Here is a 288358-nt window from a genome sequence, read left to right on the forward strand (position 1 = left end):
AAACAAACTCAAATCATGATCCGCAAACAACCAAAACATGTATCATACACCGATGGAAAGGTATTTTGAAGAATAAAATGACTAGACACATTTCAATAAGTAATTCAACACTTACAACAACCCAAAACCGCATTAAACGTTCATAATCAAAGGTTCAAGTTCTAAAAACGCATTTCATGATTCGGGTAACCAATTTACATGTATGATATGCCGTTTCGAAGGAAATCAAACACACATTGCAACAAAACACTTATCAACAATATTTCATAGCATTTGATACATCAAAAGTTCATATAAAGCTTATCAAACCCTAACCAAAATCTCAAAACCAATAATCATGTTAATGTAAGGTTTTCATGTCAATCAACACACCAAAACGAAGCTAATGAAGTAACTAACACTTTGAACATACAACCATTAACATCTAAACACATTTCATCATCCAAAATCAAAGATTTAACAAGCTCTTTTTCAAGTTCATGCTAGTTATGTCAATTCACAAGATCGAGCATACAAATTACATATACGACATCACAATGAGCCATAGACACTAATTAATACACCTTTAAGTCAAGAACACTAAGATAATGAAATTTAGAGTTTTTAGAAAATTACCCAATCGAGATGAAATTAGTATCAAAATGTAGAGAATGAAGAGAGGATTCCAAATATGTAATTTGTTTTGATGTTAGCCTCCAAAATCGGATTTAAATGATGAATTAAGGATTGAATGTTGAGAGGATTTGGAAGTAGTAAAAGATGAGGATGAAAATGAATGGATGAAAGGGGTTTGACCCTTTGACCTAGTCAAGGGTTTGATCCCTTGTCAAGTTTAGTCCCTCAACTTTCATTCGGGTGCGTGAATTACCTAAACGGGATAATTTAAAACGCGTATTAACGGGAGATGTTATAGTCATATAACGGACTTTAAATAATTAAACGGAAAAGTAAACGGAAAAAGGCAGGATGTTACATTACCTACTCCTTAAAAGAAATTTCGTCCCGAAATTTAAGTAGGCGTAGTAGTCGTTGTTTCTTCCTCGAAATCTTGCGTTTCCGGAACCGGGAATAAGTGAGGGTATTTCCTTTGCATTTGATCTTGCCTTTCCCAAGTAAACTCGGGTCCCCTTTTGGCATTCCAATGGACTTTAACAATCGGAATTCGGCTTTGTTTCAATGTCTTGACGGAGGTGTCCACAATTTCAACCGGTTCCTCCACAAAATGAAGTTTGTCATCAATAGTAAGTTCCTCGAGAGGGATGACGATATCGGGTTCGGCAAGACACTTTTTCAAGTTAGATACATGGAAGGTAGGATGAACGGAGTTCAATTGAGGCGAAAGATCTAAACGGTAAGCAACGGTTCCAATACGCTCCAAGATTTCGAAAGGACCAATATACCTCGGATTTAGCTTCCCACGTTTCCCAAAACGGATTACACCTTTCCAAGGTGCGACTTATAACATTACCCGGTCACCGACTTGAAATTCGAGGTCGTTGCGTCGTTTGTCGGTATAGCTCTTTTGATGACTTCGGGCTGTCCTAAGCCTATCTCGGATTTGAACAATCTTCTCGTTTGTTTCATGAATGAGTTCGGGTCCGGTGATTTGTGTGTCACCTACTTCGGCCCAACAAAGAGGTGAACAACATTTTCGGCCATATAGCGCTTCAAAAGGTGTGGCTTTAATACTCGCGTGATAACTATTGTTGTAAGAGAACTCGGTGAGAGGTAAGTGCTTGTCCCAAGCTTTTCCAAAATCAACCACGCAAGCTCGTAACATGTCCTCTAAGGTTTGAATTGTACGTTCGCTTTGTCCATCGGTTTGAGGATGATATGCGGTGCTCATGTCTGAACGCGTTCCCAACGCTTCTTGCAAGGTACGCCAAAATCTAGAAACAAAACGGCCATCTCGGTCGAGATAATCGATAAAGGTACACCGTGTCGGGCTACGATCTCCTTGATGTAAAGTTGTGCAAGTTTCTCCATTTTGTCGGTCTCCTTCATGGCGAGAAAGTGTGCGGATTTGATGAGACGGTCAACAATAACCCAAATGGTATCATAACCGCCCGTCGTTTTTGGTAGTTCGGTGATAAAATCCATCGTTATTCTTTCCCACTTCCATTGCAGGATCTCGGGTTGTTGAAGTAGTCCAGACGGTCTTTGGTGTTCGGCTTTGACTTTGGAACATGTCAAACACTTGGAAACATAAGTAGCTACGTCTCTTTTGATGTTCGGCCACCAATATTGTTGTTTAAGGTCGTGGTACATCTTATTGGCACCGGGGTGAATCGAGTATCGTGACTTATGGGCTTCATCTAAAATAAGACTTCGTAGGTCCCCATAACTAGGCACCCAAATCCTTCCGGCGAAATATCGGAGTCCGGTTTCCTTAGTTTCGAATCGAGAGACGAGAATGTTCAAGAGCTCGTGTGAAATGTTTTCATCCTTGAGAGCTTCATCTTGGGCTACCCGAATTTGGCTATTAAGGTTTGTGTGGATGGTGATGTTTAAGGCTCGGACACGAAGAGGCACCGCTCTTTCTTTTTGACTTAAGGCATCGGCTACTACATTTACCTTTCCGGGATGGTAACGAAGCTCGCAATCGTAATCGTTTAAGGTTTCAATCCACCTTCGTTGTCTCATGTTTAGTTGCTTTTGATCGAAGATGTGTTGGAGACTTTTGTGATCAGTAAAGATAGTACTCTTGGTTCCATAAAGATAGTGTCTCCACATTTTAAGTGCAAAGACAACGGCTCCGAGTTCGAGATCATGTGTCGTGTAGTTTCGTTCATGAATTTTGAGTTGCCGAGAAGCATAAGCAATGACTTTCGTTCGTTGCGTCAATACACACCCAAAACCATGTTTCGAGGCATCGCAATATACAACAAAGTCATCATTGCCTTCGGGAAGTGACAAGATAGGAGCGGTGGTTAGCTTCGTTTTCAAGATTTGAAATGCGGATTCTTGTTCGGTTGCCCAAACGAATTTTCTTCCCTTATGAGTTAACGCGGTTAGAGGACGAGCAACCAAAGAGAAATCCTTGATGAATCTACGGTAGTATCTGGCGAGACCCAAGAATTGACGAATGTGAGTAGGAGTAGTAGGAGTCTCCCATTTACTAATGGCTTCGATTTTTGATGGATCGACTTTAATACCTTGATGACTTACAACATGACCAAGAAATTGAACTTCCTTCAACCAAAATTCACATTTGGAGAATTTGGCATAGAGTCGTTCTTGTCTCAAGAGTTCAAGCACAAGTCGGAGATGTTGTTCGTGCTCTTCTTCACTTTTAGAATAGACCAAGATGTCATCGATGAACACAATAATGAATTTATCAAGATACGGTTTGCACACGCAGTTCATAAGATCCATGAATACCGTCGGTGCATTAATGAGACCAAAAGGCATTACGAGAAATTCATAACTACCATAACGAATTCGGAAAGCGGTTTTGGAGACATCTTCCCCCTTAACCCTTAATTGATGATAACCCGAGCGGAGATCGATTTTCGAATATACACTAGACCCTTGTAGTTGATCAAAGAGGTCATCGATGCGAGGAAGAGGATATCAGTTCTTAATCGTCAATTTGTTTAGTTCATGATAATCAATGCAAATTCGTAGGGATCCGTCTTTCTTTTTAACAAACAAAATCGGAGCGCCCCATGGTGAATGGCTACGTTGGATAAAACCACGGTCAAGTAGTTCTTGGATTTGACTTTGCAATTCTTGCATTTCGGATGGAGCAAGTCTATATGGTGCACGAGCTACGGGTGAGGTGTGACGACCCGAGAATTTTCGACCAAATTTAAACTTAATCTTTATATGATTTCGACACAATAAGCAAAGTCTGTAATGTTGAGTCTTAAAAACTTTGAACTGTGTTAATGCATACATTTGACCTTTGACCATTCCCGACGATTCACGAACAATTGTTTGCAAATAGATATGTATATATATATATATATATATATATATATATATATATATATATATATATTATATAATAAATGTTATTAATTGTTTGTATGAAATTATTTATATAAATAAATATTAATGTTAATGTTAATATCATTATTATGAATATTATCATTTTAATATAATAATATAGATATAAAAATACGATACATTTAATTTGTCATATTATTATTACAAATATTATTGTTATCATTATTAATATCATTATTATTATAATTAGAAGTAAAATTATGATTTGAGTTATTATTAAGATTATTAATATTGTAATTTTATAATTACCATTACTATTATCATTAAAATCATTATTAATATTGTAAATAATATTATAAGAATAATACAAAGTATCATTAATAACATAACATTCTTAATATTGTTATTAATAATTATTATTATCATTATTGTTAATATTATTATTAATTATATAATAATAATTATTATTAGTATTATTATTATAGTTATATATTTATTAATTAATAAGACTAATCATAATATGTAAATACAGATATATACATATAGATATATAAATACAAATATATAAAAGCAGATATATATATATATATATATATATATATATATATATATACATTGATATATATATATATATATATATATATATATATATATATATATATATACACATATACAATATATATATCAACATTTTGTATTAATAAATATTTGTTTAGATTAATTAATACGAATTAATACAATTACAGAATCAAATTCAGTAAAGGGATCAGTTTCATATCACTGTAAGGATTTTTGTTTCCTGTCTGTAAATAGAATCTAATCTCTAATTCAGCCAAATTCCGTTAGCAATCCCTTTCTCCTTTTATATTTTTATTTATTATCCAGTACGAATTGATTCCTCCTGTCGAGCATTCTTTGTTGTTACTCGTGGCTCGAATACTTCTGTCAATATTCTCGATCTTCTTTTACTTTGCTTATATATCTTCTTATTGAATTCTGTCGACAAATACAAGAAGTTAAAATCTGTTTCAGGTCACTATCTATTTTATATTTTAGTCTACTCGAAATATTCTGTCGATTCAATACATCATTTGTAACTAATGGATTATTATCATTTTATATTTATATATACATAGAGACATGAACACATTTGGATATACACAATAACTCAAACATATATATATGTACCTGTTTCTTTTTAAGCCCAAACTTTCATCACCATCGAACTTTGCTGTTATTTCTCTTTCTCATCTTTCTCCCATCCATCTACCTTCATCGTGAACCCACCACAAACCAACACCACCTTTAGTTTTTCTGTTACTTTCTATTTCCCCTTCGTGAACACAACAAACCAACCCAAACCACCATGAAATACCATTAAACGCGAGCTACTACCAGTCTGTTTACTTCTTATATTCACGACTACCCAACTCAACCAACATCAATTAACTACTGTAACTACTGCTGCAGTAATACTGTTTCTATTTCGAATGATCTATAAGCCAAACACCATATCCGTTACACCTAAATTTTTGTTGCAGACGTTTTAAAAGTATTGTGCCAAGTCTCTTCAACAACGAGTACTCAAACATAAAACTTATTTTGTTGATAATATCAACCCTATTGCTCAGACATCTTTTTCGCAGGTTACTCTCATTATTCCTCAATCCAATTATCAAAATGGTAATATAATATATAGGCGCTTAAATCTGGAACAAATCATCTCAAAATTTCAATCATTAATATTTAGTGGATGTAGCACTTGGTTCCTTTTTGTCGATTCAGAAACCCCACCTCATCAATTGTTTAGTTGGATTCGGTTTATATGGTGGGACGGATCTACTTCATGGCCGACAATTGATAAGCTGATGCACGCGTACTTTTTTGATTAAATTCTCACCAATGTTCCACTACCTCCAAAACCCTACGTTATTTAATATTGAGCTGTATATTTTTATATTCTTTTTTTTCTAAAGTCGAGTAACAAGAAGCATAATTATAGGGCCACCATATGCATCTTGAAGCCGTGATTCTTTTAGAACTCAATAAACTAATAGGGTTATAATCGGGTTAACCTTAAACTACTCTTGGGCTCTTGATTTCTGACTGGCCCGTTTGCTTCTATTATCTGCTGGGTCGAGGAAATTGGCCAGAAAAATGTTGTCGAGTTAGATAATTATATTGATGACCACTAATACGATATAAATGATAATTATGATCGTGAAGATGATGAAGGTAATGATAATTAGATGATGATGAAGATACTAAATGGGTTTTAGAAGAAGAAAAATATGGAAACTGAAAACCTCATAAAAGGATTCAAAATCCGAAATAAAATAGAAAGTAATCAATGGTTCAATGGTTCAGGGTGTTTGGTGTTAAATTAGAGGTCCCATGTTCAATCCCGTGTTGGGGTATATATTTTTTTGAAGAGAAGGAGCAGAAAAACAGTCAGATATATTTGTTATATCCTTGGTTCGTAAATTAGATCCAGAAAAACTAAGTCAGACGAATGGTAAGGGAAGATGTTGGGTTAGAGGTCGTGAGTTCGAGCCTGGGCCGGGGCATTTATCTTTTTAAAGCTTGTTACTTAAGGTTCGTGAATACGAGGCCAACCTTGCATTGTTCAGTATCGTCGTATGCATATTTTTACTACAAAATATCGTATTGTGAGTTTCATTTGATCCCTTTTACTCTTTACATTTTTTGGAACTGAGAATACATGCGCTGTTTTTTTTTTTTACAACTACTTTATTAAATGCTTTTGAAATATATTTTGAACTGCGAATACATGAAATGCTTTTATAAATATTTGACGAGATAGACACAAGCAAAACATTCCTCGAATGAATTATTATGCAGACAGAAGTTCTGCGGATTATTATTGAATTTTGTAGACATGATAATTGCCACCATTGAATTATGTGGACATGATAATTGCCACCATTGAATTATGTGGACATGATAATTGCCACCAGTTGATGTGAATGTTATATATTGAGAGAATGATTTTATACACAGGTTATGTGTATGTTATTTTTGTTCACAAGATATGTGTATGGTTACTATGATTTATGAAAATGGTTTCGTATACGAGAAAGATGTACTGTATTTAAAAGATATAGCATGTACATTACAGGTGGGTATAGGATTCGGGCCCATTTGTACCATGCAACATTTAAATTTTGTGGTCTATCAAAATGATAAATTTTATTATTTTATGATAAACCTATGAACTCACCAACCTTTTGGTTGACACTTTAAAGCATGTTTATTCTCAGGTATGAAAGAAATCTTCCACTGTGCATTTGCTCATTTTAAGGACATTACTTGGAGTCGATCATCGCTCTGGGATCAAATGTTGATGACTTCGTCCAGATGGATTAGGACGGGGCATTTCATGCGGCTCCCGGAATAAGATCGATTTGGAATTCTACCGGTCGATGAGGTGGAAGACCTGGCAATTCGTCGGGAAATACATCGGAATAGTCACAAACAATTGGCACATCATCGATGTGCTTCTCATCGGACTCGACTTTCTTAACGTGAGCAAGGATCGCAAAACAACCCTTACGGAGTAGTTTTCTAACTTTAAGGCACGAAACGAGGTTGAGTCCGGTGCAACTCTTATCGCCATAAACAATCAAAGGTTCACCATTCTCGATAGGAATTCGGATTGCGTTAAGATCACAAAGGATGTGAGATTTCGTTTTTGGCTAGCCAATTCATACCGATTATTACATCGAAGCTTCCTAGTTCCATGGGTATCAAGTCAATTTCAAATTCATTACCCAAAATGTTAAATGTGCACCCCCGGTAATATGTGTCGGCACTCAATAGTTTCTTGTTGGCCACTTCAATGGTATAAGTGGTATCTAGTGGGAGTGGTGGAGTGCTAAAAGAATGAATCAAAGTCTCGGATACAAAGCATTTATCGGCACCCGAATCGAATAAACAAGTAACATAAGTGTTGTTGAGAAGAAACGTACCCGTGACTAATTCATTGTCATCTCGGGCTTCCTCGGTGTTGATGTTGAAAGCTCGGCCGCGCGTATTGGGGTTATCTTTCCTCTTCGGGCATGCATTTCTATAATGACCCGTTTGGCCACATTCATAACAAGTGCCCGTTTTTGGTGCATTGGGCCCCTTTCGAGTGATGGGGGCAACACTTTTACACTCATTGGCCTTATGACCAACTCCTTGGCACCGGTGGCAAATTAACTTGCCACATTCACCAAAGTGATGTTTGTTGCATTTGTTGCAAAGAGGTAGGTTCCCGGCATAACCGTTCTTGCCATCGGAGGTGTAAGGCTTCTTAGCAAAGTTGTTGTTGCTTGATTGGGGGGCTTCCCACTTTCTTTTATTGTTACCCGACTTATCCTCGGCTTTAGGTGCCGGCACTACAATTTCGTCCACCGTTTCTATTAATTTGCGGGCCATGTTCAAATCTTCTTGATGATTAGTGGGTTTGGATGACATTACTCCGTGTTTGATGCTCTTTGAAAGACCATCCATGTAAAGTTCAACCCTTAAAGCTTCGGGGTTCACAAGATTTGGGCACATCAAGGCTAGTTTGGAAAATCGTTGATTATAAGCCTTGAGATCATTTCCGACCGCCTTTAAAGTTCTTAGCTCTTGTTTGAGCCTTCGGTTTTCTTCACGAGGGAAATATTCGACAATCATCTTTTCCCTCAAGTCGGCCCAAGAGAGGGCGTCAGCTTCATCGGTACCCACCGATTGTACATAAGTGTTCCACCACGTGAGGGCGATACCGACAAAGGTGTGGGTGGAATATTTGACTTTATCTTGGTCTCGACAACTGCTTATGCTAAAAACGGCTTCCGTTTGTTCGAACCATCGAGTGAGTACAACCGGTCCCCCGGTTCCATCAAAAGTGTGAGGTTTGCACCCCATGAAGGCTTTATAGGAGCATCCCTCACTTGAGTTACCGGCTCCTTGATTGTTGTTGTTGTGGTTGTTGTTATTGTTGGAGGAGTGATCGGCCATGGCCGCTTCCACGGCGGTGGCTATCATTCGTTGTAGAGCTTGTTCGGGAGTCTCATGGCGTGGCACACGACGAGGAGGCATTGTTCCTTCAAAACACAAGAATACCGTTGATTAGTATTTTCAATAATACTAATCATGATATGGAATAAGGATAGAGAGAAAAATTTTCCTTGACTCGCCTTAAATTCTTTATGCCACAATATTGGAACGTTCATATGAGTCACCGTAATATAATCCCGGAAATTATATTATCCTGATTCATATGTGCATTCGACATCATTTCATATAGTCAAGGTGGCGCGTCAATCAAATTAAACAACGTGAGGTTAAGATGAAACAAGAGTAGATATGAGTAGAAACGTTCGAGTATAATGCACAAGTAGTCAAGTAATTCCTACTTCAAGTCTATATGCCGGTTGTAGTCTAGACTCACTAATGTACCCTATGACTCGAGGTTGACACCAATGAACTCTAAATCCCTACAACCAACGCTCTGATACCATCTGTAGCGACCCGACAAAATCGTCATTGACGGCGCCGTCTACTTAGGTCCCGTTACGTGGTCATAAGTCTTTAAAACAATGTTGGACCAAAAGTATGTCGCATTCATTTCAAAAGTAAAGATGTTTCAAGGTTTACAAGGTAGTTCGACAACTAGTTACATAACAAAGTTTAAAGTACAATTTAAACATATGCGACACAAATGAAAGTAGCCAAAAGATGCTCCACGTATGCATGTTTACTCGACATCCAAGCAAGTATCAAAAGTAATGAGCGGAAGCATGTATCACACGAATGTTCAAGGACCTGAGAAAAACATAGAAATTTGTCAACGAAAACGTTGGTGAAATCATAGGTTTGAGTAAGTAAGTACAAGTGAACCACGAGATTTGCAACAATGATATAATAGTAATACATTCCAAAAGTTTGTTTCACGAGCACCCAATTATCAATGCTTAACATTCCTTCCATAGAACCCCATCACAATAGTGTTAGAACATACACTGTTTCTCGAAAATATATTTCATTCGTAAACGGTAGCGAACCGTTTGAATGAGGGTTTGTCAAACCCATATGGCCATATAACATAAGTTCTCGCTTACACCCGGCAAGTGTAACTAATGATAATCGAATTGAGGATTTTTGTTCAAACTCGTATGTAGAATGTTTGTTTTCCTGTACTTGTGTTCACTTAGTAAAAAGAAACGTTTATGTTTTCTCATCCCAAATGTAAGTGCAAAAGAGTAAAAGTGGGACTATGATCTCACCTTGAGCGCAAGAGCAAATAAGTACTTCGACAAGTAACGTGTGCAAAGAACAATGATAGTCTTGACCTAATGTAACAACCCGTCCTTATCCACCTGGACGAAATCATCAACATCTGGTCCCATTGCGATGATCGACTCCAAGTAATGTCCTTATAATGAGCAAATGCACAGCGGAAGACTTAATTTGTACCTGAGAATAACATTCTTTAAAATGTCAACATAAAGTTGGTGAGATATAGGTTTTATTGCTAGCAGCGTTATAACTATGGACCACAAGATTTCATGTTTATACATAATACACTCCTCGTGTATGAAAAGTCGTTGAGCACTTGGTAACCATACTTAACATTTAAATCACAGCAGCATATTCTTAAATAAACCCTACACCGTACCAAGTGTAGTAACGAAACGAAGTACTGTGCAACCGTTTAAAACTGGTCGTCCAGCCCGGTTGGGGTTGTCAGGCCCGATAGATCTATCAACAGGATTCGCGTTTACGCTCCTCACGTAAATATTAGCTACCAAGTATAAAGAAATATGCCATGGTACAACTCAACGTAGAATTTATTTTTGATCACTTGTGTCCATAAAGTAAATCATTTATAAAAAAAACAGCGCATGTATTCTCAGCCCAAAAATATTTAGAGTTTATAAAGGGACTATATACTCACCTAATGTATTTTGTAGTAAAAATACATATAACATCACTGAACATGTATAAGGTTGGCCTTCGATTCACGAACCTAAATCCAGTATATATATTAACACATGTAATAATATTCAAACAAGTTTATTTATTATTATTAATATAATTGTTATCTTAATAATTCATATGTTTTAATAAATAGGTTAATCATAACTATGTTATATATTTCTAATAAATAGTTAATATCTTTATATTGGATTCTTATTAGAGTATTTTTATTAAAATATATATAATGTACTAAAATTTATATAAATAATTATATAATATGTAACTTAAAAAAAACATTTTATTTATTTATTTATTTTTTTAAAATGACCCAATTGTATGTAGTATAATAAGTATATTTTTATATAAATATAATTTATTTGTTCAAATAGTAATTATACTAACAATAAATTAGTGATAATAATAATGATAATTAAATTTAATTATGATAATAATACTTAACATAATAATAATAATAATAATAATAATAATAATAATAATAATAATAATAATAATAATAATAATAATAATAATAATAATAATAATAAGAACAAGATTAGAAAACTACCTTCAAAAGGATTTATTAAAAAGAAATGCCTAGAACGAGACTCGAACCCGTGACCTCTCGGGAAACATCCAACACCCTTTACCACTCAACCGTTGTCTGTTTTTATGAATATAATGGAACCTATTTTTATTTATCCCATCATAATTACTCATCTTCTTCCTCCTTAAACACCCCATGAACGAATCCATTTACTGATTTTGTTATAAAACAACATTTAAGTTCTTCAGATAGTTTAGAAACTCTTCCAAATTATATGTTTGTAATTAAAACAAAAAAATAATAATATATAATTCATGTTTTTACAAAAGCTGCTGTCGCAGCTCAAACACAAAAAAAAAAATGTTTTCGGTGTTACATGCGTTTTTAGTTAATTGTTATAAAACAAACTTGGTTTCAAATGATTCGTAAAAACTTTGTGAACCCTTAATTGAAACAGAAACATTAAATTGAAATCGAATTTCATGAAGATCATGAAGTTTGACTTTCTGCTAAGTAAACTTTGACTCGACAATTGAGGCTCGATATGAAAAGATAGAATATGAGATTTTTCAGAAAGTTTAAACGATCGATTCTTAACCAAATTGCAATATTAGTTTTTGAAAATCGATTCATATTTGAATTATGGCTAATAAGAATATCGAACAGAGGGTGTTCTTTGTTTCAGTAAACAATAAATAAATAAATAAAATTTGGTAACTGATAATTGAGGATATTGGTAATTCGTTGGAGTGTATTTTAGCCTGATATCGTGATTTTATAGAGGGTGTGTGCCGACCACATTCAATCAGAAACACTGAGAATATCAAAAAAAAATCGATAATTGATATGAATTGTCAAATGGGTTTTGTTTGTACTAAACCTATATTCGTTACCATGTAAATCAAAGCAGAAAACAACGAAGATTTTGGACCCAGGATAGTGACAGGGAAATTACAAGTGAGCATCGATTTTCTTTTTTTTTTTTTTTAAATCTGATTTATATATAATCTTATTTAAATAATTAAGTATATCAATAAATATTATATAAACAAAAATTATAAATACTAATATTAACAACTAAAATAATAATCAATATTTACAAATGATATTATTAATGATATTAATAATAAATTATTTTTATGATACTATTAATAATATTGAAAATATTTAGAAGATGAGGTTAATGATAATAAAATTCATCTAATTAAAATTTTATCATTCTAAAAATAAATTTATTTATATATATATTTTTTTAACTTTAATAAAGTTTTTAAATTGCAAAGTACATTTAATAATTATGTATAAAATCCATATATGTCTATATATATTTGCATATCTAATTTCACACATTTGTTCGTGAATCACTAGGCATGGTCAAAAGGTAACTGATTATCCGAATATAGATTCCAAACTTTCTAGACTCAATATTGAGGTTTTTGCTTATCGTGTCGGAAACATATAGAGTTTAAGGTTTAAATTTGGTCGGAAATTTTCGGGTCGTTACAGTACCCACCCGTTAAAGAAATTTCGTCCCCGAAATTTGGTAGAGGTTGTCATAAATAACAATAGGAATGTTTTCATGACAAATATGAGGTATTAATGGAGTTTTATTAGTATTGAAAGATATAGATAAAATAATTCGATTATGTGAAGCGCACGAGTGAAGCTATCACCAAAAGAGTGAAATGAGTAAATATGGAATCGTTTTTAATCGATGACGTGATTAGAATTGATTTTCCGGAATTTATGGAATTAAAGAAAATCTTACGTAATAAGATTTGGTTCTTCGGCGATTTAGAAAACAGGATCTCCTTTGATTTAATGCGGTAATCTGTTTCGATTTCTTTGTCAAATATCTCACTATAAATCTACCCCTTATACTTCGATGTTCTTGTTTCTGTTTTCTATAATCATTGTCATCCATAGTTAATACTCTCTCCTTTTTGCTGCGATCTATATTCCAATTTCTATTTTGGGGATTTGTCCCTTCGTTTCTTCTTCCCGTCTTTAAGTCAAGCAATCAATGGTCCGGAGTTTATAGGTATGAGATTTGAATTGAACTTAATTAATGCTCTTAGAAAGAAAGGGTAATGACACGATTTTGATTTGTCAAATTACCAGAATTTCTTGGAAAAGACCGAATCATCAAGAGAATATTTTCTTGTTAGATTTAAAGATTGAATAGAATGTAAGAGCCGTGTAACATGGCATATGATGATGGTACTGTGAATCATCACTTTTCATTAGAAACTTAGCATGACTTACTTTAATATAATGAAGTTGATCAAGTTTCATTATATTATACTAATTCATGTATCAGTTCCCAACACTACTTCAATGCATTCATATTTTAAACTCGAAGGGTCCCGAATTTAGAAACTGACACAGTTTCTTTTATGTTGTAACGCAGATATCACGGAGAGATACATGATCTCAGATAAGAATAGTTGTGAAAATATCTCCAGAAATTTGAAGAACATGTATAACGGAAGATATGAAGATATCTTATAATATCTAAGATAAGATGATGATGAAGAATATCATCTGGAAAGGTTTAGAATAAGGAGTAAGGTTCTTTCTAACGGGTTCAGCAGGCACTGAATCGTTTGGATTCTTTGAAGTCAAACTTATTCTTTGTGATTTGTCCACAGCCTCCTTCATACTTTGCTCAATTCATTTTCCAGTTCCTAACCTTCTCTTTTTATGAACTTTACCAACATACTGTACTTTATCGTTAAACTTTTGACTGTTAAAGTCGTTTATGGTTTTTGCTGCTTCATAAGTATTTTAAGAACTACTTCATAGTTCAGGGTGTTTTTCAGAAACTTCATATTCGGAGTATGAATTTCTTAGGGATAAACGTTATAGGTATAACTGAAGAAATGCTACTAGATTTTCAAAATACTAATTGCGGATTCCGCCGAAGAGATAATGAGCTGCTGATATATCTGCTGATGATGTCATGGGATATAAAAGGTTCTCTGGTAACGATGACGGAAGAACAACGTGTATATATCGAGGTTGTAATGAAAGTAGTCTTGCTGAGAAGTCAAAGTGGAGCTGTGACAAAATTGGCTACTTGAAAAGAAATCGTATGGTTGTTTTTGCTAATGAATGATAAGGAATTCGATGCGAATAGGTTTTAACTATATATAGTTTCAAAAGTTTTTCAGATGCATAACTGTATGCATGAATCTTTCTTCCATAGGCGAGGTACGACTGGTTCAACTTCTCGATCGAGGTGTTTTCAAGAATCATGAAAGATTTGTTCGCGAATTGTAATTGTCAAGGTACAAATAAGGTTTAGGATAAAATCAAGTGGCAAACTTGAAGAATTGTTTAGTTTCATATGTTATAATCTATATTTTAATTCATTTACTTGTCCAAAGTTAGCAGTCTAATAGTCCGATTGTCCAATAGTCCAATAGTTCAACAGTTCAATATATTAAAATATAATTTAATATACATAATTAATTAATACGTATCGTGACCCGTGTACCGGTCTCGGTGTCGATCACAACTCAAAGTATATATATATTTTGGAATCAACTCCGACCCTGTATAGCCAACTCCCACCTTCACATATAGAGTGTCTATGGTTGTTCCGAAATATATATATAGATGGGTCAATATGATAAGTCGAAACCTTGTATACGTGTCCCGTTATTTAAAGTGCATAAAATAAATAAATATATATCATGACCCATTATACAACGTGTTGTCTCAGAATTAATCTGACGTATTGTTGTACATGTGTCCCGACAGTATGTAAAGTGCAGAAATTAAATAACAATAAATAAAATTGCGAGAATGTAAATTGCGATAAATTAAATGTTAGCCGGGAACAGTTAGCTAGGAACAGTTAGCGTGGATTCCTAACAATATTTTAGTTAGTTAATTCGTCTGTTTCTAACAAATTTTATTTTGTCCAATGTTTTCTTCTTTATGCCACTTGTTGGATTCTGATAGGTCAAAATCCGAATATGAAATTTGAATGGAAATGATTAATCTGGAATGAACAGATACGTATATCAGTGATTGTAAGTAGGATAGCAAATGACCGTTGAATCAGATTCGAAAAATGTACAGTGTAACTTATTAATGTGAAATCCAAATATTCCTCGAGTACTACCCACCCGTTAAAATATTTTCATCATTAATAGTTTGTACGAAGGGATTTTTAATTACAATCTTTATGAAAATATACTTGCATATATATTTTCTTCAGATGTAATCATGGATTTAATGAGTCAATAAGATATCAAACTCATTTGATTTATCGTTAGTACTTAATTACATGATCTCTAAAACATTAGAGATTACATAATTGCCATGTCGAACGAAGATATATGAGGTAGAACGATACGTAAAGCGAAGATAATCGATGTAGAACGATAGGTAGAACGAAGATAAAGTAGATAGAACGATACGTAAAACGATGATTAGGCTCGAGGTACAGAATGAGATGTTGAGGCAGGTGATGTTGAAACTTGGGTTGTTGGTGGTACTGGTGTTGATGTTGGTGCCGGTGATGTTGCCGGAGCTGTTAAATTTTGCACCATATTCTCCAAAACTACTACTCGAGCGCGAAGTTCGTTGACTTCTTCTACTAACCCCGGCCGGTTATTAGTGTGAGATGGAGGTTGGATTTCTTCTCTAGTTCCGTTAATGGTAGCCTCAAGACGAAAAATTCTTGCAACGAGGGTATAAACAGTATTGCGAACAGGTTCGCCGGTGAGCGGGTCGAGTACTCTGACATTAGGCGGTAGATTCGGCTCATGATATGGAGTACCTTCTTCATTTCTCCATATAGTAAGTATTTCGCGAACCCATCCCCACTTTCTAAAGAAATCTCGGTAGTTGATCGGTTGATGCGCTCCCGTCACACTATCTTCGGAGTCAGAGGAACTTTGTCGATTTGTGGAGGCCATCGTATGCGATCACAGAAAGATTTTTGGTATGAAAAGCTTAGTGAGAGCAATGAGAGTTGGATGGTATACTCAATGCATAATATGCATAAATATATATAGTACCAGGATCCCTTAAATTACGGAGAAATTTACGGAAAATATTAGGCAAAGTTTACCGTAATAGATACGCTAGGATATGAATTTGTCTATACACTATCAATGCAGTAAATGCAATCAGACGTGTCTAGACTTAAGCAGGCAATTCCTAAAGATGATAAGCAGATAGTTTTCGACTAGAAATGATAAGCAAAACTTTTTGACAGGTAGACACGGTCAAAGTCCAGACTCACTAATGTATCCTAACAACTACCAGTTAGACACACTAATGCAAGGTCTGGTTCGCTAAGAACCTGGCTCTGATACCACATGTAACAACCCGTCCTTATCCACCTGGACGAAATCATCAACATCTGGTCCCATTGCGATGATCGACTCCAAGTAATGTCCTTATAATGAGCAAATGCACAGCGGAAGACTTAATTTGTACCTGAGAATAACATGCTTTAAAATGTCAACATAAAGTTGGTGAGATATAGGTTTTATTGCTAGCAGCGTTATAACTATGGACCACAAGATTTCATGTTTATACATAATACACTCCTCGTGTATGAAAAGTCGTTGAGCACTTGGTAACCATACTTAACATTTAAATCACAACAGCATATTCTTAAATAAACCCTACACCGTACCAAGTGTAGTAACGAAACGAAGTACTGTGCAACCGTTTAAAACTGGTCGTCCAGCCCGGTTGGGGTTGTCAGGCCCGATAGATCTATCAACAGGATTCGCGTTTACGCTCCTCACGTAAATATTAGCTACCAAGTATAAAGAAATATGCCATGGTACAACTCAACGTAGAATTTATTTTTGATCACTTGTGTCCATAAAGTAAATCATTTATAAAAAAAACAGCGCATGTATTCTCAGCCCAAAAATATTTAGAGTTTAAAAAGGGACTATATACTCACCTAATGTATTTTGTAGTAAAAATACATATAACATCACTGAACATGTATAAGGTTGGCCTTCGATTCACGAACCTAAATCCAGTATATATATTAACACATGTAATAATATTCAAACAAGTTTATTTATTATTATTAATATAATTGTTATCTTAATAATTCATATGTTTTAATAAATAGGTTAATCATAACTATGTTATATATTTCTAATAAATAGTTAATATCTTTATATTGGATTCTTATTAGAGTATTTTTATTAAAATATATATAATGTACTAAAATTTATATAAATAATTATATAATATGTAACTTAAAAAAAACATTTTATTTATTTATTTATTTTTTTTAAAATGACCCAATTGTATGTAGTATAATAAGTATATTTTTATATAAATATAATTTATTTGTTCAAATAGTAATTATACTAACAATAAATTAGTGATAATAATAATGATAATTAAATTTAATTATGATAATAATACTTAACATAATAATAATAATAATAATAATAATAATAATAATAATAATAATAATAATAATAATAATAATAATAATAATAATAATAATAATAATAATAATAATAATAAGAACAAGATTAGAAAACTACCTTCAAAAGGATTTATTAAAAAGAAATGCCTAGAACGAGACTCGAACCCGTGACCTCTCGGGTAACATCCAACACCCTTTACCACTCAACCGTTGTCTGTTTTTCTGAATATAATGGAACCCGTTTTTATTTATCCCATCATAATTACTCATCTTCTTCCTCCTTAAACACCCCATGAACGAATCCATTTACTGATTTTGTTATAAAACAACATTTAAGTTCTTCAGATAGTTTAGAAACTCTTCCAAATTATATGTTTGTAATTAAAACGAAAAAAAATAATATATAATTCATGTTTTTACAAAAGCTGCTGTCGCAGCTCAAACACAAAAAAAAAAATGTTTTCGGTGTTACATGCGTTTTTAGTTAATTGTTATAAAACAAACTTGGTTTCAAATGATTTGTAAAAACTTTGTGAACCCTTAATTGAAACAGAAACATTAAATTGAAATCGAATTTCATGAAGATCATGAAGTTTGACTTTCTGCTAAGTAAACTTTGACTCGACAATTGAGGCTCGATATGAAAAGATAGAATATGAGATTTTTCAGAAAGTTTAAACGATCGATTCTTAACCAAATTGCAATATTAGTTTTTGAAAATCGATTCATATTTGAATTATGGCTAATAAGAATATCGAACAGAGGGTGTTCTTTGTTTCAGTAAACAATAAATAAATAAATAAAATTTGGTAACTGATAATTGAGGATATTGGTAATTCGTTGGAGTGTATTTTAGCCTGATATCATGATTTTATAGAGGGCGTGTGCCGACCACATTCAATCAGAAACAGTGAGAATATAAAAAAAAAATCGATAATTGATATGAATTGTCAAATGGGTTTTGTTTGTACTAAACCTATATTCGTTACCATGTAAATCAAAGCAGAAAACAACGAAGATTTTGGACCCAGGATAGTGACAGGGAAATTACAAGTGAGCATCGATTTTTTTTTTTTTTTTTTTAAATCTGATTTATATATAATCTTATTTAAATAATTAAGTATATCAATAAATATTATATAAACAAAAATTATAAATACTAATATTAACAACTAAAATAATAATCAATATTTACAAATGATATTATTAATGATATTAATAATAAATTATTTTTATGATACTATTAATAATATTGAAAATATTTAGAAGATGAGTTTAATGATAATAAAATTCATCTAATTAAAATTTTATAATTCTAAAAATAAATTTATTTATATATATTTTTTTTAACTTTAATAAAGTTTTTAAATTCCAAAGTACATTTAATAATTATGTATAAAATCCATATATGTCTATATATATTTGCATATCTAATTTCACACATTTGTTCGTGAATCACTAGGCATGGTCAAAAGGTAACTGATTATCCGAATATAGATTCCAAACTTTCTAGACTCAATATTGAGGTTTTTGCTTATCGTGTCGGAAACATATAGAGTTTAAGGTTTAAATTTGGTCGGAAATTTCCGGGTCGTTACACCTAAACAAATAGGTTGTATCAATAACGATAGTCACGATTGGTCAAAGATGTTCAATTAGTCCTATGGCTCAATACGACTCGATTATGTAGCATGTGAATCAAATTGTCAAGTTTCATGCAAGATGCAAGTGTAGAATCATGTTAGAAAGATTGCATAATCATTTGGTTAAGTTTGGCAAAAAGTCAACTTTGGTCGGTCAAAGTCAACGAAAAAGTCAACACGTTCGGGTCGGGTCCCGAACTATTTTTCTGAGGTTTTTAATCATATATGAGCATGTTAGAACAAGTTTCATGTGAATCGGACGTCCATAGCATAGCAAACATTTTTCGTAAATTGACCAAGCAAAACAGAATCTGATAGTGCAATTGGACGGCGTCCCAGAGTCTGGACGGCGTCCAAGTCTGAAGGGCTGGACGGCATCCCAGAGTCTGGACGGCGTCCAGATCAGTATACAGACCCTGTTTTGCTGAAACACAAATGCACGAACCAAAAACCAAACAAACTCAAATCATGATCCGCAAACAACCAAAACATGTATCATACACCGTTGGAAAGGTATTTTGACGAAGAAAATGACTAGAAACATTTCAACAAGTAATTCAACACTTACAACAACCCAAAACTGCATTAAACATTCATAATCAAAGGTTCAAGTCCTAAAAATGCATTTCATGATTCGGGTAACCAATTTACATGTATAATATGCCGTTTCGAAGGTAATCAAACACACAATGCAACAAAACACTTATCAACAATATTTCATAGCATTTGATACATCAAAAGTTCATATAAAGCTTATCAAACCCTAACCAAAATCTCAAAACCAATAATCATGTTAATGTAAGGTATTCATGTCAATCAACACACCAAAATGAAGCTAATGAAGTAACTAACACTTTGAACACACAACCATTAACATCTAAACACATTTCATCATCCAAAATCAAAGATTTAACAAGCTCTTTTTCAAGTTCATGCTAGTTATTTCAATTCACAAGATCGAGCATACAAATTACATATACGACATCACAATGAGCCATAGACACTAATTAACACACCTTTAAGTCAAGAACACTAAGATTATGAAATTTAGAGTTTTTAGAAAGTTACCCAATCGAGATGAAATTAGTATCAAAATGTAGAGAATGAAGAGAGGATTCCAAATATGTAATTTGTTTTGATGTTAGCCTCCAAAATCAGATTTAGATGATGAATTAAGGATTGAATGTTGAGAGGATTTGGAAGTAGTAAAAGATGAGGATGAAAATGAATGGATGAAATGGGTTTGACCCTTTGACCTAGTCAATGGTTTGATCCCTTGTCAAGTTTAGTCCCTCAACTTTCGTTCGGGTGCGTGAATTACCTAAACGGGATAATTTAAAACGCGTATTAACGGGAGATGTTATAGTCATATAACGGACTTTAAATAATTAAACGGAAAAGTAAATGGAAAAAGGCGGGATGTTACATGAGCGTTTACAGAGGACCATGAGCTGTCTACTCCAGCAAATTGAAAAAAGGGAGCCGGACACTTTTCAGGCTAATTCACTAGCTGATTCGAGGGGTAATACGCACATACCCGAGGTGGAGAGTGTTGAGCCTACCATCATTACATCACCCACCACCCCAGTTGTAAATACTTTTGAAATTCTTAAGTCGGATATTGATGAAGAAGAATCCTGGGATACAATTTTGTATTCATGGGATAATGATAATGATGAAGTTTTAATTTCGGAGATTGAAGTGGTGGAATCATCCGAAATCGTGGAGGGTGACGAACTTGATATAAAGAAACAACTTGAGGAATCCCCTCCTCATATGGGTTCTATATATCCTCAAGAAATTGGTATTTGAGATACGGTGTATGAAGATCCATTTGGACAGGATCCACCTGAAAGATTAAAATTTTTGCTGCAAGCCGCACTTAGGAGAGAGTCATGTGTTGACTCTCGGGTTAGGTATTCCTTTTTCAAGAAATTGAAAAAGGAATTATATGATATATTGTATACCACCTGAGGGGTAAATGACTGGCTTACGTTACTTATTCGTGGAAATTTTTCCACGGATTTTACACGTCGTTCGATAAGTGTGGGGAAGAATGACCCCTTAGGTATTAAAAGAAGGGGTAAAGTTGGGTGCACAACTCATTAATAAATATGCACCATATAAAATGAGTATTGTGCTATGTGCTGCAATTTTCAAAGACTGGCATGAAGTTCAACAAAATACTTGCATGATGATTGATTTGTGATAGCGTTTAAGTAATGGATGATGTTCTTATCGTGACAGCCAATTCAGCGCCATCATCCTGTGATCTTCGGTTTAAATCCTAGAAAGTATTAAATCTCTTTCATACTATATGCCCTCTCGAATTTTACAATTTTTCCGATTTCATGTAATGAGGGCATTACATAATCTTAAGTGTGGGGAAGGAGTAAATTCTTTCAGGTTTTACAAAAACATGGTTTGAAATGGCTTAAAATGTGGGTTTTACAAAAAAAAATGGTTTAAAATGGCTTAAAATGTGAAAATTTTTAACTTTATAAATTCATTTGCATGAATTTATATTGTATAAAAGACTCAAGAAATAGCCAACTAAGAAAATGATCAACACGCTATATCACATACTTCGCGCAAGGATTCTATGGTACTTTGTTGAATCAGAAATCAAATCCAATACTCATTGAATTAAGGAAGTCAAGTCTTCCAAAATGACGCACTTGCTAACTTATGTTAGAAGATGTAGTCCAGAACAGCTGTAGGTTGACAAAAAATCTTGAAAAGTCATCTCTATCATCGTCTGGAAATTCACCTCACCTCAACATCAAACAGGGTTTTTGGTGGTCAGACTTATCCTAACCATGAGATGGATCTGTCTCGTACAATGGGGGCACAGTGCAAATTAGCTTTTATGACTAATGAATCTAATCACCAGATGGATGATCTCCGTAAAGATCAATCGCATCTATGTTGACTGCGGTCAACATACATATGCCATAACAAATTGAGGTGTGCAAACTTATGGTTCACCGATGATATTTGGACATGATATAGTTTCTTCTAAACTTATGCTATTTTATGAACTATATTGTGTAAAACTATTTTTGATATAGGACATCCGGTTACAAGTTCCTGATACTACAATCATGGGGGCGAGTAGCTTGCTAATCGCCGACTGAGGCTTCAATTTTCAGTTACCCTCAACCGGACTTTGAGGTTAAAACCGGAAAACTTGATTAGTGTAAAAACTAACATGAATATTTTTCAAAATATCAAAGGTTTTCCGCAAAGATCCTAAATTCCCTAAGGATCCAAATTTTCAAGAAATGTGCACTTTAAAACCCACCTTTCGACTTTGGTGTGATTTCAATTCGCGTGTGTACTCCAAAGGTGTGTGTATACTCAAAACGTGTGCGTGTGTTACATTGTGAAATAAATAAAAAGTGTGAGTGTGATTCGTATGTGTTTTCAGAAATATGTGTGTTCATTATAATATATTTTAGTTTTTGTAAGTCTTGCTTGAGGACAAGCAAGATTTAAGTGTGGGGATTTGATAATGCCAAAATTATACATATTTGTTGTCATTATTTCGATCCGATTTTGTATCATTTTGTATGTAATTGGTGTACTTGTGTATTGTAATAAGTTAAAATGTGTGTAAAATCCGTTGCGAGTGTTGAAGCGAAGATTTATCGAAAACATTGCTGATTTTAGAAGATTCTACGTACCTACACCGTTTTGGCCATAACTCGGTCATACGGACTCGAAAAAAGGTGAATCCGGATCCCAGACGTCCGTAACTCAGAGCACTACAACTTTTGTTTAGAAATTTCCTCATTTTACTCAAGGGATGCGGCGCATCTGATAGGGATGTGGCGCATCTGAAAGGGATGCGGTGCATCGGTGCAGTTTTCTTGTTCGAAATTATTAAATGCGGCATTTCAGAGGCATACGGCGCATCAGTAAGGTCAGATGCGGTGCATATCTTTTAGATGCGGTGTATCTGGGTATAAAACGTCAAAAATGAGCTGGAAATGACCTGTACGTGAGCTGGGTGGTAGGTGAGAAGGTGATGCGGCGCATCACAAAGAGATGCGGCGCATCGGAGGCTGAAATACCTACTTTTCTTACTATTTAAAGGGTCTAAACTCATTCTAAACATACATCACAATATAGATCAGTTCTAGTCCGAGAAGGGGGCTTTCCCTAGCCATTCGAAAGGGTTCTTCACCCTTTTGAGCATTAAGATTGAAGAATGGATCATATGCTACGATAGGTACTCTCGGTTTCATTTATTTTAGTGATAAGATTATGAATTCCTATTGTTTCGATTGTATTGTTATAACCTCCATTATTATGATTGGCTAAAGCCTTGTGTGTTTACTTTAATGTATGATTTATGGTTTGGGATTGTTCTATCTTTTAATGTTATTTAAGTTATTATGATGTTTGATTGATTAAATTACCATGTCCAACCAAAAGAACCATAGTTATGCTAGTTTGGTACTTTTCTTCAATTACATAGTTTGTTAACTACATGGGACACTAGGAACACAATCTATGCTTCAATACTTTTAGTAATCTAGACGGGTAAAAATATACTTAATTGACGACTTTGCTATATGTTTAGATCGGTAATTGAATAAGTACTAGAACTACATAGTCATGAATTTACCTCAAGTGATTGTTGTAATTTAGGTTTTACGTGAGTTTAACTGGGTTGGGTCTAAATAATCTAATCAATCTAAATCAATTATGTTCTTCCGTAGATCCATTGTTGTAAGTATCCATTTACTCTAGTTCAATTATACAAGTTATGAATTGGTTTATGTGAGTTTATCAATGTTCATGGCTTGTACTTCAACACCTAGTGATTAGACATCTACATGTGAGTGTAGGATGGTAATTGAATGGTAACTATATTTTACAATAGTGTAGTTTATTTAGAGTGATCTTAATAAACTAGGTTTTATATGAATTCAACCAAGGAAGAGTATTATTGATTAAACATAGGTAAAGAAGAATTAATGACAGGGTTTATGTGAATTTACTAAGTTTATAGTTCTCGGTTTATAGATATTGTGAGATTGATATAAGCCATTTACATTTACTTGTAACTACATAATAACGGGTTTAACTATAAAAGAACAATCCCTATCATTTATCAAGCATTGAAGTAAACACCGCCTTCTCATCCTCGTTATTCATTTCATTTTAATTAATGTTATTTACATAGCAATTCAACAATTAAAACTCCCTCTTAGAATTATTAATCGTTTAAAGTCCTTAAAACAAACTTCTCCCTGTGGATCGAACTGGTCAATATACTTGCTAGTTACTGCATGATTGGGTTTTAGTTGCCTGTATTATGTGTTAATTATTAAGCATATTGTCTACATTTTAAAGGTTATGTCTTAACACATCAATAGCTCATTTTCGGATCACCGTTTATTTTAAAATCACATAAGTTCGAATTTAACTTGCTTAACATTGATCGAATGACAATTGAGTGTTTCTATCGTTTCCTAAATAGATCACAATATATATTTAATATGCTTTATTTATATATATAGATATATTTTAAATAATAATTATTATAATATCCTATTTTTATTTTATTAATTTTTAATAACAACATATAATATTATTTATATATACACATATCTATTTACAATTAATTGTTCGTGAATCGTCGAGAGCGGTCGAAGGTTAAATGAATATATGAATCAGTTTAAAAAATTTTGAGACTAAACCCAACAGACTTTGCTTATCGTGTCAAAACTATATAAAGATTAAGTTTAAATTTGGTCGGAAGTTTCTGGGTCGTCACAAAATCACCCTAAGAGCTCCCAAAATCGGCTGCCAAAAAGATTACCCCAAGAGATAAAAACTGCACCCTATTTATAAAATCTAATTTCTGGCCGACCTATTCCGCGCGGTGCACAGATCAGTGCGCGGCGCGCACATCTAAATAAATCACCCTGGACAAAATTAATAAATCCCTGATCTGATTCGAAGTACAATTGCGAGATGCGCATCCTTTCGCGCGGCGCACACTTCCACATAAATTATGTTGTTCAAAAATATAAAGCTTCTGATCTATTTTGAAGTAGAACTGCGTGGTGCGCATCCTTCCGCGCGGCGCACACCCCCTGTATTCAGCAAGTCTTCGCCATTTTTGCATATCACAAGTCTTGGTCTCGTCCCAAATCAACCAATAACACACAAACTGTTGTAAACGCGCCATAACACCATAAAACACTCAATTAATCACTTCTCGGCTCTCAAATCATAATCTTCCAAATAATCGCAAATAATAACCAAAACCGTATCCGAATGGACTAAAAAATGACTGATATTGCCATGATAAATATATGAGAAATGTGCAATATCACATAACTCCATTATCACCTACCTTTATCCATTCCGCTTGAATTCTAGAGAGAGAGGAGAGTTCTTGAGTGAGAAAGCTCAAATCAAAGAGGAAGAAGTTGATTTCGGACCAAAGCGCGTGTGTTAAAGTTGTCCATCTAATCACTAGCTACGTGGTGATTGTGGTGGTAAACCCTAACTTTGATTTCCTTATTTTAATTTGTTTAAGGGTTAGGGTTTGGGTTAGTGATGAACATAAAACCCATATTTGGTGATTTTGGGTGTTCTTGGGTAAGATTGGGCCATGAGGATTCAAAGATGACTAACCTAGGGTTTTGGTATGATAAATGGGCTTATGAGTCATTATTGGTTAGTTAATTACTAGCACACCTAATTATTAATCAAATGGGTGTTAATTGGGTTAGTCGATGACCCGAAATGGGTGTGTGACTTTAACATGGTCAAATGAGTAATAATTCACCTAGTTGGGAAAGATGGGTATGAAATACCCTAATTGTGTATTAGTTAGTGTTGTTGAACCTTAATCACTAGCTTTTAGTGATTTATGATTGTCTTGACCTTAAATGGACGGTTTTTGGTGTAAATGGGGCATTTAATGCATTTAAGTCATTAAATGCATATGAGTGAATTGTTGGTGTTTAGTCCAACTAGTTTGTGTGTTGATTGAGTACTTATTGTATTAGGTACTTTGCTTTGAAGCTTTCGAAAGTTTAAAACCGTCACCGAATCGTTAAGGTGAGTGGAATAATTATATATGTATGTATATGATTTATTTACTTGTGGGGTATGGGTTAAAGCTCGATGTTGACGATACCATATCCTAGAGTATATTGCTTGATTGTTTAGATGAGGGTTAAAGTTCGATGTTGACGGTACCTCAAGTATGGATTTAAAGTTCGATGTTGACGAAGCCATACCACTATTGTAGTGATCTTTGATGAGGATTTAAGTTCGATGTTGACGATACCTCATATGTGGGTTTAAGTTCGATGTTGACGATACCACATTAATTAGGACGGATGGGAAATAAGTTCGATGTTGACGATACCATTCGTAGGGCTAGCCTTGGGATTTGAATACTAATAGATGTTGTGAACATCAATGATGTGTATTGTGTTGTAGCATATTGTATTGTTTGTGTTATATGCTATTGTTATACTAGCTTATGTTATCGAGGATTTAGCATTATACATTATGAAGGTATGCTAATTATATTGCTAGTATGTATGCGGATTTGGTATAAGTGTTTGCAAGTAAGTAAGTTATATATGTATATGTATAATTATTGCATTCACTAAGTGTTTTGCTTACCCTCTCATTGTTTACCTTTTTATAGGCTCCGGCGTGGACAAGGGTAAGGGCGTTCGTTTGAATTAGTGATCCCGCTTTGTTTTGATAGGGGACACTTTTTGGATGTGTTAGCTTTTGAAGTTTAACCGAGATTTGGGTAGTTTAACCCCCAAAAATCATGCTCTAGTGTCCTTTGGAGTTTAAACTAGTGTGGTCGAAACTTACATTTTGTATGAAACTCGTAACTCGGGTCGATGTGGGCCCCGTTTCGTAAAACTTATTTTATTATTGAATCGTGTGAGTTTTTCATATATTAACGTGTTGTGAAAAGCGTTTTGTCTATAAATGTTGGGAAGTGGAAGATCTTTAAACGAAAAATGCAAATTTCGGACAGAAGCTGAAACAGCTTGTGCGCACCACGCACCCTAAGGTGTTGCGCGCCGCGCACTGTTCTGTTTAAAAAAAATAAAAATTCACGTATTCAGTTAGATAACGGGTTGTGTTGTTACATGTTCCTGTTTAAATACCACTATGAAACTTTTTTTTATTTAATATTGTATTTAGATACATCGAGAATCATGTTTTGGGCTACTATTTCACCACTAGCTACAAAACGTTGCTGCTTTTATAACATCATGGTTTTATAGTTTGAGTATTTTTAGCCGCTTTTTTATTTCTCTAGATTCATAACCTAGTTTTTGATTTTGTTTCTAAATTTCATATTGAATGCGAATATATGAGAGTGTAGTTTAGTTTTGATGATAATTAATGGACGAAAAACACATATTTGAAGTCACTACATTCTCCACAAAATCGGGCAAAATTTTGTGGAGAATTTTTCGAAAAATTTTCAATTGCATATTAGGCCCATTTTCGCAAGATAACTAGAAAACGACGCTAGGAGCAAGACTTCCTTAAGGCTTCCCCTCGTTCGAAGCAGTTTAGATTCCAAAAAAGACGTTTTACTATTTTTAAAGATGGATTTTGCACTTTTAGATCTTAAAATAAGTAATACCTTCAAATGTGAATTGTTATGCCTATTTAAATACCATAATGATACTTATTTTTTTTTATTAATATTGTATTTAGGCACATCAAGAATCATGTTTGGGCTACTATCTCTCCACTAGCAACAAAACGTTTTTGCTTTTATAACGTCTTTGTTTTATTGCTCGAGTATTTTTAGCCGCTTTTTTATTTCTCTAGATTCATAACCTTATACTTATTTTTGTTTCCAAATTACATATTGAATGCGAATATATGAGAGTGTAGTTTCATTTTTATGATAATTAATGGCCGCTAAACACATATTTGAAGTCACTACATTCTCTACAAATCGGGCAAAATTTTGTGGAGTATTTTCCTAAAAATTTGCAATTGCAGATTAGGCCCATTTTCACATGATAACTCGAAAATGGCGTTACGAGCAAAACTTCCTTAAAGGGTTCCCCCGGTTCGAAGCAGTTTAGAATCTAAAAATGACATTTTACAATTTTTAAAGGGGAATTTTGCACTTTTAGATCATAGGATAAGTAATACCTTCACATGTGAATTGTTGTGCCTGTTTAAATACCACAATGATACATGTTTTTATTTAATATTGTATTTAGGCACATCGAGAATTATGTTGGGGCTACTATCTCACCACTAGCTATAAAACGTTGTTGCTTTTATAACGTGTTTGTTTTATTACTCGAGTATATTTTTAGCCGCTTTTTTATTTCTCTAGATTCATAACCCTTTTTTTCTGTATTTCATATTGAATACAAATATATGAGAGTGTAGTTTCGTTTTGATGATAATTAATGGCCGAAAAACACATATTTGAAGTCACTACATTCTCCACAAAATCGGGCAAAATTTTGTGGAGAATTTTTCGAAAAATTTTCAATTGCAGATTAGGCCCATTTTCGCAAGATAACTAGAAAACGACGCTACGAGCAAGACTTCCTTAAGGCTTTCCCCTGTTCGAAGCAGTTTGGATTCCAAAAAAAAGACGTTTTACTATTTTTAAAGGTGAATTTTGCACTTTTAGATCTTAGGATAATTAATACCTTCACATGTTAATTGTTGTGCCTGTTTAAATACCACTATGATATTTGTTTTTATATAAAATTATATTTAGATACATCGAGAATCATGTTGGGGCTACTATTTCACCAATAGCTACAAAACGTTGCTGCTTTTATAACATCTTGGTTTTATTGTTCGAGTATTTTTAGCTTTTTTTTTATTTCTCTAGATTCGTAACCTAGTTTTTATTTTTGTTTTTGAATTTCATATTGAATGCGAATATATGAGAGTGTAGTTTAGTTTTTATGATAATTAACGGCCGTAAAACACATATTTGAAGTCACTACATTCTCCACAAAATTGGGCAAAATTTTGTGGAGAATTTTTCGAAAAGTTTTCAATTGCAGATTAGGCCCATTTTCGCAAGATAACTAGAAAATGACGCTATGAGCAAGACTTCCTTAAGGCTTTCCCCCGTTCGGAGCAGTTTAGATTCCAAAAAGATGTTTTACTATTTTTAAAGGTAAAATTTGCACTTTTATATCTTAGAATTAGTAATACCTTCACATGTGATTTTTTGTGCCTGTTTAAATACCACTATGATACTTGTTTTTATTTAATATTGTATTTGGATACATCGAGAATCATGTAGGGGCTACTATTTCACCACTAGCTACAAAACGTTGCTGCTTTTATAACATCTTGGTTTATTGTTCGAGTATTTTTAGCCGCTTTTTTATTTCTCTAGATTCATAACATTGTTTTTATTTTTATTTCTAAATTTTATACTGAATACGTATATATGAGAGTGTAGTTTAGTTTTGATGATAATTAATGGACGAAAAGCACATATTTGAAGTCACTACATTCTCTACAAAATGGGCAAAATTTTGTGGAGAATTTTCCGAAAAATTTCAATTGCAGATTAGGTCCGTTTCGCTAGATAACTAGAAAACGACGCTACGAGTAAGATTTCCTTAAGGCTTCCCCCCGTTCGAAGCAATTTAGATTCCAAAAATGACGTTTTATATAGGGATGAGTAAAAATCCCGAAAAACCGAAACCGAACCGGTACCGGTACCGAAATTCAGTACCGATGGGGATTCAGTATCGGTTTCGGTTCTTGATTTTTAGAAATTTCGGTTCGGTACAAATAGGTACGGTATCGGTACGTTATTGGGGAAACCGACTATGGAACCGAGAATTGAGACATGGAAAATTTTATAGGCCCAAAATACTATTTGAAAAATTTGATAGGTCTTTTATCCCTAACATACTGAACTAAAAAGTAAAATGCCAAATACTCAGACTACATTCGTCTCCTCTCAACACTAGTCACGACATCAGGTTTTTCTTTTTCATCAAAGATCATGGCTTCCACTTCATCTAAAAATACAACTTAAGTAAGCTTTTATTCTTTCATTAGTAAAAAAGAGTTTTATATTGAAATTGATCTATCAATAATTTGTATAGATTACATAGTTTCGATATGTATAAAGTTAAGATATATGTTTCGTAAAAGACTTGTATATATAAAGTTTTGTATGTGATGTTAAACATAGTATCAACTGTAGTGACCCGAACTTTTCCATGTTTATATATATTAATTGAGATTGATATTTACATGATTAAATGTTTCCAACATGTTAAGCAATCAAACTTGTTAAGACTTGATTAATTGAAATATGTTTCATATAGACAATTGACCACCCAAGTTGACCGGCGATTCACGAACGTTAAAACTTGTAAAAACGACATGACGATATATATATATGGATATACATATGGTTAACATGAGATTATGATAAGTAAGTATCTCCATAAGTATATTAACAATGAGTTATATACATATAAACAAGACTACTAACTTAAGGATTTCGAAACGAGACATATATGTAACGATTATCGTTGTAACGACATTTAAATGTATATATATCATATTAACATATATTAATATATCATAATATCATGATAATATAATAATTTAACATCTCATTAGATATAATAAACAATGGGTTAACAACATTAATTGAGATCGTTAACTTAAAGGTTTCAAAACAACACTTACATGTAACGACTAACGATGACTTAACGACTCAGTTAAAATGTATATACATGTAGTGTATTTAGATGTATTAAAATACTTTTGGAAGACTTCAAGACATATATCAAAACACTCATACTTAACGAAAATGGTTAAAGTTACTTCCCCATTCTTTTCTTTCATCAAGAATTCTAGTCGTATTCTTACCCGTATTATACACAGCTTCAAAACGTACTTACTATGGGTATATACCAATAAGAACTAGCATGGGATTCCACTCTTGATTATGTCATATATGACTAATCAATTTTAACTTCTACCATGAGCTAGTCAACTAACTAGAACTCCTTTTAACCACACTCACCACTCACCAATTACCACTCATCATTCACTCCATTTCACTTCCAATTCTCTTTCTAATTCTCTCTCAACACACACACACTATTACGAACATATTTTTCCAGTATTTAATCATCATCTTCATCAAAAATCACTTCAAGAATCAAGCTATAATCATCATAGGAAGAACACTTCAAGAACACTTCAAAAATCCCTTCAAGTTTACTAATTTACTTCCAAGCTTTCTAATCCATTCCAAGTAATCATCTAAGATCAAGAAACCTTTGTTATATACAGTAGGTTATCTTTCTTATTCAAGGTAATATTCATATTCAAACTTTGATTCAATTTCTATAACTATAAACTATCTTAATTCGAGTAAAAATCTTACTTGAACTTGTTTTTGTGTCATGATCCTACTTCAAGAACTTTCAAGCCATCCAAGATCCTTTGAAGCTAGATCATTTCTTGTCACTTCCAGTAGGTTTACCTACTAAACTTGAGGTAGTAATGATGTTCATAACATCATTCGATTCATATATATAAAACTATCTTATTCGAAGGTTTAAACTCGTAATCACTAGAACATAGTTTAGTTAATTCTAAACTTGTTCGCAAACAAAAGTTAATAATTCTAACTTGACTTTTAAAATTAACTAAACACATGTTCTATATCTATATGATATGCTAACTTAATGATTTAAAACCTGGAAACACGAAAAATACCGTAAAACCGGATTTACGCCGTCGTAGTAACACCGCGATCTGTTTTGGGTTAGTTAATTAAAAACTATGATAAACTTTGATTTAAAAGTTGTTATTCTGTGAAAATGATTTTTATTATGAACATGAAACTATATCCAAAAATTATGGTTAAACTCAAAGTGGAAGTATGTTTTCTAAAATGGTCATCTAGACGTCGTTCTTTCGACTGAAATGACTACCTTTACAAAAACGACTTGTAACTAATTTTTCCGACTATAAACCTATACTTTTTCTGTTTAGATTCATAAAATAGAGTTCAATATGAAACCATAGTAATTTGATTCACTCAAAACGGATTTAAAATGAAGAAGTTATGGGTAAAACAAGATTGGATAATTTTTCTCATTTTAGCTACGTGAAAATTGGTAACAAATCTATTCCAACCATAACTTAATCAACTTGTATTGTATATTATGTAATCTTGAGATACCATAGACACGTATACAATGTTTCGACCTATCATGTCGACACATCTATATATATTTCGGAACAACCATAGACACTCTATATGTGAATGTTGGAGTTAGCTATACAGGGTTGAGGTTGATTCCAAAATATATATAGTTTGAGTTGTGATCAATACTGAGATACGTATACACTGGGTCGTGGATTGATTCAAGATAATATTTATCGATTTATTTCTGTACATCTAACTGTGGACAACTAGTTGTAGGTTACTAACGAGGACAGCTGACTTAATAAACTTAAAACATCAAAATATATTAAAAGTGTTGTAAATATATTTTGAACATACTTTAATATATATGTATATATTGTTATAGGTTCGTGAATCAACAGTGGCCAAGTCTTACTTCTCGATGAAGTAAAAATCTGTGAAAGTGAGTTATAGTCCCACTTTTAAAATCTAATATTTTTGGGATGAGAATACATGCAGGTTTTATAAATGATTTACAAAATAGACACAAGTACGTGAAACTACATTCTATAGTTGAATTATCGAAATCGAATATGCCCCTTTTTATTAAGTCTGGTAATCTAAGAATTAGGGAACAGACACCCTAATTGACGCGAATCCTAAAGATAGATCTATTGGGCCTAACAAACCCCATCCAAAGTACCGGATGCTTTAGTACTTCGAAATTTATATCATATCCGAAGGGTGTCCCGGAATGATGGGGATATTCTTATATATGCATCTTGTTAATGTCGGTTACCAGGTGTTCACCATATGAATGATTTTTATCTCTATGTATGGGATGTGTATTGAAATATGAAATCTTGTGGTCTATTATTATGATTTGATATATATAGGTTAAACCTATAACTCACCAACATTTTTGTTGACGTTTTAAGCATGTTTATTCTCAGGTAATTATTAAGAGCTTCCGCTGTCGCATACTTAAATAAGGACGAGATTTGGAGTCCATGCTTGTATGATATTGTGTAAAAACTGCATTCAAGAAACTTATTTTGTTGTAACATATTTGTATTGTAAACCATTATGTAATGGTCGTGTGTAAACAGGATATTTTAGATTATCATTATTTGATAATCTACGTAAAGTTTTTTTAAAACCTTTATCTATGAAATAAAGGTTATGGTTTGTTTTAAAAATGAATGCAGTCTTTGAAAAATGTCTCATATAGAGGTCAAAACCTCGCAACGAAATCAATTAATATGGAACGTTTTTAATCAATAAGAACGGAACATTTCAATCTACATCCTATAATCTATTTCTTATCGAAAATCCTTCATCTGATCGTACGAGATGAATCCCTTAACCAGTTTGAATTCCTCGAATTCCAACAGCTATTCCGATATGGAGATTCACCTAAGCTCCGAAAGCAGCATCACCAAAATGAATGAACCAATCAGCCATCCCCAATTTACCTAATGGGTTCGTAGTCGACTTAATCAATGGAGACTCGAAGAAGGCGATCCCTTTCACCTACCAAATTACCCTCTTGACGATGAACCTGAAGCACTTACCGGCGAACCTGTTCGAGACACCATTTTCTCTCTCATTTCCAGAGTATCTCGTCGCAATTATATTCTATCCACAATTTTAAACCTTATTCATCCACTCGTTCTGACCGACAATCATCTCGGAGTAATACAAGAAGTCAGCGAACTTCGTGCTCGAGTAATAGTTTTGGAAAATATGGTGCAAACTTACCAGCTTCAATAACATCACCAATATCAACATGACCACCAGCAATAGCATCCATACCATCAACAACACACGCCTCAACATCTCATTCTGTACCTCGAGTATAATCACCGTTCTACGTATCGATCTACATCAATTACCTTCGTTCTTCATGGCGATTATGTAATCTCTAAAGTCTTAGAGATTATTTATTCTAGCTCAAACCGAAAAGCAAATGAGATTAATATCATATTAACTCATTAAATCCATGATTACATCTGAAGAAAATATATATGTATATATATTTTCATAAAGATTGTAATTAAAAATTCTTTTGTACAAACTATTAATGGCGAAAATATTTTAACGGGTAGGTAATACCCGAGAAATATTTAGATTTCACATTAATAAGTTACACTGTACATTCTTCAAGTCAGATTCAACAGTCAATTACTATCTTACTTACATCCACAGATATACGAATCCGTTTACCACCGAATAACCATTTTCATTCAAATTCATATTTGGATTTTGACCTATCAGAATCCAACAAGTGGCATAATGAAGAAAACACTGGACAAAATAAAATTTGTTAGAAACAAACAAATTAATTATAAGAAATTTTGCTAAGAATCCACGCTAACTATTCCTAGCTAACTGTTCCTAGCTAACTGTTAATTCCGTATTACATTTTATTTATCGCAATTTATATTCTCGCAATTTTACTTATCGTCATTTAATTTCTGTTATTTATTTTACGCACTTTAAATATCGGGACACGTATACAAGGTTTTGACATATCATATCGACGCATCTATATATATTATTTGGAATCACCATAGACACTCTATATGCTGTAATGCTAGAGTTCGCTATACAGGGTTGAGGTTGATTCTACAATAATATATATACTTTGAGTTGTGATCGAGTCTGAGACTGATGATGTAGCGTGAGGGTACGAAATAGTAGTATTTTTAATACAAAATACTACAAAATATGACACAAGTTTTATTAATTTACGGATGGGATATACCTAAACCTTGCTACAACACTATAGGCAGTGTACCTAATCGTAGAGTAGTATAGTTTTTAGTAAGTCCGGTTCGTTCCACAGGGAGCGGGCTTATTGCACACTATATTTTTAAACAACTATATTTGTACAAAATATATATAATTATATAAAATAATATATAAAAGGGGGTTTACCGTTTAATGACCGGTTTGTCGATTTATATTTTAAGCGAAGCGTATAGTAAATGATGATATTTAAATAACAATAAAATAAATAATCATAATTAAAATGACAATAAATAAAAGTACGAGGAAATATGAAATAAAATATATTATGCTTATTTAAACTTCAGTAACCATGATGGTTGACGTGTTGATTTTAGTTTTATGCCCATGGGTTAATTGTCCTTTGTCCTGGATTATTTAATATGTCCGTCTGGTTTTCGTCCATAACAGTCCATCAGTCATAAATATAAAGTGCGAGTGTCCTCGTCAAATTATTATTATACCCGAAGTTAAATATTCCAACTAATTGGGGATTCGAATTGTAACAAGGTTTTAATACTCTGTTTAATGAATACACCAGGTTATCGACTGCGTGTAAACCAAGGTTTTACTACTTTGTTAACAATTACACCAATTACCCTTGAATGTAATTTCACCCCTGTTTTAATTATTCTAGTGACTATTAATCCATTCCCGTGTCCGGTTAAATAAACGATTATTCGTACATATAAATACCCCGCCCATCGTGTCCGATTGAGTGTATATGGTAATTTATAGGGACGCCCAATTGTAGATCTTTATATTAACATTAACAAACTATCATTTAGTTAAACAAATATAAAGCCCATTAATAGCCCATAGTCTAATTTCCACAAGTGTCGTTCTTTTGTCCAAACCCCAATTATGGTACAAAGCCCAATTGCCCAATTTTAGTAATTAGCCCAACATCATGATTACTTCATTTTAAATAAGCATAATAATAACTTAGCTACGAGACATTAATTTAAAAAGGAGAACATAGCTTACATTGATTATTTATCGCGTAGTGTTACACGGACAGAGTTTCGACTTCAAAAACCCGTAAAATAACCTTTACATAACCCGAACTAATCTAATATAACACTAATCTATACTATATATATATATTTATTTATTTATTATCTTATGGAGTATTATTATTATTATTATTCTATATTACTCGACAGAATTCGCGACCTTTTATAGGGATTCTGAAATTTCTGTGCTCCGCGAGTCGCGGCACTTTTGGCCTTCCAGCTCCGCAAGTCGCGGAGGTTCCAAAACCAGCCCACAAGTTTAAGATCCAAGGCTGCCGACGGTTTTTATTTAAATATATATAATATATAAATAATTTTTATAATTATTTATATATTATATTATATTTATATACATAGTAGACTCGTAATTTTTTTTTTCGTTGCGTCGAGCGTTGAGAGTTGGTTCATGTACCGGTTCCGAATTTTCGAACGTCCTTCAATCGTTTTAGGGTGTTTCTCAATTTATGTCCTTTCCGAGGTAACGATAATTTCGGTATTAACACCTAGTTTTCATCGTTCATAAATATGTATAAACATGATTTTGACTTCATTTAGTTGAAAATTTTTCAAATTTTCACAAAATTTGGCAAATAAACTAAGTGCAAACCCGAGAGAATTTATAACCCTTCCCCACACTTGAGATCATGCAATGCCCTCATTTTCATGAAATCAGACTATAATTATAAATTCATGAGGGTGATTAGTGTAGAAAAGTAATTAAAAATACCCAGTTTGTAATTACAAAGCTCGTCGAATGATAGATGGCGCGTCTCATCATTCATTCCTTTATGTTTTATCACACATATTTTTCTTCAAAAACGGTTGCTTTTCTGAACTGTTTGCTAATCTTTAAAAATACGTCTTTTGCCCTAATTTATTATGCATGTTTATTAACGAGTTATGCACTAACCCGAACCCCTAATTTAACGTTAAGTAGGGTTAAACTTCCCCACACTTAGCTGACGATATGTGAAGTCAGTAGAATAAGTTCCAAGAATTAAAATAGTGAGCCAGTTATTTACATCTCGGGTGGTATATATTATATCAATGGGTTTAAAGTTTAGACCCACCCGATTGTCACTACTTAATTCTTTTTTAAGTGTAGCTTTTAGTAAATGGATATGTCTCTTTTCTGGTTCTTGGTCAAATGGATCGATATACACCGACATACATATTTCTATAGGGTGGACAATTCCTAACATTTCCTTCCTTTTATTCTCAGGATCAAAGTTTTCACCTCTATTACCCAATTGGGTGAAATTCGAGGTGTCATTATCTATTACAGCTCGTAGTTCATTTCCGGTGGATGACTCGTCTATTGAGAATATTGTGTTGGAAGGTTGTGGAATGGTGAAGTTCGGTTTGGCCTCGGGGGTAAAATTTTCAACGTTATCGTATTCCCAAGAGTACCAATTTGTCACCCTTACTTCTTCTTTATCCATTGATGGATCGATGATTTCGTCGGTAGAGGCTAATGGGTCGATATGTTGTGAAATTGGTAAGACTGAATAAAAAGTATCATCGGGATAGTTGGTGATTTCGGAGCTCTCGAATTCATCAAAATTCGATGATATGAGATTTTCTTGCACACGACTCCTCAGATCAACAGGTGTGTAGTCTGATAGAGTTTCAGCTTGCCGGTTTACAAACTCTCTCATTTGTTTATTTTGAGCATTGAGTTCTTCGAGTTTGATTTTCATATAATCTAAAGAATTTTCAGGCACATAATTTTCCTCGTCTTCTGGTTGTTGAGTTTGGATATATTCTTGGGAATAATCCCAATTTGAATTGTATTCTTCGTAATCGTTCCATTCAGGTTCCATGGGTGCGTAATTTTCCATAGGAACGTAATAGTAACATTCCCATGTTGAGTGATAATCTCCACAAATTTCACAACCAGTTATTGTTTCGTCGTTCGTGATCCAAGATTGACCGAATGAATTTTTATCAACACTCGTTTGAGAGTATTGATTTAATTGATTTCGGATATCAAAAAGAGTTTCCATAGCCTTGTTTTCAAAATTTTCCATTTTATTGCGATGGCCAGATTTTAGCTACAATGTGGTGCATTTACTAATTATCCTATTAGTTATAAAAATAGAAAAACTTATATAAGTTGTCCAATTAATAGACTTTTCTGCTTTTGCCCACGTTTCGAATAGCCAAAAGATGCAGCAGGGAGCCAGAACCCTTTAAATCGGAAGCTCACAACTCAGCCACTAACAAATCCAACTATTACTACGAAGCAGAAAATTGTCAACGTCCATTAATTTAACCACTTAAATAATTTTTCTTTCCGTTTGAGATAAGAAATAGAGAAAATTTCTAAGTCCTAAAAACTAAAGCGTTGAGAAATAAGAAAGAAAAAGAATGCGCGTCGAAAAAAAAACGTCGAAAAATAAAAATAAGAAAAGAGCGCGTCGAAACTTAAAAGTCTAAAAATTAAATCTAAAAAGTTGCGCTTAAATGTATTAAAGCTTACAGGAATTCTATATCCAAAACGGCAATAACTTAATTAGGCACTAAAATCTAAAAACTGCGTCGCAAAATTCTAAAGCACCTAAATCTTAGTCTAAAGAAAAAGCACTTAAGGGATTTTACGGCAAAGCCTAAAAATCTAAAAATAAAAATAAGCTACGGCAAAATACTAGAACTTAAAACTAGCTACGAACAATAACGATACAAATATTACACAAAAATATTATTTTTTATACAAATAAAAATAAACTTAAAGTTGTAAAAAGTACAATTTTTATAAAAATATTATTTTTATATTTTTATTTTTATATTTTATAAAATTATTAATTTTTTTATATATTAAAATTAAATATAATTAATTATAACTAATTAATTAAAACTTAAAACTAAATTATATTAATAATAAACTAATTAGGTTTAAATAATAATAAATAATAATCCGTAATTAATGCGATTTTAGGGTTTCTGTCAGCTCGTCAGGGCGGCTCCGCGAGTCGCGGTTCCACTTGCCTTACAACTCCGCAAGTCGCGGAGGATGTAAAACGTTTTTTTTTTTTTTTTTTTTTTTTTTTAATAAATTTTATATTGTTTTTCTAAAAATATATTTATACAAATATATATTAAAAATATAGCGTTTCACCGATTCCCCGGCAGTGGCGCCAAAAACTTGATGATGTAGCGTGAGGGTACGAAATAGTAGTATTTTTAATACAAAATACTACAAAATATGACACAAGTTTTATTAATTTACGGATGGGATATACCTAAACCTTGCTACAACACTATAGGCAGTGTACCTAATCGTAGAGTAGTATAGTTTTTAGTAAGTCCGGTTCGTTCCACAGGGAGCGGGCTTATTGCACACTATATTTTTAAACAACTATATTTGTACAAAATATATATAATTATATAAAATAATATATAAAAGGGGGTTTACCGTTTAATGACCGGTTTGTCGATTTATATTTTAAGCGAAGCGTATAGTAAATGATGATATTTAAATAACAATAAAATAAATAATCATAATTAAAATGACAATAAATAAAAGTACGAGGAAATATGAAATAAAATATATTATGCTTATTTAAACTTCAGTAACCATGATGGTTGACGTGTTGATTTTAGTTTTATGCCCATGGGTTAATTGTCCTTTGTCCTGGATTATTTAATATGTCCGTCTGGTTTTCGTCCATAACAGTCCATCAGTCATAAATATAAAGTGCGAGTGTCCTCGTCAAATTATTATTATACCCGAAGTTAAATATTCCAACTAATTGGGGATTCGAATTGTAACAAGGTTTTAATACTCTGTTTAATGAATACACCAGGTTATCGACTGCGTGTAAACCAAGGTTTTACTACTTTGTTAACAATTACACCAATTACCCTTGAATGTAATTTCACCCCTGTTTTAATTATTCTAGTGGCTATTAATCCATTCCCGTATCCGGTTAAATAAACGATTATTCGTACATATAAATACCCCGCCCATCGTGTCCGATTGAGTGTATATGGTAATTTATAGGGACGCCCAATTGTAGATCTTTATATTAACATTAACAAACTATCATTTAGTTAAACAAATATAAAGCCCATTAATAGCCCATAGTCTAATTTCCACAAGTGTCGTTCTTTTGTCCAAACCCCAATTATGGTACAAAGCCCAATTGCCCAATTTTAGTAATTAGCCCAACATCATGATTACTTCATTTTAAATAAGCATAATAATAACTTAGCTACGAGACATTAATTTAAAAAGGAGAACATAGCTTACATTGATTATTTATCGCGTAGTGTTACACGGACAGAGTTTCGACTTCAAAAACCCGTAAAATAACCTTTACATAACCCGAACTAATCTAATATAACACTAATCTATACTATATATATATATATTTATTTATTTATTATCTTATGGAGTATTATTATTATTATTATTCTATATTACTCGGCAGAATTCGCGACCTTTTATAGGGATTCTGAAATTTCTGTGCTCCGCGAGTCGCGGCACTTTTGGCCTTCCAGCTCCGCAAGTCGCGGAGGTTCCAAAACCAGCCCACAAGTTTAAGATCCAAGGCTGCCGACGGTTTTTATTTAAATATATATAATATATAAATAATTTTTATAATTATTTATATATTATATTATATTTATATACATAGTAGACTCGTAATTTTTTTTTTCGTTGCGTCGAGCGTTGAGAGTTGGTTCATGTACCGGTTCCGAATTTTCGAACGTCCTTGCGTACGCTGAGATATTTTGTACTTTGCGTTTCGTAACTTGTACTCTTGTCATTTTTAGACGTTCCTTATCAATAAATTGAACCTTTTTAATTGTATCTTGTACTTTTGAGCTTTTTGGACCTTTGCGTCTTCAATTCGTTGTTTTCGCCTTTTGTCTTCGCACTTATTTAATATAAATGAATATTACATGAAAATGGAACAATTTCAACTGAAATCTTTACATATCGGAGGGATATTGATACTAAATATATGTTCATTTGGAGCACTATCAAATATCCCCACACTTGAACGTTGCTTGTCCTCAAGCAATACAGTCTTGAAATAAAACACACTAGAATCACTTCTTTATTCTTCACACTTTGTACATCAGTGATTTTGATACGGCGGTATAAACAATGATAGTAGCATTTGTGGTTTACAGTCCCACATGACTATGAAAATTTAGATCCGTTAGGAAATTGGATCTTTATAAAAACATTTGATCTTTTGAAAATTCATGCTAGATTTTACCCTAGACAGGTTTTCCGGAATAACCCTTCACCGGTGTTTGCAAAATATTTTTGTGGGTTGGTGGGTTTCAGATTTGAAAATTTTAGCTCAAAACTTATGGTTTTGTTTCACCCACTTGCTAACCTTGTATTAGGAAAGCAACACGTCCAGTTTACTTGTCCCGTATATTACCTTTCGGTAAACTACCGTCCGGTTGTAAAGGAAAGCGATGAACAAGCAACTGTTAAGGCAATGTCCCGTGACATGCTTTTGATTATGGTCTTTAACGTGTCGGATGCAATACTATCCTTTGTAGGAGCAATAGTAAAGATCACCCTATAGTTTTTCGGTCTTGGCAAAAGGTCCTGTCTTCGACCAATATGCAACCACCGTTCTTACGGTTGACACCCGATTTGGTTCAGGTGACCTAATGAATTCTAGGTGAATTCCTAGGATTTTACGTTCAATGGTAATGAACGCATTGAAAATGGGTTTTCAGAAAACAAATCGGTTTATAATTTGATCAAAATATTTTCTCGTTCAAGCTCGAGTTTAGATATCATTGAATTCCATGAGTTTGTAATTCTCAATCTTTAAGGTCAATCTCAAGGATTGAGTAATATCAGGCTTAAAAGCTGATTTTTAATCTTTTAAGGAGATTATCCTTTCTGGGGATCTGATTCATTAGTCTTATCAAGCTAATTTGCACGGTGCCTCCCCATTGTACGAGATAAATCCTTCTCATGGTTAGGATAAATCTGACCACTTGGCGACCCTGTTTTATGCTGAGGTCCGTGGATTTCATGCTGATTTTAGTGATGACTTTTCTAGATTTTTCGTCAACCTACAGCTGGTCTGGACGACAACTTCTTGACCTAAATCAAGAAGCGCGTGTCCTTTTCGGAAGACTTTACTTCCTTTTAATGATGGAATTGATTCATCGTGTAGATCCATCTTTCTTTAATAAATCGGGTAAAACAGTTAATTTAGTCCAAAACAAAAACACTTGCAATAAACTTTACAGAAACATGTGATAGATAGTTTTTAATTGAATAACTTGGTACATTCTCCCCACACTTAGTTTCTTTCTTTGCCTTTTTATTCTCCTTTATTCTATTTTAAATGAATTCAATCGTTTTAGGGTGTTTCTCAATTTATGTCCTTTCCGAGGTAACGATAATTTCGGTATTAACACCTAGTTTTCATCGTTCATAAATATGTATAAACATGATTTTGACTTCATTTAGTTGAAAATTTTTCAAATTTTCACAAAATTTGGCAAATAAACTAAGTGCAAACCCGAGAGAATTTATAACCCTTCCCCACACTTGAGATCATGCAATGCCCTCATTTTCATGAAATCAGACTATAATTATAAATTCATGAGGGTGATTAGTGTAGAAAAGTAATTAAAAATACCCAGTTTGTAATTACAAAGCTCGTCGAATGATAGATGGCGCGTCTCATCGTTCATTCCTTTATGTTTTATCACACATATTTTTCTTCAAAAACGGTTGCTTTTCTGAACTGTTTGCTAATCTTTAAAAATACGTCTTTTGCCCTAATTTATTATGCATGTTTATTAACGAGTTATGCACTAACCCGAACCCCTAATTTAACGTTAAGTAGGGTTAAACTTCCCCACACTTAGCTGACGATATGTGAAGTCAGTAGAATAAGTTCCAAGAATTAAAATAGTGAGCCAGTTATTTACATCTCGGGTGGTATATATTATATCAATGGGTTTAAAGTTTAGACCCACCCGATTGTCACTACTTAATTCTTTTTTAAGTGTAGCTTTTAGTAAATGGATATGTCTCTTTTCTGGTTCTTGGTCAAATGGATCGATATACACCGACATACATATTTCTATAGGGTGGACAATTCCTAACATTTCCTTCCTTTTATTCTCAGGATCAAAGTTTTCACCTCTATTACCCAATTGGGTGAAATTCGAGGTGTCATTATCTATTACAGCTCGTAGTTCATTTCCGGTGGATGACTCGTCTATTGAGAATATTGTGTTGGAAGGTTGTGGAATGGTGAAGTTCGGTTTGGCCTCGGGGGTAAAATTTTCAACGTTATCGTATTCCCAAGAGTACCAATTTGTCACCCTTACTTCTTCTTTATCCATTGATGGATCGATGATTTCGTCGGTAGAGGCTAATGGGTCGATATGTTGTGAAATTGGTAAGACTGAATAAAAAGTATCATCGGGATAGTTGGTGATTTCGGAGCTCTCGAATTCATCAAAATTCGATGATATGAGATTTTCTTGCACACGACTCCTCAGATCAACAGGTGTGTAGTCTGATAGAGTTTCAGCTTGCCGGTTTACAAACTCTCTCATTTGTTTATTTTGAGCATTGAGTTCTTCGAGTTTGATTTTCATATAATCTAAAGAATTTTCAGGCACATAATTTTCCTCGTCTTCTGGTTGTTGAGTTTGGATATATTCTTGGGAATAATCCCAATTTGAATTGTATTCTTCGTAATCGTTCCATTCAGGTTCCATGGGTGCGTAATTTTCCATAGGAACGTAATAGTAACATTCCCATGTTGAGTGATAATCTCCACAAATTTCACAACCAGTTATTGTTTCGTCGTTCGTGATCCAAGATTGACCGAATGAATTTTTATCAACACTCGTTTGAGAGTATTGATTTAATTGATTTCGGATATCAAAAAGAGTTTCCATAGCCTTGTTTTCAAAATTTTCCATTTTATTGCGATGGCCAGATTTTAGCTACAATGTGGTGCATTTACTAATTATCCTATTAGTTATAAAAATAGAAAAACTTATATAAGTTGTCCAATTAATAGACTTTTCTGCTTTTGCCCACGTTTCGAATAGCCAAAAGATGCAGCAGGGAGCCAGAACCCTTTAAATCGGAAGCTCACAACTCAGCCACTAACAAATCCAACTATTACTACGAAGCAGAAAATTGTCAACGTCCATTAATTTAACCACTTAAATAATTTTTCTTTCCGTTTGAGATAAGAAATAGAGAAAATTTCTAAGTCCTAAAAACTAAAGCGTTGAGAAATAAGAAAGAAAAAGAATGCGCGTCGAAAAAAAAACGTCGAAAAATAAAAATAAGAAAAGAGCGCGTCGAAACTTAAAAGTCTAAAAATTAAATCTAAAAAGTTGCGCTTAAATGTATTAAAGCTTACAGGAATTCTATATCCAAAACGGCAATAACTTAATTAGGCACTAAAATCTAAAAACTGCGTCGCAAAATTCTAAAGCACCTAAATCTTAGTCTAAAGAAAAAGCACTTAAGGGATTTTACGGCAAAGCCTAAAAATCTAAAAATAAAAATAAGCTACGGCAAAATACTAGAACTTAAAACTAGCTACGAACAATAACGATACAAATATTACACAAAAATATTATTTTTTATACAAATAAAAATAAACTTAAAGTTGTAAAAAGTACAATTTTTATAAAAATATTATTTTTATATTTTTATTTTTATATTTTATAAAATTATTAATTTTTTTATATATTAAAATTAAATATAATTAATTATAACTAATTAATTAAAACTTAAAACTAAATTATATTAATAATAAACTAATTAGGTTTAAATAATAATAAATAATAATCCGTAATTAATGCGATTTTAGGGTTTCTGTCAGCTCGTCAGGGCGGCTCCGCGAGTCGCGGTTCCACTTGCCTTACAACTCCGCAAGTCGCGGAGGATGTAAAACGTTTTTTTTTTTTTTTTTTTTTTTAATAAATTTTATATTGTTTTTCTAAAAATATATTTATACAAATATATATTAAAAATATAGCGTTTCACCGATTCCCCGGCAGTGGCGCCAAAAACTTGATGATGTAGCGTGAGGGTACGAAATAGTAGTATTTTTAATACAAAATACTACAAAATATGACACAAGTTTTATTAATTTACGGATGGGATATACCTAAACCTTGCTACAACACTATAGGCAGTGTACCTAATCGTAGAGTAGTATAGTTTTTAGTAAGTCCGGTTCGTTCCACAGGGAGCGGGCTTATTGCACACTATATTTTTAAACAACTATATTTGTACAAAATATATATAATTATATAAAATAATATATAAAAGGGGGTTTACCGTTTAATGACCGGTTTGTCGATTTATATTTTAAGCGAAGCGTATAGTAAATGATGATATTTAAATAACAATAAAATAAATAATCATAATTAAAATGACAATAAATAAAAGTACGAGGAAATATGAAATACAATATATTATGCTTATTTAAACTTCAGTAACCATGATGGTTGACGTGTTGATTTTAGTTTTATGCCCATGGGTTAATTGTCCTTTGTCCTGGATTATTTAATATGTCCGTCTGGTTTTCGTCCATAACAGTCCATCAGTCATAAATATAAAGTGCGAGTGTCCTCGTCAAATTATTATTATACCCGAAGTTAAATATTCCAACTAATTGGGGATTCGAATTGTAACAAGGTTTTAATACTCTGTTTAATGAATACACCAGGTTATCGACTGCGTGTAAACCAAGGTTTTACTACTTTGTTAACAATTACACCAATTACCCTTGAATGTAATTTCACCCCTGTTTTAATTATTCTAGTGGCTATTAATCCATTCCCGTGTCCGGTTAAATAAACGATTATTCGTACATATAAATACCCCGCCCATCGTGTCCGATTGAGTGTATATGGTAATTTATAGGGACGCCCAATTGTAGATCTTTATATTAACATTAACAAACTATCATTTAGTTAAACAAATATAAAGCCCATTAATAGCCCATAGTCTAATTTCCACAAGTGTCGTTCTTTTGTCCAAACCCCAATTATGGTACAAAGCCCAATTGCCCAATTTTAGTAATTAGCCCAACATCATGATTACTTCATTTTAAATAAGCATAATAATAACTTAGCTACGAGACATTAATTTAAAAAGGAGAACATAGCTTACATTGATTATTTATCGCGTAGTGTTACACGGACAGAGTTTCGACTTCAAAAACCCGTAAAATAACCTTTACATAACCCGAACTAATCTAATATAACACTAATCTATACTATATATATATATTTATTTATTTATTATCTTATGGAGTATTATTATTATTATTATTCTATATTACTCGGCAGAATTCGCGACCTTTTATAGGGATTCTGAAATTTCTGTGCTCCGCGAGTCGCGGCACTTTTGGCCTTCCAGCTCCGCAAGTCGCGGAGGTTCCAAAACCAGCCCACAAGTTTAAGATCCAAGGCTGCCGACGGTTTTTATTTAAATATATATAATATATAAATAATTTTTATAATTATTTATATATTATATTATATTTATATACATAGTAGACTCGTAATTTTTTTTTTCGTTGCGTCGAGCGTTGAGAGTTGGTTCATGTACCGGTTCCGAATTTTCGAACGTCCTTGCGTACGCTGAGATATTTTGTACTTTGCGTTTCGTAACTTGTACTCTTGTCATTTTTAGACGTTCCTTATCAATAAATTGAACCTTTTTAATTGTATCTTGTACTTTTGAGCTTTTTGGACCTTTGCGTCTTCAATTCGTTGTTTTCGCCTTTTGTCTTCGCACTTATTTAATATAAATGAATATTACATGAAAATGGAACAATTTCAACTGAAATCTTTACATATCGGAGGGATATTGATACTAAATATATGTTCATTTGGAGCACTATCAGAGACATGTACTCGGGTCACGATACGTATTAATTAATTCGAATATTATATATTAAACTATATATGAATTATTGGACTGTTAACAGTGGACTATCGACTGTGGACTAATAACAGTGGACAATTAAAATGAATTAAAATATTGATTATAACATATGAAACTAAACAATTCTTCAAGTTTGCCACTTGATTTCATCTTAAACCTCAATTGTATCTTAACGATTACAATCTGCGTTCAAACCTTTCATGATTCTTGAAAACACCTCGAGTGAGAGGATGAACCAACCGCACTTCATCTACAAAAGAAAAGATTGATGCATATAGCACCTGAAAAACTCCCGGAAATTGAGTAAACGTTTAACACGTAGCTGTGCTAATTCCTTTAGTATTATTATTACCCAAAATAACTTTGCAGTTCTTTTTCAAAATAGCCAATTTTGTCACAGCTTCAGCAAGACAACTTCGACTTTTCATTCAAAACAACCTTATTATAACCTTGATATATATGCGTGCTCATTTATTGTTACCAGAGAACCTTTTATATTCCACCATATTACCATCAGCGTTTAATCATCTAAAAACACAATTCTTTTGAAACCACCTCAGATTGATAACCGATGATTCAGATATGGCTGCATTAAATGCAGAGAAAACAGTAAAATTATAAATGGCCTAAATGGTCAAGAGTTTGATGATAAAGAATAGAGTGTTGGGAACGCTTGATAGAAAATTCGGTACTGAAAGACGGATTGAGCTAACCATGAAGGAGACCAAGGACAAAGACAAGGACCAAACTCTATATTTAAAGAATCCAGGTAATTCTGGATCCGATGAAATCTTTAGAGAATATCTTGCTCCGAAGTCATGTTAAAATCTTGCAGAAAAGTTTTCTTCATCAACTTCCGAAATTAGAAATTCCAAAATATCATCATAAATATCTTAGATATTTTTGAGGATATTTTCATAAATATTCCTGTCCGAAATTATCTAACTCTTCGTGTTTTCAGTATTCCATTATATTGGAAACTTCAGTAAAATCTAAGTATTAATTATGAATGAATTGTGGAGAAGTGTTGGGAATTGAAGCATGGGTTAGTATAATATAATGACGCTTGGCCAACGTAATTATATTACAGTAAGTCATGCTGAGTTTCTAATGAAACGTGATGATGGTTCACAGTAGATTATACCATCATCATGTGTCATGTTACATAACTCTTTCATTCTACATATCCTCCGAACATATCAAGAAGAATATATTCTTGATAGTTCTATCTTCTGTAATTTCGATAAATTTGAAAATCAAATCGTGTTATCACGTTTCACCCTGCTTAGAACATTATAATCATCCGAAACTCTATATCTACGAGTTCTGGACCATTATTCTCTTGACTTGGAGTCGGGAAAAGAAAACAAGAGCATGGAGCTCCGAAAAATAAAGGAAAATATAAAGCCGATCACAAACACAGGAATTACAAACCGTGTATATCAATGTTTATCGCCACATAAAGACACGGGAGAATTAAAAACATTATAACCCCAAGGGCGAAGTAAAAGAAAATAGATTCCTCCGGTGGTAAATGGAAAAGAAGAATGACAGATACGATAGTCAGAATAAAAACAAGGATCATAATTGGATTAAGCATTGTTACAATTTTTAGATGTATGAATTAGGGAAGAAATATAGGAATGGTGAGAATAATAAAACGGAAGAGGTCAATTTATAATGAAATTACCTGATAGAGCAATCGAGACAGATGATCGCATTTAATTATAGAGATCTTAATTTCCCTAAATCCCGAAGAATCAGATCTTATAGATTTTCAAGATTTTCTTTTAAATTCCTTGAATTCCGGAAATCCACCATATCTACGTCAAAAGTTAAATCTCTATCACAATCTTTTGTGACAGCTTCATTCGTAGTCTTCGAATAATCGAATTATTTTATCCATATTACTCAATGGTGATAAAACTCCATTTATCAACTCATATTCGTGAAGAAAACAATTTTATTGTTAGCCATGACCACCTCACTCAAATTTCAGGGCGAAATTTCTTTAACGGGTAGGTACTGTGACGACCCGGAGATTTCCGACCAAATTTAAACTTAATCTTTATATGTTTCCGACACGATAAGTAAAGTCTGTAATGGTGAAGTCTCAAAAACTATGAATTGTGTTCATGTATACATTTGACCTTTGACTATTCCCGACGATTCACGAACAAATGTGTATAACAAATATGCAATATATATATAAATATGAATTATTAGTATTATTGATTCTAAATATCTTATTATCTATATTATATATATACTACATTTTTACAAACATGAGATTTCTATTACATAAAGCTATACAGTTGTTTAACACTTTTTACTTTCAAATCACATTATTGATTGAATAAAACCAACACTTTCTATCACCAGCTTTCTTGTAACTTTCTTGTGATTGTGTTTCTTTTAGTCTTCTGTGGCATAGTACACATATGATTTAAACCATCTATCCTCTAAATATATTACATATACATATACATGTTAACACATATAACACAAGTATTCACCAACTGCAGTAACCTCCTTCACCTACGTCCGCCACTCTCATCTACCATCAAACTATTTCTAACTTGTTTATGTTTAACAACCACCATCATCTTTCACCACCTCTACTCACCACCATCACCGAGACCGAAGTAACCCTTCAAATGAAATCAACCACAACACCACCATCTTTTAACCTTCACTATGACCACCATAACCGCCACATTATCACCCTCCTATCACCATCCACATCACAATAAACCACCACACCATAACAAACCAAATTACCATTTTCATCACCTAACTCTCTTTCTCTCAAAGACACTACCATCATCTTTGATTGTATCTTCATATACCAACAACAATAAACGTCAACAATCTCGATCATCACCATGGACGCCAACACATAGTTCACCAACTTCACTACTACCATCGATGAGGTACTACTCTCCTTTGTCTTCCACTTTTGTTCTACCAAAACACACGACCCAGAAACCACTATTCGAACACCAACATAAACTAAACCACCATTTTTCATCATCATCAATTCATATTATAACCTGTAACTAGTGCTATACTTATGATCAACTATTTTAAACGCAAGACCAAACCCACATATACAGCAACTGTTCGAGTACAACTACTTGTCTAGTTAATTATTCAACGAATCCTACTTGTTTTCTATTCAGATTCGAGAACAAACACGCCATCATCAATTACCCATGATTCACTACTGGTTTTGTTTCTGTTTCCTATTTTCTTATTCGAACACCATATAACACAACATCATCGAATACATCCTTGTTTATATCCCCATTGATCTATGATCTGTTCGAGTTGACTATCCAGGTATAAATCACAAAAACCCTCACACACGCACCCAACGAATTAAATTGTTGGTCGCTACTGCAGCTGTTTCTTGTTTTAATACATGAAAAAGATGAAGTATGATGATGATTTAATTTACAACGAATATGATAATGATGATACTGTTATAAAAAAAATAACGAGATAGGGATGAACCAAAATTTGATGTCGGATGCTTACTTTTTTTCTACCATATTCGTGTTTTTTTAAAAGAAAAGAGAAAAAGAGAAAACATGCTGGGTGGGTACGAGGCTTTCCAGCTGTGGATGGCTGTTATATAAAAAAAAAAGAAATATAGATATATACACCGAAACCTTAATAGGCTTGGTTACTAGTATCGGGTTCTTATATTAACATGTGGGCCGAAGCTTTCATTTTGCTATTGGGCTTTGTGATCAATTGGGTTGTAATAGACTATTTTTACTTGGGCTCATGATTTAATTCTGACCCGAGGAGTTTATAGAAGATAGATACGATTACTAGGGAATAGATGATGATGAGGATGTATGATGCGAATGATGATGATATCATGACTATGATGATGATGACGAGTTACAAATAATGAAGATGATATACTTATAATAATAATGAACAAGATAATTATGATATAATAATAAATGATCATGAAGATGATTATGTTAATTTATGATGATGTTAGATGATGATCACATGATGATACGATTATGATCATGATGGTAAGTTAAGCATGATGGTGAGGTTATATAGGATTAGGCCACAAATTAAATCAGAAAAGCTGAGACAGAGGAGTGGTTAAGGATTTTATCGGGTTAGCGGGACGTCGCGGGTTCAAACCCGGACTTGGGCATTTTTTTTAAAGGACTACTCCTTGAGGTAGTTTACTTATTTATCATTATCATTATTGTTATTATTATTATTATTATTATTATTATTATTATTATTATTATTATTATTATTATTATTATTATTATTATTATTATTATTATTATTATTATTATTATTATTATTATTATTATGGAAATGATTTTTATATAAAAATATGATTATTTTTAATATTATTATTATTAACTTACATTATTATTAAAAACTACTATTATTATTATTATTACTATTTTAATTATCATTATTATTTTAATTATCATTTTTATTATTATTTTTTATTACAAATAAATATTATATTTATATTACATATAATTATATACTAAACATATTAACATTATTTTTATAAATACTACAAATAACAAACTATTGATAAAATACTAATATATATATTAAGATATCTACATGTATAAATATTAATCATTTTAAATATACACAAATTAAATACATATAACATATAAACTAAGATATAATATATAAATTGGGTTGATTAAAAATATATGTGTTAATATAAATTAATGATATAGGTTCGTGAATCCGAGGCCAACCTTGCATTGTTCAATTCAGTCGTATATATATTTTTACTACAAAATATCATATGTGAGTTCATTTGCTCCCTTTTACTCTTTACATTTTTGGGACTGAGAATACATGCGCTGTTTTTATAACTTCTTTATTAAATGCTTTTGAAATATATTTTTGAACTGAGAATACATGAAATGCTTTTATAAATGTTTGACGCCATATGACACAAGCAAAACATTCCTCGAATGAATTATTATGCAGACAGAAGTTCTGTGGATTATTATTGAATTAGTTGGACGTTATAATTGCCACTAATTGTTGTGAATATTTCCCCTGATTATTATTGCTTGGTAACCTAAGAATTAGAAAAGGGTATGGCCCTAATTCACGCGAATCCTAAATGTAGCTACCGGGTTTAACACCCCCACCCAGAATGTTCACTAGACGGAAGGGCTAGTGGGCGTGGTGTTTAGTAATTCGAAGTTTATATGATTATTATACAGACGAGATGTTCTGTTTTGGGGATATTATTTATGCGCATTATATGTTAAGGTCTGTTACCAAGCCAAGCTATGAAAGCAATGAAAAGTGAATGTTATGTATCGAGAGAATGATTTTATACACAGGTTATGTGTATGTTATTTTTATGCACGAGATATGTGTACGGTTACTAAGATTTATGAAATATGATTTCGTACAAGAGAAAGGTGTACTGTATTTAAAAGATATCACATGTACATTACAGGTGGGTATAGGATTCGGGCCCTTTTGTACCATGCAGCATTTAAATCTTGTGGTCTATCAAAAATTGATGAATTTTACTGTTTAATGATAAACTTATGAACTCACCAACCATTTGGTTGACACTTTAAAGCATGTTTATTCTCAGGTGTGAAAGAAATCTTCCGCTGTGCATTTGATCATTTTAGAGATATTACTTAGAGTCATTCATGGCATGTTTTAAAAGACGCTGCATTCAGGTCATAGAGTTTATCAAGATTATTATCAAGTCATTTATAGTCTGGATATATTATGAAATGGTATTCATGTCGTCAACTTTCAATGTGATGAAAGTTTGTCTTTTAAAAACGAATGCAATGTTTGTAAAATGTATCATTTAGAGGTCAAGTACCTCGCAATGAAATCAACTATTGTGAATCGTTTATAATCGGTATGAACGGGTGCTTTCATCTTCTTTTCTATATCATCTTTTTCATTGAATCCAATCAACCAAAACCAATATCAATGAGTGATGTGTTTTGCTTTTGGACTTTTAACCGAAGTATAATCAATTCATAACTGTTATAGAGTGAATTGAAACGAAAAAAAATAAAAAAAAGTTCATAACAGCTATGCTGTTCGACGCAGGTGAAACACAAAAAAAATTAATTGATTTTGAAATCGAATACATTTTGGACTATGATTCCAACAAGAGATAGTTTGTTAAACATATATAGAAACTATTGGAATCATCAATTGGACTTAAAATTTCAAAACAAATTCGAATTTCTCCAAGAACGATTCAGTTGACTTTTCTAGAAATAAACTTTGACTCAACGATTCGAACTCGATATTAGAAAATGGGTTTTGAAACGTTGCAGATAGTTTGTATATGAGATTCCTTATAGAATTGCAATATTAGATTTTGAAATTTAATTCTAAATCGAGGTTTTCCTAAAAAAAAGTTACAATAACAGAGGTGTTATCTGGGTTTTATTTAATTTCTGTGTAATTCTTGAATTTGCAGGAGTGGTATGTAATATAAACAGATTGAAATCGAATATCTTAAGTTAGTAAAGATGATTTGGATGTATTGCAATTTGATTAGGACTGGTAACGAATTTTGAAGCATATAATTCAATCAGACAATAAAGAAAAATAAACAGATTGCTAATTTCAACAGATTGGTACCTCTGCTACAGCTATGAAATGAATTTTTGTGATGTAAACAAAATCATATACAGTTTTAAATGAATCATATATAGTTGACAAGGATTTGAAACTGAATTAGGATCCTATGATCAATTATACGTATTAATATATATATATATATATCAGTATTTATATATACATATTTATTTGTATACGTATTTATATATATTTAATTATATTATATATATATATATATATATATATATATATATATATATATATATATATATATATATATATATATATATATATATATATATATATATATATATATGAATTTATATATCTTGTTTATATATTTGTATTTAAATATCAATTTCTTAAGTTTGATAATTAACTAGTATAACAATAATACAAATAATAATTTTATTAATAATATTATTATTAGTAAGGAGTCTAGTAATAATAAATAATAATATTATTACTTACTATAAAAATAATAATCTTATTAGTTATAATAATATTAATATTATTAATGATAATAATATTAATATGATAATTATATTTCAAACTTGCAATTAAATATAATACTATTAGATGACATTTATTGAAGAGTTAATATTTATATATTATATATATATATTTGATAGAAATCCTATATAGATTCATAATAGCATATATATCTATATATTGTATCAATATACATATAGTGATAATTATGTTTATATATTTTATGTATATTCACATTACTATATATAAACTTATGTTTTAGATACTCATATTCATTACTTAGATAGATGTAGTAATTATATTCATTAAAACAATTTAAACTCAAAGTATAATATTATACATTTAATACTTTATTAATCGTTGACAAATTATGTTCGAAATCATTAACTAACAAGTTTTAGTTATTTTAATTTATCTTTCATAATAATTAAATCACATATCAGTTCTCTACTATATTTATTTTACAATGTATAATTATCTATATGTATAATGATTTACATGTACATTTCTATTTACGTTTATAGATTCGTGAATCGTCGGAAACAGTCAAAGGTTAAATGAATTCATAAAAACAGTTCAAAATTTTGAGACTCAATATTACAGACTTTGCTTATCGTATCGAAATCATTTAAAATTAAAGTTTAAATTTTGTCAGAAATCTCCGGGTCGTCACATATACCAATAGTACATACATCTAAAAGCTGTGTATTGTACGAGTACGAATACGGGTGCATACGAGTAGAATTGTTGATGAAACTGAACAAGGATATAATTGTAAGCATTTTTGTTAAGTAGAAGTATTTTGATAAGTATCTTGAAGTCTTTCAAAAGTGCATGAATACATATTAAAACACTACATGTATATACATTTTAACTGAGTCGTTAAGTCATCGTTAGTCGTTACATGTAAATGTTGTTTTGAAACCTTTAGGTTAACGATCTTGTTAAATGTTGTTAACCCATTGTTTATTATATGTAAAGAGATGTTAAATTATTACATTATCATGATATTATGATATATTAATATATCTTAGTATGATATATATACAGTTAAATGTTGTTACAACGATAATCGTTACATATATGTCTCGTTTCGAAATTCTTAAGTTAGTAGTCTTGTTTTTACATATGTAGTTCATTGTTAATACACTTAATGATATATTTACTTATAATTTAACATGTTTAACAAAGTGTATCAATATCTTAATATGATTCATATGTACTTAGTAAGCCGTTGTTATAACGATAATCGTTATATATATCGTTTTCGAGTTTCTTAATTCAATAGTCTCATTTTTATGTATATAACTCATTGTTAAAATACTTAATGAGATACATACCTATCATAATAACATGTTAACTATATATATATATATCCATATATATGTCATCATATAGTTTTTACAAGTTTTAACGTTCGTAAATCACCGGCCAACTTGGGTGGTCAATTGTCTATATGAAACCTATTTCAATTAATCAAGTCTTAACAAGTTTGATTGCTTAACATGCTGGAAACACTTAATCATGTAAATAACAATTTCATTTAATATATATATATATATATATATATATATATATATATATATATATATATATATATATATATATATATATATATATATATAAACATGGAAAAGTTTGGGTAACTACAGTACCTACTGTAGTGACCCGAACTTTTCCATGTTTATATATATTAATTGAGATTGATGTTTACATGATTAAATGTTTCCAACATGTTAAGCAATCAAACTTGTTAAGACTTGATTAATTGAAATATGTTTCATATAGACAATTGACCACCCAAGTTGATCGGTGATTCACGAACGTTAAAACTTGTAAAAAACTATATGATGACATATATATGGTTATATATATAGTTAACATGATATTATGATAAGTAAACATATCATTAATTATATTAACAATGAACTACATATGTAAAAACAAGACTACTAACTTAATGATTTTGAAACGAGACATATATGTAACGTTTATCGTTGTAACGACATTTAATGTATATATATCATATTAAGAGATATTCGTACATCATAATATCATGATAATATAATAATTTAAAATCTCTTTTGTTATTATAAACATTGGGTTAACAACATTTAACAAGATCGTTAACCTAAAGGTTTCAAAACAACACTTACATGTAACGACTAACGATGACTTAACGACTCAGTTAAAATGTATATACATGTAGTGTTTTAATATGTATTTATACACTTTTAAAAGACTTCAATACACTTATCAAAATACTTCTACTTAACAAAAATGCTTACAATTACATTCTCGTTCAGTTTCATCAACAATTCTACTCGTATGCACCCGTATTCGTACTCGTACAATACACAGCTTTTAGATGTATGTACTATTGGTATATACACTCCAATGATCAGCTCTTAGCAGCCCATGTGAGTCACCTAACACATGTGGGAACCATCATTTGGCAACTAGCATGAAATATCTCATAAGATTACAAAAATATGAGTAATCATTCATGACTTATTTACATGAAAACAAAATTACATATCCTTTATATCTAATCCATACACCAACGACCAAAAACACCTACAAACACTTTCATTCTTCAATTTTCTTCATCTAATTGATCTCTCTCAAGTTCTATCTTCAAGTTCTAAGTGTTCTTCATAAATTCCAAAAGTTCTAGTTTCATAAAATCAAGAATACTTTCAAGTTTGCTAGCTCACTTCCAATCTTGTAAGGTAATCATCCAACCTCAAGAAATCTTTGTTTATTACAGTAGGTTATCATTCTAATACAAGGTAATAATCATATTCAAACTTTGGTTCAATTTCTATAACTATAACAATCTTATTTCAAGTGATGATCTTACTTGAACTTGTTTTCGTGTCATGATTCTGCTTCAAGAACTTCGAGCCATCCAAGGATCCATTGAAGCTAGATCCATTTTTCTCTTTTCCAGTAGGTTTATCCAAGGAAATTAAGGTAGTAATGATGTTCATAACATCATTCGATTCATACATATAAAGCTATCTTATTCGAAGGTTTAAAATTGTAATCACTAGAACATAGTTTAGTTAATTCTAAACTTGTTCGCAAACAAAAGTTAATCCTTCTAACTTGACTTTTAAAATCAACTAAACACATGTTATATATCTATATGATATGCTAACTTAATGATTTAAAACCTGGAAACACGAAAAACACCGTAAAACCGGATTTACGCCGTCGTAGTAACACCGCGGGCTGTTTTGGGTTAGTTAATTAAAAACTATGATAAACTTTGATTTAAAAGTTGTTATTCTGAGAAAATGATTTTTATTATGAACATGAAACTATATCCAAAAATTATGGTTAAACTCAAAGTGGAAGTATGTTTTCTAAAATGGTCATCTAGACGTCGTTCTTTCGACTGAAATGACTACCTTTACAAAAACGACTTGTAACTTATTTTTCCGACTATAAACCTATACTTTTTCTGTTTAGATTCATAAAATAGAGTTCAATATGAAACCATAGCAATTTGATTCACTCAAAACGGATTTAAAATGAAGAAGTTATGGGTAAAACAAGATTGGATAATTTTTCTCATTTTAGCTACGTGAAAATTGGTAACAAATCTATTCCAACCATAACTTAATCAACTTGTATTGTATATTATGTAATCTTGAGATACCATAGACACGTATACAATGTTTCGACCTATCATGTCGACACATCTATATATATTTCGGAACAACCATAGACACTCTATATGTGAATGTTGGAGTTAGCTATACAGGGTTGAGGTTGATTCCAAAATATATATAGTTTGAGTTGTGATCAATACTGAGATACGTATACACTGGGTCGTGGATTGATTCAAGATAATATTTATCGATTTATTTCTGTACATCTAACTGTGGACAACTAGTTATAGGTTACTAACGAGGACAGCTGACTTAATAAAGTTAAAACATCAAAATATATTAAAAGTGTTGTAAATATATTTTGAACATACTTTAATATATATGTATATATTGTTATAGGTTCGTGAATCAACAGTGGCCAAGTCTTACTTCCCGACGAAGTAAAAATCTGTGAAAGTGAGTTATAGTCCCACTTTTAAAATCTAATATTTTTGGGATGAGAATACATGCAGGTTTTATAAATGATTTACAAAAGAGACACAAGTACGTGAAACTACATTCTATGGTTGAATTATCGAAATCGAATATGCCCCTTTTTATTAAGTCTGGTAATCTAAGAATTAGGGAACAGACACCCTAATTGACGCGAATCCTAAAGATAGATCTATTGGGCCTAACAAACCCCATCCAAAGTACCGGATGCTTTAGTACTTCGAAATTTATATCATATCCGAAGGGTGTCCCGGAATGATGGGGATATTTTTATATATGCATCTTGTTAATGTCGGTTACCAGGTGTTCACCATATGAATGATTTTTATCTCTATGTATGGGATGTGTATTGAAATATGAAATCTTGTGGTCTATTATTATGATTTGATATATATAGGTTAAACCTATAACTCACCAACATTTTTGTTGACGTTTTAAGCATGTTTATTCTCAGGTGATTATTAAGAGCTTCCGTTGTCGCATACTTAAATAAGGACGAGATTTGGAGTCCATGCTTGTATGATATTGTGTAAAAACTGCATTCAAGAAACTTATTTTGTTGTAACATATTTGTATTGTAAACCATTATGTAATGGTCGTGTGTAAACGGGATATTTTAGATTATCATTATTTGATAATCTACGTAAAGCTTTTTAAACCTTTATTGATGAAATAAAGGTTATGGTTTGTTTTAAAATGAATGCAGTCTTTGAAAAACGTCTCATATAGAGGTCAAAACCTCGCAACGAAATCAATTAATATGGAACGTTTTTAATCAATAAGAACGGGACATTTCAGTTGGTATCCGAGCGTTGGTCTTAGAGAACCAGAAAATTTGCATTAGTGTGTCTTATCGAGTTTGTTAGGATGCATTAGTGAGTCTGGACTTCGACCGTGTTTTCTTTAAAAATGATTGCTTAACATTTTTGTTGGAAACTATATATTTTTAACATATGAATATTATGTGATATATTAATCTCTTAACGTGTTTGATATTATGTGATAGATGTCTACCTCTAGAACAAGTCCCATTGACTCACCTAATAATAATGAAGAGTCAAATGTAAATTGGAATGATTTGTGGACTGATTCACAAGTTCCCGAAGAGGAACCGGAAGAAGAGTCGGAACCGGAAGAAGAATCAGAACCGGAAGAAGAATCGGAACCGGATGAAGAAATAGAACCGGTGGGGGAAATAATAAAACGGTTAAGTAAAAGAAAATCCTCAACCAACCGACCAAAGTTAATTATGGTCAATGGTGTTTCCGCCAAGGAAGCAAAATATTGGGAGGATTACCAATTCTCCGATGAATCGGATTCCGACGAGAATTCCGATGATGTTATAGAAATTACCCCAACTGAATTTAAAAAGGCAAAAGAAAATAATAAGGGAAAGGGCATAAAAATAGAGAAATCTAATTCCAACCCCGATGAACTTTATATGTATCATCAACCCCCGAAGTCCTTAAGTTGTAACAATGACCCGGGAACCTCTAAACCACCAGGTTTTTCTAAACCAATGTGGACAACGACGGCTCGTATTAGGGGAACATCATATATCCGTAGAAACTTGGCAAAACGAACCAAAACCGAAGAAGAAGAAACGAGCGAGTCAGAATAAGATAGTTGTATTCGTGTGGTGTAATATATGTAATATAGTGTTCTTATGCTTTATGATATATGTAAAAATTGCTTGTATTAATAAGTATTTTTTTTATGAATCTAACTCTTGTCTATTTTACAGTTTAAAAACACAAAATGGATAGACAACCCAATATTTTAAGAGACCTACCCGGAGACATGATTGATGAAATCTTGTCTAGAGTCGGCCAGAATTCCTCGGCACAACTATTTAAGGCGAGATCAGTTTGTAAGACATTCGAAGAACGTTCCAAGAATGTCTTGGTTTATAAGAGACTTTCATTTGAAAGATGGGGGATATCACATTGGGAAACCCATAAGTTACGATGTGTTTACTTTGACGCATATATTGCGGGGAACCCAAATGCTATTTTACGCAACGGGTTAAGAAATTATTTTGACTCAATATATCCGAATATTGGACTTCGTGATTTAGAAAAAGCGGCTAACATGCAACATAAAGAAGCATGTTATGCTTACGGATTAGTAATGTTCGCTTCTCACCAAAGTGAGAACAAGAACATCGGGCTACAACTATTAAACAAAACGTTTCCACAAGTGACGGAGTCGGTAATTGAGGTAAGAAATGAGGTTTTTAGATTATTACGGGACTGTTGGACATTACGTAACCCTCGTCCCTTTGACGACATTACAACACGCTGTCTTATCAACGGCCATAACGGTTATGTTGCACAAGACCAAGGATGGGAAGTAGTCCTAGTAAAACCAGAATGCATGACTTGTTTCTGGACGTATGAATTACGTGTCTTTATTGCCTTTGCTGAACGACTTGTGTACTAGCTAGAATTATCTTCACAACTATCTTGTATCAAAGTTATTGTGTGCTATATTTCATGCTTTATGTAAAATAAGCGGTATTGTAAGTTTGTAAAATATTGTATAAAAGTTTGAACGCGAAATATTATTATAATCAGTTTTTCATATAGAATTGTAGTAGTTGAATTGTATATTAGCTACTAAGTATGAACTTAACGGGTAGGTACTACCCGAATTTAAACTTATAAAACGCTAATATGAAGAAAAAGCTTTTATAAATGAGTTCATATTATGCTACGAAATACTATTAACTACTCTTAATATTCTGTATGATTAACTTGTTCCATTTAACTATTTTGAAGGAAATGGCACCGACTACTCGACACACCGTGAATATGAATGAAGAGGAATTCCGTACTTTTCTAGCTTCAAACATAGCCGCAGTACAGGCTGCGCTACATACCAACAATAACCTTGGATCTAGCAGTACAGGAAATCGTGTAGGATGCACCTACAAAGAATTCACTGCCTGCAAACCTTTGGAATTTGATGGAACCGAAGGACCGATCGGATTGAAACGGTGGACCGAGAAGGTTGAATCGGTGTTTGCCATAAGTAAGTGTACTGAAGAGGACAAAGTGAAGTACGCTACGCATACCTTCACAGGTTCTGCGTTAACATGGTGGAATACCTATCTAGAGCAAGTGGGACAAGATGATGCGTACGCACTACCGTGGTCAGCATTCAAGCACTTGATGAACGATAAGTACCGTCCCAGAACCGAGGTCAATAAGCTCAAGACAGAACTTAGAGGGTTACGAACCCAAGGATTTGATATTACCACGTACGAAAGACGATTCACAGAATTGTGCCTATTGTGTCCGGGAGCATTCGAAGATGAGGAAGAGAAGATCGACGCGTTTGTGAAAGGATTACCGGAAAGAATCCAAGAAGATATAAGTTCACATGAGCCCGCCTCCATACAACAGGCAGGTAGAATGGCTCACAAACTCGTGAACCAAATTGAAGAAAGAATTAAAGAACAGACTGCTGAAGAGGCCAATGTGAAGCAAGTCAAAAGAAAGTGGGAGGAAAACGGTGATAAGAATCACCAATACAACAACAGCAATTACACCAATAATCGCAACAATTATCCCAACAATCGCAACATCAATCGCAACTACAATAAACGGCCCAACAACAACAACAACAACAACAACAGCAACTACAACAATCATCCCAACAACAATAACCGCAACAACAACAACAATCAGAAACAGCTATGCTAAAGGTGTGAAAAGAATCACTCGGGGTTCTGCACCAAATTTTGCAACAAGTGTAAAAGAAATGGTCATAGCGCGGTGAAGTGTGAGGTCTACGGACCAGGGGTTAATAGAACGAAAGGAACAAATGGTGTCGGAACGAGTAATGGCGGAGCAAGTAGTGTCGGAGCAAGTTATGCCAATGTAGTTTGTTATAAATGTGGAAAACCAGGCCACATTATTAGAAATTGCCCGAACCAGGAGAACACGAATGGACAAGGCCGTGGAAGAGTTTTCAATATTAATGCGGTAGAGGCACAGGAAGACCCGGAGCTTGTTACGGGTACGTTTCTTATTGACAATAAATCTGCTTACGTTTTATTTGATTCGGGTGCGGATAGAAGCTATATGAGTAGAGATTTTTGTGCTAAATTAAGTTGTCCATTGACGCCTTTGGATAGTAAATTTTTACTCGAATTAGCAAATGGTAAATTAATTTCAGCAGATAATATATGTCGGAATCGAGAAATTAAACTGGTTAGCGAAACATTTAAGATTGATTTGATACCAGTAGAGTTAGGGAGTTTTGATGTGATAATCGGTATGGACTGGTTGAAAGAAGTGAAAGCGGAGATCGTTTGTTACAAAAATGCAATTCGCATTATACGAGAAAAAGGAAAACCCTTAATGGTGTACGGAGAAAAGGGCAACACGAAGCTACATCTTATTAGTAATTTGAAGGCACAAAAACTAATAAGAAAAGGTTGCTATGCTGTTCTAGCACACGTCGAGAAAGTACAAACTGAAGAAAAGAGCATCAATGATGTTCCCATTGCAAAAGAATTTCCCGATGTATTTCCGAAAGAATTACCGGGATTACCCCCACATCGATCCGTTGAATTTCAAATAGATCTTTTACCAGGAGCTGCACCAATAGCTCGTGCTCCTTACAGACTCGCACCCAGCGAGATGAAAGAACTGCAAAGCCAATTACAAGAACTTTTAGAGTGTGGTTTCATTCGACCAAGCACATCACCGTGGGGAGCTCCTGTTTTGTTTGTCAAGAAGAAAGATGGTACATTCAGGTTGTGTATCGACTACCGAGAGTTGAACAAACTTACCATCAAGAACCGCTACCCACTACCGAGAATCAACGACTTATTTGATCAACTACAAGGCTCGTCTGTTTATTCAAAGATTGACTTACGTTCCGGGTATCATCAAATGCGGGTGAAAGAAGATGATATTCCAAAGACTGCTTTCAGAACACGTTACGGTCATTACGAGTTTATGGTCATGCCGTTTGGTTTAACTAATGCACCAGCTGTGTTCATGGACCTTATGAACCGAGTGTGTGGACCATACCTTGACAAGTTTGTCATTGTTTTCATTGATGACATACTTATTTACTCAAAGAATGACCAAGAACACGGTGAACATTTGAGAAAGGTGTTAGAAGTATTGAGGAAGGAAGAATTGTACGCTAAGTTTTCAAAGTGTGCATTTTGGTTAGAAGAAGTTCAATTCCTCGGTCACATAGTGAACAAAGAAGGTATTAAGGTGGATCCGGCAAAGATAGAAACTGTTGAAAAGTGGGAAACCCCGAAAACTCCAAAACACATACGCCAGTTTTTAGGACTAGCTGGTTACTACAGAAGGTTCATCCAAGACTTTTCCAGAATAGCAAAACCCTTGACTGCATTAACGCATAAAGGGAAGAAATTTGAATGGAATGATGAACAAGAGAAAGCGTTTCAGTTATTGAAGAAAAAGCTAACTACGGCACCTATATTGTCATTGCCTGAAGGGAATGATGATTTTGTGATTTATTGTGACGCATCAAAGCAAGGTCTCGGTTGTGTATTAATGCAACGAACGAAGGTGATTGCTTATGCGTCTAGACAATTGAAGATTCACGAACAAAATTATACGACGCATGATTTGGAATTAGGCGCGGTTGTTTTTGCATTAAAGACTTGGAGGCACTACTTATATGGGGTCAAAAGTATTATATATACCGACCACAAAAGTCTTCAACACATATTTAATCAGAAACAACTGAATATGAGGCAGCGTAGGTGGATTGAATTATTGAATGATTACGATTTTGAGATTCGTTACCACCCGGGGAAGGCAAATGTGGTAGCCGATACCTTGAGCAGGAAGGATAGAGAACCCATTCGAGTAAAATCTATGAATATAATGATTCATAATAACATTACTACTCAAATAAAGGAGGCGCAACAAGGAGTTTTAAAAGAGGGAAATTTAAAGGATGAAATACCCAAAGGATCGGAGAAGCATCTTAATATTCGGGAAGACGGAACCCGGTATAGGGCTGAAAGGATTTGGGTACCAAAATTTGGAGATATGAGAGAAATGGTACTTAGAGAAGCTCATAAAACCAGATACTCAATACATCCTGGAACGGGGAAGATGTACAAGGATCTCAAGAAACATTTTTGGTGGCCGGGTATGAAAGCCGATGTTGCTAAATACGTAGGAGAATGTTTGACGTGTTCTAAGGTCAAAGCTGAGCATCAGAAACCATCAGGTCTACTTCAACAACCCGAAATCCCGGAATGGAAATGGGAAAACATTACCATGGATTTCATCACTAAATTGCCAAGGACTGCAAGTGGTTTTGATACTATTTGGGTAATAGTTGATCGTCTCACTAAATCAGCACACTTCCTACCAATAAGAGAAGATGACAAGATGGAGAAGTTAGCACGACTGTATTTGAAGGAAGTCGTCTCCAGACATGGAATACCAATCTCTATTATCTCTGATAGGGATGGCAGATTTATTTCAAGATTCTGGCAGACATTACAGCAAGCATTAGGAACTCGTCTAGACATGAGTACTGCCTATCATCCACAAACTGATGGGCAGAGCGAAAGGACGATACAAACGCTTGAAGACATGCTACGAGCATGTGTTATTGATTTCGGAAACAGTTGGGATCGACATCTACCGTTAGCAGAATTTTCCTACAACAACAGCTACCATTCAAGCATTGAGATGGCGCCGTTTGAAGCACTTTATGGTAGAAAGTGCAGGTCTCCGATTTGTTGGAGTGAGGTGGGGGATAGACAGATTACGGGTCCGGAGATTATACAAGAAACTACCGAGAAGATCATCCAAATTCAACAACGGTTGAAAACCGCCCAAAGTCGACAAAAGAGCTACGCTGACATTAAAAGAAAAGATATAGAATTTGAAATTGGAGAGATGGTCATGCTTAAAGTTTCACCTTGGAAATGCGTTGTTCGATTTGGTAAACGAGGGAAATTAAATCCAAGGTATATTGGACCATTCAAGATTATTGATCGTGTCGGACCAGTAGCTTACCGACTTGAGTTACCTCAACAACTCGCGGCTGTACATAACACTTTCCACGTCTCGAATTTGAAGAAATGTTTTGCTAAAGAAGATCTCACTATTCCGTTAGATGAAATCCAAATCAACGAAAAACTCCAATTCATCGAAGAACCCGTCGAAATAATGGATCGTGAGGTTAAAAGACTTAAGCAAAACAAGATACCAATTGTTAAGGTTCGATGGAATGCTCGTAGAGGACCCGAGTTCACCTGGGAGCGTGAAGATCAGATGAAGAAGAAATACCCGCATCTATTTCCAGAAGATTCGTCAACACCTTCAACAGCTTAAAATTTCGGGACGAAATTTATTTAACGGGTAGGTACTGTAGTGACCCGAACTTTTCCATGTTTATATATATTAATTGAGATTGATGTTTACATGATTAAATGTTTCCAACATGTTAAGCAATCAAACTTGTTAAGACTTGATTAATTGAAATATGTTTCATATAGACAATTGACCACCCAAGTTGATCGGTGATTCACGAACGTTAAAACTTGTAAAAAACTATATGATGACATATATATGGTTATATATATAGTTAACATGATATTATGATAAGTAAACATATCATTAATTATATTAACAATGAACTACATATGTAAAAACAAGACTACTAACTTAATGATTTTGAAACGAGACATATATGTAACGTTTATCGTTGTAACGACATTTAATGTATATATATCATATTAAGAGATATTCGTACATCATAATATCATGATAATATAATAATTTAAAATCTCTTTTGTTATTATAAACATTGGGTTAACAACATTTAACAAGATCGTTAACCTAAAGGTTTCAAAACAACACTTACATGTAACGACTAACGATGACTTAACGACTCAGTTAAAATGTATATACATGTAGTGTTTTAATATGTATTTATACACTTTTAAAAGACTTCAATACACTTATCAAAATACTTCTACTTAACAAAAATGCTTACAATTACATTCTCGTTCAGTTTCATCAACAATTCTACTCGTATGCACCCGTATTCGTACTCGTACAATACACAGCTTTTAGATGTATGTACTATTGGTATATACACTCCAATGATCAGCTCTTAGCAGCCCATGTGAGTCACCTAACACATGTGGGAACCATCATTTGGCAACTAGCATGAAATATCTCATAAGATTACAAAAATATGAGTAATCATTCATGACTTATTTACATGAAAACAAAATTACATATCCTTTATATCTAATCCATACACCAACGACCAAAAACACCTACAAACACTTTCATTCTTCAATTTTCTTCATCTAATTGATCTCTCTCAAGTTCTATCTTCAAGTTCTAAGTGTTCTTCATAAATTCCAAAAGTTCTAGTTTCATAAAATCAAGAATACTTTCAAGTTTGCTAGCTCACTTCCAATCTTGTAAGGTAATCATCCAACCTCAAGAAATCTTTGTTTCTTACAGTAGGTTATCATTCTAATACAAGGTAATAATCATATTCAAACTTTGGTTCAATTTCTATAACTATAACAATCTTATTTCAAGTGATGATCTTACTTGAACTTGTTTTCGTGTCATGATTCTGCTTCAAGAACTTCGAGCCATCCAAGGATCCATTGAAGCTAGATCCATTTTTCTCTTTTCCAGTAGGTTTATCCAAGGAAATTAAGGTAGTAATGATGTTCATAACATCATTCGATTCATACATATAAAGCTATCTTATTCGAAGGTTTAAAATTGTAATCACTAGAACATAGTTTAGTTAATTCTAAACTTGTTCGCAAACAAAAGTTAATCCTTCTAACTTGACTTTTAAAATCAACTAAACACATGTTATATATCTATATGATATGCTAAATTAATGATTTAAAACCTGGAAACACGAAAAACACCGTAAAACCGGATTTACGCCGTCGTAGTAACACCGCGGGCTGTTTTGGGTTAGTTAATTAAAAACTATGATAAACTTTGATTTAAAAGTTGTTATTCTGAGAAAATGATTTTTATTATGAACATGAAACTATATCCAAAAATTATGGTTAAACTCAAAGTGGAAGTATGTTTTCTAAAATGGTCATCTAGACGTCGTTCTTTCGACTGAAATGACTACCTTTACAAAAACGACTTGTAACTTATTTTTCCGACTATAAACCTATACTTTTTCTGTTTAGATTCATAAAATAGAGTTCAATATGAAACCATAGCAATTTGATTCACTCAAAACGGATTTAAAATGAAGAAGTTATGGGTAAAACAAGATTGGATAATTTTTCTCATTTTAGCTACGTGAAAATTGGTAACAAATCTATTCCAACCATAACTTAATCAACTTGTATTGTATATTATGTAATCTTGAGATACCATAGACACGTATACAATGTTTCGACCTATCATGTCGACACATCTATATATATTTCGGAACAACCATAGACACTCTATATGTGAATGTTGGAGTTAGCTATACAGGGTTGAGGTTGATTCCAAAATATATATAGTTTGAGTTGTGATCAATACTGAGATACGTATACACTGGGTCGTGGATTGATTCAAGATAATATTTATCGATTTATTTCTGTACATCTAACTGTGGACAACTAGTTATAGGTTACTAACGAGGACAGCTGACTTAATAAACTTAAAACATCAAAATATATTAAAAGTGTTGTAAATATATTTTGAACATACTTTAATATATATGTATATATTGTTATAGGTTCGTGAATCAACAGTGGCCAAGTCTTACTTCCCGACGAAGTAAAAATCTGTGAAAGTGAGTTATAGTCCCACTTTTAAAATCTAATATTTCTGGGATGAGAATACATGCAGGTTTTATAAATGATTTACAAAAGAGACACAAGTACGTGAAACTACATTCTATGGTTGAATTATCGAAATCGAATATGCCCCTTTTTATTAAGTCTGGTAATCTAAGAATTAGGGAACAGACACCCTAATTGACGCGAATCCTAAAGATAGATCTATTGGGCCTAACAAACCCCATCCAAAGTACCGGATGCTTTAGTACTTCGAAATTTATATCATATCCGAAGGGTGTCCCGGAATGATGGGGATATTTTTATATATGCATCTTGTTAATGTCGGTTACCAGGTGTTCACCATATGAATGATTTTTATCTCTATGTATGGGATGTGTATTGAAATATGAAATCTTGTGGTCTATTATTATGATTTGATATATATAGGTTAAACCTATAACTCACCAACATTTTTGTTGACGTTTTAAGCATGTTTATTCTCAGGTGATTATTAAGAGCTTCCGTTGTCGCATACTTAAATAAGGACGAGATTTGGAGTCCATGCTTGTATGATATTGTGTAAAAACTGCATTCAAGAAACTTATTTTGTTGTAACATATTTGTATTGTAAACCATTATGTAATGGTCGTGTGTAAACGGGATATTTTAGATTATCATTATTTGATAATCTACGTAAAGCTTTTTAAACCTTTATTGATGAAATAAAGGTTATGGTTTGTTTTAAAATGAATGCAGTCTTTGAAAAACGTCTCATATAGAGGTCAAAACCTCGCAACGAAATCAATTAATATGGAACGTTTTTAATCAATAAGAACGGGACATTTCACCTACCCGTTAAATAAATTTCGTCCCGAAATTTTGAGCAGTTGGAGGTGTTGACGTATCTTCTGGAAATAAGTGCGGGTATTTTTTCTTCATCTAATCTTCTCATTCCCAGGTGAACTCGGGTCCTCTACGAGCATTCCATCGAACTTTAACAATTGGTATCTTGTTTTGCTTAAGTCTTTTAACCTCTCGATCCATTATTTCGACGGGTTCTTCGACGAATTGAAGTTTTTCGTTGATTTGGATTTCGTCTAACAGAATAGTGAGATCGTCTTTAGCAAAACATTTCTTCAAATTTGAGACGTGGAAAGTGTTATGTACAGCTGCGAGTTGTTGTGGTAATTCAAGTCGGTAAGCTACTGGTCCGACACGATCAATAATCTTGAATGGTCATATATACCTTGGATTTAATTTCCCTCGTTTACCAAATCGAACAATGCCTTTCCAAGGTGCAAACTTAAGCATGACCATCTCTCCAATTTCAAATTATATATATTTTCTTTTAATGTCGGCGTAGCTCTTTTGTCGACTTTGGACGGTTTTCAACCGTTGTTGAATTTGGATGATTTTCTCGGTAGTTTCTTGTATTATCTCCGGACCCGTAATCTGCCAATCCCCCACTTCACTCCAACAAATCGGAGACCTACACTTGCTACCATAAATTGCTTCAAACAGCGCCATCTCAATGCTTGAATGGTAGCTGTTGTTGTAGGAAAATTCTGCTAACGGTAGATGTCGATCCCAACTGTTTCTGAAATCAATAACACATACTCGTAGCATGTCTTCAAGCGTTTATGTCATCCTTTCACTCTGCCCATCAGTTTGTGGATGATAGGCAGTGCTCATGTCTAGACGAGTTCTTAATGCTTGTTGTAATGTCTGCCAGAATCTTGAAATAAATCTGCCATCCCTATCAGAGATAATAGAGATTGGTATTCCATGTTTGGAGACGACTTCCTTCAAATACAGTCGTGCTAACTTCTCCATCTTGTCATCTTCTCTTATTGGCAGGAAGTGTGCTGATTTGGTGAGACGATCAACTATTACCCAAGTAGTATCAAAACCACTTGCAGTCCTTGGCAATTTAGTGATGAAATCCATGGTAATGTTTTCCCATTTCCAATCCGGGATTTCGGGTTGTTGAATTAGACCTGATGGTTTCTGATGCTCCGCTTTGACCTTAGAACACGTCAAACATTCTCCTAAGTATTTAGCAACATCGACTTTCATACCCGGCCACCAAAAATGTTTCTTGAGATCCTTGTACATCTTCCCCGTTCCAGGATGTATTGAGTATCTGGTTTTATGAGCTATCCTAAGTACCATTTCTCTCATATCTCCAAATTTTGGTACCCAAATTCTTTCAGTCCTATACCGAGTTCCGTCTTCCGGAATATTAAGATGCTTCTCCGATCCTTTGGGTATTTCATCCTTTAAATTTCCGTCTTTTAAAACTCCTTGTTGCGCCTCCTTTATTTGAGTAGTAAGGTTTGTGTGAATCATTATATTCATAGCTTTTACTCGAATGGGTTCTCTGTCCTTTCTGCTCAAGGCGTCGGCTACCACATTTGCCTTCCCCGGGTGGTAACGAATCTTAAAGTCGTAATCATTCAACAATTCAATCCACCTGTGCTGCCTCATGTTCAGTTGTTTCTGATTAAATATATGTTGAAGACTTTTGTGGTCGGTATATATAATATTTTTGACCCCATATAAGTAGTGCCTTCAAGTCTTTAATACAAAAACAACCGCGCCTAATTCCAAATCATGCGTCGTATAATTCTGCTCGTGAATCTTCAATTGTCTAGACGCATAAGCAATTACCTTCGTTCGTTGCATTAATACACAACCGAGACCTTGCTTTGAAGCGTCATAATATATCACAAAATCATCATTCCCTTCAGGTAATGACAATATAGGTGCCGTAGTTAACTTTTTCTTTAACAATTGAAACGCTTTCTCTTGTTAATCCTTCCATTCAAATTTCCTCCTTTATGCGTTAATGCAATCAAGGGTTTTGCTATTCTGGAAAAATCTTGGATGAACCTTCTGTAGTAACCAGCTAGTCCTAAAAATTGGTGTATATGCTTCGGATTTTTCGGGGTTTCCCATTTTTCAACGGTTTCAATCTTTACTGGATCCACCTGAATACCTTCTTTGTTCACTATATGACCTAGGAATTGAACTTCTTCCAACCAAAACGCACACTTTGAAAACTTAGCGTACAGTTTTTCTTTTCTCAGCAACTCTAGCACTTTTCTCAAATGTTCTTCGTGCTCTTGATCATTCTTCGAGTAAATAAGTATGTCATCGATGAAAACAATGACAAACTTGTCAAGATATGGCCCACAAACTCGATTCATGAGGTCCATGAACACAGCTGGTGCGTTAGTCAATCCAAACGGCATAACCATAAACTCGTAATGACCGTAACGCGTCCTAAAACCAGTCTTTGGAATATCATCCTCCTTCACCCGCATTTGATGATATCCAGAATGTAAATCGATCTTCGAATAAACAGACGAGCCTTGTAGTTGATCAAATAAGTCGTCGATTCTCGGTAGTAGGTACCGGTTCTTGATGGTAAGTTTGTTCAAGTATCGGTAGTCGATACACAACCTGAATGTACCATCTTTCTTCGTGACAAACAAAACAGGAGCTCCCCATGGTGATGTGCTTGGTCGAATGAAACCACGCTCTAAAAGTTCCTGTAACTGTCTTTGTAATTCTTTCATTTCGCTGGGTGCGAGTCTGTATGGAGCACGAGCTATTGGTGCAGCTCCTGGTACAAGGTCTATTTGAAATTCAACGGATCGATGTGGGGGTAATCCCGGTAATTCTTTCGGAAATACATCGGGAAATTCTTTTGCGACGGAAACATCACTGATGTTCTTTTCTTCAGGTTTAACTTCCTCGATGTGTGCTAGAATGATGTAACAACCTTTTCTTCTTAGTTTTTGCGCCTTCAAACTACTAATAAGATTTAATTTCGCGTTGTTCTTTTCTCCGTGCACCATTAAAGGTTTTCCTTTTTCACGCATAATGCGAATCACATTTTTGTAACAAACGACATTTGCTCTCACCTTTTTCAACCAGTCCATGCCAATTATTACATCAAAACTCCCTAACTAGACTGGTATTAAATCAATTTTAAAAGTTTCATCCCCCAGTTTAATTTCTCTCTCCCGACATATATTATCTGCTGAAATTAATTTACCATTTGCTAATTCGAGTAAAAATTTACTATCCAAAGGCGTCAATGGGCAACTTAATTTAGCACAAAATTCTCTACTCATATAGCTTCTATCCGCACCCGAATCAAATAAAACATAAGCAGATTTATCGTCAATAAGAAACGTACCCGTAACAAGCTCCGAGTCTTCCTGTGCTTCTGCTGCATTAATATTAAAAATTCTTCCACGACCCTGCCCATTAGTATTCCCCTGATTCGGGCAATTTCTAATAATGTGGCCCAGTTTTCCACATTGAAAATAAACAGCGTTGGTATTACTTGCTTCGACACTATTCGTTCCGGCATTACTTGTTCCGGCACTATTTGTTCCCTTAGTTCTGTTAAACTTTGGTCTGTAGACCTCACACTTTGTCGCGCTATGACCATTTCTTTTACACCTGTTGCAAAATGTCGTGCAAAACCCCTGGTGATTTTCTTCACACCTATGACATGGCTGTTTTTTGTTTTTGTTGCCGTTGTTGTTATTGAGGTTGTTGTTGGAATTGTTGTTGTTGTTGAAATGGTTGTTGTAATTGTTGTTGTTGTTGGGATGTTTGTTGTAGTTATTATTAGGATTGCGGTTATTGTTGCGATTGTTGTTGTGGTTTGTTGGATAGTTGTTGCGATTGTGGTTGTAATTGTTATTGTTGTTGTTCTGGTGACTCTTGTCACCGTTTTCCTCCCACTTCCTCTTGAGTTATTTCGTGTTAGCTTCTTCGGCCGCCTGCTCTTTAATTCTTCCTTCAATCTGATTTATGAGTTTATGAGCCATTCGACTTGCCTTCTGTATAGAAGCGGGCTCGTGTGAACTCACATCTTCTTGAATCCTTACTGGTAACCCTTTTACAAATGCGTCGATCTTCTCTTCTTCATCTTCAAACGCTCCCGGACACAATAGGCACAACTCTGTGAATCGTCGTTCATATGTGGTAATGTCGAACCCTTGTGTTCGTAACTCTCTAAGTTCTGCCTTGAGTTTATTGACTTCGTTTCTAGGACGGTACTGCTCGTTCATCAATTGCTTGAATGCCGACCACGGTAGTGCGTAAGCAGCATTTTGTCCTACCTTTTCAAGATAGGTGTTCCACCACGTTAACGCAGTACCTGTGAAGGTATGCGTAGCGTACTTAACTTTGTCCTCTTCAGTACACTTACTTATGGCAAACACTGATTCGACTTTCTCGGTCCACCGTTTCAATCCAATTGGTCCTTCTATTCCATCAAATTCCAAAGGTTTGCAGGCAGTGAATTCTTTGTAGGAGCATCCTACACAATTTCTTGCGCCGTTAGCTGCATTGCTAGATTCAGAGTTATTGTTGGTATGTAGCGCAGCCTGTACCGCAGCTATGTTTGTAGCAAGAAAGGTACGAAATTCCTCTTCGCTCATATTCATGGTGTGTCGAGTAGTCGGTGCCATTTCCTTCAAAATAGCCAACTTAAATCGAGTTAATCATACAGAATATTAAGAGTAGTCAATAGTATTTTGTAGCATAATATGAACTCATTTATAAAAGTTTTTTCTTCATATTAGCATTTTATAAGTTTAAATTCGGGTACTACCTACCCGTTAAGTTCATACTTAGTAGCTAATATACAATTCAACTACTACAATTCCATATGAAAAACTGATTATAATAATATATCACATACAAATATTCGTCAAACTTACAACATCGCTATATTACATATAACATGAAATATAGTACACTTTGATACATGACAGTTTTGAAGATAAACCTAGTTAATACACAAGTTGTTCAGCAAAGGAAATAAAGACATGTAATTTATAAGTCCAGAAACAATTCATGCATTCTGGTTTTACTAAGACGACTTCCCATCCTTGGTCTTGTGGAAAATAACCGTTATGACCATTGGCTAGGTAGCATGTTGTAATGTCGTCAAAAGGACGAGGGTTTCGTAATGTCCAACAGCCTCGTAATAATCTAAAAACCTTATTTCTCACCCCAACTACTAAATTCATCACTTGTGGGAAGGTTTTATTTAAAAGCTGCAATCCGATGTTCTTTTTCTCACTTTGGTAAGAAGCGAACATCACTAACCCGTAAGCATAACATGCTTCTTTATGTTGCATGTTAGAAGCTCTTTCTAATTCACGAAATCCTATGTTGGGATATGTTAAGTCAAAATAGGTTCTTAACCCGTAGCGTAAAATTGCATTTGGGTTCCCCGCATTTAATGCTTTAAAGAAAACACGGCGTAACTTACGGTCTCCCTAATGTGATATACCCCACCTATCAAAGGAAAGCCTTTTATAAACTAAGGCATTTCTGAAAAGTCTTTCAAATGTTTGACAAGTTAATTTCGCCATAACTAAATGTGCTGATGAATTCTGACCGACTCTAGACAAGATTTCCTCAATCATATCCTCTGGTAGGTCTTCTAAAATATTTGGTTGTCTACCCTTAACATCCATTTTGTTTTTATACTGTAAAACAGACAAGGATTAGATTCGTAAAAGATAATTAACAAACAATACAAGCGATTTTTACATGGAACATAAAAATACAAGCACACTACAATACATATAATACACAACATGATTACAACCCTCTAATCTGAATCACTGGTTTTTCCTTCTTCGGACTTGGGTCGTTTTCCTAATTTTCTAGGGATATATGGTGTTCCTCTAATACGAGCCATCGTTTTCCACAAAGGTTTAGAAAAACCTGGTGGTTTAGAGGTTCCCGGGTCATTGTTACAATTTAGGAAATACGGATGTTGCCGATATATATAAAGTTAATCGGAGTTGGAATCGGGTTTCTCTATTTTTATACCTTTTCCCTTATTATTTTCTTTCGCTTTATTAAATTAGGTCGAGTTAATTTCTATAACATCATCGGAATCCTCATCGGGATCCGATTCATCAGAAAATTGGTAAGTTTCCCAATATTTTGCTTCCTCGGCGGAAACACCATTGACCATTATTAACTTTGGTCCGTTGGTTGAGGATTTTCTTTTATTTAATCGATTTACTATAGGTATCAATATTTCTTCCTCCGAAACCTCTTCTTCTTCCAGTTCCTCCTCTTTCGGTTCCTTCTCTTCCGGTTCCTCTTCTTCCGGTTCCTCCTTTTCCGGTTCCTCCTCTTCCGGTTCCTCCTCTTCCGGTTCTTCTTCGGGAATTTGTGAATCTTCCCAAAATATATTCGACTCTTTATTATTATTAGGTGAATTGATGGGATTTGTACTAGTGGTAGACATCTATCACACAATATCAAACATATTAAGAGGTTAATATATCACATAATTACATGTTAATAATATATAGTTTCCAACAAAAGTGTTAAGCAATCGTTTTTAAAGAAAACACGGTCGAAGTCCAGACTCACTAATGTATCCTAACAAACTCGATAAGACACACTAATGCAAATTTCTGGTTCTCTAAGACCAACGTTCGGATACCAACTGAAATGTCCCGTTCATATTGATTATAAACGTTCCATATTAATTGATTTCGTCGTGAGATTTTGACCTCTATATGAGACGTTTTTCAAAGACTGCATTCATTTTTAAAACAACCATAACCTTTATTTTATCTATAAAGGTTTAAAAAGCATTACGTAGATTATCAAATAATGATAATCTAAAATATACCGTTTACACACGACCATTACATAATGGTTTACAATAAGAATATATTACATCAAAAATAAGTTTCTTGAATGCAATTTTTACATAATATCATACAAGCATGGACTCCAAATCTTGTCCTTATTTTAGTATGCAACAGCAGAAGCTCTTAATAATCACCTGAGAATAAACATGCTTAAAACGTCAAAAAAAATGTTAGTGAGTTATAGGTTTAACCTATATATTATCAAATCATAATAATAGACCACAAGATTTCATATTTCAATATACATCCCATACATAGAGATAAAAATCATTCATACAGTGAACACCTGGTAACCGACATTAACAATATGCATATAAGAATATCCCTATCATTCCTGGACATCCATCGGATATGATATAAAGACTCGAAGTACTAAAGCATCCGCTACAACGGATGGGGTTTGCTGGGCCCAATAGATTTAACTTTAGGATTCGCGTCAATTAGTAGACTGGTTTACTAATTCTTAGGTTACCAAGTAAAAGGGGCATATTCGGCTTCGATCGTTCAACCATAGAAAGTAGTTTCATGTACTTGTGTCTATTTTGTAAAACATTTCTAAAGCTGCATGTATTCTCATCCCAAAAATATTAGATTTTCAAAGTGGGACCATAACTAACTTTCACAGATTTTTACTTCGTCGGGAAGTAAGACTTGGCCACTGGTCGATTCACGAACCTATAATAAATATGTACATATATATCAAAGTATGTTCAAAATATATTTACAACATTATTAATATGTTTTAATGTTTTAAGTTTATTAAGTCAGCTGTCCTCGTTAGTAACCTACAACTAGTTGTTCATAGTTAGATGTACAAAAAATAAATTGATACATATTATCTTGACACAATCCATGACACAGTATACACACGTCTCAGGCTAGATCACAACTCAAAGTATATATATTTTTGGAATCAACCTCAACCCTGTATAGCTAACTCCAATATTACTGCATATAGAGTGTCTATGGTTGTTCCAAATAATATATATAGATGGGTCGATATGATATGTCAAAACATTTGCATACGTGTCTATGGTATCCTAAGGTTACATAATATATTAGAATACATGTATAATACAATATAAGTTAGCTAGGATATGATTTGTATAAAATTGTTACAATATTTCCCGTAGCTACAACAATAAAAAAATATTCAATCTTGTTTTACCCATAACTTCTTCGTTTTAAATCCGTTTTGAGTGAATCAAATTGCTATGGTTTCATATTGAACTTTATTTTATGAATATAAACAGAAAAAGTATAGGTTTATAGTCGAAAATATAAGTTACAAGTCATTTTTGTAAGAGGTAGTCATTTCAGTCGAAAGAACGACGTCTTGATGACCATTTTGAAAAACATACTTCCACTTTGAGTTTAACCATGATTTTTGGATATAGTTTCGTGTTCATAAGAAAAATCATTTTCCTAGAAGAATAACTTTTAAATCGAAGTTTATCATAGTTTTTAATTATCAAACTCAAAACAGCCCGCGGTGTTACTACGACGGCTTATGTCCGATTTTACGATATTTTTCGTGTTTCCAGGTTTTAAATCATTAAGTTAGCATATCATATAGATATATAACATGTGTTTAGTTGATTTTAAAAGTCAAGTTAGAAGGATTAACTTTTGTTTGCGAACAAGTTTAGAATTAACTAAACTATGTTCTAGTGATTTCAAGTTTAAACCTTCGAATAAGGTAGTTATATATATATATATATATATATATATATATGAATCGAATGATGTTATGAACATCATTACTACCTCAGGTTTTGTGGATAAACCTACTAGAAATGAGAAAAATAGATCTAGCTTTAAAGGATCCTTGGATGACTTGAAAGTTCTTGAAGCAGAATCATGACACGAAAACAAGTTCAAGTAAGATTTCCACTCGAAATAAGATTGTTATAGTTATAAAAATAGAATCAAAGTTTGAATATGAGTATTACCTTGTATTAGAAAGATATCTTACTGTAAATAAGAAAGATTTCTTGAGGTTGGATGATCACTTTACAAGATTGGAAGTAAGCTAGCAAACTTGGAAGTATTCTTGATTTTATGAAACTAGAACTTATAGAATTTATGAAGAACACTTAGAAGATGAAGATAGAACTTGAGAGAGATCAATTTGATGAAGAAAATTGAAGAATGAAAGTGTTTGTAGGTGTTTTTGGTCGTTGGTATATGGATTAGATATAAAGGATGTGTAATTTTGTTTACATGTAAATAAGTCATGAATGATTACTAATATTTTTGTAATTTTATGAGATATTTCATGTTAGTTGCCAAATGATGGTTCCCACATATGTTAGGTGACTCACATGAGCTGCTAAGAGCTGATCATTGGAGTGTATATACCAAAAGTACATACATCTAAAAGCTGTGTATTGTACGAGTACGAATACGGGTGCATACGAGTAGAATTGTTGATGAAACTGAATGAGGATGTAATTGTAAGCATTTTTGTTAAGTAGAAGTATTTTGATAAGTGTCTTGAAGTCTTTCAAAAGTGTATTAATACATATTAAAACACACTACATGTATATACATTTTAACTGAGTCATTAAGTCATCGTTAGTCGTTACATGTAAATGTTGTTGAAGATGGTTGACTGAATAAATTCATTATGATAGTGGATGAATTAGAAACAAACACAATAAATTAATCTATCATAATTCAATCACAGGTATAATATATAATATAATATATAATATTATAATATAATACTAACATTAATTAATTAGCCGCCTCTATGTCGGTATCCCAATTTAATTTACAAACTAATATAACGCGCTCCGTTGTAAATTTGTGGTGGATAAAAGTTCTCAGAAAAATCCCAAATTTTTATATTAAGTTTCTTTGATTATTTTAGTCATTATGGTATAAAATTCGGCTATTAATTGTTAAATAAAAATTACATTAATTATTCACTCCCAACCCCAAGTAAGATATAAAAAGTTTTAAAATTCAACAAATAGTTCCTGAATATATTTTTAATATGCCTAAAATTTATATAGCTGATAATGCCAAAATTATACATATTTGTTGACATTATTTCGATCCGATTTTGTATCATTTTGTATGTAATTGTTGCACTTGTGTATTGTAATAAGTTAAAATGTGTGTATAATCCGTTGCGAGTGTTGAAGCGAAGATTTATCGAAAACATTGCTGATTTTAGAAGATTCTACGCACCTGCACCGTTTTGGCCATAACTCGGTCATATGGACTCGAAAAAAGGTGAATCCGGAGCCAAGACGTCTGTAACTCAGAGCACTACAACTTTCATTTAGACATTTCATCATTTTGCTCAAGGGATGTAGCGCTTCTGAAAGGGATGCGGCGCATCTGTGCAGTTTTCTTGTTCGAAAGTATTAAATGCGGCGTTTCAGAGGCATACGGCGCATCAGTAAGGTCAGATGCAGCGCATCTCTTTTAGATGCGGTGCAACTGGGTATAAAACATAAAAAATGAGCTGTAAATAACCTGTACGTGAGCTGGGTGGTAGGTGAGAAGGTGATGCGGCGCATCACAAAGAGATGCGGCGCATCGGAGGCTGAAATACCTACTTTTCTTGCTATTTAAAGGGTCTAAACTCATTCTAAACATACATCACAATATAGATCAGTTCTAGTCCGAGAAGGGGGCTTTCCCCAACCATTCTAAAGGGTTCTTCACCCTTTTGACCATCAAGATTGAAGAAGGGATCATATGCTACGAAAGGTACTCTCAGTTTCATTTATTTTAGTGATAAGATTATGAATTCCTATTGTTTCGATTGTATTGTGGTAACCTTCATTATTATGATTGGCTAAAGCCTTGTGTGTTTACTTTAATGTAAGATTTATGGTTTGGGATTGTTCTATCTTTTAATGTTATTTAAGTTACTATGATATTTGATTGATTAAATTACCATGTTCAACCAAAAGAACCATAGTTATGCTAGTTTGGTACTTTCCTTCAATTACATAGATTGTTAACTATATGTGACACTAGGAACACAATCTATACTTCAATACTTTTAGTAATCTAGACGGGTAAACATATACTTAATTGACGACTTTGCTATATGTTTAGATCGGTAATTGAATAAGTAATAGAACTACATAGTCATGAATTTACCTCAAGTGATTGTTGTAATTTAGGTTTTACGTGAGTTTAACCGGGTTGGGTCTAAATAATCTAATCAATTATGTTCTTCCGTAGATCCATAGTTGTAAGTATCCATTTACTCTATTTCAATTATACAAGTTATGAATTGGTTTATGTGAGTTTATCAATGTTCATGGCTTGTACTTCAACACCTAGTGATTAGACATCTACATGTGAGTGTAGGATGGTAATTGAATGGTAACTAGATTTTACAATAGTATCGTTTATTTAGAGTGATCTTAATAAACTAGGTTTTATGTGAATTCAACCAAGGAAGAGTCTTATTGATTAAACATAGGTAAAGAAGAACTAATGTCAAGGTTTATGTGAATTTACTAAGTTTATAGTTCTCGGTTTATAGATATTGTGAGATTGATATAAGTCATTTACATTTACTTGTAACTGCATAAGAACAATCTCTATCATTTATCAAGCATTGAAGTAAACACCGCCTTCTCATCCTCGTTATTCATTTAATTTTAATTAATGTTATTTACAAAGCAATTCAACAATTAAAACTCCCTCTTAGAATTATTAATCGTTTAAAGTCCTTAAAACAAACTTCTCCCTGTGGATCGAACTGGTCAATATACTTGCTAGTTACTACATGATCGGGTTTTAGTTGCCTGTATTATGTGTTAATTATTAAGCATATTGTCTACATTTTAAAGGTTATGTCTTAACACATCAACTTTTTGGCGCCGCTGCCGTGGAGCGGTTTTGTTTAAAAGATTTTAATAGATTTTTAGTTATTCGATCCTTTCGTGGGAAGTTATTTTCACGAAAGTTACCTGCTTAATTTTTGTTTTTGTTTGTTTTGTTTTTTCTTTTGTGGTGTGATTGCAGCTAGGTTACAAGTATAATAGGGCTGAGTATGATTATATGAATTCGGAAGCCATGTATGATGTTCAACAATCGGGTGAATTATCGGTTTTCATGGGTATGAATGATGATTGTTATTTGGGTTCTTGGGAATCTAGGGTTGAACCAAGAGGTGTTTGTAAGACTTATGGATGTTACTATACGCCCGAGGAGTGTGACGATAGTCTTACGTATCATTATGCCCCTATGGACCAACCATGGGATTATTATGAAAATGGTAACTCATCCTGGGATTCATCTCAACAACACTTTCAAATTCAACAAGGAGAGGAGAGTCAGTCAAATTTAGAAGATGTAATTTTAGACTTCATGAGAAACGAGACTGAACAGAGCCAAAATTTGCAAGAAACACTAGCGGCCCAACACGAATCCATTGAGCTGTAGTGACCCGACAAAATCGTCATTGACGGCGCCGTCTACTTAGGTCCCGTTACGTGGTCATAAGTCTTTAAAACAATGTTTGACCAAAAGTATGTCGCATTCATTTCAAAAGTAAAGATGTTTCAAGGTTTACAAGGTAGTTCGATAAAGTTTAAATTACAATTTAAACATATGCGACACAAATGAAAGTAGCCAAAAGACGCTCCACGTATGCATGTTTACTCGACATCCAAGCAAGTATCAAAAGTAATGAGCGGAAGCATGTATCACACAAATGTTCAAGGACCTGAGAAAAACATAGAAATCTGTCAACGAAAACATTGGTGAAATCATAGGTTTGAGTAAGTAAGTACAGGTGAACCACGAGATTTGCAACAATGATATAATAGTAATACATTCCAAAATTTTGTTTCACGAGCACCCAATTATCAATGCTTAACATTCCTTCCATAGAACCACATCACAATAGTGTTAGAACATACACTGTTTCTCGAAAATATATTTCATTCATAAACGGTAGCGAACTGTTTGAATGAGGGTTTGTCAAACCCATATGGCCATATAACATAAGTTCTCGCTTACACCCGGCAAGTGTAACTAATGATAATCAAATTGAGGATTTTTGTTCAAACTCGTATGTAGAATGTTTGTTTTCCTGTACTTGTGTTCACTTAGTAAAAAGAAACGTTTATGTTTTCTCATCCCAAATGTAAGTGCAAAAGAGTAAAAGTGGGACTATGATCTCACCTTAAGTGCAAGAGCAAATAAGTACTTCGACAAGTAACGTGTGCAAAGAACAATGCTAGTCTTGACCTAAACAAATAGGTTGTATCAATAACGATAGTCACGATTGGTCAAAGATGTTCAATTAGTCCTATGGCTCAATACGACTCGATTATGTAGCATGTGAATCAAATTGTCAAGTTTCATGCAAGATGCAAGTGTAGAATCATGTTAGAAAGATTGCATAATCATTTGGTTAAGTTTGGAAAAAAGTCAACTTTGGTCGGTCAAAGTCAACGAAAAAGTCAACACGTTCGGGTCGGGTCCCGAACTATTTTTCTGAGGTTTTTAATCATATATGAGCATGTTAGAACAAGTTTCATGTGAATCGGAGGTCCATAGCGTAGCAAACATTTTTCGTAAATTGACCAAGCAAAACAGAATCTGATAGTGCAATTGGACGGCGTCCCAGAGTCTGGACAGCGTCCAAGTCTGAAGGGCTGGACGGTGTCCCAGAGTCTGGACGGCGTCCAGATCAGTATATAGACCCTGTTTTGCTGAAACACAAGTGCACGAACCAAAAACCAAACAAACTCAAATCATGATCCGCAAACAACCAAAACATGTATCATACACCGATGGAAAGGTATTTTGAAGAATAAAATGACTAGACACATTTCAATAAGTAATTCAACACTTACAACAACCCAAAACCGCATTAAACGTTCATAATCAAAGGTTCAAGTTCTAAAAACGCATTTCATGATTCGGGTAACCAATTTACATGTATGATATGCCGTTTCGAAGGAAATCAAACACACATTGCAACAAAACACTTATCAACAATATTTCATAGCATTTGATACATCAAAAGTTCATATAAAGCTTATCAAACCCTAACCAAAATCTCAAAACCAATAATCATGTTAATGTAAGGTTTTCATGTCAATCAACACACCAAAACGAAGCTAATGAAGTAACTAACACTTTGAACATACAACCATTAACATCTAAACACATTTCATCATCCAAAATCAAAGATTTAACAAGCTCTTTTTCAAGTTCATGCTAGTTATGTCAATTCACAAGATCGAGCATACAAATTACATATACGACATCACAATGAGCCATAGACACTAATTAATACACCTTTAAGTCAAGAACACTAAGATTATGAAATTTAGAGTTTTTAGAAAATTACCCAATCGAGATGAAATTAGTATCAAAATGTAGAGAATGAAGAGAGGATTCCAAATATGTAATTTGTTTTGATGTTAGCCTCCAAAATCGGATTTAAATGATGAATTAAGGATTGAATGTTGAGAGGATTTGGAAGTAGTAAAAGATGAGGATGAAAATGAATGGATGAAAGGGGTTTGACCCTTTGACCTAGTCAAGGGTTTGATCCCTTGTCAAGTTTAGTCCCTCAACTTTCATTCGGGTGCGTGAATTACCTAAACGGGATAATTTAAAACGCGTATTAACGGGAGATGTTATAGTCATATAACGGACTTTAAATAATTAAACGGAAAAGTAAACGGAAAAAGGCAGGATGTTACATTACCTACTCCTTAAAAGAAATTTCGTCCCGAAATTTAAGTAGGCGTAGTAGTCGTTGTTTCTTCCTCGAAATCTTGCGTTTCCGGAACCGGGAATAAGTGAGGGTATTTCCTTTGCATTTGATCTTGCCTTTCCCAAGTAAACTCGGGTCCCCTTTTGGCATTCCAATGGACTTTAACAATCGGAATTCGGCTTTGTTTCAATGTCTTGACGGAGGTGTCCACAATTTCAACCGGTTCCTCCACAAAATGAAGTTTGTCATCAATAGTAAGTTCCTCGAGAGGGATGACGATATCGGGTTCGGCAAGACACTTTTTCAAGTTAGATACATGGAAGGTAGGATGGACGGAGTTCAATTGAGGCGAAAGATCTAAACGGTAAGCAACGGTTCCAATACGCTCCAAGATTTCGAAAGGACCAATATACCTCGGATTTAGCTTCCCACGTTTCCCAAAACGGATTACACCTTTCCAAGGTGCGACTTATAACATTACCCGGTCACCGACTTGAAATTCGAGGTCGTTGCGTCGTTTGTCGGTATAGCTCTTTTGATGACTTCGGGCTGTCCTAAGCCTATCTCGGATTTGAACAATCTTCTCGTTTGTTTCATGAATGAGTTCGGGTCCGGTGATTTGTGTGTCACCTACTTCGGCCCAACAAAGAGGTGAACAACATTTTCGGCCATATAGCGCTTCAAAAGGTGTGGCTTTAATACTCGCGTGATAACTATTGTTGTAAGAGAACTCGGTGAGAGGTAAGTGCTTGTCCCAAGCTTTTCCAAAATCAACCACGCAAGCTCGTAACATGTCCTCTAAGGTTTGAATTGTACGTTCGCTTTGTCCATCGGTTTGAGGATGATATGCGGTGCTCATGTCTGAACGCGTTCCCAACGCTTCTTGCAAGGTACGCCAAAATCTAGAAACAAAACGGCCATCTCGGTCGGAGATAATCGATAAAGGTACACCGTGTCGGGCTACGATCTCCTTGATGTAAAGTTGTGCAAGTTTCTCCATTTTGTCGGTCTCCTTCATGGCGAGAAAGTGTGCGGATTTGATGAGACGGTCAACAATAACCCAAATGGTATCATAACCGCCCGTCGTTTTTGGTAGTTCGGTGATAAAATCCATCGTTATTCTTTCCCACTTCCATTGCAGGATCTCGGGTTGTTGAAGTAGTCCAGACGGTCTTTGGTGTTCGGCTTTGACTTTGGAACATGTCAAACACTTGGAAACATAAGTAGATACGTCTCTTTTGATGTTCGGCCACCAATATTGTTGTTTAAGGTCGTGGTACATCTTATTGGCACCGGGGTGAATCGAGTATCGTGACTTATGGGCTTCATCTAAAATAAGACTTCGTAGGTCCCCATAACTAGGCACCCAAATCCTTCCGGCGAAATATCGGAGTCCGGTTTCCTTAGTTTCGAATCGAGAGACGAGAATGTTCAAGAGCTCGTGTGAAATGTTTTCATCCTTGAGAGCTTCATCTTGGGCTACCCGAATTTGGCTATTAAGGTTTGTGTGGATGGTGATGTTTAAGGCTCGGACACGAAGAGGCACCGCTCTTTCTTTTTGACTTAAGGCATCGGCTACTACATTTACCTTTCCGGGATGGTAACGAAGCTCGCAATCTTAATCGTTTAAGGTTTCAATCCACCTTCGTTGTCTCATGTTTAGTTGCTTTTGATCGAAGATGTGTTGGAGACTTTTGTGATCAGTAAAGATAGTACTCTTGGTTCCATAAAGATAGTGTCTCCACATTTTAAGTGCAAAGACAACGGCTCCGAGTTCGAGATCATGTGTCGTGTAGTTTCGTTCATGAATTTTGAGTTGCCGAGAAGCATAAGCAATGACTTTCGTTCGTTGCATCAATACACACCCAAAACCATGTTTCGAGGCATCGCAATATACAACAAAGTCATCATTGCCTTCGGGAAGTGACAAGATAGGAGCGGTGGTTAGCTTCGTTTTCAAGATTTGAAATGCGGATTCTTGTTCGGTTGCCCAAACGAATTTTCTTCCCTTATGAGTTAACGCGGTTAGAGGACGAGCAACCAAAGAGAAATCCTTGATGAATCTACGGTAGTATCTGGCGAGACCCAAGAATTGACGAATGTGAGTAGGAGTAGTAGGAGTCTCCCATTTACTAATGGCTTCGATTTTTGATGGATCGACTTTAATACCTTGATGACTTACAACATGACCAAGAAATTGAACTTCCTTCAACCAAAATTCACATTTGGAGAATTTGGCATAGAGTCGTTCTTGTCTCAAGAGTTCAAGCACAAGTCGGAGATGTTGTTCGTGCTCTTCTTCACTTTTAGAATAGACCAAGATGTCATCGATGAACACAATAACGAATTTATCAAGATACGGTTTGCACACGCAGTTCATAAGATCCATGAATACCGTCGGTGCATTAATGAGACCAAAAGGCATTACGAGAAATTCATAACTACCATAACGAATTCGGAAAGCGGTTTTGGAGACATCTTCCCCCTTAACCCTTAATTGATGATAACCCGAGCGGAGATCGATTTTCGAATATACACTAGACCCTTGTAGTTGATCAAAGAGGTCATCGATGCGAGGAAGAGGATATCAGTTCTTAATCGTCAATTTGTTTAGTTCATGATAATCAATGCAAATTCGTAGGGATCCGTCTTTCTTTTTAACAAACAAAATCGGAGCGCCCCATGGTGAATGGCTACGTTGGATAAAACCACGGTCAAGTAGTTCTTGGATTTGACTTTGCAATTCTTGCATTTCGGATGGAGCAAGTCTATATGGTGCACGAGCTACGGGTGAGGTGTGACGACCCGAGAATTTTCGACCAAATTTAAACTTAATCTTTATATGATTTCGACACAATAAGCAAAGTCTGTAATGTTGAGTCTTAAAAACTTTGAACTGTGTTAATGCATACATTTGACCTTTGACCATTCCCGACGATTCACGAACAATTGTTTGCAAATAGATATGTATATATATATATATATATATATATATATATATATATATATATATATATATATATATATATATATATATATATATATATATATATTTATATAATAAATGTTATTAATTGTTTGTATGAAATTATTTATATAAATAAATATTAATGTTAATGTTAATATCATTATTATGAATATTATCATTTTAATATAATAATATAGATATAAAAATACGATACATTTAATTTGTCATATTATTATTACAAATATTATTGTTATCATTATTAATATCATTATTATTATAATTAGAAGTAAAATTATGATTTGAGTTATTATTAAGATTATTAATATTGTAATTTTATAATTACCATTACTATTATCATTAAAATCATTATTAATATTGTAAATAATATTATAAGAATAATACAAAGTATCATTAATAACATAACATTCTTAATATTGTTATTAATAATTATTATTATCATTATTGTTAATATTATTATTAATTATATAATAATAATAATTATTAGTATTATTATTATAGTTATATATTTATTAATTAATAAGACTAATCATAATATGTAAATACAGATATATACATATAGATATATAAATACAAATATATAAAAGCAGATATATATATATATATATATATACATTGATATATATATATATATATATATATATATATATATATATATATATATATATATACACATATACAATATATACATCAACATTTTGTATTAATAAATATTTGTTTAGATTAATTAATACGAATTAATACAATTACAGAATCAAATTCAGTAAAGGGATCAGTTTCATATCACTGTAAGGATTTTTGTTTCCTGTCTGTAAATAGAATCTAATCTCTAATTCAGCCAAATTCCGTTAGCAATCCCTTTCTCCTTTTATATTTTTATTTATTATCCAGTACGAATTGATTCCTCCTGTCGAGCATTCTTTGTTGTTACTCGTGGCTCGAATACTTCTGTCAATATTCTCGATCTTCTTTTACTTTGCTTATATATCTTCTTATTGAATTCTGTCGACAAATACAAGAAGTTAAAATCTGTTTCAGGTCACTATCTATTTTATATTTTAGTCTACTCGAAATATTCTGTCGATTCAATACATCATTTGTAACTAATGGATTATTATCATTTTATATTTATATATACATAGAGACATGAACACATTTGGATATACACAATAACTCAAACATATATATATGTACCTGTTTCTTTTTAAGCCCAAACTTTCATCACCATCGAACTTTGCTGTTATTTCTCTTTCTCATCTTTCTCCCATCCATCTACCTTCATCGTGAACCCACCACAAACCAACACCACCTTTAGTTTTTCTGTTACTTTCTATTTCCCCTTCGTGAACACAACAAACCAACCCAAACCACCATGAAATACCATTAAACGCGAGCTACTACCAGTCTGTTTACTTCTTATATTCACGACTACCCAACTCAACCAACATCAATTAACTACTGTAACTACTGCTGCAGTAATACTGTTTCTATTTCGAATGATCTATAAGCCAAACACCATATCCGTTACACCTAAATTTTTGTTGCAGACGTTTTAAAAGTATTGTGCCAAGTCTCTTCAACAACGAGTACTCAAACATAAAACTTATTTTGTTGATAATATCAACCCTATTGCTCAGACATCTTTTTCGCAGGTTACTCTCATTATTCCTCAATCCAATTATCAAAATGGTAATATAATATATAGGCGCTTAAATCTGGAACAAATCATCTCAAAATTTCAATGATTAATATTTAGTGGATGTAGCACTTGGTTCCTTTTTGTCGATTCAGAAACCCCACCTCATCAATTGTTTAGTTGGATTCGGTTTATATGGTGGGACGGATCTACTTCATGGCCGACAATTGATAAGCTGATGCACGCGTACTTTTTTGATTAAATTCTCACCAATGTTCCACTACCTCCAAAACCCTACGTTATTTAATATTGAGCTGTATATTTTTATATTCTTTTTTTTCTAAAGTCGAGTAACAAGAAGCATAATTATAGGGCCACCATATGCATCTTGAAGCCGTGATTCTTTTAGAACTCAATAAACTAATAGGGTTATAATCGGGTTAACCTTAAACTACTCTTGGGCTCTTGATTTCTGACTGGCCCGTTTGCTTCTATTATCTGCTGGGTCGAGGAAATTGGCCAGAAAAATGTTGTCGAGTTAGATAATTATATTGATGACCACTAATACGATATAAATGATAATTATGATCGTGAAGATGATGAAGGTAATGATAATTAGATGATGATGAAGATACTAAATGGGTTTTAGAAGAAGAAAAATATGGAAACTGAAAACCTCATAAAAGGATTCAAAATCCGAAATAAAATAGAAAGTAATCAATGGTTCAATGGTTCAGGGTGTTTGGTGTTAAATTAGAGGTCCCATGTTCAATCCCGTGTTGGGGTATATATTTTTTTGAAGAGAAGGAGCAGAAAAACAGTCAGATATATTTGTTATATCCTTGGTTCGTAAATTAGATCCAGAAAAACTAAGTCAGACGAATGGTAAGGGAAGATGTTGGGTTAGAGGTCGTGAGTTCGAGCCTGGGCCGGGGCATTTATCTTTTTAAAGCTTGTTACTTAAGGTTCGTGAATACGAGGCCAACCTTGCATTGTTCAGTATCGTCGTATGCATATTTTTACTACAAAATATCGTATTGTGAGTTTCATTTGATCCCTTTTACTCTTTACATTTTTTGGAACTGAGAATACATGCGCTGTTTTTTTTTTTACAACTACTTTATTAAATGCTTTTGAAATATATTTTGAACTGCGAATACATGAAATGCTTTTATAAATATTTGACTAGATAGACACAAGCAAAACATTCCTCGAATGAATTATTATGCAGACAGAAGTTCTGCGGATTATTATTGAATTTTGTAGACATGATAATTGCCACCATTGAATTATGTGGACATGATAATTGCCACCATTGAATTATGTGGACATGATAATTGCCACCAGTTGATGTGAATGTTATATATTGAGAGAATGATTTTATACACAGGTTATGTGTATGTTATTTTTGTTCACAAGATATGTGTACGGTTACTATGATTTATGAAAATGGTTTCGTATACGAGAAAGATGTACTGTATTTAAAAGATATAGCATGTACATTACAGGTGGGTATAGGATTCGGGCCCATTTGTACCATGCAACATTTAAATTTTGTGGTCTATCAAAATGATAAATTTTATTATTTTATGATAAACCTATGAACTCACCAACCTTTTGGTTGACACTTTAAAGCATGTTTATTCTCAGGTATGAAAGAAATCTTCCACTGTGCATTTGCTCATTTTAAGGACATTACTTGGAGTCGATCATCGCTCTGGGATCAAATGTTGATGACTTCGTCCAGATGGATTAGGACGGGGCATTTCATGCGGCTCCCGGAATAAGATCGATTTGGAATTCTACCGGTCGATGAGGTGGAAGACCTGGCAATTCGTCGGGAAATACATCGGAATAGTCACAAACAATTGGCACATCATCGATGTGCTTCTCATCGGACTCGACTTTCTTAACGTGAGCAAGGATCGCAAAACAACCCTTACAGAGTAGTTTTCTAACTTTAAGGCACGAAACGAGGTTGAGTCCGGTGCAACTCTTATCGCCATAAACAATCAAAGGTTCACCATTCTCGATAGGAATTCGGATTGCGTTAAGATCACAAAGGATGTGAGATTTCGTTTTTGGCTAGCCAATTCATACCGATTATTACATCGAAGCTTCCTAGTTCCATGGGTATCAAGTCAATTTCAAATTCATTACCCAAAATGTTAAATGTGCACCCCCGGTAATATGTGTCGGCACTCAATAGTTTCTTGTTGGCCACTTCAATGGTATAAGTGGTATCTAGTGGGAGTGGTGGAGTGCTAAAAGAATGAATCAAAGTCTCGGATACAAAGCATTTATCGGCACCCGAATCGAATAAACAAGTAACATAAGTGTTGTTGAGAAGAAACGTACCCGTGACTAATTCATTGTCATCTCGGGCTTCCTCGGTGTTGATGTTGAAAGCTCGGCCGCGCGTATTGGGGTTATCTTTCCTCTTCGGGCATGCATTTCTATAATGACCCGTTTGGCCACATTCATAACAAGTGCCCGTTTTTGGTGCATTGGGCCCCTTTCGAGTGATGGGGGCAACACTTTTACACTCATTGGCCTTATGACCAACTCCTTGGCACCGGTGGCAAATTAACTTGCCACATTCACCAAAGTGATGTTTGTTGCATTTGTTGCAAAGAGGTAGGTTCCCGGCATAACCGTTCTTGCCATCGGAGGTGTAAGGCTTCTTAGCAAAGTTGTTGTTGCTTGATTGGGGGGCTTCCCACTTTCTTTTATTGTTACCTGACTTATCCTCGGCTTTAGGTGCCGGCACTACAATTTCGTCCACCGTTTCTATTAGTTTGCGGGCCATGTTCAAATCTTCTTGATGATTAGTGGGTTTGGATGACATTACTCCGTGTTTGATGCTCTTTGAAAGACCATCCATGTAAAGTTCAACCCTTAAAGCTTCGGGGTTCACAAGATTTGGGCACATCAAGGCTAGTTTGGAAAATCGTTGATTATAAGCCTTGAGATCATTTCCGACCGCCTTTAAAGTTCTTAGCTCTTGTTTGAGCCTTCGGTTTTCTTCACGAGGGAAATATTCGACAATCATCTTTTCCCTCAAGTCGGCCCAAGAGAGGGCGTCAGCTTCATCGGTACCCACCGATTGTACATAAGTGTTCCACCACGTGAGGGCGATACCGACAAAGGTGTGGGTGGAATATTTGACTTTATCTTGGTCTCGACAACTGCTTATGCTAAAAACGGCTTCCGTTTGTTCGAACCATCGAGTGAGTACAACCGGTCCCCCGGTTCCATCAAAAGTGTGAGGTTTGCACCCCATGAAGGCTTTATAGGAGCATCCCTCACTTGAGTTACCGGCTCCTTGATTGTTGTTGTTGTGGTTGTTGTTATTGTTGGAGGAGTGATCGGCCATGGCCGCTTCCACGGCGGTGGCTATCATTCGTTGTAGAGCTTGTTCGGGAGTCTCATGGCGTGGCACACGACGAGGAGGCATTGTTCCTTCAAAACACAAGAATACCGTTGATTAGTATTTTCAATAATACTAATCATGATATGGAATAAGGATAGAGAGAAAAATTTTCCTTGACTCGCCTTAAATTCTTTATGCCACAATATTGGAACGTTCATATGAGTCACCGTAATATAATCCCGGAAATTATATTATCCTGATTCATATGTGCATTCGACATCATTTCATATAGTCAAGGTGGCGCGTCAATCAAATTAAACAACGTGAGGTTAAGATGAAACAAGAGTAGATATGAGTAGAAACGTTCGAGTATAATGCACAAGTAGTCAAGTAATTCCTACTTCAAGTCTATATGCCGGTTGTAGTCTAGACTCACTAATGTACCCTATGACTCGAGGTTGACACCAATGAACTCTAAATCCCTACAACCAACGCTCTGATACCATCTGTAGCGACCCGACAAAATCGTCATTGACGGCGCCGTCTACTTAGGTCCCGTTACGTGGTCATAAGTCTTTAAAACAATGTTGGACCAAAAGTATGTCGCATTCATTTCAAAAGTAAAGATGTTTCAAGGTTTACAAGGTAGTTCGACAACTAGTTACATAACAAAGTTTAAAGTACAATTTAAACATATGCGACACAAATGAAAGTAGCCAAAAGATGCTCCACGTATGCATGTTTACTCGACATCCAAGCAAGTATCAAAAGTAATGAGCGGAAGCATGTATCACACGAATGTTCAAGGACCTGAGAAAAACATAGAAATTTGTCAACGAAAACGTTGGTGAAATCATAGGTTTGAGTAAGTAAGTACAAGTGAACCACGAGATTTTCAACAATGATATAATAGTAATACATTCCAAAAGTTTGTTTCACGAGCACCCAATTATCAATGCTTAACATTCCTTCCATAGAACCCCATCACAATAGTGTTAGAACATACACTGTTTCTCGAAAATATATTTCATTCGTAAACGGTAGCGAACCGTTTGAATGAGGGTTTGTCAAACCCATATGGCCATATAACATAAGTTCTCGCTTACACCCGGCAAGTGTAACTAATGATAATCGAATTGAGGATTTTTGTTCAAACTCGTATGTAGAATGTTTGTTTTCCTGTACTTGTGTTCACTTAGTAAAAAGAAACGTTTATGTTTTCTCATCCCAAATGTAAGTGCAAAAGAGTAAAAGTGGGACTATGATCTCACCTTGAGCGCAAGAGCAAATAAGTACTTCGACAAGTAACGTGTGCAAAGAACAATGATAGTCTTGACCTAATGTAACAACCCGTCCTTATCCACCTGGACGAAATCATCAACATCTGGTCCCATTGCGATGATCGACTCCAAGTAATGTCCTTATAATGAGCAAATGCACAGCGGAAGACTTAATTTGTACCTGAGAATAACATTCTTTAAAATGTCAACATAAAGTTGGTGAGATATAGGTTTTATTGCTAGCAGCGTTATAACTATGGACCACAAGATTTCATGTTTATACATAATACACTCCTCGTGTATGAAAAGTCGTTGAGCACTTGGTAACCATACTTAACATTTAAATCACAGCAGCATATTCTTAAATAAACCCTACACCGTACCAAGTGTAGTAACGAAACGAAGTACTGTGCAACCGTTTAAAACTGGTCGTCCAGCCCGGTTGGGGTTGTCAGGCCCGATAGATCTATCAACAGGATTCGCGTTTACGCTCCTCACGTAAATATTAGCTACCAAGTATAAAGAAATATGCCATGGTACAACTCAACGTAGAATTTATTTTTGATCACTTGTGTCCATAAAGTAAATCATTTATAAAAAAAACAGCGCATGTATTCTCAGCCCAAAAATATTTAGAGTTTAAAAAGGGACTATATACTCACCTAATGTATTTTGTAGTAAAAATACATATAACATCACTGAACATGTATAAGGTTGGCCTTCGATTCACGAACCTAAATCCAGTATATATATTAACACATGTAATAATATTCAAACAAGTTTATTTATTATTATTAATATAATTGTTATCTTAATAATTCATATGTTTTAATAAATAGGTTAATCATAACTATGTTATATATTTCTAATAAATAGTTAATATCTTTATATTGGATTCTCATTAGAGTATTTTTATTAAAATATATATAATGTACTAAAATTTATATAAATAATTATATAATATGTAACTTAAAAAAAACATTTTATTTATTTATTTATTTTTTTAAAATGACCCAATTGTATGTAGTATAATAAGTATATTTTTATATAAATATAATTTATTTGTTCAAATAGTAATTATACTAACAATAAATTAGTGATAATAATAATGATAATTAAATTTAATTATGATAATAATACTTAACATAATAATAATAATAATAATAATAATAATAATAATAATAATAATAATAATAATAATAATAATAATAATAATAATAATAATAATAATAATAATAATAATAATAATAATAAGAACAAGATTAGAAAACTACCTTCAAAAGGATTTATTAAAAAGAAATGCCTAGAACGAGACTCGAACCCGTGACCTCTCGGGTAACATCCAACACCCTTTACCACTCAACCGTTGTCTGTTTTTATGAATATAATGGAACCTGTTTTTATTTATCCCATCATAATTACTCATCTTCTTCCTCCTTAAACACCCCATGAACGAATCCATTTACTGATTTTGTTATAAAACAACATTTAAGTTCTTCAGATAGTTTAGAAACTCTTCCAAATTATATGTTTGTAATTAAAACAAAAAAATAATAATATATAATTCATGTTTTTACAAAAGCTGCTGTCACAGCTCAAACACAAAAAAAAAAAATTGTTTTCGGTGTTACATGCGTTTTTAGTTAATTGTTATAAAACAAACTTGGTTTCAAATGATTCGTAAAAACTTTGTGAACCCTTAATTGAAACAGAAACATTAAATTGAAATCGAATTTCATGAAGATCATGAAGTTTGACTTTCTGCTAAGTAAACTTTGACTCGACAATTGAGGCTCGATATGAAAAGATAGAATATGAGATTTTTCAGAAAGTTTAAACGATCGATTCTTAACCAAATTGCAATATTAGTTTTTGAAAATCGATTCATATTTGAATTATGGCTAATAAGAATATCGAACAGAGGGTGTTCTTTGTTTCAGTAAACAATAAATAAATAAATAAAATTTGGTAACTGATAATTGAGGATATTGGTAATTCGTTGGAGTGTATTTTAGCCTGATATCGTGATTTTATAGAGGGTGTGTGCCGACCACATTAAATCAGAAACACTGAGAATATCAAAAAAAAATCGATAATTGATATGAATTGTCAAATGGGTTTTGTTTGTACTAAACCTATATTCGTTACCATGTAAATCAAAGCAGAAAACAACGAAGATTTTGGACCCAGGATAGTGACAGGGAAATTACAAGTGAGCATCGATTTTCTTTTTTTTTTTTTTTTAAATCTGATTTATATATAATCTTATTTAAATAATTAAGTATATCAATAAATATTATATAAACAAAAATTATAAATACTAATATTAACAACTAAAATAATAATCAATATTTACAAATGATATTATTAATGATATTAATAATAAATTATTTTTATGATACTATTAATAATATTGAAAATATTTAGAAGATGAGGTTAATGATAATAAAATTCATCTAATTAAAATTTTATCATTCTAAAAATAAATTTATTTATATATATATTTTTTTAACTTTAATAAAGTTTTTAAATTGCAAAGTACATTTAATAATTATGTATAAAATCCATATATGTCTATATATATTTGCATATCTAATTTCACACATTTGTTCGTGAATCACTAGGCATGGTCAAAAGGTAACTGATTATCCGAATATAGATTCCAAACTTTCTAGACTCAATATTGAGGTTTTTGCTTATCGTGTCGGAAACATATAGAGTTTAAGGTTTAAATTTGGTCGGAAATTTTCGGGTCGTTACAGTACCCACCCGTTAAAGAAATTTCGTCCCCGAAATTTGGTAGAGGTTGTCATAAATAACAATAGGAATGTTTTCATGACAAATATGAGGTATTAATGGAGTTTTATTAGTATTGAAAGATATAGATAAAATAATTCGATTATGTGAAGCGCACGAGTGAAGCTATCACCAAAAGAGTGAAATGAGTAAATATGGAATCGTTTTTAATCGATGACGTGATTAGAATTGATTTTCCGGAATTTATGGAATTAAAGAAAATCTTACGTAATAAGATTTGGTTCTTCGGCGATTTAGAAAACAGGATCTCCTTTGATTTAATGCGGTAATCTGTTTCGATTTCTTTGTCAAATATCTCACTATAAATCTACCCCTTATACTTCGATGTTCTTGTTTCTGTTTTCTATAATCATTGTCATCCATAGTTAATACTCTCTCCTTTTTGCTGCGATCTATATTCCAATTTCTATTTTGGGGATTTGTCCCTTCGTTTCTTCTTCCCGTATTTAAGTCAAGCAATCAATGGTCCGGAGTTTATAGGTATGAGATTTGAATTGAACTTAATTAATGCTCTTAGAAAGAAAGGGTAATGACACGATTTTGATTTGTCAAATTACCAGAATTTCTTGGAAAAGACCGAATCATCAAGAGAATATTTTCTTGTTAGATTTAAAGATTGAATAGAATGTAAGAGCCGTGTAACATGGCATATGATGATGGTACTGTGAATCATCACTTTTCATTAGAAACTTAGCATGACTTACTTTAATATAATGAAGTTGATCAAGTTTCATTATATTATACTAATTCATGTATCAGTTCCCAACACTACTTCAATGCATTCATATTTTAAACTCGAAGGGTCCCGAATTTAGAAACTGACACAGTTTCTTTTATGTTGTAACGCAGATATCACGGAGAGATACATGATCTCAGATAAGAATAGTTGTGAAAATATCTCCAGAAATTTGAAGAACATGTATAACGGAAGATATGAAGATATCTTATAATATCTAAGATAAGATGATGATGAATAATATCATCTGGAAAGGTTTAGAATAAGGAGTAAGGTTCTTTCTAACGGGTTCAGCAGGCACTGAATCGTTTGGATTCTTTGAAGTCAAACTTATTCTTTGTGATTTGTCCACAGCCTCCTTCATACTTTGCTCAATTCATTTTCCAGTTCCTAACCTTCCCTTTTTATGAACTTTACCAACATACTGTACTTTATCGTTAAACTTTTGACTGTTAAAGTCGTTTATGGTTTTTGCTGCTTCATCAGTATTTTAAGAACTACTTCATAGTTCAGGGTGTTTTTCAGAAACTTCATATTCGGAGTATGAATTTCTTAGGGATAAACGTTATAGGTATAACTGAAGAAATGCTACTAGATTTTCAAAATACTAATTGCGGATTCCGCCGAAGAGATAATGAGCTGCTGATATATCTGCTGATGATGTCATGGGATATAAAAGGTTCTCTGGTAACGATGACGGAAGAACAACGTGTATATATCGAGGTTGTAATGAAAGTAGTCTTGCTGAGAAGTCAAAGTGGAGCTGTGACAAAATTGGCTACTTGAAAAGAAATCGTATGGTTGTTTTTGCTAATGAATGATAAGGAATTCGATGCGAATAGGTTTTAACTATATATAGTTTCAAAAGTTTTTCAGATGCATAACTGTATGCATGAATCTTTCTTCCATAGGCGAGGTGCGACTGGTTCAACTTCTCGATCGAGGTGTTTTCAAGAATCATGAAAGATTTGTTCGCGAATTGTAATTGTCAAGGTACAAATAAGGTTTAGGATAAAATCAAGTGGCAAACTTGAAGAATTGTTTAGTTTCATATGTTATAATCTATATTTTAATTCATTTACTTGTCCAAAGTTAGCAGTCTAATAGTCCGATTGTCCAATAGTCCAATAGTTCAACAGTTCAATATATTAAAATATAATTTAATATACATAATTAATTAATACGTATCGTGACCCGTGTACCGGTCTCGGTGTCGATCACAACTCAAAGTATATATATATTTTGGAATCAACTCCGACCCTGTATAGCCAACTCCCACCTTCACATATAGAGTGTCTATGGTTGTTCCGAAATATATATATAGATGGGTCAATATGATAAGTCGAAACCTTGTATACGTGTCCCGTTATTTAAAGTGCATAAAATAAATAAATATATATCATGACCCATTATACAACGTGTTGTCTCAGAATTAATCTGACGTATTGTTGTACATGTGTCCCGACAGTATGTAAAGTGCAGAAATTAAATAACAATAAATAAAATTGCGAGAATGTAAATTGCGATAAATTAAATGTTAGCCGGGAACAGTTAGCTAGGAACAGTTAGCGTGGATTCCTAACAATATTTTAGTTAGTTAATTCGTCTGTTTCTAACAAATTTTATTTTGTCCAATGTTTTCTTCTTTATGCCACTTGTTGGATTCTGATAGGTCAAAATCCGAATATGAAATTTGAATGGAAATGATTAATCTGGAATGAACAGATACGTATATCAGTGATTGTAAGTAGGATAGCAAATGACCGTTGAATCAGATTCGAAAAATGTACAGTGTAACTTATTAATGTGAAATCCAAATATTCCTCGGGTACTACCCACCCGTTAAAATATTTTCATCATTAATAGTTTGTACGAAGGGATTTTTAATTACAATCTTTATGAAAATATACTTGCATATATATTTTCTTCAGATGTAATCATGGATTTAATGAGTCAATAAGATATCAAACTCATTTGATTTATCGTTAGTACTTAATTACATGATCTCTAAAACATTAGAGATTACATAATTGCCATGTCGAACGAAGATATATGAGGTAGAACGATACGTAAAGCGAAGATAATCGATGTAGAACGATAGGTAGAACGAAGATAAAGTAGATAGAACGATACGTAAAACGATGATTAGGCTCGAGGTACAGAATGAGATGTTGAGGCAGGTGATGTTGAAACTTGGGTTGTTGGTGGTACTGGTGTTGATGTTGGTGCCGGTGATGTTGCCGGAGCTGTTAAATTTTGCACCATATTCTCCAAAACTACTACTCGAGCGCGAAGTTCGTTGACTTCTTCTACTAACCCCGGCCGGTTATTAGTGTGAGATGGAGGTTGGATTTCTTCTCTAGTTCCGTTAATGGTAGCCTCAAGACGAAAAATTCTTGCAACGAGGGTATAAACAGTATTGCGAACAGGTTCGCCGGTGAGCGGGTCGAGTACTCTGACATTAGGCGGTAGATTCGGCTCATGATATGGAGTACCTTCTTCATTTCTCCATATAGTAAGTATTTCGCGAACCCATCCCCACTTTCTAAAGAAATCTCGGTAGTTGATCGGTTGATGCGCTCCCGTCACACTATCTTCGGAGTCAGAGGAACTTTGTCGATTCATGGAGGCCATCGTATGCGATCACAGAAAGATTTTTGGTATGAAAAGCTTAGTGAGAGCAATGAGAGTTGGATGGTATACTCAATGCATAATATGCATAAATATATATAGTACCAGGATCCCTTAAATTACGGAGAAATTTACGGAAAATATTAGGCAAAGTTTACCGTAATAGATACGCTAGGATATGAATTTGTCTATACACTATCAATGCAGTAAATGCAATCAGACGTGTCTAGACTTAAGCAGGCAATTCCTAAAGATGATAAGCAGATAGTTTTCGACTAGAAATGATAAGCAAAACTTTTTGACAGGTAGACACGGTCAAAGTCCAGACTCACTAATGTATCCTAACAACTACCAGTTAGACACACTAATGCAAGGTCTGGTTCGCTAAGAACCTGGCTCTGATACCACATGTAACAACCCGTCCTTATCCACCTGGACGAAATCATCAACATCTGGTCCCATTGCGATGATCGACTCCAAGTAATGTCCTTATAATGAGCAAATGCACAGCGGAAGACTTAATTTGTACCTGAGAATAACATGCTTTAAAATGTCAACATAAAGTTGGTGAGATATAGGTTTTATTGCTAGCAGCGTTATAACTATGGACCACAAGATTTCATGTTTATACATAATACACTCCTCGTGTATGAAAAGTCGTTGAGCACTTGGTAACCATACTTAACATTTAAATCACAACAGCATATTCTTAAATAAACCCTACACCGTACCAAGTGTAGTAACGAAACGAAGTACTGTGCAACCGTTTAAAACTGGTCGTCCAGCCCGGTTGGGGTTGTCAGGCCCGATAGATCTATCAACAGGATTCGCGTTTACGCTCCTCACGTAAATATTAGCTACCAAGTATAAAGAAATATGCCATGGTACAACTCAACGTAGAATTTATTTTTGATCACTTGTGTCCATAAAGTAAATCATTTATAAAAAAAACAGCGCATGTATTCTCAGCCCAAAAATATTTAGAGTTTAAAAAGGGACTATATACTCACCTAATGTATTTTGTAGTAAAAATACATATAACATCACTGAACATGTATAAGGTTGGCCTTCGATTCACGAACCTAAATCCAGTATATATATTAACACATGTAATAATATTCAAACAAGTTTATTTATTATTATTAATATAATTGTTATCTTAATAATTCATATGTTTTAATAAATAGGTTAATCATAACTATGTTATATATTTCTAATAAATAGTTAATATCTTTATATTGGATTCTTATTAGAGTATTTTTATTAAAATATATATAATGTACTAAAATTTATATAAATAATTATATAATATGTAACTTAAAAAAAACATTTTATTTATTTATTTATTTTTTTTAAAATGACCCAATTGTATGTAGTATAATAAGTATATTTTTATATAAATATAATTTATTTGTTCAAATAGTAATTATACTAACAATAAATTAGTGATAATAATAATGATAATTAAATTTAATTATGATAATAATACTTAACATAATAATAATAATAATAATAATAATAATAATAATAATAATAATAATAATAATAATAATAATAATAATAATAATAATAATAATAATAATAATAATAATAATAATAATAAGAACAAGATTAGAAAACTACCTTCAAAAGGATTTATTAAAAAGAAATGCCTAGAACGAGACTCGAACCCGTGACCTCTCGGGTAACATCCAACACCCTTTACCACTCAACCGTTGTCTGTTTTTCTGAATATAATGGAACCCGTTTTTATTTATCCCATCATAATTACTCATCTTCTTCCTCCTTAAACACCCCATGAACGAATCCATTTACTGATTTTGTTATAAAACAACATTTAAGTTCTTCAGATAGTTTAGAAACTCTTCCAAATTATATGTTTGTAATTAAAACGAAAAAAAATAATATATAATTCATGTTTTTACAAAAGCTGCTGTCGCAGCTCAAACACAAAAAAAAAAATGTTTTCGGTGTTACATGCGTTTTTAGTTAATTGTTATAAAACAAACTTGGTTTCAAATGATTTGTAAAAACTTTGTGAACCCTTAATTGAAACAGAAACATTAAATTGAAATCGAATTTCATGAAGATCATGAAGTTTGACTTTCTGCTAAGTAAACTTTGACTCGACAATTGAGGCTCGATATGAAAAGATAGAATATGAGATTTTTCAGAAAGTTTAAACGATCGATTCTTAACCAAATTGCAATATTAGTTTTTGAAAATCGATTCATATTTGAATTATGGCTAATAAGAATATCGAACAGAGGGTGTTCTTTGTTTCAGTAAACAATAAATAAATAAATAAAATTTGGTAACTGATAATTGAGGATATTGGTAATTCGTTGGAGTGTATTTTAGCCTGATATCATGATTTTATAGAGGGCGTGTGCCGACCACATTCAATCAGAAACAGTGAGAATATAAAAAAAAAATCGATAATTGATATGAATTGTCAAATGGGTTTTGTTTGTACTAAACCTATATTCGTTACCATGTAAATCAAAGCAGAAAACAACGAAGATTTTGGACCCAGGATAGTGACAGGGAAATTACAAGTGAGCATCGATTTTTTTTTTTTTTTTAAATCTGATTTATATATAATCTTATTTAAATAATTAAGTATATCAATAAATATTATATAAACAAAAATTATAAATACTAATATTAACAACTAAAATAATAATCAATATTTACAAATGATATTATTAATGATATTAATAATAAATTATTTTTATGATACTATTAATAATATTGAAAATATTTAGAAGATGAGTTTAATGATAATAAAATTCATCTAATTAAAATTTTATAATTCTAAAAATAAATTTATTTATATATATTTTTTTTAACTTTAATAAAGTTTTTAAATTCCAAAGTACATTTAATAATTATGTATAAAATCCATATATGTCTATATATATTTGCATATCTAATTTCACACATTTGTTCGTGAATCACTAGGCATGGTCAAAAGGTAACTGATTATCCGAATATAGATTCCAAACTTTCTAGACTCAATATTGAGGTTTTTGCTTATCGTGTCGGAAACATATAGAGTTTAAGGTTTAAATTTGGTCGGAAATTTCCGGGTCGTTACACCTAAACAAATAGGTTGTATCAATAACGATAGTCACGATTGGTCAAAGATGTTCAATTAGTCCTATGGCTCAATACGACTCGATTATGTAGCATGTGAATCAAATTGTCAAGTTTCATGCAAGATGCAAGTGTAGAATCATGTTAGAAAGATTGCATAATCATTTGGTTAAGTTTGGCAAAAAGTCAACTTTGGTCGGTCAAAGTCAACGAAAAAGTCAACACGTTCGGGTCGGGTCCCGAACTATTTTTCTGAGGTTTTTAATCATATATGAGCATGTTAGAACAAGTTTCATGTGAATCGGACGTCCATAGCATAGCAAACATTTTTCGTAAATTGACCAAGCAAAACAGAATCTGATAGTGCAATTGGACGGCGTCCCAGAGTCTGGACGGCGTCCAAGTCTGAAGGGCTGGACGGCATCCCAGAGTCTGGACGGCGTCCAGATCAGTATACAGACCCTGTTTTGCTGAAACACAAATGCACGAACCAAAAACCAAACAAACTCAAATCATGATCCGCAAACAACCAAAACATGTATCATACACCGTTGGAAAGGTATTTTGACGAAGAAAATGACTAGAAACATTTCAACAAGTAATTCAACACTTACAACAACCCAAAACTGCATTAAACATTCATAATCAAAGGTTCAAGTCCTAAAAATGCATTTCATGATTCGGGTAACCAATTTACATGTATAATATGCCGTTTCGAAGGTAATCAAACACACAATGCAACAAAACACTTATCAACAATATTTCATAGCATTTGATACATCAAAAGTTCATATAAAGCTTATCAAACCCTAACCAAAATCTCAAAACCAATAATCATGTTAATGTAAGGTATTCATGTCAATCAACACACCAAAATGAAGCTAATGAAGTAACTAACACTTTGAACACACAACCATTAACATCTAAACACATTTCATCATCCAAAATCAAAGATTTAACAAGCTCTTTTTCAAGTTCATGCTAGTTATGTCAATTCACAAGATCGAGCATACAAATTACATATACGACATCACAATGAGCCATAGACACTAATTAACACACCTTTAAGTCAAGAACACTAAGATTATGAAATTTAGAGTTTTTAGAAAGTTACCCAATCGAGATGAAATTAGTATCAAAATGTAGAGAATGAAGAGAGGATTCCAAATATGTAATTTGTTTTGATGTTAGCCTCCAAAATCAGATTTAGATGATGAATTAAGGATTGAATGTTGAGAGGATTTGGAAGTAGTAAAAGATGAGGATGAAAATGAATGGATGAAATGGGTTTGACCCTTTGACCTAGTCAATGGTTTGATCCCTTGTCAAGTTTAGTCCCTCAACTTTCGTTCGGGTGCGTGAATTACCTAAACGGGATAATTTAAAACGCGTATTAACGGGAGATGTTATAGTCATATAACGCACTTTAAATAATTAAACGGAAAAGTAAATGGAAAAAGGCGGGATGTTACATGAGCGTTTACAGAGGACCATGAGCTGTCTACTCCAGCAAATTGAAAAAAGGGAGCCGGACACTTTTCAGGCTAATTCACTAGCTGATTCGAGGGGTAATACGCACATACCCGAGGTGGAGAGTGTTGAGCCTACCATCATTACATCACCCACCACCCCAGTTGTAAATACTTTTGAAATTCTTAAGTCGGATATTGATGAAGAAGAATCCTGGGATACAATTTTGTATTCATGGGATAATGATAATGATGAAGTTTTAATTTCGGAGATTGAAGTGGTGGAATCATCCGAAATCGTGGAGGGTGACGAACTTGATATAAAGAAACCACTTGAGGAATCCCCTCCTCATATGGGTTCTATATATCCTCAAGAAATTGGTATTTGAGATACGGTGTATGAAGATCCATTTGGACAGGATCCACCTGAAAGATTAAAATTTTTGCTGCAAGCCGCACTTAGGAGAGAGTCATGTGTTGACTCTCGGGTTAGGTATTCCTTTTTCAAGAAATTGAAAAAGGAATTATATGATATATTGTATACCACCTGAGGGGTAAATGACTGGCTTACGTTACTTATTCGTGGAAATTTTTCCACGGATTTTACACGTCGTTCGATAAGTGTGGGGAAGAATGACCCCTTAGGTATTAAAAGAAGGGGTAAAGTTGGGTGCACAACTCATTAATAAATATGCACCATATAAAATGAGTATTGTGCTATGTGCTGCAATTTTCAAAGACTGGCATGAAGTTCAACAAAATACTTGCATGATGATTGATTTGTGATAGCGTTTAAGTAATGGATGATGTTCTTATCGTGACAGCCAATTCAGCGCCATCATCCTGTGATCTTCGGTTTAAATCCTAGAAAGTATTAAATCTCTTTCATACTATATGCCCTCTCGAATTTTACAATTTTTCCGATTTCATGTAATGAGGGCATTACATAATCTTAAGTGTGGGGAAGGAGTAAATTCTTTCAGGTTTTACAAAAACATGGTTTGAAATGGCTTAAAATGTGGGTTTTACAAAAAAAAATGGTTTAAAATGGCTTAAAATGTGAAAATTTTTAACTTTATAAATTCATTTGCATGAATTTATATTGTATAAAAGACTCAAGAAATAGCCAACTAAGAAAATGATCAACACGCTATATCACATACTTCGCGCAAGGATTCTATGGTACTTTGTTGAATCAGAAATCAAATCCAATACTCATTGAATTAAGGAAGTCAAGTCTTCCAAAATGACGCACTTGCTAACTTATGTTAGAAGATGTAGTCCAGAACAGCTGTAGGTTGACAAAAAATCTTGAAAAGTCATCTCTATCATCGTCTGGAAATTCACCTCACCTCAACATCAAACAGGGTTTTTGGTGGTCAGACTTATCCTAACCATGAGATGGATCTGTCTCGTACAATGGGGGCACAGTGCAAATTAGCTTTTATGACTAATGAATCTAATCACCAGATGGATGATCTCCGTAAAGATCAATCGCATCTATGTTGACTGCGGTCAACATACATATGCCATAACAAATTGAGGTGTGCAAACTTATGGTTCACCGATGATATTTGGACATGATATAGTTTCTTCTAAACTTATGCTATTTTATGAACTATATTGTGTAAAACTATTTTTGATATAGGACATCCGGTTACAAGTTCCTGATACTACAATCATGGGGGCGAGTAGCTTGCTAATCGCCGACTGAGGCTTCAGTTTTCAGTTACCCTCAACCGGACTTTGAGGTTAAAACCGGAAAACTTGATTAGTGTAAAAACTAACATGAATATTTTTCAAAATATCAAAGGTTTTCCGCAAAGATCCTAAATTCCCTAAGGATCCAAATTTTCAAGAAATGTGCACTTTAAAACCCACCTTTCGACTTTGGTGTGATTTCAATTCGCGTGTGTACTCCAAAGGTGTGTGTATACTCAAAACGTGTGCGTGTGTTACATTGTGAAATAAATAAAAAGTGTGAGTGTGATTCGTATGTGTTTTCAGAAATATGTGTGTTCATTATAATATATTTTAGTTTTTGTAAGTCTTGCTTGAGGACAAGCAAGATTTAAGTGTGGGGATTTGATAATGCCAAAATTATACATATTTGTTGTCATTATTTCGATCCGATTTTGTATCATTTTGTATGTAATTGGTGTACTTGTGTATTGTAATAAGTTAAAATGTGTGTAAAATCCGTTGCGAGTGTTGAAGCGAAGATTTATCGAAAACATTGCTGATTTTAGAAGATTCTACGTACCTACACCGTTTTGGCCATAACTCGGTCATACGGACTCGAAAAAAGGTGAATCCGGATCCCAGACGTCCGTAACTCAGAGCACTACAACTTTTGTTTAGAAATTTCCTCATTTTACTCAAGGGATGCGGCGCATCTGATAGGGATGTGGCGCATCTGAAAGGGATGCGGTGCATCGGTGCAGTTTTCTTGTTCGAAATTATTAAATGCGGCATTTCAGAGGCATACGGCGCATCAGTAAGGTCAGATGCGGTGCATATCTTTTAGATGCGGTGTATCTGGGTATAAAACGTCAAAAATGAGCTGGAAATGACCTGTACGTGAGCTGGGTGGTAGGTGAGAAGGTGATGCGGCGCATCACAAAGAGATGCGGCGCATCGGAGGCTGAAATACCTACTTTTCTTACTATTTAAAGGGTCTAAACTCATTCTAAACATACATCACAATATAGATCAGTTCTAGTCCGAGAAGGGGGCTTTCCCTAGCCATTCGAAAGGGTTCTTCACCCTTTTGAGCATTAAGATTGAAGAATGGATCATATGCTACGATAGGTACTCTCGGTTTCATTTATTTTAGTGATAAGATTATGAATTCCTATTGTTTCGATTGTATTGTTATAACCTCCATTATTATGATTGGCTAAAGCCTTGTGTGTTTACTTTAATGTATGATTTATGGTTTGGGATTGTTCTATCTTTTAATGTTATTTAAGTTATTATGATGTTTGATTGATTAAATTACCATGTCCAACCAAAAGAACCATAGTTATGCTAGTTTGGTACTTTTCTTCAATTACATAGTTTGTTAACTACATGGGACACTAGGAACACAATCTATGCTTCAATACTTTTAGTAATCTAGACGGGTAAAAATATACTTAATTGACGACTTTGCTATATGTTTAGATCGGTAATTGAATAAGTACTAGAACTACATAGTCATGAATTTACCTCAAGTGATTGTTGTAATTTAGGTTTTACGTGAGTTTAACTGGGTTGGGTCTAAATAATCTAATCAATCTAAATCAATTATGTTCTTCCGTAGATCCATTGTTGTAAGTATCCATTTACTCTAGTTCAATTATACAAGTTATGAATTGGTTTATGTGAGTTTATCAATGTTCATGGCTTGTACTTCAACACCTAGTGATTAGACATCTACATGTGAGTGTAGGATGGTAATTGAATGGTAACTATATTTTACAATAGTGTAGTTTATTTAGAGTGATCTTAATAAACTAGGTTTTATATGAATTCAACCAAGGAAGAGTATTATTGATTAAACATAGGTAAAGAAGAATTAATGACAGGGTTTATGTGAATTTACTAAGTTTATAGTTCTCGGTTTATAGATATTGTGAGATTGATATAAGCCATTTACATTTACTTGTAACTACATAATAACGGGTTTAACTATAAAAGAACAATCCCTATCATTTATCAAGCATTGAAGTAAACACCGCCTTCTCATCCTCGTTATTCATTTCATTTTAATTAATGTTATTTACATAGCAATTCAACAATTAAAACTCACTCTTAGAATTATTAATCGTTTAAAGTCCTTAAAACAAACTTCTCCCTGTGGATCGAACTGGTCAATATACTTGCTAGTTACTGCATGATTGGGTTTTAGTTGCCTGTATTATGTGTTAATTATTAAGCATATTGTCTACATTTTAAAGGTTATGTCTTAACACATCAATAGCTCATTTTCGGATCACCGTTTATTTTAAAATCACATAAGTTCGAATTTAACTTGCTTAACATTGATCGAATGACAATTGAGTGTTTCTATCGTTTCCTAAATAGATCACAATATATATTTAATATGCTTTATTTATATATATAGATATATTTTAAATAATAATTATTATAATATCCTATTTTTATTTTATTAATTTTTAATAACAACATATAATATTATTTATATATACACATATCTATTTACAATTAATTGTTCGTGAATCGTCGAGAGCGGTCGAAGGTTAAATGAATATATGAATCAGTTTAAAAAATTTTGAGACTAAACCCAACAGACTTTGCTTATCGTGTCAAAACTATATAAAGATTAAGTTTAAATTTGGTCGGAAGTTTCTGGGTCGTCACAAAATCACCCTAAGAGCTCCCAAAATCGGCTGCCAAAAAGATTACCCCAAGAGATAAAAACTGCACCCTATTTATAAAATCTAATTTCTGGCCGACCTATTCCGCGCGGTGCACAGATCAGTGCGCGGCGCGCACATCTAAATAAATCACCCTGGACAAAATTAATAAATCCCTGATCTGATTCGAAGTACAATTGCGAGATGCGCATCCTTTCGCGCGGCGCACACTTCCACATAAATTATGTTGTTCAAAAATATAAAGCTTCTGATCTATTTTGAAGTAGAACTGCGTGGTGCGCATCCTTCCGCGCGGCGCACACCCCCTGTATTCAGCAAGTCTTCGCCATTTTTGCATATCACAAGTCTTGGTCTCGTCCCAAATCAACCAATAACACACAAACTGTTGTAAACGCGCCATAACACCATAAAACACTCAATTAATCACTTCTCGGCTCTCAAATCATAATCTTCCAAATAATCGCAAATAATAACCAAAACCGTATCCGAATGGACTAAAAAATGACTGATATTGCCATGATAAATATATGAGAAATGTGCAATATCACATAACTCCATTATCACCTACCTTTATCCATTCCGCTTGAATTCTAGAGAGAGAGGAGAGTTCTTGAGTGAGAAAGCTCAAATCAAAGAGGAAGAAGTTGATTTCGGACCAAAGCGCGTGTGTTAAAGTTGTCCATCTAATCACTAGCTACGTGGTGATTGTGGTGGTAAACCCTAACTTTGATTTCCTTATTTTAATTTGTTTAAGGGTTAGGGTTTGGGTTAGTGATGAACATAAAACCCATATTTGGTGATTTTGGGTGTTCTTGGGTAAGATTGGGCCATGAGGATTCAAAGATGACTAACCTAGGGTTTTGGTATGATAAATGGGCTTATGAGTCATTATTGGTTAGTTAATTACTAGCACACCTAATTATTAATCAAATGGGTGTTAATTGGGTTAGTCGATGACCCGAAATGGGTGTGTGACTTTAACATGGTCAAATGAGTAATAATTCACCTAGTTGGGAAAGATGGGTATGAAATACCCTAATTGTGTATTAGTTAGTGTTGTTGAACCTTAATCACTAGCTTTTAGTGATTTATGATTGTCTTGACCTTAAATGGACGGTTTTTGGTGTAAATGGGGCATTTAATGCATTTAAGTCATTAAATGCATATGAGTGAATTGTTGGTGTTTAGTCCAACTAGTTTGTGTGTTGATTGAGTACTTATTGTATTAGGTACTTTGCTTTGAAGCTTTCGAAAGTTTAAAACCGTCACCGAATCGTTAAGGTGAGTGGAATAATTATATATGTATGTATATGATTTATTTACTTGTGGGGTATGGGTTAAAGCTCGATGTTGACGATACCATATCCTAGAGTATATTGCTTGATTGTTTAGATGAGGGTTAAAGTTCGATGTTGACGGTACCTCAAGTATGGATTTAAAGTTCGATGTTGACGAAGCCATACCACTATTGTAGTGATCTTTGATGAGGATTTAAGTTCGATGTTGACGATACCTCATATGTGGGTTTAAGTTCGATGTTGACGATACCACATTAATTAGGACGGATGGGAAATAAGTTCGATGTTGACGATACCATTCGTAGGGCTAGCCTTGGGATTTGAATACTAATAGATGTTGTGAACATCAATGATGTGTATTGTGTTGTAGCATATTGTATTGTTTGTGTTATATGCTATTGTTATACTAGCTTATGTTATCGAGGATTTAGCATTATACATTATGAAGGTATGCTAATTATATTGCTAGTATGTATGCGGATTTGGTATAAGTGTTTGCAAGTAAATAAGTTATATATGTATATGTATAATTATTGCATTCACTAAGTGTTTTGCTTACCCTCTCATTGTTTACCTTTTTATAGGCTCCGGCGTGGACAAGGGTAAGGGCGTTCGTTTGAATTAGTGATCCCGCTTTGTTTTGATAGGGGACACTTTTTGGATGTGTTAGCTTTTGAAGTTTAACCGAGATTTGGGTAGTTTAACCCCCAAAAATCATGCTCTAGTGTCCTTTGGAGTTTAAACTAGTGTGGTCAAAACTTACATTTTGTATGAAACTCGTAACTCGGGTCGATGTGGGCCCCGTTTCGTAAAACTTATTTTATTATTGAATCGTGTGAGTTTTTCATATATTAACGTGTTGTGAAAAGCGTTTTGTCTATAAATGTTGGGAAGTGGAAGATCTTTAAACGAAAAATGCAAATTTCGGACAGAAGCTGAAACAGCTTGTGCGCACCACGCACCCTAAGGTGTTGCGCGCCGCGCACTGTTCTGTTTAAAAAAAATAAAAATTCACGTATTCAGTTAGATAACGGGTTGTGTTGTTACATGTTCCTGTTTAAATACCACTATGAAACTTTTTTTTATTTAATATTGTATTTAGATACATCGAGAATCATGTTTTGGGCTACTATTTCACCACTAGCTACAAAACGTTGCTGCTTTTATAACATCATGGTTTTATAGTTTGAGTATTTTTAGCCGCTTTTTTATTTCTCTAGATTCATAACCTAGTTTTTGATTTTGTTTCTAAATTTCATATTGAATGCGAATATATGAGAGTGTAGTTTAGTTTTGATGATAATTAATGGACGAAAAACACATATTTGAAGTCACTACATTCTCCACAAAATCGGGCAAAATTTTGTGGAGAATTTTTCGAAAAATTTTCAATTGCATATTAGGCCCATTTTCGCCAGATAACTAGAAAACGACGCTACGAGCAAGACTTCCTTAAGGCTTCCCCTCGTTCGAAGCAGTTTAGATTCCAAAAAAGACGTTTTACTATTTTTAAAGATGGATTTTGCACTTTTAGATCTTAAAATAAGTAATACCTTCAAATGTGAATTGTTATGCCTATTTAAATACCATAATGATACTTATTTTTTTTTATTAATATTGTATTTAGGCACATCAAGAATCATGTTTGGGCTACTATCTCTCCACTAGCAACAAAACGTTTTTGCTTTTATAACGTCTTTGTTTTATTGCTCGAGTATTTTTAGCCGCTTTTTTATTTCTCTAGATTCATAACCTTATACTTATTTTTGTTTCCAAATTACATATTGAATGCGAATATATGAGAGTGTAGTTTCATTTTTATGATAATTAATGGCCGCTAAACACATATTTGAAGTCACTACATTCTCTACAAATCGGGCAAAATTTTGTGGAGTATTTTCCTAAAAATTTGCAATTGCAGATTAGGCCCATTTTCACATGATAACTCGAAAATGGCATTACGAGCAAAACTTCCTTAAAGGGTTCCCCCGGTTCGAAGCAGTTTAGAATCTAAAAATGACATTTTACAATTTTTAAAGGGGAATTTTGCACTTTTAGATCATAGGATAAGTAATACCTTCACATGTGAATTGTTGTGCCTGTTTAAATACCACAATGATACATGTTTTTATTTAATATTGTATTTAGGCACATCGAGAATTATGTTGGGGCTACTATCTCACCACTAGCTATAAAACGTTGTTGCTTTTATAACGTGTTTGTTTTATTACTCGAGTATATTTTTAGCCGCTTTTTTATTTCTCTAGATTCATAACCCTTTTTTTCTGTATTTCATATTGAATACAAATATATGAGAGTGTAGTTTCGTTTTGATGATAATTAATGGCCGAAAAACACATATTTGAAGTCACTACATTCTCCACAAAATCGGGCAAAATTTTGTGGAGAATTTTTCGAAAAATTTTCAATTGCAGATTAGGCCCATTTTCGCAAGATAACTAGAAAACGACGCTACGAGCAAGACTTCCTTAAGGCTTTCCCCTGTTCGAAGCAGTTTAGATTCCAAAAAAAAGACGTTTTACTATTTTTAAAGGTGAATTTTGCACTTTTAGATCTTAGGATAATTAATACCTTCACATGTTAATTGTTGTGCCTGTTTAAATACCACTATGATATTTGTTTTTATATAAAATTATATTTAGATACATCGAGAATCATGTTGGGGCTACTATTTCACCAATAGCTACAAAACGTTGCTGCTTTTATAACATCTTGGTTTTATTGTTCGAGTATTTTTAGCTTTTTTTTTTATTTCTCTAGATTCGTAACCTAGTTTTTATTTTTGTTTTTGAATTTCATATTGAATGCGAATATATGAGAGTGTAGTTTAGTTTTTATGATAATTAACGGCCGTAAAACACATATTTGAAGTCACTACATTCTCCACAAAATTGGGCAAAATTTTGTGGAGAATTTTTCGAAAAGTTTTCAATTGCAGATTAGGCCCATTTTCGCAAGATAACTAGAAAATGACGCTATGAGCAAGACTTCCTTAAGGCTTTCCCCCGTTCGGAGCAGTTTAGATTCCAAAAAGATGTTTTACTATTTTTAAAGGTAAAATTTGCACTTTTATATCTTAGAATTAGTAATACCTTCACATGTGATTTTTTGTGCCTGTTTAAATACCACTATGATACTTGTTTTTATTTAATATTGTATTTGGATACATCGAGAATCATGTAGGGGCTACTATTTCACCACTAGCTACAAAACGTTGCTGCTTTTATAACATCTTGGTTTATTGTTCGAGTATTTTTAGCCGCTTTTTTATTTCTCTAGATTCATAACATTGTTTTTATTTTTATTTCTAAATTTTATACTGAATACGTATATATGAGAGTGTAGTTTAGTTTTGATGATAATTAATGGACGAAAAGCACATATTTGAAGTCACTACATTCTCTACAAAATGGGCAAAATTTTGTGGAGAATTTTCCGAAAAATTTCAATTGCAGATTAGGTCCATTTCGCTAGATAACTAGAAAACGACGCTACGAGTAAGATTTCCTTAAGGCTTCCCCCCGTTCGAAGCAATTTAGATTCCAAAAATGACGTTTTATATAGGGATGAGTAAAAATCCCGAAAAACCGAAACCGAACCGGTACCGGTACCGAAATTCAGTACCGATGGGGATTCAGTATCGGTTTCGGTTCTTGATTTTTAGAAATTTTGGTTCGGTACAAATAGGTACGGTATCGGTACGTTATTGGGGAAACCGACTATGGAACCGAGAATTGAGACATGGAAAATTTTATAGGCCCAAAATACTATTTGAAAATTTTGATAGGTCTTTTATCCCTAACATACTGAACTAAAAAGTAAAATGCCAAATACTCAGACTACATTCGTCTCCTCTCAACACTAGTCACGACATCAGGTTTTTCTTTTTCATCAAAGATCATGGCTTCCACTTCATCTAAAAATACAACTTAAGTAAGCTTTTATTCTTTCATTAGTAAAAAAGAGTTTTATATTGAAATTGATCTATCAATAATTTGTATAGATTACATAGTTTCGATATGTATAAAGTTAAGATATATGTTTCGTAAAAGACTTGTATATATAAAGTTTTGTATGTGATGTTAAACATAGTATCAACTGTAGTGACCCGAACTTTTCCATGTTTATATATATTAATTGAGATTGATATTTACATGATTAAATGTTTCCAACATGTTAAGCAATCAAACTTGTTAAGACTTGATTAATTGAAATATGTTTCATATAGACAATTGACCACCCAAGTTGACCGGCGATTCACGAACGTTAAAACTTGTAAAAACGACATGACGATATATATATGGATATACATATGGTTAACATGAGATTATGATAAGTAAGTATCTCCATAAGTATATTAACAATGAGTTATATACATATAAACAAGACTACTAACTTAAGGATTTCGAAACGAGACATATATGTAACGATTATCGTTGTAACGACATTTAAATGTATATATATCATATTAACATATATTAATATATCATAATATCATGATAATATAATAATTTAACATCTCATTAGATATAATAAACAATGGGTTAACAACATTAATTGAGATCGTTAACTTAAAGGTTTCAAAACAACACTTACATGTAACGACTAACGATGACTTAACGACTCAGTTAAAATGTATATACATGTAGTGTATTTAGATGTATTAAAATACTTTTGGAAGACTTCAAGACATATATCAAAACACTCATACTTAACGAAAATGGTTAAAGTTACTTCCACATTCTTTTCTTTCATCAAGAATTCTAGTCGTATTCTTACCCGTATTATACACAGCTTCAAAACGTACTTACTATGGGTATATACCAATAGGAACTAGCATGGGATTCCACTCTTGATTATGTCATGTATGACTAATCAATTTTAACTTCTACCATGAGCTAGTCAACTAACTAGAACTCCTTTTAACCACACTCACCACTCACCAATTACCACTCATCATTCACTCCATTTCACTTCCAATTCTCTTTCTAATTCTCTCTCAACACACACACACTATTACGAACATATTTTTCCAGTATTTAATCATCATCTTCATCAAAAATCACTTCAAGAATCAAGCTATAATCATCATAGGAAGAACACTTCAAGAACACTTCAAAAATCCCTTCAAGTTTACTAATTTACTTCCAAGCTTTCTAATCCATTTCAAGTAATCATCTAAGATCAAGAAACCTTTGTTATATACAGTAGGTTATCTTTCTTATTCAAGGTAATATTCATATTCAAACTTTGATTCAATTTCTATAACTATAAACTATCTTAATTCGAGTAAAAATCTTACTTGAACTTGTTTTTGTGTCATGATCCTACTTCAAGAACTTTCAAGCCATCCAAGATCCTTTGAAGCTAGATCATTTCTTGTCACTTCCAGTAGGTTTACCTACTAAACTTGAGGTAGTAATGATGTTCATAACATCATTCGATTCATATATATAAAACTATCTTATTCGAAGGTTTAAACTCGTAATCACTAGAACATAGTTTAGTTAATTCTAAACTTGTTCGCAAACAAAAGTTAATAATTCTAACTTGACTTTTAAAATTAACTAAACACATGTTCTATATCTATATGATATGCTAACTTAATGATTTAAAACCTGGAAACACGAAAAATACCGTAAAACCGGATTTACGCCGTCGTAGTAACACCGCGATCTGTTTTGGGTTAGTTAATTAAAAACTATGATAAACTTTGATTTAAAAGTTGTTATTCTGTGAAAATGATTTTTATTATGAACATGAAACTATATCCAAAAATTATGGTTAAACTCAAAGTGGAAGTATGTTTTCTAAAATGGTCATCTAGACGTCGTTCTTTCGACTGAAATGACTACCTTTACAAAAACGACTTGTAACTAATTTTTCCGACTATAAACCTATACTTTTTCTGTTTAGATTCATAAAATAGAGTTCAATATGAAACCATAGTAATTTGATTCACTCAAAACGGATTTAAAATGAAGAAGTTATGGGTAAAACAAGATTGGATAATTTTTCTCATTTTAGCTACGTGAAAATTGGTAACAAATCTATTCCAACCATAACTTAATCAACTTGTATTGTATATTATGTAATCTTGAGATACCATAGACACGTATACAATGTTTCGACCTATCATGTCGACACATCTATATATATTTCGGAACAACCATAGACACTCTATATGTGAATGTTGGAGTTAGCTATACAGGGTTGAGGTTGATTCCAAAATATATATAGTTTGAGTTGTGATCAATACTGAGATACGTATACACTGGGTCGTTGATTGATTCAAGATAATATTTATCGATTTATTTCTGTACATCTAACTGTGGACAACTAGTTGTAGGTTACTAACGAGGACAGCTGACTTAATAAACTTAAAACATCAAAATATATTAAAAGTGTTGTAAATATATTTTGAACATACTTTAATATATATGTATATATTGTTATAGGTTCGTGAATCAACAGTGGCCAAGTCTTACTTCTCGATGAAGTAAAAATCTGTGAAAGTGAGTTATAGTCCCACTTTTAAAATCTAATATTTTTGGGATGAGAATACATGCAGGTTTTATAAATGATTTACAAAATAGACACAAGTACGTGAAACTACATTCTATAGTTGAATTATCGAAATCGAATATGCCCCTTTTTATTAAGTCTGGTAATCTAAGAATTAGGGAACAGACACCCTAATTGACGCGAATCCTAAAGATAGATCTATTGGGCCTAACAAACCCCATCCAAAGTACCAGATGCTTTAGTACTTCGAAATTTATATCATATCCGAAGGGTGTCCCGGAATGATGGGGATATTCTTACATATGCATCTTGTTAATGTCGGTTACCAGGTGTTCACCATATGAATGATTTTTATCTCTATGTATGGGATGTGTATTGAAATATGAAATCTTGTGGTCTATTGTTATGATTTGATATATATAGGTTAAACCTATAACTCACCAACATTTTTGTTGATGTTTAAAGCATGTTTATTCTCAGGTGAATATTAAGAGCTTCCGCTGTTGCATACTAAAATAAGGACAAGATTTGGAGTCCATGTTTGTATGATATTGTGTAAAAACTGCATTCAAGAAACTGATTTCGATGTAACATATTTGTATTGTAATGGTCGTGTGTAAACAGGATATTTTAGATTATCATTATTTGATAATCTACGTAAAGCTTTTTAAACCTTCGTTTATAAAATAAAGGTTATGGTTTGTTTTAAAAATGAATGCAGTCTTTGAAAAACGTCTCATATAGAGGTCAAAACCTCGCAACGAAATCAATTAATATGGAACGTTTTTAATCAATAAGAACGGGACATTTCAGTTGGTATCCGAGCGTTGGTCTTAGAGAACCAGAATTTTGCATTAGTGTGTCTTATCGAGTTTGTTAGGATGCATTAGTGAGTCTGGACTTCGACCGTGTTTACTTGAAAAATGATTGCTTAACAAATTTTGTTGGAAACTATATATTTTTAACATGTGAATATTATGTGATATATTAATCTCTTAACGCGTTTGATATTATGTGATAGATGTCTACCTCTAGAACAAGTCCCATTGACTCACCTAATAATAATGAAGAGTCAAATGTAAATTGGAATGATTCGTGGACTGATTCACAAGTTCCCGAAGAGGAACCGGAAGAAGAGTCGGAACCAGAAGAAGAATCGGAACTGGAAGAAGAATCGGAACCGGATGAAGAAATAGAACCAGTGGGGGAAATAATAAAACGGTTAAGTAAAAGAAAATCCTCAACCAACCGACCAAGGTTAATTATGGTCAATGGTGTTTCCGCTAAGGAAGCAAAATATTGGGAGGATTACCAATTCTCCGATGAATCAGATTCTGACGAGAATTCTGGTGATGTTATAGAAATTACCCCAACTGAATTTAAAAAGGCAAAAAAAATAATAAGGGAAAGGGCATAAAAATAGAGAAATCTAATTCCAACCCCGATGAACTTTATATGTATCGTCAACCCCCGAAGTCCTTAAGTTGTAACAATGACCCGGGAACCTCTAAACCACCAGGTTTTTCTAAACCAATGTGGAAAACGACGGCTCATATTAGGGGAACATCATATATACCTAGAAACTTGGCAAAACGAACCAAAATCGAAGAAGATGAAACAAGCGAGTCGGAATAAGATAGTTGTATTCGTGTGGTGTAATATATGTAATATAGTGTGCTTATGCTTTATGATATATGTAAAAATTGCTTGTATTAATAAGTATTTTTTTTTATGAATCTAACTCTTGTCTATTTTACAGTATAAAAACACAAAATGGATAGACAACCCAATATTTTAAGAGACCTACCCGGAGACATGATTGATGAAATCTTGTCTAGAGTCGGTCAGAATTCTTCGGCACAACTATTTAAGGCGAGATCAGTTTGTAAGACATTCGAAGAACGTTCCAAGAATGCCTTGGTTTATAAAAGGCTTTCGTTCGAAAGATGGGGGATATCACATTGGGAAATCTATAAGTTACGATGTGTTTACTTTGACGCATATATTGCGGGGAACCCAAATGCTATTTTACGTAATGGGTTAAGAAATTATTTTGACTCAATATATCCGAATATTGGACTTCGTGATTTAGAAAAAGCGGCTAACATGCAACATAAAGAAGCATGTTATGCTTACGGATTAGTAATGTTCGCTTCTCACCAAAGTGAGAACAAGAACATCGGCCTACAACTATTAAACAAAATGTTCCCACAAGTGACGGAGTCGGTAATTGGGGTAAGAAATGAGGTTTTTAGATTGTTACGGGACTGTTGGACATTACGTAACCCTCGTCCCTTTGACGACGTTACAACACGCTGTCTTATCAACGGCCATAACGGTTATGTTCCACAAGACCAAGGATGGGAAGTAGTCCTAGTAAAACCAGAATGCATGACTTGTTTCTGGACGTATGAATTACGTGTCTTTATTGCCTTTGCTGAACGACTTGTGTACTAGCTAGAATTATCTTCACAACTATCTTGTATCAAAGTTATTGTGTGCTATATTTCATGCTTTATGTAAAATAAGCGGTATTGTAAGTTTGTAAAATATTGTATAAAAGTTTGAACGCGAAATATTATTATAATCAGTTTTTCATATAGAATTGTAGTAGTTGAATTGTATATTAGCTACTAAGTATGAACTTAACGGGTAGGTACTACCCGAATTTAAACTTATAAAACGCTAATATGAAGAAAAAGCTTTTATAAATGAGTTCATATTATGCTACGAAATACTATTAACTACTCTTAATATTCTGTATGATTAACTTGTTCCATTTGACTATTTTGAAGGAAATGGCACCGACTACTCGACACACCGTGAATATGAATGAAGAGGAATTCCGTACTTTTCTAGCTTCAAACATAGCCGCAGCGCAGGCTGCGCTACATACCAACAATAACCTTGGATCTAGCAGTACAGGAAATCGTGTTGGATGCACCTACAAAGAATTCACTGCCTGCAAACCTTTGGAATTTGATGGAACCGAAGGACCGATCGGATTGAAACGGTGGACTGAGAAGGTCGAATCGGTGTTTGCCATAAGTAAGTGTACTGAAGAGGACAAAGTAAAGTACGCTACGCATACCTTCACAGGTTCTGCGTTAACATGGTGGAATACCTATCTAGAGCAAGTGGGACAAGACGATGCGTACGCACTACCGTGGTCAGCATTCAAGCACTTGATGAATGAGAAGTACCGTCCTAGAACCGAGGTCAATAAGCTCAAGACAGAACTTAGAGGGTTACGAACCCAAGGATTTGATATTACCATGTATGAAAGACGATTTACAGAATTGTGCCTATTGTGTCCGGGAGCATTCGAAGATGAGGAAGAGAAGATCGACGCGTTTGTGAAAGGATTACCGGAAAGAATCCAAGAAGATATAAGTTCACACGAGCCCGCCTCCATACAACAGGCATGTAGAATGGCTCACAAACTAGTGAACCATATTGAAGAAAGAATTAAAGAACAGACTGCTGAAGAGGCCAATGTGAAGCAAGTCAAAAGAAAGTGGGAGGAAAACGGTGATAAGAATCACCAATACAACAACAACAGCAATTACAACAATAATCGCAACAATTATCCCAACAATCGCAACATCAATCGCAACTACAACAAATGGCCCAACAACAACAACAACAACAACAATAACAACAACAACAGCAACTACAACAATCATCCCAATAACAATAATAACCGCAACAACAACAACAATCAGAAGCAGCTATGCCAAAGGTGTGAAAAGTATCACTCGGGGTTCTGCACCAAATTTTGCAATAAGTGTAAAAGAAACGGTCATAGCGCGGTGAAGTGTGAGGTCTACGGACCAGGGGTTAATAGAACGAAAGGAACAAATGGTGTCGGAACGAGTAATGGCGGAGCAAGTAGTGTCGGAGCAAGTTATGCCAATGTAGTTTGTTATAAATGTGGAAAACCGGGCCACATTATTAGAAATTGCCCGAACCAGGAGAACACAAATGGACAAGGCCACGGAAGAGTTTTCAATATTAATGCGGCAGAGGCACAGGAAGACCCGGAGCTTGTTACGGGTACGTTTCTTATTGACAATAAATCTGCTTACGTTTTATTTGATTCGCGTGCGGATAGAAGCTATATGAGTAGAGATTTTTGTGCTAAATTAAGTTGTCCATTGACGCCTTTGGATAGTAAATTTTTACTCGAATTAGCAAATGGTAAATTAATTTCAGCAGATAATATATGTCGGAATCGAGAAATTAAACTGGTTAGCGAAACATTTAAGATTGACTTGATACCAGTAGAGTTAGGGAGTTTTGATGTGATAATCGGTATGGACTGGTTGAAAGAAGTGAAAGCAGAGATCGTTTGTTAGAAAAATGCAATTCGCACTATACGAGAAAAAGGAAAACCCTTAATGGTGTACGGAGAAAAGGGCAACACGAAGCTACATCTTATTAGTAATTTGAAGGCACAAAAACTAATAAGAAAAGGTTGCTATGATGTTCTAGCACACGTCGAGAAAGTACAAACTGAAGAAAAGAGCATCAATGATGTTCCCGTCGCAAAAGAATTTCCCGATGTATTTTCGAAAGAATTACCGGGATTACCCCCACATCGATCCGTTGAATTTCAAATAGATCTTGTACCAGGAGCTGCACCAATAGCTCGTGCTCCTTACAGACTCGCACCCAGCGAGATGAAAGAACTGCAAAGCCAATTACAAGAACTTTTAGAGCATGGTTTCATTCGACCAAGCACATCACCGTGGGGAGCTCCTGTTTTGTTTGTCAAGAAGAAAGATGGTACATTCAGGTTGTGTATCGACTACCGAGAGTTGAACAAACATACCATCAAGAACCGCTACCCACTACCGAGAATCGACGACTTATTTGATCAACTACAAGGCTCGTCTATTTATTCAAAGATTGACTTACGTTCCGGGTATCATCAAATGCGGGTGAAAGAAGATGATATTCCAAAGACTGCTTTCAGAACACGTTACGGTCATTACGAGTTTATGGTCATGCCATTTGGTTTAACTAATGCACCAGCTTTGTTCATGGACCTTATGAACTGAGTGTGTGGACCATACCTTGACAAGTTTGTCATGGTTTTCATTAATGACATACTTATTTACTCAAAGAATGACCAAGAACACGGTGAACATTTGAGAAAGGTGTTAGAAGTATTGAGGAAGGAAGAATTGTACGCTAAATTTTCAAAGCGTGCATTTTGGTTGGAAGAAGTTCAATTCCTCGGTCACATAGTGAACAAAAAAGGTATTAAGGTGGATCCGGCAAAGATAGAAACTGTTGAAAAGTGGGAAACCCCGAAAACTCCGAAACACATACGCTAGTTTTTAGGACTAGCTGGTTACTACAGAAGGTTCATCCAAGACTTTTCCAGAATAGCAAAATCCTTGACTGCATTAACGCATAAAGGGAAGAAATTTGAATGGAAGGATGAACAAGAGAAAGCGTTTCAGTTATTGAAGAAAAAGCTAACTACGGCACCTATATTGTCATTGCCTGAAGGGAATGATGATTTTGTGATTTATTGTGACGCATCAAAGCAAGGTCTCTGTTGTGTATTAATGCAACGAACGAAGGTGATTGCTTATGCGTCTCGACAATTGAAGATTCACGAGCAAAATTATACGACGCATGATTTGGAATTAGGCGTGGTTGTTTTTGCATTAAAGACTTGGAGGCACTACTTATATGGGGTCAAAAGTATTATATATACCGACCACAAAAGTCTTCAACACATATTTAATCAGAAACAACTGAATATGAGGCAGCGTAGGTGGATTGAATTGTTGAATGATTACGACTTTGAGATTCGTTACCACCCGGGGAAGGCAAACGTGGTAGCCGATGCCTTGAGCAGGAAGGACAGAGAACCCATTCGAGTAAAATCTATGAATATAATGATTCATAATAACCTTACTACTCAAATAAAGGAGGCGCAACAAGGAGTTTTAAAAGAAGGAAATTTAAAGGATGAAATACCCAAAGGATCGGAGCAGCATCTTAATATTCGGGAAGACGGAATTCGTTATAGGGCTGAAAGGATTTGGGTACCAAAATTTGGAGATATGAGAGAAATGGTACTTAGAGAAGCTCATAAAACCAGATACTCAATACATCCTGGAACGGGGAAGATGTACAAGGATCTCAAGAAACATTTTTGGTGGCCGGGTATGAAAGCCGATGTTGCTAAATACGTAGGAGAATGTTTGACGTGTTCTAAGGTCAAAGCTGAGCATCAGAAACCATCAGGTCTACTTCAATAACCCGAAATCCCAGAATGGAAATGGGAAAACATTACCATGGATTTCATCACTAAATTGCCAAGGACTGCAAGTGGTTTTGATACTATTTGGGTAATAGTTGATCGTCTCAACAAATCAGCACACTTCCTGCCAATAAGAGAAGATGACAAGATGGAGAAGTTAGCACGACTGTATTTGAAGGAAGTCGTCTCCAGACATGGAATACCAATCTCTATTATCTCTGATAGGGATGGCAGATTTATTTCAAGATTCTGGCAGACATTACAGCAAGCATTAGGAACTCGTCTAGACATGAGTACTGCCTATCATCCACAAACTGATGGGCAGAGCGAAAGGATGATAAAAACGCTTGAAGACATGCTACGAGAATGTGTTATTGATTTCGGAAACAGTTGGGATCGACATCTACCGTTAGCAGAATTTTCCTACAACAATAGCTACCATTCAAGCATTGAGATGGCGCCGTTTGAAGCACTTTATGGTAGAAAGTGCAGGTCTCTGATTTGTTGGAGTGAAGTGGGGGATAGACAGATTACGGGTCCGGAGATTATACAAGAAACTACCGAGAAGATCATCCAAATTCAACAACGGTTGAAAACCGCCGAAAGTCGACAAAAGAGCTACGCTGACATTAAAAGAAAAGATATAGAATTTGAAATTGGAGAGATGGTCATGCTTAAAGTTGCACCTTGGAAAGGCGTTGTTCGATTTGGTAAACGAGGGAAATTAAATCCAAGGTATATTGGACCATTCAAGATTATTGATCGTGTCGGACCAGTAGCTTACCGACTTGAGTTACCTCAACAACTCGCGGCTGTACATAACACTTTCCATGTCTCTAATTTGAAGAAATTTTTTGCTAAAGAAGATCTCACTATTCCGTTAGATGAAATCCAAATCAACGAAAAACTCCAATTCATCGAAGAACCCGTCGAAATAATGGATCGTGAGGTTAAAAGACTTAAGCAAAACAAGATACCAATTGTTAAGGTTCGATGGAATGCTCGTAGAGGACCCGAGTTCACCTGGGAGTGTGAAGATCAGATGAAGAAGAAATACCCACATCTATTTCCAGAAGATTCGTCAACACCTTCAACAGCTTAAAATTTCGGGACGAAATTTATTTAACGGGTAGGTACTGTAGTGACCCGAACTTTTCCATGTTTATATATATTAATTGAGATTGATATTTACATGATTAAATGTTTCCAACATGTTAAGCAATCAAACTTGTTAAGACTTGATTAATTGAAATATGTTTCATATAGACAATTGACCACCAAAGTTGACCGGCGATTCACGAACGTTAAAACTTGTAAAAACGACATGACGATATATATATGGATATACATATGGTTAACATGAGATTATGATAAGTAAGTATCTCCATAAGTATATTAACAATGAGTTATATACATATAAACAAGACTACTAACTTAAGGATTTCGAAACGAGACATATATGTAACGATTATCGTTGTAACGACATTTAAATGTATATATATCATATTAAGATATATTAATATATCATAATATCATAATAATATAATAATTTAACATCTCGTTAGATATAATAAACAATGGGTTAACAACATTAATTGAGATCGTTAACTTAAAGGTTTCAAAACAACACTTACATGTAACGACTAACGATGACTTAACGACTCAGTTAAAATGTATATACATGTAGTGTATTTAGATGTATTAAAATACTTTTGGAAGACTTCAAGACATATATCAAAACACTCATACTTAACAAAAATGGTTACAGTTACTTCCCCATTCTTTTCTTTCATCAAGAATTCTAGTCGTATTCTTACCCGTATTATACACAGCTTCAAAACGTACTTACTATGGGTATATACCAATAGGAACTAGCATGGGATTCCACTCTTGATTATGTCATGTATGACTAATCAATTTTAACTTCTACCATGAGCTAGTCAACTAACTAGAACTCCTTTTAACCCCACTCACCACTCACCAATTGCCACTCATCATTCACTCCATTTCACTTCCAATTCTCTTTCTAATTCTCTCTCAACACACACACACTATTATGAACGTATTTTTCCAGTAATTAATCATCATCTTCATCAAAAATCACTTCAAGAATCAAGCTATAATCATCATAGGAAGAACACTTCAAAAATCCCTTCAAGTTTACTAATTTACTTCCAAGCTTTCTAATCCATTCCAAGTAATCATCTAAGATCAATAAACCTTTGTTATATACAGTAGGTTATCTTTCTTATTCAAGGTAATATTCATATTCAAACTTTGATTCAATTTCTATAACTATAAACTATCTTAATTCGAGTAAAAATCTTACTTGAACTTGTTTTTGTGTCATGATCCTACTTCAAGAACTTTCAAGCCATCCAAGATCCTTTGAAGCTAGATCATTTCTTGTCACTTCCAGTAGGTTTACCTATTAAACTTGAGGTAGTAATGATGTTCATAACATCATTCGATTCATATATATAAAACTATCTTATTCGAAGGTTTAAACTCGTAATCACTAGAACATAGTTTAGTTAATTCTAAACTTGTTCGCAAACAAAAGTTAATCCTTCTAACTTGAATTTTAAAATTAACTAAACACATGTTCTATATCTATATGATATGCTAACTTAATGATTTAAAACCTGAAAACACGAAAAACACCGTAAAACCGGATTTACGCCGTCGTAGTAACACCGCGGGCTGTTTTGGGTTAGTTAATTAAAAACTATGATAAACTTTGATTTAAAAGTTGTTATTCTGAGAAAATGATTTTTATTATGAACATGAAACTATATCCAAAAATTATGGTTAAACTCAAAGTGGAAGTATGTTTTCTAAAATGGTCATCTAGACGTCGTTTTTTCGACTGAAATGACTACCTTTACAAAAATGACTTGTAACTTATTTTTCTGACTATAAACCTATACTTTTTCTGTTTAGATTCATAAAATAGAGTTCAATATGAAACCATAGCAATTTGATTCACTCAAAACGGATTTAAAATGAAGAAGTTATGGGTAAAACAAGATTGGATAATTTTTCTCATTTTAGCTACGTGAAAATTGGTAACAAATCTATTCCAACCATAACTTAATCAACTTGTATTGTATATTATGTAATCTTGAGATACCATAGACACGTATACAATGTTTCGACCTATCATGTCGACACATCTATATATATTTCGGAACAACCATAGACACTCTATATGTGAATGTTGGAGTTAGCTATACAGAGTTGAGGTTGATTCCAAAATATATATAGTTTGAGTTGTGATCAATACTGAGATACGTATACACTGGGTCGTGGATTGATTCAAGATAATATTTATCGATTTATTTCTGTACATCTAACTGTGGACAACTAGTTGTAGGTTACTAACGAGGACAGCTGACTTAATAAACTTAAAATATCAAAATATATTAAAAGTGTTGTAAATATATTTTGAACATACTTTAATATATATGTATATATTGTTATAGGTTCGTGAATCAACAGTGGCCAAGTCTTACTTCTCGACGAAGTAAAAATCTGTGAAAGTGAGTTATAGTCCCACTTTTAAAATCTAATATTTTTGGGATGAGAATACATGCAGGTTTTATAAATGATTTACAAAATAGACACAAGAACGTGAAACTACATTCTATGGTTGAATTATCAAAATCGAATATGCCCCTTTTTATTAAGTCTGGTAATCTAAGAATTAGGGAACAGACCCCCTAATTGACGCGAATCCTAAAGATAGATCTATTGGGCCTAACAAACTCCATCCAAAGTACCGGATGCTTTAGTACTTCGAAATTTATATCATATCCGAAGGGTGTCCTGGAATGATGGGGATATTCTTACATATGCATCTTGTTAATGTCGGTTACCAGGTGTTCACCATATGAATGATTTTTATCTCTATGTATGGGATGTGTATTGAAATATGAAATCTTGTGGTCTATTGTTATGATTTGATATATATATATATAGGTTAAACCTATAACTCACCAACATTTTTGTTGACGTTTAAAGCATGTTTATTCGCAGGTGAATATTAAGAGCTTCCGCTGTTGCATACTAAAATAAGGACAAGATTTGGAGTCCATGTTTGTATGATATTGTGTAAAAACTGCATTCAAGAAACTGATTTCGATGTAACATATTTGTATTGTAAACCATTATGTAATGGTCGTGTGTAAACAGGATATTTTAGATTATCATTATTTGATAATCTACGTAAAGCTTTTTAAACCTTCATTTATAAAATAAAGGTTATGGTTTGTTTTAAAAATGAATGCAGTCTTTGAAAAACGTCTCATATAGAGGTCAAAACCTCGCAACGAAATCAATTAATATGGAACGTTTTTAATCAATAAGAACGGGACATATTCGATAAGAACGTTTTTAACAATAGACCACAAGATTTCATATTTCAATACACATCCCATACATAGAGATAAAAATCATTCATATGGTGAACACCTGGTAACCGACATTAACAAATGCATCTAGAATATCCCTAATATACAGGTACACTCATCTATATATAAAATCGAAGTACTAAAGCACCCGTAACCTGGATGGGACGTGTTAAAGTCCATAGATCTATCTTCAGGATTCGCGTCAATTTGGGTGTCTGTTCCCAAATTCTTAGGCTACCAAGCTTTTTAAAGGGTGATATCCGGTATAATAATCCAACCATAGAATGTAGTTTCAAGTACTTGTGTCTATTTCGTCAAACATTTATAAAAGCATCGCATGTATTCTCAGTCCCAAAAATATATATTGCACAAGCATTTAAAAAGGGAGCAAATGAAACTCACAATATTGTATTTCGTACTAAATAAGCATGCGAAGGCATTGAACAAGTGCAAGGTTGGCCTCGGATTCACGAACCTATATTAATTATATATATTTATATGTTGATCAATATCTGTCTAACAATTTAGGTCTGATAATGCTAAAAACGAACATATATTTCATAGCATTATTCTTCAAGAAAGACAAGCTTTTAGTTGCAATTGTTCTATTTACAAGTGATATTCGTTTAAATAATAAAAGGTGAAGACAAAAGACAGATTCGACGAATTGAAGACGCAAACGACCAAAAAGCTCAAAAGAACAAAATACAATCAAAGAGGTTCCAATTATTGATAAGAAACGTCTCGAGATTACAAGAGTACAAGATTCAAAACGTAAAGTACAAGATATTAAATTGTACGCAAGGACGTTCGAAAATCCGGAACCGGGACCAGAGTCAACTCTCAACGCTCGACGCAACAGACTAAAAATTACAAGTCAACTATGCACATGAATATAATATAATATATAATTAATTCTTAAAATTAATATATATATTATATTATATTATAAAACCGTCGGCAGAAGAAAACAACCAAATGTGAGCCTCCCCAGCTGGCCATGCGATCGCATGGCCTTGAAGAGCAAAGCTCATGCGATCGCATGAGCTCCTTTTTCAGTTCACAGGCCTATAAATTCGTAGTTTGGTGAACGTAATATATCCATAATAATATCAATCTCTCTATCTATATACGTAGTATATATTTATATTTATATTTTAATTTTAATTTTAATTTCAATTCTAATAATAAGGGTATGTTAGCGAATGTTGTAAGGGTGTAAGTCGAAATTCTGTCCGTGTAACGCTACGCTATTTTTAATCATTGTAAGTTATGTTCAACCTTTTTAATTTAATGTCTCGTAGCTAAGTTATTATTATGCTTATTTAATCCGAAGTAATCAAGATGTTGGGCTAAAAATATTAAAATTGGGTAAGTGAGCTTTGTACCATAATTGGAGTTTGGACAAAAGAACGACACTTGTGAAAATTAGACTATGGGCTATTAATGGGCTTTATATTTGTTTAACTAAATGATAGTTTGTTAATGTTAATATAAAGATTTACAATTGGACGTCCCTATAAATAACCATATACACTCAATCGGACACGATGGGCGGGATATTTATATGTACGAATAATCGTTCATTTAACCGGACACGGGAATGGATTAATAGCCACTAGAATTATTAAAACAGGGGTGAAATTATGTACAAGGACACTTGACATAATTGATAACAAAGTATTAAAACCTTGGGTTACACTCAGTCGACATCCTGGTGTAATTATTAAACAAAGTATTAAAATCTTGTTACAGTTTAAGTCCCCAATTAGTTGGAATATTTAAACTTCGAGTATAAGGATAATTTGACGATTACACTCGCACTTTATATTTATGACTGATGGACTGTTATGGACAAAAACCAGACGGACATATTAAATAATCCAGGACAAAGGACAATTAACCCATGGGCATAAAACTAAAATCAACACGTCAAACATCATGATTACGGAAGTTTAAATAAGCATAATTCTTTTATTTCATATTTAATTTCCTTTATTTTATATTTAATTGCACTTCTAATTATCGCACTTTTATTTATTGTTATTGTATTTAATTGCAATTTTAATTATCGTACTTTTTAATTATCGCACTTTTATTTTATCGCACTTTCATTTATCGCAATTTCATTATCATTATTTACTTTACGCTTTAAATTAAGTCTTTTATTTATTTAATATTTTATATTAGGTTTTAACTGCGACTAAAGTTTTAAAATCGACAAACCGGTCAATAAACGGTAAAAACCTCCCTTTAAAATAATAATATTACTTATATATATATTTGTATTTTTATAAATTAAACTAATATAGCGTTAAGCTTTGATTAAAAGATTTTCCCTGTAGAACGAACCGGACTTACTAAAAACTACACTACTGTACGATTAGGTACACTGCCTATAAGTGTTGTAGCAAGGTTTAAGTATATCCATTCAATAAATAAATAAATATCTTGTGTAAAATTGTATCGTATTTAATAGTATTTCCTTGTAAAATATAAGCTATTTTATATACACCTCGCAGAACATCAAGTATTTTTGGCGCCGCTGCCGGGGAACCATCTAGCTTAAAAGCCAGAAGCGCAACACTAATATAAAAAAAAATAAAAAAATACACTTTTGTAAAAATACGTTTTAATATATTCTAAAACATAAAAAGAAAACAAAAATATAAATATTTTTAAGAGTTTATTAAATATATAAGTTATATAAAAGTTTCTTTATCTTTATAAAAATATAAGTTTTATTTAATTTATAAAAATATATTACATAAATATTTAAAGCAGAAAAAATAAACACAGCAAAATAAAAAAATTAAAAAAAATTAAAAAAACCAAATTCAGCCCGTACTGTAGCAGCCCAGTGTCTGGCCCGAAACCCTAGCCCATGCGATCGCATGGCTGGGTAACATAGGACTCATGCGATCGCATGAGCCCTTCTAACACGCCACATCTGATTCTCGTACAGCATTTATTACGGATAATAATTATTATTATTTAACTTCAAACCCTAATTAGGGTTGTTTTTTTTATTATTATTTAGTTTTAGTTTTTATATTTAATTTGTGTTATTTAGTTTAATTAGTTTAATTAAATTATAAAATTAATAGTTTTATTAAATAAATAATATAAAAATAATATTTTTATAAAAATTGTAATTTTTACACTTTTAGTATATTTTTATATTTTGTTCCTTTTTAATTGTTTTTAGCATAGTTTTTGTATTTTTCGCTCGTATTTATTTTTAATTCATAGTTTTTGCCATAGTTATTTTTATTTCTAGATTTTTAGGCTTTGCCGTAAAATCCCTTAAGTGCTTTTTCTTTAGACTAAGATTTAAGTGCTTTAGAATTATGCGACGTTTTTTTTACCTTTTTGAGATATTGCCATTTGGGATATAGTTTTTCCTGTAAGCTTTAATATTTTTAGACACCTTTTACCTATGTATCAATTATCATTCCAATTAGTAATCTCAATTTGCGATTATAATTTTAAGTTAGTGATAGTAATAAGGTTGGGTTAGTCGAGTTTTTTTTAAGTTTTATAGTCATTTTTTTTTCTTTCTTATTTTTTTCGACGCCTTTTATTTTTCGATCTTTTCTTTTTCGACCTTTTTCGACGCGCTCTTTTTCTTTCTTATTTCTCGTCATTCTAGTTTTTAGGACTTAGAATTTTTTCTACTTCTTATCTATACTTCTTAAAATTACGAAAATTTATTTTAAGTGGTTAAATTGATAGACATCAAAATTTTCTGGTTCGTAGTAATAGTTGGATTTGTACGTAGACCGGGTTATTGGAGCCAAACAGTCCTCAATTATATTGAGAGCAAATTAATCCTGCCCCTCTGCTGCATCTTTTGGCTATTCGAAACGTGGGCAAAATCAGAAAAGTTTATTAATTGGATAACTTATATAATTTTTTCTTTCCTTTTAAAAACTAATAGGATATTCAGGGAATGCACCGAGCAAGACGTTCACCACCTTTTGTATGTTCACCACCTGTAACTAGATCAAGACATCTAGCAAATATTATCGCCGTTGATTTTCCTTTATAATCATCATCCAGTCGACCAAGTACTCCAATTCAAATTTCCGATAATCCATTTTTTGAACCCGACCTCACAATTGAGAATTCGGAGAATATTCAGGGACAATTCATAGATCCTGAACCATTAAATTTTCCTCAGGAACCACCAATCATTCAAACAGAGATTGTTGAGGAACGAACCATTAAATCAGAATCCTCTAGTGATTCGGATTCAACAAATTCAATCATGGAAAATCTGGAACCTTTAAGTATGGAAGACCGAATGAGAGCTAAACGCACTGGCCAAGGTCACGCAATTACTCATCCAGACATTAATGCGCCAGATTATGAAATCAAAGGACAAATTCTACATATGGTGACTAATCAATGCCAATTTAGTGGTGCGCCGAAGGAAGATCTAAATGAACATCTTCGTACCTTTAATAGGATCTGCACACTATTTAAAATAAGAGAAGTTGAGGATGAACAGATATATCTCATGTTATTTCCCTGGACTTCAAAGGGAGAAGCCAAAGATTGGTTGGAATCGTTACCTGAAGGGGCGATCGATACATGGGACGTTTTAGTTGAAAAATTTCTTAAACAATTCTTTCCGGCATCTAAAGCCGTAAGACTTCAAGGAGAAATTGTTACGTTCAAACAGAAGCCAAATGAAACTCTATATGAGGCGTGGACAAGATTTGGAAAGTTTTTAAGAGGATGTCCGCAACATGGTTTAGATACCTGTCAAATAGTACAAATATTCTACCAAGGATGCGACATCACTACAAGGAAAGACATAGATATTGCAGCAGGTGGTTCCATTATGAAGAAAACCGAAACTGATGCTTACAAAATTATTGATAACACTGCTTCCCACTCACATGAGTGGCACCAAGAAAAAGATATCGTTAGATCATCTAAAGCAGCTAGAGCCGATTCTAGCCATGACTTAGATTCCATTTCTGCAAAGATAGATGCTGTCGAGAGACGAATGGAAAAGATGACTAAAGATATCCACTCAATACGAATTAGTTGTGAGCAATGTGGAGGACCACATTTGACAAAAGATTGTCTTAGTATTGAATTAACAATGGAACAAAGAGATAATATTTCATACATAAACCAAAGGTCTGGAAATAATTATCAGAATAATTATCAACCGCCAAGACCGATTTACAATCAAAATCAGAATTATAACCGAAATATTCCATACAACAACCAACAAGGTCCTAGCAATCAAAAAGTATCCAACAATACTTACAACCAGCAAAGACCTAATTTTCAAAACAAACCACCACAAACCGATGATAAAAAGCCGAATTTAGAAGATATGATGACGAAGCTAGTTGAAACTCAAACGCAGTTTTTCACATCTCAGAAACAAACTAATGAACAAAATGCTCAAGCATTTAGAAATCAACAAGCTTCTATTCAAAATTTGGAACAAGAAGTAAGTAACCTAGCAAGGTTAATAGGTGAAAGAAAACCGGAAAGTTTACCTAGTGATACAAATGCTAACCCCCGGAATGAAACAGCTAAAGCCATTACCACAAGAAGTGGTACAACACTTAAACCACCTGAAATACCTGTAACTTCTGATGAAGCTATTCCTACTCCACAAGAACCACAACCTGAACAAGATAAGGAAAAAGAACCGGTAGTTTAAAAGGTTAATGAAGATAACACAGCTAAGGATAAACCTTATGTTAAACCATACCAACCACCACTTTCTTACCCAAGTAAAATGAAAAAAGAGAAACTTGAAGCCGAGCAATCCAAATTCTTGGATATGTTTAAACAGATAAATGTAAATCTTCCTTTCATTGATGTGATTTCAGGAATGCCTAGATATGCTAAATTTCTGAAAGATCTAATCTCGAATAGAAAAAAATGGAAGAACTCTCGGCTGTTACTATGAATGCTAATTGTTCAGCAGTGCTGTTGAATAAGATACCAGAAAAACTATCTGATCCAGGAAGTTTCATAATTCCATGTTTTCTGGGTAGTCTTAGTTCAATAGAAGCATTGGCAGACTTAGGTGCTAGTATAAATTTAATGCTGTTTTCACTATACACTAAACTAGACCTTGGAGAATTGAAACCAACAAGAATAAGCATACAACTAGCCGATCGATCAATAAAATATCCTAGAGGGATAATGGATAATATGCTAGTTAAAGTTGGTACTTTAGTATTTCCAGTAGATTTTGTTGTTCTGGACATGGAAGAAGATTCTCAAGTTCCTCTCATATTAGGAAGACCATTCTTAAACACTGCTAAAGCAATGATAGACGTGTTCGGTAAGAAATTGACCCTAAGTATAGAGGACGAGAGTGTTACCTTTTCAGTTGATAGAGCAATGCAACAACCGCAATCTGTAGATGATACATGTTATTATATTCAAACTATAGATTCACATGCAGAATTATTAGAAGAATTTCCAGAATTACAAGGAACGGGAGAATGTTCTTTAGGAGAAGGTAATGAACCAATTGATGAAGCTGAAATGTTAGCTACACTAATAGCTAATGGATATGAACCAACAACAGAAGAAATTCAAATGCTAAAAGAAGAAGACAGATATCGATATAAATCATCGATAGAAGAACCTCCAACATTAGAGTTAAAGCCACTTCCAAACCATTTGGAATACGCTTATTTACATGGTGAATCTGAATTACCTGTAATAATATCGTCTTCTCTTACTGAAAATGAAAAATCTCAACTCATTTCTGTGTTGAAAGCTCATAAACCAGCCATTGCATGGAAGATTCATGATATTAAAGGAATAAGTCCTTCGTATTGCACACATAAAATCCTTATGGAAGAAGGTCATAAAACGTATGTGCAACGCCAACGAAGACTAAATCCGAATATGCAAGATGTAGTTAAAAAAGAAATTATTAAACTGCTAGACGCAGGTCTAATTTATCCAATTTCTGATAGTCCATGGGTAAGCCCAGTTCAATGCGTGCCTAAGAAGGGTGGCATGACTGTCATTACAAATGAAAAAAATGAGCTTATTCCTACAAGGACTGTAACAGGATGGCGTGTATGTATTGATTATAGAAAATTAAATGACGCCACCAGAAAAGATCACTTTCCCTTACCTTTCATTGATCAAATGTTGGAAAGATTAGCCGGAAATAGTTATTATTGTTTTCTTGATGAATTTTCCGGATACTTTCAAATTCCAATAGCACCCGAAGATCAAGAGAAAACCACATTCACGTGCCCTTATGGTACTTTTGCTTACAAACGCATGCCATTTGGACTTTGCAACGCCCCTGCAACCTTTCAAAGGTGCATGATGGCGATTTTTCACGACATGATAGAAGAATGCATGGAAGTTTTCATGGATGACTTTTCAGTCTTCGGTGATACATTTGAATCATGTCTAGTTAATCTAGAACGAATGCTTATTAGATGCGAACAATCAAATCTAGTACTTAATTGGGAGAAATGCCATTTCATGGTTAAAGAAGGCATCGTTCTTGGACATAAAATTTCAAAAGAATGAATTGAAGTGGATAGAGCTAAAGTAGATGTAATTGCTAAACTTCCACATCCCACCAATGTTAGAAGAGTTAGGAGTTTTCTAGGGCATGCCGGTTTTTACCGACGTTTCATAAAAGATTTTTATAAAATTGCCACTCCTATGAATAAACTCCTAGAAAAGGATGCTCCATTCATCTTTTCAGATGAATGTATCAAATCTTTTAATATTCTTAAAGAGAAACTCACTAATGCGCCGATCATGATAACACCAAATTGGAATCTACCGTTTGAACTAATGTGCGATGCAAGTGATTTTGCAATGGGAGCCGTTTTAGGACAAAGGATTGAAAAACGATTTCAACCTATATATTATGCTAGTAAGACGTTACAAGGAGCACAAACAAATTATACAACTACTGAAAAAGAACTCCTTGCTATTGTCTTTGCTTTTGACAAATTTCGTTCATATCTCATTCTAGCAAAAACGGTGGTCTATACCGGCCATTCTGCTCTTAGATACCTATTTTCGAAACAAGATGCCAAACCAAGATTAATCCGTTGGATATTACTCTTACAAGAATTCGATATTGAAATCCGAGATAAAAGAGGAGCAGAAAATCTCGCCGCTGATCATCTTTCTCGTCTTGAAAATCCTGAATTAGAAGTTCTAAATGAATCGGCCATACAAGACAACTTTCCTGATGAATATATATTGAAGATAGATTATAATGAAATACCATGGTTTGCAGACTATGCAAACTACTTAGTATGTGGATTCCTTGAAAAAGGATTATCGTACCAAAAACGAAAGAAATTCTTCAGTGATATAAAACACTATTTTTGGGAAGATCCACATCTGTTTAAAAGTTGTCCCGATGGAATAATACGCCGATGTGTATTCGGAGATGAAGCTAGTAAAATTTTAAACCATTGTCACACAGGACCAACAAGAGGGCACTATGGGCCTCAACTAACAGCAAGAAAAGTTTTTGATGCTGGATTCTATTGGCCTACAATTTACAAAGACGCACACCTTCTTTGCAAATCCTGTGATGCTTGTCAAAGGGGCGAAAAAATAAGTCAACGTGATGAAATGCCACAAAATGTCATTCAAGTATGTGAAGTATTTGACATTTGGGGTATTAACTTTATGGGTCCATTTCCAAAATCTCATAATAATCTCTATATTCTCGTAACCATTGATTATGTATCTAAATGGGCGGAAGCACAAGCTCTCCCAACTAATGATGCACGAGTTGTAGTCAACTTTTTAAAACGTCTTTTTGCAAGGTTTGGAACACCGAAAGCTTTAATAAGTGATCGGGGTACTCATTTCTGTAATAATCAACTTGAGAAAGTTCTCAAAAGATATAGAGTAACTCATAAAATCTCCACTGCTTATCATCTACAAACAAGTGGACAAGTTGAAAATACCAACCGAGCTTTAAAACGTATTCTAGAGAAAACCGTAGGATCAAATTCGAAGGAATGGTCCATTAAGTTGGAGGATGCACTCTGGGCTTTTAGAACAGCCTATAAAACTCCAATTGGAACCACACCTTTTAGACTCGTTTATGGAAAAGCATGTCATCTTCCAGTAAAAATTGAACACAAAGCATTTTGGGCTTTGAAGACATGTAATCTTGATTTACATGAAGCTGGACGTCTACGATTAAGTCAACTAAATGAATTAGAAGAATTAAGACATGAAGCATATGAAAATTCGTTAATCTATAAAGAAAGAACGAAGAAATAGCATGATAAAAGAATCCGAAGTTCAAAAGAATTTAAAGAAGGAGACAGAGTTCTTCTTTTCAATTCACGATTCAAGCTATTTCCTGGAAAATTGAAATCAAGATGGTCTGGACCATTCATAGTCAAAAGAGTTTTCCCATACGGAACGATAGAATTAATAAATTCAAATGGAATTGAATTTAAAGTTAATGGTCACAGAGTTAAACATTACATAGATAGTCCGATGGAAGTCGACAACGAAGTTAATCACAATTTCGATACCACAGCTAACTAAGTGTGAGGAGAATCAAGTCTTTTAAGGATTTTATGTATTTCTGTTAGAGTTAGATTGTCTGTTTTCGTGTAGTTCTCGAAAATGGAACCCGAATGGTCCTTCCCTAGCAGACCCTAAAGAACTAGTCTTCTCCCCCCATTCTGAATTTTTATTTTTTTAGGAAATGAAGACTGCCTGTGAACTAAACCATGGTCTAATGCTACACGCTTTTATCACTAAACGTAATAATGACACACTTCCGAGTGAAATAGTATCAGTAATCAGAGAAAGATTGGACGGAGTAAGAAAAGAATCCAGATGCGAAGATAATAAGTTACAATTTGGTAAAGGAAAATCAAAATCCGCAGCGAAAAGAAGAGCACGACACCTTGAAAGATGTCACAAATGCGGAAAATGGTCACATGGAGGTAAATGTTCAAATAATCAAACCTATTCAAATACCGAATTTGTTACTTTATGCAGAGACGGACTGTTCATATGTTTAGAAGAAAAAACACTGAATGCTCGAGGTTACGCCTATGTAGCTATGGAAAACCAATTAAACCGACTATCTTATGAATGGGATAGATCATATAACTAAGAATACTATCTCACAGGTAAGTCTGTACAGTTTTTATTTTTTTATTTTTATTTTTAACCTTTTGATAATAAACGCTAATTTGTTCGCTATAAAGTATTAAATTGGTATTGAATAAAATTAGTTTTGGCGACCGAAATTATTGATATCATACAAAAATTTATTACATCACTGCGAAATTTAACGTTTATTCTTAAGGTATAAATATCTTTAATCAATCAACCCAAAATATTTCAAAAATTCGTCATGAGTTAAATTAGGTCATGGAACCGAAATTACTTTACCGAAAAGATGGGCGCATATTTTTGATAATATTTGATTGATTAAAGTGAGATAAAAGCCAAAAAGATTTTTAATTTTATTTTTTTACCATGTTTTTTAAAATTAATATATAAATATTAAATTAATATTTTGAACTTTGTAAAATCAATATATTTAAAATTGTAAATATTTGAAAAATTAATCTTTTTAATATAATTTTGTATGTATAAAAATAAAAATATAATATAAGTTTGGTGTGAATTTATAATATGAATTTTTATTTAAGTTTGGTGTGAATTTTTAATTTTAAGCATATTTTAAATTTAAGTTTGGTGTGAATTTAAAAACAAAAATTTACATTATTTCGCTAAGTTAAAAATATGATTTTTAAAATTCGTCGTGAGTTGAAGACTAGGTCGTTGAACCGAAATTGCTTTACCCGAGGGAGGGACGAGAAATTTTATTATCATTATTTTTAATCTTATTAAATTAAAGTATGCCAAAAACATTAAAAAATCTAAAAATCTTTACTTTTAAAACCGCGCTTTAAATTGACAAATTTTAAATTTTTGTCGAGGGACGGACTAGGACAACGATCCGAAACACCCTCGCTCCTAAAGGAAAACAAAATTTTTAGAATTTAATTAATTATAAGTTTTATAAAGTATAAGATTTTATAAAAAAAAATGCAAAAGTGCTGTACCCGGGGCTCCATGCGATCGCATGGAGTTAGGCCTTTGTTTCCATGCGATCGCATGGGGAGTAAAATTAGGCCTGATACAAGCAGTCGCCTGTTCTGTTCTTCAACACACAAAACACACAACACATACGAAAACACTCCCAAATCACCTCTATAATTCGCAATTTTCCACCGTAATTCGTCATTTTTCTTGCTCTAATCATGCCTAGATTCTCATTCTTCAGCAAAATGGTAAAAATTACACCCCTAAACTCTATAAATTCCTAGTTTTTGTGATAATTACCAATTTTTTACCTAATGCAATTTTGTTAATTTCTAGTGTAATTAGTGTTAAATTGTTAGTATTATATGCATGTATAACCTAGATTGATGCTATTTAACATGATTTGAAGCCAAAAACTTCAAAATTTTTAGAAATCTAGGGTTTGTGTTCTTGAGCAATTTGGGGCTTTTTGATATAAACAGGTTATGGCCAATTTTTGTCATGAATTATTGCTAAATTGAGTAGTGTAACATGTTTAGATAGTTAAATGATCCAAACATTGATCCTAAACATGATTTTTGGAGATTAAAGTGGACTTTTTAAGTTCAAAATTCATGAACTTGATTAATTTGATATATTTGTCATTTGAGACTTGTTTAATTATTAGTAATAAATATTTTGACATGTTATTTGAGTTAAAAGCTTATGAACTTTGTATACATTCTCATATTTGCTTATTTGAAAAGTGTAGAATTGTGAAAAATTGTGAAAATGTGTATAAGTTTAATTTTGATTTAACATGTTATAGTGATTGTTTTAAGTTGTTATTTTGCTAACACTAATGCATATTTGGATGCACAAATTTTGTGTTTAATGTGTTTTGCAGAAAGCCGATACTGGAGGTTCAGGAGCATCATCATCTAGACGACCAGCACCAGAACCAGAACCAGAAATGCAACATGAACAAGAACCACAACAGGAACAACAACAACAACAGCCTGATCAGCACGTACCTTATTATGATCCGGTACAGTTTGTTGATGAATTCATAGTATTCCCAATGAGGCCGCCAGTAGAATTCCCAACGATTCCTGAGCACACTCTACATCCTAATTTGAGATTTGATAGGAGATGGAGAGATTACGAGACATATCAAAGGAACAAATTCAAATTGGTAACAAAAAATGTAGAGGTGCCAAGGGTAATCGATTGGGCCCCTTTGGAAACGGTCCATCTAGCTAACCGTGTTAGACAGCTTTTAGTTTAAAGGTATGGCAGTTCTTCTTTTACAGATTGGGAACGTCTTTTCACCATTCGTAGACCTGTATATAAGGAATGGTGTGTTGAGTTGATGAGTACTGTATCACTTGATACAAATATAGTTAGAATAGATGATAGAAGATTTCTTAGGTTTATCCTTGGCGGTAGGATGTACAGAATGTCCATGCTGGACATGGCCAGGGCCTTACAGATATATACTCCTAGTGAGTTGCTATTACCCGATTGTACAAATTTGATTCATTATGGTGAAAGGGTAGATAGTAACTTTGATGCTGACGCCATTTGGAGGCGTATGTCACATTTTGATGTTTTTACACGAGCAGGAGGACACTCCTATACACATATTGACAGAGCCGAGCTTCGTATTATTCATAGATTTTTGGCTAACTCGATTACACAGAGAGGTCATAATAAGGAAAAAATTACCTTACATGATTTATTCTACCTAAAGTGTATTCGAGATCCTAGAAGCTTTGTCAATATCCCTTACTGTGTTGCTTTTTATTTATCTAAAATGGTAGAGGGAATGCAGGACGGGAGTATAATAGGAGGAGGTATTTTTGTTACTCTCATTGGAGAGTATTTAGGTGTTGATAGGAACCAAGGGGGTCCATTACAGCTTTGTAGAGAACAGGTTGAGCCCTTAGGATTGAAAGTTTATGTGGGTGCTAAGGTATTGAAAAGTAGACGTAACCAGGCAGTACCCTATGAGGGATCTCATCCTCAGGTAGAGAGAGGCTCAGACGAGGAAATAGAGGAGGCGGAAGACATTAGGGATGTCTTTCGAGATGCTATTCTTGACGTCCACGTTCGTATAGATGAGGAAGCAATGACGAACGCGGCCAGACATAGTATGTATGAGCAGTGGAACTCCGAGCGAGTATACGAGGATTATAGGCGACGCCAACACAATAGCTGGTTAGTTCATCAGCACCAAATCATGAGCCAGCTATCATATCAGGTACCAAATAATTACGTACCTACTCGACCTGCTCATTTTCCGCCACACACCCCCGATATCCGACCACCCTTTAACCGGTATGACTATAATCAAGCCTATCAGAACACTTATAACCAACAATGGAACCCACCTGACGAGATGAACTGGAACCCATATCCAGACTAATTTAGTTCCATTTGGTTATTTATATGATTTTTATGTTTTTATCTTTTTACTTATTCATGTTTAAACTTATGTAATTGAATATACTTATGTAATCTTTATCATTTTTATTATTATTGTGTACTAATATTTCACATTTAGGATTTGAAAGTGGGATATTAAGTCCCATTTTAAATTGCCATGCATGTTTATATTTGTATGTATGTATATGGTAAATTGTACAAAATAGGGTAAAACAGCGCATTTTCAAAGACTGGCATTAAGTTCAGCAAAAGCTACTAAATTGTACAAAATAGGGTAAAACAGCGCATTTACTGATTTCTTGCAAATGAGGGCATTGCAAGATCTTAAGTGTGGGAAGGGGTTAAATTCTTTCGGATTTTTTTAATTTTTTTTTTACTTTAAGTACTTGGTTACCATTAGAAATACTAGTAAAGTAGTAGTTGTATTAGAATCTAGTGCTCTCTGATAATAAAGAACAGCCCTAGTCTTATATACTGACTACCCAATTCTAGTAAAAATTTTAAAAATTTTCAATTAAATGAACTCAAAATCATGTTTATACATATTTATGAACGATAAAACTAGGTGTTAACACCGAAATTATTGTTACCTCGGAAAGGACATAAATTGAGAAACAAACCAAAATGTTAAAATTCATTTAAAATGGAATAGAGGACAATAAAAAGGAAAATAAAAGCCAAGTGTGGGAAATTTTCACCGAGTTATTCAAAATACATATCACATATTTTTGTACAAATAATTGAAAATACTTTTGTTTTGGATGATAATTAACTGTTTTACCCGATGAAAGAAAAGAAGAGATGGATCTACACGATGAATCAATTCCATCGTTAAAAGGAAGTAAAGTCTTTCGAGAAAAAAACGCGCTTCTTGATTTAGGTCATGAAGTTGTTGTCCAGACCAGCTGTAGGTTGATGAAAAATCTAGAAAAGTCATCTCTAAAATCAGCAGGAAATCCACGGACCTCATCATAAAACAGGGACGCCAAGTGGTCAGATTTATCCTAACCATGAGAAGGATTTATCTCGTACAATGGGGGGCACCGTGCAAATTAGCTTGATAAGACTAATAAATCAGATCCCCAGAAAGGATAATCTCCTTAAAAGATCAAAAATCAGCTTTTAAGCCTGATATTACTCAATCCTAGAGATTGACCTTAAAGATTGAGAATTCAAACTCATGGAATTCAATGATATCTAAACTCGAGCTTGAACGAGAAAATATTTTGATCAAATTATAAACCGATTTGTTTTCTGAAAACCCATTTTCAATGCGTTCATTACCATTGAACGTAAAATCCTAGGAATTCACCTGGAATTTATTAGGTCATCTGAACCAAATCGGGTGTCAACCGTAAGAACGGTGGTTGCATAGCATGGTCGAAGATAGGACCTTGTGCCAGACCGAAAAATCATAAGGGTGAGCTTTACTATTGCTCCTACAAAGGATAGTAATTGCGTCTGACACGTTATAGACCATAATTAAAAGCATGTCAGGGGACATTGCCTTAACAGTTGCTTGTTCAACGCTTTCCTTTATAACCAGACGGTAGTTTACCGAAAGGTAATATACAGAGCAAGTATACTGGATGTGTTGCTTTCCTAATACAAGGTTAGCAAGTGGGTGACACAAAACCACAAGTTTTGAGCTAAAATTTTCAAATCTGAAACCCACCAAGCCCACAAAAATATTTTGCAAACACCGGTGAAGGGTTATTCCGGAAAACTTATCTAGGGTAAAAACTAGATTTAATTTTCAAAAGATCAAATGTTTTCATAAAGATCCAATTTCCTTAATGGATCTAAATTTTATAGTCATGTGGGACTGTAAACCACATCGTTACTACCATTGTTTATACCGAAGTAAAGAAATCACTGATGTACAAAGTGTGAAGAATAAAGAAGTGATTCTAGTATTTCAAGACTATATTGCTTGAGGACAAGCAACGCTCAAGTGTGGGAATATTTGATAATGCTAAAAATGAACATATATTTCATAGCATTATTCCTCAAGAAAGACAAGCTTTTAGTTGCAATTGTTCTATTTACAAGTGATATTCGTTTAAATAATAAAAGGTGAAGACAAAAGACAGATTCGACGAAATGAAGACGCAAACGACCAAAAAGCTCAAAAGAACAAAATACAATCAAAGAGGTTCCAATTATTGATAAGAAACGTCTCGAAATTATAAGAGTACAAGATTCAAAACGCAAAGTACAAGATATTAAATTGTACGCAAGGACGTTCGAAAATCCGGAACCGGGACCAGAGTCAACTCTCAACGCTCGACGCAACGGACTAAAAATTACAAGTCAACTATGCACATGAATATAATATAATATATAATTAATTCTTAAAATTAATATATATATTATATTATATTATAAAACCGTCGGCAGAAGAAAACAACCAAATGTGAGCCTCCCCAGCTGGCCATACGATCGCATGGCCTTGAAGAGCAAAGCTCATGCGATCGCATGAGCTCCTTTTTCAGTTCACAGGCCTATAAATTCGCAGTTTGGTGAACGTAATATATCCATAATAATATCAATCTCTCTATCTATATAAGTAGTATATATTTATATTTATATTTTAATTTTAATTCTAATAATAAGGGTATGTTAACGAATGTTGTAAGGGTGTAAGTCGAAATTCTGTCCGTGTAACGCTACGCTATTTTTAATCATTGTAAGTTATGTTCAACCTTTTTAATTTAATGTCTCGTAGCTAAGTTATTATTATGCTTATTTAATCCGAAGTAATCATGATGTTGGGCTAAAAATATTAAAATTGGGTAAGTGGGCTTTGTACCATAATTGGGGTTTGGACAAAAGAACGACACTTGTGAAAATTAGACTATGGGCTATTAATGGGCTTTATATTTGTTTAACTAAATGATAGTTTGTTAATGTTAATATAAAGATTTACAATTGGACGTCCCTATAAATAACCATATACACTCAATCGGACACGATGGGCGAGATATTTATATGTACGAATAATCGTTCATTTAACCGGACACGGGAATGGATTAATAGCCACTAGAATTATTAAAACAGGGGTGAAATTATGTACAAGGACACTTGGCATAATTGATAACAAAGTATTAAAACCTTGGGTTACACTCAGTCGACATCCTGGTGGAATTATTAAACAAAGTATTAAAATCTTGTTACAGTTTAAGTCCCCAATTAGTTGGAATATTTAAACTTCGGGTATAAGGATAATTTTACGATTACACTCGCACTTTATATTTATGACTGATGGACTGTTATGGACAAAAACTAGACGGACATATTAAATAATCCAGGACAAAGGACAATTAACCCATGGGCATAAAATTAAAATCAACACGTTAAACATCATGATTACGGAAGTTTAAATAAGCATAATTCTTTTATTTCATATTTAATTTCCTTTATTTTATATTTAATTGTACTTCTAATTATCGCACTTTTATTTATTGTTATTGTATTTAATTGCAATTTTAATTATCGTACTTTTTAATTATCGCACTTTCATTTATCGCAATTTCATTATCATTATTTACTTTACGCTTTAAATTAAGTCTTTTATTTATTTAATATTTTACAGTAGGTTTTAACTGCAACTAAAGTTTTAAAATCGACAAACCGGTCATTAAACGACAAAAACCCCCTTTAAAATAATAATATTACTTATATATATATTCGTATTTTTATAAATTAAACTAATATAGCGTTAAGCTTTGATTAAAAGATTTTCCCTGTGGAATGAACCGGACTTACTAAAAACTACACTACTGTACGATTAGGTACACTACCTATAAGTGTTGTAGCAAGGTTTAAGTATATCCATTCAATAAATAAATAAATATCTTGTGTAAAATTGTATCGTATTTAATAGTATTTCCTTGTAAAATATAAGCTATTTTATATACACCTCGCAGAACATCAAGGTCAAAACGTAGTGTATCACAATCCTAATGCTCGAGACTACTATGCAAAAAATCAACAAAAATCAATTTGACTCAAAATAATTTCCAAAATTTATACATGATTATTATATAGTTTAATTATAGTTTTTTTATATTTTTAAATATTTTTAACAAATTTTATTTGAGTAAATAATATAATTCATTTATTAAATAAATGAAATAAAAATATACTTTTATATATAATAAAATTTATAAAGTTCATTTAATATCATAAAAATAATATGATAGGTATTATTAATGTAATTATTTTACACGTAAAAAAATATCTTTGTACCATATTTTTATTTGATAAAATAATATCGATAATAATAATAGTAAGTAAAAGTTTTATTATTTTGAAATAATAGTTATTATTATTTTACTAAATACAATATTTATATTTACGAAAAATGATATTATGATAAAATGATAAGTCTTATTAATAATAATACTGAAATTTTTATATTAACAATGTTATTCCTATTAAAATAATAATTTTTGTAAAATGATAGTTTTAATATTCATAACACTTTTGATAATAATAATGATAAAAATTATGAAAACGATATTTTATCTAAATCAATACCTTTCAATATTTTAATTTCATCATGATACTTATACTCATTATTTCTCAATCAATTTGTTAATAGCTTTTAGTCGTCTTTTATATCGCGTTCATAATAATGATAATAATAGTAATCAAAATAATTATATGTTTCTAATATTAGTTTTAATTACAATAATACAAATAATAATAAATACTATAATAATAATAACGATAACACTAATAACTATTTTTATGATAATAATAATAATAATAATAATAATAATAATAATAATAATAATAATAATAATAATAATAATAATAATAATAATAATAATAATAATAATAATAATAATAATAATAGCAATAACAATTTTTAAATAATGATACATATATTAATAATGATAATATTAATAATAATACTAATTATAACTTTAACGATAATAACGATAGTAATAATAATAAAAATAACAATTTTTAATGGTAATACCTTTTATTGATAAGGATAATAATAATAATAATAATAATAATAATAATAATAATAATAATAATAATAATAATAATAATAATAATAATAATAATAATAATAATAATAATAATTAGATAAAAATTATAACGACGATAATAACGACGATAATAATAATCATTTTTAATAATAATACAAAAATTCAATTGACTATAACTTCTAATCCGTTCATCGAAACCATTCGATATCTAAATGAAAAGTTCTTAATTTTTCGCTAGCTTTCCAACGACACGCATATCATATACCTTATCTCAACCGTATATGTAACTAACTTATGATTTATCAAAACTATCTAATGACTAAATTAAACATACATGCATGCATAATCATATCTACTAGAGCACTAGTCATGGATACACTAATAATATGTAAAAGTTAAGTTATGAATGCTCACGTATCAATATTGAGATTCAATATTGCAGGAAAGGTACGTAGACGCAACGGAGATGATAAACACTAGATTGACCTCACGAGCATACCCATGAACCATACTCATCACCTCCATAGCTATAACCCATAATTTCATTAGCTCTAACCCGCTCATAAAAATCCGTTTTTGAAATAACCTACTCATGACTCCGTCGTAGTATTTTATGTATAGTACTAATAATAATAATACTACTAAACAATAATGAGATTAATAATAATAATAATAATAATAATAATATTAATAATAATAATAATAATAATAATAATAATAATAATAATAATAATAATAATAATAATAATAATAATAATAAAATAAATAATATACGGGGTATATATCATAGATAGAGAGATTGAGAATGAATCGAGCAAACAGAAAGCTCGGGCTTTATAGCCCTGATCTGGAACCCACAGCTCCGCGAGTGTGGAGTTGTTTAGTGTTTCTGCTCCGCGATTGCGGAGTCCCAAGATCCAGCTCATTCCTCAATGATTAAGGCTGCCGACGATTTTAACTAATATTTAATATATAATGTATTTAATTTATATAATTAATTATATATTATATTATATTTACGTTATAGTTAACTCGTAATTTTAGTTCCAACGAATTGCATTTTATCACTCGACTTATGTCCCGGTTCCGATTTCTCGAACGCATTTTCGTACGCTTAGAAAACTAGCACTTTACGTTCTGTGACGTGTACCTTTATCAATAATTAGACTTAATCATCTAAAGACTATATTACCCAAAGCACAACTTTTGTATTTAAGTGTCATGGTCATTTGCTTCCATAACTCAAAGTCTCGTTGTTTATCCAAATATATTATTTTAAATCAACCGTTAAATATTATATTTTGTCACTTGAAAAATATATATATTTCCTTATTTTAAAATATAAATTTGTTCATATTGAAATATTTACCTAATAATACAATATTTAGTTTTTCAAAACTAATTATATTTTAAAGTTAAATTTTGGAATCGTTTATATAGTAGGAAAATATTATATCAAATCACGTCTACGTTTTTGAAACACTTTATATATTTGTAATTTATAATATAAGCTTTATTTAAATTCTTCAAAAGTCATATACAAGTTATCTTATAAAACATCCTAATTAATAAAGTTCTTTTTAAACTGAAACATTTTTATATGTTTAAATCAAATATGATAACTTTGTTTTCTAAAATAAAATATATATAATAATCATTTTATTAAAAGGTAAAAATGGGAATTGTTATATCATAAAAAAATAAAGTTATTTATACTCAAAATAGATTTCAAGCTTTTAAATTACAGTTTATTGGTGGAGCGTAAGATAAGGTTTATAGGTTAGATAAATGTATGAATTCATTTTAAAATAAAACGTTGATATCTAATTTCTAAGTTATCCATATTTCATAAATAATACGAAAGTTAAAATAGTTATCTTATAGAAATCGCGAGGAAAATATTGTAAAGCATGAATTGAAGATCAAACATGAATTTCCACTAACCCTTGTCTAGTTCCCGTTAATTGACACTTTCGTTCTTACATGTAATTCACTTTACCAATTATTCCGAATACCGTTAAAAATAAAGGTTTCCTAAATCAAAGTGGACCTCTCAATAGAGACTCGTAATCATAATTCAATGTATCTGATAAATCAATCATTTGATATTATCTTCTAGTTCCATCGATAAACATATTGAAACAAATACGGTCATGTAAAGTATTATATCTAATATTTTGTTTACGTTTTCAAGTTATAATATATATACACATATGTATACAATCATATCCATTTAATGGTTCATGAATCGTCGAGAACAGTCGAACGGTAATTGGTTACATGAACATAGTTCAAAGTTTTTGACATTTCAACATTACAGACTTTGCTTATCGTGTCAGAATATATATAAAGATCAAGTTTAAATTTGGTCAGAAATTTTCGGGTTGTCACAGTACCTACCCGTTAAAGAAATTTCGTCCCGAAATTTGATCGAGGTTGTCATGGCTAATAATGAGAATGTTATTATGATGATTATAGAGTTTTATTATGATTAAGAAATATGGATAACATAATTCGATTCCTCGAAGCGTATGAGTGAAGCTATCGTAAAAGAGTGAAATGAAAAAATAGAGATTTGCCTTATCTTTTGACGTCATCACGGTAGCTCTCCAGATTAAAGAAAATCTTTGTAATCTATATAGGATTTGATTCTTCGGTGATTAAGGAGATTATGATCCTCTTCGATTTAATGCGATGATCCATCTCAATCTCTCTGTCGGATATTTCACTATAAATACACCTCTTTCGTTTCCTTTTAACTCACACCCTCTATTCTTTCTCCCTCAATTCTTACTTTTAAAATTATTCGTCAATATGCTTCATCCAGTGCTGATTCTCGATATACTCCTTACTTTCATATCTGTCATTCTTCTTTTTCATCTACCTCCGAAAGAATCTATTTACTTCTACTATACACTTGATTTTATAGTGTTTTTAGTTCTCCCGTGTCTTTATATTGCAATATGCATCGATATATACGGTTTATAGTTTCTGAGCTGTTGTTGGGTTTTATATCTTCCCTTATATTTCGATGTCCCTGCTTCTGTCTTCTAAAATCATTGTCATCCCCAGTTAATGCTCTCTTTCATTTACTGTGATTTATACCTCAATCTCTATTTCGGAGTTTTGTCCTTTCATTTCTTCTTCTTGCGATTAAGCACCGCTTGTAATGGTCCAGAATTCGCAGATATGAATTTTGGAATGAACATTGTTAATGTTCTAAGAAGAAAATTGTAATGACACTATCTTGACTTGTCAAATTACTAGAGTACCTCGGAAAAGGCCGAATCATCAAGAAATATTTTCTTGATATTTTAGATGTTAAATAGAATACAAGAGTCGTGTAACATGGCACATGATGACGTTATGACCTGTGAATCATCATGTTCCATTTAGAAACTCAGCATGACTTACTGTAATATAATCACGTTGATCAAGTGTCATTATATTATACTAACTCATGCTTCAGCTCCCAACACTACTTCGAAAACATTCATACTTCAAACTCGAAGGTTTCAGATTTTAGAAACTAAATAGTTTCTTTCATGATATAACATAGATATCGTGAAGAGATAATTGATTTCAGATAAGAATAATTATGGAAATATCTCCATAAATATGGAGGATATTTATAATGGAAGATACAATGATATCTTAGAACTTCTGATGTTGATGGATAATGATGACGATTTGTTCGTAAAGATTTAGAGTCAGGAGCTAGGTATTTGTTAATGACTTCAGCAGACACTGAATCATTTGGATTCTTTGAAGGCAGGTTTTTTCTTTGTGATTTGTCCACAGCCTACTTCATAGTTTGCTCAATCCGTTTTTTAGTACCAAATCTTTTCTTTTTCTGAGCTTTGCCAACACACTACTCTTTATCATCAAACTTTTTACTGTTAAGGTCATTTACAGCTTTTGCTGCTTCATCAGTATTTCGAGAACTAGTTCGTAGTTCATAGTGTTTTTCAGAAACTTCACATTCGAGGTATGTAAATCTTGGACGTAGATGTTATATAACTATTAATGTAGACATGCTGCGAGATTTCAAAATACTGATTGCTGATTCTCAATAATTGGTATGAAAATTCTTGTTACCAGATGCGGATGAGTAATTTATGAGGTTTCCAATGAATAGATACAGTGATTTTTCGGAAAGGCTTAAAGATTAATGAAGTTGTTGGTAAGTTTACTGCTATTGTGGTGAAACATAAGCAGTTCCCCGATAATGATGGTGAAAGGGCAACGTGTATATCGAGGTTATAATAAAATTGTTTCAACTGAAAAGTCGAGGTTGACTTGCTGGACCTGTAACAAAACTGACTACTTTGGAAAGGAATTGAAAAGTCATTTTTGCTAATAAATACCAAAGGATTTGATGCGCATACGTGTTAAACTATGACTTTAGTTTCGAAAGCTTTTCAGGTATCTAACTGTCGGTAATATGTGGTTGGATCATCATCTCGATTGCTCATTATTTGAAGTGTCTTCAGAAATTTTGGAGGGTTTGAACACAGATTGTAATCGTTAATATACATATGATGTTCTAACACAGTTTTGAAGTCAAAGTATAGCTTTGAAAGATGTAGGAATCTAAAAATGATAATACCGGTTATATCTCGAATTGGATTTTGATTTGTCAAAAATCAGAATTCGTAATCAATTTTGGATGAGAGTGGTTGTTATTGATTTCTATAAAAGAGGGTATATTGTTGTGAAAGTAGTGAGTATAGTTGATGATTTGCTTAATCAGATTTGAAGAATGTAACATATTAATTTTGAATTTATATATCTCTCGGGTATTACCTACCCGTTAAAAAAAAATTCACAATTAATATTTTGTACAAACAAAATTTTTTTTTATTACAGTCTTTAGGAAAATATATATGTGTATATTTCCTTTAGTTGTAACATAGATTTAATGAGTTAATATTAAATTAAACTCATTGATTTACGGTTGAAACTAGAATTGAGTAATTCCTAAAACTTTAGAAATTACATAAGTATTTCTTCAACATAATTGAAATTATGAATCAATACTTCGTTATTTGTTGATGCATGATGTCGGTTTTCGTGAAATTCTTGTGAACTTCGCAAGGTACGAATGATTTTATTTAAAAAGTTTCGAGTACATCGATGATGAAAGTGTAAAATCAAATATATATTTGAATAATACACTTGATTTATTATGAATTGGAATTTATTGAATTGAGACAGAGATTGTAGTTAACGATGGTTAAGTTGCGGACGAAGGACGTACATTATTGCATATTTGTAATATGAATTAATCGAGTAGTTAAGATCCATGCATAATAGCTTAGTACGGAAAGATTTATTTTGATCTCAAAATTTATATATATATATAAAATATACATATAATTTCTTCAGAGGGAATGAATTAATACTTCATAACTCGTTGATACAATATACGCGTTATTGATTCGTAATGATGTCTACAGTGATTCTTGAATTGGCGGAGCTTGTGATGTTATAGGTGCTGCTGATTCTGACGATGCTAATGGCACTGACTGTGCTGGTGATGTTAACTGTACTGTTGATGATGTTGGTAAAACAAGTCTAGCTTGTGACTCACGCATCATTCTTGTCAAGGTTTCTACTCTTCCTTCTATCATTTTGGTTCACTCATCTGATTTCTGGTTAGGGTTAGAATAGATAATCTCTAAGACTTTAGAGATTACATAATCGCCGCAGAACATTTCTCTAATGAAGTTATGAATCAATACTTCATCGATTATTGTTGTTGGTACTTCTTGGAATCTATGATAAGTATGATGTTGATGCTCGTGGAACATTTTATGATATTGAAGCATGGGATGTGGATGTTGTTGGTGGTGGTAATTGTTCTGTTGGCATTGCTGATGGTGATACTGGTTATGCTGCTGGTGCTGCTGCTGGTGTTTGTAACCTTTACACCATATTCTCCAAAGCCACTACCCGAACGCGAAGCTCGTTGACTTCTTATATTACACCGGGGTGATTGTCGGTTCGGACGAGCGGATAAATAAAATCTAGAATTTGGTATAGTATATAATCGTGACGAGATACTCTGGAAATGAGAGAGAAAATGGTGTTTTGGACAGGTTCGCCGGTAAGTGCTTCCGGTTCTTCGCCAAGAGGGCAATGTGGAGGATGGAAGGGATTACCTTCTTCTTGTCTCCAGTGATTAAGTAGACTACGAACTCATCTCCAATTCATCTAGAATAGATAATGACTTATTGGTTGATCTATTCCAATCACACTGCTTTCGGAGCTTGAGTGGGATTCCATTTCGGAATCCGAGGAACTTGAACTAATGACGAATTCCATTTCGTACGATTGAATAAAGGATTTTTCGATATGAAATGATTTTCCGACTATCGGATGGTATTCTAATTATATAGAATATATATATATATATATATATATATATATATATATATATATATATATATATATATATATATATATATATATATATATATATATATATATATATATATATATATATATATATATATATAGCAAAAGATTTTCATAGATTACGGAGGAATTTAAGGAATATGTCAGGCAAAGTTTACAGTAACAGATACACTAAGATATGAATTAGCAGATACGCTAAAATATGAATTTCGTCTATACACTATTCATGCAATCAATGCAGTAAGACGTGTCTAGACTAAGAGTGATAAGCAGGCAATTTTCGACAAAAATGATAAGCAAAACTTTTGACATGCAGACACGGTCGAAGTCCAGACTCACTAATGCATCCAAACGACTATCAGTTAGACACACTAATGCAGACCTGGTTCGCTAAGACCACCGCTCTGATACCACATGTAATGACCCGTCCTAATCCAGAAGGACGAATACAATAATATATGGTTACATCGCGAGGTATTTGACCTCTATATGATACATTTTACAAACATTGCATTCGTTTTTAAAAGACAACTTTCATTATAACAATGATTGACATTATGAATACCATTTCCCAATATATCCAAACTATAAATGGCCTAATAATAATCTTGATGACTTCAACGACTCGAATGCAACGTCTTTTGAAATATGTCATGAATGACTCCAAGTAATATCTTTAAAGTGAACAAATGCACAGCGGAAGATTTCTTTAATACTTGAGAATAAACATACTTAAAAGTGTCAACCAAAAGGTTGGTGAGTTCATTAGTTTATCGTAAACAATCATTTCCATTATTTTAATAGACCACAAGATTTTCATTCTTCATAAATAATCTTACACTCGCAAGTGCATAAAAATCATTCATATGGTGAACACCTGGTAACCGATAAAATCGAAGTACTAAAGCACCCGTAACCCGGATGGGACGTGTTAAAGTCCATTGATCTATCTTTAGGATTCGCGTCAATTTGGGGGTCTGTTCCCAAATTCTTAGGCTACCAAGCTTTTTAAAGGGTGATATCCGGTATAATAATCCAACCATAGAATGTAGTTTCAAGTACTTGTGTCTATTTCGTCAAACATTTATAAAAGCATCGCATGTATTCTCAGTCCTAAAAATATATATTGCAAAAGCATTTAAAAAGGGAGCAAATGAAACTCACTACATTGTATTTCGTAGTAATTAAACATACGATTGCATTGAACAAGTGCAATGTTGACCTCGGATTCACGAACCTATATTAATTATATATATTTATATGTTGATCAATATCTGTCTAACAATTTAGGTTAAACCGTAGTGTATCACAACCCTAATGCTCGAGACTACTATGCAAAAATCAACAAAAGTCAATTTGACTCAAAATGATTTCCAAAATTTATACATGATTATTATATAGTTTAATTATAGTCGTTTTATATTTTTATATATTTTAACAAATTTTATTATAGTAAATATTATAATTCATTTATTAAATAAATGAAATAAAAATATACTTTTATCTATAATAAAATATATAAAGCTTATTTAATATCATAAAAATAATATGATAAGTATTATTAATGTAATTATTTTACACGTAGAAAAATATCTTTGTACCATATTTTTATTTGATAAAATAATATCGATAATAATAATGTAAGTAAAAGTTGTATTATTTTGAAATAATAATTATTATTATTCTACTAAATACAATATTTATATTTACGAAAAATGATATTATGATAAAATGATAATTCTGATTAATAATAATAATGAAAATTTTATATTAACAATGTTATTCCTATTAAAATAATAATTTTTGTAAAATGATAGTTTTAATATTAATAACACTTTTGATAATAATAATGATAAAAATTATGAAATCGATATTTTATCTAAATCAATACCTTTCAATATTTTAATTTCATCATGATACTTATATTCATTATTTCTCAATCAATTTGTTAATAGCTTTTAGTCGTCTTTTATATCGCGTTCATAATAATGATAATAATAGTAATCAAAATAATTAGATGTTTCTAATATTAGTTTTAATCACAATAATACTAATAATAACAAATACTATGATAATATTAACGATAATACTAATAACTATTTTTATGATGATAATAATAATAATAATAATAATAATAATAATAATAATAATAATAATAATAATAATAATAATAATAATAATAATAATAATAACAATAACAATTTTTAAATAATGATACATATGTTAATAATGATAATATTAATAATAATACTAATTATAACTTTAACGATAATAACGATAGTAATAATAATATAAATAACAATTTTTAATGATAATACCTTTTATTGATAATGATAATAATAATAATAATAATAATAATAATAATAATAATAATAATAATAATAATAATAATAATAATTAGATAAAAATTATAACGACGATAATAACGACGATAATAATAATCATTTTTAATAATAATATAAAATTTCAATTGACTATAACTTCTAATCCATTCATCGAAACCATTCGATATCTAAATGAAAAGTTCTTAATTTTTCGCTAGCTTTCCAACGACATGCATATCATATACCTTATCTCAACCGCATATGTAACTAACTTATGATTTATCAAAACTATCTAACGACTAAATTAAACATACATGCATGCATAATCATATCTACTCGAGCACTAGTCATGGATACACCAATAATATGTAAAAGTTAAGTTATGAATGCTCACGTATCAATATTGAGATTCAATATTGCAGGAAATGTACGTAGACGCAACGGACATGATAAACACTAGATTGACCTCACGAGCATACCCATGAACCATACTCATCACCTCCAAAGCTATAACCCATAATTTCCTTAGCTCTAACCCGCTCATAAAAATCCGTTTTTGAAATAACCTACTCATGACTCCGTCGTAGTATTTTATGTATAGTACTAATAATAATACTACTAAACAATAATGAGATTAATAATAATATTAATAATAATAATAATAATAATAATAATAATAATAAATAAAATAAATAATATATGGAGTATATATCATAGATAGAGATATTGAGAATGAATCGAGCAAACAGAAAGCTCGGCCTTTATAGCCCTGATCTGGAACCCACAGCTCCGCGAGTGCAGAGTTGTTTAGTGTTTCTGCTCCGCGATTGCGGAGTCCCAAGATCCAGCTCATTCCTCAATGATTAAGGCTGCCGACGGTTTTAATTAATATTTAATATATAATATATTTAATTTATATAATTAATTATATATTATATTATATTTACGTTCATAGTTAACTCGTAATTTTAGTTCCAACGAATTTCACTTTATCACTCGACTTATATCCCGGTTCCGATTTCTCGAACGCATTTTCGTACGCTTAGAATACTAGCACTTTACGTTACGCGACGTGTACCTTTATCAATAATTAGACTTAATCATCTAAAGACTATATTACCCAAAGCACAACTTTTGTATTTGAGTGTCGTGGTCATTTGCTTCCATAACTCAAAGTCTCGTTGTTTATCTAAATATATTATTTTAAATCAACTGTTAAATATTATATTTTGTCACTTGAAAAATATATATATTTCCTTATTTTAAAATATAAATTTGTTCATATTGAAATATTTACCTAATAATACAATATTTAGTTTTTCAAAACTAATTATATTTTAAAGCTAAATTTTGGAATCGTTTAGATAGTAGAAAAATATTATATCAAATCACGTCTACGTTTTTGAAACACTTTATATATTTGTAATTTATAATATAAGCTTTATTTAAATTCTTCAAAAGTCATATACAAGTTATCTTATAAAACGTCCTAATTAATAAAGTTCTTTTTAAACTGAAACGTTTTTATATGTTTAAATCAAATATGATAACTTTATTTTCTAAAACCAAATATATATAATAATCATTTTATTAAAAGGTAAAAATGGGAATTGTTATATCATAAAAAAAATAAAGTTATTTATACTAAAGATAGATTTCAAGCTTTTAAATTACAGTTTTTGGTGGAGCGTAAGATAAGGTTTAAAGGTTAGATAAATGTATGAATTCATTTTAAAGTAAAACATTGATATCTAATTTCTAAGTTATCCATATTTCATAAATAATACGAAAGTTAAAATAGTTATCTTATAGAAATCGCGAGGAAAATATTGTAAAGCATGAATTGAAGATCAAACATGAATTTCCACTAACCCTTGTCTAGTTCCCGTTAATTGACACTTTCGTTCTTACGTGTAATTCACTTTACCAATTATTCCGAATACCATTAAAAAAGAAAGGTTTCCTAAATCAAAGTGGACCTCTCAACAGAGACTCGTAATCATAATTCAATATATCTGATAAATCAATCATTTGATATTATCTTCTAGTTCCATCGATAAACATATTGAAACAAATACGTTCATGTAAAGTATTATATCTAATATTTTGTTTACGTTTTCAAGTTATAATATATATACACATATGTATACAATTATATCCATTTAATAGTTCATGAATCGTCGAGAACAGTCGAAGGGTAATTGGATACATGAACATAGTTCAAAGTTTTTGAGATTTCAACATTACAGACTTTGCTTATCGTGTCGGAATATATATAAAAATCAAGTTTAAATTTGGTCGGAAATTTTTGGGTTGTCACATATCTCACCACTAGCTACAAAACGTTGCTGCTTTTATAACGTCTTTATTTTATTGCTCGGGTATTTTTAGCCGCTTTTTTATTTCTCTAGATTCATAACCTTATACTTATTTTTGTTTCTAATTACATATTGAATGCGAATATATGAGAGTGTAGTTTCATTTTTATGATAATTAATGGCCAAAAAACACATATTTGAAGTCACTACATTCTCTATAAATCGGGCAAAATTTTGTAGAGTATTTTCCATAAAATTGCAATTGCAGATTAGGCTCATTTTCAAAAGATAACTCGAAAACGGCGCTACGAGAAAGACTTCCTTAAGGGTTTCCCCCGTTCGAAGCAGTTTAGATTCCGAAAATGATATTTTACAATTTTTAAAGGTGAATTTTGTACTTTTAGATCTTAGGATAAGTAATACCTTCACATGTGAATTGTTGTGCCTGTTTAAATACGACAATGATATTTTTTATTATTTAATATTGTATTTAGGCACATCGAGAATCATGTTAGGGCTACTATCTCACCACTAGCTACAAAACGTTGCTATTTTTATAACGTGTTTGTTTTATTGCTCGAGTATTTTTAGCCACTTTTTTATTTCTCTAGATTCATAACCCTTTTTTTCTATATTTCATATTGAATGCGAATATATGAGAGTGTAGTTTCGTTTTGATGATAATTAATGGCCGAAAAACACATATTTGAAGTCACTACATTCTTCATAAAATCGGGCAAAATATTATGAAGAATTTTTCGAAAAATTTTCAACTGCAGATTAGGCCCATTTTCTCAAGATAACTAGAAAACGATGCTACGCGCAAGACTTCCTAAAGGCTTTCCCCTGTTCGAAGCAGTTTAGATTCCAAAAAAGACATTTTACTATTTTTAAAGGTGAATTTTGTACTTTTAGATCTTAGGATAAGTAATACCTTCACATGTGAATTATTGTGCCTGTTTAAATACCAATATGATACTTGTTTTTATTTAAAATTATATTTATATACATCGAGAATCATGTTGAGGCTACTATTTCACCACTAGCTACAAAACGTTGCTGCTTTTATAACATCTTGATTTTATTGTTCGAGTATTTTTAGCCGCTTTTTTATTTCTCTAGATTCATAACCTAGTTTTTTTTTTTGTTTCTTAATTTCATATTGAATGCAAATATATGAGAGTGTAGTTTAGTTTTAATGATAATTAACGGCCGTAAAACACATATTTGAAGTCACTACATTCTCCACAAAATCGGGCAAAATTTTGTTGAGAATTTTTCGAAAAGTTTTCAATTGCAGATTAGGCGCATTTTCGCAAGATAACTAGAAAACGACACTACGAGCAAGACTTCCTTAAGGCTTTCCCCCATTCGGAGCAGTTTAGATTCCAAAAAAGATGTTTTACTATTTTTAAAGGTAAAGTTTGCACTTTTTTATCTTAGAATTATTAATACCTTCACTTGTGAATTGTTGTGCCTGTTTAAATACCACTATGACACTTGTTTTTATTTAATATTGTATTTAGATACATCTAGAATCATGTAGGGGCTACTATTTCACCACTAGCTACAAAACGTTACTGCTTTTATAACATCTTGGTTTTATTGTTCGAATATTTTTAGCCGCTTTTTTATTTCTCTAGATTCATAACCTAGTTTTTGTTTTTATTTCTAAATTTCATATTGAATGCGGATATATGAGAGTGTAGTTTAGTTTTGATGATAATTAATGGAAGAAAAACACATATTTGAAGTCACTACATTTTCCACAAAATCGGGCAAAATTTTGTGGAGAGTTTTCCGAAAAATTTCAATTGCAGATTAGGCTCATTTCACAAGATAACTATAAAAAGACGCTACGAGCAAGATTTCCTTAAGGCTTCCCCCCGTTCGAAGCAATTTAGATTCCAAAAAAGACGTTTTACTATTTTAAAGGTGAATTTTGCACTTTTTGATTTTAGGATAAGTAATACCTTCACATGTGAATTATTGTGCCTATTTAAATACCTCTATGATACTTTCATAACGTCTTTGTTTTATTGCTCGATTATTTTTAGCCGCTTTTTTATTTCTCTAGATTCATAACCTTATTTTTATTTTTGTTTCTAAATTGCATATTGAATGCAAATATATGAGAGTGTAGTTTCGTTTTTATGATAGTTAATGGCCACAAAACACATATTTGAAGTCACTACATTCTCTATAAATCGAGCAAAATTTTATGGAGAATTTTTCGAAAAATTTTAAATAGCAGATTAGGCCCTTTTTCGCAAGATAACTAGAAAACGACGCTACGAGCAAGACTTCCTTAAGGCTTTCTCCTGTTCGAAGCAGGTTAGATTCCAAAAAAGACATTTTACTATTTTTAAAGGTGAATTTTGTACTTTTAAATCTTAGGATAAGTAATACCTTCACCTGTGAATTGTTGTGCCTGTTTAAATACCAATATGATACTTATTTTTATTTAAAATTATATTTATATACATCGAGAATCATGTTGGGGCTACTATCTCACCACTAGCTACAAAACGTTGCTGCTTTTATAACATCTTTGTTTTATGCTCGAGTATTTTTAGCCACTTTTTTATTTCTCTAGATTCATAACCTAGTTTTTGTTTTTGTTTCTAAATTTTATATTGAATGCAAATATATGAGAGTGTAGTTTAGTTTTAATGATAATTAACGGTCGTAAAACACATATTTGAAGTCACTACATTCTCCACAAAATCGGGCAAAATTTTATGGAGAATTTTCTGAAAAGTTTTCAATTACAGATTAGGCCCATTTTCGTAAGATAACAAGAAAATGGCACTACGAGTAAGGATTCCTTAAGGCTTTCCCCCGTTCGGAGCAGTTTAGATTCCAAAAAAGACGTTTTACTATTTTTAAAGGTAAATTTTGCACTTTTAGATCTTAGGATAAGAAATACCTTCACATGTGAATTGTTGTGCCTGTTTAAATACCACTATGATACTTGCTTTTATTTAATATTGTATTTAGATACATAGAGAATTATGTTGGGGCTACTATTTCACCACTAGCTACAAAACATTGCTGCTTATATAACATCTTGCTTTATTGTTCGAGTATTTTTAGCCACTTTTTTATTTCTCTAGATTCATAACCTAGTTTTTGTTTTTGTTTCTGAATTTCATATTGAATGCGAATATATGATAGTGTAGTTTAGTTTTGATGATAATTAATGGATGAAAAACACATATTTGAAGTCACTACATTCTCCGCAAAATCGGGCAAAATTTTTTGTGGAGAATTTTTCGAAAAATTTCAATTGCGGATTAGGCTCATTTCGCAAGATAACTAGAAAAGACACTACGAGCATGACTTCCTTAAGGCTTCCCCCCGTTCAAAGCAATTTAGATTCCAAAAAAGACGTTTTACTATTTTTAAAGGTGAATTTTGCATTTTTAGATCTTAGGATAAGTAATATATTCACATGTGAATTGTTGTTCCTGTTTAAATACCACTATGATACTTGTTTTTATTTAATATTTTATTTAGATACATCGAGAATCATGTTGGGGCTACTATTTCACCACTAGCTACAAAACGTTGTTGCTTTTATTACATCTTGGTTTTATTGTTCGAGTATTTTTAGCCGTTTTTTTATTTCTCTAAATTCATAACCTAGTTTTTGTTTTTGTTTCTATATTTCATTTTAAATGCGAATATATGAGAGTGTAGTTTCCTTTTGATGATAATTAATGGCGAAAAAACACATATTTGAAGTCACTACATTCTCCACAAAATCGTGGAAAATTTTGGGGAGAATTTTTTGAAAAATTTTCAATTGCATATTAGGCCCAATTTTGTAAGATAACTAGAAAACGACGCTACGAGCAAGACTTCCTTAAGGCTTTCGCCTATTCGAAGCAGGTTAAATTCCGAAAATGACATTTTACTTTTTTTAAAGGTGAATTTTGCACTTTTAGATCTTAGAATAAGTAATACCTTCACATGTGAATTGTTGTGCCTATTTAAATACCATTATGATACTTGTTTTTTTATTTAACTTTTTTTTAGGTACATCGAGAATCATATTAGGGCTATTATCTCACCACTAGCTACAAAACGTTGCTGCTTTTAAAACGTGTTTTTTATTGCTCTAGTATTTTTAGCCAATTTTTTTATCTCTCTAGATTCATAACCATATTTTTTTAATTTCTAAATTTCATATTGAATGCGAATATATGAGAGTGTAGTTTCGTTTTAATGATAATTAATGGCCCCAAAACACATATTTGAAGTCACTACATTCCCCACAAAATTGGGCAAAATTTTGTGGTGAATTTTTCGAAGGATTTTCAATTGCAGATTAGGCTCATTTTCGCAAGATAACTAGAAAACGGCGCTACAAGCAAGATTTCATAAAGGGTTTCCCGCGTTCGAAACAATTTAGATTCCGATAATGACATTTTACTATTTTTAAAGGTGAATTTTGCATTTTTAGATCTTCGGATAAGTAATACCTTCACATGTGAATTGTTGTGCTTGTTTAAAATACCACTATGATACTAGTTTTTATTTAATATTATATTTAGTTACATCGAGAATCATGTTGGGGCTACTATTTAACCACTAGCTACAAAACGTTGCTGTTTTATAACATCTTGGTTTTATTGTTCAAGTATTTTTAGCCGTTTTTTATTTCTCTAGATTCATAACCTAGTTTTTGTTTTTGTTTCTAAATTTCATATTGAATGTGAGTATATAAGAGTGTAGTTTCGTTTTGATGATAATTAATGGCCGAAAACACATATTTGAAGTCACTATATTCTCCACAAAATCGGGCAAAATTTTGGGAAGAATTTTCTGAAAAATTTTCAATTGTAGATCAGGCCCAGTTTAGCAAAATAACTAGAAAACGACACTACGCACAATACTTCCTTAAGGATTTCCCCCGTTCGAAGTAGTTTAGATTTCAAAAAATACTTTTTACTATTTTTAAAGATAAATTTTGCACTTTTAGATCTTAGGATAAGTAATACCTTCACATGTGAATTGTTGTGCCTGTTTAGATACCACAATGATACTTATTTTTATTTAATATTGTATTTAGGCACATCGAGAATCATGTTGGAGCTACTATCTCACCACTAGCTATAAAATGTTGCAGCTTTTATAACGTCTTTATTTTATTGCTCGAGTATTCTTAGCCGCTTTTTTATTTCTCTAGATTCATACCCTTATTTTTATTTTTGTTTCGAAATTGCATATTGAATGCGAATATATGAGAGTGTAGTTTCGTTTTCATGATAATTAATGGTCGCAAAACACATATTTGAAGTCACTACATTCTCTACAAATCGGACAAAATTTTGTGGAGTATTTTACGAAAAATTTGCAATTGCAGATTAGGCCCATTTTCACAAGATAACTCGAAAACGGCGCTACGAGCAAAACTACCTTAAGGGTTTCCCTCATTCGAAGCAGTTTAGATTCTGAAAATGACATTTTACAATTTTTAAAGGTGAATTTTGCACTTTTAGATCTTACGATAAGTAATACCTTCACATGTGAATTGTTATGCCTGTTTAAATACCACTATCATACTTTTTTATTTAATATTGTATTTAGCTACATTGAGAATCGTGTTGGGGCTACTATCTCACCACTAGCTACAAAACGTTGTTGCTTTTATAACGTGTTTGTTTTATTGCTCGAGTATTTTTAGCCGCTTTTTTATTTCTCTAGATTCATAACCTTTTTTTTTGTTTCTATATTTCATATTGCATGCGAATATATGAGAGTGTAGTTTCGCTTTGATGATAATTAATGGCCGAAAAACACATATTTGAAGTCACTATAATCTCCACAAAATCGGGCAAAATTTTGAGGAGAGTTTTTCGAAAAATTTTCAATTGCAGATTTGGCCTATTTTTGCAAGATAACTAGAAAACGACGCTACGAGAAAGTCTTCCTTAAGGCTTTCCCCCGTTTGAAGTAGTTTATATTCCAAAAAATACCTTTTACTATTTTTATAGGTGAATTTTGCACTTTAAGTTCTTAGGATAAGTAATACCATCACATGTGAATTGTTGTACCTGTTTAAATACCATAATGATACTTGTTTTTATTTAATATTTTATTTAGGCACATCAAGAATCATGTTTGGGCAATTATCTCACCACTAACTACAAAACGTTGCTGCTTTTATAACGTCTTTGTTTTGTTGCTCGAGTATTTTTAGCCGCTTTTTTATTTCTCTAGATTTATAACCTTATACTTATTTTTGTTTCTAATTACATATTGAATGCGAATATATGAGAGTGTAGTTTCATTTTTATGATAATTAATGGCCACAAAAGACATATTTGAAGTCACTACATTCTCTACAAATCGGGCAAAATTTTGTGGAGTATTTTCCAAAAAAATTGCAATTATAGATTAGGCCCATTTTCACAAGATAACTCAAAAATGGCGTTACAAGCAAGATTTCCTTAAGGGTTTCCCCCGTTCGAAGTAGTTTAGATTTCGAAAATGACATTTTACAATTTTTAAAGGTGAATTTTACACTTTTAGATCTTAGGATAAGTAATACCTTCACATGTGAATTGTTGTGCTTGTTTAAATACCACAATGATACTTGTTTTTATTTCATATTGTATTTAGGCACATCGAGAATCATGTTGGGACTACTATCTCACCACTAGCTACAAAACGTTGCTGCTTTTATGACGTGTTTGTTTTATTGCTCGAGTATTTTTAGCCGCTTTTTATTTCTCTAGATTCATAACCTTTTTTTTTTTTCTATATTCCATATTAAATGCAAATATATTAGAGTGTAGTTTCGTTTTGATGATAATTAATGGCCGAAAAACACATATTTGAAGTCACTATATTCTCCACAAAATCGGGCAAAATTTTGTGAAGAATTTTTCAAAAAATTTTCAATTGCAGTTTAGGCCCATTTTCGCAAGATAACTAGAAAACGACGCTACGAGCAAGACTTCCTTAAGGCTTTCCCCCGTTCGAAGCAGTTTAGATTCCGAAGAAGACGTTTTACTATTTTTAAAGGTGAATTTTGTACTTTTAGATCTTAGGATAAGTAATACCTTCACATGTGAATTGTTGTGTTTGTTTAAATACCACCATGATACTTATTTTTATTTAATATTGTATTTAGATACATCGAGAATTATGTTGGGGCTACTATTTCACCATAAGCTACAATACATTGCTGCTTTTATAACATCTTGGTTTTATTGTTCGAGTATTTTTAGCCGCTTTTTTATTTCTCTAGATTCATAACCTAGCTTTTGTTTTTGTTTCTAAATTTCATATTGAATGCCAATATATGAGAGTGTAGTTTAGTTTTTATGATAATTAATGGCCAAAAAACACATATTTTAAGTCACTACATTCTCCACAAAAGCGGGCAAAATTTTGGAGAGAATTTTCTGAAAACTTTTCAATTGCAGATTGGGCCTATTTTCACAAGATAACTAGAAAACGATGCTACGAGCAAGACTTCCTTAAGGCTTTTCCCCGTTCGAAAATGTTTAGATTCTAAAAAATACGTTTTGCTATTTTTAAAGGTGAATTTTTCACTTTTAGATCTTATGATAAGTAATACTGATATCGGGCAAAAAGTCTCATTTTTATCCCCAATATTAAGCCCTAGAACAATAAAGATTTAAACTTTCTCGGCAGAATTATCTTTTTTTTGATTGATTTTGTAGATTAAGTAATTACGAAGGCGATGCAAAAAGAATCAAGTAGAACGGAGCTAAAACGAAGATTTTAGAGCGAAAACGGTAAAAGACAAGAAATCAAGTTACGATCCAGTGAAATCAGGCTGACCAGGCCAGTAAACGGCCTGCCAGTATGGCAAACGGCCTGTCAAACGGTCAGAGCAAACGGACTCGATAAACGGCTTGCCTTAGCAAACGGCCTCCAAAAACGACCTGTCAAACGGCCTGCCAGCCGTTTGCAGGCAAAAATCAAGTCTATTTAAAGGGCTCTCTCCATCCATTTCAACACACACTCAATTTGTAATTCATTTCATATTTTCAAGCTTTTAATTAGTCTTTAGTAGTAGTTAGCTTAGCTTTTATTTTTCGAAAGATATCCCGGCGAGTCCCTGCGATCTCGGGCAGATTTCTTCAGCCTTTTCAGGTTTTTATCCGAAACGCTTGTCTTTTGTATTAAACATGTGTTCTTACTTTTTATGTTTAATAATGCGTTCCGATATTACCATGATAGCTTAATTAATCTGTATGTTGCCATGATGGAAGATTGGGTTAGCATAATTATATTAATTTAGTACGATTACTGTTATAATACTGAACTAGGAAGTCTGATAGATTTGTATGCTAGCATCTTAAGGATTGACCAACCTAAGTTGTGATCAGGACTTGTCCACCTATATGAAATTAGCTACTTCATAGAAATAAGACCCATGGTTATACTGTATCTGAAGATTCTATGAACTCGGTATGGCCGAAGTTCCCGAGAGGCATATACTGCACTTTTAGGACACGAAACTTAGGAATTGAGACATGAATGACCTAGTATGCCTATTGACTGTTCCGAAGAGACCTCTTAGGAGCTGTTAAGATCTAGTTAGTGCCTTCACTGCGTGACCCAAGCCTATTGCATGTTCTTGTTTGATTGTTGCCTTAGGTTTTAGTCATATCAACTGTTTAAGTATTCATTAGGTTTCTATCTGCTTTACTATCAGTATACTAACTATGATGCTGTATAATGCTTGAACTGTTATGATCTCATTAGTATGATGGAATGGTTGTTAATTTTCATTTAAGGTTTTGCCAACTTAAACCGACGGATTCCTTCCATTTGTGATCAGTGTTCAATTAACACGGCACGTTGTTATTTAGTTACCTAAACTGATAACGAGGATTAGGATTAGAGCTTAACTCACTAATAAACCTAATACTTTACTGAGGATAACCTCCGAGGTATTGTTACCTTTCAATTATACGACCAAGTGACATACTTCTCACTGCTCAAAGAGAACTTCGAGAGTTCAGAGATAAGTAGGTCTGTGTAATTGTCTCATCCAACAAGATCTACATCATTCCAAGCATAGTTTTAACATAAGCATAATTACCTTTCTCTAACCCAATACTGATATCTTGGTCAACATTTCCCTGATCTGCATACTCCGCATATCCTTCCACTTTATTTACTTTTCTGCATTTAGGACCTTTAGCTAAAATCTTATCTTTTATCCAGGTAATTTAACTAAAAGACAATTATCCACTTGATCTTCAATTCGTTAATCAGCAAAAATATGACACTAGGTTAACTTACACCTTCTACACCTTAGAAAGTAAAAGTAAATTTAGGCCCCGCACAATATAAACTAATAAAACCACTGTGTGCTACCTTGATCAACTGAATCAGACGTCCTGCGGCCTAATGACACCGTACGAATAAAACCGTCCGTTTCAGCCATATCATAGTACTAACAAGTTTTCAGGCGCCGCTACCGGGGAATCGAATATTTCGATTGAGAAAGATTTTAAACAGACAAAGTATTGGTTGGTGGTGTCTAAGAAAGACAATTATACACGGACTTGGTTGTTGGATTTTCCGAACAGTCTCCAATTATATTGGAACCAAAAGGATCATGCCTCTCCGTAGTCGGCCTGGCCACCTCGATACAAGTAATCTGTGAGAAATCCTATCAGTTATGATATCCAATCTGGTTAGCGACCGAATTTCAAGAATAATTGTTTTTATTAAATTATCGATCCTTTTAGTAAATTAATATTTTCTAAAAGTTACTTTTAAGTCTTTTAAACAGAAAAAAAATGGAACAACAAGACACCCTTGCTTCTATGCATAAGTCATGCTTTGAGGAAAGAGGAGGACCAATCACCTTATGAACCGAAGGAATTCCTGAAATCAGTTCACACATGATTAAACTAGTCAATATGATCTGTAAATTTCAAGGATTACCGACTGACGATCCGAACGTTCATTTAAACAAATTTATCAGCCTGGTTGACTCTTTTAAGAATGAAGAAAATGAGAAAAACATTTTAAAACTTCATCTTTTTCAATATTCACTTTCTACACACGCTTTAGCATGGTTTGACGAACTTAACCCGAACTCAATCCATACATGGGAGGATTTAGCCATTAAATTTCTAAACAAATTTTATCCACCCTTCCTGCAAACCTGTTTAAGAAATGACATCACAAACTTTTCTCAAAAAGAAAACGAGTCATTGTCTCTAGCATGGAATTGAATAAAGGTGTTGCTTAAAAGATGTCCGAATCATTCGTTAAGCCGGACAGACATAATTTGTACGCTTTACAATGGTTTGACCAAGGATAATCAGTCTCTCCTAAACATGGCCTCGCAAGGAAATTTCATGTCCCGAACAGCAGACGAAGCATGGAATCTCTTGGACAAAATAGCTACACAACAGGAAGATTGGAACAATGAAGCTGCTGATAAGGATGACGTCTTTGCTCATACGGTAAAAATACTGGAAACCAGGTTACATGATCTCACCCTCACTCTTCAAAATTTACTAATTCCTATAAACTCTGATGCTACTAGAACCAATCTAAGGTATCCTTACCCTAGATGGGCACATAAACAGCAAAATAGCTCGGATCATAATATAATCTTCCCGTTGCACAAACCTACTCTTCACTCTAAGGAAATTTTAGTTGAATTTAAGAAAACGCAATACACGATAAACCTTCAAGTCATAGAATGTCAGAATAAGTTCGACACTTTGATAAAGATTTTGAAGAATTAATCACTAATTTTCAGCTTACGTTTAAACGATTAACCACTAAATTTGATATAGAGTCTAGTGAGTTTGATGCCCTAGTAATTACTAGAGGAGGGAAGGAAACAACTGTCAATATACCCATACAAGATTTTTCCGATAAGGAACCTGTGTCAATTGACCCAGTTGTCAATCCACCGGAACCTATCTCTCCTAAGGCCCCAGAAATTATTCCGCGCGCCTGCATACCTTTCTCAGGTAGGCTTAGGAAGGAAAAACAAGAAGCGCAATTCGCTAAGTATTGGGATATTATTAAGAATTTGCATTTGAATGTACGACTAGTAGCTGCTTTAGTAGAAATGCCAAACTGCGCTAAATTTTTCAAAGAACTGCTTTCAAACAAAGAGAGATTAAGAGAGATAGTTAGCCTGCCCTTAAGTGAAGAATGCTCGTTAGTGTTACAACATGGAATTCCCCCTCAGTTAAGAGGTACAGGAAGATTTACGGTACCTTGCTACCTGCAAGATGTCCAAATTAGCAATGCGTTAGCAGACTTAGGAGCTAGTGTAAACCTAATGCCCTATTCGTTATTCAAAAATCTAGGATTAAATGACTTAAGGCCTACCAGAATGACTATCTAACTCGTGGACAGATCAGTTAAGATTCCTCGGGGAATAGCTGAAGATGTCCTAGTTAGAGTGGATAAGTTCGCGTTTCCCGTTGATTTCATCATTATGGATATTGAGGAAGACACGAAGGTCTCACTCATTCTTGGCAGACCCTTCCTAAATACTGCCAAGGCCTTAATTGACGTTCACGAGAAGTCATTAAAATTAAGGGTTGGAGGAGAAGAAATCACATTCAATGTTGATCGCCTCATGAACCATCCTAAAGAAGAAGATGTGAATCTCTCTGATTCGTTTCAAGAACTCGTCAACGAATACCTAGAAGAGACTATGGCTATATGTAGTCAAGATCAAATTTCTAAGGATCTGTTCTTTACACCTCCTAAAGGAAATCTCGACAACCATTCAGCCATAAACCTTAGTCAACACATATCTCCCCTCTCTGAAAGTAACTTTCTTGGCAAGACTATTCAAATAGCACTGCTAGGACAAGGCATTCCTTTACCTCTACTAAGGAGAAGACCGAATGAAGAAACAGACTTCATTTTGGTACATCAGGAACCCCAGTCAAAGGAGGACTGTGAGGAGTTTCCCGAACCTACCTTCAAAAATAACGAAGACGTTTCTGAAGAGGAAGCATTAAGAAGGACAATTTCCAGAAATAAAGAACAGATAGCATCAGTGACCGTTACCGAAGAATCAGAATTCCAGGAGAAGTATGACTCGTTAGACCGAAAGGAGATAGCTAGGATGAAGCCATCTATCGAGGAACCTCCGAAATTGGAGTTAAAGAAGTTACCCGACAATCTGGAGTATGCATTCTTAGAAGAAGACTCGCAACTCCCTGTAATCATCTCGAAAGACCTCACACCACAAGAGAAAGCGAAATTGATTCAAGTTTTGAAATCACATAAGAAAGCAATTGCTTGGAAGATTTCCGACATAAAAGGGATCAGCCCCAACTATTGCACCCATAAGATCTTCATAGAAGACGATTTCAAACCTTCAGTTCAGAGGCAAAGAAGGGTCAACCCTATGATTCAAGAAGTCGTCAAGAAAGAAGTAATCAAACTTCTGGACGCCGGTCTGATCTATCCCATCTCTGATTCGCCATGGGTTAGTCCTGTTCTAGTCATACCTAAAAAGGGAGGGACAACCGTAATTCAAAATGAGAATAATGAGCTTATTCCAACTCGGGAAGTCACCGGTTGGAGGGTTTGCATAGATTATCGTAAACTAAATGATGCAACCCGAAAGGATCATTTTCCATTACCTTTCATCGATCAAATGTTGGAACGTCTATCAGAAAATGAATACTACTGTTTCTTTGACGGTTTTTCCGGCTACTTTCAAATTCCCCTCAATCCCAAGGACCAAGAAAAAACAATCTTTACTTGTCCTTATGGAACATTTGCTTATCGACGCATGCCCTTTGGGTTATGCAATGCACCAGCTATATTCCAGTGATGCATGGTAGCAACATTCCACGACATGATTGAACGTTGTGTGGAAGTCTTCATGGACGACTTCTCAGTCTTTGGTAGTACCTTTGATTCATGATTTTCAAACCTTGACAAGATGCGCACCCGGTGTGAAGAGTTAAATTTAGTTCTGAATTGGGAAAATTGTCACTTGATGGTTAAAGAAGGGATAGTTTTAGGACATAAGATTTCAAAAGCAGGAATAGAAGTTGATAACGCTAAGATTGAGACCATTACTAAACTTACAGAACCTACCACAGTAAGAGCGGTAAGGAGTTTCCTAGGACACACCGGTTTCTACCAACGTTTCATTAAGGATTTTTCGAAGGTCACACGACCTCTCACTCATCTCCTAGGAAAGGAAGTCCTGTTTGTCTCTGATGGAGAATGTCGAAAAGCATTCAACTATCTGAAAGAACAGTTAACACATGCGCCCATCATGATAGCTCTTGATTGGAGTCTACCATTTGAAATCATGTGTGATGCGAGTGATTTCGCAGTTGGATCTGTGCTTGGACAACGGGTAGATAAGCACTTTCACCCAATCTATTACGCAAGCAAAACCTTAACCGGAGCTCAAGAGAATTACACTACCACGGAAAAGGAGCTGCTAGCTGTAGTATTCGCCTTTGACAAATTCCGTTCCTATCTCATCCTGTCCAAAACTACAGTCTGTACATATCATTCAGCCCTCAAATATCTATTCACTAAGCAAGATGCGAAACCAAGACTCCTACGATGCATCTTACTCCCTCAGGAATTCGATATTGAGATAAAAGATAAGAAAGGAGCAGAGAACGTCGCAGCAGATCATCTTAGTCATTTGGAGAACCCAGCTGATAATGCTAAAAATGAACATATATTTCATAGCATTATTCTTCAAGAAAGACAAGCTTTTAGTTGCAATTGTTCTATTTACAAGTGATATTCGTTTAAATAATAAAAGGTGAAGACAAAAGACAGATTCGACGATTTGAAGACGCAAATGACCAAAACACTAAAAAGTACAAAGTACAATCAAAGTGGTTCAAATTATTGATGGGAAACGTCTAAAAATTACAAGAGTACGAGCCGCAAAACGCAAAGTACATGATATTAAATAGTACGCAAGGACGTTCAAAAATCCGGAACCGGGACATGACCCAACTATCAGCGTGCGACGCAACGGACCGAAAATTACAAGTCAACTAGGAACATGCATATAATATAATATATATATATAATTATATAAAATTATATATATATTATATTATATTATTTATAAACCGTCGGCAAACAAGAAAACAAGAGATGTGAGCTGTCTAAGGCAGCCATGTGATTGCATGGCCAGGAAGGCTTAATCCCATGCGATCGCATGGCATACTGTAGCAGGTCAGGTCCTTTAAATTGCAACGTTTGCTCGACTAATTTTACCTACATCATATCCATCTACTCTCTTTCTCTCAAATATATATTTATATTTATATTTATATTTTAATTATAATTTTAATATTAAAGTTTAATAATAATAAGGTTATGTTAGCGAATGTTTTAAGTTTGTAAGTCGAAACTCTGTCCGTGTAACACTACGCTATTATTAATCATTGTAAGTAATGTTCAACCTTTTTAAATTAATGTCTGGTAGCTAAATTATTATTTGCTTATTTAAGCTGAAGTAATCGTTATGTTGGGCTAAATATTAAAGACAGGGTTATTGGGCTTTGTACCATAATTGGGGTTTGGATAAAAGAACGGCAATTGTGGAAATTAGACTATGGGCTATTAATGGGCTTTATATTAACTAAACGATACCTCGTTAATTTAATATAAAGGTTACAATTTGACGTATCTATATATAACCACATACGCTTAATCGGGTACGGTGGGCGGGATATCTATAAATACGAATAATTGTTCATTTTACCGGACACGGGAATGGATTAATAGTTAATGGACTCATTAAAACAGGGGTGGATTACATTCAAGGGTAATTAGTGTAATTGTTAACAAAGTAGTAAAACCTTAGATTACACGCAGTCGATAACCTGGTGTATTCATTAAACAAAGTATTAAGACCTTGTTACAGTTCGAATCCTCAATTAGTTGGAATATTTGACTTCGGATATAAGGTTAATTTGACGAAGATCCTCGCACTTTATAATTATGACCGATGGACTATTATGGACACAACCGTATGGACATATCGTATAATCCAGGACAAAGGACAATTAACCCATCGTAATAAATTAAAATCAACACGTCAAACATCATGATTACGGAAGTTTAAATAAGTATAATTCCTTTATTTTATATCTCATAGCACCTTTAATCATCGTACTTTTTAATTATCGCAATTTTATTTATCGTCATTTTAATTATCGTACTTTTAATTATCGCACTTTTATTTATCGTCATTTACTTTACGCTTTAAATTAAGTTGTATTTATATTTATATTTAGTATTTTACATTAGGTTTTAATTGCGACTTAAGACATAAAATCGACAAACCGGTCACTAAACGGTAAAAACCCCCTTTTTATAATAATAATAATAATACTACTTATATATAAATATATATTTATACAAATATAGTTTTTTAAAAAAATATAGCGTTAAACTTGGCTAGCTCCCTGCGGAACGAACCGGACTTACTAAAAACTACACTACTGTATGATTAGGTACACTGCCTATAGTGTTGTAACAACGTTTAGGTATATTCCATTCAATAAATAAATAAATAACTTGTGTAAAATTGTAACGTATTTAATAGTATTTCGCAATAAAAATATAACTATTTCATATACACCTCGCATAACATCAAGTATTTTTAGCGCCGCTGCCGGGGAACATCTTAAACGCTGAAGCGAAACGCTATTTTTCTATAAAAAAAAAGATTTTTTTTTTGTTTAATTTATTTTTCTAAAAATACGTTTTAGATTTTAAATATATATATATATATATATATATATATATATATATATATATATATATATATATATATATATATATATATATCTATTTAAATATTTAAATAAAAAGAAAATATATTTTTATATAATTTATATAAATTATAAAAGTATTTTTTTATATAAATTTATTTAATTAAATATTACTTAAATATTATTTTTATAAATTAAAAATCATAAAAATTAAATTAAAAAGTAATTGGGCCAAGGTACTGTAGCAGCCCCACTTCTGGCCTGGTTTCCGGATCCATGCGGTCGCATGACCCAAACAAAGGAATTTCATGCGGCCGCATGAAATGATTTGACAGAACTAAAACCTTGGACGTACGATTATGGTTAGAATATTAATAATAACTATAATTAATTAATTATTAGTTAGGGTTTTATTAATTAATATATATTTAAGTATAGTTTTAATATAATTTGTAATTTTAAGTTTAATTAATTGTTATAAATTATATAGACTAATATTTTTATATACTAATTATATAAAAATAATATTTTTATATAAAATTTTATTTTTATCTTTTTTAGATTAAATACTTTTATAATTTGTATCTTTTTATTATTTAGTACGTAGTCTTTATAATTATCGTTCGTAACTAGTTTTAAACTTAGTATTTTGCCATCGTAGCTCTAGATTTTTAGGCTTTGCCGTAAAATCCCTTAAGTGCTTTTTCTTTAAACTAATATTTAGGTGCTTTAGAATTTTGCGACGCCGTTTTAAGATTTTAGTACTTTTTAAGTTATTGCCGTTTTGGATATAGAATTCCTTCTAAGCTTTAATACCTTTAGACGCAACTTTTAATATTTAGTTTTTAGACTTTTGAGTTTCGACGCTTTACTTTCTTTTTATTATTTTCCGACCTTTTATTTTTCGACGTTTTTCGACGCACTCTTTTTCTTTCTTATTTCTCGACGCTCTAGTTTTTAGGACATAGATTTTTTCTTCAAAATTTCGACGAAAAATTATTTTAAGTGGTTAAATTAATAGACATCCAAAATTTTCTGGTTCGTAGTAATAGTTGGATTTGTTAGTGGCGAGTTGTGGGCTTCCGATTTAAAGGGTCCTTGCTACCTGCCGCATCTATTGGCTATTCAAAACTTGGGCAAAATCAGAAAAGTCTATTAATTTGATAGCTTATATAATTTTTATCTTTTATAACTAATAGGATATTTAGTGAATGCACCGAGCAAAACGTTCACCACCTTTCATACGTTCACCACCTGTAACTCGATCAAGACTTCTAGCCAATATTGTCGCCGTTAATTTTCTTTAGAATCATCTAGTCGACCAAGTACTCCAATTCAAATTTCTGATAATTCATTTTTTGAACCCGACCACACAATTGAGAATCCGGAAGATATTTAGGGACAATTCAGAGATCCTGAACCACTAATCATTCCTCCTGAACCACAAATCACTCATCCAGAGATTGTCGAGGAAGACACCATTAAGTCAGAATCCTCTAGTGCTCAGATTCAACAATTTCAATCATGGAAAATCTGGAACCTCTAAGTATGGAAGACCGAATGAGAGCAAAACGCACTGGCCAAGGTCATGCAATTACTCAACCAGACATTAACGCACCAGAGTATTAAATCAAAGGACAACTCCTACACATGGAAACTAATCAATTCCAATTTAGTGGTGCACCGAAGGAAGATCCAAATGAACATCTTCGAACCTTTAATAGGATCTGTACTCTATTTAAAATCCGAGAAGTGGAGGATGAACAGATCTATCTCATGTTATTTCCCTAGACTTTAAAGGGAGAAGCCAAAGATTGGTTAGAATCGTTACCTGAAGGGGCAATTGATACATGGGATGTTTTAGTTGAAAATTTTCTTAAACAATTCTTTCCGGCATCTAAAGCTGTGACACTTCAAGGAGAAATAGTTACGTTCACACAAAAGCCAAATGAAACTCTATATGAGGCGTGGACAAGATTTGAAAATTTCTTAAGAGGATGTCCGCAACATGGTTTAGACACTTATCAAATAGTACAAATATTCTACCAAGGATGCGATATTACTACACGAAAAGACATCGACATAGCAGCTGGTGGTTCCATTATGAAAAAAACCGCAACTGAAGCTTACAAAATTATTGATAACACTGCTTCCCACTCACATGAGTGGCACCAAGAAAAAGATATCGTTAGATCATCTAAAGCAGCTAGAGCCGATTCTAGCCATGATTTTGATTCCATTTCCGCAAAGTTAGATGCTTTCGAGAGACGAATGGAAAAGATGACTAAAGATATTCACGCAATACGAATTAGTTGTGAGCAGTGTGGAGGACCACATTTGATAAAAGATTGTCTCAGTATTGGACAAACAATGGAACAAAGAGAGAATGTTTCATACATGAACCAAAGGCCTGGAAATAATTATCAAGGTAATTATCAACCGTCAAGACCAAACTACAATCAGAATTATAACCGAAATGTTCCATACAACAATCAATAAGGTCCTAGCAATCAACAAGTATCTAACAATATTTACAATCAGCAAAGACCTATTTTTCCAATTAAACCACCATAAATCGATGATAAAAAGCCAAATCTAGAAGACATGATGTCAAAGCTAGTTGAATCTCAAACTCAATTTTTCACATCTCAGAAACAAACCAATGAACAAAATGCTCAAGCATTTAGAAATCAACAAGCTTCAATCCAAAATCTCGAACAAGAAGTAACTAACCTAGCAAGGTTGATAGGTGAAAGAAAACAGGGTAGTCTACCTGGCGATACAAATGCTAACCCCCGGAATGAAACAGCTAAAGCTATTACCACGAGAAGTGGTATTACACTTAAACCACCTGAAATTCCTGTAAATTCTGAGGACTCTATCCCCACTCCACAGGCACCACATCCTGAGCAAGATAAGGAAACAGAATCGGTAGTTGAAAAGGTTAATGAAGATAACACAGTTAAGGCTAAGCCTTATGTTAAACCATACCAACCACCACTTCCTTACCCGAGTAAAATGGGAAAAGAAAGACTTGAAGCCGAGCAATCCAAATTCCTGGATATGTTTAAACAAATAAATGTAAATCTTCCTTTCATTGATGTGATTTCAGGAATGCCAAGATATGCTAAATTTCTGAATGATCTAATCACAAATAGAAAGAAAATGGAAGAACTTTCGGCTGTTACAATGAATGCTAATTGTTCTGCAGTGCTGTTGAATAAGCTACCAGAAAAACTTTCAGATCCAGGAAGTTTCACAATTCCATGTTTTTTGGGAAGTCTTAGTTCAATAGAAGCATTGGCAGACTTAGGTGCTAGTATAAATTTAATGCCGTATTCATTATACGCTAAACTAGACCTCAGAGAATTGAAACCAACAAGAATAAGCATACAACTAGCCGATCGATCAGTAAAATATCCTAGAGGGATACTGGAGAACATGCTAGTTAAAGTTGGTACTTTAGTATTTCCATTCGATTTTGTTATTCTGGACATGGAAGAAGATTCTCGAGTTCCTCTTATATTAGGAAGACCATTCTTAAACACAGCTAAAGCAATAATAGACGTGTTCGGTAAGAAACTGACCCTAAGTATAAAGGACGAGAGTGTTACCTTTTATGTTGATAGAGCCATGCAACAACCGCAATCTCTAGATGATACATGTTATTATATTCAAACTATAGATTCACATGCAAAATTGTTAGAAGAATTTACAGAATTACAAGGAACAGGAGAATGTTCTTTAGGAGAAGGAGCTAAACCAATTGATGAAGCTGAAATATTAGCTACACTTATGGCTAACGAATATGAACCAACAATAGAAGAACTTCAAATGCTAAAAGAAGAAGACAGATATCGATACAAATTATCGATAGAAAACCACCAATATTAGAGTTAAAGCCACTTCCAAACCATTTGGAATATACTTATTTACATGGTGAATCTGAATTACCTGTAATAATATCATCTTCTCTTACGAAAAATGAAAAATCTCGACTCATTTCTGTGCTAAAAGCTCATAAATAAGCTATTGCATGGAAGATTCATGACATTTAAGGCATAAGTCCTTTGTATTGCACACATAAAATCCTTATGGAAGAAGGTCATATAACCTATGTGCAATGCCAACGAAGACTAAATTCAAATATGCAAGATGTTGTTAAGAAAGAAATTATTAAACTGCTAGATGCAGGTTTAATTTATTCAATCTCTGATAGTCCATGGGTAATCCCAGTTCAATGTGTACCTAAGAAGGGTGGCAAGACTGTCATCACAAATGAAAAAAATGAGCTTATTCCTAATAGGACTGTAACATGATGGCGTGTCTGTATTGATTATAGAAAATTAAATGACGCCACCAGAAAAAATCAGTTTCCCTTACCTTTCATTGATCAAATGTTGGAAAGGTTAGCTGGGAATAGTTACTATTATTTTCTTGACGATTTTTCCGGATATTTTCAAATTCTAATAGCACCCTAGGACCAAGAGAAAACCACCTTCACGTACCCTTATGGTACTTTTGCTTACAAACGCATGTCATTTGGACTTTGCAACACCCCTGCTACCTTTCAAAGGTGCATGATGACGATTTTTCACGACATGATAGAAGAATGCATGGAAGTTTTCATGGATGACTTTTCAGTCTTCGGTGATACTTTTGAATCAAGTCTAGTTAATCTTGAACGAATGCTTATTAGATGTGAACAATCAAATCTAGTTCTTAATTGGGAGAAATGCCATTTCATGGTTATAGAAGGCATCGTTCTTGGTCATAAAATTTCAAAGGAAGGAATTGAAGTGGATAGAGCTAAAGTAGATGTAATTGCTAAACTTCCACATCCCACCAATGTTAGAGGAGTTAGGAGTTTTCTAGGGCATGCCGGTTTTTACTGACGTTTCATAAAAGACTTTTCTAAAATTGCCACTCCTATGAATAAACTCCTAGAAAAGGATGCTCCATTCATCTTTTCAGATGAATGCATCAAATCTTTTAATATTCTTAAAGAAAAACTCACTAATGCGCCGATCATGATAACTCCAAATTGGAATCTACCATTTGAACTCATGTGTGATGCAAGTGATTTTGCAATGGGATCCGTTTTAGGACAAAGGATTGAAAAACAATTTAACCTATTTATTACGCTAGTAAGATGTTACAAGAAGCACAAACGAATTACACAACTACTGAAAAGGAACTCCTTGCTATTGTCTTTGCTTTTGACAAATTTTGTTCATATCTCGTTCTAGCAAAAACGGTGGTCTATACCGACCATTCTGCTCTTAGATACCTATTTTCGAAACAAGATGCCAAACCACGATTAATCCATTGGATCTTACTCTTACAAGAGTTCGATATTGAAATCCGAGACAAAAAGGGAGCAGAAAATCTCGCCGCTGATGATCTTTCTCGTCTTGAAAATCCCGAATTAGAAGTTCTAAACGAATCGGCCATACAAGATAACTTTCCTGATGAATATCTATTGAAGATCGATTATAATGAAATTCCATGGTTTGCAGACTATGCAAACTACTTAGTATGTGGATTCCTTGAAAAAGGGTTGTCATACCAAAAACGAAAGAAATTCTTTAGTGATATAAAACACTATTTTTGGGAAGATCCACATTTGTTTAAAAGTTGTCCCGATGGAATAATACGCCGATGTGTATTCGGAGATGAAGCTAGTCAAATCTTAAACCATTGTCACACAGGACCAACAGGAAGGCATTATGGGCCTCAACTCACAGCAAGAAAAGTTTATGACGCTGGATTTTATTGGCCTACAATTTTCAAAGACGCACACCTTCTTTGTAAATCCTGTGATGCTTGTCAAAGGGCCGAAAAAATAAGTCAACGTGATGAAATGCCACAAAATGTCATTCAAGTATGTGAAGTATTTGACGTTTGGGGTATTGACTTTATGGGTCCATTACTAAAATCTCATAATAATCTCTACATTCTCGTTGCCATTGATTATGTATCTAAATGGGCCGAAGCACAAGCTCACCCAACTAACGATGCACGAGTTGTAGTCAACTTCTTAAAATGTCTTTTTGCTAGGTTCGGAACACCGAAAGCTTTAATAAGTGATCGGGGTACTCATTTTTGTAATAATCAATTTGAGAAAGTTCTCAAAAGATATGGAGTAACTCATAAAATCTCAACCGCTTATCATCCACAAATAAGTGGACAAGTTGAAAATACCAACCGAGCTTTAAAACGTATTCTAGAGAAAACCGTAGGATCAAATCTGAAGGAATGGTCCATGAAATTGGAGGATACACTCTGGGCTTTTAGAACAGCCTACAAAACTCCAATTGAAACCACACCTTTTAAACTTGTTTACGGAAAAGCATGTCACCTTCCAGTTGAAATTGAGCATAAAGCATTTTGGGCTTTGAAGACATGTAATCTTGATTTGCATGAAGCCAGACATCTATGGTTAAGTCAACTAAACGAATTAGAAGAATTAAGACATGAAGCATACGAAAATTCGTTAATCTATAAGGAAAGAACGAAGAAATGGCATGATAAAAGAATCAGAAGTTTAAAAGAATTTAAGAAAGGAGATAGAGTTTTTCTTTTTAATTCACGATTCAAGCTATTTCCTGGAAAATTGAAATCAAGATGGTCTGGACCATTTATAGTCAAAAGAGTTTTCCCATACGGAACAATAGAGTTAATAAATTCAAATGGGATTGAATTTAAAGTTAATGGTCACAGAGTTAAACATCACATACATGGTTCGATGGAAGTTGACAATGAAGTCAATCATAATTTCACCACTCAAGAAAACCCTCATAATGAAAACATAAATATGTTATCAACAACATATGAAAAACAAAAATTGGAAGACGGGGAAGCTTCAAATTGGAGTGATGAAGAAGAATTCCTATACAAACCTCCCATTCCAAGAAACAAAGAAAAATGTGAACAAGAAGTTTAATTTGAAGTGAAAGAACCAAGAAAAGATCACTTGGAAAAGGTTAACAAACCAACTCTACTTACTAAAGTAGGAGACCCAGGTAAATTTATCGTTTCTTGCTTGCTTAATGATGGTGCTATGTATAATGGGCTCACAGATCTAGGAGCAAGTGCAAATGTTATGCCTCTTTCCTTATACAAAAGATTAGGTGTGGGTAAATTAAGACCAACCAGAATAGGTATTCAATTATTTAATCAAACCATTAAACACCCGGTTGGAATAGTCAATAATTTACTTGTTAAAGTGGAAAGTTTGACCTTTGTTGCAAACTTTATAGTTATTAATATAGAGGAAGACCTTGATATTCCTCTAATTTTAGGTCGCCCATTTTTAGCAACCACTGAAGCATTCATTGATGTAAGAGAAGATAGAATGGCACTTAGGGATGGTGACAAATCGGTTACCTTTGTGAACCGAAAGTTTAGATCTCCACCAACCAAAACTGTTGAACCAATAAAAATGCCTAAGTGTGGGAAAGATGAAGCAACAACCAATGATGACCTGATAATAAAGAACCCCGTTGTTGATACGAAATTAGATGAACCCATTTTTGACAGCTCAACGAAGAAACTTTATAAACAAATTCAAGATGCTAGGATTAAGGGGAACTTTAAGTTATGTAACCGATTAGTATCCAATTTGTCGCCTAAAGAAAAGGCAATGTTAGTTGAATTTGTGAAAGTTACAGAGAAAATCAACAATTGGCTTGAAGCAAAAGTCAGAGATATATAAGTTGTTGATAGTCCAATTAAAAACGAAGTTAATCACACTTTCGACACCACAGCTAACTAAGTGTGGGGAGAATCATGTCTTTTTAAGGATAATATATATTTCTGTTAGAGTTAGATTTTCTGTTTTCGTGTAGTTCTCGAGAATGGAATCCGAATGGTCTTTCCCTAGCAGACCCTAAAGAACTAGTCTTCTCCCCCCATTATGAATTTTTTTTTTTTTTTTAGGTTTTACAAGATGAAGAATTCCTTTGATCTGAACCATGGTCTACTACTACACGCTATGATTACTAAACGTAATAATAACATCTTCCCGAGTGAACTGGTATCATTCATAAGAGGCAAAATGGACGAAGTGAGGAAAGAACTCAGGAAAGATCATCATAAAACACATTTTGGTAAAGGAAAATCAAAATCCGCAACAAAAGAAGAGCACGACACCTTGAAAGATGTCATAAATACGGAAAATGGTCACACGAAGGTAAATGTTCGAACAATCAAACATATTCAAATACCGAATTTGTTACTCTATGCAGAGAAGGACCGTTCATATGTTTAGAAGAAAAGTTATTGAAGAATCGAGGTTACGCTTATGTAGCTATGGAAAACCAAATCACACGACTCTTCTATGAGTCGGCTAAAGCAGGTCTCTGAGAATTCTATCTCACAGGTAAGTATGTACAGTTTTTATTTGTTTTTATTTATTGTTTTTAACCTTTTGATAATAAACACTGAATCGTTCGCTATAAAGTATTAAATTGATATTTAATAAAATTAGGTATGCAAAATCGAAATTATTGATATCATACAAAAATTTATTACATCACTGCGAAATTTACCTTTTATTCATAAGGTATAAATATCTTTAATCAACCAACTCAAAATATTTCAAAAATACGTCAGGAGTAAAACTAGGTAATATAGCCGAAATTACTTTACCCAAAAGAGGGGCATATATTTTTGATAATATTTGATTGATTAAAGTGGGATAAAAGACCAAAAAGATTTTTAATTTTAATTTTTACCTTGTTAATATATTAATATTAAATTATTATTGTAAATTTTTAAAACCAATATATTTAAGTTTTTAATATTTTAAAAATTAATATTTTTAATATAAGTTTGTAAAATTAATGTATAAAAATATTAATGATATTAATATGAATTTTTAATTTTATGCATTTTAAATTTAAGTTTGGTGTGAATTTAAAAACAAAATTTACTTTATTTCATTAAGTTAAAAATTTGATACCTAAAATTCGTCGTAAGTTGAAGACTAGGTTATGGAACCGAAATTGCTTTACCCAAGAGCGGGACGAGAAATTTTGTTATCATTATTTTTAATCTTATTGAATTAAAGTATGCCAAGAACATTTAAAAAAACCCAAAAATCTTTGCTTTTAAAACAATCCCGTTAAAATGACAAATTTTAAATTTTGTAGAGGGACGGACTAGGTAAACGTACTGAAACGACCTCTTCCTAAATAAAAAGGAAAACAAAATTTTAAATAAATCACTTATTTGTTTTAAGAAGATAAAGTTTTATAAAAAAAAATATGCCACACCCCATGCGATCGCATGGCCCCAGAATGCTGGTCAGGAACAAAAGGCAGCGAGTATTCTGTCTTCCACAATAACACACACACAAACACAAGAAAACTCTCCCAAAAATTCACCTAAAATCACTAATTTTCAACCAAAATTCACGAAATTTCTCACTACAATCCGCTATAATCATGTCTTTTCTCAGATGGGGAAGCAGAAAGGTAAAAATTTCACCCCTAAACTTATAAATTTCCTAATTTTTGTGATAATTACAAATATTTGTCCTAATTTGATTTTGATAATTTCTAGTGTAATTAGAGTTAAATTGTTAGTATATTATGCATGTATAACCTAGATTGATGCTATTTAACATGATTTGAAGCCAAAAACTTTTAAAATTTTTAGTAATCTAGGGTTTGTGTTCATGAACAATTTGGGGCTTTTTGATATAAATAGGTTATAGCCGATTTTTATTATGAATTATTGCTAAATTAAGTAGTGTAACATGTTTAGGTTGCTAAATGATCTAAACATTAATCCTAAACATGATTTTTGAGAATTAAAGTAGACTTTTTAAGTCTAAAATTCATGAACTTGATTAATTTGATATAAATGCCATTTCAAACTTGTTTAATTGCTAGTAATGATTATTTTGACATGTTATTTGAGATAAAAACTTATGAACTTTGTAAACATTTTCATATATGATTATTTGAAAATGTGTAGAATTGATAAAAATATGAAAATGAGTATAAGTTTAATATGGATTAAACATGTTATTGTAATTGTTTTAATTTGTTATTTTGCTAACACTAATACATATTTGGATGCATAAATTTTGTGTTTAATATGTTTTGCAGAGAAATAAAGATACGGACGGTGCATCATCATCTAGGCAACCTGATCCGGAACCACAGCCAGAGAGGCAATATCACGAACCGGAACGACAACCTGAACAACAACAACATTATGATCAACACGTGTTATACTATGAACCAGAACCACAATTCTTTATTGCCTACGTAGTATTTCCCGTTCACCATATAATAGAACACCCAACAATTTATGAAGAACAGTTGCATACCAATTTAAGATTTGATAGAAGTAGGAGAGATTACCCGACGTACCAAAGTAACAAATTTAAGCTTTGGACCAAAAATGTAGAAGTACCAAGGGTAATAGATTGGGAGCCTTTGGAAAGGGTCCACCTAGCTAACCCAGTTAGGCAGCATCTAATCCAAAGGTATGGCAGCTCTTCTTTTTCCGATTGGGAATGTTTATTTCCGATTAGTTTATCATAATCATTCATTTTTCATCATTTTAATAGACCACAAGATTTTCATTTCCATTTCTCATAAATATACGTCCCATGCATAGAGACAAAAATCATTCATATGGATTGAACACCTGGTAACCGACATTAACAAGATGCATATAAGAATATCCCTATCATTCCGGGACATCCATCGAACATGATAAAATAACATCGAAGTACTAAAGCATCCGCTACAACGGATGGGGTTTGTTAGGCCCAATAGATCTATCTTTAGGATTCACGTCAATTAGTAAACTGGTTTACTAATTCTTAGGCTACCAAGCAAAAGGGACATATTCGGCTTCAATCATTTAACCATATAAGGTAGTTTCGATTACTTGTGCCTATTTCGTAAAACATTTATAAAAGCAGCGCATGTATTCTCAGTCCCAAAAATATATATTGCAAAAGCATTTAAAAATGGAGCAAATGAAACTCACAATACTGTATTTTGTAGTAAAAATACATACAACGACATTGAACAAGTGCAGGGTTGGCCTCGGATTCACGAACCTATATCGGTTATATATATTAAAACACTTAATCACAATCAAACAAGTTTATATATTACTACTTTAATAATTTTTATGTCATGTTAATAAATAGTTTAATTGTAACTATTTTACATATATTATATATTAGATTTTTTTATTAAAGTATTTTAATGTATATTATTTATTACAAATATTATATAATGTTCTAAAGTTAATATTTACCTATATGATTATATATATCCAAAAATATATTTATATATGCTATGTAAATTAATTAATGTTAGATAATTATAATAACATTTTAAAGAAAATAGCATGTAATATTAATATAGTCATGATACATGTAGTAAAATATATTTTTATATAAGTATCTTTTGTTTATTAAAATAATAATAATAATAATAATAATAATAATAATAATAATAATAATAATAATAATAATAATAATAATAATAATAATAATAATAATAATAACAATAATAAAAACAATAATAATAATAATAATAATAATAATACTAATAATAATAATAATAATAATAATAATAATAATAATAATAATAATAATAATAATAATAATAATAATAATAATAATAATAATAATAATAATAATAAAGGTAATAGTAATGCTACCTCAAAGAAGTAGCTCTAAATAAAAAATGCCTAACTCCAGGTTTGAACCCGAGACGTCCCGCTAACCCGACAACTCCCTTAACCATTCGTCCGTTTCTGTTTTTCTATTAAATACCATCATCGACATCATAATCATTATCATACCATCTTCATTTTATCATGCATCATTAATATTCATATCGTCATGTTACCCATCATCATCATCATCATGTATTATTACCATCATCATCATTCGGTTTATCAATATTGTTACCATTTATCATAAATAACCTCCCCAAATAAAATCATCATTTTAATCAATACACTTAAGCATATTCTTGGCCCAGGAACCCCGTCCAAAGAGTGGCAGTCCAACAACAATTTTACAAGCTCGCTCAATAACAAGTCCAATTAATCATTTTAAGGAAGCTCAATAGAAACCGAACTGGGTCACAGCCTACAATCACAATCACGGCCCATGTAGTAAAAATCAGCCCAACCTTAACCTGTTTGCTGCTCGTTTCAGTCCAAATCCGGAAACAGAAGGAAAGAAAAACATATAGCGGTCTACCTGTTTCCACTTTCTTAAATTCTTTGATACCTCCACTTGGTACAACTGTAGGTAATTAGCAATTTAGTGATAGGAACTTCCAATTATTTATTTGCTAGTGATGTTGTGTGTGGGTCACGAAAAGAAAAGAAAACAACATAAAAGGTTTTGGTTTCTTGTTCTTATCACATGTACGTGAAATAACAGCTCAAAAGGTTATGGGGTTCGATTATTAAAAGGAAACAATAACATCATTGTTTATTTATTCGGTTCTTTATCACTAAATCATTATCATCTTCAACATCATGTCGACGTAATCATCAGCATTGTACCCTCTTAATCATTATTTCTTCATGCAATATTTTCATCTCTTATATTTCTAATCAGCATCGTTGTTAAATAACCAAACATATAAATGAAGACCGAAAAAAAAAGAAGTTGTGATTTCTGTGGCACTTTTTTAACAAAAAGAAAATATAACGACGAGTTATGCAGGTGCAGCATACCTTCTTCATTCTAAGGTGGTTCACGGTGGTGTTGGGTGATTCTTAGCTACAAGGATAGTAGCAGTAACTTCAGTGATGGTGGCATTGTTAGGGAGTGGCTGTGGTGGCGTGTGGTGATAGTAATATTAATGAAGATGATGGTGTGCTTGTGAAGCTTCGAACAGTTACAATAACAAACGGGAAAGGGTGTTCTTGAGCTGAGTTTCATCTAGCATAAACTGCAACAGACAAGCTATTTTATTGGCGGTTTGGGTTTTGTGGCTTTGGCTGTATCGATGGAATAGCCAACACAGGAAGCAATAAGAGTGGTGGTTGTTATTAATCTTATGTGAACTATGCATGGGTGTGTAAGCAGTGAAGTTTACATTTTGCAGTTTGCAAATCTTTAGATATGATAAGGGTGAAGGTGTTTTGTGGTCCGATGGTTAAACTGGAGGTGTGGTGCAAAGTGATCAAAGTTAATGATTGAAACAAGTTGATTAAATGATGCTTCACAATGGACATTAGAGACAAGTTGATACAAATAAAAATTTGATCAGGACATTCAACTAATTTTGGATGTTATGGTGATAAAAGTCATGATCTGTACTTGGAATTAGATATTTGAATCCAATTAAATACAGTAAGAATGAAACATGTAACCGGTTTGAACAAGTTGTCATGAATTTACTGATTATTATTAATAATACTAACATAATAATAATACTATTAATAATATTTATCTTAATCTTAATAATAATAATAATAATATCTAATAATACAAGTGATATAAAGATATAACAAATTACATGTATTATGTTTTCGTATTAGATTAATGATATTAATAATACTGATAAAGATATTAATATAAATAATATTAAAAGTAATAATAATATTATACAAATATATTTTCAACTTGTAATTATATTTAATATTGTAACAACCCGACTTTTTCCGTTTACTATCGTTACTTGTCCGTTAATTGTTTAACGGTGAGTACTTAAACTTTGGGTATTTAATTGACTTAAGTACATACTTAATAGAGGAATGTTTGATTTAATATATTATATTAATTTACGATTTATTTTGGATAGCGAAAGAACTAGAAAACGTTACAGTTAAGTTTATTGTCTAGAAGACTTTTCAGTTTACGGAACTCAGAAAAACGACATAATAATTATTTTCGATAATTATTGACTTTGAGAAAATTATTTTTAATTTATTATTTATTTAATGAATTAAACTTGGTGATTGCGTTTCAACGACTAGTTAATGTTCCGGAGACCCGGTAGGGTTAACGGCACTCGAAACGAACCATGCGCGTACAAGTAAATTAGCAAAACGAGCCCAGGATACCCATTAGAGGGCCCTACGGCTAAACTCACCCCCCATGCACCTTAATGGACTTAATTTGGCTATTGGATCATTAGTGGTTGGTGTTTAGGCCTAATTACTAACTATAAAAGGAAAATAAATCACAAGAACCCTCATTTGTTTCCCCTACAAGTCGACACCCCCTTCCCCTCTCCCTCTCTTTGGCCGTCTTCCATCACCACCACCTTACCACCATCAAAAGTTGTTTTTGGAAGAAACCTTGTGCACGAAAGACGTTCCTTGTGTCGTTCTCTACGCGTTAGTTTGTTCGATTTAATCGCTTGAGGTATAATTAGTAACCCTAACTTTAATAATTCAGTTTTTTGTTCAATTACATGGTGTATTAGAGTCTAGTGCTCAATTAATGATGTCTAGTGTTGTTAATTGTTGATTGATTGCGAAATTAACGTTGTATGATTGAAAAACGAATTTGTTTATTGATGATATGATTAAATTGATATGAGATCTGACTTTGTAATATTTTTAATTAGAAAGATATCGAAAAGTTATTAATTTTAGACTCCGATTTTGCGTGATTTCATTATCGTATGCTCAAGATATGCGTAATCGAAGATTACGTTAGGGTTTGCATGAAATCCGAATTTTCTGAGTTGAATGCTATGTGTTTTAGCTTATGAAAGTTGTGCTTCTGTATTCCTTGTGAAAATTTATACAATTTAGACGAAAGATTTGCGTTAGAAGGTTATGTAATGCTTCCGATATGATTAAACGAAGTTTTGGTTCGTAAAGAATGTTGAATCTGTTTTTAAGTTTATATAAAAATTGCTAGCATGAACTAGGAATTGTTTTAGACTTTGAGCTTCTGGAATATGTTACTTTAGATATTCCTTGACATGTTTCATTTGTATGCAAACTTGCAAGAAAGTGATCTGCCATGAGTTATATGCTAATCTTTGTGATGTGTCCGGTTGATATTCAAAAACAGATGAGTCTATTATGTTTTGCAAATCTGTACGAATTGGCTAAAGAAATTCTTCTGATTATTTTATCACTTAAATTTTGAGATGTCTTGAGATGACACCAATTGGCCGTTCGTTAAAATCTATTTTCTATATTTTATGAAAAATGTTTAAAAACTGACGCGCGAGCAGAATTTTCTGTAATGAACCTGAACTTGAGCCTTTCTGATATCGGACTTTTATTTATCATATGAGGCCCTGGCAGGACTTTTTGGAATCTTATTTAAGTCTAGTTAAGATCTGAAGTTGATCATAATTTTATGAATTATGTGCTATGTGCTATGAGTGTATTTCTTTATGACGTGTGATTTTCGAAGGTTTACTTTAAGATGTGGAAAATGCAATTTGCTAAACTACGAGCGTTAACATGTTATATGACTTAAGTTTGACTTGTTGACTATGTTTGCATGACTTACTGAGATGTTTGACTTTAGTTGACTACTTTGACCGAGTTGACTTTTGGTTTGATTTTGGTTGACTTTCGTTGACTTGCTTGGATTAGTTGACTTTTACATGTTTGTTGAGTCAGTCTGAGCACTAGGACTTTACGTACACTATGGGTTGACTAAGTTTGACCTATTAGTGTATACTTAAGATGATTTACTTATTTAGGTTGCGTTGTTCAGTCGAGAGCGTTCGACTACAGTACAGTTCGCTAAGATCTTTACGAGTGCTTTTGCTAAGGTGAGTCTACAGTCCTTACTACGTTTTTACAGGGATGAGATGCATGTTTTTTTTACAAATGTTTTACGTGTTTGGCACGAGTAACTTACTAAGAATATACATATGAGTTCAGATCAAAAATCCCTTAGCTTGATTATATTAGTTACTTTGTAAGCTCGACTTATAAGGACGGTACCGTTAGGTTTGACAAACCTCACCGCAACATTAAACAGGTGCTTATGTAGTTGTTACACGTACACTTGATCGGTGTATCGCCAGTATAGGGTAAATGAAAGACGTGGGCTCGGCCTACGCAAAGGTTAAAGTTTTATAATCAAGTGCTCATGATAATGTATACTTTTCCTATGATGTTTTCCAAGAAAATCTTGTGGCCTAACTTACAAATGATTTACTAAACCTGTAGTTTCACTCAACATTTTCGTTGACGTTTTGCATGTTTCATCTCAGGTACATAGAGCTAGTGCTTCCACTTTATTGAAGTTATGTGCTGTTTGCTGTTAGAACTGGACGACGTCCATCATGAATTCTATTTTTATTTCAAGAACAAATATTCGCATTTAAACAGTTTTCTCTGATGCTTTGGGTTCATATACTTTAGTCATTGATGTCAAATGTTTCCAGTTACATTTTCTTTATTAAATGACTTTGTTTTAATGATTAATGCGAATACTTTTCGAAAATGTCTCATATAGAGGGTGTGACCGCTAAACTGTGGGACCAGGAGTTTATATTCCGTTAGTGGATTCTGACGGGTTATTACATTTGGTATCAGAGCAGATCGGTTACCTAGGACTAGGCTGCATTAGAGAGTCGATGGTTAGGACAACTAGTGCGTCTAGACTGTAACCGTAGACTCGTTAAGTTGCATGAACCCTAATAGATGAAATTGCTATGATTACTTGGTATCTAATATGATATGATTACTAAGTGACTAACTTTGTGTTTTCTTTGAGTGCTTGATGACTTCTTCTAATCCTATCATTCTTACCGACTCTGACATGGAATCCGAGGAAACCGTATAAGAGCAAGGGAACACGATACTCGAGTTTGTGGATGATACCGAATCGGAACCCGAGATGGAGACCATGCATGAGAATGAGCCTAAAGGAAAGGAACCTGCAGAGGATTCCGGAGAAGAATCGGAACCCGAATCTGAATCCGAATCTGATGTACCCGATTCACCTCAAACACCTTTTGTTAAACCCGATTGGGTTAACCCCTATGGACCGAGAGGCCACCGTAGGATACCAAAAGGACCTGCTCGGCGTAATAACCCATTTTATAAGAGTTTTCGTTATGATAATCAGTCACTTGAGATGTGTCGCCGTTTTCATCCCTATGATGCTTCTACGTCTACTCCTAAGCCTAGTACCTCCACTGCTGCTACTAATGACAACAACCCAAATGATCTCACCGTGCAAGTTGTAAATTTGGAGAAAATGGTCGAGTACTTGATGAAGGAACTCCAGAAACGCAAATAAAGATCGCTCGACTAGATTGTTCCACGCAGTCAAACATTATTTGATTATTACTGTTTATTATATAATGTTCACACATACATTATTAGTTGTGGTTTTGCTTATGTGGTTTTACTTATGACATGAGGATTATGTTACTTTTACTGGTTATGCATGAATTTTGGAACAAGAAGTTTATTTCATTAAGTGTTGAGTTACTAATGGCAATTGGTGTTAGTAATAATGTTACTAGTGTACATTGTTCTTACTACTGCTACTACTAAACGTTGTGTATCGCTATTATATATCACTAGTACTACTAGAATCGCTACAATTTAATATTAGTTACTATGCATCGTTCCGTTGCTAGTATATTTTATATATCGATTTCATTGACACTAACCGAATGTGTTATCTTGACCAGAAAGATAATGTCGCCCAGGCCAGTTTCCCAAGCTGATGTTCGTCGGTGGATTTCCGAAAGAATAACCGAAGCTGTGGCAGAACTTCAAAACGAAACTAATAGTAACAACGTGAACGCTACAAATCAGCAAAATCAAGATACGACTAATACTCAAAATAGTGGATAAGTAGGGTGTACGTACAAGACTTTCTTAAATTGTGAACCACACTCATTTAATGGCACCGAAGGTCCAGTTGGTTTGACTCGTTAGTTTGAGAAGCTTGAGTCAGTTTTCCGTATCAGTGGTTGTAGAGAGACGGATAAAATGAAGTTTGCATCTAGTAAGCTATCTAATGGTGCGTTGACATGGTGGAATACCTATGCAAACTCAATAGGTATGGATCAAGCATTTGAGACCTCATGGGAGGATTTGAAAGGATGAATGATCGCAGAGTATTGTCCCTATGCCGAAACTGTTAAGATAGAGCGAGAACTCCAAAACCTGAAGTTAGTGGGTACTGATTTGACTAGTTAAAATAAGAGATTCTTTGAACTTGCCCTTATGTGTCCTCACATGGTTACTCCCGAATGTCGCAAGATCACTCTTTATGCGAACGGTTTGACCAAGAAGATTTAGAGTGGTGTAACTACTTCGAAGCCGAGAACTATACAAGAAACTGTTAAGATGGCTAGTGAGTTAATCGATCAAGCTGAACAGCGAGGGAAGACTCCTGCCCCAAATGAGACTAAAACTCATGATAACAAGAGGAAATGGAATAACAATAACTCAGGGAAGAATTAAAACCAGCAGCCCTTTAAGAAACAAGATACTGCTAAGAGTAATGCTACAATCCCAAATGCTAATTCTGGTTATAAGGGAAAGTTTCCATTGTGTGCTAAGTATAATAGGCATCATCCGGGGGATTGTTTGAAAAAGTGTGATAAGTGTAAGAGGAATGGACATTTGGCTGCCGAGTGTAAGACTGGTACGAATATGTGTTATGGGTGCAAAAAAGAAGGTCATTTCCGGAAGGATTGCCCAACTGCTAGTAAGACTAACAAACCTGCAAGAGGAAGGGCTTTCAACATTAACTCCAGTGAAGCTCGTGATGATCCTAAGCTAGTCACGGGTACGTTTCTTCTCGATAATCAACATGTTTATGTACTTTTCGATTCCGAAGCTAATAGAAGCTTTGTGTCTAGAGATTTTTGTTATAATCTTAGAAATGCTGTATCGTCATTAGAGAATTTATATTCTATAGAACTAGGAAATGGTAATCTAATGAGTGCGGATAAGGTTTACCGTGATTGTACTTTGACTTTGGCTGGAATGTCATTTAAAATAGATGTGATACCTATTAAGCTAGGAAGTTTCGACCTAGTGGTTGGAATGGATAGGTTAGCCGAGAATAGACCTGACATTGTCTGTCATCAGAAAGCGATTCGTATTCCTGTTGTTGAAGGTGAACCTTTAATGGTGTATGGAGAGCGAAGCAATACGCCGTTACATTTTATTAACTGTTTGAAGGTGCAAAAACACATGAGGAAGGGTTGTCTTGCTATGTTAGTTCATGTAAGTAAAACTGAATCTGAAGGCAAGAAACTCGAAGATGTGGCCATTGTTAGAGAATTTCCCGATGTTTTTCCAGATGAGTTACCTGGATTACCTCTGCATAGAGACGTAGAGTTCTAGATTGATTTGGTTCCCGGAGTGGCACCAGTAGCGCATGCGCCGTATAGACTTGCACCACCCGAATTACAAGAGTTGTCTAGTCAACTGCAAGAGCTTTTAGATAAAGGATTCATTCGACCGAGCTCATCAATATGGGGAGCTCCAGTACTGTTTGTGAAGAAGAAGGACGGATCTATGAGCCTCTGTATTGATTATAGAGAGTTAAATAAGTTAACTATCAAGAATAGATATCCGTTGCCGAGGATTGATGACTTGTTTGATCAATTGCAAGGAACAGCATGTTATTCTAAGATCTATCTAAGGTCAGGTTATCATTAAATGAGAGTGAAGGAATCAGATATACCGAAGACAGCGTTTAGGACACGCTATGGTCATCATGAATTTATAGTAATGCCGTTTGGATTGACGAACGCACCGGCTGTGTTCATGGATCTCATGAACCGTGTGTGTAAGCCATATCTAGACAAGTTTGTTATAGTGTTTATCGATGATATATTGGTATATTCTATAAGTGAGAAAGAACATGAACAACATCTCCGTTTGTTACTAGAGATGCTCAGGAAGGAGCAGCTGTACGCGAAGTTTTCAAAATGTGACTTTTGGTTGCGAGAAGTGCAATTCTTAGGTCATATTGTAGGTGTCAATGGTATTCAAGTTGATCCTGCAAAGATAGAGACAGTGAAGAAATGGGAGACTCCTAAGTCGCCAACTCAGATAAGACAATTTTTAGGTCTTGCGGGTTATTATAGGAGATTCATTGAGGGATTTTCTACTATTGCCTGACCGTTAACAGCTTTGACTCACAAGGGTAAGAAGTATGAGTGGACAGAATTGCATGAAGCTGCATTTCAGTTATTAAAGGAGAAGTTAACGACTGCGCCGATTTTGTCTTTACCCGAAGGAACTGAGGATTTCGTAGTTTACTACGATGCTTCACGGCAAGGTTATGGATGTGTGTTAATGCAACGTACGAAAGTGATTGCATATGCATCCCGACAATTGAAGATACACGAATTGAATTATACGACTCATGATCTAGAACTTGGTGCTGTAGTTTTTGCATTGAAGATGTGGAGACACTATTTGTATGGTACGAAGTTCTCTGTATTCAAGGATCATAAGAGTTTGTAACATATTTTCGATCAGAAACAGCTTAATATGAGATAGAGACGTAGGATTGAGTTGTTAAACGATTATGACTGTGACATTAGCTATCATCCTGGTAAGGCTAATGTAGTGGCAGATGCTTTGAGTAAGAAGGAGAGAATTAAGCATATTCGAGTTAGAGCATTGAACTTGACTATTCGAAGGAACCTTACTTCCCAGATACGTGACGCACAGCCAGAAGCGTTGAAGGAAGAGAATGTTGCTACTGAATCACTTCGAGGAATTGATATGAAGTTTGTCACTCGAGCTGACAGAACCCGGTATTTTATCGACAGAATATGGGTACCGAATTTTGGCGGATTAAGGGAACTAGTGCTAGAAGAGGCACATAAGACAAGGTATTCTATTCATCCTGGATCTGACAAGATGTACCAAGATCTTAAGGCACTGTATTGGTGCCCTAACATGAAAGCCGATATTGCTACTTATGTTGGTAAGTGCTTGACTTGTGCTAAAGTTAAGGCAGAGCATTAGAAGCCATCAGGACTACTGACACAACCAGAGATTCCCCAATGGAAGTAGGAGAATATTACAATGGACTTTATCACTAAGTTGCCTAGAACGGTAGGAGGTTATGACACGATATGGGTTATCGTGGATCGTCTTACAAAGTCTGCGCATTTTCTACCGATTAAGGAAACGGATAAGATGGAGAGGTTGGCACATATTTACTTAAAGTAAGTAGTTTCACGACATGGAGTGCTGCTATCCATTATTTCCGACAGAGATAGTAGGTTTACATCCAGATTTTGGTAATCTTTGCAAGAAGCTATGGGAACTCGTTTAGATATGAGTACTGCATACCATCCTCAGACTGATGGTCAGAGTGAGAGAACGATTCAAACACTAGAGGACATGTTAAGAGCTTGTGTGATTGACTTTAGAATTGGATGGGATAGACATCTACCATTAGTAGAGTTTTTTTTGTAACAATAGCTATCATGCGAGTATAAAGGCAGCACCTTTTGAAGCACTGTATGGTAGAAAGTGTAGATCGCCTTTATGTTGGACTGAGTTAGGAGATAGTCAGTTAACTGGTCTGGAGATTGTACATGAAACGATCGAGAAAATTATGCAGATTCGAGAAAGAATGAAAATAGCACGAGATCGTCAAAAGAGTTATGCAGATCTTAAAAGGAAAAATTTGGAATTTCAGGTTGGAGACAAGGTTATGCTTAAAGTGTCACCTTGGAAAGGTGTAGTGCGCTTTGGAAAAAGAGGAAAGTTAAGTCCGAGGTATATTGGATCGTTTGAGATTACCGAACGAATTGGGCCGTAGCGTATAGATTGAAACTACCGCAGGAACTTAGCGAAGTTCACGATACTTTTCATGTTTCCAATTTGAAGAGATGCTTATCAGATGAAAAGTTAGTGATTCCATTAGATGAAGTGCAAGTAGATCCTAAGCTTAATTTCATTGAAGAACATGCTGAGATTATGGATCGCGAGATTAAGCAACTAAAGCAAAGCAGAATTCCATTGGTTAAGGTTAGATGGAATGCCCGAAGAGGAGAAGAATTCACGTGGGAGCATGAAGACCAGATGAGGCTTAAGTATCCGCAACTGTTTCCCGAGGAGACGACTACGGGGGATGACCACTAAAATTTCGGGACGAAATTTTTCATAACAGGTGGGTAATGTAACAACCTGACTTTTTCCGTTTACTATCATTACTTGTCCGTTAAGTGTTTAACGGTGATTACTTAAACTTTGGGTATTTAATTGACTTAAGTACATACTTAATAGAGGAATGTTTGAATTAATATATTATATTAATTTACGATTTATTTCGGATAGCGAAAGAACTAGAAAACGTTACAGTTAAGTTTATCGTCTAGAAGACTTTTCAGTTTACGGAACTTAGAAAAACGACACAATAATTAGTTTCGATAATTATTGACTTTGAGAAAATTATTTTTAATTTATTATTTATTTAATGAATTAAACTTGGTGATTGCGTTTCAACGACTAGTTAACGTTCCGGAGACCCGGTACGGTTAACGGCACTCGAAACGAACCACGCGCGTACAAGTAAATTAGCAAAACGAGCCCAGGATACCCATTAGAGGGCCCTACGGCCGAACCCAACCCCCATGCACCTTAATGGACTTAATTTGGCTATTGGATCATTAGTGGTTGGTGTTTAGGCCTAATTACTAACTATAAATGGAAAATAAATCACAAGAACCCTCATTTGTTTCCCCTACAAGTCGACACCCCCTTCCCCTCTCCCTCTCTTTGGCCGTCGGCCATCACCACCACCTTACCACCATCAAAAGTTGTTTTTGGAAGAAACCTTGTGCACGAAAGACGTTCCTTGTGTCGTTCTCTACGCGTTAGTGTGTTCGATTTAATCGCTTGAGGTATAATTAGTAACCTTAACTTTAATAATTCAGTTTTTTGTTCAATTACATGGTGTATTAGAGTCTAGTGCTCAATTAATGATGTCTAGTGTTGTTAATTGTTGATTGATTGCGAAATTAACGTTGTATGATTGAAAAACGAATTTGTTTATTGATGATATGATTAAATTGATATGAGATCTGACTTTGTAATGTTTTTAATTAGAAATATATCGAAAATTTATTAATTTTAGACTCCGATTTTGCGTGATTTCGTTATCGTATGCTCAAGATATGCGTAATCGAAGATTACGTTAGGGATTGCATGAAATCCGAATTTTCTGAGTTGCATGCTATGTGTTTTAGCTTATGAAAGTTGTGCTACTGTATTCCTTGTGAAAATTTATGCAATTTAGACTAAAGATTTGCGTTAGAAGGTTATGCAATGCTTCAGATATAATTAAACGAAGCTTTGGTTCGTAAAGAATGCTGAATCTGTTTTTAAGTTTATATAAAAATTGATAGCATGAACTAGGAATTGTTTTAGACTTTGAGCATTTGGAATATGTTACTTTAGATGTTCCTTGACATGTTTCATTTGTATGCGAACTTGCAAGAAAGTGATTTGCCATGATTTATATGCTAATCTTTGTGATGTGTCCGGTTGATATTCAAAAACTGATGAGTCTGTAATCTTTTGCAAATCTGTACGAATTTGCTAAAGCAATGCTTCTGATTATTTAATCACTTAAATTTTGAGATGTCTTGAGATGAAATCAATTAGCCGTTCATTAAAATCTATTTTCTATATTTTATGAAAAATGTTTAAAAACTGACGCGCGAGCAGAATTTTCTGTAATGAACCTGAACTTGAGCCTTTCTGATATTGGACTTTTATTTATCGTATGAGTCCCTGGCTGGACATTTTGGAATTGTTTTTAAGTCTAGTTAAGATCTGGAGTTGATCATAATTTTATGAATTATGTGGTATGTGCTATGAGTGTATTTCTTTATGACGTGTGATTTTCGAAGGTTTACTTTAAGATGTGGAAAATGCGATTTGCTAAACTACGAGCGTTAACATGTTATATGACTTAAGTTTGACTTGTTGACTATGTTTGCATGACTTACTAAGATGTTTGACTTTAGTTGACTACTTTGACCGAGTTGACTTTTGGTTTGACTTTGGTTGACTTTCGTTGACTTGCTTGGATTAGTTGACTTTTACGTGTTTGTTGAGTCAGTCTGAGCACTAGGACTTTACGTACACTATGGGTTGACTAAGTTTGACCTATTAGTGTATACTTAAGATGATTTGCTTATTTAGGTTGCGTTGTTCAGTCGAGAGCGTTCGACTACAGTACAGTTCGCTAAGATCTTTACAAGTGCTTTTGCTAAGGTGAGTCTACAGTCCCTACTACATTTTTACAGGGATGAGATGCATGTTTTTTACAAATGTTTTACGTGTTTGGCACGAGTAACTTACTAAGAATATACATATGAGTTCAGATCAAAAATCCCTTAGCTTGATTATAATAGTTACTTTGTAAGCTAGACTTATAGGGACGGTACCGTTAGGTTTGACAAACCTCACCGCAACATTAAACAGGTGCTTATGTAGTTGTTACACGTACACTTGATCGGTGTATTGCCAGTATAGGATAAATGAAAGACGTGGGCTCGGCCTACGCAAAGGTTAAAGTTTTATAATCAAGTGCTCATGATAATGTATACTTTTCCTATGATGTTTTTCAAGAAAATCTTATGGCCTAACTTACAAATGATTTACTAAACCTGTAGTTTCACTCAACATTTTCGTTGACGTTTTGCATGTTTCATCTCAGGTACATAGAGCTAGTGCTTCCGCTATATTTGAAGTTATGTGCTGTTTGCTGTTAGAACTGGACGGCGTCCATCATGAATTCTATTTTTATTTCAATAACAAATATTCGCATTTAAACTGTTTTCTCTGATGTTTTGGGTTCATATACTTTAGTCATTGATGTCAAATGTTTCCAGTTACATTTTCTTTATTAAATGACTTTGTTTTAATGATTAATGCGAATACTTTTCGGAAACGTCTCATATAGAGGGCGTGAACGCTAAACTGTGGGACCAGGAGTTAATATTCCGTTAGTGGATTCTGACGAGGTATTACAAATATATTAATGTTACATCATATATTATACATGTAAATATGAATACATTAATAATGTTTTATATATATATATATATATATATATATATATATATATATATATATATATATATATATATATATATATCCATTTACTATATTATATTATTACATAATAGATATTATAAATTTCAATAAATAATATTTACATCTCATATATATATATATATATATATATATATTTATATATATATATATATATATATATATATATATATATATATATATATATATATATATATGATGTGGTAGCGTGGGGGTACGTGATAGTACTATATTTTACTACGAAATACGTTACAAATTACACAAGTTTTAATTATTTTTTACAAATGGGATATACCTAAACCTTGCTACAACACTATAGGCAGTGTACCTAATCGTACAGTAGTGTAGTTTTTAGTAAGTCCGGTTCGTTCCACAGGGAGCGGGCTTATTGCACACTATATTTTTAAACAATTATATTTGTACAAAATATATTATATTAATAATATATAAAATGGGGTTTTTACCGTTTAATGACCGGTTTGTCGATTTTAAAACTTTAGTCGCAGTTAAAATCGAATGTAAAATAAATATAACTTAATTTAAAACGTAAAATAAATAACGATAATGAAATTTCGATAAATAAAAGTGCGATAATTAAAAAGTACGATAATTAAAAGTGCAATTAAATACAATAACAATAAATAAAAGTGCAATAATTAGAAGTGCAATTAAATATGAAAATAAAGGAATTATGCTTATTTAAACTTCCATAATCATGATGTTTGACGTGTTGATTTTAGTTTTATGCCCATGGGTTAATTGTCCTTTGTCCTGGATTATTTAATATGTCCATACGGATTTGTCCATAATAGTCCATCAGTCATAAATATAAAGAGCAAAAGCCTTCGTCAAATTATTCTTATTCCCGAAGTCAAATATTCCAACTTATTGGGGATTCGAATTGTAACAAGGTTTTAATACTTTGTTTAATGAATACACCAGGTTATCGACTGCGTGTAAACCAAGGTTTTACTACTTTGTTAACAATTACACCAATTACCCTTGAATGTAATTCACCCCTGTTTTAACAAGTCTATTAACTATTAATCTAGTTCCGTGTCCGGTAAAATGAATAATTATTGGTATTTATAGATATCCCGCCCACCGTACCCAGTCAAGCGTATGTGGTTATATATAAATATGTCAAATTATAAGTTTGTATATTAAATTAACAAGGTATTGTTTAGTTAATATAAAACCCATTAATAGCTCATAGTCTAATTTCCACAAGTGTCGTTCTTTTATCCAAACCCCAATTATGGTACAAAGCCCAATTACCCAATTTTAATATTTTTAGCCCAACATCATGATTACTTCGGTATTAAATAAGCATAATAATAACTTAAGTACGAGACATTAATTTAAAAAGGAGAACATAACTTACATTGAGTATTTATTGCGTAGTGTTACACGGACAGAATTTCGACTTCAAAAACCCGTAAAATAACCTTTACATAACCCGAACTAATCTAATATAACACTAATCTATACTATATATATATATATATATATATATATATATATATATATATATATATATATATATATATATATATATATATTTATTATTTTATGGAGTATTATTATTATTATATTATTTAAACTCGCAGAATTCGTGGCCTTTTATAGGCATTTCTGAATTTCACTGCTCCGCGAGTCGTGGAGTTTTTGGCCTTCAAACTCCGCGAGTCGTGAAGTTTGATTTTCCAGCTCACATCATTTTGGATCTTAGTCTGCCGACGTTATTAAATAATAATATAATATATATATAATTTTTAAGAATTATTTATATATTATATTTTATTTATGTGCATAGTTGACTTGTAATTTTTGCACCGTTGCGTCGCGCGTTGAGAGTTGACTCATGTCCCGGTTCCGGATTTTCGAACGCCTTTTCGTATAATTTAATATCTTGTACTTTGGGTTCGGCAACTTGTACTTTTGTCATTTTTAGACGTTTCTTATCAATAAATTGAACCACTTGGATTGTATCTTGTACATTTGAGCTTTTTGGTCATTTGCATCTTCAAATCGTCATTTTCGTCTTTTGTCTTCGCACTTATTGATTTAAACGAATATTACAAAAAATAGAACAATTGCAACTAAAAGCTTTACATATTGGAAGGATATTGCTACTAAATATATGTTTATTTGGAGCACTATCAAATATCCCCACACTTGAGCGTTGCTTGTCCTCAAGCAATACAGAACTTAAAATAAAAACATACATGAATCACTTTTTTATTCATCACACTTTGTACATCAGTGATTTTGATATGGTGGTATAAACAATGATAGTAATGATAGAACCATGGTTAAAGGTAGGTGTGTCATCCACAGTTACCTCGGGTTTAGGTCAACGACACTTGCAATCAAATAGCTGATTTACTTTCGGTTTCCAAAGCAAAGTGCACATTTGAAAGGCGGTTTACAGTCCCACATTGTGACAACCCGTAAATTTTCGGCAAAATTTAAACAAAATTCTTTATATGATTTTATTTAACCTCGACTAATTCCGACGATTCACGAACAAGTATTTGTAAATAATTACGCATTAATTTGATATATTAATATTATTATTATTAATATCCTTTTTAAACAAGATATCAATAATTAATATCTTTATTATCAGTATTGTTATTATGAATAAAAAAAAATATTGACAAATATTCTTGGAAAAGTAGTAAATCAATTTGTTTATTTTAAAAAAATATATAAAAAAAATCCTTAAAATAAATGATTTTTTTAATAAAATAAATAAATAAATAAATAAATTACTTTTTAATTAAAAACTATAATGGAAAACTACTTTTATTATTTTATTTTGTGCATTATCCCATAACCTAACATTTAATACTTTTGAATTTTAAAATCCCATTAAAAATTAAAATATTTCTTTTTATTTTAATTATTTTATTCTTTTTACCTAATTTTTTCAAATATAAATACCCCTCATTTCTCATTCAAACTCACACCAAAATTTCTCTCATTCTCTTTTTGAAGAATTACTAGTAGTAAGTATTCTTTTCTTACTTTTTACTTTTTACTTTTTACTTTTTACTATTTACTTCGGTTTATTATTTTTTTTACCGAAACATGTAAATAATGTTATAAATTATATGCAATTAAAATTAAAATAAATAACATGTTATAATTAGTAATATATGTTACTAAAAATTATAAAAGTATTTTTATGAATTAATATATATGAGTTATAATTAAAATCGAAATAATGAATATATATGTATATACGCACCTAACGTGAAGGTTATAATTAAAGATAGCGTACAAAGACTACAAACATCAACGCTACTTGTGGCCTAGGGTGATCCTTGTTACTATTATGGGACGCTTGTGGATCTCGAATTCCAAGACTTAGATTCTGGTCAAGAGATCCTGGGCCGCTCGGTAACAATAGATCATTCGAATGACTTGCATGTTAGCGACGAAGTTTGGGCGAGATTCTACAACATCTTTGTTAAGAATTATAACCCGAGCATTCTTAAACTAGAAGCTTACTATAAGTGAAAGTTTTTCATAAATAGTAGGTTTCCAAAAATAGAAACTTTTGAGAAATAGGAACTTTTCTCGAAAACCGTCACTGTCAATATAGTTGCTATATTAATAAACATACTTTATGTCAAGTTAGACATTAACTAATCAAACGTTATACCTCAAGGTTGATATCCAGATCACTTACTTTCTTTACTTTCCTTCTTGCATGGAATACTTCAACTGCTATTTAATGTGAGTTCATCTGCTCCCTTTTTATATATTTTTGGGCTGAGAATACATGCGCAACTTTTATAACTGTTTTACACGTATCAAATATTAAACTGTGATATGTTGGGCTATGACCAGCAAGTTCCCAACTGACAAGTATAAACGATAACTTGTACGGGGCAAACTTGAAAGTCTAGTCTAAATACAAGTACCAACTATTAAACTGTGATATGTTGGGCTATGACCAGCAAGTCCCTAACCGACAAGTATAAACGATAACTTGTTACCCGGCAAACTTGAAAGTCTAGTCTAAATATCAGTACCAACTGTTAAAACTATGCTATACCCGGCTATGTCCGACTAAGTCCCTACAGTGATATTTTTAATTGCTGCGGCATTCTTAATTATTGGGGATAGGCCTATCGGGAGTAACGTCCCTGATACATTTGACTAAGCGTTTGTATTACTTGATAATGAAATTAAATGACAAGGACAGAACAACTTGTCACGGGGCAAACAACGTTTAGTCTAAATATCACGCACTGGCATAACTTTTGATCCTGTGGGAGATCAACTTTACAAATTAAATCTTGTGGTCTAACACTATTACTGAAATCATTATTTATGACAAACCTATGAACTCACTCAACCTCGTGTTGACCTTTTTAAGCATGTTTATTCTCAGGTACTTAAGTATTGCTTCCGCTGTATATCTGCTGCTTTGATGATGATTGCTTGCTATGCTTGGAGTCTTCATTACATATCATATCAATTAAAGACATATTTATCTTCCGCTGCAAAAATCAACAAAATGTCTCATGTAGAGTCGTTCTCGTTTATACAACTGTGATTTGATATAATTAGTCACAAATACCCCAGGTCCTATTTGGGGGTGTGATAGATTGGTATCAGAGCAGGTTGTTGTAGAGAACTAGGATTGCATTTTATGTGTGCCTTATACAATTAGGTACCTTAGCAATGTAGGACTACAACTTTCCTTGACCGTAGTGCCTTTACTTGTTGCCTTTAACTGTTAAATGCTACACTATACTTTAGAAACTTTACTTATCTTAGAATGCCGAGCCAACCTAAGAACTCTGCTTACTTTCCTAAGTATTATCCAATTACGCCACCGCATTTAAATGCGACACCATGATTTCTGAAATTCTTGACATTCCTATGTCATCTATCATGGTTTTGTGTATTACATATGTATTACATGAAATATTATCCATGATTTTTGAAAATCCTATAATTATTACTATTCATACTCAAACGTATATAACTCCCTGTTATATCACGTACCTATATGCCTTATACCTTTATGCATCGGTTTACGAACCGAAAAATGTCATTGGGTTATCACAGTATACGAATTGAAAGTATTTAATCGAAAGATTATTAGATTACATACTTATCATTTTATAATCTCGACACGTCATACTGCCATTATTGGAGTATAGACAAATCATATCTTATCATATCTATCCCAATAGACCTTGTCTACCACTTTTCCTAAATTTCCTCCATAAATTACAGGAATCTTTTTTGCTATAAATATGTATTCAAGGAGACGAATATATCATTCAGTATTCAATACCCATTTCATATCAAACCCTATTCCAAACACATAATATGAATTTCTCGAACTCCTTGAGCTCCAACGGCAGCATAACCGGAACAAACGAACCAATCAGCCATCATCTATTCTGGATGAATTAGGGATGGGTTCGTAGCCGACTCAATCAATGGAGGCAAGAAGAAGGTGATCCCTTCCACCAACCGAATTCACCTCTTGGCGAAGAAACTGAAGCACTTACCGGCGAACCAGTCCGAAACACCATTTTCTCTCCTCTTTCCAGGGTATCCCGTCACGAATATATAACATCGAAGATTTTAGATCTTATTCACCCCCTTGTTCCAACCGCCAATCATCCCGGAATAGTAGAAGAAGTCAATGAGCTTCGCGCTCGAGTGGTGGCTCTGGAGAATATGGTGCGAATTCTGCAAGCACCAGCAGCACCAGCTGCATTACCAGCATCACCACCAGTACCAACAGTACCATCAACATCACCACCAACAGCATCAGCTTCATCAACAACAACATCCGCATCCCACGCCTCAACATCACACTCAGTACCTCAAACATCAACATCATACGCCCATAGATACCAAGGAATATTAGTAATAATGAGTTAAGATGTATTGACTCATTCTTCGTGAAGAATTATATATGTATACCTTATATATATGATTTGGAACAATAATAAATCTTGTCGTACTAAGCAATTACGTGTGAATCTCAACTAGTATGTACTACTTAGTTAATTCATATAACTAATATGCTATGATGTATACCCTTCGTTAATGACTTAACAATTGTTAATCACTACTTCAACACAATAAACTCCATTTCATAATAAATCAAGTGTAACGATGAATGTATTGATTCATAACTTCATTAGCGAAATATTTTACGACAATTATGAAATCTCTAAGGTTTTGGAGATTATTTACTGTCGTTCCAAACCGCAAATTAGATGAGTTTAATATATATTAACTCATTAAATCCATGATTACAACTGAAGAATACATATATGAACGTATATCTTCATAAAGATTGTAAATTCTGTTGTACAAACTGTTAATTGTGAAAATATTTTAACGGGTAGGTAATACCCGAGAAATATTTACATCTCACATTAATACACTGTACATTCTTCAATTTTGATTCATAAATCATTAATTATACACACTACCTTCACAATGATACACAATCATCTTCATACAAAATCAATTACACATTCTGAAATTAACATATCGAAATTCAAGTAAAGCTTTAGCAGGTATTATCTTCCTAAAGATTACTACATTCATGAATTATATTCATTCATATTCTGCAATCAATTATCACATCAAACCACCGAAATTATCATTCATTACTTTTGAAATCAACAACGCCTATTCGTCAACCATTAGATCCGTTGACGATTACAGTCAGCGTTTAATCATCTAAAAATAAAATTTCTTGAAACCATTGATAACCAATGATTCAAATACGGCTGATGCAGAGGAAACATTGTAGAAGGTCTTAAGGGCCAAAACTTTGATAATAAAGAATGGTATAAGCTCAGATTTGGGACTGGAAAACGGATTGAGCAAAGTATGAAGGAGGTTATGGACAAATTACAAAGATTAAACCTGCCTTCAAAGAATCCAAATAATTCAGTATCTGCTGAGGTCATTGACGAATACCTTACTCCTGACTCTAAACCTTTACGGACAAATCTTCTTTATCATCCTTCGATCTTAGAAATTCTAAGATATCATTGTATCATTCGTTATAAATATCCTCTATATTTCTGAAGATATCTTCATAACGATTCTTGACCGAAATTAACTGTCTCCTTGCGATATCTTTATTACATCATAAAGGAAACTGTATTAGTTTTTATATTCTGTAAAAATTCAAGCTTAAATTATGAATGATTTAAAGTAGTGTTGGGAATTGAAGCATGAGTTAGTATAATATAATGACGTCGGGCCAACGTGATTATATTACAGTAAGTCATGCTAAATTTTTAATGGAAGATGATGATTCATAGACTTATTAATCATCATTTGCCATGTTACACGACTCTTACATTCTACCTAATTTATGAACATATCAAGAACATATATTCTTGATAGTTCTATCCTCAGTAATTCTTGTAATATAACAAATCAAATCATGATATTACGTTCCTTCCTGCTTAGAACATTATGTTCATTCGAAACTTCATACCTACAAATTCTGGACCATTACTCGCTTTACATAGAGTTGAGAGGAGAATAAAAAAGGCAAAGAGCTTCGACAAATAAGGGAAAATATAAAGCCCGATAACAATACCAAAATTACAAACCGTGTATATCAATGCGTATAGCAATATAAAGACACAGGAGAACTAAAAACACGATAAATCCTAGAGCATAATAGAAGTAAACACACTCCTCTGGTGGGAGTTGGAAAAGAAGGAAGATTGTGGCGATAACCAATATAAGGTCAAGAACAAGAACTGGATTGAGCATATTAAGAAATCTTTTGGAAGTATGAATTGAGGAAGAAAGTACAGAAGTGGTGAAGATAATGAAACGGAAGAAGCTAATTTATAGCGAAATTCTAGACACAGCAATCGAGACAAATCACCGCATTTAATTAAAGAAAATTATAATTTTCTTAATTACCAGAGAATCAAATCTTATAAAGATTATGAGGATTTCTTTAAATCCCTTGAATTTCGGAAATCAACTTTAACCATATCAAAAGTTAAGGTGAACATTTAATTTCCTCATTTCACTCTTTTGTGATAGTTTCATTTATACTCTTTCTATAACCGAATCGTTTTATCCATATTGATTAATGTCGATAAAACTCTATTTTTCAACTCATATTCATCATTCTTATTGTAAAGAATGACGATCTCTATCAAATTTCATGATTATGATTTTCATGAACTCCTCTCTATTTTGTCTACCCTAATATTGTGGCATAAACGCTCAAGGTTTAAATAAGCTCACTATTATTCATCACACATTTCATGTATATTGAAATGCTTGTATAACGTCATCATCTCTTTCTGAGGAAAACCTAATCAATGACACTCTTGTTAAATCCTTTAGATAACCTTCGCATTAATAATAAAATGCACTTCGTAGAATTTATGGATCGTAAGATTTAAACGCTAGAAACAAAACAACATCCTATTAGTTGGAAATCACGAAAGGCCCCGAGCATACCTGGGAACGTGAAGACCAAATAAAACGAAAATATCCTCACCTGTTTACAAACAACGTCGACTGATGGCAACAACTAAATTTCGGGACGAAATTTCTATTAACAGGGGGATACTGTGACAACCCGTAAATTTCGGGCAAAATTTAAACAAAATTCTTTATATGATTTCATTTAACCTCGACTAATTCTGACGATTCACGAACAATTATTTGTAAATAATTACGCATTAATTTGATATATTAATATTATTATCATTAATATCCTTTTTAAACAAGATATCAATAATTAATATCTTTATTATCAGTATTGTTATTATGAATAAAAAAAAATAGTGACAAATATTCTTGGAAAAGTAGTAAATCAATTTGTTTATTTTAAAAATAATATATAAAAAAAATCCTTAAAATAAATGTTTTTTTTAATAAAATAAATAAATAAATTACTTTTTAATTAAAAATTATAATGGAAAACTACTTTTATTATTTTATTTTGTGCATTATCCCATGACCTAACATTTAATACTTTTGAATTTTAAAATCCCATTAAAAATTAAAATATTTCTTTTTATTTTAATTATTTTATTCTTTTTACCTAATTTTTTCAAGTATAAATACCCCTCATTTCTCATTCAAACTCACACCAAAATTTCTCTCATTCTCTTTTTGAAGAATTACTACTAGTAAGTATTCTTTTCTTACTTTTTACTTTTTACTTTTTACTTTTTATTTTTTACTTTTTACTTTTTACTATTTACTTCGGTTTATTATTTTTTTTATCGAAACATGTAAATAATGTTATAAATTATATGCAATAAAAATAAAAATAAATAACATGTTATAATTAGTAATATATGTTACTAAAAATTATAAAAGTATTTTTATGAATTAATATATAGGAGTTATAATTAAAATCGAAATAATGAATATATATGTATATACGCACCTAACGTGAAGGTTATAATTAAAGATAGCGTACAAAGACTACAAACATCACCGCTACTTGTGGCCTAGGGTGATCCTTGTTACTATTATGGGACGCTTGTGGATCTCGAATTCCAAGACTTAGATTCTGGTCAAGAGATCCTGGGCCGCTCGGTAACAATAGATCATTCGAATGACTTGTATGTTAGCGACGAAGTTTGGGCGAGATTCTACAACATCTTTGTTAAGAATTATAACCCGAGCATTCTTAAACTAGAAGCTTACTATAAGTGGAAGTTTTTCATAAATAATAGGTTTCCAAAAATAGAAACTTTTGAGAAATAGGAACTTTTCTCGAAAACCGTCACTGTCAATATAGTTGCTATATTAATAAACATACTTTATGACAAGTTAGACATTAACTAATCAAACGTTATACCTCAAGGTTGATATCCAGATCACTTACTTTCTTTACTTTCCTTCTTGCATGGAATACTTCAACTGCTATTTAATGTGAGTTCATCTGCTCCCTTTTTATATATTTTTGGGCTGAGAATACATGCGCAACTTTTATAACTATTTTACACGTATCAAATATTAAACTGTGATATGTTGGGCTATGACCAGCAAGTCCCCAACTGACAAGTATAAATGATAACTTGTACGGGGCAAACTTGAAAGTCTAGTCTAAATACAAGTACCAACTATTAAACTGTGATATGTTGGGCTATGACCAGCAAGTCCCTAACCGACAAGTATAAACGATAACTTGTTACGGGGCAAACTTGAAAGTCTAGTCTAAATATCAGTACCAACTGTTAAAACTATGCTATACCCTGCTATGTCTGACTAAGTCCCTACAGTGATATTTTTAATTGGTGCGGCATTCTTAATTATTGGGGATAGGCCTATCGGGAGTAACGTCCCTGATACATTTGACTAAGTCTTTGTATTACTTGATAATGAAATTAAATGACAAGGACAGAACAACTTGTCACGGGGCAAACAACGTTTAGTCTAAATATCACGCACTGGCATAACTTTTGATCCTGTGGGAGATCAACTTTACAAATTAAATCTTGTGGTCTAACACTATTACTGAAATCATTATTTATGACAAACCTATGAACTCACTCAACCTCGTGTTGACCTTTTTAAACATGTTTATTCTCAGGTACTTAAGTATTGCTTCCGCTGTATATCTGCTGCTTTGATGATGATTGCTTGCTATGCTTGGAGTCTTCATTACATATCATATCAATTAAAGATATATTTATCTTCCGCTGCAAAAATCAACAAAACGTCTCATGTAGAGTCGTTCTCGTTTATACAACTGTGATTTGATATAATTAGTCACAAATACCCCAGGCCCTATTTGGGGGTGTGATACACATGACTATGAAAATTTAGATCCGTTAGGAAATTAGATCTTTATGAAAACATTTGATCTTTTGAAAATTCAATCTAGCTTTTACCCTAGACAAGTTTTCTGGAATAACCCTTCACCGGTGTTGCAAAATATTTTTGTGGGTTTCAGATTTAAAAATTTTAGCTCAAAACTTATGGTTTTGTGTCACCTACTTGCTTACCTTGTATTAGGAAAGCAACATGTCCAGTTTACTTGTCCTGTATATTACCTTTCGACAAACTACCGTCCGGTTGTAAAGGAAAGCATTGAACAAGCAACTGTTAAGGCAATGTCCCCTGACATGCTTTTAATTATGGTCTATAACGTGTCGGATGCTAGTACTATCCTTTGTAGGAGCAATAGTAAAGATCATCCTATAATTTTTCGGTCTGGCACAAGGTCCTGTCTTCGACCATGCTATGCAACCACCGTTCTTACGGTTGACACCCGATTTGGTTCAGGTGACCTAATGAATTCCAATGAATTCTCAAGATTTTACATTCAATGGTAATGAACGCATTAAAAATGGGTTTTCAGAAAACAAATCGGTTTGTAATTTTGATCAAAATATTTTCTCGTTCAAGCTCGAGTTTAGATATCATTAAATTCCATGAGGTTGTAATTCTCAATTTTTAAGGTCAATCTCAAGGATTGAGTAATATCAGTCTTAAAAGCTGATTTTTAATCTTTAAGGAGATTATCCTTTCTGGGGGTCTGGTTCATTAGTCTTATCAAGCTAATTTGCACGGTGCCCTCCCCATTTTACGAGACAGATCCTCTCATGGTTAGGATAAGTCTGACCACTTGGCGACCCTGTTTGATGCTGAGGTCCGTGGATTTCCTGCTAATTTTAGTGATGACTTTTCTAGATTTTTCATCAACCTACAGCTGGTCTGGACGACAACTTCTTGACCTAAATCAAGAAGCGCGTGTCTTTTTCGGAAGACTTTACTTCCTTTTAATGATGGAATTGATTCATCGTGTAGATCCATCTTTTCTTTTCTTTCATCAAGTAAAATAGTTAATTTAGTCCAAAACAAAAGCACCTGCAATAAACTTTACAGAAACATGTGCTAGATAGTTTTTAATTGAATAACTAGGTACATTCTCCCCACACTTAGTTTCTTTCTTTACCTTTTTATTCTCCTTTATTCCATTTTAAATGAATTCAAGCGTTTTAGGGTGTTTCTCAATTTATGTCCTTTCCGAGGTAACGATAATTTTGGTATTAACACCTAATTTTCACCGTTCATAAATATATATAAACATAATTTTAAATTCATTTAGTTGAAAATTTTTCAAATTTTTATAAAATTTGGCGTATAAACCCGAGAGAATTTATAACCCTTCCCCACACTTGAGATCATGCAATGCCCTCATTTGCATGAAATCAGACTCTAATTATAAATTCATGAGGGTGATTAGTGTAGAAAAGTGATTGAAAATACCCAGTTTGTAATTACAAAGCTCGTCAAATGGTAGATGGCGCGCCTCATCGTTCATTCCTTCTTGTTTTATCACACATATTTTTCTTCAAAAATGGTTGCTTTTCTGAACTGTTTGCTAATCTTTGAATATACGTATTTTACCCTAAATTATCATGCATTTTTATTAAGGAGTTATGCACTAACCCGAACCCCGAATTTAACGTTAAGTGGGGTTAGACTTCCCCACACTTAGCTGACGACATGTGAAGTCGGTAGAATGAGTTCCACGAATTAGAGTAGTGAGCCAGTTATTTACATCTCGGGTGGTGTATAATATATCAATGGGTTTAGAGTTTAGACTCGCCCGATTGTCAATACTTAATTCTTTTTTAAGTGTAGCTTTTAGTAAATGGATATGTCTCTTTTCTGGTTTTTGGTCAAATGGATCGATATACACCAACATACTTATTTCTATAGGGTGGACAATTCCTAACATTTCCTTCCGTTTATTCTCGGGATTAAAGTTTTCACCTCTATTACCCAATTGGGTGAAATCCGAGGTGTCATTATCTATTGCAGCTCATAGTTCATTTCCGGTGGATGACTCGTCTATTGAGAATATTGGGTTGGAAGGTTGTGGAATGGTGAAGTTCGGTTTGGCCTCGGGGGTAAAATTTTCAACGTTATCGTATTCCCAAGAGTACCAATTTGTCACCCTTACTTCTTCTTTATCCATTGATGGATCGATGTTTGTCGGTAGAGGCTAATGTGTCGATATGTTGTGAAATTGGTAAGACTGAATAAAAAGTATCATCGGGATAGTTGGTGATTTCGGAGCTCTCGAATTCATCAAAATTCGATGATATGAGATTTTCTTGCACACGGCTCCTCAGATCAACAGGTGTGTAGTCTGATAGAGTTTCAGCTTGCCGGTTTACAAACTCTCTCATTTGTTCATTTTGAGCATTGAGTTCTTCGAGTTTGATTTTCATATTGTCTAATAAATTTTCAGACAAGTAATTTTCCTCGTATACTGGTTGTTGAGTTTGGAAATATTCTTGGGAATAATCCCAATTTGAATTGTATTCTTCATAATCATTCCATTCAGGTTCCGTGGGTGCGTAATTTTCCATAGGAACGTAATAATAACATTCCCATGTTGAGTGATAATTTCCACAGATTTCACAACCAGTTATTGTTTCGTCATTCGTGATCCAAGATTGACCGAACGAATTGTCATCAACACCCGTTTGAGAGTATTGATTTAATTGATTTTGGATATCAAAAAGAGTTTCCATAGCCTTGTTTTCAAAATTTTCCATTTTATTGCGATGGCCAAATTTTAGCTACAATGTGATGCATTTACTAATTATCCTATTAGTTATAAAAATAGAAAAACTTATATAAGTTGTCCAATTAATTGACTTTTCTACTTTTGCCCACGTTTCGAATAGCCAAAAGATGCAGCAGAGAGCCAGAACCCTTTAAATCGGAAGCTCACAACTCAGCCACTAACAAATCCAACTATTACTACGAAGCAGAAAATTGTCAACGTCCATTAATTTAACCACTTAAAAAATTTTTCTTTCCGTTTGAGATATTAGATAAGAAATAGAGAAAATTTCTAAGTCCTAAAAACTAAAGCGTCGAGAAATAAGAAAGAAAAAGAATGCGCGTCGAAAAACGTCGAAAGATAAAAATAAGAAAGAAAAACGTCGAAACTTAAAAGTCTAAAAATTATATCTAAAAAGTTGCGCCTAAAGGTCTAAAGGTAAATGCAATTTTATTCAGAAAACGGCAATTACTTAAAGGCACTAAAATCTATTTAAAACTAAAGCGAAAAACGGCGTCGCAAAATTCCAAAGCGCCTAAATCTTAATCTAAAGAAAAAGCACTTAAGGAATTTTACGGCAAAGCCTAAAAATCTAGAAATAAAAATAAGCTACGGCAAAATACTAAATTTAAAACTAGCTACGAACAATAAAAATACAAATATTATGCTAAAAACAAATAAAAATCAACAAAAAAAAAAATAAACTTAAAGTTGTAAAAAGTACAATTTTTATAAAAATATTATTTTTATTTTATTATTTTATAAAAGTATTAATTTTTATTTATAATAAAACTAATTAAAATACATAATACAAATTAATTTAAAAACTAAAACTAAATATTAATAATAATAAATTAAATAGGGTTTATAAATAATAATAATTAATAATATTCCGTAATTAATGCGAAATAGGGTTTCTGGTCTGGTTGGTCAGGGCGGCTCCGCGAGTGGTGGAGTTTTAAGCCTGCAAACTCCGCGAGTCGTGGAGTTTGAAAGACGTTTTTTTTTTAATTTTATATTGTTTTTCTAAAATGATATATAAATATATTTATAGAAAAATAAATTAAAAATATAGCGTTTCGCCGAGTCCCCGGCAGCGGCGCCAAAAACTTGATGTGGTAGCGTGGGGGTACGTGATAGTACTATATTTTACTACAAAATACGTTACAAATTACACAAGTTTTAATTATTTATTTACAAATGAGATATACCTAAACCTTGCTACAACACTATAGGCAGTGTACCTAATCGTACAGTAGTGTAGTTTTTAGTAAGTCCGGTTCGTTCCACAGGGAGCGGGCTTATTGCACACTATATTTTTAAACAATTATATTTGTACAAAATATATTATATTAATAATATATAAAAGGGGGTTTTTATCGTTTAATGACCGGTTTGTCGATTTTAAAACTTTAGTCGCAGTTAAAATCGAATGTAAAATAAATATAACTTAATTTAAAACGTAAAATAAATAACGATAATGAAATTTCGATAAATAAAAGTGCGATAATTAAAAAGTACGATAATTAAAAGTGCAATTAAATACAATAACAATAAATAAAAGTGCAATAATTAGAAGTGCAATTAAATATGAAAATAAAGGAATTATGCTTATTTAAACTTCCATAATCATGATGTTTGACGTGTTGATTTTAATTTTATGCCCATGGGTTAATTATCCTTTGTCCTGGATTATTTAATATGTCCATACGGATTTGTCCATAATAGTCCATCAGTCATAAATATAAAGAGCGAAAGCCTTCGTCAAATTATTCTTATTCCCGAAGTCAAATATTCCAACTTATTGGGGATTCGAATTGTAACAAGGTTTTAATACTTTGTTTAATGAATACACCAGGTTATCGACTGCGTGTAAACCAAGGTTTTACTACTTTGTTAACAATTACACCAATTACCCTTGATTGTAATTCACCCCTGTTTCAACAAGTCTGTTAACTATTAATCCAGTTCCGTGTCCGGTAAAATGAATAATTATTGGTATTTATAGATATCCCGCCCACCGTACCCAGTCAAGCGTATGTGGTTATATATAAATACGTCAAATTATAAGTTTGTATATTAAATTAACAAGGCATTGTTTAGTTAATATAAAACCCATTAATAGCCCATAGTCTAATTTCCACAAGTGTCGTTCTTTTATCCAAACCCCAATTATGGTACAAAGCCCAATTACCCAATTTTAATATTTTTAGCCCAACATCATGATTACTTCGGTATTAAATAAGCATAATAATAACTTAAGTACGAGACATTAATTTAAAAAGGAGAACATAACTTACATTGAGTATTTATCGCGTAGTGTTACACAGACAGAATTTCGACTTCAAAAACCCGTAAAATAACCTTTACATAACCCGAAATAATCTAATATAACACTAATCTATACTATATATATATATATATATATATATATATATATATATATATATATATATATATATATATATTATATATTTATTTATTTATTATCTTATGGAGTATTATTATTATTATATTATTTAAACTCGCAGAATTCGTGGCCTTTTATAGGCATTTCTGAATTTCACTGCTTCGCGAGTCGTGGAGTTTTTGGCCTTCAAACTCGTCGAGTCGTGGAGTTTGATTTTCCAGCTCACATCATTTTGGATCTTAGTCTACCGACGTTATTAAATAATAATATAATATATATATAATTTTTAAGAATTATTTATATATTATATTTTATTTATGTGCATAGTTGACTTGTAATTTTTGCACCGTTGCGTCACGCGTTGAGAGTTGACTCATGTCCCAGTTCCGGATTTTCGAACGCCTTTTCGTATAATTTAATATCTTGTACTTTGCGTTCCGCAACTTGTACTTTTGTCATTTTTAGACGTTTCTTATCAATAAATTGAACCACTTGGATTGTATCTTGTACATTTGAGCTTTTTGGTCATTTGCGTCTTTAAATCGTCATTTTCGCCTTTTGTCTTCGCACTTATTTATTTAAACGAATATTACATAAAAATAGAACAATTGTAACTAAAAGCTTTACATATTGGAAGGATATTGCTACTAAATATATGTTCATTTGGAGCACTATATATATATATATATATATATATATATATATATATATATATATATATATATATATATATATATATATATATATATATATATATATATATATATATATATATATATATATATATATATATATATATATATGCACACTCATTTTCTTACAAACAATGGTTCGTGAATCGTCGGGAATAGTCAAAGGTTTAAACAATTACATGAGCAAAGTTCAAAAGTTGTTGAGATTCAATTTAATAGGCTTTGCTTATTGTGTCGAGATCAAATACAAATAAAGTTTAAATTTGGTCGAAAATTTCCTGGTTGTCACAGTACCTACCCGTTAAAGAAATTTCGTCCCAAAATTTGAGTGGGATGGTCATGGCTGACAATAAGTATGTTTTCATGATGAATATGAGTTGATAAATAGAGTTTTATTATCATATAGTAATATGGATAAAACAATTCGATTACTCGAAGCGTATGAGTGAAGCTATCACAAAAGAATGAAATGCAGATTTGACTTAACCGTTGACGTAGTCACAGTGGATTTCCGGAATTCAAGGGATTTAAAGAAAATTTTCGAAATCTAAAAGATTTGATTCTTCGGCGAATACGGAAATTTAGATCTCTACAATTAAATACGGTGATCTATCTCGATTACTCTGTCTGATATTTCCATTATAAATTAAGCTCTTCCGTTCTATTATTCTCACCATTCATATACTTTCTTTCTTAGTTCATACATCCAAAAGATTGTGAAAATGCTTAATTCCGTTCTAATCCTTGATATTTTCCTAATTATCATTTCTGTCATCCTTCTTTTCAATCTTCCATCAGAAAAATCTGTTTACTTCTACTATTACCTTGGGGTGATACTATTCTTAATTATACTATATCTTTATATTATTATTCGTATTAATATCCACGGTTTGTAATCTCCGTGTTGTTATTGGGCTTTATATTTTCTCTTATATTTTGGAGCTCTTTGCCTTATTATTCTCTTTTCGACCTCTAGTAAAGCGAGTAATGGTCCAGAATTTAAAGTATGGAGTTTCGAATGAGCTTAATGTTCTAAACAAGAAAGAATGTAATAACACGATTTGACTTGTCAAATTACCAGAATCACTGAGAATAGAACTATCAAGAATATACTTTCTTGATATGTTCAGAAGTTAAGCAGAATGAAAGATTTTATGTAACATAGCACATGATGACGTTATGATCTGTAAATCATCACGTCCCATTAGAAACTCAGCATGACTTACTTTAATATAATCACGTTGATCATATTGCGAAGAGATAAATGATTTCAGATAAGATTAGTTATGAAAATATTTTCAGAAATATCGAGGATATTTATAATAGAGGATACGATAATATCTTAGAATTTTAGAATCAGATTGTGATGAAGAAATTCATTCACGATGATTTAGAGTGATTAATGAGCAAGGTATTTGTTAAAGATTTCATCAGAATCAGAATCATCAGGATTCTTTATGTGCAAGTTTAATCTTTGTGATTTGTCTACAGTCTCCTTCATAATTTCGTATAATTCGCTTTTTGGTACTAAATTTTCTATTGAGCGTTTTCAACACTCTATTCTATATCATCAAACTTTTGACTGTTAAGGTCGTTTACAGTTTTTGCTGCTTCATTCAGCTTTTTTACATTCGAAGTATTGGTTCATAGACTGGGTGCTTTTCAGAATTTTAGAATGGAAGATCATAATTCTAAGAGATACATGTTATATGTATACATATAACTGTTGACATAGAAATGTTGTGAGATTCAAAATACTAATTGCTGATTTCCGGTAATTGGTATGGCAATTCGTTACAAGTTAAGGATGAGTATATGATAGAGTTTTAATGAACAAATATAATGGTTTTTCGGAGAGATTCAAGCCAATGAGTAATGAAGTTGCTGGTAAGTTTACTGCTAATGTGGTGGAATGTAAATGGTTCCTCGGTAACGTTGATGAAAGGAAAACTTATATATCAAGGTTATAATAGAGTTTACTCGAATGAAAAGTCATAATTGATTTGCCGAAGCTGTGACAAAAATGGCTAATTTGGAAAGGAATTGCAAAGTTATTTTCGGTAATAACAACGCCAAAGGAGCTAGCACAGATACGTGTTAAACGCTTACTCAGATTCTGAGTGTTTTCAGATGTATAACTATATGTATAAATCTTTTCTTTCGTAGATGAAGTGCGATTGGTTCATCTTCTCGATTGAGGTGTTTTTAAGAATCATGAAAGGTTTGAACGAAGATTGTAATCGTCAAGATACAAATGAGGTTTAAGATGAAATCAAGTTGCAAACTTGAAGAAATGTTTAGTTTCATATGTTATAATTAATATTTTAATTCATTTTAATCGTCCAATGTTAATAGTTCATAGTTAGTAGTTCATTAATTCATATATAGTTTAATATATATAATATTCGAATTAATTAATACGTGTCGTGACCTATTATATACATGTCTCAGACTCGATCACAACTCAAAGTATATATATATATTATTATAGAATCAACCTCAACCCTGTATAGCTAACTCGATCATTACTGCATAGAGTGTCTGTGGTTATTCCAAATAATATATGTAGATGCGTCGATATGATATGTCAAAACATTGTATACGTGTCCCGATATTTAAAATGCGTAAATAACAGTATTTAAATGACGATAAATAAAATTGCGAGAATATAAATTGCGATAAATAAACTGCGATAAATAAATTGCGATAATAAAATGTAATAAGGAATTAACAGTTAGCTAGGAACAGTTAGCTAGGATTTTGTTAGCGTGAATTCTTAACAAAATTTTCTCATGGTTAATTTGTTTGTTTCTAACAAATTTTATTTTTGTCCAATGTTTTCTTCATTATGCCACTTGTTGGATTATGATAGATCAAAATCCAAATATGAAATTGAGTGAAACGAGTTATTCTGAGGTGAACGGATAAGTATATCGGTGGTTGTAAATAGGATAGTAAATGACCGTTGAATCAGGTTCGACGAATGTACAGTGTAACTTATTAATGTGAAATCTAAATATTCCTCGGGTATTACCTACCCGTTAAAATATTTTCATCATTAACAGTTTGTACAAAAGAATTTTTAATTACAATCTTTATGAAAATATACTTACATATATATTTTCTTCAGATGTAATCATGGATTTAATGAGTCAATATGATATTAAACTCATTTGATTTACCATTAGAACAAGAATATATAATCTCTAAAACATTAGAGATTACATAATCGCCATGTCGAACGAAGATAAATGATGTAGAACGTCATGTAGAACAATGATTATACTCGAGGTACATAATGAGATGTTGAGGTTTGTGCTGCAGATGTTGTTGTTGATGGTACTGGTGTTACCGGTGTTGTTGCTGAAGCTGGTAGGTTTTGCACCACGTTTTCCAGATTGATTATTCGAGCGCGAAGTTCGTTGACTTCTTCCATTATTCCGGAATGATTGTCGGTCGGAACGAGCGAATGTATAAGGTTTAAAATTTTAGATAGAATATAATCGTGGTGAGATATTCGGGAAATGAGGGTGAAAATGGTGTTTCAGACTGGTTCACCGGTAAGTGCTTCAGGTTCATCGCCAAGAGGGGAAAAGTTGGGTTGGTGGAATGGATCGCCTTCTTCTCGTCTCCATTGATTAAGTTGACTATGAACCCATCAGATGAATTAGGGATGGCTGATTGGTTGATTCATTCTGGTGACGCTGCTTCCGGAGCTTAGGTGAACATCCATGTCGGAATAGCTGTCGGAATAACTATCGGAATAGCTATCGGAATCTGAGGGACTCGAACTGGTTGAGGGATTCATCTCGTACGATCAGATGAAGGATTTTTGATAAGAAATAGATTATAGGATGTAGATTAGTACCCTGCAATACATAATTTACATATGCAAATATAATACTAAAATCCCATGAGTTACGGAGGATTCTACGAAAGCTGTCAGACAAAGGTAACAATAACATATACGCTAAGATATGAATTTATCTATACACTGTCTATGCAATAGAGGCAGTAAGATGTGTCTAGACTTTAAGGATGATAAGCAAATAATTTTTGACACGAAATGATAAGCAAAACTTTTGACATGTAGACACGGTCGAAGTCCAGACCCACTAATGCATCTAAACAACTATCAGTTAGACACACTAATGCAAGACCTGGTTCGCTAAGACCACCGCTCTGATACCAACTTTCATGACCCATTCATATACATTATAAACGATTTACAATAGTTGATTACATCGTGAGGTACTTGACCTCTATATGATACATTTTACAAACATTGCATTCGTTTTTAAAAGACAAACTTTTATTACATCGAAAGTTGATGGCATGCATACCATTTCATAATATATCCAACTATAATTAACTTAATAATAATCTTGATGAACTCGATGACTCGAATGCAACGTATTTTGAAATATGTCATGAATGACTCCATATAATATCTCTAATATGAGCAAATGCACAGCGGAAGATTTCTTTCATACCTGAGAATAAACATGCTTTCAAGTGTCAACCAAAAGGTTGGTGAGTTCATTAGTTTATCATAATCATTCATTTTTCATCATTTTAATAGACCACAAGATTTTCATTTCCATTTTTCATAAATATACCTCCCATGCATAGAGACAAAAATCATTCATATGGATTGAACACCTGGTAACCGACATTAACAAGATGCATATAAGAATATCCCCTATCATTCCGGGACATCCATCGGACATGATAAAACAACATCGAAGTACTAAAGCATCTGCTACAACTGATGGGGTTTGTTAGGCCCAATATATCTATCTTTAGGATTCGCGTCAATTAGTAGACTGGTTTACTAATTCTTAGGCTACCAAGCAAAAGGGGCATATTCAGCTTCAATCATTCAACCATATAAGGTAGTTTCGATTACTTGTGTCTATTTCGTAAAACATTTATAAAAGCAGCGCATGTATTCTCAGTCCCAAAAATATATATTGAAAAAGCATTTAAAAAGTGAGCAAATGAAACTCACAATACTGTATTTTGTAGTATAATACATATGACGACATTGAACAAATGCAGGGTTGGCCTCGGATTCACGAACCTATATCGGTTATATATATATATTAAAACACTTAATCACAATCAAACAAGTTTATATATTAATACTTTAATAATTTTTATGTCATGTTAATAAATAGTTTAATTGTAACTATTTTACATATATTATATATTAGATTTTTTATTAAAGTATTTTAATGTATATTATTTATTACAAATATTATATAATGTTCTAAAGTTAATATTTACCTATATGATTATATATACCCAAAAATATATTTATATATGCTATGTAAATTAATTAATGTTAGATAATTATAATAACATTTTAAAGAAAATAGCATGTAATATTAATATAGTCATGATACATGTAGTAAAATATATTTTTATATATTTTATATAAGTATCTTTTGTTTGTTAAAATAATAATAATAATAATAATAATAATAATAACAATAACAACAATAATAATAATAATAATAATAATAATAATAATAATAATAATAATAATAATAATAATAATAATAATAATAATAATTATAATAATAATAATAATAATAATAATAATAATAATAATAATAATAAAGGTAATAGTAATGCTACATCAAAGAAGTAGCTCTAAATAAAAAATGCCCAAGTCCGGATTTGAACCCGCGACGTCCCGCTAACCCGATAACTCCCTTAACCATTCGTCCGTTTCTGTTTTTCTATTAAATACCATCATCGACATCATAAGCATTATCATACCATCTTCATTTTATCATGCATCATTAATATTCATATCGACATGTTACCCATCATCATCATCATGTATTATTACCATCATCATCATTTGGTTTATCAATATTGTTACCATTTATCATAAATAACTTCCCCAAATAAAATCATCATTTTAATCAATACACCTAAGCAGATTCTTGGCCCAGGAACCCCGTCCAAAGAGTGGCAGTCCAACAACAATTTTACAAGCTCGCTCAATAACAAGTACAATTAATCGTTTTAAGGAAGCCCAATAGAAACCGAACTGGGTCACAGCCTACAATCACAATCACGGCCCATGTAGTAAAAATCAGCCCAACCTTAACATGTTTGCTGCTCGTTTCAGTCCAAATCCGGAAACAGAAGGAAAGAAAAACATATAGCGGTCTACCTGTTTCCACTTTCTTAAATTCTTTGATACCTCCACTTGGTACAACTGTAGGTAATTAGCAATTTAGTGATAGGAACTTCCAATTATTTATTTTCTAGTGATGTTGTGTGTGGGTCACGAAAAGAAAAGAAAACAACATAAAAGGTTTTGGTTTCTTGTTCTTATCACATGTACGTGAAATAACAGCTCAAAAGGTTATGGGGTTCGATTATTAAAAGGAAACAATAACATCATTCTTTATTTATTCGGTTCTTTATCACCAAATCATTATCATCTTCAACATCATGTCGACGTAATCATTAGCATTTTACCCTCTTAATCATTATTTCTTCATGCAATATTTTCATCTCTTATATTTCTAATCAGCATCGTTGTTAAATAACCAAACATATAAATTAAGACCGAAAAAAAAGAAGTTTTGATTTCAGTGGCACTTTTTGAACAAAAAGAAATTATAACAACGAGTTATGCAGGTGCAGCATACCTTCTTCGTTCTAAGGTGGTTCACGGTGGTGTTGGGTGATTCTTAGCTGCAAGGATAGTAGCAGTAACTTCGGTGATGGTGGCGTTGTTAGGGAGTGGCTGTGGTGGCATGTGGTGATAGTAATATTAATGAAAATGATGGTGTGCTTGTGAAGCTTCGAACAGTTGCAACAACAACAACCGGGAAAGGGTGTTCTTGATATGAGTTTCATCTAGCATAAACCGCAACAGACAAGCTATTTTAGTGGCGGTTTGGGTTTTGTGGCTTTGGCTGTATTGATGGAATAGCCAACACAGGAAGCAATAAGAGTGGTGGTAGTTATTAATCTTATGTGAACTATGCATGGGTGTGTAAGCAGTGAAGTTTACGTTTTGCAGTTTACAAATCTTTAGAGATGATAAGGGTGAAGGTGTTTTGTGGTCCGATGGTTAAACCGGAGGTGTGGTGCAAAGTGATCAACGTTAATGATTGAAACAAGTTGATTAAATGATGCTTCACAATGGACATTAGAGACAAATTGATACAAACAAAAAGTTGATCAGGACATTCAACTAATTTTGGATGTTATGGTGATAAAAGTTGTGATTTGTACTTGGAATTAGATATTAGAATCCAATTAAATACAGTAAGAATGAAACATGTAACCGGTTTGAACAAGTTGTCATGAATTTACTGATTATTATTAATAATACTAACATAATAATAATACTATTAATAATAATTATCTTAATAATAATAATAAAAATATCTAATAATACAAGTGATATAAAGATATAACAAATTACATGTATTCTATTTTTGTATTAGATTAATGATATTAATAATACTGATATAGATATTAATATAAATAATATTAAAAGTAATAATAATATTATACAAATATATTTTCAACTTGTAATTATATTTAATATATTAATGTTACATCATATATTATACATGTAAATATGAATACATTAATAATGTTATATATATATTATATATATATATATATCCATTTACTATATTATATTATTTCATAATAGATATTATAAATTTCAATAAATAATATTTACATCTTATATATATATATATATATATATATATATATATATATATGCACACTCATTTTCTTACAAACAATGGTTCGTGAATCGTCGAGAATAATCAAAGGTTTAAACAATTACATGAGAAAAGTTCAAAAGTTGTTGAGATTCAATTTAATAGGCTTTGCTTATTGTGTCGAGATCAAATACAAATCAAGTTTAAATTTGGTCAAAAATTTTCGGGTCGTCACACATAGATTAGTAGCAAACTCGATTACACAAAGAAGTAACAACAAGGAGAAAATGACCTTACACAATTTAGTTTACCTTAAGTGCATTCGAGACACTAGAAGCTTTGTTAATATCTCCTACTGTGTTGGTTTTTATCTGTCCAAAATGGTGGAAGGTATACAGGAAGGGGGAATAATTGGAGGAGATATTTTTGTTACTCTCATTGGAGAGTATTTAGGTATAAATAGGGAACAAGGGGGTCCAATGATGGTGGTTAGGGAACAAGATGAGACTTTAGGTTTGCAAGTCTATCAAGGTGCAAAGGTATTGACTAGGAGACGCAATCAGGCAATGCCATATCGGGGCAACCGTCCATAGGTAGAGAGAGGTTCGGATGAGGAGATGGAGGAAGCAGATGACATCATGGATGTCATTAGGGATAGTTTTACTGACGTTTTCCAGCGTATAGATGAGGTAGAAATGACTAACGAGGCTAGGCATCATCGGTATGAGCAGTGGCAAGCCGCGAATGAGTATGAGACTTCCAGGCGATGCCAACACGATAGCTGGCAAGTTCATCAGCACCAAATCATGAGCCAACTATCATATCAGGTACCAAATAACTACATCCCGACTCGACCTGCTTACTATCCACCACATCACCCCGACATTCGACCACCCTTTAACCTGTACGACCCAAATCAAGCCTACCAGGACACCTATCACCAACCATGGAACCCGAACGACGATATGAATTGGAATCCCTATCCAAATCAATAGTATTCCATTGGTGATTTCTTATCTTTTATTATTTTTATCTATTTATGTTAAACACTTAACATTTTGATACTTATATGTAATGTTTAATATTTTTATTATTGTATACTAATATTTCATTTTTGTAATTTGAAAGTGGGATATTAAGTCCCATTTCAAATTACCATGCATGTTTATATTTGTATTGTATGTATTTTATCTCATGTACACAACAGGGTAAAACAGCACATTTTCAAAGACTGGCATTAAGTTCAGCAAAAGCAACTAATTTTGACAACAAGATGCAAAATAAATGTGAAATAACAACTGCAGGAATGAACAAATGATGTGCACCATTTATCATTCAACACAAAGAATAATATGTTTGGAAACTTTGATAAAATTTAATCATTTTTCTACGCTAATCACCCTCAATAATTTTAATTGCTACTGATTTCTTACAAATGAGGGCATTGCAAGATCTTACGTGTGGGAAGGGATTAAATTCTTTCGGGTTTTAAAATTTTAATTTAAACACTTGGTTACCATTAAAAGTACTAGTAACGCAGTAGTTGTATTAGAATCTAGTGCTCTCTGATAATAAAGAACAGCCCTAGTCTTATATACTGACTACCCAATTCTAGTAAAAAAATTTTTTTTTTTTTTTAACTAAATGAACTCAAAATTCTGTTTATACATATTTATGAACGATAAAACTAGGTGTTAACACCGAAATTATTGTTACCTCAGAAAGGACGTAAATTGAGAAACAACCCAAAATGCTTGAATTCATTTAAAATGGAATAGGGGAGAATAAAAAGGCAAAGAAAGAAAAATAAAAGCCAAGTGTGAGAAAAATTTACCAAGTTATTTAGAACATATATCACATATTTTTGTACAAATAATTGAAGATACTTTTATTTTAGACGATATTAATCAGTTTTATCCAGTTTATTGTAATATAAATAGAATTTATAAGGAAGTAAAGTCTTCCAAGAAAAAGACACGTGCTTCTTGATTTAGGTCAGGAAGTTGTCGTCCAGACCAGTTGTAGAGACTACGAAAAACCTTGAAAAGTTTTCTCAAAAATCAGCTGGAAATCCACGGACCTCAGCATCAAACAGGGTCACCAAGTGGTCAGACTTATCCTAACCATGAGAGGACCTGTCTCGTACAATGGGGGGCACCGTGCAAATTAGCTTATAAGACTAATGAATCAGATCCCCAGAAAGGATAATCTCCTTAAAGATCAAAAATCAGCTTTTAAGACTGATATTACTCAATCCTTGAGATTGACCTTAAAGATTGAGAATTACAAACTCATGGAATTCTATGATATCTAAACTTGAGCTTGAACGAGAAAATATTTTGATCAAAATTACAAACCGATTTGTTTTCTGAAAACCCATTTTCAATGCGTTCATTACCATTGAACGTAAAATCCTAAGAATTCAACGGAATTTATTAGGTCACCTGAACCAAATCGGGTGTCAACCTTAAGAACGGTGGTTGCATTGCATGGTCGAAGACAGGACCTTGTGCCAGACCAAAAAACTATAGGCTGATCTTTACTATTGCTCCTATAAAGGATAGTAATTGCATCTGACACATTATAGACCATAATCAAAAGCATGTCACGGGACATTGCCTCAACAGTTGCTTGTTCAACGCTTTCCTTTACAACCGGATGGTATTTTATTGAAAGATAATAAATGGAGCAAGTATATTGGACGTGTTGCTTTCCTAATACACGGTTAGCAAGTGGGTGACACAAAACCATAAGTTTTGAGCTAAAATTTTCAAATCTGAAACCCACAATACCCACAAAAACAATTTGCAAACACTGGTGAAGGGTTATTCCGGAAAACTTATCTAGGGTAAAAGCTAGATTGAATTTTCAAAAAGATCAAATGTTTTCATAAAGATCTAATTTCCTTAAAGGATCTAAATTTTTATAGTCATGTGGGACTGTAAACCGCATCGTTACTACCATTGTTCATACTGTCGTATTAAAATCACTGATGTACAAAGTGTGAAGAATAAAGAAGTGATTCTAGTAAAGTTATATTCAAGTTCTATATTGCTTGAGGACAAGCAACGCTCAAGTGTGGGAATATTTGATAATGCTAAAAATGAACATATGTTTCATAGCATTATTCTTCAAGAAAGACAAGCTTTTAGTTGCAATTGTTCTATTTACAAGTGATATTCGTTTAAATAATAAAAGGTGAAGACAAAAGACAGATTCGACGATTTGAAGACGCAAATGACCAAAACGCTAAAAATTACAAAGTACAATCAAAGTGGTTCAAATTATTGATGAGAAACGTCTAAAAATTACAAGAGTACGAGCCGCAAAACACAAAGTACAAGATATTAAATAGTACGCAAGGACGTTCGAAAATCCAGAATCGGGACATGAACCAACTATCAGCGAGCGACACAATGGACCGAAAATTACAAGTCAACTAGGCTCATGAATATAATATAATATATATATATATATATATATATATATAATTATATAAAATTATATATATTATATTATATTATTTATAAACCGTCGGCAAACAAGAAAACAAGAGATGTGAGCTGTCTAAGGCGGCCATGCGATCGCATAGCCAGGAAGTCTTAATCCCATGCGATCGCATGGCATACTGTAGCAGGTCAGGTCCTTTAAATTGCAATGTTTGGTCGACGAATTTTACCTACATCATATCCATTTACTCTCTATCTCTCAAATATATATTTATATTTATATTTTAATTATAATTTTAATATTAAAGTTTAATAATAATAAGGTTATGTTAGCGAATGTTTTAAGTTTGTAAGTCAAAACTCTGTCCGTGTAACACTACGCTATTATTAATCATTGTTAGTTATGTTCAACCTTTTTAAATTAATGTCTCGTAGCTAAATTATTATTATGCTTCTTTAAGCCGAAGTAATCGTGATGTTGGGCTAAATATTAAAGACGGGGTTATTGGGCTTTGTACCATAATTGGAGTTTGGATAAAAGAACAACACTTGTGGAAATTAGACTATGGGCTATTAATGGGCTTTATATTAACTAAACGATACCTCGTTAATTTAATATAAAGGTTACAATTTGACGTATCTATATATAACCACATACGCTTAATCGGGTACGGTGGGCGGGATATCTATAAATACGAATAATTGTTCATTTTACCGGACACGGGAATGGATTAATAGTTAATGGACTCATTAAAATAGGGGTGAATTACATTCAAGGGTAATTGGTGTAATTATTAACAAAGTAGTAAAACCTTGGATTACACGCAATCGATAACCTGGTGTATTCATTAAACAAAGTATTAAGACATTGTTACAGTTCGAATCCCCAATTAGTTGGAATATTTGACTTCGGATATAAGGTTAATTTGATGAAGATCCTCGCACTTTATAACTATGACCGATAGACTATTATGGAAAAAACCGTATGGACATATTGAATAATCCAGGACAAAGGACAATTAACCCATGGTAATAAATTAAAATCAACAAGTCAAACATCATGATTACGGAAGTTTAAATAAGCATAATTCCTTTATTTTATATCTCATCGCACCTTTAATCATCGTACTTTTTAATTATCGTAATTTTATTTATCGTCATTTTAATTATCGTACATTTAATTATCGCACTTTTATTTATCATCATTTACTTTACTCTTTAAATTAAGTTGTATTTATATTTAGTATTTTACATTAGGTTTTAATTGCGACTTAAGACATAAAATCGACAAACCGGTCACTAAACGGTAAAAACCCCCTTTTTATAATAATAATAATAATACCACTTATATATATATATATATATATATATATATATATATATATATATATATATATATATATATATATATATATATATATATATATATATATATATATATATATATATATATATATATATATAAATATAGTTTTTAAAAAAATATAGCGTTAAACTTGGCTAGCTCCCTGCGGAATGGACCGGACTTACTAAAAACTACATTACTGTACGACTAGATACACTGCCAATAGTGTTGTAGCAAGGTTTAGGTATATTCCATTCAATAAATAAATAAATAACTTGTGTAAAATTGTATCGTATTTAATAGTATTTCGCAATAAAAATATAACTATTTCATATACACCTCACATAACATCACCCGCGATGGAAAGACTTGCTGAACAAGATATCAGAGATAAATTTCCTGAAGAACAGCTTATGAGTTTAGGACAAACTCACATACGATCACAATTTACTGACACTCCTTGGTATGCCGACATGGCCAACTACGTAGTTGCCGGTGTGGTGACCCGAACTTTTCCATGTTTATATATATTAAATGAAATTGTTATTTACATGATTAAGTGTTTCCAACATGTTAAGCAATCAAACTTGTTAAGACTTGATTAATTGAAATTGGTTTCATATAGACATTTGACCACCCAAGTTGACCGGCGATTCACGTACGTTAAAACTTGTAAAAACTATATGATGACATATATATGGATATATATATATATATATATATATATATATATATATATATATATATATATATATATATATATATATATATATATATATATATATATATATAGTTAACATGATAGTATGATAAGTAAGTATCTCACTAGGTATATTAACAATGAGTGTTATACATACAAATGAGTTTATTGAATTAAGAAACTCGAAACGATATATATAACGATTATCGTTATTACAACGTCTTACTAATTACCTATGAATCATATTAATATATTGATACACTATGATAAACATGATAAGTGATAAGTAAACATATCATTAAGTGTATTAACAATGAACTACATATGTAAAAAACAAGACTACTAACTTAAGGATTTCGAAACGAGACATATATGTAACGATTATCGTTGTAATGACATTTAAATGTATATATATCATATTAAGATATATTAATACATCATAATATCATGATAATGTAATAATTTAACATCTCATTGGATATAATAAACAATGTGTTAACAACATTTAACAAGATCGTTAACTTAAAGGTTTCAAAACAACACTTACATGTAACGACTAACGATGACTTAACGACTCAGTTAAAATGTATATACATGTTGTGTTTTAATATGTATTCATACACTTTTGAAAGACTTCAAGACACTTATCAAAGTACTTCTACTTAACAAAAATGCTTTCAATTACATCCTCATTCATTCTCATCAACAATTCTACTCGTATGCACTCGTATTTGTACTCGTACAATACACAACTTCTAAAAGTATTTACTATTAGTATATACACTCCAATGATCAGCTCTTAGCAGCCCATGTGAGTCACCTAACCATGTGGGAACCATCATTTAACATCAAGCATGAAATATCTCACAAAATAACAAACTAATGGAGCCTATATGATTGATCATAATTCACGTGAATGATGGTGTACACAAACACTTTCATTTTGCAACTTACATGCATCAAACTACTCTCTCTCAAGTGTTCTTCCATTTTTTTAAGTGTTCTTCATCATCTTCATCAAAATCTAGCTCAATCTAGTTCATAAATCCATACATAAACCAAGTTATAAAACAACTACTCAAGAACACACCAACAACACTTCCAAGTTTGCTAGCTTACTTCCAATCTTGCAAATCCACTTTGAGTGATCATCCAACCTCAAGAAATCTTTCTTATTTACAGTAAGATATCTTTCTAATACAAGGTAATACTCATATTCAAACTTTGATTCAATTTCTATAACTTTAACAATCTTATTTCAAGTAGAAATCTTACTTGAACTTGTTTTCGTATCCTGATTCTACTTCAAGAGCTTTCAAGCCATCCAAGGATCCTTTAAAGCTAGATCTATTTTTCTCATTTCCAGTAGGTTTATCCACAAAACCTAAGGTAGTAATGATGTTCATAACATCATTCGATTCATATATATATAAAACTACCTTATTCGAAGGTTTAAACTTGTAATCACTAGAACATAGTTTAGTTAATTCTAAACTTGTTCCCAAACAAAAGTTAATTTTTCTAACTTGACTTTTAAAATTAACTAAAAACATGTTATATATCTATATGATATGCTAACTTAATGAATAAAAACCTGGAAACACGAAAAACACCGTAAAACCGGATATACGCCGTCGTAGTAACACCGCGGGCTGTTTTGGGTTAGTTAATTAAAAACTATGATAAATTTTGATTTAAAAGTTGTTCTTGTGGTGAAATGATTTTTATTATGAACATGAAACTATATCCAAAAATCATGGTTAAACTCAAAATGGTAGTATGTTTTCCAAAATGGTCATCTAGACGTCGTTCTTTCGACTGAAATGACTACCTTTACAAAAATGACTTGTAATCTATATTTATGACTATAAACTTATACTTTTTATGTGTAGATTCATAAACTTAAGTTTAATATGAAACCATAGCAACTTGAATCACTCAAAACGGATTTAAAACGAAGAAGTTATGGGTAAAACAAGATTGGATAATTTTGCTTGTTGTAGCTGCGTGAAAATTGGTAATAAATCTATATTAATCATATCCTAGCTAACTTATATTGTATTATACATGTATTCTAATATATTATGTAATCTTGGGATACCATAGACATGTATGCAAATGTTTTAACATATCATATCGACCCATGTATATATATTATTTGGAACAACCATAGACACTCTATATGCAGTAATGTTTGAGTTAGCTATACAGGGTTGGGGTTGATTCCAAAAATATATATACTTTGAGTTGTGATCTGTAGTGACCCGAACTTTTCCATGTTTATATATATTAATTGAGATTGATATTTACATGATTAAATGTTTCCAACATGTTAAGCAATCAAACTTGTTAAGACTTGATTAATTGAAATATGTTTCATATAGACAATTGACCACCCAAGTTGACCGGCGATTCACGAACGTTAAAACTTGTAAAAATGACATGACGATATATATATGGATATACATATGGTTAACATGAGATTATGATAAGTAAGTATCTCCATAAGTATATTAACAATGAGTTATATACATATAAACAAGACTACTAACTTAAGGATTTCGAAACGAGACATATATGTAACGATTATCGTTGTAACGACATTTAAATGTATATATATCATATTAAGATATATTAATATATCATAATATCATGATAATATAATAATTTAACATCTCATTAGATATAATAAACAATGGGTTAACAACATTAATTGAGATCGTTAACTTAAAGGTTTCAAAACAACACTTACATGTAACGACTAACGATGACTTAACGACTCAGTTAAAATGTATATACATGTAGTGTATTTAGATGTATTAAAATACTTTTGGAAGACTTCAAGACATATATCAAAACACTCATACTTAACAAAAATGGTTACAGTTACTTCCCATTCTTTTCTTTCATCAAGAATTCTAGTCGTATTCTTACCCGTATTATACACAGCTTCAAAACGTACTTACTATGGGTATATACCAATAGGAACTAGCATGGGATTACACTCTTGATTATGTCATGTATGACTAATCAATTTTAACTTCTACCATGAGCTAGTCAACTAACTAGAACTCCTTTTAACCCCACTCACCACTCACCAATTACCACTCATCATTCACTCCATTTCACTTCCAATTCTCTTTCTAATTCTCTCTCAACACACACACACACTATTATGAACGTATTTTTTTAGTAGTTAATCATCATCTTCATCAAAAATCACTTCAAGAATCAAGCTATAATCATCATAGGAAGAACACTTCAAGAACACTTCAAAAATCCCTTCAAGTTTACTAATTTACTTCCAAGCTTTCTAATCCATTCCAAGTAATCATCTAAGATCAAGAAACCTTTGTTATATACAGTAGGTTATCTTTCTTATTCAAGGTAATATTCATATTCAAACTTTGATTCAATTTCTATAACTATAAACTATCTTAATTCGAGTAAAAATCTTACTTGAACTTGTTTTTGTGTCATGATCCTACTTCAAGAACTTTCAAGCCATCCAAGATCCTTTGAAGCTAGATCATTTCTTGTTACTTCCAGTAGGTTTACCTACTAAACTTGAGGTAGTAATGATGTTCATAACATCATTCGATTCATATATATAAAACTATCTTATTCGAAGGTTTAAACTCGTAATCACTAGAACATAGTTTAGTTAATTCTAAACTTGTTCGCAAACAAAAGTTAATCCTTCTAACTTGACTTTAAAATTAACTAAACACATGTTCTATATCTATATGATATGCTAACTTAATGATTTAAAACTGGAAACACGAAAAACACCGTAAAACCGGATTTACGCCGTCGTAGTAACACCGCGGGCTGTTTTGGGTTAGTTAATTAAAAACTATGATAAACTTTGATTTAAAAGTTGTTATTCTGAGAAAATTATTTTTATTATGAACATGAAACTATATCCAAAAATTATGGTTAAACTCAAAGTGGAAGTATGTTTTCTAAAATGGTCATCTAGACGTCGTTCTTTCGACTGAAATGACTACCTTTACAAAAATGACTTGTAACTTATTTTTCTGACTATAAACCTATACTTTTTCTGTTTAGATTCATAAAATAGAGTTCAATATGAAACCATAGCAATTTGATTCACTCAAAACGGATTTAAAATGAAGAAGTTATGGGTAAAACAAGATTGGATAATTTTTCTCATTTTAGCTACGTGAAAATTGGTAACAAATCTATTGCAACCATAACTTAATCAACTTGTATTGTATATTATGTAATCTTGAGATACCATAGACACGTATACAATGTTTCGACCTATCATGTCGACACATCTATATATATTTTTCTGAACAACCATAGACACTCTATAAGTGAATGTTGGAGTTAGCTATACAGGGTTGAGGTTGATTCCAAAATATATATAGTTTGAGTTGTGATCAATACTGAGATACGTATACACTGGGTCGTGGATTGATTCAAGATAATATTTATAGATTTATTTCTGTACATCTAACTGTGGACAACTGGTTGTAGGTTACTAACGAGGACAGCTGACTTAATAAACTTAAAACATCAAAATATATTAAAAGTGTTGTAAATATATTTTGAACATACTTTAATATATATGTATATATTGTTATAGGTTCGTGAATCAACAGTGGCCAAGTCTTACTTCTCGACCAAGTAAAAAAATCTGTGAAAGTGAGTTATAGTCCCACTTTTAAAATCTAATATTTTTGGGATGAGAATACATGCAGGTTTTATAAATGATTTACAAAATAGACACAAGTACGTGAAACTACATTCTATGGTTGAATTATCGAAATCGAATATGCCCCTTTTATTAAGTCTGGTAATCTATGAATTAGGGAACAGACACCCTAATTGACGCGAATCCTAAAGATAGATCTATTGGGCCTAACAAACCCCATCCAAAGTACCGGATGCTTTAGTACTTCGAAATTTATATCATATCCGAAGGGTGTCCCGGAATGATGGGGATATTCTTATATATGCATCTTGTTAATGTCGGTTACCAGGTGTTCACCATATGAATGATTTTTATCTCTATGTATGGGATGTGTATTGAAATATGAAATCTTGTGGTCTATTGTTACGATTTGATATATATAGGTTAAACCTATAACTCACCAACATTTTTGTTGACGTTTAAAGCATGTTTATTCTCAGGTGAATATTAAGAGCTTCCGCTGTTGCATACTAAAATAAGGACAAGATTTGGAGTCCATGTTTGTATAATATTGTGTAAAAACTGTATTCAAGAAACTGATTTCGATGTAACATATTTGTATTGTAAACCATTATGTAATGGTCGTGTGTAAACAGGATATTTTAGATTATTATTATTTGATAATCTACGTAAAGCTTTTTAAACCTTTATTTATGAAATAAAAGTTATGGTTTGTTTTAAAAATGAATGCAGTCTTTGAAAAACGTCTCATATAGAGGTCAAAACCTCGCAACGAAATCAATTAATATGGAACGTTTTTAATCAATAAGAACGGGACATTTCAGTTGGTATCCGAGCGTTGGTCTTAGAGAACCAGAATTTTGCATTAGTGTGTCTTATCGAGTTTGTTAGGATGCATTAGTAAGTCTGGACTTCGACCGTGTTTACTTGAAAAATGATTGCTTAACAAATTTTATTGGAAACTATATATTTTTAACATGTGAATATTATGTGATATATTAATCTCTTAACGCGTTTGATATTATGTGATAGATGTCTACCTCTAGAACAAGTCCCATTGACTCACCTAATAATAATGAAGAGTCAAATGTAAATTGGAATGATTCGTGGACTGATTCACAAGTTCCCGAAGAGGAACCGGAAGAAGAGTCGGAACCAGAAGAAGAATCGGAACCAGAAGAAGAATTGGAACCGGAAGAAGAATCGGAACCGGATGAAGAAATAGAACCGGTGGGGGAAATAATAAAATGGTTAAGTAAAAGAAAATCCTCAACCAACCGACCAAGGTTAATTATGGTCAATGGTGTTTCCGCTAAGGAAGCAAAATATTGGGAGGATTACCAATTCTCCGATGAATCGGATTCTGACGAGAATTCCGATGATGTTATAGAAATTACCCCAACTGAATTTAAAAAGGCAAAAGAAAATAATAAGGGAAAGGGCATAAAAATAGAGAAATCTAATTCCAACCCCGATGAACTTTATATGTATCGTCAACCCCCGAAGTCCTTAAGTTGTAACAATGACCCGGGAACCTCTAAACCACCAGGTTTTTCTAAACCAATGTGGAAAACGACGGCTCTTATTAGGGGAACATCATAAATCCCTAGAAACTTGGCAAAACGAACCAAAACCGAAGAAGAAGAAACAAACGAGTCGGAATAAGATAGTTGTATTCGTGTGGTGTAATATATGTAATATAGTGTGCTTATGCTTTATGATATATGTAAAAATTGCTTGTATTAATAAGTATTTTTTTTTTGTATGAATCTAACTCTTGTCTATTTTACAGTATAAAAACACAAAATGGATAGACAACCCAATATTTTAAGAGACCTACCCGGAGACATGATTGATGAAATCTTGTCTAGAGTCGGTCAGAATTCTTTGGCACAACTATTTAAGGCGAGATCAGTTTGTAAGACATTCGAAGAACGTTCCAAGAATGCCTTGGTTTATAAAAGGCTTTCATTCGAAAGATGGGGGATATCACATTGGGAAATCCATAAGTTACGATGTGTTTACTTTGACGCATATATTGCGGGGAACCCAAATGCTATTTTACGCAATGGGTTAATAAATTATTTTTACTCAATATATCCGAATATTGGACTTTGTGATTTAGAAAAAGCGGCTAGCATGCAACATAAAGAAGCATGTTATGCTTACGGATTAGTAATGTTCGCTTCTCACCAAAGTGAGAACAAGAACATCGGGCTACAACTATTAAACAAAACGTTCCCACAAGTGACGGAGTCGGTAATTGGGGTAAGAAATGAGGTTTTTAGATTGTTACGGGACTGTTGGACATTACGTAACCCTCGTCCCTTTGACGACGTTACAACACGTTGTCTTATCAATGGCCATAACGGTTATGTTCCACAAGACCAAGGATGGGAAGTAATCCTAGTAAAACCAGAATGCATGACTTGTTTCTGGACGTATGAATTACGTGTCTTTATTGCCTTTGCTAGACTTGGGTACTAGCTAGAATTATCTTCACAACCATCTTGTATCAAATTTATCGTGTGCTATATTTCATGCTATATGTAAAATAAGCGGTATTGTAAGTTTGTAAAATATTGTGTAAAAGTTTGAACGCGAAATATTATTATAATTAGTTTTTCATATAGAATTGTAGTAGTTGAATTGTATATTAGCTACTAAGTATGAACTTAACGGGTAGGTACTACCCGAATTTAAACTTATAAAACGCTAATATGAAGAAAAAGCTTTTATAAATGAGTTCATATTATGCTACGAAATACTATTAACTACTCTTAATATTCTGTATGATTAACTTGTTCCATTTGACTATTTTGAAGGAAATGGCACCGACTACTCGACACACCGTGAATATGAATGAAGAGGAATTCCGTACTTTTCTAGCTTCAAACATAGCCGCAGTACAGGCTGCGCTACATACCGACAATAACCTTGGATCTAGCAGTACAGGAAATCGTGTAGGATGCACCTACAAAGAATTCACTGCCTGCAAACCTTTGGAATTTGATGGAACCGAAGGACCGATCGGATTGAAACGGTGGACCGAGAAGGTCGAATCGGTGTTTGCCATAAGTAAGTGTACTGAAGAGGACAAAGTGAAGTACGCTACGCATACCTTCACAGGTTCTGCGTTAACATGGTGGAATACCTATCTAGAGCAAGTGGGACAAGACGATGCGTACGCACTACCGTGGTCAGCATTCAAGCACTTGATGAACGAGAAGTACCGTCCCAGAACCGAGGTCAATAAGCTCAAGACAGAACTTAGAGGGTTACGAACCCAAGGATTTGATATTACCACGTACGAAAGACGATTCACAGAATTATGCCTATTGTGTCCGGGAGCATTCGAAGATGAGGAAGAGAAGATCGACGCGTTTGTGAAAGGATTACCGGAAAGAATCCAAGAAGATATAAGTTCACACGAGCCCGCCTCCATACAACAGGCATGTAGAATGGCTCACAAACTAGTGAACCAGATTGAAGAAAGAATTAAAGAACAGACTGCTGAAGAGGCCAATGTGAAGCAAGTCAAAAGAAAGTGGGAGGAAAACGGTGATAAGAATCACCAATACAACAACAACAGCAATTACAACAATAATCGCAACAATTATCCCAACAATCGCAACATCAATCGCAACTACAACAAACGGCCCAACAACAACAACAACAACAACAACAACAACAACAACAACAACAACAACAACAACAACAACAACAACAACAACAACAACAACTACAACAATCATCCCAACAACAATAATAATCGCAACAACAACAACAATCAGAAGCAGCTATGCCAAAGGTGTGAAAAGTATCACTCGGGGTTCTGCACCAAATTTTGCAACAAGTGTAAAAGAAATGGTCATAGCGCAGCGAAGTGTGAGGTCTACGGACCAGGGGTTAATAGAACGAAAGGAACAAATGGTGTCGAAACGAGTAATGGCGGAGCAAGTAGTGTCAGAGCAAGTTATGCCAATGTAGTTTGTTATAAATGTGGAAAACCGGGCCACATTATTAGAAATTGCCTGAACCAGGAGAACACGAATGGACAAGGCCGCGAAAGAGTTTTCAATATTAATGCGGCAAAGGCACAGGAAGACCCGGAGCTTGTTACGGGTACGTTTCTTATTGACAATAAATCTGCTTACGTTTTATTTGATTCGGGTGCGGATAGAAGCTATATGAGTAGAGATTTTTGTGCTAAATTAAGTTGTCCATTGACGCCTTTGGATAGTAAATTTTTACTCGAATTAGCAAATGGTAAATTAATTTCAGCAGATAATATATGTCAGAATCGAGAAATTAAACCGGTTAGCGAAACATTTAAGATTGATTTGATACCAGTAGAGTTAGGGAGTTTTGATGTGATAATCGGTATGGACTGGTTGAAAGAAGTGAAAGCAGAGATCGTTTGTTACAAAAATGCAATTCGCATTATACGAGAAAAAGGAAAACCCTTAATGGTGTACGGAGAAAAGGGCAACACGAAGCTACATCTTATTAGTAATTTGAAGGCACAAAAACTAATAAGAAAAGGTTGCTATGCTGTTCTAGCACACGTCGAGAAAGTACAAACTGAAGAAAAGAGCATCAATGATGTTCCCATTGCAAAAGAATTTCCCGATGTATTTCCGAAAGAATTACCGGGATTACCCCCACATCGATCCGTTGAATTTCAAATAGATCTTGTACCAGGAGCTGCACCAATAGCTCGTGCTCCTTACAGACTCACACCCAGCGAGATGAAAGAACTGCAAAGCCAATTACAAGAACTTTTAGAGCGTGGTTTCATTCGACCAAGCACATCACCGTGGGGAGCTCCTGTTTTGTTTGTCAAGAAGAAAGATGGTACATTCAGGTTGTGTATCGACTACCGAGAGTTGAACAAATTTACCATCAAGAACCGCTACCCACTACCGAGAATCGACGACTTATTTGATCAACTACAAGGCTCGTCTGTTTATTCAAAGATTGACTTAAGTTCCGGGTATCATCAAATGCCGGTGAAAGAAGATGATATTCCAAAGACTGCTTTCAGAACACGTTACGGTCATTACGAGTTTATGGTCATGCCGTTTGGTTTAACTAATGTGCCAGCTGTGTTCATGGAAATTATGAACCGAGTGTGTGGACCATACCTTGACAAGTTTGTCATTGTTTTCATTGATGACATACTTATTTACTCAAAGAATGACCAAGAACACGGTGAACATTTGAGAAAGGTGTTAGAAGTATTGAGGAAGGAAGAATTGTACGCTAAATTTTCAAAGTGTGCATTTTGGTTGGAAGAAGTTCAATTCCTCGGTCACATAGTGAACAAAAAAGGTATTAAGGTGGATCCGGCAAAGATAGAAACTGTTGAAAAGTGGGAAACCCAGAAAACTCCGAGACACATACGCCAGTTTTTAGGACTAGCTGGTTACTATAGAAGGTTCATCCAAGACTTTTCCAGAATAGCAAAACCCTTGACTGCATTAACGCATAAAGGGAAGAAATTTGAATGGAATGATGAACAAGAGAAAGCGTTTCAGTTATTGAAGAAAAAGCTAACTACGGCACCTATATTTTCATTGCCTGAAGGGAATGATGATTTTGTGATTTATTGTGACGCATCAAAGCAAGGTCTCGGTTGTGTATTAATGCAACGAACGAAGGTGATTGCTTATGCGTCTAGACAATTGAAGATTCACGAACAAAATTATACGACGCATGATTTGGAATTAGGCGCGGTTGTTTTTGCATTAAAGACTTGGAGGCACTACTTATATGGGGTCAAAAGTATTATATATACCGACCACAAAAGTCTTCAACACATATTTAATCTGAAATAACTAAATATGAGGCAGCGTAGGTGGATTGAATTGTTGAATGATTACGACTTTGAGATTCGTTACCACCCGGGGAAGGTAAATGTGGTAGCCGATGCCTTGAGCAGGAAGGACAGAGAACCCATTCGAGTAAAATCTATGAATATAATGATTCATAATAACCTTACTACTCAAATAAAGGAGGCGCAACAAGGAATTTTAAAAGAAGGAAATTTAAAGGATGAAATACCCAAAGGATCGGAGCAGCATCTTAATATTCGGAAAGACGGAACCCGGTATAGGGCTGAAAGGATTTGGGTACCAAAATTTGGAGATATGAGAGAAATGGTACTTAGAGAAGCTCATAAAACCAGATACTCAATACATCCTGGAACGGGGAAGATGTACAAGGATCTCAAGAAACATTTTTTGTGGCCGGGTATGAAAGCCGATGTTGCTAAATACGTAGGAGAATGTTTGACGAGTTCTAAGGTCAAAGCTGAGCATCAGAAACCATCAGGTCTACTTCAACAACCCGAAATCCCAGAATGGAAATGGGATAACATTACCATGGATTTCATCACTAAATTGCCAAGGACTGCAAGTGGTTTTGATACTATTTGGGTAATAGTTGATCGTCTCACCAAATCAGCACACTTCCTGCCAATAAGAGAAGATGACAAGATGGAGAAGTTAGCACGACTGTATTTTGTAGTGACCCGAACTTTTACATGTTTATATATATTAATTGAGATTGATATTTACAAGATTAAATGTTTCCAACACGCTAAGCAATCAAACTTGTTAAGGCTTGATTAATTGAAATATGTTTCATATAGACAATTGACCACCCAAGTTGACCGGCGATTCACGAATGTTAAAACTTGTAAAAATGACATGACGATATATATATGGATATACATATGGTTAACATGAGATTATGATAATTAAGTATCTCCATAAGTATATTAACAATGAGTTATATACATATAAACAAGACTACTAACTTAAGGATTTCGAAACGAGACATATATGTAACGAGTATCGTTGTAAAGACATTTAATGTATATATATCATATTAAGAGATATTCATACATGATAATATAATGATAATATAATAATTTAAAATCTCATTTGATATTATAAACATTGGGTTAACAACATTTAACAAGATCGTTAACCTAAAGGTTTCAAAACAACACTTACATGTAACGACTAACGATGACTTAACGACTCAGTTAAAATGTATATACATGTAGTGTTTTAATATGTATTTATACACTTTTGAAAGACTTCAATACACTTATCAAAATACTTCTACTTAACAAAAATGCTTACAATTACATCCTCGTTCAGTTTCATCAACAATTCTACTCGTATGCACCCGTATTCGTACTCGTACAATACACAGCTTTTAGATGTATGTACTATTGGTATATACACTCCAATGATCAGCTCTTAGCAGCCCATGTGAGTCACCTAACACATGTGGGAACCATCATTTGGCAACTAGCATGAAATATCTCATAAAATTACAAAAATATGAGTAATCATTCATGACTTATTTACATGAAAACAAAATTACATATCCTTTATATCTAATCCATACACCAACGACCAAAAACACCTACAAACACTTTCATTCTTCAATTTTATTCATCTAATTGATCTCTCTCAAGTTCTATCTTCAAGTTCTAAGTGTTCTTCATATATTCTACAAGTTCTAGTTACATAAAATCAAGAATACTTTCAAGTTTGCTAGCTCACTTCCAATCTTGTAAGGTGATCATCCAACCTCAAGAAATCTTTGTTTCTTACAGTAGGTTATCATTCTAATACAAGGTAATAATCATATTCAAACTTTGGTTCAATTTCTATAACTATAACAATCTTATTTCAAGTGATGATCTTACTTGAACTTGTTTTCGTGTCATGATTCTGCTTCAAGAACTTCGAGCCATCCAAGGATCCGTTGAAGCTAGATCCATTTTTCTCTTTTCCAATAGGTTTATCCAAGGAACTTAAGGTAGTAATGATGCTCATAACATCATTCGATTCATACATATAAAGCTATCTTATTCGAAGGTTTAAACTTGTAATCACTAGAACATAGTTTAGTTAATTCTAAACTTGTTCGCAAACAAAAGTTAATCCTTCTAACTTGACTTTTAAAATCAACTAAACACATATTCTATATCTATATGATATGCTAACTTAATGATTTAAAACCTGGAGACACGAAAAACACCGTAAAACCGGATTTACGCCGTCGTAGTAACACCGCGGGCTGTTTTGGGTTAGTTAATTAAAAACTATGATAAACTTTGATTTAAAAGTTGTTATTCTGAGAAAATGATTTTTATTATGAACATGAAACTATATCAAAAAATTATGGTTAAACTCAAAGTGGAAGTATGTTTTCTAAAATGGTCATCTAGACGTCGTTCTTTCGACTGAAATGACTACCTTTACAAAAACGACTTGTAACTTATTTTTCCGAATATAAACCTATACTTTTTCTGTTTAGATTCTTAAAATAGAGTTCAATATGAAACCATAGCAATTTGATTCACTCAAAACGGATTTAAAATGAAGAAGTTATGGGTAAAACAAGATTGGATAATTTTTCTCATTTTAGCTACGTGAAAATTGTTAACAAATCTATTCCAACCATAACTTAATCAACTTGTATCGTATATTATGTAATCTTGAGATACCATAGACACGTATACAATGTTTCGACCTATCATGTCGACACATCTATATATATTTCGGAACAACCTTAGACACTCTATATGTGAATGTTGGAGTTAGCTATACAGGGTTGAGGTTGATTCCAAAATATATAGAGTTGTATCAATACTGAGATACGTATACACTGGGTGGTGGATTGATTCAAGATAATATTTATCGATTTATTTCTGTACATCTAACTGTGGACAACTAGTTGTAGGTTACTAACGAGGACAGCTGACTTAATAAACTTAAAACATAAAAATATATTAAAAGTGTTGTAAATATATTTTGAACATACTTTAATATATATGTATATATTGTTATAGGTTCGTGAATCAACAATGGCCAAGTCTTACTTCTCGACGAAGTAAAAATCTGTGAAAGTGAGTTTCATTTGCCTTTTTACCCTTTATATTTTTGGGACTGAGAATACATGCGCTTTTATAAATGTTTGACGAAATAGACACAAGTAATTGAAACTACATTCTATGGTTGAATTATTGAAATCGAATATGCCCCTTTTTATTAAAGTCTGGTAATCTAAGAATTAGGGAACAGACACCCTAATTGACGCGAATCCTAAAGATAGATCTATTGGGCCTAACAAACCCCATCCAAAGTACCGGATGCTTTAGTACTTCGAAATTTATATCATATCCGAAGGGTGTCCCGGAATGATGGGGATATTCATATATATGCATCTTGTTAATGTCGGTTACCAGGTGTTCACCATATGAATGATTTTTATCTCTATGTATGGGATGTGTATTGAAATATGAAATCTTGTGGTCTATTGTTACGATTTGATATATATAGGTGAAACCTATAACTCACCAACATTTTTGTTGACGTTTAAAGCATGTTTATTCTCAGGTGAATATTATGAGCTTCCGCTGTTGCATACTAAAATAAGGACAAGATTTGGAGTCCATGTTTGTATGATATTGTGTAAAAACTACATTCAAGAAACTGATTTCGATGTAACATATTTGTATTGTAAACCATTATGTAATGGTCGTGTGTAAACAGGATATTTTAGATTATCATTATTTGATAATCTACGTAAAGCTTTTTAAACCTTTATTTATGAAATAAAGGTTATGGTTTGTTTTAAAAATGAATGCAGTCTTTGAAAAACGTCTCATATAGAGGTCAAAACCTCGCAACGAAATCAATTAATATGGAACGTTTTTAATCAATAAGAACGGGACATTTCAGTTGGTATCCGAGCGTTGGTCTTAGAGAACCATAATTTTGCATTAGTGTGTCTTATCAAGTTTGTTAGGATGCATTAGTGAGTCTGGACTTCGACCGTGTTTACTTGAAAAATGATTGCTTAACAAATTTTGTTGGAAACTATATATTTTTAACATGTGAATATTATGTGATATATTAATCTCTTAACGCGTTTGATATTATGTGATAGATGTCTACCTCTAGAACAAGTCCCATTGACTCACCTAATAATAATGAAGAGTTAAATGTAAATTGGAATGATTCGTGGACTGATTCACAAGTTCTCGAAGAGGAACCGGAAGAAGAGTCGGAACCGGAAAAAGAATCGGAACCGGAAGAAGAATCGGAACCGGATGAAGAAATAGAACCGGTGGGGGAAATAATAAAATGGTTAAGTAAAAGAAAATCCTCAACCAACCGACCAAGGTTAATTATGGTCAATGGTGTTTCCGCCAAGGAAGCAAAATATTGGGAGGATTACCAATTCTCCGATGAATCGGATTCCGACGAGAATTCCGATGATGTTATAGAAATTACCCCAACTGAATTTAAAAAGGCAAAAGAAAATAATAAGGGAAAGGGCATAAAAATAGAGAAATCTAATTCCAACCCCGATGAGCTTTATATGTATCGTCAACCCCCGAAGTCCTTAAGTTGTAACAATGACCCGGGAACCTCTAAACCACCAGGTTTTTCTAAACCAATGTGGAAAATGACGGCTCGTATTAGGGGAACATCATATATCCCTAGAAACTTGGCAAAACGAACCAAAACCGAAGAAGAAGAAACAAGCGAGTCGGAATAAGATAGTTGTATTCGTGTGGTGTAATATATGTAATATAGTGTGCTTATGCTTTATGATATATGTAAAAATTGCTTGTATTAATAAGTATTTTTTTTATGAATCTAACTCTTATCTATTTTACAGTATAAAAACACAAAATGGATAGACAACCCAATATTTTAAGAGACCTACCCGGAGACATGATTGATGAAATCTTGTCTAGAGTCGGTCAGAATTCTTCGGCACAACTATTTAAGGCGAGATCAGTTTGTAAGACATTCGAAGAACGTTCCAAGAATGTCTTGGTTTATAAAAGGCTTTCGTTCGAAAGATGGGGGATATCACATTGGGAAATCCATAAGTTACGATGTGTTTACTTTGACGCATATATTGCGGGGAACCCAAATGCTATTTTACGCAATGGGTTAAGAAATTATTTTGACTCAAAATATCCGAATATTGGACTTCGTGATTTAGAAAAAGCGGCTAACATGCAACATAAAGAAGCATGTTATGCTTACGGATTAGTAATGTTCGCTTCTCACCAAAGTGAGAACAAGAACATCGGCCTACAACTATTAAACAAAACGTTCCCACAAGTGACGGAGTCGGTAATTGGGGTAAGAAATGAGGTTTTTAGATTGTTACGGGACTGTTGGACATTACGTAACCCTCGTCCCTTTGACGACGTTACAACATGCTGCCTTATCAACGGCCATAACGGTTATGTTCCACAAGACCAAGGATGGGAAGTAGTCCTAGTAAAACCAGAATGCATGACTTGTTTCTGGACGTATGAATTACGTGTCTTTATTGCCTTTGCTGAATGACTTGTGTACTAGCTAGAATTATCTTCACAACTATCTTGTATCAAAGTTATTGTGTGCTATATTTCATGCTTTATGTAAAATAAGCGGTATTGCAAGTTTGTAAAATATTGTATAAAAGTTTGAACGCGAAATATTATTATAATCAGTTTTTCATATAGAATTGTAGTAGTTGAATTGTATATTAGCTACTAAGTATGAACTTAACGGGTAGGTACTACCCGAATTTAAACTTATAAAACGCTAATATGAAGAAAAAGCTTTTATAAATGAGTTCATATTATGCTACGAAATACTATTAACTACTCTTAATATTCTGTATAATTAACTTGTTCCATTTGACTATTTTGAAGGAAATGGCACCGACTACTCGACACACCGTGAATATGAATGAAGAGGAATTCCGTACTTTTCTAGCTTCAAACATAGTCGCAGTACAGGCTGCGCTACATACCAACAATAACCTTGGATCTAGCAGTACAGGAAATCGTGTAGGATGCACCTACAAAGAATTCACTGCCTGCAAACCTTTGGAATTTGATGGAACCGAAGGACCGATCGGATTGAAACGGTGGACCGAGAAGGTCGAATCGGTGTTTGCCATAAGTAAGTGTACTGAAGAGGACAAAGTAAAGTACGCTATGCATACCTTCACAGGTTCTGCGTTAACATGGTGGAATACCTATCTAGAGCAAGTGGGACAAGACGATGCGTACGCACTACCGTGGTCAGCATTCAAGCACTTGATGAACGAGAAGTACCGTCCCAGAACCGAGGTCAATAAGCTCAAGATAGAACTTAGAGGGTTACGAACCCAAGGATTTGATATTACCACGTACGAAAGAAGATTCACAGAATTGTGCCTATTGTGTCCGGGAGCATTCGAAGATGAGGAAGAGAAGATCGACGCGTTTGTGAAAGGATTACCGGAAAGAATCCAAGAAGATATAAGTTCACACGAGCCCGCCTCTATACAACAGGCATGTAGAATGGCTCACAAACTAGTGAACCAAATTGAAGAAAGAATTAAAGAACAGACTGCTGAAGAGGCCAATGTGAAGCAAGTCAAAAGAAAGTGGGAGGGAAACGGTGATAAGAATCACCAATACAACAACAACAGCAATTACAACAATAATCGCAACAATTATCCCAACAATCGCAACATCAATCGCAACTACAACAAACGACCCAACAACAACAACAACAACAACAACAACAACTACTACAACAATCATCCCAACAACAATTATAACCGCAACAACAACAACAATCAGAAGCAGCTATGCCAAAGGTGTGAAAAGTATCATTCGGGGTTCTGTACCAAATTTTGCAACAAGTGTAAAAGAAATGGTCATAGCGCGGCAAAGTGTGAGGTCTACGGACCAGGGGTTAATAGAACGAAAGGAACAAATGGTGTCAGAACGAGTAATGGCGGAGCAAGTAGTGTCGGAGCAAGTTATGCCAATGTAGTTTGTTATAAATGTGGAAAACCGGGCCACATTATTAGAAATTGCCCGAACCAGGAGAACACGAATGGACAAGGCCGCGAAAGAGTTTTCAATATTAATGCGGCAGAGGCATAGGAAGACCCGGAGCTTGTTACGGGTAGGTTTCTTATTGACAATAAATCTGCTTACGTTTTATTTGATTCGGGTGCGGATAGAAGCTATATGAGTAGAGATTTTTGTGCTAAATTAAGTTGTCCATTGACGCCTTTGGATAGTAAATTTTTACTCGAATTAGCAAATGGTAAATTAATTTCAGCAGATAATATATGTCGGAATCGAGAAATTAAACTGGTTAGCGAAACATTTAAGATTGACTTGATACCAGTAGAGTTAGGGAGTTTTGATGTGATAATCGGTATGGACTAGTTGAAAAAAGTGAAAGCAGAGATCGTTTGTTACAAAAATGCAATTCGCATTATACGAGAAAAAGGAAAACCCGTGTACGGAGAAAAGGGCAACACGAAGCTACATCTTATTAGTAATTTGAAGGCACAAAAACTAATAAGAAAAGGTTGCTATGCTGTTCTAGCACACGTCGAGAAAGTACAAACTGAAGAAAAGAGCATCAATGATGTTCCTGTCGCAAAAGAATTTCCCGATGTATTTCCGAAAGAATTACCGGGATTACCCCCACACCGATCCGTTGAATTTCAAATAGATCTTGTACCAGGAGCTGCACCAATAGCTCGTGCTCCTTACAGACTCGCACCCAGCAAGATGAAAGAACTGCAAAGCCAATTACAAGAACTTTTAGAGCATGGTTTCATTCGACCAAGCACATCCCCGTGAGGAGCTCCTGTTTTGTTTGTCAAGAAGAAAGATGTTACATTCAGGTTGTGTATCGACTACCGAGAGTTGAACAAACTTACCATCAAGAACCGCTACCCACTACCGAGAATCGATGACTTATTTGATCAACTACAAGGCTCGTCTGTTTATTCAAAGATTGACTTACGTTCCGGGTATCATCAAATGCGGGTGAAAGAAGATGATATTCCAAAGACTGCTTTCAGAACACGTTACGGTCATTACGAGTTTATGGTCATGCCATTTAGTTTAACTAATTCACCAGCTATGTTCATGGACCTTATGAACCGAGTGTGTGGACCATACCTTGACAAGTTTGTCATTGTTTTCATTGATGACATACTTATTTACTCAAAGAATGACCAAGAACACGGTGAACATTTGAGAAAGGTGTTAGAAGTATTGAGGAAGGAAGAATTGTATGCTAAGTTTTCAAAGTGTGCATTTTGGTTGGAAGAAGTTCAATTCCTCGGTCACATAGTGAACAAAGAAGGTATTAAGGTGGATCCGGCAAAGATAGAAACTGTTGAAAAGTGGGAAACCCCGAAAACTCCAAAACACATACGCCAGTTTTTAGGACTAGCTGGTTACTACAGAAGGTTCATCCAAGACTTTTCCAGAATAGCAAAACCCTTGTCTGCATTAACACATAAAGGGAAGAAATTTGAATGGAATGATGAACAAGAGAAAGCGTTTCAGTTATTGAAGAAAAAGCTAACTACGGCACCTATATTGTCATTGCCTGAAGGGAATGATGATTTTGTGATTTATTGTGACGCATCAAAGCAAGGTCTCGGTTGTGTATTAATGCAACGAACGAAGGTGATTGCTTATGCGTCTAGACAATTGAAGATTCACGAACAAAATTATACGACGCATGATTTGGAATTAGGCGCGGTTGTTTTTGCATTAAAGACTTGGAGGCACTACTTATATGGGGTCAAAAGTATTATATATACCGACCACAAAAGTCTTCAACACATATTTAATCAGAAACAACTGAATATGAGGCAGCGTAGGTGGATTGAATTATTGAATGATTACGACTTTGAGATTCGTTACCACCCGGGGAAGGCAAATGTGGTAGCCGATGCCTTGAGCAGGAAGGACAGAGAACCCATTCGAGTAAAATCTATGAATATAATGATTCATAATAACCTTACTACTCAAATAAAGGAGGTGCAACAAGGAGTTTTAAAAGAGGGAAATTTAAAGGATGAAATACCCAAAGGATCGGAGAAGCATCTTAATATTTGGGAAGACGGAACCCGGTATAGGGCTGAAAGGATTTGGGTACCAAAATTTGGAGATATGAGAGAAATGGTACTTAGAGAAGCTCATAAAACCAGATACTCAATACATCCTGGAACGGGGAAGATGTACAAGGATCTCAAGAAACATTTTTGGTGGCCGGGTATGAAAGCCGATGTTGCTAAATACGTAGGAGAATGTTTGACGTGTTCTAAGGTCAAAGCTGAGCATCAGAAACCATCAGGTCTACTTCAACAACCCGAAATCCCAGAATGGAAATGGGAAAACATTACCATGGATTTCATCACTAAATTGCCAAGGACTGCAAGTGGTTTTGATACTATTTGGGTAATAGTTGATCGTCTCACCAAATCAGCACACTTCCTGCCAATAAGAGAAGATGACAAGATGGAGAAGTTAGCACGACTGTATTTGAAGGAAGTCATCTCCAGACATGGAATACCAATCTCTATTATCTTTGATAGGGATGGCAGATTTATTTCAAGATTCTGGCAGACATTACAGCAAGCATTAGGAACTCGTCTAGACATGAGTACTGCCTATCATCCACAAACTGATGGGCAGAGCGAAAGGACGATACAAACGCTTGAAGACATGCTACGAGCATGTGTTATTGATTTCGGAAACAGTTGGGATCGACATTACCGTTAGCAGAATTTTCCTACAACAACAGCTACCATTCAAGCATTGAGATGGCGCCGTTTGAAGCACTTTATGGTAGAAAGTGCAGGTCTCCGATTTGTTGGAGTGAAGTGGGGGATAGACAGATTACGGGTCCAAAGATTATACAAGAAACTACCGAGAAGATCATCCAAATTCAACAACGGTTGAAAACCGCCCAAAGTCGACAAAAGAGCTACGCTGACATTAAAAGAAAAGATATAGAATTTGAAATTGGAGAGATGGTCATGCTTAAAGTTGCACCTTGGAAAGGCGTTGTTCGATTTGGTAAACGAGGGAAATTAAATCCAAGGTATATTGGACCATTCAAGATTATTGATCGTGTCGGACCAGTAGCTTACCGACTTGAGTTACCTCAACAACTCGCGGCTGTACATAACACTTTCCACGTCTCGAATTTGAAGAAATGTTTTACTAAAGAAGATCTCACTATTCTGTTAGATGAAATCCAAATCAACGAAAAACTCCAATTCATCGAAGAACCCGTCAAAATAATGGATCGTGAGGTTAAAAGACTTAAGCAAAACAAGATACCAATTGTTAAGGTTCGATGGAATGCTCGTAGAGGACCCGAGTTCACCTGGGAGCATGAAGATCAGATGAAGAAGAAATACCCGCATCTATTTCCAGAAGATTCGTCAACACCTTCAACAGCTTAAAATTTCGGGACGAAATTTATTTAACGGGTAGGTACTGTAGTGACCCAAACTTTTACATGTTTATATATATTAATTGAGATTGATATTTACAAGATTAAATGTTTCCAACATGCTAAGCAATCAAACTTGTTAAGGCTTGATTAATTGAAATATGTTTCATATAGACAATTGACCACCCAAGTTGACCGGCGATTCACGAACGTTAAAACTTGTAAAAACGACATGACGATATATATATGGATATACATATGGTTAACATGAGATTATGATAATTAAGTATCTCCATAAGTATATTAACAATGAGTTATATACATATAAACAAGACTACTAACTTAAGGATTTCGAAACGAGACATATATGTAACGAGTATCTTTGTAAAGACATTTAATGTATATATATCATATTAAGAGATATTCATACATGATAATATAATGATAATATAATAATTTAAAATCTCATTTGATATTATAAACATTGGGTTAACAACATTTAACAAGATCGTTAACCTAAAGGTTTCAAAACAACACTTACATGTAACGACTAACGATGACTTAACGACTCAGTTAAAATGTATATACATGTAGTGTTTTAATATGTATTTATACACTTTTGAAAGACTTCAATACACTTATCAAAATACCTCTACTTAACAAAAATGCTTACAATTACATCCTCGTTCAGTTTCATCAACAATTCTACTCGTATGCACCCGTATTCGTACTCGTACAATACACAGCTTTTAGATGTATGTACTATTGGTATATACACTCCAATGATCAGCTCTTAGAAGCCCATGTGAGTCACCTAACACATGTGGGAACCATCATTTGGCAACTAGCATGAAATATCTCATAAAATTACAAAAATATGAGTAATCATTCATGACTTATTTACATGAAAACAAAATTACATATCCTTTATATCTAATCCATACACCAACGACCAAAAACACCTACAAACACTTTCATTCTTCAATTTTCTTCATCTAATTGATCTCTCTCAAGTTGTATCTTCAAGTTCTAAGTGTTCTTCATATATTCTACAAGTTCTAGTTACATAAAATCAAGAATACTTTCAAGTTTGCTAGCTCACTTCCAATCTTGTAAGGTGATCATCCAACCTCAAGAAATCTTTGTTTCTTACAGTAGGTTATCATTCTAATACAAGGTAATAATCATATTCAAACTCTGGTTCAATTTCTATAACTATAACAATCTTATTTCAAGTGATGATCTTACTTGAACTTGTTTTCGTGTCATGATTCTGCTTCAAGAACTTCGAGCCATCCAAGGATCCGTTGAAGCTAGATCCATTTTTCTCTTTTACAGTAGGTTTATCCAAGGAACTTAAGGTAGTAATGATGTTCATAAGATCATTCGATTCATACATATAAAGCTATCTTATTCGAAGGTTTAAACTTGTAATCACTAGAACATAGTTTAGTTAATTCTAAACTTGTTCGCAAACAAAAGTTAATCCTTCTAACTTGACTTTTAAAATCAACTAAACACATGTTCTATATCTATATGATATGCTAACTTAATGATTTAAAACCTGGAGACACGAAAAACACCGTAAAACCGGATTTACGCCGTCGTAGTAACACCGCGGGCTGTTTTGGGTTAGTTAATTAAAAACTATGATAAACTTTGATTTAAAAGTTGTTATTCTGAGAAAATGATTTTTATTATGAACATGAAACTATATCCAAAAATTATGGTTAAACTCAAAGTGGAAGTATGTTTTCTAAAATGGTCATCTAGACGTCGTTCTTTCGACTGAAATGACTACCTTTACAAAAACGACTTGTAACTTATTTTTCCGACTATAAACCTATACTTTTTCTGTTTAGATTCATAAAATAGAGTTCAATATGAAATCATAGCAATTTGATTCACTCAAAACGGATTTAAAATGAAGAAGTTATGGGTAAAACAAGATTGGATAATTTTTCTCATTTTAGCTACGTGAAAATTGGTAACAAATCTATTCCAACCATAACTTAATCAACTTGTATTGTATATTATGTAATCTTGAGATACATAGACACGTATACAATGTTTCGACCTATCATGTCGACACATCTATATATATTTCGGAACAACCATAGACACTCTATATGTAAATGTTGGAGTTAGCTATACAGGGTTGAGGTTGATTCCAAAATATATATAGTTTGAGTTGTGATCAATACTGAGATACGTATACACTGGGTCGTGGATTGATTCAAGATAATATTTATAGATTTATTTCTGTACATCTAACTGTGGACAACTAGTTGTAGGTTACTAACGAGGACAGCTGACTTAATAAACTTAAAACATCAAAATATATTAAATGTGTTGTAAATATATTTTGAACATACTTTAATATATATGTATATATTGTTATAGGTTCGTGAATCAACAGTGGCCAAGTCTTACTTCTCGACGAAGTAAAAAAATCTGTGAAAGTGAGTTATAGTCCCACTTTTAAAATCTAATATTTTTGGGATGAGAATACATGCAGGTTTTATAAATGATTTACAAAATAGACATAAGTACGTGAAACTACATTCTATGGTTGAATTATCAAAATCGAATATGCCCCTTTTTATTAAGTCTGGTAATCTATGAATTAGGGAACAGACACCCTAATTGAAGCGAATCCTAAAGATAGATCTATTAGGCCTAACAAACCCCATCCAAAGTACCGGATGCTTTAGTACTTCGAAATTTATATCATATCCGAAGGGTGTCCCGGAATGATGGGGATATTCTTATATATGTATCTTGTTAATGTCGGTTACTAGGTGTTCACCATATGAATGATTTTTATCTCTATGTATGGGATGTGTATTGAAATATGAAATCTTGTGGTCTATTGTTACGATTTGATATATATAGGTTAAACCTATAACTCACCAACATTTTTGTTGACGTTTAAAGCATGTTTATTCTCAGGTGAATATTAAGAGCTTCCGCTGTTGCATACTAAAATAAGGACAAGATTTGGAGTCCATGTTTGTATGATGTTGTGTAAAAACTGCATTCAAGAAACTGATTTCGATGTAACATATTTGTATTGTAAACCATTATGTAATGGTCGTGTGTAAACAGGATATTTTAGATTATCATTATTTGATAATCTACGTAAAGCTTTTTAAACCTTTATTTATGAAATAAAGGTTATGGTTTGTTTTAAAAATGAATGCAGTCTTTGAAAAACGTCTCATATAGAGGTCAAAACCTCGCAACGAAATCAATTAATATGGAACGTTTTTAATCAATAAGAACGGGACATTTCATGATCTAGCCTGAGATGTGTATACCCTGGGTCGTGGATTGATTCAAGATAATATATATCAATTTATTTATGTACATCTAACTGTGGACAACTAGTTGTAGGTTACTAACGAGGACAGCTGACTTAATAAACTTAAAATATTAAAACGTATTAAAAATGTTGTAAATATATTTTGAACATACTTTGATATATATGTACATATTTGTTATAGGTTCGTGAATTGACCAGTGGCCAAGTCTTACTTCCTGACGAAGTAAAAATCTGTGAAAGTGAGTTATAGTCCCACTTTTAAAAATCTAATATTTTGGGATGAGAATACATGCAGTTTTATAAATGTTTTACGAAATAGACACAAGTAAATGAAACTACATTATATGGGTGAATGATCGAAGCCGAATATGCCCCTTTTGCTTGGTAGCCTAAGAATTAGTAAACCGATCTACTAATTGATGCGAATCCTAAAGATAGATCTATTGGGCCTAACGAACCCCATCCAAAGTACCGGATGCTTTAGTACTTCGAATTCGTTTTTATCATGTCCGAAGGATTTCCCGGATTGATAGGGGATATTCTTATATGCATCTTGTTAATGTCGATTACCAGGTGTTCACCATACGAATGATTTTTATCTCTATGTATGGGATGTATATTGAAATATGAAATCTTGTGGTCTATTATTACGATTTGATAAATATATATAGGTTAAACCTATAACGCACCAACATTTTTGTTGACGTTTAAAGCATGTTTATTCTCAGGTGATTATTAAGAGCTTCCGCTGTTGCATGATAAAATATGGACAAGATTTGTTGTCAGCATGCTTGTATAATATTGTTTAAAACTGCATTCGAGATTTACTTTGTTGTAACATATTAATATTGTAAACCAATATGTATTGGTAGTGTGTAAGTGTGATATTTTTAGATTATCATTTCTGGATAATCTAGGTGGTGTCTTTTAACCTTGTCGATAGAATAAAGGTTATGGTTTGTTTTAAAAATGAATGCAGTCTTTAAAAAACGTCTCATATAGAGGTCAAAACCTCGCAACGAAATCAATTAATATGGAACGTTTATAATCAATATGAACGGGACATTTCAGTTGGTATCAGAGCGTTGGTCCTAAAGAACCAGAAATTTACATTAGTGTATCTTATCGAGTTTGTTAGGATACATTAGTGTGTCTGGACTTCGACCGTTTTCTTTAAAAATGATTGCTTAACACTTTTGTTGGAAACTATATATTATTAACATGTAAATATTATGTGATATATTAACCTCTTAATGTGTTTGATATTATGTTATAGATGTCTACCACTAGTATAAATCCCATCGACTCACCTAATAATAATGAAGAGTCGAATATATTTTGGGAAGATTCACAAATTGCCGAAGAGTAGGAACTGGAAAAGGAGGAACCGGAAGAAGAGGAACCGGAAGAGGAGAAACCGGAAGAGGAAGAACCGGAAGAAGAAGAGGTTCTGGAGGAAGAAATATTGATACCTACAGTAAATCAGTTAAATAAAAGAAAATCCTCAACCAACGGACCAAAGTCAATAATGGTCAATGGTGTTTCCGCCGAGGAAGCAAAATATTGGGAAGATTACCAATTTTCCGATGAATCGAATCCCGATGAGGATTCTGATGATGTTATAGAAATTACCTCTGAAATGTCTCGTTCATATTGATTATAAACGTTCGATATTAATTGATTTCGTCGCGAGGTTTTGACCTCTATATGAGACGTTTTTCAAAATCTGCATTCATTTTTAAAACAACCATAACATTTCTTTTATCTATAAAGATTTAAAAAGCATTACGTAGATTATCAAATAATGATAATTTAAAATATACCTTTTACACACGATCATTACATAATGGATTACAATAAGAATATATTACATCAAAAATAAGTTTCTTGAATGCAGATTTTACATAATATCATACATCGGAAGCTCTTAATAATCACCTGAGAATAAACATGCTTAAAACGTCAACAAAAAATGTTGGTGAGTTATAGGTTTAACCTATATATTATCAAATCATAATAATAGACCACAAGATTTCATATTTCAATATACATCCCATACATTGAGATAAAAATCATTCATATGGTGAACACCTGGTAACCGACATTAACAAGATGCATATAACAATATCCCCATCATTCCGGGACATCCATCGGACATGATATAAAACTTGAAGTACTAAAGCATCCGGTACTTTGGATGGGGTTTGTTAGGCCTAATAGATCTATCTTTAGGATTCGCGTCAATTAGACGTGCACTAATTCTCAAAATTAGTGATGTTCCGTAATTCTTAGGCTACCAAGCAAAAGGGGCATATTCGGCTTCGACCATTTAACCATAGAAAGTAGTTTCATGTACTTGTGTCTATTTTTTAAAACATTTATAAAGCTGCATGTATTCTCATCCCAAAAATATTAGATTTTAAAAGTGGGACTATAACTCACTTTCACAGATTTTTACTTCGTCGGGAAGTAAGACTTAGCCACTGGTCGATTCACGAACCTATAAAAAATATATACATATATATATCAAAGTATGTTCAAAATATATTTACAACATTTTTAATACATTTTGATGTTTTAAGTTTATTAAGTCAGCTGTCCTCGTTAGTAACCTACAACTAGTTGTCCATAGTTAGATGTACAGAAATAAATTGATATATATTATCTTGAATCAATCCACGACCCACTGTATACACGTCTCAGGCTAGATCACAAAGTATATATATTTCTGGAATCAACCTCAACCCTGTATAGCTAACTCAAACATTACTGCATATAGAGTGTCTATGGTTGTTCCAAATAATATATATACATGGGTCGATATGATATGTCAAAACATTTTCATACGTGTCTATGGTATCCCAAAATTACATAATATATTAGAATACATGTATAATACAATATAAGTTAGCTAGGATATGATTTGTATAGAATTGTTACAATATTTCCCGTAGCTACAACAATCAAAAAATATCCAATCTTGTTTTACCCATAACTTCTTCGTTTTAAATCCGTTTTGAGTGAATCAAATTGCTATGGTTTCATATTGAACTCTATTTTATGAATCTAAACATAAAAAGTATAGGTTTATAGTCAGAAATATAAGTTACAAGTCATTTTTGTAAGAGGTAGTCATTTTAGTCGAAAGAACGACGTCTTGATGACCATTTTGAAAAACATACTTCCACTTTGAGTTTAACCATGATTTTTGGATATAATTTCATGTTCATAAGAAAAATCATTTTCCCAGAAGAACAACTTTTAAATCAAAGTTTATCATAGTTTTTAATTATCAAACCCAAAACAGCCCGCGGTGTTACTACGACGGCGTATGTCCGATTTTACGGTGTTTTTCGTGTTTCCAGGTTTTAAATCATTAAGTTAGCATATCATATAGATATAGAACATGTGTTTAGTTGATTTTAAAATTCAAGTTATAAGGATTAACTTTTGTTTGCGAACAAGTTTAGAATTAACTAAACTATGTTCTATTGATTTCAAGTTTAAACCTTCGAATAAGGTAGTTTTATATATATGAATCGAATGATGTTATGAACATCATTACTACCTCAAGTTTTGTGGATAAACCTACTGGAAATGAGAAAAATAGATCTAGCTTCAAAGGATCCTTGGATGGCTTGAAAGTTCTTGAAGCAGAATCATGACACGAAAACAAGTTCAAGTAAGATTTTCACTCGAAATAAGATTGTTATAGTTATAGAAATTGAATCAAAGTTTGAATATGAGTATTACCTTGTACTAAAAAGATATCTTACTATAAATAAGAAAGATTTCTTGAGGTTGGATGATCACTTTACAAGATTGGAAGTAAGCTAGCAAACTTGGAAGTATTCTTGATTTTATGAAACTAGAACTTATAGAATTTATGAAGAACACTTAGAACTTGAAGATAGAACTTGAGAGAGATCAATTAGATGAAGAAAATTGAAGAATGAAAGTGTTTGTAGGTGTTTTTGGTCGTTGGTATATGGATTAGATATAAAGGATGTGTAATTTTGTTTACATGTAAATAAGTCATGAATGATTACTAATATTTTTGTAATTTTATGAGATATTTTATGCTAGTTGCCAAATGATGGTTCCTACATGTGTTAGGTGACTCACATGGGCTACTAAGAGCTGATCATTGGAGTGTATATACCAATAATACATACATCTAAAATCTGTGTATTGTACGAGTACGAATACGGGTGCATACGAGTAGAATTGTTGATGAAACTGAACGAGGATGTAATTGTAAGAATTTTTGTTAAGTAGAAGTATTTTGATAAGTGTCTTGAAGTCTTTAAAAAGTGTATGAATACATATTAAAACACTACATGTATATACATTTTAACTGAGTCGTTAAGTCATCGTTAGTCGTTACATGTAAATGTTGTTTTAAAACCTTTAGGTTAACGATCTTGTTAAATGTTGTTAACCGATTGTTTATTATATCTAAAGAGATGTTAAATTATTACATTATCATGATATTATGATATATTAATATATCTTAGTATGATATATATACAGTTAAATGTTGTTACAACGATAATCGTTACATATATGTCTCGTTTCGAAATCATTAAGTTAGTAGTCTTTTTTTTACATATGTAGTTCATTGTCAATACACTTAATGACATGTTTACTTATCATTTATCATGATTAAACATAGCGTATCAATATCTCAATATGATTCATATGTATTTAGTAAGACGCTGTTATAACGATAATCGTTATATATATATATCGTTTCGAGTTTCTTAATTCAATAAACTCAATTTTATGTATATAACTCATTGTTAAAATACCTAATAAGATACTTACTTATCATAATATCATGTTAACTATATATATAATCATATATATGTCATCATATAGTTTTTACAAGTTTTAACGTTCGTGAATCACCGGTCAACTTGGGTGGTCAATTGTCTATATGAAACCTATTTCAATTAATCACGTCTTAATAGGTTTGATTGGTTAACATGTTGGAAACACTTAATCATGTAAATAACAATTTCATTTAATATATATAAACATGGAAAAGTTCGGGTTACTACAACCTCGACCCAATTTAATAAAGCAAAAGAAAATAATAAGGGAAAAGGTATAAAAATAGAGAAACCTGATTCCAACCCCGATGAACTTTATATGTATCGGCAACATCTGTATTTCCTAAATTGTAACAATAACCTGGGAACCTCTAAACCACCAGGTTTTTCTAAACCATTGTGGAAAACGACGGCTCGTATTAGAGGAACACCATATATCCCTAGAAAATTAGGAAAACGAACCAAGTCCGAAGAAGAAGAAACCAGTGATTCAGATTAGAGGGTTGTAATCATGTTGTGTATTATATGTATTGTAGTGTGCTTGTACTTTTATGTTCTATGTAAAAACTGCTTGTATTGTTTGTTAATTATCTTTTACTAATCAAATCCTTGTCTATTTTACAGTATAAAAACACAAAATGGACGTTAAGGGTAGACAACCAAATATTTTAGAAGACCTACCAGAGGATATGGTTGATGAAATCTTGTCTAGAGTCGGTCAGAATTAATCATCACAATTAGTTATGGCGAAATTAACTTGTCAAACATTTGAAAGACTTTCCAGAAATGCCTTAGTTTATAAAAGGCTTTCCTTTGATAGGTGGGGTATATCACATTGGGAAGACCGTAAGTTACGCCGTGTTTTCTTTAAAGCGTTAAATGCGGGGAACCCAAATGCAATTTTACGCTACGGGTTAAGAACCTATTTTGATTCAACATATCCCAACATATGATTTCATGAGTTAGAAAGAGCTTCTAACATGCAACATAAAGAAGCATGTTATGCTTACGAGTTAGTGATGTTCGCTTCTTACCAAAGTGAGAAAAAGAACATCGTATTACAACTTTTAAATAAAACCTTCCCACAAGTGACGGATTCTGTAATTGGGGTGAGAAACAAGGTTTTTAGATTATTACGGGGCTGTTGGACATTACGAAACCCTCGTCCTTTTGACGACATTACAACATGCTGCCTAGCCAATGGTCATAACGGTTACTTTCCACTAGACCAAGGATGGGAAGTCGTCTTAGTAAAACCAGAATGCATGACTTGTTTCTGGACTTATGAATTACGTGTCTTTATTTTTATTTTGCTAAACGACTTGCGTATTAACTAGAATTGCCTTTATAGTTGCTGAGTAGCAAAGTTATTATGTGCTATATTTCATCCTATATGTATAATAGCGGTATTCTAAGTTTGTAAAATATTGTATAAAATTTGAACGCGAAATATTATTCTAATCAGTTTTTTCATATAGAATTGTAGTATTTGAATTGTATATTAGCTATTAAGTATGAACTTAACGGGTAGGTACTACCCGAATTAAAACTATAAAACGCTAATATGAAGAAAAAGCTTTTATAAATGAGTTCATACTATGCAACGAAATACTATTGACTACTCTTAAAATTCTATATGATTAACTTAATTCTTTTGGGCTATTTTTGAAGGAAATGGCACCGACGACTCGTCAGAATTTGAACATGAGCGAGGAAGACTTTCGTGTATTCCTTACAGCAAACATAGCCGCAGTACAGGCTGCGATGCAAAATAACAATAACTCTGGATCTAGCAGTGGAACTAATTCCACAAGAAATCGTGTAGAATGCTCCTACAAAGAATTCACTGCCTACAAACCTTTGGAATTTGATGGATCTGAAGGACCAATTGGATTGAAACGGTGGACTGAGAAGGTCGAATCGATGTTTTCCATAAGTAAGTGTACTGAAGAGGACAAAGTTAAGTACGCTACGCATACCTTCACAGGTACTACGTTAACGTGGAGGAACACCTTTCTTGAACAGGTAGGATAAAATGCTGCTTACGCACTACCGTGGTCGACATTCAAGCAATTGATGAACGAGCAGTACCGTCCTAGAAACGAAGTCAATAAGCTCAAGGTAGAGCTTAGAGAGTTATGAACACAAGGGTTTGACATTACCACATATGAACGACGATTCATAGAGTTGTGCCTATTGTGTCCGGGAACGTTCGAAGATGAAGAAGAGAAGATCGACGCGTTTATAAAAGGGTTACCAGTAAGGATTCAAGAAGATGTGAGTTCACACGAGCCCGCTTCCATACAAAAGGCAAGTCGAATGGCTAATAAACTCATAAATCAGATTGAGGGAAGAATTAAAGAGCAGGCGGCTGAAGAAGCCAACACGAAACAACTCAAGAGGAAGTGGAAGGAAAACGGTGATAAGAATCACCAGTACAACAACAATAACAATTACAATCACAATCGCAACAACTATCCCAACAACCGCAACAACAATCGCAACAATAACCGCAATCCTAACAATAACTACAACAAATGTCCCAACAATAACAACTACTACAACAACTACTACAACAACCGTTTCAACAACAATAACAATCCCAACAATAACCTCAATAACAACAACGGCAACAAAAACCAAAATCAGCCATGTCATAGGTGTGAAGAAAATCACCCGGGGTTTTGCACGACATTTTGCAACAGGTGTAAAAGAAATGGTCATAGCGCGACAAAGTGTGAGTTTTACGGACCAAGGTTTTACAGAACTAAAGGAACAAATAGTGTCAGAACAAGTAATGCCGTAACAAATAGTGTCGGAGCAAGTAATACCAATGTTGTTTGTTATAAATGTGGAAAACCAGACCACATTAATAGAAATTGCCCGAAACAAGGGAATACTAATGGGCAGGGCCTCGGAAGAGTTTTCAATATTAATGCGGCAGAAGCACAGGAATACCCGGAGCTTGTTACGGGTACGTTTCTTATTGACGATAAATCTGCTTATGTTTTATTTGATTCAGGTGCGGACAGAAGCTATATGAGTAGAGATTTTTGTGCTAAATTAAGTTGCCCATTGACGCCTTTAGATAGTAAATTTTTACACGAATTAGCAAATGGTAAATTAATTTCAGCAGATAATATATGTCGGGATAGAGAAATTAAATTGGGTGATGAAACGTTTAAGATTGATTTAATACCAGTCGAGTTAGGGAGTTTTGATGTAATAATTGGCATGGACAATTTGCAAAAGGTAAGAGCAGAGGTCATTTGTTACAAAAATGCGATTCGCATTATGCGTGAAAAAGAAAAACCTTTAATGGTGTACGGAGAAAAGAACAACGCAAAGTTAAATCTTATTAGTAGTTTGAAGGCGCAAAAACTAATAAGAAAAGATTGTTACATCATTCTAGCACACATCGAGGAAGTTAAACCTGAAGAGAAGAACATCAGTGATGTTCTCATCGCAAAAGAATTTCTCGATGTATTTTTGAATGAATTACCGGGATTACTGTCATAACCCGACCTTAACCATAAGGACAATAAAATAACATATGATTTCATCACGAGGTATTGACCTCTATGTGCGACATTTTTCAAAAACTGCATTCGTTTTTACAATACAAACCATAGCTTTTATTACAAATACAAGGTTTAAACAACTTAATAATGATTATCGTTTAGCGATAATCTTAGACTTACAAACTTTACATGTGATAATAACAATACGACCTCCAACATATTTTACATTACAAATCCTCCGATATGCAGTTTTATTTTTGACACAAATATGCATACTCAAGATCTTGCTTAAATTCAACATGTTGCAGCGGAAGCTTTTAGTTATCACCTGAGAATAAACATGCTTAAAACGTCAACATAAAGTTGGTGAGATATAGGTTTAATGCCGGCAGCGTTATGAATATAGACCACAAGATTTCATATATAAACGTTTTAATAAAAATATTCTAAGTTGTTGAGCACTTGATAACCATACTTAACATTTAATCAACGTCGCATATTCCCTTTATTATGAAATCTTACTACACCGTACCAAGTGTAGTCACCAAAACGAAGTACTGTGCAACCATTGAATACTGGTCGTCCAGTCCGGTTGGGGTTGTCAGGCCCGATAGATCTATCAACAGGATTCGCGTTTACAATACCTCATGTAAATAGTAGTTACCAAGTTATAGGGAAGTATGCCAGTGGTATAACTCAACGTAGAATATATATTTTTAATCACTTGTGTCCATAACGTAAATCATAAAATGCATGTATTCTCATCCCGAAATATTTAAAGTTTAAAAGTGGGACTATATACTCACTTTTGTCTTGAAGGTATTTAACTCGACTTGGTCTCCGATAGATATCACGAACCTAACCATATATATAATATATCAACATATTTTCTTTTCAAGTAATCGTTACATATATATATATATATATATATATATATATATATATATATATATATATATATATATATATATATATATATATATGTACTTTTAATACTTTTAATATTTTCTTAGTCCGTAGTTAGCAGTCCGATGTTAGTGGTCCACAATTAGTTGCTTAAATAAAATAAATAAAGACCCCATCGTATTCGTATTGATCAGAATTAATCTTGACCCATGGTACCATGTTGTCAAATGACGTGTTGCGTACATAAAGTACGGTGTTGTCAAATGACGTGTTGCGTATAATCATGAGGTCTTATGATACGGTTACATATACCCTAGATATACTTGTAGAAATTTTGAGGAATCGGAACGAGAATTCAAATATGGACGGGTTTATAACTGTAAAAGAGGCTCAAAACTGGGCTTTTATTTTTGGGTCAAACCGGGCCAAAATAAAATTTTAAAACATTTTTAATAAAGCAATGTTAGCCCAGCCAGGGGCTCTGCCCCTTGGACCCCGCCAGGGGTTGCCACCCCTTGGACCCCGCTTATCGGGGGCGCTGCCCCCGAACCCCCGTCATAATCAACATAAGTTCAAATAAGTGTGCACTCGACACTTCCCCAAACTTGTTCGATATTTATCAAGATTATTTTGGTTACAAATTAATCCCATTACACTTAAATCATATTGGTGACATAGATCACCAACACATTATATATTGTAAGTATATATGTCAAAGAATGTTACATATAGTTATCGTTTTGAAAACTTAATTTAGTGGTCTCAAAGTATACTTATAACTCATTGTTGTTAGTTCACAATGAAATGTTAAACCATCCTTAAATCATGTTAAATATGTATAGATATGTACATATACATAATCGTATAATTATCATGTGTTATATAGTTCGTGATATCATCGGTCAAATTAGACGGTCAAACGTTGTGTGAAACTCTTTTCAAAAACATAAGTCTCAACAGTTTGGATTGCTTATCATATTGGTAAGGTTTATTTTATGTAAATATTAATCTCATAAGTATAAAACGATCGGAAAAATCCGGGTCGTTACAATTACCCCCATATCGATCCGTTGAATTTCAAATAGACCTTGTACCAGGAGCTACACCAATAGCTCGTGGTCCATACAGACTCGTACCCAGTGAAATGAAAGAATTACAAAGTCAGTTACAGGAACTTTTAGAGCGTGGTTTCATTCGACCAAGTACATCACCATGGAGAGCTCCTATTCTGTTTGTCAAGAAGAAAGATGGTACATTCAGGTTGTGTATCGACTACCGAGAGTTGAACAAACTTACCATCAAGAACCGTTACCCATTACCGAGAATCAACAACTTATTTGATCAACTACAAGGCTCGTCGGTTTATTCGAAGATCGATTTACGTTCTGGATATCACCAAATGCGGGTTAAGGAGGATGACATTCCGAAGACTACTTTTTGGACGCGTTACGGTCATTACGAGTTTATGGTTATGCCGTTTGGTGTAACGACCCGGAAATTTCCGACCAAATTTAAACTCTAATCTCTATATGGTTCCGACACGATAAGCAAAAACCCTAAAGTTGACCCGCACTTTTTCGATCATTCTATACATATAAGATTAATATTTACATAAATTAAACCTTACCAACATGATAAGCAATCCAAATTGTTGAGATTTATGTTTCCGAAAAGAGTTTTACACAACGTTTGACCGTCTAGTTTGACCGATGATATCACGAACTATACAATATATGATAATTATACGTTTGTGTATATATATGTATATATACATATTTAACATGATTAATGAATGTTTTAATATCTCATTTTGTATTAATAACAATAAGTTATAAGTATATTTTGAAACTACTAACTTAAGTTTTCAAAACGATAACTATACGTAACGTTATTTGACATAAATACTTAAGACTTATAATGTTTATACATATATCGTATAAGTAATGTATTTAATCACTTTTAAAGACTTAAATACATAAAATCATATAAGTGTATTCACAAAAGATAGCTATATTTGAATCCTCATTCCATTTTTCACAAAATTTCTATACGTATATCTAGAGTATTTGTACTCGTATCATACCTAGCTTCTATACGTATTTACTATTGGTATATACACATCAAATCACCACCTAACCAGCCCTTGTTCATGCCTTATGTATAAGGTAATTACTTTTGAATGATTGTAAGACTAATTACAAAAATACAAACTAAAAATTTGTCCATGTCTACTACATAAACATTTTTTTAGGAGTATATATGTATCCTCATTTTGTTTCATTTTTACTTCCATTCTCTAGCTAAAAACACCCACACTCTCAAGAACATTAAACTCCATAAACATTTAGCAAAGTTCCATGAAGATCTAGCTTCAAAAACCTTACTTAAACACCATAAGAAAACCATACAAAAACACTTCAAGAAATCCTTCCAAGAACACAAACTTACTTCCAATCTTTCATCCACTTCCATCACCCTTTTGATTCTAGCTTCTTACTCCTCTTTTACAGCAACCTTGTCCAAGGAACTTGAGGTAGTATCTATGTTCATAACCTTATTCGATTCATATATATATAGCTATCTTATTTTGTGGTATAAAAGTTTAACAACAAGAACATAGTTTGAATGTTTTCAAACTTGTTTGCAAACTAAATAGATCCTTCTAACTTAACTTTTAAAATACTTCAAGACCTGTAATATAACTTAAATATATGCTAATTTAACAAGGTATAATTTGGTTTTTCAAAGAATATCTTAAAAACTGTTTTTACGACGTCGGAGTGCCACCGGGGACTGTTTTGGGTTGGATAATTAAAAACTATCTTAAACTTTGAGTTGGAGGTTTATGTTCTGGAAAAATGATTTTTACTATGAATATGATAACACATAAAAATTTCATGATTTAATTCAAAGTATAAGTATTTTTAGAAAAATAATCATTTAAGGTTGTTTAAATAAAGGAAAATGTTTAACTTCATAAGTTTCACTAAAGTTTCACCTATGCCGTGTGATTTTGAATACAAACCAAGGTATTTTCAGTTCATAGTCTTAAAGAGGGACTTGATCCAAGGAGATGGCAAGTTGAATCAACGAAAACGGATTTGTAACGAAGAAACTATGACCGAAACAAAATTGGTTATCCAAGACTTGTTTAACTTCGGGATTAATTGGGAAAAATTAAATAAAATCACATCTTTCTAAAATAACATGATATTTTATATATATGTACTCATAATTCAATTTTATATGGTTCAGGATCACCCGTAAACAATACAAGAAGATTAATCATAAGATCCCATGATTGTACGCAACACGTCATTTGACAACACCGGTACTTTATGTACGCAACACGTCATTTGACAACACCGGTACCGTGGGTCAAGATTAATCTCGACCAATACATATACGATGAGGGTTTTATTTATTTCATTGGGGGTTTATTAAACATCTAAATATGAACCATTAAAATTGAATTACTAACAACGAACTGCTAACTACGGACTAAGGAATTATTCAAAGTATTAAAAGTATAACAAGTATATATATGTGACGTTTGTTTAAAAAAGAAAAGGTATTGATATATTATATATGGATAGGTTCGTGATATCAACCGGAGACCAAGTCAAATTATATATATATCTTCAAGACGAAAGTGAGTATATAGTCCCACTTTTAAACTCTAAATATTTCGGGATGAGAATACATGTATTTTATGTTTTACATTATGGACACAAGTAACTGAAAAATATATTCTACGTTGAGTTGTACCACTGGCATACTTCCCTGTAGCTTGGTAACTAATATTTACAGCGGTATTGTAAACGCGAATCCTGTTGATAGATCTATCGGGCCTGACAACCCCAACCGGACTGGACGACCAGTATTCAACGGTTGCACAGTACTTCGTTTCGTGACTACACTTGGTACAGTGTAGTAAGATTTCATATTAAAGGGAATATGCGACGTGATTAATTGTTAAGTATGGTTACCAAGTGCTCAACCACTTAGAATATTTTTATTAAAATGTTTATATATGAAATCTTGTGGTCCATCGTTATATCGCTGCTAGCATCAAACCTATATATCTCACCAACTTTATGTTGACGTTTTAAAGCATGTTATTCTCAGGTATGAATTAAGACTTGCGCTGTGCGTTAGCTCATATTAAGGATACTAGTTGGGACCATTTAAGCCATGATACAAGAACGTTGCATTCGAGTCATTGAAGATCATTAAAGACATTTATTAAGTAAATGACAGTTTAGGTCATTTGGATATCGAGAAATGTTTGACGAGTTTATTAATTTTTTTTATGTAAAGATAGATTGCCTTTTAAGAATAAATGCAACGTTTGTAAAATGTATCATATAGAGGTCAAGTACCTCGCGATGTTATCAACTGTTGTAATTCGTTTGTAATCAATATGGACATCGTCCGGATGATTAGTTTCGGATCCTTTCAGTTGGTATCAGAGCGTTGGTCTTAGCGAACCAGGCCTTGCATTAGTGTGTCTAACTGGTAGTTGTTAGGATACATTAGTGAGTCTGGACTTTGACCGTATCTACCTGCTAAAAAGTTTTGCTTATCATTTCTAGTCGGAAACCATCTGCTTATCATCCTTAGGGAGTTGCCTGCTTATCATTCTTTAGTCTAGACACGTCTTACTACATCTAGTGCATCGATAGTGTATAGACAAAATTCATATCCTAGCGTATCTATTACTATAAACATTGCCCGACGAATTTCAAAGATTCTCCGTAATTCACGGGATTTCGGTATTATATATACATATGAAAATTATGTATTGAAGAGTACCAAACCCAACTCCTATAATCTATTCCAAACCAAAAAAATTCATTTCTCCAACTATACAAGATGAATTCTTCATCCAGTTCGAATTCCTCCGACTTCGATAGCTACGCCGACATGGATTTCCATTCGAGCTCCGAGAACAGCGTCACCGGAATGGATCAACCAATTTCCCATCATCTATTCTGGATGAACTGGGGATGGGTTCGTAATATACTAAATTTCTGGAGGCAAGAAGAAGGTGATCCATTTCATCCACCAAATTGCCCTCTTAACGATGAACCTGAAGCACTTACCGGCGAACCCATTCGAAACACCATTTTCTCGCTCATTTCTAGAGTATCTCGTCATGATTACATACTATCCCATATTTCAAATCTTGTTCATTCGCTCGTTCCAACCGTCAATCATCCCGGTATAATAGAAGAAGTCAATGAACTCCGTGCTCGGGTAGTGGTTTTGGAGAATATGGTGCGAAGGTTACAAACACCAACAGCAGCACCAGCAGCATAATCTGTACTACCATCGTCAACGCCGACAGTACCTTTATCACCCCAATCACAATCTCAACATCACAATCTGTATCTCGAATATCAACATCACACGACTTAATATCTGTACTTCGAGTATGATCTTCGTTCTATATATCGTTCTACATCGATTATCTTCGCTTTACGTATCGTATGACGATTATGTAATTTCTAAAGTCTTAGAGATTATGTAATCTAGAATTAACGATAAATCAAATGAGTTTAATATCTTATTGACTCATTAAATCTATGATTATCTCTGAAGAAAATATATATGCAAGTATATTTTCATAAAGATAGTAATTAAAAATTCCTTCGTACAAACTATTAATGATGAAAATATTTTAACGGGTGGGTAGTACCCGAGGAATATTTAGAATTCACATTAATAAGTTATATTGTACATTCTTGAATCTGATTCAACGGTTATCTATTATCTTACTTACAACCACCGATATTCGTATCCGCTCACCCCAGAATAACCATTTTCAATCAAATTTCATATTCGGATTTTGACCTACCAGAATCCAACAAGTGGCATAAAGAAGAAAACATTGGACAATTAAAATGAATTAAAATGTTGATTGTAACATATGAAACTAAACAATTCTTCAAGTTTGCCACTTGATTTTATCTTAAACCTCATTCGTAACTTGACGATTACAATTCGCATTCAAATCCTTTCATGATTTCTGAAAACACCCTGAACTATGAAGTAGCTCTTGAAATGCTGATGAAGCAGCAAAAACTGTAAACGACTTTAACAATCAAAAGATTGATGATAAAGAATGGTATGGTGGTAAAGCTGAGAAAAAGAGAAGGTTTGGAACTGGAAAACGGATTGAGCAAAGTATGAAGGAGGCCGTGAACAAATCATGAAAACAGAACCTGCCTTCAAAGGATCCAAATGATCCAGTGCCTCCTGAAACCGTTAGTAAGAACACTGCTCCTTATTCTAAACTTTTCAAGATGATATTCTTCACCATCATTTTATCTTAGATATTATAAGATATCTTCATTCGTTATACATATTTTTCATATTTCTGGAGATATTTTTACTACTATTCCTATCTGCGATCATTTAACTCTCCGTAACATCTGCGCTACAATATAAAAGAAACTGTGTTAGTTTCTAAATTCTGAAATCTCTAAGTTTAAAAATATGAATGTTTTGAAGTAGTGTTGGGAACTGATACATGAATTAGTATAATATAATGAAACTTGATCAACTTCATTATATTACAGTAAGTCATGTTAAGTTTCTAATGGAATGTGATGATTCACAGTACCGTCATCATGTGCCATGTTACACGGCTCTTACATTCTATCAAGTCTTCAAACATATTAGAACGTATCACCTTGATAGTTCTATTTTTTTTTCGGAATATTCGAGTAATTTAACGAATCAAGATCGTGCCATTACAATTTCATTCTAAAACCAATAGCAAGGTTCATTCCAAATTTCCTACCTACGAATTTCGGACCATTGTTCGCTTGGCTCGAGGACGGGAAGAAGAAATGAAGGGACAAAACTTCAGAATAGAAATAGGAACATAAACCACAGCAAATAAGAGAGAGCATTAACTGTGGATGACAATGATTTTAAGGGACGGGAGTAGGAACATCGAAATATAAGGGAAGGTATAAAACCTAACAACAACCCCGAAACTACAAACCGTGCATATCAATACGTATTGCAACGTAAAGGCACGGGAGAATTAAAAACATTATAATTCCAAGGAAAGGATAAAAGAGAATAGATTCTTCTAGTGATAGATGAAAAAGAAGAATGAAAGATATGAAAGTTAGAAATATAACAAGGGTTAGAATGGGATGGAGCATATTAGCGAATGTCTTAAAGTAGGAACTAAAGAGAAAGAATAGAAGATGTGGGAAGAAAGAAAGGGAAGGAGGTAAATTTATAGTGAAATATTCGACAAAGAAATCAAAACAGATTGTCGCGTTAAATCAAAGAAGATCCTGATCGCCGCAAAACTAAATCTTATTACATAAGATTTTCTTTAAAACCCTTAAATCTCGGAAATCGATCATAATCACGTCATCGGTTACAACAATTCTATATTTACTCATTTCACTCTTTTGTGATAGCTTCGCTCGTGCGTCTCACATAACCAAATCGTTTTATCTAAATCTTTCAATAATGATAAAATTTCATTATTACCTCATATTCGTCATGAAAACATTCCTATTGTTGTTTATGACAACCTCTACCAAATTTCGAGGACGAAATTTCTTTAACGGATGGGTACTGTAACGACCCGGAAATTTCCGACCAAATTTAAACTCTAATCTCTATATGGTTCCGACACGATAAGCAAAAACCCTAAAGTTGACCCGCACTTTTTCGATCATTCTATACATATAAGATTAATATTTACATAAATTAAACCTTACCAACATGATAAGCAATCCAAATTGTTGAGATTTATGTTTCCGAAAAGAGTTTTACACAACGTTTGACCGTCTAGTTTGACCGATGATATCACGAACTATACAATATATGATAATTATACGTTTGTGTATATATATGTATATATACATATTTAACATGATTAATGAATGTTTTAATATCTCATTTTGTATTAATAACAATAAGTTATAAGTATATTTTGAAACTACTAACTTAAGTTTTCAAAACGATAACTATACGTAACGTTATTTGACATAAATACTTAAGACTTATAATGTTTATACATATATCGTATAAGTAATGTATTTAATCACTTTTAAAGACTTAAATACATAAAATCATATAAGTGTATTCACAAAAGATAGCTATATTTGAATCCTCATTCCATTTTTCACAAAATTTCTATACGTATATCTAGAGTATTTGTACTCGTATCATACCTAGCTTCTATACGTATTTACTATTGGTATATACACATCAAATCACCACCTAACCAGCCCTTGTTCATGCCTTATGTATAAGGTAATTACTTTTGAATGATTGTAAGACTAATTACAAAAATACAAACTAAAAATTTGTCCATGTCTACTACATAAACATTTTTTTAGGAGTATATATGTATCCTCATTTTGTTTCATTTTTACTTCCATTCTCTAGCTAAAAACACCCACACTCTCAAGAACATTAAACTCCATAAACATTTAGCAAAGTTCCATGAAGATCTAGCTTCAAAAACCTTACTTAAACACCATAAGAAAACCATACAAAAACACTTCAAGAAATCCTTCCAAGAACACAAACTTACTTCCAATCTTTCATCCACTTCCATCACCCTTTTGATTCTAGCTTCTTACTCCTCTTTTACAGCAACCTTGTCCAAGGAACTTGAGGTAGTATCTATGTTCATAACCTTATTCGATTCATATATATATATAGCTATCTTATTTTGTGGTATAAAAGTTTAACAACAAGAACATAGTTTGAATGTTTTCAAACTTGTTTGCAAACTAAATAGATCCTTCTAACTTAACTTTTAAAATACTTCAAGACCTGTAATATAACTTAAATATATGCTAATTTAACAAGGTATAATTTGGTTTTTCAAAGAATATCTTAAAAACTGTTTTTACGACGTCGGAGTGCCACCGGGGACTGTTTTGGGTTGGATAATTAAAAACTATCTTAAACTTTGAGTTGGAGGTTTATGTTCTGGAAAAATGATTTTTACTATGAATATGATAACACATAAAAATTTCATGATTTAATTCAAAGTATAAGTATTTTTAGAAAAATAATCATTTAAGGTTGTTTAAATAAAGGAAAATGTTTAACTTCATAAGTTTCACTAAAGTTTCACCTATGCCGTGTGATTTTGAATACAAACCAAGGTATTTTCAGTTCATAGTCTTAAAGAGGGACTCGATCCAAGGAGATGGCAAGTTGAATCAACGAAAACGGATTTGTAACGAAGAAACTATGACCGAAACAAAATTGGTTATCCAAGACTTGTTTAACTTCGGGATTAATTGGGAAAAATTAAATAAAATCACATCTTTCTAAAATAACATGATATTTTATATATATGTACTCATAATTCAATTTTATATGGTTCAGGATCACCCGTAAACAATACGAGAAGATTAATCATAAGATCCCATGATTGTACGCAACACGTCATTTGACAACACCGGTACTTTATGTACGCAACACGTCATTTGACAACACCGGTACCGTGGGTCAAGATTAATCTCGACCAATACATATACGATGAGGGTTTTATTTATTTCATTGGGGGTTTATTAAACATCTAAATATGAACCATTAAAATTGAATTACTAACAACGAACTGCTAACTACGGACTAAGGAATTATTCAAAGTATTAAAAGTATAACAAGTATATATATGTGACGTTTGTTTAAAAAAGAAAAGGTATTGATATATTATATATGGATAGGTTCGTGATATCAACCGGAGACCAAGTCAAATTATATATATATCTTCAAGACGAAAGTGAGTATATAGTCCCACTTTTAAACTCTAAATATTTCGGGATGAGAATACATGTATTTTATGTTTTACATTATGGACACAAGTAACTGAAAAATATATTCTACGTTGAGTTGTACCACTGGCATACTTCCCTGTAGCTTGGTAACTAATATTTACAGCGGTATTGTAAACGCGAATCCTGTTGATAGATCTATCGGGCCTGACAACCCCAACCGGACTGGACGACCAGTATTCAACGGTTGCACAGTACTTCGTTTCGTGACTACACTTGGTACAGTGTAGTAAGATTTCATATTAAAGGGAATATGCGACGTGATTAATTGTTAAGTATGGTTACCAAGTGCTCAACCACTTAGAATATTTTTATTAAAATGTTTATATATGAAATCTTGTGGTCCATCGTTATATCGCTGCTAGCATCAAACCTATATATCTCACCAACTTTATGTTGACGTTTTAAAGCATGTTATTCTCAGGTATGAATTAAGACTTGCGCTGTGCGTTAGCTCATATTAAGGATACTAGTTGGGACCATTTAAGCCATGATACAAGAACGTTGCATTCGAGTCATTGAAGATCATTAAAGACATTTATTAAGTAAATGACAGTTTAGGTCATTTGGATATCGAGAAATGTTTGACGAGTTTATTAATTTTTTTTATGTAAAGATAGATTGCCTTTTAAGAATAAATGCAACGTTTGTAAAATGTATCATATAGAGGTCAAGTACCTCGCGATGTTATCAACTGTTGTAATTCGTTTGTAATCAATATGGACATCGTCCGGATGATTAGTTTCGGATCCTTTCATTTGGATTGGCTAACGCACCAGCTGTGTTCATGGATCTCATGAACCGAGTGTGTGGGCCATATCTTGACACGTTTGTCGTTGTTTTCATCAATGACATACTTATTTACTCGAAGAATGATCAAGAGCACGAAGAACATTTGAGAAAAGTGCTAGAGTTGTTAAGGAAAGAAAAACTATACGCTAAGTTTTCCAAGTGTGCATTTTGTTTGGAAGAAGTTCAATTCCTCAGTCATATAGTGAACAAAGAAGGTATTCAGGTGGATCCAGCAAAGATTGAAACCGTTGAAAAGTGGGAAACACTAAAAACTCCAAAACACATACGCCAATTTTTAGGGCTAGCTGGTTATTACAGGAGATTCATCCAAGAATTTTCCAAAATAGCAAAACCCTTGACTGGATTAACGCATAAAGGGAAGAAATTTGAATGGAAGGATGAACAAAAGAAAGCGTTTCAATTGTTGAAGAAAAAGTTAACTACGGCACCTATATTGTCATTACCTGAAGGGAATGTTGATTTTGTGATATATTGTGACGCCTCAAAGCAAGGTCTCGATTGTGTATTAATGCAACGAACGAAAGTAATTGCTTATGCGTCTAGACAATTGAAGATTCACGAGCAGAATTTTACGACACATGATTTGGAATTAGCCGTGGTTGTTTTTGCATTAAAGACTTGGAGGCACTACTTATATGGGGTTAAAAGTATTATATATACCGACCACAAAAGTCTTCAACACATATTTAATCAGAAACAACTGAACATGAGGCAGCGCAGGTGGATTGAATTGTTGAATGATTACAACTTTGAGATTCGTTACCACCCGGTGAAGGCAAATGTGGTAGCCGACGCCTTGAGCAGAAAGGACACAGAACCCATTCGAGTAAAAGCTATGAATATAATGATTCACACTAACCTTACTACTCAAATAAAGGAGGCGCATCAAGGAGTTTTAAAAGAGGGAAACTTAAAGGATGAAATACCTAAAGGATCGGAGAAGCATCTTAATATTCGGGAAGACGGAACCCGGTATAGGCTGAAAGAATTTGGGTACCAAAATTTGGAGATATGAGAGAAATGGTACTTAGAGAAGCTCATAAAACCAGGTACTCAATACATCCTGGAACGGGGAAGATGTACAAGGATCTCAAGAAACATTTTTGGTGGCCGGGTATGAAAGCTGATGTTGCTAAATACGTAGGAGAATGTTTGACGTGTTCTAAGGTCAAAGCTGAGCATCAGAAACCATCAGGTCTACTTCAACAACCCGAAATCCAGGAATGAAAATGGGAAAACATTACCATGGATTTCATCACTAAATTGCCAAGGACTGAAAGTGGTTTTGATACTATTTGGGTAATAGTTGATCGTCTCACCAAATCAGCACACTTCCTGCCAATAAGAGAAGATGACAAGATGGAGAAGTTAGCACGACTGTATTTGAAGGAAGTCGTCTCCAGACATGGAATACCAATCTCTATTATCTCTGATAGGGATGGCAGATTTATTTCAAGATTCTGGCAAACATTACAGCAAGCATTAGGAACTCGTCTAGACATGAGTAATGCCTATCATCTATAAACTGATGGGCAGAGTGAAAGTATGATAAAAACTCTTGAAGACATGCTACAATCATGTGTTATTGATTTTGGAAATAGTTGGGATCGACACCTACCGTTAGCAGAATTTTCCTACAACAACAGCTACCATTCAAACATTGAGATGGCGCCGTTTGAAGCACTTTATGGTAGAAAGTGCCGGTATCCGATTTTTTAGAGTGAAGTGGGGGATAGACAGATTACGGGTCCGGAGATAATACATGAAACTACCGAAAAAATCATCCAAATTCAACAACAGTTGAAAACTTCCCAAAGTCGACAAAAGAGCTACGCTGACATTAAAAGAAAAGATATAGAATTTGAAATTGGAGAGATGGTCATGCTTAAAGTTGCACCTTGGAAAGGCGTTGTTCGATTTGGTAAATGAGGGAAATTAAATCCAAGGTATATTGGACCATTCAAGATTATTGATCGTGTCGGACCAGTAGCTTACCGACTTGAGTTACCTCAACAACTCGCGGCTGTACATAACACTTTCCACATCTCGAATTTGAAGAAAAGTTTTGCTAAAGAAGATCTCACTATTCCGTTAGACGAAATCCAAATCAACGAAAAACTTCAATTCATCGAAAAACCCGTCGAAATAATGGATCGTGAGGTTAAAGACTTAAGCAAAACAAGATACCAATTGTTAAGGTTCGATGGAATGCTCGTAGAGGACCCAAGTTCACCTGGGAACGAGAAGATCAGATGAAGAAGAAATACCCACACTTATTTCCAGAAGATACGTCAACACCTCCAACAGGTTAAAATTTCGGGACGAAATTTATTTAACAGGTAGGTACTGTAGTGACCCGAACTTTTCCATGTTTATATATATTAATTGAAATTGTTATTTACATGATTAAGTGTTTCCAACATGTTAAGCAATCAAACTTGTTAAGACTTGATTAATTGAAATATGTTTCATATACACATTTGACCACCCAAGTTGACCGGCGATTCACGAACGTTAAAACTTGTAAAAACTATATGATGACATATATATATATATATATATATATATATATATATATATATATATATATATATATATATATATATATATATATATATATATATATATATATAGTTAACATGATAGTATGATAAGTAAGTATCTCACTAGGTATATTAACAATGAGTGTTATACATAAAAATGAGTTTATTGAATTAAGAAACTCGAAACGATATATATAACGATTATCGTTATAACAACGTCTTACTAATTACCTATGAATCATATTAATATATTGATACACTATGATAAACATGATAAATGATAAGTAAACATATCATTAAGTGTATGTAAGTGTTGTTTATACATTTTAATTGAGTCATTTTACACAACATGTAATATACATTTTAATTGAGTCGTTAAGTCATCGTTAGTCGTTACATGTAAGTGTTGTTTTGAAACCTTTAAGTTAACGATCTTGTTAAATGTTGTTAACACATTGTTTATTATATCTAATGAGATGTTAAATTATTACATTATCATGATATTATGATGTATTAATATATCTTAATATGATATATATACATTTAAATGTCGTTACAACGATAATCGTTACCTATATGTCTCGTTTCGAAATTCTTAATATGATTCATAGTGTATCAATGATATGTTTACTTATCATTTATCATGTTTATCATAGTGTATCAATATATTAATATGATTCATAGGTAATTAGTAAGACGTTGTTATAACAATAATCGTTATATATATCGTTTCGAGTTTCTTAATTCAATAAACTCATTTTTATGTATAACACTCATTGTTAATATACCTAGTGAGATACTTACTTATCATACTATCATGTTAACTATATATATATATATATATATATATATATATATATATATATATATATATATATATATATATATATATATATATATATATATATATATGTCATCGTAAAGTTTTTACAAGTTTTAACGTTCGTGAATCACCGGTCAACTTGGGTGGTCAATTGTCTATATGAAACCTATTTCAATTAATCAAGTCTTAACAAGTTTGATTGCTTAACACGTTGGAAACATTTAGTCATGTAAATATCAATCTCAATTAATATATATAAACATGGAAAAGTTCGGGTCACTACACTATCTACCCGTTAAATAAATTTCGTCCCGAAATTTTAAGCTGTTGAAGGTGTTGACGAATCTTCTGGAAATAGATGCGGGTATTTCTTCTTCATCTGATCTTCACACTCCCAGGTGAACTCCGGTCCTCTACGAGCATTCCATCGAACCTTAACAATCGGTATCTTGTTTTGCTTAAGTCTATTAACCTCACGATCCATTATTTCGACGGGTTCTTCAATAAACTGAAGTTTTTCATTGATTTGGATTTCGTCCAACGGAATAGTGAGATCTTCTTTAGCAAAACATTTCTTTAAATTCGAGACGTAGAAAGTGTTATGTACAGCCACGAGTTATTGAGGTAGCTCCAGTTGGTAAGCTACTGGTCCGACACGATCTATAATCTTGTATGGTCCAATGTACCTTGGATATAGTTTCCCCTGTTTACCAAATCGAACAACGCCTTTCCAAGGTGAAACCTTAAGCATGACCATTTCTCCAATTTCAAACTCTATATCTTTTCTTTTACTGTCCGCGTAGCTCTTTTGTCGACTCTGGGCGGTTTTCAATCGTTGTTGAATTTTGATGATTTTCTCGGTAGTTTCTTGTATTATCTCCGAACCCGTAATCTGTCTATCCCCCACTTCATTCCAACAAATCGGAGACCCGCACTTTCTACCATAAAGTGCCTCAAACGGCGCCATCTCAATACTAGAATGATAACTGTTGTTGTAGGAAAATTCTGCTAACGGTAGGTGTCGATCCCAACTGTTTCCGAAATCAATAACACATGCTCGTAGCATGTCTTCAAGCATTTGTATCGTCCTTTCGCTCTGCCCATCAGTTTGTGGATGATAGGCAGTACTCATATCTAGACGAGTCCCCAATGCTTGTTGCAATGTCTACCAGAACCTTGAAACAAATCTACCATCCCTATCAGAGATAACAGAGACAGGTATTCCATGTCTGGAGATAACCTCCTTCAAATAAAATTGTGCCAACTTCTCCATTTTGTTATCTTCTCTCATTAGCAGGAAGTGTGCTGACTTGGTGAGACGATCAACTATTACCCAAATAGTATCATAACCACTTGCAGTCCTTGGCAATTTAGTAATGAAATCCATGGTAATGTTTTCCCATTTCCATTCCGGGATTTCAGGTTGTTGTAGTAGACCTGATGGTTTCTGATGTTCAGCTTTGACCTTAGAACACGTCAAACATTATCCTACATATTTAGCAATATCGGCTTTCATACCCGGCCACCAAAAGTGTTTCTTGAGATCTTTATACATCTTCTCCGCTCCGGGGTGTATTGAATATCTGGTTTTGTGTGCTTCTTTAAGTACCATTTGTCTCACATCTCCAAACCTTGGTGCCCAAATTCTATCAGCCCTATATCGGGTTCCGTCTTCCCGAATATTAATATGTTTCTCTGATCCTTTGGGTATCTCATTCTTCAACTTTCCTTCTTTTACAACCCCTATTGCGCCTCCTTTATTTGAGTACTAAGGTTAGTACGAATAATTATATTCATAGCTTTTACCCGTATAGGTTCTCTGTCCTTTCTACTCAAAGCGTCGGCTACCACATTCGCCTTCCCCGGGTGGTATCGAATCTCAAAATCATAATCATTCAACAGTTCAATCCACCTGCGTTGTCTCATATTCAGTTGCTTCTGATTAAATATATGTTGGAGACTTTTGTGGTCGGTATATATAATACTTTTAACCCCATATAAATAATGCCTCCAAGTCTTTAATGCAAAAACAACAGCACCCAATTCCAAATTGTGAGTTGTATAATTTTGCTCGTGAATCTTCAATTGTCTAGACGCATAAGCAATCACCTTCGTTCGTTGCATTAATACACAACCGAGACCTTGCTTTGATGCATCACAATAAATCACAAAATCATCATTCCCTTCAGGCAATGACAATATAGGTGACGTAGTTAGCTTTTTCTTCAATAACTGAAATGCCTTCTCTTGTTCATCCTTCCATTCAAATTTTTTCCCTTTATGCGTTAATGCAGTCAAGGGTTTTGCTATTTTGGAGAAATATTGGATGAATCTTCTATAGTAACCAGCCAATCCTAAAAATTGACGTATATGCTTCGGAGTTTTTGGGGTTTCCCACTTTTCAACGGTTTCGATCTTTGCCGAGTCCACCTGGATACCTTCTTTGTTCACTATGTGATCGAGGAATTGAACTTCTTCCAACCAAAATGCACACTTTGAAAACTTAGCATACAATTTTTCTTTCCTCAATACTTCTAGCACTTTTCTCAAATGTTCTTCGTGCTCTTGATCATTCTTTGAGTAAATAAGTATGTCATCGATGAAAACAATGAAAAACTTGTCAAGATATGGCCTACACACTCGGTTCATAAGGTCCATGAACACAGTTGGTGCATTAGTCAATCCAAACGGCATAACCATAAACTCGTAATGACCATAACGTTTCCTAAAAGCAGTTTTTGGAATATCATACTCCTTTACTCGCATTTGATGATATCCAGAACGTAAATCGATTTTCGAATAAACCGACGAGCCTTGTAGTTGATCAAATAAGTCGTCAATTCTTGGCAGTGGATAACGGTTTTTGATGGTAAGTTTATTCAACTCTCTGTAGTCAATACACAACCTAAATGTACCATCCTTCTTCTTGACAAACAAAACAGGAGCTCCCCATGGTGACGTGCTTGGTCGAATGAAACCACGTTCTAATAGTTCTTGCAGTTGGCTTTGCAGTTCTTTCATCTCGCTGGGTGCGAGTCTGTAAGGAGCACGAGCTATTGGTGCAGCTCTTGGTACAAGATCTATTTGAAATTCAACAGATCGATGTGGAGGTAGTCCCGGTAATTCTTTCGGAAATACATCGGGAAATTCTTTTGCGACGGGAACATCATTGATGCTCTTTTCTTCAGTTTGTACTTTCTCGACGTGTGCTAGAACAGCATAGCAACCTTTTCTTATTAGTTTTTGTGCCTTCAAATTACTAATAAGATGTAGCTTCGTGTTACCCTTTTCTCCATACACCATTAAGGGTTCTCCTTCTTCTCGTATAATGCGAATTGCATTTTTGTAACATACGATCTCTGCCTTCATCTCCTTCAGCCAGTCCATGCTAACTATTACATCAAAACTCCCTAACTCTATTGGTATCAAATCAATCTTAAATATTTCGCTACCCAGTTTAATTTCTCGATTCTGGCATATATAATCTGCTGAAATTAATTTACCGTTTACTAATTCGAGTAAACATTTACTATCCAACGGCGTCAATGGACAACTTAATTTAGTACAAAAATCTCTACTCAAATAGCTTCTATCTGCACCCGAATCAAATAAAACGTAAGCAGATTTATTTTCAATAAGAAACGTACCCGTAACAAGCTCCGGGTCTTCTTGTGCCTCTGCCGAATTAATATTGAAAACTCTTCCGCGGCCTTGTCCATTCGTGTTCTCCTGGTTTGGGCAATTTCTAATAATGTGGCCCAGTTTTCCACATTTATAACAAACTACATTGGCATAACTTGCTCCGACACTACTTGCTCCGCCATTACTCGTTCCGACACCATTTGTTCCTTTCGTTCTGTTAACCCCTAGTCCGTAGACCTCACACTTCGCAGCGCTATGACCATTTCTTTTACACTTGTTTCAAAATCTGGTGCAGAACCCCGAGTGATACTTTTCACACCTTTAGCATAGCTGCTTCTGATTGTTTTTGTTGTTGCGGTTGTTATTGTTGTTGGGATGATTATTGTGGTTGTTGTTGTTGTTGTTGTGCCGTTTGTTGTAGTTTCGATTGATGTTGCGATTGTTGGGATAGTTGTTGTTGTTTTGGTGACTCTTATCACCGTTTTCCTCCCACTTTCTTTTGACTAACTTCACATTGGCCTCTTCGGCCGTCTGTTCTTTAATTCTTCCCTCAATCTGGTTCACTAGTTTGTGAGCCATTCTACATGCCTTTATTATAGAGGCAGGCTCGTGTGAACTTATATCTTCTTGGATTCTCTTCGGTAACCCTTTCACAAACGCGTTGATCTTCTCTTCCTCATCTTTGAATGCTATCGGACACAATAGGCACAATTCTGTGAATCGTCTTTCGTACGAAGTAATATCGAAGCCCTGTGTTCGTAACCCTCTAAGTTCTGACTTGAGCTTATTGACCTCGGTTCTGGGACGGTACTTCTCGTTCATCAAGTGCTTGAATGCTGACCACGGTAGCACGTAAGCAGCATCTTGTCCCACTTGCTCAAGATAGGTATTCCACCATGTTAACGCAATACCTGTGAAGGTATGCGTAGCGTACTTCACTTTATCTCCTTCAGCACACTTACTTATGGCAAACACCAATTCAACTTTCTCGGTCCACCGTTTCAATCCGATTGGTCCTTCGGTCCCATCACATTCTGAAGGTTTGCAGGCAGTGAATTCCTTGTAGGAGCATCCTACACGATTTCTTGCGCCGTTAGCTATATTGCTAGATTCAGAGTTATTGTTGGTATGTAGCGCGGCCTGTACTGCGGCTATGTTTGAAGTAAGAAAGGCACGAAATTCCTCTTCGCTCATATTCAAGGTGTGTCGAGTAGTCGGTGCCATTTCCTTCAAAATAGTCAATTGAAACAATTTAATCATACAGAATATTAAGAGTAGTCAATAGTATCTCGTAGCATAATATGAACTCATTTATAAAAGCTTTTTCTTCATATTAGCATTTTATAAGTTTAAATTCGGGTACTACCTACCTGTTAAGTTCATACTTAGTAGCTAATATACAATTCAACTACTACAATTCCATATGAAAAATGATTATAATAATATATCACATACAAATATTCTTCAAACATACAACTTCGCTATATTACATATAACATGAAATATAGTACACTGTGATACATAACAGTTTTGAAGATAAATCTAGTTAATATGCAAGTTGTTCAGCAAAGAAAATAAAGACACGTAATTCATAAGTCCAGAAACAAGTCATGCATTCTGGTTTTACTAAGACGACTTCCCATCCTTGGTCTTGTGGAAAATAACCGTTTTGACCATTAGCTAGGTAGCATGTTGTAATGTCGTCAAAAGGATGAGGGTTTCATAATGTCCAACAGCCCCGTAATAATCTAAAAACCTTGTTTCTCACCCTAACTACTGAATCCGTCACTTGTGGGAAAGTTTTATTTAAAAGCTACAATCCGATGTTCTTTTTCTCACTTTAGTAAGAAGCGAACATCACTAACCCGTAAGCATAACATGCTTCTTTATGTTGCATGTTAGAAGCTCTTTCTAATTCACGAAATCCTATGTTGGGATATGTTGAGTCAAAATAGGTTCTTAACCCGTAGCATAAAATTGCATTTGGTTCCCCGTATTTAACGCTTTAAAGAAAACACGGCGTAACTTAAAGTCTCCCCAATGTGATATACCCCACCTATCAAAGGAAAGCCTTTTATAAACTAAGGCATTTCTGGAAAGTCTTTCAAATGTTTGACAAGTTAATTTCGCCATAACTAAATGTGCTGATGAATTCTGACCGACTCTAGACAAGATTTCCTTAATCATATCCTCTGGTAGGTCTTCTAAAATATTCGGTGGTCTACCCTTAACGTCCATTTTGTTTTTATACTATAAAATAGACAAGGATTAGATTCGTAAAAACAAATAATACAAGCAATTTTTACATAGAACATAAAAGTACAAGCACACTACAATAAATTTATTACACAACATGCTCACACCCCTCTAATCTGAATCACTGGTTTCTTCTTCTTCAGACTTGGTTCTTTTTCCTAATCTTCTAGGGATATATGATGTTCCTCTAATACGAGTCGTCGTTTTCCACATTGGTTTAGAAAAACCTGGTGGTTTAGAGGTTCCCGGGTTATTGTCACAATATTGAAAATACGGGTGTTGACGTTACATATAAAGTTCATCGGGGTCGGAATCAGATTTCTCTATTTTGATACCTTTTCCCTTATTATTTTCTTTTGAATCATTAAATTGGGTCGGGGTAATTTCTATAACATCATCGGAATCCTCATCAGGATCCGATTCATCGGAAAATTGGTAATTTTCCCAATATTTTGCTTCCTTAGCCGAAACACCATTGACCATTATTTACTTTGGTCCATTGGTTGAGGATTTTCTTTTATTTGACCGGTTTTCTGTGGTTCCTACTATTCCTCGCTCAGGAACCTCTTCTTCTTCCAGTTCCTCTTCTTCTGGTTCCTCTTCCTCCGGTTCCTCTTCTTCCGGTTCTTCGGGAACTTGTGAATCTTGCCAATATATATTCGACTCTTCGTTATTATTAGGTGAGTCAATGGGATTTGTGCTAGAGGCAGACATCTATCACACAATATCAAACATGTTAAGAGATTAATATATCACATAATATTTACATGTTAATAATATATAGTTTCCAACAAAAATGTTAAGCAATCATTTTTAAAGAAAACACGGTCGAAGTCCAGACTCACTAATGCATCCTAACAAACTCGATAAGACACACTAATGCAAATTTTCTAGTTCTCTAAGACCAACGCTCGGATACCAACTGAAATGTCCCGTTCTTATTGATTATAAATGTTCCATATTAATTGATTTCGTTGCGAGGTTTTGACCTCTATATGAGACGTTTTTCAAAGGCTGCATTCATTTTTAAAACAACCATAACCTTTATTTTATCAATAAATGTTTTAAAAACATTACGTAGATTATTAAATAATGATAATCTAAAATATACTGTTTACACACGACCATTACATAATGGTTTATAATAGAAATATATTACATCGACATATGTTTCTTGAATGCAGTTTTTACACAATATCATACAAACATGGACTCCAAATCTTGTCCTTATTTTAGTATGCAACAGCGAAAGCTCTTAGTATTCACCTGAGAATAAACATGCTTTAAATGTCAACAAAAATGTTAGTGAGTTATAGGTTTAACCTATATATATCAAATCGTAACAATAGACCACAAGATTTCATATTTCAATACACATCCCATACATAGAGATAAAAATCATTCATATCGTGAACACCTGGTAACCAACATTAACAAGATGCATATATAAGAATAACCCCATCATTCTGGGACACCCTTCAGATATGATATAAATTTCAAAGTACTAAAGCATCCAGTACTTTGGATGGGGTTTGTTAGGCCCAATAGATCTATCTTTAGGATTCGCGTCAATTAGGGTGTTTGTTCCCTAATTCTTAGATTACCAGACTTAATAAAAAGGGGCATATTCGATTTCGATAATTCAACCATAGAATGTAGTTTCACGTACTTGTGTCTATTTTGTAAATCATTTATAAAACCTGCATGTATTCTCATCCCAAAAATATTAGATTTTAAAAGTGGGACTATAACTCACTTTCAAAGATATTTCCTTCCTCGGAAATAAGACTTGGCCACGGATCGATTCACGAACCTATACAAATATGTACATATATATATCAAAGTATGATCAAAATATAATTACAACCATTTTTATTATGTTTTAAAGATTTGAGTGTATTAAGTCAGCTGTCCTCATTAGTAACCTACAACTAGTTATCCACAGTTAGATGTACAGAAATAAATCGATATATATATTATCTTGAATCAATCCATGACCCATTTATACACGTCTCAGGCTAGATCACAACTCAAAGTATATATATTTTTGGAATCAACCTCAACCCTGTATAGCTAACTCCAACATTACTGCATATAGAGTGTCTATGGTTGTTCCAAATAATATATATACATGGGTCGATATGATAAGTTAAAACATTTGCATACGTGTCTATGGTATCCCAAGATTACATAATATATTAGAATACATGTATAATACAATATAAGTTAGCTAGGATATGATTTGTATAGATTTGTTAAACATTTCCCGTAGTTAAAAAGATTAAAAATATCCAATCTTGTTTTACCCATAACTTCTTCATTTTAAATCTGTTTTGAGTGAATCAAGTTGCTATGGTTTCATATTGAACTCTATTTTATGAATATAAACATAAAAAGTATAGGTTTATGGTCGGAAATATTAGTTAGAAGTCGTTTTTGTAAAGGTAGTCATTTCAGTCGAAAGAACGACGTCTAGATGACCATTTTAGAAAACATACTTCCACTTTGAGTTTAACCTTGAGTTTTGGATATAGTTTCATGTTCATAATAAAAATTATTTTTCCAGAAGAACAACTTTTAAATCAAAGTTTATCATAGTTTTTAGTTAACTAACCCAAAACAGCCCGCGGTGTTACTACGACGGCGTATATCCGATTTTACGGCGTTTTTCGTGTTTCCAGGTTTTAAATCATTAAGTTAGCATATCATATAGATATAGAACATGTGTTTAGTTGATTTTAAAAGTCAATTTAGAAGGATTAACTTTTGTTTGCGAACAAGTTTAGAATTAACTAAACTATGTTCTAGTGATTACAAGTTTAAACCTTCGAATAAGGTAGTTTTATATATATTAATCGAATGATGTTATGAACATCATTACTACCTCAATTTTTGTGGATAAACTTACTGGAAATGAGAAAAATAGATCTAGCTTCAAAGGATCCTTGGATGGCTTGAAAGTTCTTGAAGTAGAATCATGACACGAAAACAAGTTCAAGTAAGATTTCTACTCGAAATAAGATTGTTAAAGTTATAGAAATTGAATCAAAGTTTGAATATGAGTATTACCTTGTATTAGAAAGATATCTTACTGTAAATAAGAAAGATTTCTTGAGGTTGGATGATCACTCAAAGTGGATTAGCAAGATTGGAAGTAAGCTAGCAAACTTGGAAGTGTTGTTGGTGTGTTCTTGAGTAGTTGTTTTATAACTTGGTTTATGTATGGATTTATGAACTAGATTGAGCTAGATTTTTATGAAGATGATGAAGAACACTTAGAACAATGGAAGAACACTTGAGAGCGAGTAGTTTGATGCATGTAAGTTGCAAAATGAAAGTGTTTGTGTACACCATCATTCACATGAATTATGATCAATCATATAGGCTCCATTAGTTTGTTATTTTGTGAGATATTTCATGCTAGATGTTAAATGATGGTTCCCACATGGTTAGGTGACTCACATGGGCTGCTAAGAGCTGATCATTGGTGTAGTGACCTGAACTTTTCCATGTTTATATATATTAATTGAGATTGATATTTACATGACTAAATATTTCTAACGTGTTAAGCAATCAAACTTGTTAAGACTTGATTAATTGAAATAGGTTTCATATAGACAATTGACCACCCAAGTTGACCGGTGATTCACGAATGTTAAAACTTGTAAAAACTATACGATGACATATATATGGTTATATATATTGTTAACATGATTTTATTATAAGTAAGTATCTCATTAGGTATTTTAACAATGAGTTATATACCTAAAAATGAGACTATTAATTTAAGAAACTCGAAAACGATATATATAACGATTATCGTTATAACAACGTCTTACTAGGTACATATGAATCATATTAATATATTGATACACTTGGTTAATTATGTTAAATGATAAGTAAATATATCATTAAGTGTATTTACAATGAACTACATATGTAAAAATAAGACTACTAACTTAATGATTTCGAAACGAGACATATATGTAACGATTATCGTTGTAACGACATTTAACTGTATATATATCATACTAAGATATAATATATATCATAATATCATGATAATGTAACAATTTAACATCTCATTTGATATAATAAATAATGGGTTAACAATATTTAACAAGATCGTTAACCTAAAGGTTTCAAAACAACATTTACATGTAACGACTAACGATGACTTAAAGACTCAGTTAAAATGTATATACATGTAGTGTTTTAATATGTATTCATACACTTTTGAAAGACTTCAAGACACTTATCAAAATACTTCTACTTAACAAAAATGCTTACAATTACATCCTCGTTCAGTTTCATCAACAATTCTACTCGTATCCACCCGTATTCGTACTCGTACAATACACAACTTTTAGATGTATGTACTATTGGTATATACACTCCAATGATCAACTCTTAGTAGCCTATGTGAGTCACCTAACACATGTGGGAACCATCATTTGGCAACTAGCATGAAATATCTCATAAAATTACAAAAATATGAGTAATCATTCATGACTTATTTACATGAAAACAAAATTACATATCCTTTATATCTAATCCATATACCAACGACCAAAAACACCTACAAATATTTTCATTCTTCAATTTTCTTCATCTAATTGATCTCTCTCAAGTTCCATCTTCAAGTTCTAAGTGTTCTTCATAAATTCCATAAGTATAGTTTCATAAAAATCAAGAATACTTCCAAATTTGCAAGTCTACTTCCAAGCTTTCTAATCCATTCCAAGTAATCATCTAAGATCAAGGAACCTTTGTTATTTATAGTAGGTTATCTTTCTAATTCAAGGTAATATTCATATTCAAACTTTGATTCAATTTCTACAACTATAACAATCTTATTTCGAGTGAAAATCTTACTTGAACTATTTTCGTGTCATGATTCTGTTTCAAGAACTTTCAAGCCATCCAAGGATCCTTTGAAGCTAGATCTATTTTTTTCATTTCCAGTAGTTTTATCCAGAAAACTTGAGGTAGTAATGATGTTCATAACATCATTCGATTCGTACATATAAAGCTATCTTATTCGAAGGTTTAAACTTGTAATCACTAGAACATAGTTTAGTTAATTCTAAACTTGTTCGCAAACAAAAGTTTATCCTTCTAACTTGACTTTTAAAATCAACTAAACACATGTTCTATATCTATATGATATGCTAACTTATTGATTTAAAACCTGGAAACATGATGAACACCATAAAATCGGATATACGCTGTCGTAGTGAAACTATATTCAAAAATTATGGTTAAACTCAAAGTGGAAGTATGTTTTCCAAAATGGTCATCTAGACGTCGTTCTTTCGACTGAAATGACTACCTTTACAAAAACGACTTGTAATCTATATTTTTGACTATAAACTTATAATTTTTATGTTTAGATTCATAAACTTAAGTTCAATATGAAACCATAGCAACTTGAATCACTCAAAACTGATTTAAAACGAAGAAGTTATGGGTAAAACAAGATTGGATAATTTTGCTTGTTATAGCTACGTGAAAATTGGTAACAAATCTATATTAATCATATCCTAGCTAACTTATATTGTATTATACATGTATTCTAATATATTATGTAATCTTGGGATACCATAGACAAGTATGCAAATGTTTTGACATATCATATCGACCCATGTATATATATTATTTGGAACAACGATAGACACTCTATATGCAGTAATGTTTGAGTTAGCTATACAGGATTGAGGTTGATTCTAAAAATATATATACTTTGAGTTGTGATCTAGCCTGAGACGTGTATACCCTGGGTTGTGGATTGATTCAAGATAATATATATCAATTTATTTTTGTACATCTAACTGTGGACAACTAGTTGTAGGTTACTAACGAGGACATCTGACTTAATAAACTTAAAACATTAAAACGTATTAAAAATGTTGTAAATATATTTTGAACATACTTTGATATATATGTACATATTTGTTATAAGTTCGTGAATCGACCAGTGGCCAAGTCTTACTTCCCGACGAAGTAAAAATTTGTGAAAGTGAGTTATAGTCCCACTTTTAAAAATCTAATATTTTGGGATGAGAATACATGCATTTTTATAAATGTTTTACGAAATAGACACAAGTAAATGAAAATACATTATATGGGTGAATGATCGAAGCCGAATATGCCCTTTTGCTTGGTAGCTTAAGAATTAGTAAACCGATCTACTAATTGACGCGAATTCTAAAGATAGATCTATTGGGCCTAACGAACCCCATCCAAAGTATCGGATGCTTTAGTACTTCGAATTCATTTTTATCATGTCTGAAGGATTTCCCGGAATGATAGGGGATATTCTTATATGCATCTTGTTAATGTCGGTTACCAGGTGTTCACCATATGAATGATTTTTATCTCTATGTATGGGATGTATATTGAAATATGAAATCTTGTGGTCTATTATTACGATTTGATAAATATATATAGGTTAAACCTATAACTCACTAACATTTTTGTTGACGTTTAAATCATGTTTATTCTCAGGTGATTATTAAGAGATTCCGCTGTTGCATGCTAAAATATGGACAAGATTTGATGTCAGCATGCTTGTATAATATTGTTTAAAACTGCATTCGAGATTTACTTTGTTGTAACATATTAATATTGTAAACCAATATGTATTGGTAGTGTGTAAGTGTGATATTTTTAGATTATCATTTCTGGATAATCTAGGTGGTGTCCTTTTAACCTTGTCGATAGAATAAAGGTTATGGTTTGTTTTAAAAACGAATGCAGCCATATAGAGGTCAAAACCTCGCAACAAAATCAATTAATATGGAACGTTTATAATCAATATGAACGGAACATTTCAGCCAGAGTAGTACAAAAGGGAATGAGTACCTCCCAAAGAAGGAAGTTCTTCAGGGATGCCAAGTACTACTATTGGGAAGACCCTTACCTGTTTAGAATTTGCCCTGATCAGATAATCGGGAGGTGCGTAGATGAAAAACAAGCAGCAGGGATTCTTCACCAATGTCACCATGGACCAACTGGAGGTCATCATGGAGCAGACTTAACCGCAAGAAAAGTCTACGAATCAGGATTCTATTGGCCGTCTATATTCCGAGATGCGCAAGAGCTTGTGAAGCGTTGCGATGCATGCCAAAGGCAAGGTATTATCTCTATGAAGAATGAGATGCCTCAGACTAATATCCAAGCTTGCGAGATCTTCGATATATGGGGATTAGACTTCATGGGCCGATTCCCAAAGTATAATGGGAAAGAATATATCCTCGTAGCAGTATATTACGTCTCCATATGGGTCGAAGCCCAAGCATTTCCAACTAATGATGCCAAAGTCGTCACTAACTTCCTGAAGAGACTCTTCTACAGATTTGGAGCTCCCCGTGCTATAATAAGTGATAGAGGCACAAACTTCTGTAATACTCAATTTATGAAGGTGATGAAACAATACGGAGTTACCCACAAAGTGTCCACTGCCTATCATCCGCAGACCAACGGACAAGCAGAGGTCACGAATAGAGCACTCAAAAGAATCTTAGAACGGACTGTCAGCCATCATGGAAATAAATGGGCCGAAAAACTAGATGATGCTCTGTGGGCATTCTGGACTGCTTACAAGAATCCTCTAGGAACTACACCCTACCGCATGATCTATGGAAAAACCTGTCACCTTCCGCTGGAACTTGAATATAAAGCTCTCTGGGCATTGAAGACCTGGAACCTCGATCCCTCACTTACCGCAAAACATCGGAAG

This window comes from Rutidosis leptorrhynchoides, chromosome 5 (assembly GCF_046630445.1).
Source record: "Rutidosis leptorrhynchoides isolate AG116_Rl617_1_P2 chromosome 5, CSIRO_AGI_Rlap_v1, whole genome shotgun sequence".
Classification (NCBI taxonomy): Eukaryota; Viridiplantae; Streptophyta; class Magnoliopsida; order Asterales; family Asteraceae; genus Rutidosis; species Rutidosis leptorrhynchoides.